At 38.4% G+C, this 275,283-nt stretch overlaps 3 protein-coding genes across 12 annotated transcripts; 1 reads left to right on the top strand and 2 right to left on the bottom strand.

Annotated features, from left to right (window-relative positions):
- Positions 1–43,778: 43,778 nt before the first annotated feature.
- Positions 43,779–125,787, top strand: HMGCLL1 (3-hydroxymethyl-3-methylglutaryl-CoA lyase like 1). Of its 4 annotated transcripts, none has more exons than XM_033055898.1 (9): positions 43,779–43,930; positions 65,732–65,809; positions 66,744–66,851; positions 71,119–71,214; positions 73,753–73,901; positions 89,489–89,552; positions 93,890–94,078; positions 116,536–116,661; positions 120,816–125,787. In XM_033055898.1, the coding sequence occupies exons 1-9, from the start codon at positions 43,826–43,828 to the stop codon at positions 120,927–120,929; spliced, it is 1,029 nt and encodes a 342-aa protein (XP_032911789.1). In that variant the 5' UTR covers positions 43,779–43,825; the 3' UTR covers positions 120,930–125,787. The 4 variants fall into 4 exon arrangements, with proteins under 4 accessions (XP_032911789.1, XP_032911792.1, XP_032911791.1 ...); XM_033055901.1 differs by lacking the exon at positions 120,816–125,787 and adding an exon at positions 118,911–119,692; XM_033055900.2 differs by lacking the exon at positions 120,816–125,787 and adding an exon at positions 118,339–118,903.
- Positions 125,788–127,070: 1,283 nt separating this feature from the next.
- On the bottom strand, positions 127,071–160,617 carry GFRAL (GDNF family receptor alpha like). Of its 5 annotated transcripts, none has more exons than XM_033055895.2 (10): positions 160,533–160,617; positions 153,071–153,205; positions 145,795–145,953; positions 143,894–144,316; positions 143,152–143,208; positions 142,292–142,616; positions 140,127–140,386; positions 137,089–137,187; positions 130,205–130,286; positions 127,071–128,339 (listed from the first exon to the last, which is right to left on the bottom strand). In XM_033055895.2, exons 1-10 carry the CDS (start codon positions 160,588–160,590, stop codon positions 128,282–128,284), a joined length of 1,656 nt encoding a protein of 551 aa, XP_032911786.1. In that variant the 5' UTR covers positions 160,591–160,617; the 3' UTR covers positions 127,071–128,281. The 5 variants fall into 5 exon arrangements, with proteins under 5 accessions (XP_032911786.1, XP_032911784.1, XP_032911783.1 ...); XM_033055893.2 differs by lacking the exon at positions 127,071–128,339 and adding an exon at positions 129,029–129,196 and having other exon boundaries at positions 145,795–145,947; XM_033055892.2 differs by lacking the exon at positions 127,071–128,339 and adding an exon at positions 129,029–129,196.
- A 994-nt stretch (positions 160,618–161,611) lies between these two features.
- Positions 161,612–196,339, bottom strand: HCRTR2 (hypocretin receptor 2). 3 transcript variants are annotated; one of them, XM_033055889.2, is made up of 9 exons: positions 195,443–196,339; positions 195,054–195,303; positions 180,656–180,834; positions 178,959–179,202; positions 171,180–171,295; positions 166,371–166,591; positions 164,289–164,410; positions 162,967–163,188; positions 161,612–161,800 (listed from the first exon to the last, which is right to left on the bottom strand). In XM_033055889.2, exons 1-9 carry the CDS (start codon positions 195,593–195,595, stop codon positions 161,613–161,615), a joined length of 1,695 nt encoding a protein of 564 aa, XP_032911780.1. In that variant the 5' UTR covers positions 195,596–196,339; the 3' UTR covers position 161,612. The 3 variants fall into 3 exon arrangements, with proteins under 3 accessions (XP_032911780.1, XP_032911781.1, XP_032911782.1); XM_033055890.2 differs by having other exon boundaries at positions 162,988–163,188; positions 195,443–196,336; XM_033055891.2 differs by lacking the exon at positions 162,967–163,188.
- Between the last annotated feature and the right edge of the window lie 78,944 nt (positions 196,340–275,283).

Raw genomic sequence — 275,283 nt, forward strand, 5'->3', positions numbered from 1 at the left:
TGAATCAAAAGTGAGTTGGTATTATCACAGAATCGCTCCAGTTGGAAGGGACTTCTAAGGATCATCAAGTCCTGCAAGACTCCTTGCAGGACTACCTAAAACTAAACCATGTGAGTATGAACCTCATCCAGATGTTCCTTCAACTCTGACATGATTGGTGCTGTGACCACTTCCCATCAAGTACCTATGCTACCATTTTTGAGTCCTAACACAAGTTTTACTGCTGTGGTGTTCAGCCAGCAAACCATCTTAGTTTCTAGCTTCTGTGAACAGTCTGTTTTTCTCCCTTTTGTCATAAAAGCTTTGATCCTGATGATAACCTGATTTGCCTGTTCCACATGCCTGAAATAAGATGACCAAATGTTTAAAATTGTGGAAATCATGTGGTGAACTTATATTCTGCTTATATTGCATTAAATAGATGCAGAAAAGTTCAGGGGATAAAAATATCTTAGTTAAAAACGCAATGCAATGACAATTCATACAGAGGTACTGATCTGTGTGAGAGCAGAGTCTGCCAAGAGGAATCCTTATAGTCACACTGTACTATTCATGCTACTTTCTGAAATCTGTTTCTTTTATTGTTACTGCTTTATTGCATCTGATTGCTGTATAAAGTAAATTAAACAAATTTCTACTGCATTTTCCCTGTAAATACTTGATATGTGTTACTGAACTCTTACAATGAAGCAACAGCTAAACCATTTGTAGAAGTGAAATTTGACATCTGAAAAAAGCTTAAGTTTTAGCATCAAAATACCATTCAGTCTTTGTGGCTGTAACTATTCACTACACTCAAATATAGCACTTGGAGTCTTCTCCTGTCCTGGTCTTGTAGTATTGTTGTTGGAAACTATAATGGGAAAAGGCAAAAGAAGCATGCTCTGCTCTGGATCAGGGCACTACTTGCACCCTTAAGCAGAGCATGGATTGTACAGAACCACAGCTAGAGGTCCTATATTGCATTTTTTTAAACTTTTTCCTCCCTATATACAAGGGTCTTTAAATTTCTCATTTTTAAAGGGTTTTGTCTCCAAATGATCAGTATGTGCCATGGAGGTTTAAGATCATTTTCCAAAGACTTAAGAAAACAAGTGTTTTCAACCCTCCTCCAGTGTAGCACCTAAATCTTTGTTACAATACCCAAACACACATAATAGGAGGAAACTTATACACTGTTGAAAACACAGAATTTAGCACTAGAAAGATTTTTAGGCAGCATTATATCAGTAAACCTCTGCACAAGTTTACTGCTATAAATTCAGTCCCATTCCAGGGGGTTGTCCAGTGGTGCAGCATTCCCTGTTACAGGAGCATGGTAGCAATAGGAAATCATAGTTACCCCAACTCATAGCCTCTGACCATAAAACCCTCAGCTGTGTTAATAAATTTCTTTGAGTAGCTCTCAATATTTATTTTAAATTCAATAACTTACTTTTTACACGTCTTTATTTTTGGTCCTTTTTGTTCTTTTTATCTTTTCTTGTACTTGAGAAAAGAGAAAATAGATAACAGTTTTCATGATCTATTTATCACATGTTATCTCAGTGATTGCTTGGTAGATATTTCTTGGCTAGAAGGAGACTAGGAGAATATGTAGAGAGGGTGTACCATAAAATTTTATGGAAAACATGGTGAAATCTATGCATTTGGGTCAATCTTCACTCTGTGCTGTGCAGTGTAGGGGCATTGTCTGGTCCAGCAAGAAACTTGCTTTGGAATAGCACTTCCACTGAGGAGTAGAAATCCTGTATTTCCCACTACAGGGAAATGGACTGCCTTGTCCCAGCCTGAGAGCAGAGCATAACCAACACCACACACTCTGGACTGGGCAGCACAGTTTGGCTAAAACCACAGAACAAGAAAAGAAAGACTGACTGATGTGTTAAATTAGAGAGGGAAATTAGAAATTAAAAAAATTCTTTGGAGATATTCCAATAAATAATGAAGCACTGTAAACTCCCTAACATTTGTCTATATTATATGGTTTGTATTGCATTTTTATAGTGTGACTCTTGTATTGAAAAAAAATGCTTGTACAAAATGTTTGAAAAGTATTCCTGTACTGTTCATGAATATTCTAAAAAAACTATTTGGAGGATGAGTCATATGAGCAAATACAGAGAGCAAATACACATCCACTTTGGTGTAGCAGAAGAAATAAAACTTTTCAAGATTAAAATACAGTTTCTCAAGTTTCAATTTTAGAATGATTTTCCATATATTATATGGATTCAGATTAATCTTAATTTTAAATTGGTTTGAGAACCCTTCAGTATTAATCAACAGATTTTTCCAAATAACATTTTTTTTCTACCTTCCTTTCTTTGAGTCCTTGAATTTAATAATGTTGGGATTTCCTGCTCCAAAGAGGGATCTGCAAAATAAATTTAAATTAAATAAAACACTTAAAAAAAGAATGAAACGTGTGAAAAATACAGTCTGATAAGATCAAGAGTCTGAATCTATAATTCCCAAAACATGACAATTTGAAATTAAATCTGAATTGATGTGTTCTTGAATTGCTATTCTGAAACATTTACTTCTTTCTTTTAAAAAAAAAAAGTTTTCCCAAGTCCATAACCTGAACATGAAGTTCATATAGGAAAATATTCTTGAATAAGGCTATTATTATACAAGCTCCATAACTCCCACGGAATTTCCCTTATGAAAGGGAACTCCAGGCTGGCCAGTTGGCTTTCCAGTCATCGTTGCTGGTAGACACATTCAGTGGGGTTATTATTGTGGGTAATGCCCCATATGCTTCCTGCATTAAGAAGGTGAGGGGAGATGAACACCTGCCATGACATAAGTCATAATGAAATGCACTTCACAAAGTAGAAAAGTTCTAAAAAAATGAGTGGAAAATCTCTATTTCTGAATTTGAAAGTGGAGTTGTAGAGGGGTCTTCCAGCCAAGAACTGATCAGGTTTTGAATGGATGTCAGGGATAGCCTGCATCTTGCATTTGGAAGATTGCAGAAAAGGTTAGAAAAGAAAAAGAGAGAAGTTGCCAGATTTTTAAAACCGAATCATTGAGTTCTGGTTTTTGATGGCAGCACTGACAGTTCTCACCACTTCCTTGGGGTTAAGCACCAGGCAACAGAAATATTCAGCAGTAAAAGTATGTTCCCACAGATGTTTTGTAGACATGGCAGAATGAACTGACAACAGTGTAATTGTCCTTTGAAGCAGGTTTTATGATGATGTTGAGTACAGTGTACATCAGCTAAGATGCAACTGCAAAATAAAAAAAAAAAAAGAGAAATCAGATAACTCATTTTGTGATGAAGCTGTAAGAAATGCTGTGACAGTAGCTGGAGGCACGGCAGGAGGGGCATAGATATCAATTTTCTCTAAGCAGGCAGATGCTGAGCTTGGACACATATCTGGTCTGACCCATCTGTGGCTTTTCATATTTTCAAAAACAAGCAAGCAAAAAGGACATGTGAATTGAATCCTCTGCTGTTTTAATTTTGGTTGGTTCATCCAACATTTCAAACAAAGCATGATGTTTTTTTTGAAAACCAAGCAATACTTTCACCTCTGAATCTTTTTCAGATTTTATTTCACAGGGTGAAAATAAGCCAGTGTGAAAGCCTGAGATGCCTAGAATGGAAATGCTGACAAACTTTCAGCTATAAAAGTGCTAGCAATCCACCTCAGATGTATTGTCATTAATTAAGCAGATGAAACACAAACCAGAGAAAAATTAGCTGAAGTTCAGTGGTTACTTGTTGCAAATTTGTAAATGGGCTCTCTACCATGGAGATATGTAAAATAATGCTCCTGTTAAAAGTTTTGTGGAAAATAAGGGTTCTCAGCAAGCTAATTTTACTCTGTTAACAAAGCATGGTTTCAAGCTATTCTTGTTAACCATCCATCCACTTTCTTTTCCTTCACCACCTCAGATTTGCAGATAGGAGGTACAATTACAGTCCTTTGTTTCATCCTGAGATCTCTTTACAAAATAAAGTCTGCTTTTATCCTGTTGAAACCTATGTGCTTTCCTTTATTGTGTAAAGCTAAAGGAGCTGATGTCTGACTTTAAAGTAATCCTTTGTGTTGCTCTTTTTCCCCCCATCCCTGCCTCTTTGTTGTATATATAGCCTAACTGTGTGCCTTCAATTGAACTTTTCCCCTGCCAAATCACACACTTAAAGCAGGAAAAAAGAGGCTGGGGTGAAATCCTGGCCCCACTATGCTTCATGGGCTTTAAAGGGGTTAGTTTTCCACTCTAGCAGCCACTGTTCTTTGACTTGTTCCTTCCAGTCCTGCCCGAGATGTTTCACTCCTCCTGGAATGGAAATGTTCTGGTGGAGATTTCTGCTGCAAATGGAAAGCCAGGAATTTGGGTGATTTACCTGGCTTTGACACGGGCAGCAGACACTGTAGTGGGATCATGATCCAACTATTTAAGGACCCCACCCCCAAGAAATGTGCAATTTCCAATATGACCCAAAAGAATGATGATAAAGAAACTATCTATTTGGAACTCCATTTGCAACTCTATTTGCATTTTTATTCCTTAACAGCCTGTTTTTCATCTGTCAGGGCACACCAGAAAGATTGACTTTTCCAGAGTACCTAATGGGGTGCTCTGAGCATTTGTAATAGAAGAAGATGATGAAAAAAATAAGAAAGGGGTGTAGAAATAAATACCACCACCACTAAAAGTAATAGTCATCACCATCATCAAGATAAGGCTGACAACAGTGGTAGGAATCTTGTCTAATTACCAGTGCAGGAGAAAGGTGTTTGTCTGCAAGACCAGTGTAGTGGGGCTACTGAGGCACAGAATTTGGAATGCTAATGCTGGGTGGTAGCAAGGGGCAGACTGCCCACAAACACAGCCATAATCTTCCCACCTAATGAGGTAATCTATACTCATCCTCAGCTGAAAAGGAAGAGTAATTCCACTATGTTTATAGTATCTTCTGATACTTTGAATTTTCCTCAATATTATTTTTTCTATCCTGTTCTCCAGACAATCTAGGGAGCAGATTTTTAAGTTTCAACTTCATCCATGAGATGGATACTAAAAAAATATCATAGACATCTCTGGTGTTTGCATTTTGCATAGGATGTTGAGAAACTGGAGAGGCTGCAACATGATTTGAGAGCTGGAGAAAATGTCTAAGCTCCCTCAATCTGCTTAGGTTATCAAAAAGAAGACAAAGTGGTGACTTGCTCACTGTGTGTAAGTACATCTGTTGAAACGTTTTGACCTTGTAAACTCCTTCATGAGGACTGAAAACACGAGCAAATGTCAATGAATTCAGAGCATAGAGACAAAAGTGGAAAATCTTTTTGTTTTGGAACTTTTAAAGTTAAAGCTTATTTCTGCATTTCAAAAGATTTTAATTTAAAGATTTAACTAAGTGAAAAGAGCTAAACAAAAGGGCCTAGCTAATCATTTTATACTGACCCAAAGCTTTTGTTTGTTAAAGCAAACACTGGGCTGACTAATTACGTTGATAATAAGTGCTCTAATGGTACAGCTACCGCTGTGTTAATTATTCTAGTGCTGAAGAGAAATCTCCTGGGGTGGGTTTTGTACTTTGATGCTGATGTAATTTTAAAAATGCAACAAGATTCTGGAACTATCTGAGGATTCTTGAGTATACAAATAGCCACCTTCTTCCACCAATTAGAAAGTTACAGCATGGCCTACTGACATTTTATTCTGATAGCTTTTCTCACACACACTGAAAAGGAGCAGAAAAACATTATTATCAATTCTTATTATTGTTATTATTATTGTTGTTGTTGTTGTTATTATTATTATTACTAATTCTTAGTAATCATTTAAATCTTTTCCATGAGAATGTTCTGATGTTACCAGCAACCTTCAGACGGAGTTTTCTTATACCATCATATTTTTTTGGTTTGAAGATGATCAGCTTTATAAAAAACATTTGCTAAAATAATCATTATGAAGATTCCTTCACATTAACCAAAATATTTTAGATCATTTAAACTGTCACATGCAAGGTTGCAGGGAATTCAAGCAAAACAGGCATCAGGGTAAGACTGCTGAAGTGATTAGGGAAATGGGCCCCTTAGGGGGACAGCCCAAACTTTTTTTCTGAAAGAGCAATCTCAAGCTTGGGGTCTAGATGAGAGAAAGAAAAGATGTGAAGTGAGAGAATACATTTTCAAAATTCTTATGAAGCAATGTCTCTAAGTGTTTATGGCGCCCTGATACCTGCACTCAACATTTTGGAACAAGTGGTAGTATTTTTCTCTCCCTCTACAGAATACCAAGTTTAAAGACAATAAGATTAACAATCTCCAGCTACAGTACTTACATCTGCTCCATAGGCCAGCCAGCAGCTCTGGACTCTTCCAAGCTGTTCTGAAAAAGAAAGAAAGCATTTGGATAATTGGACAAAGGTGCTTGGTGGAGCTCTAAAATAATCACTACCATCCCTCATCTTTCCCAGTCCTAAATATACATTTGAACTCTATCTTTTAATCCTGTTTTTTGGCAGAACATCTTTAATCTCTTGCCCTCCATTCTAAGAAAAATTCATCCGCATGTGAGTTTAAGTAAAAGTTACTATTTATAGCAGTTTAAAGTGGTTTATATTGTCTAAATTTTTATTACACTGTCATGATAAATTTGCAGGCTTTTTTTCCCAGTGTTTTGCTGTGAGTAGAGGCTCAGATGTGTACTCTGCTTACACTGTCTAACTACTGAAGCTGGATGATTTTTTTTATTTCCCATAACAATTACCTTTACCCCTTCATTTCCTTTTCTAAAATACAATTTGAGGTGATTTATAAAAGAGTTTCAAATTTGACTTGCATTTTTTTAATTTTTAATTTTTTCACTTGTTCCTGCCAAGTGAAAAATACAGACAGAATTTGGTAAAGAGAATTTCCAAATGCTTTAAATCCAATGATTTCGTCCACGGCAAGTCTAAGGTGCCATTCATAACTCTCTTGCCACTGCCAGCTCACCCCTAGGTAAGATGCAACGTGGTATCTTGGATACTTGATTAAAAGATGTCCTGCTTAAGCCCTTTATCTTTTCTTTTGAAGTGTTTCAAGCCTCTTCCAGTTGAATGCAGTGTGATGGTTCCCACTGCCACTCTTTGTGAACTCCTGTTTAAACTCATAAAACATCTCAGAAACAATTTGTCTAATTGATGAGAGAGGAAATAAGAATTACATTGTATATTCTGGTTCTGTGGTCATATAGGAAAAACAATTATTTGCACAGCCTGCTACTCACACCCTAAATATTTGGGTGATGATTTCCTGGATACATTATGTTGAGTTAATACAGAAATTTGATGCTGTGTTTTGGGTAGAGGAAAGTCTAAAAACTGGCTGGATTAGTCACTGGTCTAAGAACTGCTTACTTCTTAGTGACCATTACATAGGATAACCCAGGCTCTTAATGACTGATTTATTTTGTTTTAATTGCATGGTTGTTGTGACAGGATGAATTATCAGATGTAGGGAAAAGCCAGCTGGGTTTAATTAATCACTAACCTCCTCAGCATTTCCTGGGAGCTGTGGCAGGAGTGAGGAGAAGGTTCTGAAGCTCCTGTAAGATGGACTCAATTCATGTACACAGCAAGAATTTTTCAGGAGTCTCTTAAGTATAAAGAAAGGTCTTTCTAATGTGAGATTAAGACTGAAGGGCTCATTAAATAATCCTATTTTGATCAAGTCTTCCTGTGTCCAGTTTTGTGCCTCACACTTCATAAAAAGATGTATTTCAAATAAGAAAGGAGAGTCTTGAAGATGTGATTTATCTGGGAAGAACAAATAGTGTTAAACTTCAAGAAGTGTGCCTAGTGGGAGGATCTGAAATAAAGAGAAGAAGAAAAAAATTGATTTCTTGGTCAGTTAAAGACTGGTCAAGAACTATTAGGCAGAAACCACAGTATGGAAGGTAGAGGAGAGCTTTCAGTGATTAGGAAGTGAGGAACATGTTCTCATATTCCTGGGAAAAGCATACCTCCAAGCAAGCTAGGGTTGAGCCTCCAGCACTATCCTATCTTCTACCAGCAGGGAAATGTAAGTTTTGGTCATCCTGCTCCAGATGAATGCTGTAAACCTTAGACCAGTGGTTTCCAAATTGGAAGACAAGGCATGATCACAATGAGCATGAATGAGCAATCAAGTCTAACCTGATGAGCTTTGTTTCTGCAGGACAGTATCAATATTGGTCTTGTGACCAGTCTGCCAGAGGGAGGAGGCTAAGGAGCCCGACCCAGTAATGCATAGGAAAGGGCTGATTTATGTTCCTGACTTAGTGATACAAATTCTGGCTCTAGGTAAGTTACTCACACAACTATTCCTTGCTTGGCTTTCAGTCCCTGATCTAGTGTATAAAACACCAATGCTTCAACAGAAGAAGCTGAGTCTACCCACTTGCTCCCACAAGGTTTTTAATTTTCAAGCCTTCTTTAAAGGTAAGGGTCAAAATCCTTTAACCCAGAAAATTCATTGGCTACTGCCTAGATTAGTGCTTTAACCCCTGAAATACTGGATAAAAAGAACAGAAAAGGTTCTTCACACCAGATATTTTGTGAAAAGATTGACTTGAAGAAAATTTGGCTTGAAGAAATGAAGCTATTGTATATATCCAGCAGGATTTATGTACAGTTTTAGGTGACTGAAACCAAATTTTTCAAGGGAAAAAACCCCTGTGCCTGCTTACCACTGTAAACTACAGCTAAGATGTTCTTATAGCATTTTTAATTATGTTAAAGTGTTAACACATTTAGTCATACAATGTTATACTTCAAGTTTGCACATGATCTCTTTGAATATAATGTCTTCACTCTTTTCTGGAAAGATATGACCTGACAACAGCTGTTACTCTTATGAGAACAATGTCTTGAGTATTGTTTAGATGTTCGCTGCTGTTTTAAATGTCTTCAGGAGACCAGGGAACATTTCTTGTTTATAGTTTATTTTACAAAGGGACAAAAAAGTTAACTGTGTCATGATCCTAGAAGATAAAAAAGAAAAAAAAGACATCCTGTTTTATAATTAGAGTACAATGCATGCAAATACCTCTTTTTTACTCTGACTGCTGACATAAAAATGCAACAGACGTAACTGTTTATAACATGACAATCTTTTTCCTTTTTTTGCCCATTTATCAGAGTAACAGTCTCTCACACTATTTATAAATTATAAGAAAAAGTTTAAAGTTATATCTCATACTTTTTGTTGCTTAGGTATTTGCAGAGCAACTGTGATATAGTAGAAGTTAAGTACAGTAATTTCATTATTATAAGCAGCACCATTTTGACTAAAATTTTGGTCCAAACCCGAAGTGCGGCTTATAATCAGGTGCGGCTTATATATGGACAAAGAATGAAAAGTTGCTGTTTTAGTTTGGAGGACAGGTGTCTGCTGAGAAAGGCAGGAACTTCTCTTTGAAATGGAGAATGTAAACCCCCTCCCTCCAAATTATTATAATTTTGAAATCAAGGGGTTCTCAAGCAAAAAATGGGAATTAGGAATAACAGTTCTTTACTAGGGAAATTAAAATAGAAAAACAGTACTACAAAGAAACAAACTCCAAACCCTGACAAAGTCAGAGTACAACCTGACACCCCGTCAGGCAGGGTGTTGGTAGCAGTCCCATTAAATGGTGGCTGCATCCTCCTGCAGTGACAGATGTGATTCAGTTGGAGCAGTGCTCCTGCAGAAGGTGCAGTTTCCCTCTAAAGGTCCAGTGGTGATGTGGAGAAACCTGGTTTTCCTCTGGAGTCCAGTGGAGAAAGGGGCTCCCTTAGTGTCCCAAAACCTCCTTTTTTATCTTGGTAAGAAATGTTGGGCCCTTCCCCCTGGCTGAAGCAACTTCCAATGGGATGCAGTAATTTTATCAGTCCCACAGTGGGACTCAATGGCCATTAGCAGAAAATGACTCTCTGGAGGAAGGATTGGTTGTGAAAAGATAAAGAACAATGCCCCACCTGGTTTCAATGCATGGCCCATTAGCAGAATATCTGCCGTTGAGATAAGGATCACTGCCCCCACCCTCAACAGATGGTGATAGAATAGATACCTTTGATCACACCCTGTATTGTAATGTGCGGTTTATAGTCAGGTGCAGTTTATATATGGACAAAGAATGAAAATTTGCCGACACCCACAAGTGCAGCTTATAATCATGAAATTACTGTACTAGTAAATGGATTATTGGTTCCAACATATAGAACCTACACATTTCTCAGACAGCCCAAATACTTAATCCCCCCATTACCCAAAGCAGAGAACAATGGTTTTCTGAGCCATGTATCTGACTGCTGTTCAAATTTGATTTTTCTTTTCTCTTTTTCCCCCCCACCCCACAGAAAACCATAATGGAGAGAAAGGTGAGACCACCCCTGCAAAAAGAGAAATAAAATAAGCAATATAAGTGCAAGCCAGGGAAAAGAAGTATGCAAAATAGAAACAGAAGTATATTTTTGGTGTTTTCTCTTCCTATGTTAGTGGTTTTTTACTATTCTCATTTCAATAAAGAAGTCTTCCCATTATAAGCTACTTTTTTTAAATTAAAAGAAAACAAAACTGGCACTAGTAAAGAGCACTATGTGCAGTTTTTAATGGGGGAAAAATGGTAAGAACCTCAAGAGTAGATGAAGGGCTGTCGAATCCTATAGCTGTGACAATGCTTGTGGGAAAGTCTGGAGCAGCAGGGAGGAAAGTGTGAGCCAAGAAACCTGAAAAATAGTCCAAGTGCTTTCATAAAGTCCTTCTTTTAATAATGTGGATTTAATTTTCATAATATAGTACCATTTGGTTTGTTTCTTAGGGACCTGTGTTTATTAGAGAGCATTCCCTGAAGCTGTCAGTCTATGGGAGTTCCCCTAAACTCCCTCAATATGCAGCTTTAGTGGTTTTCCTCTGTTTTGAGAGGGTACATTAATAACCACACACTAGTCTAGGCATTAAATAGGCCACCCACCCTTCAAGAAGTACAGTTCACATTTCTATCCACTCTTAATGGCAGCTAGCCTAATGGGAATGGTGTCAAGGGGTGCAATGAAATACTCTTGTGTGTCTCTTTATCCCTGTCTTTGTGAGGACCTTGTCCTGTTTCACAGCTATTTGTTCAGTCAGGGAATGTTACAGAGGGGTTGATTTAGTGCTCATGAGAAAGGAGTTGTGGCACCCTCATTATGAGCAGAACTGATGTGCAGCTTTGCTGTTGCCCTTTGGTCATGTCTGCACACACATGACCTGGAAGACATTCTGAGTACTCACAGCTCTTCAGTCTGTCACTCACACACACTGCACAACCACGACCTACGAGCAACATCTGCAGAGGTGGGAGCCTCATTTTCTGGCTGACTCCAGATTGTTTATTCTTGCTCTTGGAACTCTCTTCCCGTCTGCCTCTGGCCAGCTCTGCTGAGTCTATCCAGGAGCAGACACATGGGCACAAATGAGGTTTCTGAGGAAGTGCATGTGTGTGCATTTGTGTATGCACATTTTTTTATTACCAGCAGGGTATTTAAAGTTGCCTGGCACTTCCCACTACAAAATCTAATATCCAGTTGCTGAAATTGAACTATTTGGTCTGACATATTTCAAGTCAACAGCCAACCTCTGATGCAGAAGTTTGTGAGGAGCATGTGTGTTATCAGGCAAGACCTTCAGTAGTTTCTGAAAGTTAAAGACACCAATACTTTGCTTTACAAGCAGTATTTTTGCCACATTAAAAAGCACAGTTCTCTGGTGAGAACCAATGCCTTCACAGTAGCAGGAGTGTCTGGGTGAATACTCTTTCATTGACAATGTGTCCAAATCTGGCTGAGATTTAAGTGAACGTATCTGAAATTGCAACCTGCGCTGTAACTGCAGCTTTGTTTGCTGTTGCTACAGTCACCTGAAGGAACATCAGCTGGTTGCAAGCTGAACTCCAGTGTCCCTTGATTCACAGTGCTCCAGATTCTACTGCTGCCAGAACTCAGGTGGCTGACACCCATCCTAAAAGTCCTTAGGACATGCCTTGCAATGCATCATGCATTTGATAGCTCCACATTGTGCTTGTGACCAACATTCAGTGATCTAAAAGGGCCAGGAACCACCCTCTAGCTCTGACACCCGATAACTTGGCTGCATCCATGCTGTATAACACTCAATCTAGTGTCCCCAGACATGTGCAATATATATATGCACTTAAAAATTTTTATTTGTGACATGCTAAAACTACTGCACAGAGCTGTTTCTCTCTGATGTACTGAATTCACTGCTCTTCCAAATCTGCCTGTGCATTGTAGCCATTCCTTTGATGTTTCTCAGCATTCAGTAGCCCAATTAGCTACTTCCCTGACCAGAAAAGCACACCGATGGGGAATGCAAATGCTTCCAGGACAAAGATTTTGTGGAAATAAAAAATAAGAGTATTTATAGCAAAACTCTGATATTCAGTAATCTTATTTTCAGACTGATTGGTGAAGAGGCCAAAATCAAGGCGGCTCAGAGGACCAGAAGGGGCACATCACAGCAGGCAGTCCTTACTCACCAAAGGCAACTCTTCTCCATCCAGAGCCCAACACTTGTCCGCGCTATCATGCCGCTATCAGCAAATGCTAACAACGTGACCTATCCCTTCCAGTGATAATCAACAAAGAAGAAGACCCATCCAAGTGCGATATCAAGTTGCTTTGTTTGTTCAAGTGGAAGAAACTTTGTCTGGTTTAGTGGGAGATCAAAGAGCTGTTATATCAGGTTTCTCTTTTATCTTTTCTATTTATTTATTTATTTATTTATTAAATTTCCTTTAAAATGAAAAACCCAGATCTTCTTCATACACGAAAGAACAGTAATATAATAGTTTATTCAGATACTCACAATTTAGGAATTTCCAGACCAAAAGGAATTTCTGCCCTTTTAGTATATATTTTAAATATTTTAAATATGTGATTTTATTTATGATTTAATAAAACATAAATATAGAAAATACTATAGAGTTTGCATTGGTATAAAACGCAATCAGAGATTTTTACAAGTCTTAATCACAATGTGCATTTTTCTCTGTTTCCTAACATGTAATCTTTTATTACTGTGCCTGCTTTACAAAATTTTCCTGAACAGTTTTTTGGTTGGTTTTTTTTTTTTTTTTTTCAGTTAACTGTCTATTAGCTGTCCTATGTAAATTTCCAATCGACTGCTGAAAAATCCTCAGTTTGATAGCTCCTTCTTACTAGAACTTCCTTCCATGGATAATGAACCTAATCACTTAGAAAAATACCAGATTAAAAAGCCAATCAATCATTTGTAATAATTTTTAGTGTTGTGAAAGGAAGAAAAGAACTCCTAAAACAGCACATGATGTTTTCAAGTAGAGCAGCTTTTAAAAAGCTTTTATCAACAGCAGCTGTCACAGATGGGTTATGTTAGTCAAGAATATTCCAAAACAGGAAAAAAAAGCACCCATGCTTATATAAATGAGAAGAATATCAGCTCGATTATAATATTCTTTCACTAAGAGAATATACAGTGTTGGGCTCCTCTGTGTTTGCTTAAACATGAGTACAGAAGTGTAGACCATAAAAATGCACTTCAGAGCCCCTTTTCCCATCTGAAAAACTCCCATGGGTTCATATGCTTAGTGATTAAACAGAACGCCATATATCATACTGCATATTTTGAGGACTTCGTAGGAGCCTGGATGAGAGAAGCGCTAAGAAGATCTTGAAGCCAAACATTGAATCTTCAAAGCATAAAAATTTATTGCCAGATTTGTTTCTGAACACTATAGATATTTTTATCTTAATGTACTACAAGTTGATGTAGTTACTCATTTTTATTTGAATCTTTACAGAACTTTAATTAAACAAAACTGTTATCCATAAAATTAGCATAGACAACCACAAGCCAAAAGATATTAATAATCTGAAAATTAATAGAACTTTGACACAAGCTCACATTTTCTGATTTTAGTCATCACAATAGAATTAAATAGAGTGTACTCAGTGATTCTCGTAATCTGTTATAACACAGCTCTTCTGAAGTGAAAATGATGATGGTTATATTCATCAAGTTCATTGAAGAAATTAGCATCACAACACTGATTTTAAAAATATCAGCATAATATCTAGCCAAATCTACCAGCATAATCCAATAACAAATTATCTGTCTTAGTCTAGCTATCAAGATTAAGTTCTTTATTCTTTCTATGCATGTAAAGCATATAAATAAAAAATGCAAGCATGGTCTTGTACAATCATAGAATTGTTTGGGTTGGAGAGAACCTTAAAAATAATCTAGTTCTAAACCCCCTGCAGGGACATCTGGGTTGCTCAAATTCTCATCCAATGTGGTCTTGAGCATTTCCAGGGATGGGACATCCACAACTTCTCTAGGCAATTCCAGCGTCTCTCCACCCTTATTTTAAGAAACAATTCCTCTAGGTTCCACAATTTGTGTTCTTGGCAATCCAGTGGTGCACTTTCAGCGAAACAGTCACTAAATGGTTTCATTTTTTGAAGAAGACAAGGATCCAAATCACCTGAAGTTAGGGTGGGACCTTGGCAGCATTCCATATACATCAGAATACCACTGGCTGGTGGTAGTACTACTGTCACCTCTTATCTGAAGAACAGGCCAACCATTTGCATCAAAAACCCACATGTAATGCTTTAGAACAGCAGTTTCAACATCTGAATCCATATTAAAGAGCAGGTGAAGTAGGTGTGAGGCTCAGAAGTCTGAGCACTCTCCTTTGGCTGTGTCCCTCATACTCATGCAGGATAATAACCTTCCCAAGGATGCTGTCTTTCTCAATTTATTCCATAGGGAATGCAGAGTGTCTTGACCCAGTGTTATGAATTCCATTTCCTAAAACTGGCACATGCAAATCAGATGCAGTTAAGCCACATGACCATGCTCTTCTCAGAATGTGCCCAAACAGAGATTATCACTCACACCAAGTGCACATTACAGTGTGCTGCAGTTTGAATTGCACAGGTTGTAGCATGCAGAGGATCAACTGGAGAACAACTCATGTCTGTATTCACTTGTACTTCTTTCCAAACTTCTTTTCTCCCCTTATACCTGATCTTTTGGTGTCCTTACCAGTATATAGAATACAATATATTAGAAGAGGTTTCTTTAACTACCTGCCTGACATAACCATTGACTTGCTTTGAGCAAGGAGATATTGGGGAAACCTTAGGACAGAAGTTGTTCACTGTAATATATAGAATATAATGTTTCACAATCTATTTCAATTACATTTTAATAAATCCCCTAACTCTGAACTACAATCCATCAGAGAACAGGGTTCCCTAATATGTGTCTCTTGGCTCTTTAAGGACCACAAACTTCATAAGTTTTCCTGTTGGTGACATCCTCCTTTATTCAAATAGTCAAAATCAGTCCGCAATTAATTTGAAATTTGCTGCCTGCATTTCAGATGAGCCAGGTTCTGTGTTTCTAAGTGTATCTGTTATTTCTAACATCACTGATCTAGTAAATACCTACTCCCCCTAAAGTCCTTGCCCTGTATTATGGAAAACCACAGACCAAGGATCTGTAGATTTATTCTAAGTTTGTCTGTAAGTTCATTTGTATACCTGATAAATACACAGAGTTTTCTAAACTCTTTTAAAGATAAGACATGGGCAATTCTATGTGGGAACTATCATATAACACATTGTAAAACTTTTAAAAGTTTAAAATGTTTCACTGTATCAAGATGCCAGAAAGATAAGAAAGGAATGTGTTAGTTTGCTTTTAATAAAGACAAAAGGGCGGGTCAAGTAAGTAATGAATAGTAAAGCTGCTAAAGATTAAGAGGTGCAAAATTGTAAGTAAAATGATAATACTATTTAACAGGAATTACCTTCTCTGTCAGATTTTGTACATTTTGTTCTTTATGTGCACAGCAATATATTTAGCATTAACAGTAAGGTTATTTTGATAAAAAACTATTTTGCAAAATTATTACGTAAGAATAAAGATAATAAAAAGAGTAATTAAAATATAACTGTCTTAAATGGCTCATAAATTCAACAGCTAAATAAAACAACAAAAATTACTTCAAACAGATGGTAAAATTGAATTTGTTTGAATATGAAGCCTTCAAGTAGTCAATGAACCAGTAAAATTGAAACACTCTTGAATGTACATCAAGATATCATTAAAAGAACTCACTGCAGCTAAAAGGGGGAGAGACGATCAATGAATTCTGCTTAGGAGTGAATGATATAAATAGAAAGAAATGCAAACAGAAATGTTATTTATTTTTCTTATTCAGTGCTAATCAAACACAGTAAAAATTTAAGATTGCTATGTCTCAAAATATATTCAGAATGAAATACTGATGCAACCCATCCTTCTGTCTAGCAATTTCTTTCTTTTACCTTCTTTCTTCTTTGTACTTCAGGAGGATCTTAGCCTAACTCTTACCAAGTATTAGCCCTGACTGTCATATTCTTTTTCTTATTTTTCTTAAGCTTTGACTTAAAAAGGTCTAACAGCTACATTTCCAAACATACAACTGTAGTGAAAAAGCTTGTACAGAGGTAGTAAAGACACCAACCTTCTTGTTTTCACTACCATCAAGTAAATGCCATTGTTTGGTAAACCAGAGGCAGAAATTCAGGCTGTGCGTAATATTTTCACATAATTTCCTCATTCTGCCAAAACACTGTATATCTTTGGCATTCCCAGACATAGAATATATTCCTGTAGGTATAACTGAATTCTGAAATAAGTACTTACTGCAGCATAGAATACACTTGGGCAGCATTTTCATTACAGCACTTAATCCAGCTGAATGTCTCAGAATTCCTCTGAAGAGTATCATATTTGCAAAATAGATTTGACAGATGTACAATAGCTCACAAAGTATTTAACAGAGATAACACCTCCAAAACCTAATTACTTCCAAAATAAAATGAATAAAAACCAGGCTTCAATATAATGAATCTGAAAGCCTCCATATTTTATGTACCTTTATGTACATGAAGTACCTATGAGAGACCGATCTTTCTAAGAAAAGTTCTGAACCTTCTTAAAAGGGGAGGCAGAATATCTGCACTCTAAAGAGGACTTCCAAAATACCAATTTTTTAAGTGACTTCAGGACTTTTGAGACATAGATTGATGGGAGAAGTACTTTAGTTAGGTTCTAAAATTAACTCATAAGGCTTATGAAAATTATTGTAATGATTTGCTTTCAAAACTACAGTTCATTACAAGACATATCAAACATCATGAATAAGTATAGTTGCCAAACTGGTTTATAAATTAAGGCAAATCTGGAGCCTTTTTTTTCTGCTGTCTTTCTGAGATTTCAAAATTTTGCAAAGCTATATTAACGGCACACTTATTTCCTTTGGATTACTTCAGATGGTTTCTGTCTTTGCTGAAGAGATTAAAAACTATAGAAAGCATATCTGGGTAAAAAAAAAAAAATTGTTAAAAAGACAGACATCTGATAAGATCTTTCATTAAGTATTTACTTGAATTCCCTTATGTCCAAAAATAAATATTTAATAATATATGAAATACGTGTGTTCAGAATGGAAAAATGTAGAAATTTTATGCAATAATCAAAATCAAGTATAGTGTCCTTTTTCTGTTTATACATTAAAATCTGCAATGCTAGTTATCTGAACTGCAAAACCACATATAGCTGTTTTTTGACATGGTCATGTACATAGGAAAAAACCATTATAACAATGAACTGGATGAAATAAACATGTGCCACAACAGTTCCTTAACCATGTAGTTGGTAAATCTGTTGGTTCCTGTTGCCTAATATAAGCTACCAGGTGATCAGGATGGAGTAATTGGCATTATTGCTATATATTTCTTCTTCAAGAGCCATCAGCTGAATAGGGAGATCTCTACTCAGTGTGATGCCTCCTGCCCTGAAGCTTTTCAGAGATGTCAAAGCCTTGGACAGCAGTTTCTCTTTTCCTCCCCTCTCTTCAGTGCAGCAACCACCCCCAACATAACCCAACACAATGCACCCCAACCCCACCCAAACCAACTCCACCCCACAATCCACACAAGAAAATCTCACTCCCCCCACACCTAACTCTGGGGCAAGTGTAGTCAGTGGAAGTTTTGCCAATGACCTCAGTAAGAGCAGCACTTTCTAAACCTCCTTTATTCTAGCAGGTCAATAAGCTTCTTATTTGCACAGTGACAGCGACATATTTGTACCATATATTTTTGTTTACAGTTAGACTAACTTAACATTGGCAAATGTTACAGAGCCATAAATTCTGAAAGCATTTAATGGGGCTTTAATGTACACAATCTTCTGCAAAACAAAGAGATTATGCAGCTGAAACCTGATGCATGCTCTGAAAGTGCTATTGAGGTACCATTTTCTTGTACATGGTATGGTTGTTAGTAGACAGCAGTAGATATGGGCTTTCATATCAGAAGAACGAATGAAAACTAGACATTGTTTATTTGTAATATATGCTATTGAGCATCTGAATTAATGAAATGGAATTCATGGATTGATAGCATGTCCAGGAAGTAGAAAAAAATTACTGCTTATAATACAACCGCTGACATAAAGAGTGGCTGACAGAATTTTGATATGTTGCTGGTTTTGTTGTCTCTTGCTGAGAAACTGTTTCAGTAATAACTTCAGCTTTAGACGAGAGAGAGAAAATATCCATGTTATGAGCATAATCAGAAAGTAGACCAATTTAGGCAAAGCTTCTGTTCAAACATCAGTCTACATCACTGCAGGTGGGAAAGGGCATCATACAAGATTCCAGTTGGATGAGGCCTTTTGTGACTGGAGAAAGAGAAGAAGGTAACTGTGATGAACTTCTGGAGTGACCATATCTGCCCATTAGGGGCTGGACATCCATCTCTCTTTGCAGAGTTACCAGCAGCCATCATTCACATAAAAACTCTCAGTCCATTACCAACAGTTGACCTTACGACCTTACATTAAATGCTTCACATCCCATTACTTTCCTCCCAAGTCATCTATTTTCCTAATTTTTTACAATAGTGCACTTCAGCTTTGTCACACATTTCTGGCTCCAGTTCTGGAAAATGTTTCTGTTCATGAAAACACTCCACTATGTGCTTTATTTTGCTTATCTCCTGAAATCAAAATGAAGCATGCTGTTGCTCTCCATAGAGATACAAATGAAAACACACTTAGAGACTTCTCTATCCTGGGCTCTGAATGATGGTAGTTATTTTTTCCAGTCTATTTCAAACAGAAGAACTAATGTAATCATAAATGCATTGAAATTAAATCCCAATAAAGGGTCTTCAGAAGAATATTCATGTTCCCACTTAAAAAAAGAGGTTTATTATACTTGTAAAAGATATTCGAAGCATTCCAGCTTTCTAAAGCATTGCAGTATACTTCTGCAATAGCTTGTTACCCATTACTGAATAGATTTAATTATACTTTCTCTGTAGTAGAATTACAGTTACAGATGTTTTTTTGCTACTGATTGGAACGTCAGTAATAATTTAATTAGATATTATGACAGTTTCCATGGCTTATATGTTAACACAGTTAAATTCTCTCTGTAAACTAATTTTGAGAACAAATGTTTCTGTTCAAAATCTTTTACAGTGGAAATGTTTCAAAGGTAGAAAAAGTTAATTACAAGGCTTTTTTCCCCCTTCTAAATCCTCTGAAGGAGCAGGAACATTTTCCATGGAAATATGGTCAGTCACTGAAATGTCAAAGAAGCTCTAACTGAGTAGTATATGGAAAGTATATGAAATTTAAACTACCTCACAATCTAAGTTAAATGGTACTATTTATTTATATAACTAGAGTGACCCTCAGTGTGCAGAAGATATGCTTTTTACTGCGTGGTTTTCATGGATGCAAGAACATTGAATGGCTGTATTATATTTAATTAAAAGCAATAGTGGGCCTACCCAGATGTTAAAAGGGCTTGATCTGAACAGTGTGTTGACATCAGATGAATAGGAGAGGCCACCTGCTAGCTCCACTTTTGGCTTTGTGGATGATTTGCATTCCTGTGGCCTGTTGCTCTGCATGATTGCTCTCAGCACTTCTCAGCCCCATGAACTGTTTAATATCATGGATACCTTCCAGCCATGCAGGCTATCTCCTTTTGTAACATCAGTGCAAAAGAAAGAGTGACCACTTGCATGATTCTGATGGGTAGAGCATGATGTTTTCACTTAGCATATACCACATCAAAGAGGAGGAAATGCTTTTCTATAAACCAGATTAAGATAAAAATTAATCCATTCTTGCCCAAGAGTGCTAACAGACCATTTTTTTTCTCTTTCTGAAAGATGTTCATCATTTGAACCTGAGTACAGTACAGTTCAGTACTGTACCCTTGTTTTTTCCCTTGAGCACAGAATGTTTCTTGTTTAAATATGTAAAAGTTAAATAATTCACTAAATATGTATATTGTTTGAATACTGAGAAACCCTTCAGTAGCATAAATGTATTCACACAAGGGCAACAATTATACATCACGTGCTTTATCACTATTAGAATGCCAGTGCTGTCATCTTTCTGAAAAACTACAAATATTCTAAAGGGAGAGGCAAGAAAAATTCAATTAGAAAGAGAAAGAAATCATTGTGCCATTTTCCAGCAGGTAAGACTAAAACACAAAAGGAAAATTTCAGATCCATGTTTCTGTGAACTGTCCTTTCCTACGATTATATGTGTGGCATGGAACTCAGTCCAAGTTCCTTGTAAGTTCCCAACTTGAAGGTTAATGCGTCATCATTCAAGGAGTGGAAGGATGGAGTTATCTAAAAATAGCCATAGTTATTTTCCAGATTCCCTTGTATTTCCAGCATATATTTATTTCTGCAGTGACTAGCTGATTTCATTGAAGGAAGCTCCCAGTGACATTTTCTTACGGTTTTATACTTCAGTACTAAATAATAAAATAATAATATGCTTGCTTCAGTTTTTGTTTTTGATGTTTCTTTTTCCTTAGGCAGTATAATGATTTAAGGTACAAGACATAAAAATCAGATGTTAATCCACAACAGATTTATATACAAAACATGTAATAATTCACTTCTAACTTGAGGTTAAAAGATTTTAAAAATTTTGAACATTTTAAATCAACTTTTTTTCTACAACCAATTACCCTCCTGACAAATTATTCAGTTACTTAAGAAAGTTACTTAAGAACTGGGGTAATGGAAATTAAAGAGGAATTTATATACCCAAATGTCTCTTTATCAGCTCAACTCTAAAGCACAGATGTTCTGACTCCTTACTCAACTAAGTGCAGTGTATAAAATTCCAATGGATTTAAACATATGATTTCAAAGTTGTTCTAGTGTCACAAATTTTATTTCTCAGCATATCCACAGATAACTCAGTCTTAAGGCAAAGAGAGAGCAGAGATTTCATTTTGAATTCCACAGTAGACAATGCACTTATCACTGTTGAGAAATGTGGTTTCAGTTCCATCCTTTGGCTGACAGGGTCTGAATCTGACATTATTTCTAAACTGCCAGGCTTCAGAGGTTTCAGGGAATAGGAGCTGTCATTTTTTCTGCTTAATTAATGTTTTCCACTGCCTGATTAAATATTTCTAGTCAGTGGCTGTGATTAAGTAAGTCAGTAACTCCACAACCTGCTGATTCATATTACCCCTGGAAAAATGATAGTGATGGCTAGGGAACTTCTGCAGTTAAATACAAGTGTTCAGCTCTGCTCAGAGGCAGGATCTGGATCCCTACCACTGGACTATGGACTAAACAGAAGGTATTCTGCTTCTTCTGGCTTCCTTGAAAGAAAAAAACTGCTCTCAGTTTTCAAACTGAGACCTCATGAGAGAGAAGTATCTCTTTAATCTGTAATTAAGCATCCCAAACGTTTAAAGGGATGAAGCTGAAGATAACCTTCTATTTATAGCATTTTAATTTGAGGGGCTCAGGGATATCTAAGACACTTGTGGCATGTTTGACAGATATCACAGGGCCTGCAGGAGACTACTCCTCTAGACAGGCATCAGCGGACTACTGCATCTCAAATTTTGTAAGCAGGCATGTTAAATTTAGGCAACTGAATCCCAATAAGGGTCTTTAAAGTGGTGTGATAGCAGTTATCTAATCAGCACAGTCTAGAGATTGATTTAATTCTTTTTGTGCCTGGAGCTGGGAATGGCTTTTCCATCTCTAAGGACTGCATCTGCTAAGTTTTTCCTGGCTGCCACTAGAGCTCATATGCCTAGCACAAGGAGAGATATTTGCCTGTAGATATCTTTTTTCATATATTATTTCGCATATAAATTTGGGTGTCTTATAATCTTATAAGAATCTCATAATTAGTTGTCATATTTTCCACTACTTTCATGTGATCAGTAAAACTATTAGGATTTATAGAACATATTGCTACAAGAACAAATGCTGAAAATCACCTAACTCTAAGTTGACCATGAAGCCAGGTATTGTATGCATGACTTTCACAAAAACTGCAATTATTTTGCAATGTATTCTCCACAGCATCAGGAAAGTACAAAGAGAAGAGAACATATTGATATTATTCCCCCAGTGAGCTGTCTAGCAGAACTGTGTTTGACCAACAGCTAATGTAGCTCATGTCCACCACACTTCTGTAAGGGTCCTCCAGTCCTAAAAAAGCTGAAGGACTTGAGATTGGCAGCAAATTAAAGTTTAATATGCACTGCAATTTGTATCTTTTAGAATCCTACATCACTTTCCCATCATAACTGTGTGTTAACTGCCATTACATCCAAGTATATGAAGTAATAAATAGGTCCCAACTGCCAAGTAAATGCTAAAAAAAATCTGAGGCATTTCTTCTCCATGTGGGAACCATCTCAAGTGAACTGTACTTCTGTAAAAGGAAAGTTATTACTGCTGTTCTACAAGTGCTTTCCTTCATTAGAAAGCTGCCATGGAAATTGACAAAGAGTTTACTCTTTTGTTGAGTGCTCTGTAAATGCTGTATGCCTTCTCCACATACTGCCTTGCAGATGGAAATATTTGAGGTGAGGATGAATGCCTTACTGAATTGCGACCTGCTATACTATAAGTTTTCTTCTCAGTCTAATTCTTTATGGTTTGCACTACTCAGGTGCTGCAAAACAGCTGCTGGATTAGCTGATCTATGCAGATTTGAATTCTCTTGTGTGCCTAAATCCCCATGTCATGGGGATGGAAAAGGAATGAAAAACTATGTACCAACTGACTTCCAGCCATTTAAAAAAAAGAAAGTGGACTCTCTCTGAAGATGTGATAGTCCAGGGCATTTCTGCACTCCACTGATTCCTGTATCTTTTGGCTCTATTCAGGTTTGTGCAATTTTGAAGCAGAGCTAACTTCTACCACAGTCAAAATAGTTTCTGCTGAACCTCAAGAACAGTGACAGTAAAACAGTGACATAAAACCATCTTTCCCACCCATACATGACAGAGGCTTCTGCTTAATCAGCACTTAGTAAGGAATTTAAGTAGAAAAGAATAAGATTATATAAATTTCACTTTTAAAACAAACTAGGTTATCATCCCTTTGACCATATCACAGAGACAGCTTTATGATAATATCTCCAAATATATCCAAACATGATAAGGAATTGATAGTGGATGTTTTTGTTGTTATAGCAAATGGAGAGGTAAGGCATGATGATAACTGCTTCTATGCATTGCTATTGTATATATAATGATGGGGTTGCTGGGCACCACACTCTTTAGGGCTTATCTTTGTCTATTTTTAAGCAAAGTGTTAATTGAGTGCAAATGTGTCTGATTCTCTGATGTAGAGAACTGTTCTTTGTTGACAGTCCCTAGTCTCTTGATTGTTCTTTTGGTATTGGCCAGCTGTGGTCTTGAGTGATGAAATACCTTAAAATATGAACTGTGCTTTCTTCAAAGTATATATTTTGCTTTCAATATGGTGAAGCAATCAAACTCTTACACACAGCTTACAGGAAGAGAACAACTTTGCTAAAATAAGTACTGGGGGGCCTCAGCTCAAGGAAAGAGAGGATGCTGAGGAATGTTAAAAGCAGACACTGTTATCACTCCTTTGAGTACTGACTTCACCTTCATCTATAGTTACTTCAGCTCTTCCCCCTCTAACCTTGAAGAAAGCCTTTCACAAATATAGTGACATAGTTTATAGATGGTGTAGCACTGGGAAAGGACAGAAAAGAGAATATCTCCATCTTCTCTTCACAGTATTTTTATGGAAAATGTATAGGCAACCCTCTGGATTCCATGTAGGTTTTAAAAGCTCTGCCTTCTGCTAAAAAGAAAAAAAAGATCTTCCTCTGCTAACTTAGTAGGGGATCAAACCCAGTTTCACTAATGTTCTGACATGAGATACATATCATGAATGAGATACATATAATGAATGGATTCTTTTTGACAGACATTCTTAGTATCATTCCACAATTCAAAACCTTAGAATTTCAGGACCTTTCTGATTACAAAATAAAGAACTGTCCCCGACCTTGGCAACATCCCCTTACTCTCTGAATCCACACATAGGTGAAAACTGAAAGCCCACTGAAGTCTATGTCTTCCCTTGACCTGGAATGAGGCCACTGATTTCAACAGAGCTACTCAAAAGGAGTGTGAATTCACAGGACTGAGCACTGTGTATGTGCTTGTCCCATGTAGAAGAAACATCTCTCCCTCTGTCCCAATTACTATTGCTATTTGTATTTTCTCCTTAGTGTTTTCCCTGTACCTCACATTTCTTCTTTGTCCTTCAAAAATAAATGTAATGATCATATTTGTGGCTCATGTCTATTCCAGTGGGATTCTTGCTTCAGCTCTTCTGAAATGCTAATCACTTGTTTCCCACTCTCTGACATTGTCTCTTACCTTCATTTCATGTCAATGGGAGCAAGCGAACCCTTCTGTGACTCTCCTGAGAAGCATTTGGTTCCTCTGCTCTCCGACTTGTATTTCTTACCTGTTGAAGGCAATAAAGTTTTTCTCTTTTGACTTAATCATTTTACCAGCTATCCTTTCTGCTGTCTTCCTTCAGTAGAAACAGTTGAAGGCCTCCTGGTCTCACACCTTGCTTACAAGTGCTTTGCAGAGATGTGGGCAGAGCGCAAATCTCAACAGCTTGAAATCGACAGTTATAGGAAGAATTTGGTGCAGTTCTTAACAATCTGAGCTGTGAGAAACAGTTTTCTAAAAGTAAAAAAAAAAAGTAAATTATACTTTTGAATTAAAAAGCCACCAGATAATTGCCTTTTTATTTGCAGTGATCTCAGGAACTGGTAAACTTTAAGTTATAAAAGTCTTTCACATACACAACACAAGTTTATATGCATCTATGAGAGTCCATCTTGCACCTGGTAAGACCGAAAATAAAGCTAGGAGGGAGTAGTACTTGATACTTTTTTCTGGATTTTCTGTAAATCTTTAGTTATGTCGTAAGTTCAAGACATAACCTAGGTAGTTCCCTTGAGATCATGGTAACAGATTTACTTCTGCTGTTGCTGGTGAAATTCAGTCAGGAATATAACAATTCCACAAGGTATAAGCTTGGGTTGGGAAATTCCACAGAAATTTCTGATGGCTGGAAAAGGGCAAAGAAGGAAGGAAGGAAAAGGAGAAGGGGTTAGAAATGGAACATGCTATTCTTTTTCCTTCCAATATGAGATCTGGAAAAACAAGACTACTTTCAAGATTGTACTTTCAACCTACATAGAAGAACCCAGACAAAAATGAGGACGGTTTTCCATCTTTCAGCCTCCTGTAATATTTCCAACACAGGAGAACATCCACTGAAGAAAAGGAACTAGTATGGACTTTGAAAAAAAAAAAATAAAAATTGAAAATTCTGTTATCAAAGAGAAGTGATATTCCCAAACCTCTTTATTTTGCTTAATTACCCAGTAGAAATCCTTTGAGGATTTGATTATTTTTTTTTTCCTCTCTGGTACTTATATACACATTAGCAGGTATCCTGAATCTGGAATACCTCTTCTTGAAGCATGACTCTAGTTATCTACAGTCCTGAAGCACTGCACTCTTCACAGTTAAGAAGGCAGAGCAAAGGTCAATGGAAGCGCAGCTCATGACTTTTTACAGTCCAGTGTTTCATTCAGCACACAGTCTGAGGAAGCCCAAGCTGTGGTGTTTCAGTCTCAGGAATGTCTTTTGGCTTTCATTTCGGCTTGTCTTTAAGGGTGGATAACTGTTTTAAAGGGCACTTGAATTCAGTCCTTTGTAGAACACTGATCTGCATCTGTTTAGGAGGTGTTCCATGTGCTTTTGACAGATGATATTTCCAGCCATTCTGAAATGTTTAAAGAGGCCAGTTTACTGAACTGCCTGCTGTAATTAAAATTTGGGCTTTTGCAATTATGGATAAATTCAGTGGTTTAGATGTACTTTTTTGTGAAAATTACAATTAAAAATATCCCTTCAAAATATAAATAGAGGAAAATATCAAAATATAGGTTTAATATTTTTATGGTTTACCTTTTTTAGTTTGGAACATTAAGTTTTGGGAATTTTTGATACTGCTGGCATGCAAGAAAAGCAGCTCTGGTTGTGGCAATATGGAATATGTCAGGCTCAAAATATATAATTGAAAAGAACAAATCGTTAATTCTGGCTGAACAAAAACACTGGGGATGATTCTCAGAATGAGAAGAACAAATCTTTATGAGATTATATTACAGATTTTGACACTCCCCATTGCCACTTGGGAGACATGAAATCAAAAGGACTGATTAAACAGAAAAACTGTTTGACCTTGCTTCATTACACAAGATGCACAGCTGAATAAGATGGAGTGATTTATATGGATGCACTTTCTTTCCTTTCTGTTTTGTTCATTAGAAAATAAAAACAGAAGTTTTTGTAACAGAGCATGAGACAGGTTAAAATTCTGAGGACCTGGAGCTGCTTATCTTTTTTGTTAGCCTTAAACCACTTGTTAGACAACTAAGGCTATCAAGGCACAGCCATTCTAGAAAGGCACAGGCCACATCCTGTTTCTCTGCCAACCCCATTCAAAGCATGTACCCTCTCTAATTTTGTCTGTTAGCCTCACACAAATGTCTTGGTAACTACAGTGCTTAAAGATATCAGGTATCCAGGTTTATGAACCTGAGCCACTGCCAAACTAAGTGTGAAGAAGCCATAACGGAAACTGGTCCTTGCAAGTGTTTATAAAGAATGGTTCACTGGTTATGTCTGCTACTGCTTTCATGGGTAAACAAGTACCCTGTGTATAATGTAGATACAGTTAATGCAGATACATCAAATGTGAATATTCGTAGAAACATATGTGAATGATGGGCAAGCTCATGTCTCAATATTAATAACATCTCCCTTGTGTGTGTGTGCGTGTGTGTGTGTGTGTGTGTATGCATGTATTTACATGTGCAAATTTTCTCCCTAGAAAATATATTATTGGAAATCTTAATTTAGTATATTTTCATACATATTGAGAAGGAACTATTCCTTTAAACTTAATGTACATTATTGATATGCATTACGCATCATCATCTAACTCGCATGCATATAAAATCCAATTGGGTTCAATAGGATTCCTTTGTTGCAGGACGACGCGGGAGACGAGTCTCAAGCTATCATGATCAACAAGTCTCCACTTTATTATAATGCTGTAGTCTTTTTATACAGTAGATAATCAAGCTCATGCATATTGCAAAAGCATAGCTCATGATTGGTACAGGTATTTATCAGCTCTTTGACGCATGTAGAAAGCCTTGCAGTTAAGCTGTTTCTCTTCGTGTACTTTTCCCATAACATGCTGTTATACTGCCTTGTTATTGTTCCTCTTCAGTCCCCGCAAAGGCACCCTGCCCTTGCTCCAGCCTGCTCATACTTTAACCAGCCTGATATTATCCCCATGTCCTTTGTCTCTCAACCACTGCTCAGAGAGACTATCCACACTTCCCCCGTTTTCTTTATGTGCAAGCAGAGCAGTACAAGTGCAAAAAAGAACCAATTGTTGCAAAATTCCTTCTTATGTACAAACTGCTACATTTATTTAGATTGCTAAAGTTTACATTAAACACAGTAGCTAATGCTTTTCTAGCATAACAGATTGGTTATATAGAACAAAATAATAATAATGAATCTATTCAGACACTGAAGGTGTTGAGGGACTTACGGACTTGATTCTTTTAAGTTTCAATAGCTTTCATATAAAGTTGGTATACAGTATATATGCACTCAAGCACTGTAATTTTGGTTAATTAGACCTGATGACATATTGAAATGTCTTTCTTTTTGCTTTGCACAGCTCCTCATTATAAATACTATATGTCATAAGTTAAGAGTGCTCAGCACCTCACAAAAGAGACTCCTTGAGCAGCACAGTCATAAAGTTGGGTTTCATTATGTTAACATTAAACATTCACTTTTCAGAATAGGTATCAATTTTATACAGTTCACATGTTTTGGTGGCTTGCTGGTGTCAGTTTGTTGCTTTGGCTTTATAGTAGAAGGCCAGTTTACAACCAGCTGCACCTTGGTAAAAACAAATATATTGCAAAAATGCTAAACAACCATCCCTACTACTGCTTTTCTGTTGCACTTTTCTTCTGATCAGCCACACCAGGACTATCACAGACCCGAGCCTGTCAATTTTGCTGAGCTATCAAATTTGGGCGGCATTCATCTGAAGCATTCATCCAACGTGAGGGAGCCTTCATCCATACAGAGGCTTTCCCCTAAACAAAATGGGTCAAATTGAAAGCTGTAATTTAGAACATAACTCATACATTGCATAACACAACTGCAGTCTGCCTGTCATTTTTCTTTAAAAAATATGCACAACTAGTATTTTGCTGAAAAATACTTAAGTAGACTTAAAATACAAAAGATAATGGCTGCTTTAATAGAAGACTAGTGCTTTATTTGAGAAAATATATTTTATCACCAAGATTAACATAGATATCCAAACCAGCATAGGACTGCAGAATTCCAGAATGAGTTGAAAAAAAATCTAGATGGAGAGCAAGGCCCACCTTAGACTGGTTTCTACACTCTGTGACTTGCAGATCAAGGTCTAAAAAGTTTAAACTTCAGTGGGAAATGTCCTTTAGCTTCTTGCACAGCAAGTGAGTCTGTCGAAGGTGAAGAATGATACCAAGAAGACCTTTTCCAGTCCACTTTATCTTTCAGTCTTGTTTTGCTTTATTAAATTTTTTAAACAGTTCATCAGGTTAGTCACCAAACTTTATTCTCTATTATTACACTAATTTTAAAATGATACTATTTTGACTGCAGGAATAATGAGAAAATGTCACTGGGGATCAGCTGTGGGTATATTGCCACTCCTTTGCTCATGGTCTCATGGGGCAGATTAGTCATGTGTTGGTTTAAAACATCCCTGAAGGCAATGTCTTATTGCTTAAGGTTCCGAAATATGAATAATAATAAAACTTGACCATAAGCTATTTAGCTTGCTAGAAATTAAATTTAACAGCTTCAGCTCATGAATCCAGGTGTAAAAAGTACACACAAAGCATTAAATTAACAGCAACACATGGAAATCTACAGGATCGTATTCCAGAGAAACCAAGTTTTGTGTTTGCTTTGCCAGTTAATCTGGTAAGACCAGACAAAACAGATTTCTTTTTTTAAAATAACATTAAACTTCTTATTCCATTAACAAAATCCTTCTGTGAAGAAACTTGTTGCTGCAAAACAATAATCATTACCATGACTTGTTTGCTCATAAAAACATTGAGTCAACTTCCTTAACTCTGTAGCTAGAAGCTGATGGACTAAGATGGCTTAATGCGCCCAACAGATCATCTGTTTTTCTAAAAATATTGATGAATAAAGCTAAAGATTGCATCTGACCAAAAACTTCTTGTGCATATTCATCACAGTCACACCACTGCTTCTGGAGTTAGTATTTGAGAATATATCCATATAAACAAAAATTAGCAACTTTAATCTTGCCTCTCAAGAACAAACTCTGGTCCAAAGAGAGTTTATTTTTTTTTAAATTGCTGTTACTGATTCTATATGTGAAGAATCAAACACTGCAGGAAGAGGCAGCAGTGTAAAATCCCAAGGACAAAGAGTTTCATGGATATTATCATAAGATGCATTTGAGCCTTGTGTGGTAGAAGTTTAATGTAGGAAATTTCTGTGTTAAATTATATGACTGCTCTTAAGAAGGGATAAGTAAGGAAATAGGGGTGACAGTACAGTGGACTTCATAAAAAGATGAGCTTTGCATCTGTTACAAATACTATTAGCAAATATGCAGATACAGGTGCAAATGCAGACAGCAAGCTGGGGAGAATGTCAAACTGCTGGAGGGCAGGAGGGCTCTGGGAGGGATCTGGGCAGGCTGGATAGATGGGTCAAAGGCAATATGAGGTTTAACAGGACCAGGTGCTGAGTCTTGCACTTTGGCCACAACAACCCCCTGCAGCACTGCGGGCTGGGGACAGAGTGAGGACAACAGGTAAAAAGGAACCTGTGGGTACTGATTGATGGCAAACTGAACATGAGCCAGTGTGTGCCCAGGTGGCCAGAAAGGCCAGTAACGTACTCAGCTGTATCAAGAATAGTATGGCCAGCAAGTCTAGGGAAGGGATTCTTTCACCCTACTTGGCACTGTTAAGGCCACACCTTGAATACTGTGTCCAGTTCTGGGCCCCCTCAGTTTAGGAAGGATGATAAGCTGCTGGAGTATGTCCAGAGAAGTGAACTAGACTAATGAAAGATTTGAAATATAAGTCCTATGAGGAGAACCTGAGGGAACTTGGGTTGTTCAGAAAAGAAGGCTGTGGGGAGAGCTTATCACTCTCTACAACTGCCCAAATGAGGCTGTAGCCAGCTGAGGCTTGGTCTCTTCTCCCAGACAACCAGTGACAGGACAAGAGAACACAGTCTTAAGCAGCACCAGGAGAGTCTTAGTCTGGACATTAGGAAGAAGCTTTTCACAGGAAGGGTGATTGGGCATTGTAATGGGCTGCCCAGGGACGTGCGGTGTCACCATCCCTGGAGGTGCTGAAGGGAACACTGGATGTTGCACTCAGTGTCACAGTCTAGTCAACAAGGTGGCGTTTTGGTCATAGGTTGGATTTGATGTTCTCAAAGGTCTTTTCCAACCTAATTGATTCTGTGATTCTGTGGGGGTAGTGCAAGAGTACATGTTAAGTGAACATGTGGCAACTTGTCTTTCTCCAGATCCTAGATGCAACACCTGTACAAAGGCCAACTACCTTGTCAGTACACAGGATTTCAGGATTTCTTATTTTGCAAGGGGAAAAAAAGTGCTTTTTCTTGTTTTTTCCTCCTTTTTCCCTTTGCCTAGGGGCAAATCCTGCTTCTGAGGCCAAGATAACTCTTGCATTTCACTTGTATTTTGGCAGCACAGGGCAGGACACCAGACCTTGAGGGTATGTCACTGTACAGACCAGTACACCGGTAATGGCTAAGAATGATAACCAGCCCAATGCCCAGCTGCTAGTGAGCTCTCTTCCTTTTGCAGAGTACTGAGTGACACCAATAATAGGATGCTTATTTATCACCCAGCCCCCACCTCCAAAAGATGCATCATGATCAAAGGCTTGATTCGTATATTGTATGAAGTTAGGTGTCCCCTGTTGCCTGGACATCCTTCACTGATAGGCAGCATTTTCAGGAGAAAGTTGATTTTATCACAGCCACAGATCCATCAACTTTATTGACTTCTGACATCCCTCATTGTGTGGTTAGGTGAAGTCACAATTGAGCATGTGTTGTTCATGTTATCATGGTTATTGCCTATTCAGTATTGTAGACAATCTTATGGTTTTTTGTGCTGGAAGGGCTTAAAAAGAGAGCAATCAAATCTTTAAAATTATGACCTGATTAGTATCCATATTAAAAGCATAACATTGCATACTGGTGCACATGATGTGTTCTGTTTACATCAGATGTATGAATTAAGATACCTTTTCTGTCCATATTAACATACAATTAACACCAGCTGTAAGGTCTAGCTAGGAAATAACCTGTCTCAGGATCTGGAAGCCATTGGTTACTATATGAAATCAGACAGTAGTTTAAATATGCTTCTAAGTAGAAGACTCTAATCCCACCTAGTGTCAACTGGGCAAATAATTATTACATTTTTAAGCTTTCTTTTTTAGCTGTCTCTTAACGCATATAGACATTAGTCCTTAGAATTCTGCTGAGCTCTTAGCTCTTCCCTGCAGGTTAAGAATTGCCTAAATATGCACTGTAATGAGAACATTGTAACGAGTTTGAAGTGTTCTGCTTGACATGCGATACATCCTTGTTTTGAAGTTTTAAGGGAAAATGTGACATATTCAATTTTACCTTGGTAAAAACATCATAAATTTCTGATTTGCCATGATGTATTAGGAATCAAAGGAATCACTTGTTTTCTTAATGGTATAGAGATATAATTTGGAGTTTGTTTTTAAAAACTGAATCACTGTTTTCAGCTATTATTCCTAGGAAATATATTTTCAGTTATATCTTCCCTCTTCCTCTCAGACTAGTGAAACCTATTTAAGCAAGGCGTATAATTTTTTTTTTTAGTAAAGATTTCTTTCAAACACCTTTTTTGCCAAGTCTCCATTTTTTGTTGGAATTTGTAGAATAATAGGCCCCTTATTTTATGCCCAGCTAATCCTGAATGTGCATCTCATTGACTGTGGACTTCATTCACTCTCACTTTGATTCATACTTTGGAAAGCCCAAATCACTGGTGCTGCTCATGAAGAACTTTAAGTCCCACTGACAATGAAAACTTTATATTTCTTTAATGAATCATTTTATTACATGTCTTTATAAAGTACCAGCTGCACAATAATTCAAGACTGTACGTTTCAGATAAACCACATTTTGAATATAATGCAACAATTAATGCCCTTAACAGGCCATTTATGTTTTTAAGGAATAATCCCAAATCTGTCTGGACAGACTGGAGGATTAATGAGAATAATGGTGGTGAATTATTCATCAGGCAGTGCTCATTAATTTAGCTGACTACTGTACATTTTCCAGCAAAAAGGACACTTCAACTATTTTTGCTTTTTCCATACAATTGTTTCCTGGGTGAAGCCTTCATGAAATTTACCCCTTGGAGTAGAAATTTATGCCTTGGTTGGAGTTTTGCCTCCAGCTTCAGAGATCCCTACCTACTCCTCTGCTGCTAGAGCTGGCTTTGACCTCTCTTCCCTCTCAAACACCTGAACAAACTCCCTTTGTACCACATCACTATTCAAATGCCATAACAATGATTTGTTCTGATATCTATGAGAAACAAAAATTTGTCTTGGTTTTCTTAAAATGTTTTTTATTAATGCATGCACTTATTCATAATTAACATGTTAACTCCTGAAATCTTGTCACAGATAAACAGAGACCAGCAAGAGAACCTGTACCCTGTCTACCATATTTTCCTAGCTGCTTCTGTCTAAAAGGAACACGTCTGGATATATTTTGTATTCTTTTGTCAATAATAGGCTTTAAAAAGTTGATGTTTTTGGACTATCTTTCTCTAACCATATTTCCATTCTCTTTTGATAAACTGGGATAGGAAACATATTTTATTTTATGTCTGGATACAGTCAATCTCAAGGCAAGCATGCAAGTGTGGTTATATTTTCATATGTTCATCATTAGCATCTTATACACATTACCTGAATGATCTCTTGCTGGAAATCATTGTTTTAGTAGAAATAAAATAGTCTACAGGTACAAACAAATTCCTTTAGAACTTGCATTTTCTGAATTAGCATTCTATGAACTTTCTATCCATACTATAAAAAACATATGCATCAAATGTGTAATCTCTGAAGCACCGCATCCTGTCTGTGATGGTAGCCAGCACCAGATGTTTTACATAAAGGTGCAAAATCCCCCTACAGTAGGCAGATGTTGGATTATTTCTCTATTAAGGAGGTCTCATCCTAAACCCTGATACTTAAGAGGTTGTCTGAAGCCCAAAAGCATGAAGTTTTATTTTCATTCCAGAACTCCTCTTTAGTGTCTCACTAAGTTTTACTCTTTGAGAGCATTTGTTGTGGAGCAGCGGCAGAATTGAGTCATGTGGGCTCCAGTTTTAGGTTCAGTATTGTTTCCCATGCTGGAGTAACATGCAAGAGCAAAATCTGCTCAGAGCAACTGGAATATTAAACTGCTTAGCTGTTAGTCTCAGGCAAACATAAAAGAGTAAAGCATAGTTAGAAAATCACATTTCTCAACATTTTAGAAATTAAAGTGATATTCACTGACACAACAGAAGACTTTCCTGACTCCAGGCTATACTTCTGCTGAACTCCAAATTCTTGCTACAAGACATGGCGATCTTTGTCCTTTTAGAAACAGTTGGACGTAATTTTGTAACACAAAAGTTTTGGCAACTTAAATAGAGTGGTCACTATATCAGGCCCAGATGTAATGTGGGTAAATACCACTGTGTTTACAATGGGAACACAAGGTCATTGTCTCATGAACATATGAGGTGACAACACCATGGGAAAGAGCAGGAAATGGATGCTAATGAGGCTGAAGAGACAAAATCTCTCGGGGACCTAATTGTGAAAGAAAGTTAAAGCTCTCCTAGGAAGGAGCAGTCCTACTGCCTCTGGGGCTGCAATGCTGTCTCTCCTGCCTGTGCTGGGTGTTCTGGCACCCCATGGTGACCTGTTCCCCTTTGCTCATGCTTCTCAAAAGACCCACTAAAAGAGAATTATAAAAACTCACACTAGCACCAGTCTCTGTTGGTGAGCTCAGAATAACAAATCTGATTTATAATAATTCAGGCATTATCTCAAATGATGCTCCTTAACATATTGCAAAACACCTCAAAAAATTGAATTGAAGTTCTGCATGAGCAGAAAAGGAACAAAAAGTTTTACCAAAAAAAACCCCCAAAACCAAACCAAACCATAAACCAAAACCCAAACCAAAAAAAATCCCCAAATACAATAGTTTTAAGTCAAAAAGTCTGTTTACCTGTTGACCTCATGGAAAACTACGTATCTTGAATCTTTCAGCACTAGGACCCACAATACGTAAAGGTCAAAGAAAAGTCAGAACTGTAGCATGAATGTATTATTATAGAACCTAATGAAACATTCTATGCATTGTTTTTGATTTCTTATCACTCAAATTCCTGGCTATACAGGGATGCAGTGTCAACATTAGGTTTGGCATTTAGGATTCTCTCCTAGTAAATGGAAAGTGTAGGTCCAATACTCCGAAGGCTTCTCGAACTTAGCCAGGAACTGTGCAGTTATTCCTCTGTGCTTGATGTTTCCTACTGGCCAAAATTCAAGTGCACATGTTGCCCTGCCTAGAAAACACCAAAGTTTCCTTCATCACACTGGAATAGCAAGTCTGTAGCTAAACTGGAGTAAACGCTTCACTGAGGATGATGTGGACACCTAGATCCCTTCACTTACTCCAGAAAAAATGCAGCTTAGGCAGCTCAAATCTCTCTGAAGGCTTATAAATGCTGCAATGCCTAATTTAAGTGCCTAAAGTAGGAGGCTTGACTAATGCTGTCCATGTCTATTTTTTTCCACTGCAGTCTCATGCAGATTGGATCTGTTTGTTGTGAGTTAACCCCAATATGCAGTTCAGTCCCACACTCACTGACTTCCCCACAGTGGGATGGGAGAGAGAAGCAAAAGCACGAAGCTGAGAAAACTTGTGAGTAGAGATAGACAGTTTAATAGCGAAAGCCAAGCTGTGCATGCAAGCAATGCAAAATAAGAATTGACTCAGCACTTGCCATTGGCAGGCAAGTGTTCTGCCATTTGCAGCAAAGCAAGCCTCCATCACATACAACTGTTACTTGGGAAGACAAATGCCATAACCCTGAATGTCACCCTGTTTCCTCCTTCCTCAGCTTGTATTGGTATGTTGATCATTTTGGGGTTGGCTGTCCCAGCTGTGTCCCAATTTCTTGCCCTCCCTCAGTCTACCACTGGGAAAAACAGAGAAGGCTTTGACAATGATCAGGAATAAAATAATATGGGTGTCTTATCAACACTGTTTACATCACAAATCCAAAACAGCACCATACAAGCTGTGATGAAAACAATTAACTCCATTCCAGCCCAAACTAGCACCCTGTTGTACTAGGACCACACTAACACTTCTAAAAGTCATTATCTGCAATCAGAAAGATGAGAAAATTATGAATTTTCCCAAGAAAATTGAACTGTGTTGTCAAGTAATTGTGATGCTTAGGGACATGTTTTAGTGGAAGACTTGGCAGTGCTGGGTTAATGGTTGAACTCGATTATTCTAAAAGTCTTTCCAAACCAAAGCAATTTTATGATTCTCTGATAATTCTATGAGCTGACACATAGACTTTAAAATTCCCAGATGTAGTATGTGAAACAAATCTCATCCTGGTATACAACATCTGCTTAGGAGGCCAATTGTTTTTAAATTGGGGAAAGAAATAATTAAGGCTAGCATGGAATGGTTGATCCTTGGCATTCTTGTCATGAAAAAGAACACTGCTCTGTTTCACAGAATACTCCTTAAGCAACACTGTGAGTCCTAAACATAACAAAAGTAAGACATATTCTGCTTCACAATATGACATTAGCATTTTAATTTAAAGTATTTTAGTTTTTTTCTGCCCAGACAAATTTAGAGAAAAATTTTTGTTAGAAATGCTGTGGATCCAAGAATGTGCTCTTTGTTGCAAATGCAGCATGAAGTAGTGCATACCAATTTTTATGTACAGTAATTTCATGATTATAAGCTGCACCATTTTGACGAAAATTTTGGTCCGAACCCAAAGTGTGGCTTATAATCAGGTGTGGCTTATATATGGACAAAGAACAAAAAGTTGCTGTTTTAGTTTGGAGGACAGGTGTCTGCTGAGAAAGGCAGGAGCTTCTCTTTGAAATGGAGAATGTAAACCCCCTCACTCCAAATTATTATAATTCTGAAATCAAGGGGCTTTCAGGGAAAGATATGAGAATTAGGAATAACAGTTCTTTTCTAGGGAAATTAAAACAGAAATACAGTACTACAAAGAAACAAACTCCAAACCCTGACAAAGTCAGAGTACAACCTGACACCCCGTCAGGCCGGGTGTTGGCAGCAGTCCCATTAAATGGTGGCTGCATCCTCCTGCAGTGACAGATGTGATTCAGTTGGAGCAGTGCTCCTGCAGAAGGTGCAGTTTCCCTCTAAAGGTCCAGTGGTGATGTGGAGAAATCCGGCCTTCGTCTGGAGTCCAGTGGAGAAAGGGGCTACCTTAGTGTCCCAAAACCTCTGTTTTTATCTTGGTAAGAAATGTTGGGCTCTTCCCCCTGGCTGGAGCAACTTCCAATGGGATGCAGTAATTTTATCAGTCACGCAGTGGGACTCAATGGGCCATTAGCAGAAAATGACTCCCTGGAGGAAGGATGGGGTGTGAAAAGATAAAGAACAATGCCCTGCCTGGTTTCAATGGATGGCCCATTAGCAGAATATCTGCCATCAAGATAAGGATCACTGCCCCACACCCTCACAACAGACAGTGATAGAATAGATACCTTTTATCACACTCTTTATTGTGGGTTATAATCAGATGCAGTTTATAACTGTGAAATTACTGTAACTAAATCTTGTATTAATGATGAAGATAGCAAAACAAGAGTAAAAAATCTGACTTTTTCCAAGGTTTTTTGTTTTTTTTTTACTTTTTACAGTGCTGTTGTCACCATTCTGCTAAAAAGGAAACCTCTGAATGTCAATACCATTCCAGTAATTCCTATGTCAGTCTTTCCTCTAGAGTTACAGTGTTCATTTGCCTGGTTCAGTCTTTACTATTGAAGCCAAAAAACACAATTCTTTGTCCTACTTATGCATAGTACTGAAGAGGATTTTAGATCCTAGGACTTAGCTGAAAACTCTAACCTGACTCTGATGTTAAATACAAACAGAAAGGGAGAAAAAATGATGCACACATCTACTTGATGATCTAAGATTACTTTGCATTATGACACATGTGATATTTATTTTTATCCTACATTACATACTATTCCAATTTATTTTTCATTATTTAGAAGTATTTTGTCCAAAAGTTTTTGTTATGCTTATAATTTAAAAACTACTTTCAGTTACTGTGGATATACATTTTAATTGCACATTGTTTAGGCAAAATGATATGAAGTAAATTGAAAAACATGAAACTGCCATATTAAACATGAACAAACTACCTTGGCAAGCACATCCTTTATGTGCAAACACAAACCTTGCTTTGTCTCTTTAGCAATAACTCTGCCTTTTTTACTGCTTAGTTGCCAAATTAAGCTAGTTTATACTGCACCAGAAAAGTTGTCCATTGTTTGGGTTTTTTTTTGTCCTAAGTTGAGTAATGTTGATGACAGAAGAGATAGAAAAATTCTAGTGTCAGACTGGTCACTATAATAGAACTCAAACTGTTGCTATTGCTCTGGAACAATTAAATGAGAGAGGCATAGCAATTTGGGACATACTTCAAGTAATTTTAAAAGTACAGTTATATGGCAAATGCGTCAAAAAAAAACCTCAAACACTTATTCCTGGTATGCACACAAAATATGTTGTGCACATTAACTTAGTAATTAGAAGAATAAAATTTAAAAAGTACATGTAAATTTAGCTTTTGGGTTCCTAGCATCTACATGTATATGTGCTTTATTGGGTAATGCTTAATTCATTTTCACTTGCTGGACAAGTTTGAAATAGAGAAGTTGCATATGGTTTATAGAAGATAGTTAATTTGATACTAAAACATGTATTTAAAATAAATCAGAAGAATTGCTCCCTAAGAGAACAGAAAAGGTTCAGGTCTTTAACTCTTTTTTCCTGTTTGGAAAGCACTATTCCCAGGACACAGTGCAGGTACAATTTTCAGGTGGTTATTTTGTCCTGTTTTGATTAAACTCTGATAAAAGCTCTCTATTTGAGAAGCAATGGATATAGCATAAATGCTGTCCCAGAGTTTCTTTATTCAAGAAATATTTCCTAAGAGTACTTTATAATTTCTCTTCCTCCTACATGATGTAAAAGGGTCACTTTTTTGCAAAATGAGAAAACTGGCTTCACTGACAATCAGTAGAATTTCATTGTCTCTTAATAACTTAAATAGAGGAAGGAAACCAGAGGTTACTACATATTGCACCTTATAATCCCTATAAGAAATCACATCAGTATTTTTTGGCAGAGAAGACTAGGTGGAGATGGAGATACTAAGTACATTGATGTGAAAAAAGGACATGGAAACAAAGCCTGTATAACAGTAGGCAAAACACTTGCCCTGAAAAGGAAATATTTTCTTAAATATTATAAAAGCACCTTGAAAATCCATTCAGGAATTGGCTCATGGTTCCTCCTGATACTGTCGAGTGGTAGGTCAGGTCACTGAGACAAATAAATTACAGTCTAAATGATGGAGTCAGACAAGGGACACATTTGGTTCAGCAGCATTTCTGTCAATTATGGAAATATCTCAAATGGAAAATGTTATCCATAAATAAGCACTTTCTGCTACAATTCTCTGCAGTCCTTCATATGCCTCATAACAATTTTATGTAGCTATGAAGTGCTGGTACTTTGGAGACCACCCAAAGACCCAAAGAGCTGCTGAGCACCAGCATCCTTTACAAATGTAAAATAACACAGCTTATAACACATCCCCTTTTTAATGACTCTGTGTATGGGTGCACAACTATGAAACCAGGTCTAAACTCACAGAATTTACTTTCTTTCCTATGTGATGCTGTGTGGGTTTTCTCTTTCGGTCCCTGATGTGTTTGCCAGGACCAGAGAGTGCTAACATGTAGCTATCTCTCAGAAAACCAACATTTTTCATCAGCCGAGAAAGACTGGAGGCCTACTTGACGATTTCCACAAGAATCTTTATTTTCATGCGAAAGGGTGGTCAAGCAGGGATTCTCCCCGAACAAAGGGCAGGTAGCTATATTTATAGGTTCAAGGAGGATTCAAACTACAATCAATAGAAGTTTATACAAAGAACAGCATCCAATCTAAGTGAGACGTTCTAAAGGTAAAGTGACCAATTACACAGTCTAATTTCTAACCAATTATCTTCCGAGGTGTTACGAGAGTGACCAAATTCTTAAGGAATTTCGCTAGGAATATCTAGGATACCTTATCTATTATAGCAAGTTCCAAGGGCCAGGGGAAGATGGTTTTGGAGAAATTGTATCATCCACAATGCTGCATAATAGCACGAGAATAAAGTTAAAATGTGTCCCTTTTTGTGTTTGCTTGTTTTACATTGTGATCTAGTTGCCATAAACCCTGCCATCTGACCAAATTAGTGAAAGAATAGACAAGAATAGGCTCCAACATCTGGCAAGACATTAACTTGGACTTTCTTCTTCATTGTGTCTGTTTCAAATGCCAGGTGTCTATCACCTGGGATATAGTTTTACTTTGGCAAAGTAAATCTATTACTAACTCTCTGAAGAATGCTGTCTCTGAATGATGCTGCAGCTAATGGAATACTGATTTACTGCCACAACTGTAAAGGATATTTTTTAACATTGTGTTACACTTCCCATCAATTTAGATCAACCAGACCTACCATATGTGAGAAGTTATCTACATTTTTCTCCAATAAAACTGAAATGATGAAAGCTTTGCTTTCCCTGAGGTATGATCCTGTATTGGTAGCCCCATTGTTTTTTTTTAGCCCTCATCTTTGTCAGGGCTGGAGCATATTATTCCTGCAATGCTTGCCAGAATTCTATGGCTTACTTGTTGTTTGAGACTCACCATATGTGTCTTTGATCCCTGCCTAGTAGGCACTTTGGCTGCTTGCCAGTTTGGCACTTATGATTATCATCAGTATGAATAGCTCCCTTGCTTCTGATTCTGTCCTTCTTGCTGTCATCAAATCACTCTTTAAACAACTTTCTTATTTTCTTTTAGATGCTTATAAACTATCAACCTATTTTTACCATGCCTTTCTTGGCCAAGGTTTTGTGTCACACTGCAGGAAATCCAGCAGCTTTATGTTTCCACCCCTAATGATCTGACTGCCAACTACCTGTGTAACTGCATGGGAACAATAAGGAGCACAGAAACAGATCTTGTGATAGTGTTGGGAGCTACTCTGCATATTACACAATTATGCCTGTTCTCCCCATCTGGTTGACTTGGTGGCATGACTTCTATGAGAGATTATTTATTTTAGTGAAAAGCATTCCTTTTAATAAACGTTTTAAAACCTTTGACCAGAACACAGTGTGAGCCAATGACAATGATAAATTCAGAGGAGTATCAGAATGATAAACAGTTTTAAGAGACAGATGGAAAGCCAAAAGCCAATTGTGAGCAATTTCTACTCACTATCCTGATACAGCACTAAACACATGAGCCCTTCCATGTGTTCTAGTAAACTGAAGTTGTTTCAAAATGCCACTGTTGAACAAAAGATATGTAGAATCAAAATAAAGAACAGCACAGGGTACAGAAAAGTCCAGACCCTGAGAGGCACATGTGCTGTTACAGAAAGATCTGCCAGAAGTGTCCATTATTCTTTACGTGACCCTGCAAACCCTTCAATTAGTAAATATACTGATACTACCACAGGACAAGGGTATCTGCCTTAATGTTAACTCATAAAGTGGGGTGGAGTAAGTTTTGTACCTCTGCAAGCAAATAAGAGCATCAAGATGATTGCATGTGCCTAAAACACAATCCTCTTGGAGCTTCTTTCTATCTGTGCTGTCCAACATGACTCATGTTTAGCAATAACAATCCATTTTAGCTCTAAAGGTTGTAATACATGTGCCCCTTTGCAACAGAATTATCACACCCTTCTCCCAAGAAACATACACGTTTCCGATGAATGTATTTTATTTATACATCTCTTGTTTTTGAAACAACTCATTGCATTTAGAAGGACTAACTGAAAAATTCAGTGCAAAACAGGCAAGGGTTAAAAATTCTGATTGCAAGGAGAATGAGAGGTAAAACAGAAAAGAAACAATGAGAAACTGTTGCATGAGAACTCAATTTGGGATTACTTTAAAATGCACCTGTTATATTTTCATCCTCTGCCCAACAACACCGGGATGTCAGATAAAGATGTTCTTTTTCAGCACATGTGGTGGTACTTTGACTCAGTCAAATCTGAGTCCAGGTTTATGACAGTAAACATATAGTAAACTGGATATAGGCTGGAAGAGCCCACTGAGGCTTTAAGCCCTACAAAAACAAAACAGTAACAGACATAAAAACAGTACAATTTAAAGTGGAGAAAATAGCAGTTTGATGTATAAGCTACCCACAGAGCATTACAATGCAGCTAATTTTCAAGGTATTTGTAATAAAGACGATTAAAGGCCATATGAAATTTGACTTTGGAACTGGAATATCTCAAAAGAGGCTAGCTAGGTAGGAGAGGTACACTTTATTCTCAGACCTACACTTTCTTGCCAATTGCAGGTTTTATCCTTTTTCCAGCTGGCTATGAAATATACAGAAAAGTGAAAATGAAATTACTGATTTTAATAAAGTGCCTTTCCCTTCACATATACCACATAATTGATAAACATTCACTGGGAGGCAAAAAAGAAAGTTGACATTTTTGCCAGTTTCTCTGTATTTTATCCCTAAACTATACAGGTAACAAGACCAAAGCAAGTACCTAGAGCCACCATTTAAGGGAACTTTAGTGGAATTTTGAGCTGTGAAAATAAAAAAAAAATGTTGAATTCACAAATATTTTACCAAAAAAAGGCAGAAAAGATGCTAAGTCCATCAAATAGTAGTTAGTTAAAAAAAAAACTTCCTGGCACTTTTCAGTGGCCAGATTTGAAATTGCAGAGATGACCACCAGTGATATTTTAAAAATTTTATATTTTATTTCAAATATCTTATTTTTGAAAAGCCATGATTATCCTTGAAAACAAAATCTTTCCAGCCAATCAATCAGCATCCAGTTTTCGTTTACAATGGCTACAGAAGTACAGTTTTTAGATGCACAAAGCAATAAGGATGAAACGCAAAACTGCCAAAGAAAGATGGGGCTTAAAGAGCATCATGTCTATCTGTGAACAACTGAAACAAAGATTTGGTAGTAAACCTAATAATCTTTTGCAGAAAACGATCAACGGAGAGGTTAATAAATTTAACAAAATATCCCTGATACCCCAGAAGAGGAATGATCCAGAAGCAAGTTTTACTTGAAAGGAATTTGCAAAGTTGGCTGACACAATAAATGCAAAGGAGCCGACAAAAAGTAACTTGCTGCTGCGGGGAGAGCAAATGCAAATTTGCTATGCTCTAAGCTTTTGCTGCCTAAATGGAAAGCAGAATTGCCAGTGTGCACACGAAGCCTCGTGTCACCTGGGCGCCCGAGCCAGCACGACCTGTTTATCTTGCACCGGGATGCCGAGCAGGACACGTAGCCTTGGACTGGAAGCAGCCCTGTCCTTTCCCTTTGGTCCTCTCTTTCCCCCCTGCTGCCTCAAGCCTTGCCAGGCCAGGCCGGGCCCGGTGTCCCGCGGGCGTGCAGGGCGCCAGGGGGGATGCGGAGCAGGACGGCCGCGGGCCCCCACGCTCGGCCCTCGGGCTCTCCGCAGCGGTTTGTGCCGCAAGCACACACCGCGACTGCAGGCGAGCGCGGGCATCCCCTGCCCCGCTCCTCCACCGGGAAAGAGAGAGAGGCAGGAGGCGAGGGGAGCAGGAGGCGAGGGGGGCAGGAGGCGAGGGGGGCAGGAGGCGAGGGGAGCAGGAGGCGAAGCAGCCGCTCGAGGCGAAGCCCGGGGCCGGGGGCGTGAGGCGGCGGCCGCCGCAGCCGCGCGGGAGGGGACGCGGCGGCGCTCGTGCTCCGCCAATCGCGCGGCTGCTGGCGCGCGGACCGGGAGGCTGCGCCCTCCCTGCGGCGGCGGCTGCCGAGCGAGCCATGGGCACGGTGCCGTCCGCGCTGAAGCACTGCCTCAGCTACCAGCACCTCCTCAAGGAGCAGCTGTGGATCGCGGAGCCGCCCGCGGCCGCGCACCCCGCGCAGGTACCGCCCGGCGCGGGTCGAGGGATGGGACGGGGCCGCCCTACGGGGCGCGGCCGCCACCAGGGGGAGGACGGGACGCCGCCGCCCCCCGCCCCTCAGGCACGTCCCCCGCTCCGCTGCCGGCCCTGCCCGTGCCCCCGCAGTGCCCGCTCTTTCCTCTTTCCTCTCTCCTGTGTCCCGTCCTGCCCGGAGCAGCGGGGTAGGGGGGGCTGCCCTCACCCACCGCCCCGCGGCGCTGGGCTGTGCCTGGTCAGTGTTTGAGCACACGGGCGGTGTTTGACACACCGTGTTCCAGGCACTACGAGCACAGGTGGGTGGCGCTGGGGCAGCGGTGAGCCAGTGGCGTAACCACCCAGTGGTCCTTGCCACGCGTGGTCATTCACTGAGTGAAAACCATAAAATAGCAGGGTGACACGCGTTTGGGCGGGCCCGCGGCGCTGCCCTTGCTCCACCAGCCTGTGTGGTTCCCACGAGTGCGGCGGGCGCGCTTGTGTCGAGGGAAGAGTCGCTGCAGCCGTGGGGGTGCGGACAGAGCCGGGGCTGTCACGGAGGGGTGCGTGACGGTGCTGCTCACCCTCCTGGCTCTGAGCTCTCAGCAGGTGGGGACAGTGACTGCGGTAGTGCAGGTTAGAGAGGTGCCCGGGCGGGCTGGCAAATCCACACCGTAGGCCATGAGTGTCCTAAACGTGGCTTTGTAGGGGAGGAAGTGAAGGAAAGTTGCCAACATAGCCACTCTGAACAGTCATTCAGTCCAACTCCAGCTCCAGTAATCAGTCAGTACTTCAAGCTTTTACAAATATAAGCCAAAGCTAGAACAAAATATTTAAATAGAGCAAAATAAAGCATCTCTTGTTTGTTGCATCTTCTGTTTTCAGATAGGTGCTTGGGATCATCTTCCATTTTTGTCCACTCTTGGGAAGTGACATTTAATTATGAGCAATGTGACTTCAGAGGTGGAGAGATGATAAAATGTTTTGAGTGGTATGAAAACTGGTAGCATTTTAGTTTTGCTTCATATGGTCTGAGCCTCATATCTCGAAAGTTGCTAATATGGAATACCCAAAGCAACATTGCTGTGAGCATAGGGCTTTGTATAGGTAAGCCTCATACAGCTTCTGGCTATCATATTTCCCTGGGAATAGTGTCTATCCAGCATTAAATTTTGGGGAAATAATAAGTTTTTTATTTTTGGATTTTTTTTATGGTAAAGAAATAAAATAGAATTAATGTAATTTTATGCATTAGGCCTGAAGCAAAGCATTATAATTCTGCTCATGTGCCCTCACTACATTTTGCTGCATCATTTTCTTTCAAAAGATCTGAACATATTTTAAAAGTTTCCTTCAGAATACCTTGACATGCCACTTGATTGTATCAGTGTCTCTCCCCCTATCAGATGAAGCATTTGAAAATGCTTTTGCAACAGAGTGGGTTTGCAGTTATGTACAATCATTAACATCTCAGAAAATAGTAGATTTAAAAATAAGGTTTTCCTTATTGTAATGGATCATTTTACTTAATTTTTGCAGTGCTCTTCTTTCATTTTCGTCACCATTTTTCTTCTTTCAAGGATACAGAAAGATGTCATCAGTAAGCAGAAAACATGAGAATCAACAGCAAACATCTTCCCTGTGCACGTTGGTGTGGGTGCGAGCTGCGCAGTGCACTAATTAAATTCAGAGCTGGTCATTGTTCATGTTTTAGCATTTCCCTCTGCATTACCTTGCTGTGATTTTACATGAATCTGTTCAAATTTCCATTTTTCTCACGTGGATTCTTAAACAACCCACAAAGGTTTTCCTTGTGTAGGAGTGCATTCTATACCAATCTTGTTCAAGAAAAAGGTGTTTCTTTTTACATGATCTAGAAACTCTACTTGCTCAAGTAATGGTTGTAAAAAGGTTTATTGGTCTTTTTTTTTTTTTTTTAAATGACCAGTGTATGCAAGATAGTTATGGCAGCACCACTATAATGATATTTATAAGGGTACACTAAGAAATAAAATAGGAAAGGGTGTTTAGGTACAAGAACAGTTTCCCAGAAATAATGCTTTCATGACTGATCAAAATAAAGAGTTATTAACCTGCTGAAATATTTTCAGGAGTTCGTCACGATTTTTCCTTAAGCACCAAAAAATAAAATATAAATGCTGCTACCAGGGCTCTTGCGAAAATAAAATCATTCTATTTTGTCTAAAAACCCCAAATATATAAAAATTTGGTTATATACTGTACTGACTAATTTATAGTCCTTTCCAGGTTTAACCACTTGAAGCTCTACTGAAGGTGAAATAATGGGTTCTAAAGTGAGTAGTGGGATGTCTTAATCTTTGTTTTCCCTTATTTGTTTCATTTAACCAACCATTTTTGTGTTATTTTTAGAACAATATTTGACTTTAAGAGATAGACTTCCTTGACTAATAAAGTTATTAAAAAGGAGATACGAAAAGTAATAGGTAATTTGGCTAGGTGGCCAAATACCCAGTAAATACATTTTTCTACTGCCTGTTTGTAGAAATTACTAATACCTATTTCAGTCTTATTTAGACTAGTCTGTATTGCATCAAAAAATTACTGAACACCTGACTATCAATGAGACACCACATTCCTGTTGCAGTGTGTACGCCTTTCTCCATGTTGTTGATTTCTTAACAGTTTGCTTCAGAACGCTTCTGTAATGCTTCATACAAGGAATACAGTTCAGTTTAATTTTCTTAGCATTACCCAATGTGTATGGGTTATATTAACAGGTCTGATTAACTTAATATTAAAGATCTGATTTATTTTTTACTGAGTAAGAGCTGTAGTCACATGAGAATTTGTTTAAGATGTGGATTTATACCAGAACTGTAAAACATGCTGGTATCTATGGAGAAGAGAGGTAGCTGTAGATATTGCAGTATTGGGGAGATTTCTGCAGTGATCAAGGTTGTTACTGATGGTGAGTCACAGGATTTGACCAGAGTGTGTAATGTACTTTGTGGTCTGTTTTGTGAAATGCTCAGGCTGAGCAGTGAAGGTGTTTATCTGCTGCTGGTGTCCTCCTGTTTAGCAAGAACCTTCTTTCTGAAGAAGAGATGGTCTGAGAGTAACTGACATTGGTCTTATCCTACAGACTTAATGTTATATTTTCATGTACCCTACGATGAAATTTTGTTGCCCTAGGAATATGATAAGGACACAGCAGGGAAGAGCTGGATGGCTAAAGAAGTGTGAAAGACTTAACTTTGTTAAGGTCAGAGTATCAACTTCAGCATGAGTATTTACCTGCTGCTTTAAACTGGGGAATCCTACACTGCAAGAGGATAGTGGTTAAGCATAGCTAAATTATAAGCATCGTTTTCTTAAATGCTTGTGTTTATGTACTACTAGTTAGGTGTACTTAAGGGATATAGTAAAATAAGAATATATAGGAGTCATATGGACTACCTACACTTATAACAAATACAGCAAAAATAAGACAGAAACGAGACTCTAGTCTCTTACTCTGCTGGACATAGGTGTGACTGTAGGAAGTGTAATGTCTAAGTAGTGCTAATGTGTGCTATGTTATGTTGTAGGATTTGTGTCACTGACTTCGGCTGTCATATGGAATGCAATATCCAGAATCATTAAGTTGTTCAGGATATTACCATTGGAAAGTTTTATAACTGGAGAGGAACAGAAATGCTAGGTTCTAAATACATAAAATAATGAGCAAAAACTTGTGTCCTCTAACTTTCGTTTCAGAGCCTTGAGTGCAATGATTTATAATGCTGTGTGCCTAAACACCCAAACTGAAAATGCACAGACTTAGATTCCCTCATCTCCTCACTGCATGAGACTCTTGGATCAAGAGATGCACACAAGTGTCTTATTTTTGCAGTTTTAATTTGCTAGTTTAGGTTTTGTAACAGATTGTCATGTTTTCAACATATGCTAGAAACCTCTCAGGTTTTTTTTTAGTAACTCAAGAATAGCAAAAGAACCCACAGTCCACGTGACAATTATATATGTCTTACTCACTGTTGTTTGATTCTTGATTCAAATTACAGTATAAAAAATGAGGCATGTGGTATTATGCAACCTGGGAGGAGACAGCAGATATCTTTTATTTGAGGCTTTTAGGTACACCTCAGAGCAACTGATGTGAGACATACTCTATTTAATGTTCTTTTTATCTCCATGCAATTATATATTCCAGGAATAAACTAACGTTTTCTGTCTCTCATTAAATAACTATTTAGACTATTTTCATTTTTTAATTCAATTTATCTAGTTAAGAAGTACCATAAAAAATTGCTGACAACAATATTGCAAATTTATTAATTTACTATGACGATTACCATACATCATTGGTTATACCAATTTTTTTTTTTTTAATATAATGAAAATTGCATGTAAGTAGAGAAAAAACACAGTAGTTTTCCTGGACTTTATGTTACAGTTTTTGTTTCTTAACACTCAAAAGATGGCATTATTTAAAGATAATTAATGAAATCTTTATAAAGAAAGTTAATTTCAGTGGGCAAAGATCTTTTTTCCCTCTTTCCTTTGTCCACCATTCTTAAACCTCATTCTGTATTTTCATCCTGACCTTATATTGTCTTTCATATAATCAAAGACCAAATAATTGATAACTAAGAGACTATGAAATTCCTGATTTCCAGTCCTACATTCTTCCAGTCTTTCTGTATTCTTCTACATGCAGAAGCCTTGTCAATACAGAACTCATTAAATGGATTATTTTCTCAATGAATACATTACAATAATGTCCCAAAAATGGGACTTTTTTTTTTTTTTTGCTTTGTTGCAGATTCCAAGGACCATTTTTTTTCTTAGTGTTCATAAGATGTAAAGCATAAAAGTTACTATAAAAATAGAATAAATAAAAGAATAAATCAGGAGAGATTGTAATTTAATTTGAAATTATAGCAATCTCTTCAGTTTGTATCACCATGCTCTTTTTTTCTTATTGAATTTGGAAATGATGAATGGCATATGATACATGCTGACACTGAAGGCAGTAAATAAAACACCCTCCCACTGAATTTAACTGGAGTAGGGAGAGTGCAGTGCTGAGCTCTTTGTAAAATGTTCTTTGAAGTCAAGAGGAGTTTCCCCTTCAGAAGATCTAGTCACTAAACTCACGCCAGCTTTTTCAGTCAGCTATTTTATATGCTGCAGAGTAAGATCTCAAGAGCATTGAAAAGAAAAAGTCTGGAAAGGCTGAGTGGTTGGTTTGTTAGGGGTGCCAAACAGGATGTTAGAAGTTAAGCTGATAAAGTGTAGGTTTTACCTAAGTGGAGTCACAGACTTTCAGTTCTTTTGTACATTGGCCTGTAAATACTGAATGGGTAACAGGAGCTTTTTAGTTCATAGAGATCTATGCCATATTGGGATTATTAAGTGAATTAAAAATTTATAATAAAAGTGGAAATACTGTAAAGGATTTGCTTTGCAAATTTGGGAACTAAAAAATGCACAGGAAGTTTTTACTCAGGCCCATATCTGCTTTTTGGTAAGCATTTTTGATTTTCCCACCTCCCTCTCCTTCAAAGCCTAAATATGGGCACAGTGATGTTCATTTCCTCTCATGCCTGCTCAAGAAGGAGGATTGATTTAAGGCACCCCTCATGTCAGATAATGATCCTAAAATTAATGCATCTTGAGATCATTCTTTTCTGATAGCTTTGGCTGAGAGTGAAGATAAGTGAATTGTTGAAGATCAGTCAGATCCAAATTTAATTCCTATTGAAATAAATGAGAATTTCTTGTAATAAGGATCTTACTTACAATTTGGGATGTGTGAACTTCTTTCAGTTTTGGTAAGGAAATCTCATCTTAGAAGCTTACTGTACCAGCTGGTCAGACAAAGAAGTTTTCATAAAGCAAAATGTTTACTGCTTCTAATTAGTCAGATTTTCTCATTTTTAGTTTTCTGATATGGTGATAAATATTGTTTACTGTTATCTCTATAGGTGATTGGGGTTTTTTTTTCACTTGGAAGGAATTCTGAGTACCTAGAATGCTTAAGGGTAGAATGGTAGATACCTATGATGAAGTTGCAGAAATTTCATGATTTATAAGGCGCACCCCCCGGGAGCTGGCAAATTTCACAACTTTGTAGATCATATAAGGTGCACCAGACTATAAGACACACTTTTTTTTGCAGCGAGGAGCTGCGCCGCACGCAACAAAGTAATGGATTACTGGCAGGTGCTCAATTTGCAAACATTTTTCACAGATCAGTGTAACCTTTAAACGCAGCCCCAGGCGCCCTCCCCGTGCAGCAGGCCCCGGCACTCCCGCCCACCCCCGGCGCCATCTGGCATGGCTCACGGCTCCTGGCTCCCACCGCACGGCCGCACTGCATCCTGGCTTCCCTGCGGCCGGCGGCGGTGGCACTTGTCACCACTTCCCCGTGGCTGGCGGAGGCACCGCTGCTTCTTGCCGCTTTCCTGCAACTGCGCCACTTGTTGCTGCTTTGCCACGACTGCGGGGACTGCGCCGCCGCGGCTTTTCGGCGGCCACAGGGGCTCAGCCGGCACCGCTTTTCAGCAGCCGCAAGGGCTTGGCCAGCACCGCTTTGCCGCTTTTCGGCAGCTGCCCGGGCCGCGCCGCTGCTGCTCCGATGCCGCGGGCGGGCTCTGCTCGGGGCTGTTGCGGGCTTGCACTTCTCGTTCCCTCCGCGCCCGGGCCAGGGCCGCCCGACTTCTCGTTCCCCCCGCCCCCACGCCCAGGGTGGACCCACCCGGCTTCTTGTTCCGCCCGGGTTGGGGCTGGCAGCAGCCTCCTCCCTCCCCGCACAGCTCCTGCCAGCCGTGGCTGCCCGCTCCCACCCCCACCTTGTGACTCGGCGCTCCCGTGGCACCGCCCCCTCATTGTGGCTCGCGCTTCTGGTTTGGCAAATTTCACAACTTTGTCCATCAGATAAGGTGCACCGGACTATAAGACGCACTTCCAGGTTCGAGGGAAAAATTTAGTCAAAAGGGTGCGCCTTATAGTCGTGAAATTACTGTATAAGCCGCACCATTTTGACTAAAATTTTGGTCTGAACCTGGAAGTGTGGCTTGTAATCCGGAGCGGCTTATAGATGAACAATGTTATAAAAGTTGCCAACCCGGAATTGCGAGCCCACAGCAGCCCCAAGCTGAGCTGGAACCTGACCGGCCCTGGCAGAGGCGAGGGGAAGCCCGGCAGAGGCGGGGCCGTCAGAGCCGGGCCACGGCAAGCAAACGCAGCGGTGGCGGTGCAGGCGGGGGCGAGTGAGCCTGGCGGCGGCGGTGGTGGCAGCGCCACCCAGCCAGCCCCGAGCGGCCCCACCGAGCGGCAGTGCCAAGCTGGGCCACCCGGCCCCGTCAGCAGCCTTGAGCGGGCCGAGCCCACCCTGAACCGAGCCAGTAAACCCCATGATCCCGTGATTCTGTTACTAATTGGCAACTTTGTGAAAGTTGCACACGGATACTCGCTGTGAACAAAAGTGTGGCTAATAATCCGGTGCGGCTTATATATGGAGGAAGAATGAAATGTTGCTGGCACCCGGAAATGCGGCTTATAATCAGGTGCGGCTTGTAATCGTCAAATTACTGTACTTGTTTTCTCTACATTTTAATGATAGGACTATTTTTTGGTGTTTATGAGGAAGAAGGTAGCTTCAACTCTTGCAACACCTGGGTTGAAAGATTCACATGTTTATGGAAGTGTGTGCTTGAATTTCAGTTTATACGTGAAGAACTGGTGCAGTGTAGGTATAGCTCATAGATAAAACTGAGTTCTTGTCATCTTTATTTCTTTCACTACATAGATATTTGAGGTGTTTTAACAAGGTGATGATTCTCTGAAATTTTAGGAGCTGAAGGCTATTGAGAATCCTTAACATGTCATGTATGAAAGAAGTAATGCTTAAAGAAACTGTGGAGGGCTATAGAAAAGTAGTTATTTAGTACTTCAGGCTGTGTTGAATTCTCTTCTACTGTTTAGAGCTCTTGTTCATTTAACAAAGGTGTAGTATTTTTTGTAGCATCCTTCTTTTCTCCCAAATGTATATTCAAAAAGATAGATGAAGTATGAATGCGACACTGTTGTGTGGTATTGTGAACTTGCTCAGTAAAATGTGCCACCTGAAAAGTTTGCTGATGCAGATGATAGTGCAGATGTGGACCTTGACATACAGTGCCCTGAAGTACTATGCACTCAGTAAGGATCATCAATTAATTGAACCTTAGAAAATGCTACAGAAAATAGGAAAATAATAATTTTAAGAATGGGAATAAAAATCAGGCAGAAATTTGTGGGAAAAGGTTCTCTCTATCTAATCCATCTTTTGTCACTTAGGAAAACTCATCAGAATATTGAAATTCTGAGAGAAGTTGCTTTGTTGGTTGATCTGAAATTTTTGAGATGAGGGCGTGATTAAAATTAGACTTTCATGCTGTGCTTAATACCCGTAAAACAAATTCAGCATTTTTGCTTTTCAGAAAAAGGGAAATACTACTGCTGTGTTAATAATGTATGCTTATATAGCCCTTTTGGGGTAGAAATGTCAAAATGGTACACATGCTTTAAAATTAAGTAGTGCAGTAGAGATGTAGGATTTATTCTATTTCCTATGTTGATGGGGACTTGACATACAATGAATAATAAAAATTTTATTACCTAAGATATTATTAATCAGACACTTATTTTATTACCTGGTCTTTTATTCAGTCACTTCAGAGGAACCAGAAAACTGCTAAATGCATGATTAACATTTCAAAAAAGTATTTCCAGAGACAGTTTTAACGGTTGGCTTTCAAACTTAAGTTATTACAGTTAGAAATAATAAGCTCGTAGCTTTTTTTCCCTAACTTTTAGAACTTAACCTAGTTGGATTAGGTATCATGTCAATGGTGAAGATTTTGATTAGCATTTGGGACAAAGTTCTAATATTGCAAAAGATGGAGAAGATCCTGCAGGTGATAAGAAGGAAATTATATTTAATGTTGGAATGTTGTTATAGCCAGTATTATTTTTAGATAATTCCCTTGTTAAATGGAGATTTATTTTATAGTTTGGTGTAAATGAATGAAAGTTACTTCAATTGTGGCATTGCATTTGAATTTATTTGGATTAAATACTCTTATGAGAGTCATTCTCAGCAGCTCTTGTGACAAAAACACAGATTTATTACATGCAAAAACTGCTAAAAGGTGCATTGGTGAAAAAACTGTGCTGGGTAGACATTTATTCTTTGTTTGAGTGGGGGTTTTTTGTCCACAGATGTTAGCTGTTTTGTATGAGAATAAAGGTGTTAGTTTATGAGTTTCTTGGAAAAAGAAGTTTAAAGGCTTTGAATGGATGGGATGTGTGGACTGAAGCGCCAGAGGACATTGCCGGAATGTTAGGTGAAACCCATGGGGAAATAATTCAACAGCAGCATCTGGAAAGGAACTGTATGTGGCTTTAGGGCTTACTTTTAATGCAAGTGGTTAAGATGAGATTAAATATAGGTGTTAGTATGTGAGAAAGGGAGGAACAAGGTAAGTGATGAAGGTATGTCATGTGGAACACTGGGATTAGGGAAAAGATTTAACAGATCACAGCTGAATTTTTAAAACCCTGGAAACATAATTTGAATTGAACTATGCACTAGCTTCATAGAAAGTAAAGCAGTGTACATGAATATTTTATTGGGAAAAGAGAAGACAGAGTTCAGTTCATTGGCCTTGGCATGACACTGTTGCCAGAATGGGGTGAATGAAGATGACGGAAAGTTAAGCTACTTAGCCAGTTGCCTGTTGGCTATGCAGAGAGGAATCAACTGGTGATTGAGAATTTTCTCTTGTCTCCCTGCCATTTTATGATATTCATGATTCGATTTGATTTCCTAAGCACTCTTATCTGATGCCATGTGAGATGCCCTAAGGTAGCTGAGATAACTTACAGGGTTGGCAGGTATCGAATAGGATTTACAGGAGACTCGTGGTCTCTGGCACAATGGCTAGAGGTCAAGTCAGATGCATCCCAAATGAATAAGGATACCTGTAATTACCATCTGACTTGTGCCCCTAGTGTTTGTTGCATAGTTGGATATGCTTTTGGCCATTGCTCACAGTGCTGAGAAGTGGCTTCGTTCAGCTGGCCATTCTTTATTGGTGATGCCATTTTAGATGCTCTGTACTACCCTCCTTTATCTCTGGCTTCCAAAAAGCCACAGAACCTGTGTGCTGCATGCTGTGTTTAGGGAACCCTAAGACATTTTATGTGAATATAAATATTGACTGTACAGGGATACCTAGGACACCTGTAGACATAACTGTGTAGATACTTAAGTGCAGGTGTTTTAAAGTCCAGTTTAGTCCTATCATTAGGAACATTTCAGGACATTTTGAGCTTAATGAGTGGTCTGGCTGCATTGCCATTTAGTCCATAACCAGTATCATCAATTGTCAGTAGGTGGAAAAATCCCTCAGTTAGGTTTATGTGTCACAGTAAAATAAAAGTACAGCTAGAAGTAGTACTACTATTAGATATTTTTTCCTTTTCTTTGTCCTTAGTTAACACTGGTCTTATTACTGATTTTACAACTACATAAATTTCTTTCTCATGAGTTGAGCACTTTGTTATCCAGAAGGTGGAGGCTTTAAAAAAAGCAGCTTCCTAAATGTGCAAAGTCTATAAGTGAAAGCAATAAAAATTTGGGAAATAACATGATTCCATTTGCCATGACAACCCTTAATCTTCTCAAACAGTCCAAAGTGATATGTTCCCAGTTTGGTTTTATCTTTGTCATAGTTCCTCCAGTACCAGTATATTTTCTTCTACCTGTTCCACATCAATGTTTTCAGGTTTGCATCATTCGAATGTGCTAAAATTACTGCTACATTTCTATTTACAGTAATAAATTAGAAATTTGACCAGTTCAGAAGATTCTGTGATATATCATATTTTTTAGTGAGCTTATGGAAAGTGATAATTAATTTTAAATGTTTATTTAAAATCTAGTGCCTTATATCTATGTAATTTTAAAATTTCGTATAAGGAAAATTTTTAATGCCTTTTATTATTTTCAGCTTAATAGGAAGAAAATTATATTCTTTAAATATGCTCACATTTGACTAATTTCATTGTGAAAACATCAAGAATGACGTAGTGTTCAAGTTATAATTTCCTTACCATTATTAGGAAATTGTTATGGTAATACTTTACAGATGTTATTTTTCTAAAGATCTTTATAAATTTCAAATTTTCCTGAAGGATGAGTTGCCAACAGTGATGAAATAAGTAGCCATTAAAATACTGTCATTTTAATCAATGTCCTTTGGAAAGAGAGCTATGAAAACATAGTGGTGGGCCACCTGTATTTAAATTAATGATTTACTCAATTATTTAGGACCAGCCTTTGGACACAGAAGATGATTTTGATTGCAATAGTAATGGAGAATAGTTGATTTACTTTCAGCTTTTAATTTTAATTCTTAAAAGATCTATGCATAACTCACTTCTATTGACAATGAGTTATTTAGAGAGACTTACCTGATAGGGTAGATGGGCTGACTTGTCAGTATATTCATCTCCCCCCACCCCCCGATATCCCAAAGTATTTTAAAGAACAAATTGCTTGCACATGTTTGATTTGTAATGATGATCATGCCTCTGCTTTTTCAATGTGTGTGGAAAAACACCACTCTTTCTCCTTTCTAGAATTCTGTCTTTAGTCTTGCCTGTAAAACACTGTACACACCATAATACTATTACCATAAATAATAGTAAAGGAAAGTGTGGGAGGTTTTGGCTCCAGTGTCATCAGTATGCTGTTGATCTCCGTTCTCTGTATCCTTTTCATCCAGCCCAGATGGCAGAGTGTAATTGCTTTTCCAGGCTTTGACCAAGATAGGGATATGGATGAAAGTGAGTTGGCTGTAAATCAGCTTGGTTAATGGAGAAATACTGCTTGTTAGCCAAGGGAAGCATTTAGGGAAATAGAAAAAGGTAATGTATACACCATGTCCTGAAAATACATTTTTAATTTTTGCTGAAGTGACTGGCTATGTTGGCCTCCTGTTAGTAATAGAGGTCTCTGGTACCATTTATGATTGATTTCACTGTAACACAAATCTAACTGTGGTTGCCTATGTCTCTGCTACCACCTGACACTACCGATAGATTCCTTGATCATTATTTTTCAAGTTATCAAAAATTTTCTGTGACTGCAGCACATCTATGTGCGTTTTTAGGTTGCATGAACTGTTGTCTGTAATTTGGGTATTCAGTTCTCTGCTATTCCATGTACTCTGCATTTGTTGAAAACAGCAACAAATGTTTTTTAGAAACTGTCGTCAGTGATAATTCAGAAAGTTCAGTCTCACCCAGGAGACTTATTTGACAAATCTGGCCTATCATTTTTGTTAGGTTATGAATGACAAAAGTATAGACATAAATAAAGTATAGACATAAATATTAAAGAAGTTATTTCTTTGTTTTCAAAGGTAGTGAACAATCTTTGGGCTTAATTTTATCTTTCTGTTTGTCCTGTAATGCTGCTACCTTTTTTTTTTTTTTTTAAGAACTTCCAACATCATGGCAGAGAATTGGACATGGTTTCCAGTTACTCTTAGAAGTAGCTGCTGTTTCTGTTAGACACTCAGTCTCCAGTTCCTGAGATTTCCTTCTTTGAAGACTGGATAGAAAAACAGTTTTGTTAGCCTGCCACATGCCTGTGGAATTTTCTGATCCACTGGAACTTGCATTTGGTAAATTTTAAGCCATGACCACAGAAAAGGTCTGTATGACTCTATAGTGGCATATAGTAAGTTGTCCTTGGCTGCATAGTTACAATGTAGCATGGGCTCTCATGATTTTGATGATCACAATTTAAAATGTGTAATGTATGTAATTCAGTGTATATGATTCATATTTCTTCCCTTTGCTTACTAAAGGGAAAAGCTTCTGGGGTTCTGTAACTATCTTCACATCAAAATTGCTTCATAGATATCTTCCAGTGTACTTTCTCTAACTTTGTTTCTATTGAGGCATGAAAATAACAATAAAATGTCTAAATTAATAATAAGTCTTAAATGTTGATAATTATATGCTTATATTTCCCCAGATTTATTTACATTATTTGAAATACTAATAGTAATTGTATTGTATGTGAAACTTACATATGTTTCTTTGTGAATGTTTATATTGAGATTTTATATTTAGGTATTTAGATTTTGCTCATGACTATTATATAGAGTGGGAAATAACTGCTTTATTGATTTTCTATCCATCATAGCCATTACTGTATCCCTGAGATAACACCACCAGTTAAAAAGTGTGCTATAATTTCACCATATCTATGTTTTGTACAGTTTTGGGGTTTGAAAGTGATATATGTAAAGTTACAAAGCAAGGATTTAGTCAGGACTAAAGCTAAAGAATATGGGCTAACAATTCATGGCTTTATACCGTTACTCAGAAAAACACTTGCCTGGTAAGTGTAGCTCATCAGTTTTGGAATAAACACTGTTACATTTTGTGTTCTCCTGAAATAATGGAGTGATGGAGAAGAAAATCTAGTTTATGAAGAAACTGAGAAGGTCATAGAGAAATACAGAATAATATTGTTGCAAGATCAGTATGGTAACCCATGTAATTTGTTTGACTAAGAGTAGTAGTTTTCAGAATGCATTCCAAACCCACGACATGGTAAATAAAACAGTGAGGAACCTTGTGCTTGTTTACTACTTCTGAACTCTGCACTTCCTCATGGAAGGGGAAAATGAGTAATAACCTAAGAAGGTTGAGTTTAGTCTACAACATGGTATGAAAAGTACAACAACAACAACAAAGAAAACAACTTTGATGCTCCCATGCATTTAAAAATGTAACATTATTACATTTTATTCTTATGCTTTTAAAATAAAAGTGAAAGTAGACACCTCCAAACAGTATTTAAATGTATGACTCCCCTTTCAATTAAACAAAACAGACAGTTCCAGGCTTTCAGTTCATAGTTCAAGCTGAGTTCACTTCAATTGGTTATATGAGGTAAATTGTGTACTGGAGGCAGCTGCAGGTTCTGATTTCCCATCCATTAAGTACATCCATTGTAAGCAAAAAAGTAAACTACAAGTCACACAAAATAATCAGCAGGTGTTTCACCCAAAGTATGTGAGAGTTGATCTCTTCTGATCTAACGTAAGGGAAAATAGTCTGGGAAGTGAGGAATTCCTCCTGTTCCCTCTTTCAGACTCCTGCAGACAGAGTTTATATTGATTTATTAACTCTAGCTCTTTAGAAAATGTGTAATTTTGTGTTTGTCTGAAAGAAATGTTCTTTTTTATAGAAAGGAGTTCCTTGTTTGTTTTGCTACATCTCATTGCATTTTGCTAGGACCAGGGAAGTACTGTGCTGTGAAATTGATTCGCAAACTTAGTACCTCTGTGGCAGTTGTCTGTGTGATAGGTGTTTCAGCACAATTGCATATTATGTTAAATTCTTCTCTTTTGTGAACATGAATCTATTTGTGTATCAGACAGAGATATTTTACTATTAGTTGGATTTGGGGATATTTTTTCATGTCAAACCCTGGTTCGTTGCCTGAATAAAACATTATTCTTTGGGATTACTGTCATAGCATCTGATAGCTGTAGCCTCCAGTGGGTCAGAAGATAAATCAGAGTTAATACACAAAACACTAATGTTCAGATGTATTTTGTGAGCACTGCTACTATAATGTGAAAAGTGTGATATTTCTGACCTTCATCAACAAAGCTTATCCTTAGGGTGCTAGGCATTAATAACTACTGCACTTTTGTTTTAGGTGCAACTGATAGAAAGGGGCAAAGAAAGGGAAAAATAAACTGCATTCTAATCCCAACCTGATTGACTTGGGGTAAAGAAATACTCAAGGAGTATGTATTTGAGTTGGATGTTAAGGAACAAAGTTCAAGTACTACAATGAGCTCTAGAATAAGAAATCTCTCTGTCAGGGAGCAGTGAGGGCCAGCAGCTCCCTAAGGGAGGGAGCTGAGGGTGGTAACAGGCAGGTCACCAGACAGTCCCACAGGAGCCAAGTGGGGTGAGGAGGGTAGACCTGGAGAGGGTTCATGCACGAGTCCAGGTCATTGGGAGAGTTTGTGATGTTAAGGGAGGTCCCAGGTTACAGCTGGGAGTGCAGATCAGTGAGTCATGGTCAGGTTTCGGTCCAGCGGTGGTAAATCGAGTTGGCCGTGCAAACCTGTGCCTCTCAGGCAGGTGATGAAAGTGATCCAGGGTCAAACTGCAGAGTCGGTCCCTGGGTCTAGGTCTGGAACGATGTGAATTCTCTGTTTACAGAGGAGTCATGGGAAAACAAGGGGCAAGAATTAAGTCTGATTTACTGCTAAGGTGTAGTTTGGGCAGAAGACTAGAGATCATGCCAGTTGCTCCAAAGAGATGCTCTGAAATTACTTGGTATCCTCTTCGTGGGACTGGTGCTAGCTGAGGTTTCTTAACCTTGACCTGAATACCTTGTCTGCTGTAGCTTTGGAAGACCTATCATAAAGGATTTTCAAATGGAATAGTGATATATAGATGGTGTTTTGCTTTTCAAAATTTGTAGCTATGTCCGTAAGTAGTGGAGTGTGACTCAAATGTTCTAGTTTCATGTAAGAATAGTATTTTTAACACAGCAACATTTTTTTTCAGTCTTCAGGGCATTTCTTATTAATGTCATTAGAATACTGGACAGAATTCGTTAGAATACTGGACAGAATTCTTTTTTTCCAAATCTTAATTTCTATTTTCTAAATAAAAGTAATAGATTTTTCTTTGTTGGGTAATATTGTTTGTACTTTATCACCTTTGCCTCCACCATTAAAGTCCTCTTTGTAAACAGGATTAGTCAAACAACTAGCCATTCCAGTAGCATAAGCATGATTATCATAGTTCAGTTAAATTCTTTCTTGTTCAAAATCATATTTTTTATGTTTTTTTAATGTTTTTTTGTAAAAAAACCCTGCAACAATAAGAAGTAGTATACTAGCAGATTATATTGGAATTGAATAGTTAATATAAATGACAGTAGAAATATTAGGGCTATTATTTTACCATAAAAATCCCTACAGTGAATTATCTCCCAGTTCAGACAGTCTCCTGATATATGTAAATCATTACTCTTTCATATACTCAAACAGACCATCTGACCTCAACAATTATTTGGTTTATTCCAGAAAGGTTAACTCTGAACTTAACTACAATAATTTCATGACCATAAGGCGCACCGGACTATAAGGCGCACCCCCCGGGAGTCGGCAAAGTTTGCAACTTTGTAGATCATATAAGGTGCACCGGACTATAAGGCGCACTTTTTTTTTGCAGCAAGGCTCCACCCCCAGCTCCCCCTGTGCGGTTGCTGGCCGAGGCCCTGCCTCAATCCGGCAGCCATGGGCCCCTGGGACTGCCTGGACCCGGGAGGGGCGGTGCCGCAAGCCACCGGGCCGCCTTCAACCGGCAGCCATGGGCCCCCGGGACTGCCTGGACCCAGGAGGGGTGGCACCGCGGGCCCCCTGGGCCTGCCTCCACCTGGCTGCCATGGCACTGCTGGCTCCTCCCACGGCTCACAGCTCACACTTCCGGTTTGGCAAATTTCACAACTTTGTACATCAGATAAGGCACACCGGACTATAAGGCGCACTTCCGGATTCGAGGGAAAATTTTAGTCAAAAGGGTGCGCGTTATAGTCGTGAAATTACTGTAATTTTATTTAGTAGTGATTGATTTGGATTTTATCTTTTTCCCTCCCATGGACAATCTCCGGTGGATTGAATTATTTTTTGAAGTGGTAAGTCCCAATATTTGTACTCAATAAGTGCCAGGCTATTGTTTTATCTGTGATGTCCTAGTTTATAGCCTAGGATCAGTTTTGCCATTTCATTTTCTTAGTCAGTCAGCATCAGAAACAATATGGAGAGTCCTAAATAATATTGTATGTATTGCTTTTATTGAAATGCATCTGGTATTTCAGTGGAATTTTGTACTCTGTTGTAACTGCTTTGTTTGTGGTATGTGTTAACATTCAGGTCATGTGTATGGACTAATATAATAAGAAAACTTCATTTGATGAAAGATTCTCAGGGTTTGAGGGTTTTTTCTAGTCATGGTTCATTCATGACTACTCTTCTCCCAGTGGTCATGTCAGCAGCATACAGCAGAGGTTTTTTGAGGGATATTTCTCAAGTGCATCCCACTGTTTTTTGAATCTTTTCCATTTTTTCTCTAGTTATGCTGGGAATTACTATGTTTTGTATCTGCCTTCTAGTAGTGTGAACTATATGAACAAGGATTTTAATTTCTTCCAGTTTATTTCCTCTACGTCTTGGAAAGTTTAGAGACATCTATGTGTTCAGGAGATCTTGGAAAGTTTAGAGACATCTATGTGTTCAGGAGATTGACCACTGTTTCCTTTGTTCTCCTTCCAGCAATCATATTGTTTGTCTTAGAGTCTTCTCCTGTTTTTTTCCATCTCACTGTGGATATACATTATGGAGTTACGATGCCACCTCCCTGCTGTTTCTTGTTGAAAACTGCTTTCCTGAGTAATTCTTCTTTGTACACGATGGACCTACCTTTGTTGAGTTGTCCTCTGTGCCAGAACACCACCTTGTGGAAAAGGAAAGCAGAGCTTAATCTTGCTTGGCTAGAGGGTTTGAAAAGACCTGAACCTCTAGATCCTTCTCTCTTGCTTTTGTGATTTTCAGTTACTTTTGAGATGCTCTGGGTAATATTTGCCATTGCTGTTTCTGCCCTTATGAATGACCTTCATGGAAGAAAAATGAAAAAGCTGAAAGAACCTCAACACCTTTAGTAGAAGTAGTGAAGTAGTGAGGGAGCTTAAAAAGTGCATTTATTTAATTTCTTTACATTTATTGTTGCATTAAGGAGATTATAGTGCTTTAATTAAAAGTTATTAGGATTTTCTATAATGAACCTAAATTTGCAGCTATTTATAGTTGAGAGAAAATGTTTCCATACAGAAATTTGGCAATCAATGTCTCAAGCTAAATGGTTTGGTTTTCCTTTTTCTATTTCTTTTAAAAAATATTCTTTGACTGCATTCTGTTTTGAGGGAGGCAGGTTTTTTTGTGGTTTTATATGCTTTTTGTGCTCCCTTGGCAAGGCTTGATACATGGAAAAACAAATTTTCCAGGCTCCTAGTCTTTTATGTCAGCTATTTCCTTTTTGATATTTAAAACATGATACTTTGGTGGTCATTACTTTTTAACAGAGACTCTGTATTATTCAATAAGCAGTCCCCCCTAAGTATTTGCCATTAATACTTTTCATATATTGTTACATAAAAATAGTTCATACAGTTAAATTTAGTAAATATTTTTTCTGAAACAAAATTGTATACTTGACATGTTTAGTGGTACTAAAATTGGTACTTGTGTATTTCTGCATACTTCACCATTTTTCATCTATTTAAAATATGGAAACTGGTTTTAATTTTTCTATTTGTATTTTCTAATACGAAGTATGTAATGCCATACTTAAAGGTGTTGAAATTCTCTAAGTTGGTCTTGTTGGTTCATAAAATAATTTCTTTTACCCAAGAGTGTAGTGTACATTTGAAATGCTCCACTCAGAGTTTGGGGGAACGAGTCCTTCAATTCATGAAGCCCAAGTCCTGGTTGAAGTCTGATGCCATCCAGGTAGTAAACAGAGAAGTGTTTAAACTCTGCCCTAGGTTCTTAAAGACTTGGTGTGTTCTGTGCATTTGAAGCTTGACTAGTGAGTCAGATGGCATTAAGCCTGGAACAGAATGTCATCCGTGGCTCAGGCAATTTCTTCAGATGCTATATAAGTAATGTCCAGATATTCTGCAGGTGTGACACTGTGATAAGAAAAGTTCCTAGAAAATGTAGTCTCCTTTTTCTTCCCAACAGCTTTGTCAAGTACCTATTTCTTTCTCTCTTGGGAGAATATCCTAACAGCTAGTTACTGAGTATTCATTCACAGGACAGGTGAGATTCCTTTACTCCTTGGATTCAACTTGGGCCACAGCATAGAAAAATGTTAGAGTCACTTCAGCAGAAGATGGTATACATATTCATATAGTCTCCAATTTCTTTCTGAGTTCTATCCAGCAGCAATAGAATGTAAAATGTATAATTAATATACACAGACCTGGACCTCAGTATCCTGCCTGTCTTTGACTTGCTTGTTATCTGAGCTTCAGCAATGCAACACAAGAGAAATTATTAGTTATGCTAGGGAGAAGGATGATCAAAACAGAATTTGTGAGATGAATAAGAAACTGGGTGAGGAGGAAATAGGAGATAATATTGAAAGCAGATTTATTAGACTGGAAAGGCATTGCTTGTGGAGTTCCTCCGTGTTTTTTAAAACGTCTTTCTTCTATGGCACTAATCTAATTTTTTTGAGATAATATATTTTTGCACTAAAATGAGGTAATGATGTTAGTCCAAAAGCTTTCACAGGAAAGTATTAAGGTGCTAATATCTGCTGATAAGGAAGGAGACATTTTCAGTGCGATATTGGAGAGACATTGAAGATAGGAGTGATCAATGTACCATAAATAAAATTAGATGAAGTACAATGCAAAGCAAGACTCTTCTGGACTCCAAGCCAAGAAGTTTACTCTAAGCTGTTAGTTCATCAGCTGGAAGAGTGTACAAATTTGTCTGTAGTACTGCCTTGAGTTTCTAGTATGTGGGAGTCATTCCCTATGTGGTTCTCAGTGTTGTTCTCACTCTGTGAACAGTGAATTCAAGTTGAGACTGACTAGTGAACAGGAAGGCTGTAGACAAAATCAGGAGCTGAGAGGCCTGGACTATGATTCAAAGAGATTGTATATCTGTAATAATGCAGACAGAAAATAAAAACCAATACTTGAATGCCTTTCTGCAATATCCCCTCCAAACTTTTGACCCCTGTGAGCTCCCAAGGGCTGCGGACATCACCTGATATAGCTGTGTGACCTGTTCTGAAAAGACAAGTACAGCTCTTGATTACCACAAAATTTTGCCACAGTAGGCACTAAGTAGGGTTTACAAGACTTGGCCCAGAAAATGAATGCTTTTGCTCTCAAAGTTTTATGGACATTTTTCATGCTCTAAATTATGCTTTAGTTCCCATAATCTATTTTAGCTCTCTTTTTATTTTCCAGTCACAGCTTCACTCATAGTACAGCTGTGGCATTTGTCTTGCAACAAGAAGGATCTGATAATCATGAAATAACCCAGATTTATGCCTGTAGTGCTGAAGCAGTGCCATATTTGTGAAAATAACTTAAGAGGAACAATATGCAGCAGATGTGAAGGTTTTACCTTCACATTTAAGTAGGTTTATACTGTCAGTGAGTGTGGGCTTAGCAGGGCCTGACAGAGTTTCAACTTACCAGATGTTCCATGTGATCAAATAGATGCTATACAGCTGTTTCCCATTCTTTTTACTGGGCTCAGATAAATACACAGTAAATGGTCTGAAATATATTTATTGTATTTTGGCAAATCCTGCAGAGAACTGCCCACAGGCACCAAGAATGTAGGGAGAAACCAAGGGTGCTCATAGGCATGCTCATTTTCCATTACTGAGGAGAAATTAGCAGCCATTTGGTTGAAACAGCCCTGATGATATGAGTCAGAGAGGAATAAAACACAGGGTTTCCCTTTGGTTGTGGATGTTGTGAGATTAGTGACTGTATTTACGGAGCGTCTCCGGTGGCTGTTGCTCCCACGGGCAGGAGTTGTCCGCCTGTGCTGACAGCGTCACCCTTCCAGTGGTGTTAGACTCCTGGGAGAGGTGGTGGGTTCAGTGGAGCAGCTGTCCTGCACGTAGCTCGTGCTAATCCCAGCTCACGCTTTCAACACTGGCATGAACTGGTTTGGCTTCTGTCGACAGTGCAATACAGAAAACAGGGTATTTCCAGAGCTTCTGGCAAGGCTTCCTGTGTCTCTCCTGTCTGTTCCTGAGCATGGACAGCGTGCCCCAAATTAGCCATGAGGTGTTTTTTAACAGCACACAGCTTTTGGGGTTCAATCCAGCCAACTGCTCTGAACTGTTTCAGGACTTATAGCCCTAGTTTACATTAGCTGCCACACCTGTCAACTTGATTCAATCACAGAGCAGCTAAATAATAAAAAAGGAAGTTTCATTTCCCTTCACCTGCTTTCCTGTTCTTATTTCTTCTTTCCCCCCTCCCAGTTCCCCATGCTCTCCTTAGCACTTTGACCTTACTCTGTTGTCTTCCTTCTGTCCTGTCCCCATCAGCCTCCTGCCTTTCCATAGCTTCTTTTACACCTGAACAATTCTTCATATCTATGAGAGGCTTTCCTTGTTCTCCTTTAAATCCTTTTTTAAAACCTTCGTCTTCTGTCAGAGAAATAACTTCATTTTTCATTAATAATCTCTTTAACATTTCTTGGCTGCTATGTTCTTTTCAGATTTGTAACCAAGTCTTGCAAACGTTTACAGAGAAGTACCTGTGAAGTTAAATTGAGACCATTCAGTTACAAGTTTGGAGAACTGGATTGTTGATTGGAAAGATTTCTGAAATGGAAATATTTCTCGCTGTAAAACTCAGTGTTCATTTATGGTTCTATATACATTTTTAATAAACTTTTGTGACCTCAAAGTAGCAGTGGAACATTCATTAACTTCTGTTTTTAACATTTATTCCTTAGGTCAAGGTGCGGAACATGTTCTTACATATTTTTAAATGTGCTGAGCAAACTTAATGTTGACAATATGACTTTGTACCCAGAATCATATGAAAGGACAAGTACAAGCTGTACCTTTTGATCTTGGTGACCTTAATTGTTTTATTTTTTGCTATTGATTTTTATTTCAGGGAATTGAAGCATCTGGACTGCCTGAGTACATAAAAATTGTAGAAGTTGGGCCAAGGGATGGATTACAAAATGAAAAGGTAACTTATCTGTTTTTATTTTTGTGTGTGCTTTGACATGGATATTATTGTTATTTTCGTTGGATAGAACATGTACATCCTGCTAATTATGTTTTTTCCATTTTGTACTATTAAATATTCATATTGATAACTTTCCTTTTTATTAGTATGAAAGTCTATTCCTATTTACCCAGCTTTTAGATCATACAATTTCTTTCTATACTGGCTAACTAGCCTTTCTGTTACTCAGCATTTCGTTTTACTGAAATTTGTCTTGTCAGTCAATAACATTCTGTCGTGATGTTTTTGGTAAACACTACGAAACACTGACTGTCTTTGTAACTTGTGTTTCTGCTTCAAGTGTTAATGTAGAAGGAATAGTAAAATAGATTTTATCATGCTTCCTGCTAAAGAGGCAAGGGAGAAAAATATTACTCTTTTGTTAGCATCATTTACCTGAAGGGTGATGGGGAAGATTGCAAGAGATTATAGGGTACATTTATAGAAACAGTCATCTATTTCCACAAATGGGAGGATAAGCTCACATATATCATTGTTACTGACTCCAGAGATGTTAGTGGTATTAGCAGAATAGAGTTACTCTCCCTCAGCTGTGGAGTTTTTTTCCTCTCATTTTTTCTGGTTGCACTGTTAGTATTTCCTTTGTCAGTTCTTGCTAGTTTGGTATTTGGTTAATAACAAATAACGAGGCCAGATCACAGTTACACAGGAGTGCTTCTTTTTGGGATGGACAGAAAATGGAGTAACATCATGTATACTGCCTGGTACCTTCCTTATACTTCCTACTGTCATGAAACAGTAGAGTTATGGTAAAATATCTAAGTGTAGTTCATTATTTAAAAGAAAAAGTATTGATTATGTACAGGGAACATTTCACTTACAAAAGTTTCTTATACATGAAATACTTTGCTAAAGTATGTCTCCATGTCTATAGGTGATAGTCCCAACTGATACAAAAATTGAGTTAATCAACCAGCTTTCCAAAACAGGCCTGCCTGCAATAGAAGTGACCAGTTTTGTTTCATCTAAATGGGTGCCTCAGGTATGTAAAATCAGCTCCATTCAGAACTATTTCAATTTAAATGCCATTCAATTTATTTTTGTAACATTCAATTGTAACTAAAGATTTGGGATGGTGACACATCATTAATATAATTTATTGTTGTTCCTACTTAATTTCTGCTCTTCTAGTAGTCACTGATGTAAAAAAGTAAAGTAGTATAGGTTGTTTTCTTTTTTGTCTAAATGAAATGTAGTTTTCCACATTTGGAAATGTGTTTGGGAGATCTAAATTTGGAATTTCTGTATATGTAGTAGTAGTTAGGGATTACTTATTTTGGAGTTCTAACACTCTATCAGCAACTACACTTAAATTTTGATTAATCATAATAATTTGCTTATTATTTTTCCAGAATTAATTTTTACATTTAGTAGAATTCAGCAGAAACCTAACTTTTCTGGAACTGGCAACAAATGCATTGGCATTAGAGTGCTGCATTTGCATTTGAGATTTAACAGTGCAAATTCAGGCTTAGTCCTGAAGTTTGCTATTTAGCACCTGTTTGTGCAAATTAATTATTTCCTGCAAATAAGAAAATAAGGCATTACTTGTGTATATATAATTTAAACTATTTTTCAAGAAATTGCACACTTGTTTGCACAGAAGCATTTGAATACTTTATATTTGACAAGGAACATACAAGTTATTTACAAATTAAAACAAGAAGTTAATTAATTTGAGAAAATACTTCAATTTTAACCATGTCTACTTCATGTTGCACATCTGACAAAATGAAGTTTGTCCATTTTAAACTGAGAATGTGTCCTGGGCCTGGACTGTATTTTCAACTTTTCTCTGAGGAAAACATAGTACAGCCATGCTTATTTATGAATTAGCAAAGCAAATTGTTCAACACTCTGAGTAACTCCTTTGCTTTATTTCAGTGTTCTCAGAGTCACCAGGGAAGGGTCTAAAGAAAGATAATAGGAAAGCTGAAGGGAAGAATGACAGTGCAGAATTTCTTTGGCATCAGTGAAGGGGCAGTGATATCTTATCTGCTAAAAGGGAATAAGTGAAGTTTTTCTAGGTGCCATCACACTTTGTCAGTTACTGTAACAGAGACTAATGTAGTTTTTTAAATGTTAAAAGAAAAAGTCTAAAGCGAAGGTGTATTTCTTCCTTGTTTAATTATTTCCTTTTCCTGTGAGCCATTACGAATACCAAATTTATCACGGGTTTGTCATTTTAGAAAAAAATGAGCAATCCCTTCTTATCTCAAATTCATTCACTCAATACTTTGTTTTAATGGCTTAATTAGCATTTAAATTTTTTTTTTAATTTAAAAGATAAGATTGTGTTGGCTTGACAGAGTGCAGTCTTGACTTTGTCTTTTCTTTGCTCTTTCCTTTTTTATAGACCATGGGAATAGAATTTGCAGTTATGTTTAGATCTCATTCACTTATTTCTGTTTTTAGTGTTTTAAATTTTTTATGGTTTCCCATCCGCTGTTGTTTTTGGCAAAGACTTTTTTTTACTGAAAAATCTAAAAGAAAAAGTTCCACAGTAGCAAGGTGCCATATAAAACAGGATCCCACACCTATAACATAAACAGCCAAAAATTATAAATATCTACTATTAGGAAGCTTATTTTTGAAGAAATTGGGAAAAGAAATATTTTATTGCAATTTAAAATCTTATAACATGCAATATATGCAAAGATGGGATTTAACTTACAGGAAAAATAGCAGTAGGACAGATTTAATACATAAAATATTATTTGGATCTGCCAGGTTTCTACTGGTTGAAAAAGTGTCGTTTTGGTTTTCCAGTATATTTTAAGACAGGCTATAATTGTGGAGAGAGAATTTAGTTCCAGCATTTGCCATTTAATTTATCATTTGGTTTCAGACATTCTTTTTTGCTCTGAGAAATGTAACTGCTACTTACAGTAATTTCACAAATACAAGCCGCAGCAATTTGACCAAAATTTTGGTGGAAACCCGGAAGTGCGGCCAATATTTGGGGGCGGCTAATATATGAACAATATTCTAAAAACTGCCAACACGAAGTGAGAGCCCGCGGCAGCCCCAAGCCAAGCTGGAGCCCGGCCAGCCCCAGCAGAGGTGGGAAAGCCTGGCACAGGCGGGGCCAGCGGTGCAGGGGCGGGCGGCAGAGCCCGGGCCAGCAGGGCGGAGGAGCCCAGCAGAAGCAGGGCTAGCAGTGCAGGGGAGCATGGCAGAAGCAGGAGACCCAGCGGGCGGGGCTGCCCGGCGGCGGGGGAAGCCCAGCAGAATCGGGGCCAGCAGCGTGGGGGAGCCCGGCGGCGCAGGGGCCTGAAGTACCGGCCAGGGCGAGCAAACACGGCAGCGGTGCAGACGGGAGGGGGCGACCGGCGAGCCTGGTGGCGGCGGCACCGCCGGCAGGGCGAGCAAATGCGGCAACAGGGTGGCCGGCGAGCCCGGCAGCGGTGGCAGCAGCACCGCCGGCAGGACGAGCAAATGCGGCGCGGGGCGGCCGGCGAGCCCGGCAGTGGCGGCGGCAGCACCGCCGGCAGGGCGAGCAAATGTGGCGCGGGGCGGCTGGCGAGCCCGGCAGCGGTGGCAGCACCACCCAGCCGACCCCGCCGAACCGTAGCGCTGAGCTGGACCGCCTGACCCCGTTGGCAACCGTGAGTGGGCCGAGCCTGCCTGGCCCCGCCCCGAGCCAGTAAACCCCGCTATGCCGCGATCCTGTTACTAACTGGCAAATCTGTGAAAGCTGCGGATGGATTCTCGCTACGAACGAAAGTGTGGCTAATATTTGGGGTGCGGCTTATCTATTGACAAAGACAGCAACATTGTCGAGGCACCGGAAGTGCGGCTTATACTCTGTGCGGCTTGTATTCATGAAACTACTGTACATTAAATTAAGGAATGAAATATTGTTCTTGAAAAACTAGTATGTTAACAGAGGTTTTTTGTGAGGTTATCAGATCAATTTAGTTCATATAGAGACAAATACAAAAGGTTTTGTGCTATCACTTGCTTCCTGATAATAAATTAGTTGTGTCTGGCTATAAAACACCTTTTGTACCATATACACACTTCCTTATAGATACATGTTGGGCTTATATTTGAGGAGAATGGATTTTTCTGATATTTTTAATCCATTCATTTTCATAGAAGGGAGCTGGTGACAGGAAGATTCCAGGTTACAAGGAGTATTCTTAGTTAATAGTGTGGCATAATTTAATTCCATGTATTTAGGATTGTGGTACTGCATAGCTATCAAGATATCTGCTGAAGGTAAGGCGTAATGAAGTTCTGTAGTTCATTTATCTTTTCACATGGAACTTCTCAAAATACTTCTCACCAAGTGTGGAAAGAAACAGAAATCTAACTTAACAGTGTTTTCTTGAGAGATTTGCTTTTATGAGAGCTCATTTAAAGTGCACCATACTTTTTTAAAACTCAGAATCTTTAAGGTATTTAGAGGGATGTGTTTTGTTAACTGTATTTTCAGATGTGCACACCATTGAACGGTATTTATTTTCAAGCCACTTCTTTTAAGAAAATGTTCTTATGTGAAGAATCTGCCTTTTATTAAATGAATAAGTTTGATTCATCTTCTTCATTAGTACAGGGAATCTTGAATGTATGAGAAAAATGCAACACTATCTTAAAAAAGCAGATTTTCTTTTGTGAGAGGAGACTAAGGAAAACAAGTCATCTGATCTTTGCTATAATAAAGCTGTGTTTTCTTCTTTAGAAAGAAACTTCTGAATATATTAAAACATTGCACTATATGGACATCTGGATTTTGCTGTATTTTATAAAATAGATGTGTTTAGTCTTTTCAAGTGGTCTGATTACAGTGTTGAGTAATTAAAATTCAGTTATGCTTAACGTAGTGAAGTTGCATTTGTCAGAGTGCTGAAGTTTTCAAGATTTCTGTTTTTAAAATCTCAGTGATTCTGTTAATTCAGTCCAGTGAAGCAAAGTTAAAGTTGCTATAACACTTGATGAACAACATGATCATGAGTCTGTCAATTTATAATGCAAATTATATCTTTCCAGACACACACAAAGGAACAATGTCGAAGTCTTAGCCCCAGCTGTATATTAACATAGATCTTAAAAGATTACAACAAAAATAGTCATTAGTTAAGAAATTAAAAAAGAATAATTGTACAAAATCAGTTTAACCCCCTAGACTTTTTGTATGAACTGTAAAATTAGTGAAGGCAAAACCACAGTCTAATTCAATTTCTAGTAGCTATATAAAATCAGAAAATAACTGCTGATCAATACAAATTATTTATCTATTTTAGATGGCAGATCACAAAGAAGTAATGAGGGGCATTGAGCGGTATCCTGGAGTCCAGTATCCTGTTCTCACACCTAATCTTCAAGGTTTTCATTCTGCTGTAAGTGCCTTCATAGGTGTTTTCCCCATTTACCTCATTTATGTTTCAGACATTTTAAGTTCAGTACCAGAAACTTGCTATTTAATGTCAGAAAGAAGCTATAGTTTTTTTCACTGAAAGCTTCCAATTTTTCTTTATGAAATGGGGAAATTCACAGAATGATGTTTAGCTCATATTTTACTGCAGACCAGGAGCTTTGTAAGTTCTTTTAAATGATACTTGTATATAAACAGCAAGACAGTTCTTTCTTTTTGACTTGTTGGCCCTAAAAAGTTTCTGAAGAGTGTCTTGGTGGAAAATACTGAAGAAGGATGAGGAAAGACTCATTTAAACGAAAAAGTTTTATAACAATTTTGGATTTTCTTTTGATTGGGTTTGAAACTTTAAATTGCTTCAGTTCTTCCAAAATAGTCAAAATTACAGACTTCAAGTGTGTAAAAGTGTGAAAATGGAGCAGATCAGTCATCTTAAAATATACAAATGGTTTGTCAAATCTTTACACTTTTTTGGTTTTCTGAAAATTCTTAATGCTTCTGCTTTTGTTCTGATATAGGACAAGCTGTATTTGGGAAGCATACTGCTTGGTGGACATTTGTGGTCAAGTCTGTCATTCAGTTCCTATACTGAAATATCTGTTAAAACCAAATCCTGTGCACAGTTAACTTAGTTATCAACAGGCAGATTATAGTGCTACAACTTAGTCTCAATTGTAGTATGAGTTTAATTAATTGTGCTTTATCTCTATACTGCATTTAGTGATATAATGAAGGGAAAACAATGAAAAAATGGTTGTAAATTATTCCTGCATTCTTCCTTGCTGATGTTTGAAAGAATATTTGTCCCTATATGGATTGCTGAGTTTTAGACATTATCCTGCAGAGGCAGAGAGTAAAGACAAAAGCTCCGTACTTTGCCATTGAACAAGAGTTTTATTCTGACTGGAGAGTGAGGTTGTTAACTATTCTCCTAAGCTGAAATGTTTTCTTCTATCAGTTGGCTTTCAACCTTCTAGTTTGCTTCATGTTAGTTGATTTATTGAGGTACTGAGTACAAGCTCAGGCTAATTGCCCCTTCAGTGAAGTCACCACATTAGCACGTTTTCTAGACTAGTGTTTGCTGAGGCATCTCTCATGTACACATTTTCCATGTTATCCTTATGAACTGTGACACCAAGACCAATGGAGCCCTTGATCCTAGAGCTGACTCTAATAAGGAAATCCTTGCTGGTTATTGTTGCTGCTCTAGGCGTATGCACACAGAGAGATTTCCCAATCCTGAGAATGACTTCCTGGTATTCAGGAGAAACAGACAGTGTGTCAGTTATTGTATGATCTTTTCCTTTTCTGAAAAGTTGAATATAAGTATTAATTGTTCTTTGTATAGTTGGTTCATGTGAATTCCTACATCTTATTACCTTTATCATTAATCACTTAAAAAACATGTTTAACTAATATGCCATAGTGAATGATCTCAAAATTTGATTCAATCTGTCAGTATGGTATAGCTTAAAAAAAAGGGGGATTAAAATTAGATTCTAGTCATGGATTATATATATATATATAGTTATATATATTATATATAATCATTATATATATTATAATGATTAATTTCACGATTATAAGCCGCACCATTTTGACTAAAATTTTGGTCCGAACCTGGAAGTGTGGCTTATAATCAGGTGTGGCCAATATATGGACAAAGAATGAAAAGATGAAAAGTTGCTGTTTTAGTTTGGAGAACAGGTGTCTGCTGAGAAAAGCAGGAGCTCCTCTTTGAAATGGAGAATGTAAACCCCCTCCCTCCAAATTATTATAATTTTGAAATCAAGGGGCTTTCAGGCAGATACGGGAATTAGGAATAGCAGTTCTTTACTAGGGAAATTAAAATAGAAATACAGTACTACAAAGAAACAAACTCCAAACCCTGACAAAGTCAGAGTACAACCTGACACCCCGTCAGGCAGAGTGTTGGTAGCAGTCCCATTAAATGGTGGCTGCATCCTCCTGCAGTGACAGATGTGATTCAGTTGGAGCAGTGCTCCTGCAGAAGGTGCAGTTTCCCTCCGGAGGTCCAGCGGTGATGTGGAGAAATCCATTTTTCCTCTGGAGTCCAGTGGAGAAAGGGGCTCCCTTAGTGTCCCAAAACCTCTATTTTTATCTTGGTAAGAAATGTTTGGCTCTTCCCCCTGGCTGGAGCAACTTCCAATGGGATGCAGTAATTTTATCAGTCACACAGTGGGACTCAATGGGCCATTAGCAGAAAATGACTCTCTGGAGGAAGGATGGGGGGTGAAAAGATAAAGAACAATGCCCTGCCTGGTTTCAGTGGATGGCCCGTTAGCAGAATATCTCCCACGGAGATAAGGATCACTGCCCCCAGCCTCAACAGATGGTGATAGAATAGATACCTTTTATCACACTCTGTATTGTAATGTGCGGTTTATAATCAGGTGCAGCTTATAATTGGACTGAATTAAATGCCTAATCTAATGCTTTAATATAGTGTTATGATTCTGTTTTCTTGAAATGTGTTTTTCAGATTGCAGCAGGAGCTACAGAAGTCTCAGTATTTGGTGCAGCATCTGAATCTTTTAGCAAAATGAATATTAATTGTTCAATTGAAGAAAGCATAGAAAGGTTTGAAGAAGTCACTAAATCTGCAAGGAATATGAATATTCCAGTGCGTGGGTAAATATTCAGTTTCTAAAGTAATACATAGTTACTGGAGTCATTGCTGCAGGGATTATTTGCTACCAGTAGAAAAATTTGTTACTAAATTTTTACATTGTAGATAAATTGTAATAATAGTCTTTACTGTGATTTTTAGTTTTAGGATTGAATCTATTTTGTTATTTTTGCATTTTTAACTACTTATGGTGACTCTTTTGCTGTGGAAATTGAAAAAAAACTGCGTTTATGAGGTTTTATTATGTAAATTAGTTTTTACTATCACAGATGACTGAATAAATTTTTTGTTCTGTTGAGAATTCGCAATGCAGGCACCTTAAAAAAATGGCCTACAAATTTTTATTTTACTGTAGAATTCATAATATATTACTACATACATTGCAGCATCAAGGTATAAAAGTGAGAAAACAAATTTACTCCTAAGAAATAAACTAATTCTGTAATTCTGTATGTAAGTTATCTTGAAAACCCAGGCATTAAAATTTTTGAGTCTCCAGTGCATGGAACTCTAGAATTGTCCAGCATTTATTTTTTAGCTTAAAATTATCCTGAATGATACTCACTGTTGAATAAAATAAATTTTTATTTCCATTTTCTTTTGCATCACAGGTAAGAGCTACTTACCTAAGATTGTTTTTGAAGGTCCATGGGAATGCAGAAGGGCTCACATAGATTCAAGGAGAAACTCAGCAGTTAGATTCCTTGAGGATTACTAGTAGTGTAAACTGCATCATGCTCAGAAAATACTTGGACTTGAAAATACGTAGAGGTACATACCTCAGAGAATTAAGTACTCAAAAATCAGTCTGGGAATAAATCCTAGTTTCTCTCTTTGCTCCAGAAATAGTGGTGAGGTAATGCTACTGCAGGCTTTCACAACAGTGTGTGGTTGTTTGGGCATTTTCCTTAAGAAAGGGAAACCTGACTTCTAGTTATACCTCCGGCCCAGAGGATCACAGACCAGCAGTATGGTTTAGGTTGATAGGGAACTCTTGAGATCATCGTGTCCAATCCAAGGATTTATGGCTGATGGTTGGCAAAAAACCTGAACTAGCAGTGTGTGCTCACATCCCTGAAAACCAGTCATGTCCTGGGCTGCATCAAAACCAACATGGCCAGCAGAGTGAGGGAGGGGATTCTACCCCTCTGCTCTGCTCTCATCAGATGCCACCTAGAGTGCTGCATAGAGTTCTGCTTCCCCAGCATAAGAACGACATGGAGCTGTTGAAGCAAGTCCAACAGAGGACTTACATGTGGCATGAAGCATGTCAATGAAGCATGTCACAAGGTCAGGTTGGGAAGATTGACTGTTCAGCCTGGAGAAGAGAAGGTCTTGTGGAGACCTCATAGCAACCTTCCAGTATCTGAAAGGGGCTGCAGGGAAGGAGACAAAGAGGGACTCTTTGTCAGGAACTGTAATGATAGGACAGGAGGAAAAACTTCAAGATGAAAGAGTAGGTTTCAGTTAGATACTGGGAAGACATTCTTGGCTATGGTGAGGCACTGGCACAGATCACCCAGAAAAACTGTGGATGCTCCATTCCTGGAGCTGTTGTTCAAGGCCAGGTTGGATGGAGCTCTGAGCAGCCTGATCTATTGGAAGGAGGTGTTCCTGCCCATTTCAGGGGCTAGAACTAGATACCTTTAAGGTCCCTTTCAACCCAAACCATAATGTGCTTCTATGATTTTGATGTACGTGCAAGAGCCAACCAAGGACAGCTCAGAAATGCTCGGGTTCTTTTTCCTTAGCCTGGGTATATTTCATGAGGAAAATCACCAAATAGAGAAGTAAGGACATTCACTGTGTTAAGAAACAGTACAGTAAATTCACGAATACAAGCCGCACTGAGTATAAGCCGCATCTCTGCGTGTTGGCAAATATTTTGTTCTTTGTCCATAAATAAGCCGCACCTGAATATAAGCCGCTTTGTCATTCGCAGCGAGGACCCATGTGCAACAAAGTTGCCAAATACTAACAGAACCGCCGCATGGCGGGGGGTTTACTGGCTCAACTAAGGCTGTGCAGGCTCGGCCCGCTAGGGGCTGCTGACGGGGCCAGGTGGCCCAGCTTGGTGGTGCCGCTCGGGGCTGGCCGCCGCCTCTGGGTTCGCTCGCCCCGGCCCCGCTCACGCCGCGGCGCCGGCCAGGCACGGAGAACGCACCCCGCTCACGCCGTGGCGCCGGCCGGGCACAGAGCACCCCCTGCTCCCGCCACAGCGGCGGAGGGCAGGGGCAGAGCCCCCCTCCTCCTCCCCGAGCCGCGGCAATGGCAGCGCGGGCTCCCCCCCTCCTCCCTGGGCCGCAGCAATGGCGGCGCAGGGCCCTCGTCGGCTCCCCGAGCCGTGGCAATGGCGGCGCGGGGCCCCCCCCGTCTCTCCCCCAGGCTGCGGCAGAGGAGGGAAGAAGAGAGCTCTCCTGCCTCTCTCCCCGCCCCCCGTGCTGCCTGCAGGGAACCAGGGCAACAGAGTAACACTTTGTAACAATCGTGAAATGCCGGCTTTTACTGGCCTGTGCTCGGCTCAGCGCCTTGGCTGGCACGTCTGGGGTTGTAAACGTCAGGAAATTATTCACATATTAGCCGCCCCCGACTATTAACCGCACTTCCGGGTTTCCACCAAAATTTTTGTCAAATTGCTGCGGCTTGTATTCATGAAATTACTGTAACTTGTACCAGAGTTTAAATACTTTTTCCAGTTGCTTATCTGCCAATAGTGTTGTGATTTGCCTTCCTGAGCAGCTTCTCATATAAGAGGTCTGTTATTTAAAAGCTGTCTGCCACCACTGTTCGTCACATTTTTTTCTAAAATTAAATTCTGAGCTGAGACCATAACTAGCAATTTGAGTTCTCCAGGAGGATTAAGCTCAGGTAGGCCTGAATTTTAGGTCCCAGACATGTGTGCTTAAAGGAACAGGCAGTCAATTCAGACAAAACAGCAAGTATATAGCAACAAACCTTATCCACTTGTGAACATTTTTACACTAAACTTCTGTTTTCTGTTTCTTCAGATGTCTAAGCATGTCAGGTGATATTTTCTGTTTCACATTCCTGCATTAAACTAATAAAATTCAGCTAAATGGTACAATATAGGCAACCAGCCATCCAGGAAATCCTCAAAGCCTATGTATTGTTTTTGGATAATTATGGAGGATGTCAAAAAAGGGACTTTGCAACTTGTCCATAACAAGTAAATTGCAGGTGATGAAGAAGCCCTTCTAGTGTACTGTAGATTGATTTTCTGCTTAAAATATTAACTTGTCTTCTGTGCACTAGTTTTCACATGTTTTAAAAAAGTGGCAGCCTGGTGCTTTTTCCTCCACCAGATTGTGTCTGTTGCATTTGTAACATACCAGAAGCAATTATTCTGGCATTGATACACTGATGTGATGTAAGTAATTGTTCCCATGACAGGATTCTACAACATTCCCAAACATTTATTGTCTACTATCTGACAAACCATGTGGCTTTTATTTTTCTTCACACAGAAAAAGAAAAAAAAGAAAAAAAAAGAAAAAAGAGAGAGAGAAAGAAATAGGCAGAAAATGGTAAAACAGAAGAACAGCACAGCAAAAAAAAAAGTAATAATTTAAAGAACAAAAACAAAACAAAGAGACAAAAAGGATGAATATCAAGAATTAAATGGTAAAGGAAACAGAATAGTACATAGATGAAGAGAAGGGAGATAATTGAAAATAGAGGGAAAATACAATCAGAGAATATTTTGAAAGTGCTTAGTTTTGTATCCAGTATAGATATCTCTAATTTCAGTGTAATATGCAAACATAAGATAAACTTCATGCAGGAAAACTGAGTCTGTGTTATGTTACAGAACACTTCAGCAGAGAACTGCTTAATATCAGATATGCTACAAAGTTATTCAAAGTTGTGAATGAAAATTATGTTAAGTGTACTCCAGCTTTCTTCCTTAGGTCTAGGAAGAGTTAATCATTCAGAATTAAATAGCTATTAACAGAATAATTCAACTTGTGGTGATGCCTTTTCCTGGTCTTAGAAAATTGAGAGCCAGACACAGTTAAGGGATAAAGGGTTTTTAGCTTGGTATTTTAATAAGAATCTTTATGGTGCACCACTTCCCCAGGTGGGATGCACCGCAGTACACACGCACAATAGGTCGTGTATACAATTTTACAGACCTTACAAATTAGCATATCTAACAAGGATGTCCCAAAGGAAGGTCTGGATGAATGGCATGATATTCCCTCATCAATGAAATTCCCCCCTGGATAGGTCAATTCTCTAGTTTGCAGGATATGTTCTAGACACAGGACCTTGGTCTCCCAAGATAGCATAGGGAGCTTTCCAGCCTCCTACTACAAGGCCTTTAGGATGTTTGTTCTCCTGGCCTAACAAAATACTAGGACTATGCTAAGTTATCAGACTTAAGGAACTACAGGTATGCATGCTAAGAATATTGAGGATACATAAAAGTTGTATGAAAGCTATATAGAAGAAAAGGCAAAAAATCATCTTGGTATTGTAACGAAGCTAAGGATCAAAATAGAGAGGATATGTATATTGGAAAGAAGCTACATTTATGAAAATACGACATGTATCTTCATCAGAGTATATTAGTTTGAGAATTAATTTATCCACTAAAAATAGAGGTTGAGGCACAAGAGATAAGAAGATGGATTAAGTTTACACTGATAAATTGAAAAGTTTAGGAGAGAACTGGTATTTCCAGCGTTCATCTAATACAACTCAATAATAAAATAACAAATCTGCTAAAAACCTGCTGAAAATCTAAATTGCAGAATATGGAGCCTTATTTCATAACAAAACATCTTTTCTGAGGCAGTAATTCTCAGTATCCACGGAACATGGATTTCAGTATATGAAAATACTGGAAGGAAGGTTTTGAACACTGTAAATTAGAAGATAAAAGGGAACGGATTAACCCCATACATTTGGATTTTGAATGCACTTCTGAAAAATCCATCCCAGGAAGGTTTTGAGGAGTCAAAATAGTAATTAAGGAGAAATAAAAGAGTGCTATGGATCAGACTCCAGAAAAATATGTTTGAAAGAGAATAGTTGCAAAGTATTGTGATACTTTGACTCATGAACCTTCCTGTTCATACTCATTCAGATGCAATCCTCATGGGTTGTAGAGTTACAAGAGCCTATGGGAAGCATTGAGACAGAACGATTGCTCAGAAATAATAATCAAAAGGGGTTGTTTAGTTTCCATATACTTCATACTTTCTTTAAAGCTCTGGTGTATTTTCTTGAGGAGAATTCTGAAGACCAGAAAAATATAGCAGAAGCCTGAATATGGAAATAGAGGATTCACAAGGACTCCTTTTTTTAATAGTAGATCTCCTGGCAGTTGAAAAAAAGGTCTAGAAGATGGACTTAAAACTTTTAATTAGTTAAAAAATGAAAAAATACTCTTAAAGAAGAGGCATCAGTTTTGAATTCCAAGTCCAGGAAGTAGGTAAATCTATTTACAACATTTCAGATGCTTGTGAGGAGGGAGGTTATGGAAGCAGTCTGACATTTCGGACTTAATTCTAGAAAACGAAGCTATGATTTTCTCTAGAAAAGCCTGAGCTCTATGGAATTCATTAGCACTTAAGAGAAAGTATTTCATTAATTCCCAAATATTGCAGAACATTTGGAAGACTTCTGGAGTTTTTAATTGTATTTAATGAGGTAAAATACTGGGTTTCTCTTCCTCAATGAAAAAAATTAAAATATAATGAGAAAGTGAAATTTAAACTGAGATTTCACAGAAATACTCAGTGCAATCCGGGTACCTTGTTCCTGGAAATAAAAAAAATCAAAGAAGAATTGACTATTAAAGTCTGGGATTTATGATTCCATGTTTAGCTGCTGCTAAAGAGACTGCTTTTAGTGACAGATATAGTAAATGACATTTTGGTATCCTGATTCCATGCACTCTTAAAATGCTGAGACATTCAGGGGTTTGTGGCAAGCTGTTTTAATATTCAGTATTTTTGAATAGGTGCTCGTGTTTTGACTGATTGTTACTCAATTGAAGAAGATTAGTTTCAGGTGTTTTGTTGTGTGACTATTATATTTCTCACTATTGTTGTAACATGAGGCACATCTGAGCATGACCACACAACAAGCCTGAGCTTGTCATCCTGAGTTTTCTAGTAGTTTAATAGAGAGAATTTAGGCAACCTTCTTGCTGTGGTTTACTCTATGTGCTTTTTAAAAGTACCTGCCACAGGATAAGATAAAACACTCTCTGGATGATCCATCCTTTTGACTGTAAAGGAGTTTAGGTCCATCCAGTGTTGGTGGCCTGTCTCAGGGTAGGCTGTGGATCAGGAGTAAGAACAAATAAATCCCATTCTACCTCTGCATAGGCAAAGGATTAGGACCTTGTAATTTGTGTAGATTACAGGAGATAAAAGAAATATATTAATGGGCTTTGAGCTGCAAGGTGTCACAAAATGAAGCTGTTAACTATATGGAGAAAGATTTTTACTCTGTGGGCTCAGTTTTTCATCAGCCTTTTGGACATGGCCTGATTTAAGGAACCATAGCCAAAACTTTCAACCCTTCCTCAAGCAAGCTCCCAGGACTACACATTTTAAATTTTAATGTAAATTTTGTAGGCTAAATATTTTGCTAGAATTACTAAAGTAATAAAAGTAATAATATGTATAAATTCTATTTGTGTTCATTTCAATACAGAGATTGTTTCCTTTCTAAAGTGCTGTTATTGTTTAAAGTGTTATTTATTTGCAGGAAATGGATAATTTAATGCCTTGCCCTAACTCCTTATTTGAGCAGTTGAAAAATTCTTCCAAAAATAATTTTAAGGGGTTCAAATTGTATTTCCTATTTTTACTGGCAATTTACAATTTATGGAGTGAGCATAAATCATTGGCAGTCCTTGAATCTTATGAAAAATGCACTCAAACAGTTGAAACTAAACTTCAAGCTTTTGCATGTCTTACTGTTACTACAGCTGCACTAACACTGACTCCATCATCATCCAGAAAATTTATGTTGTCAGCTGTCACATTTAAAATCTGCAACATAGTCCACAGTTTTCTAAATGTTTACTAAATCAGTTCAAATGTTTATGAACAATTGAAATGCTGCATATGGTCTTAGAAGTTAGGCCATTTACTAGCATCATAAAGGGGTGGAGTTCTGTTAGTTTTTGTTTGGGGTTTTGGGTTAGATTGGGAGGTTTTTTAGTACATGCATAAAAACTTTACAATACCATCTGGGACACACTCTGTGAAGACCTTGAGCCAAATCAGTTATGAACTGTGTGGTCGGCTAATGTGTGACCTGTGTTACTACTATGTGTGTTTTACATGTAAAGTAACACAAAATAGTTCTGGTTTTAAATTTGCACCTTGCAATGCATAATTCAGGTACTATTAAAAATATTGCAACTTACTCAGTGATTAAAAATTAATTTTTAACCGCTAGGATTGATAAAAAAATGGTGAGAAATGGTAATTGGAAGTAGTCACTTGGATTGTTCTTTAACTTGTGTATCATGAATGTACATATGAAGAAAATGTTAAGTAAATTCTGAATAAGCTGTTTTCTTACAAGGTAATGTGCGCCATTAAGCTAGATTCTTCTAAGTTAATTTGTTCCAAAATTTAAAAAGACACAGGAGTGAATTGCAATTAGTACAATAGAATGGTAAAGAAATAAGGCAATCCTTACTGGTATTTTTCTCTCTTTTCCAAAAATGGTGCTTTGGGTCCTCTGACCATGACATAAAATCAGACTATCTCCCTCTGAAAAACACAATACTATATAGTACTGCCTTATTCCTAATAAAAAAATTATCCAGGAATATAAGCCTGAAAGATTGTAATTTTTTTCCTCTACTAAGAAAAAACTTCTCCATGGTCAGCAACTAAAAAATGTATTTATATCCCAGACCTGAAAAATTTTCATGGGAGTAGCCCTTTTAAGGCCATTTGTTCAAATGTGAATGTGTATGTGAATGTTTACAGGTTGTGTTACAAAAACAGATGCAAATGATTGGTGTTGAGATACCTCTAGAAGCATTTCCTTACAAAGCTGCTGCTTCATAAATTAAAGCACATTCAATCATACATTCATTCTGAACTGCTCTATGTAATTCCTTTGTTTATGTCCTATGCCTTTTAAGAATGAGTTGTATGGTGCTGTTCACAGTACCTAAAAGCGTTTTGAAGGGATCACTATTTGACTTTCATCTGAGTTTATATAGAATTCAAATACTTGTTGATATACTTGAAATATAGGAATATTTTTGTCCATGACAAATAGATAACAAAAAAACAATGCTGTGTATTATTATTATTATTATTATTATTATTATTATTATTATTATTATTATTATTATTATTAATTGCCACATTTTGTATTATGCTATAATTAAACTTATGGGTTGCAACGTATGTAATTCCTTGTTGATTATAGGAAATAATTATTGGTTCACTTTGATGCTAGTACGTATCAAACAAAATATAATCAAGACTTAAAGAATTGATTTTAGTAATCTTTGTCTTGTGCTAATGATATCCCAATTTGTTTTGGAAAAAAAAGATGTGGAAGAATATATATTTTTTAATTAGAATGTACTTGTAACAATTGGTTTTAGAAACTCATAGCGAAACCTGTTCTGTTTATAAAGACACATCCTGATTATCCAAAACTCCTTATTATCAAGATAATTGGATCTTCATAATTCAGTTCAACAATGTTCTTTTTTTCTTCTTTTATTACAGTCCATTCTAAGTAAGTTAAGTTGAGATATTAGGATGGCCTTACAGTAGTGAATCTTTTAGACATAATTAGAAATACCTTAAGAAAAACTCAACAATTCAGTTTTGCACAAATACATACAGTTCGAAGCTGTTTGTGTCTTACAAATACAGAAAGAAACTCAACTCATATTTTCTGGTATTCTGTAATACTTAGAGCTCAAATGCACATTTTTTTCACATTGCTTTAGATTGCCCATTTTAAAGACTATACTGTGTAGTTTAGTCACAATTATTTTGAGAATATTGTGATTTATACAATTGTCACTTTTCTAGATAATAAAACCAGTGTAACACCTTCATGTCACTGTAAGTGAGCTTATATTTTGGTTTATGGAAACAACAAAATGTAGGTAAGCATTTAATAGACTTGGAAGAAACACATTTTTGTATGTTGATGGTAAAAACATATCTAAAGGGTTACACAGTATTAAGCCAGCTGGAATCAATGCCCTGGAGAAGTTTAAGAAGCCAGAGATTGCTGGGATGTGAGGACTTTAGTGAATTTCTCTGTACTGGAAATAGGTTAAGAAAAGGATTTTGGAGCGATTGTGCTGACTCTATCATACTGAGTGATTGCACTATGTGAGGGTTTTCCTGAGGAATAAATTTATACCAACTTTTACCCATTGTTTTTGTACTTGCAGAGAAAAAATGTTAGTATGAAATTATAAGGTAACGATGTGATGTGTTTGCTAGCATGTATTTGCTAGTATGCAACTCAAAAGTAACTTGAGAGAATTACTGGAAGGTAAATGGTTACGTGGCTCTTCATTATTGTAGCAGTTTGGTTATATTTTTAGAGAAGTAACTATTTTCTAGAACATAGTTCACAATTCAACAGTGTTTTTTTGGCATTTAAATAGATTAGCAAATATTTTTTGTAGTATTCACTGAGAGAAGGATATGTTACTTGTAACTGGGCACTAAATAAATGGAGAGATTGTATTTGATTTATTGGGGGGCAGGAGGGAGGATGTTTGGGGCTGGGTTTGAGTTGTTTGTAAAATCGAATGTGGAAAAAAGATCCTGGCCTTATTTACACATTTTGGACTTGGCTCGGATAATCTATTTCTGGAAGAATCTCCTTTCCCTCTCTCTCTCTCTCTCCCTTTTCTTTCTGTTTTCTCTCTCCCTCCTGTTTTTTACAAGTGGTTTTCTTTGCAAAGAGACAGAATAGATCAATCTTATTATTAGGAATTCACCAAATGATAAGCATGTACTACAGTGTAGCACAAACATCCAGTAAAAATAAATACATTTGCAGCGAACATGGTAAATTATATGCAAACTTACACTATAATAATAAACAGGAAGCAGCAGCATCTGAGTCTGCAACTGGCTTCTCAGGAGGCTTCATGCTTCCAGCTGTGGTAGCAGCTGTGGATCTGCCTCTGGGACTCCTGCTGAAACAAGTTGACAAAGGGCTGATTACAACATGGAGTTCAGTTTCTGCTTGGATTAATTTTTCTTTTAACGCACTTTGGTTAAGAAATGTTTGCTCATTCACCCTGTTTGTGGTTTTATATCCTTCAATTCAGAGGCACTGGGCTGATGTGATTATCACCATTCTTAGTGACTTTGATCATGGGGACCTTGTACTGTCTATGCCATTTCTGGAACACTGAAATTTGGTTTTGGCATACTGGAAGAAATTGAAAACTCTCTTCCTCTTCCTTCTCCCTCCCCATCCCCAGAGACTGTTCAGCATTTTTTGTGCAAAATATTACAAAGTAAAGTTGTTGTGGATTTTTTTGTTGTTTTTGTTTTATATGCATAGGAAACAATTTAGTAGAAGACTGAATGATACTCATGTGCAGACAGACAAGAGACGGGGTAAACTATGCCAGGTGAAACAAGTAGAAAACTTAGTTTTGTCACTTTTTCCTAAAAGGGAGTATTCTGATTTCTCAAAACCTGAGTGAGTGAAACAGCAACAGTATACCTGTGTGTTGCTAAAGCAGCTGTATAGAAGCCTTCTCTTGCAAGTCTTTCTTTCCATCTCTGGCTTCATGGGCTGTTTTCTTTTTTTGTTTGCTGAAGATACAGTTAAACTATGTGTGCCCTTGATTCAACAAAAATTTAAGTAAATACTTAGAATTAAACACTTCCATTGCAGATTCCGCTTTGTGAATGCCCGGATATTTGCTTCTGCTCTCATACTGTTGAGTGTTTCTGGTGAATATTCTGAGACTGGAACAGTCTTTTTCATTATGGTATATTTTTTTCTTTCAGTCCTGCTATCTTTTTTAGAAAACAGCTGTATTCTCCAACTTAATTGAATTCACAAATTAAATCCCAATTGCCTATGTAGTTTATTGCACAAACTTTTCTCTTTCCTCTGCTGCTTTTTCTCCTAAGAAAAATAGATACGATATCCTCTTCCTTCTGTCCTTTCTCCTCCACCATCAGAGCAGCAGAAGTTTCTTGTCTACTTTTCATCTGTACCCCCTCCACTTGCCCCAGTGACCCCATGTTCTGTTCTTTCTCTTATTTCTTCCCTCCCTTATTCTCTTTCTTAACCTCTCACTGTCCTCTGGCTCTTTTCCACTTGCAATATAAGCAAGCATTTGCCTCTTAAAAATTGCACCTTTGACCCTACTTGGTTCTTCATATCATATCTCATCGCCTATCTCTTCTTCATTCCTAAGCTCATTGAAGGCGCTGTTTATAATTACTGTCTGGAGACCCTCTTCTGTGTTTCCCTCCTATAACTCCTACGCTTTGGCTTCTGTTCCTTGCTTGCAATTGCAGCAACTCTCACCAAATTCCCTGATGACAAGATCTCAGAAACAGTAGTCTATCCTCATTCTTCTTGATTTGTCAGTAGTGTTTGCTGCAGTTGACCAGACTATTCCTCTAACTTGTGTCTTCTGTTGCTCTCTGTGGCTCTGTCTTGGTAATTTTCTTCTTTCCAAGAAGTTCTGATGTTTTTAAAAGTTGTTTCCCATGTTGGAGTCACATGGGGGGAAGTCTTGGGGCTCTGATTTGGTTGTATTCTCTTATGATTTTAGTGCCCTTTCGTACCCAAAAATAAAAGAAAAATGTAACAGCCAAATTTATCTGTAGATAACAGATCTACGTTTGCATTGAAACCTATTTCCTCACACATCCACTTAATGATTTGGAAACACGCAAATGCAGTTACAAAGTATCCCACTCAGCACTGCCTTAATTCTAGATACTGTGGGAAATACTCAGACCAGATACATGATTTTCTTCACTCTTTCACACATGCGTGTTTTCTCCTTTCGCATGCTAGGCTCCCTGTACCCCCAGCTAGCTGTACTCAGTGCTTGCCTGTGTATGTTCCAACTTGCATGTAGTTTTCCGCAACTGACTTAAATTGTGTCTCATTTCCTAGAAGAATGCTGCAAGACCTTTTCAAAAGGAATTCTAGAGGGCTTCGTCTTGGGCTTTGTGTTCTTCAACATCTTCATAAATGACTTGGACCCAGGACTTGAAGGGATACTAACCAAGTTTGCAAGTGATACAAAACTGTGAGGAGCTGTCAACTCCGTTGAAAGCAGGGAGGCTCTGCTGAGAGACATTGACAGATTAGAGGGCAGGGCAATCAACAACCATTTGAAGGGAAGTGCCAGATTCTGCATCTGGGATGGGACAACCCTGGATGTGTGGACAGACTGGGGAATGAGATTCTGGAAAGCAGTGCCATGGAAAGTGACCTGGTGGTCCTGGTAAATGGCAAGTTGAATATGAGTGAGTAAGTGCCCTGGCTGCCAGGAGAGCCAACCCTGTCCTGGAGGCATCAGGCACAGCATGGCCAGCTGGACAAGGGAGGGATTGTCCTGCTCTGCTCTGAGCTTACCTTGAATATTGTGTGCAGTTTTGGGTGCCACAATGTAAGAAAGATATTTGTGAGCATTCAGAGAAGGGAAACAAAGATGGTGAAGGCCTTGAGGGGAAGCTGTGTGAGGAGCAGCTGGAGTCACTTGGTCTGGTCAGCCTGTAGGACACTGATGGGAGATCTCGCTGCAGTTCCAGCTCCTTGTGAGGGGAAGAGGAGGGGCAGACTCTGATCTCTTCTCTGTGGTGACAGTGACAGTACCTGAGGGAATGGCGTGAAGTTGTGCCACAGGAGGTTTAAGTTGGATATTAGAAAAAGTTTTTTGCCCAGAAGGTGGTTGAGCACTGGAACAGGCTCCCCAGGGCAGTGGTCACAGCACCAAGCCTGACAGAGTTTGGAGTGTATGGACAGTGCTCTTGGGCACGTGGTGGGACTCTTGGGGATGGTCCTGTGCAGGGTCCAGGAGTTGGACTCAATGTGAGTCTCTTCCAGCTCAGGTTTTTTTTGTAATTCTGTCCACTATTTTATGTCCTCTATTAAAAATGCTTGTCCTGATATATGTCTGGAGTGTACTTTAGTCTTTATAGCTGCATTTTAAGTATTTCACTTTCAAATTCAGTGTTATCACCACATCTCTACTTTTTATTCCAACTCATTAAGTGAAAATATTAGATTAAATTCTGCCAAGCTCATCCTTGATGAACTCTACTGAAAATTTGTTTTTCCATTCTCCATAGGACTTTGTTGTCTCTCTGGTGGGAAGTTCTTTCCCAGTCAAATTCTTTCAGTAATCCCTATTTTCTTCAGTTTAATATTGAATATCAGATGCCCATATTATATGTACCATATTTTCCTTGTTTAAAATGTCAGTCTAGTTGCAATGGTGTAAGTATGCAGAGAGTTCATAATCTCAAACAGATTTGTGTATTGTAGTAGGCAGATTTCTCAGGTCACCGCATACTTTCATACCCCAGCAGGCCCAGCTGAATTATGTGAGCTCAGGCAAGTTTCTGCTCTCTGGTGTGAACCACAGGGAGTATTCTGTTGTTCTCTAGATACCTTTTGGCCTGCTTTTACTTTTGTTTGCCCTACTCTATTCCAGATGTCATTCATGCCACATTATCACTACCAAATGCATGTCTTCTTGATCTGACATATGTAACCATTAGGAACCTGTAAGGATATGTAAGTAAAGGGACCACATGCACGTACGTGCTGTATGTTTTGCATTTACTTAGTATTTAGTACCGTTCTTAATCACTTTGTAAAAAGTGCTGTGGCTGATAATGAAAATAATTTCAATAGGTGTATTCAGTCACTAGCTCTAGGCACTGTAGTATTATGTAAAAAGCAATCCTTTGTGTCTGAAGTTCTTCATGCTTAGTTTCATTTGCAAAACTGTATGCATAAAAAAAATTAAGGAAATTATCCTGAATTGCTTATGAGTCATGTGTCACTGAAAATCAGGGCTGTGTTTAACTATTAACAGTAGCTACATTATTATCTTTAATGTATATATGAAAATTCAGAATTTTGGAATTTAAGCAGTGACATCTAAATTGGGGCTGATAGTTAATGAATTCTGTGGCCAAGTTTCAAAAACCTGGTTTTCATAATGACATATAGATAATTGAAATCATGCCTAGTAGGCATCTGGATTAAAATTATGAGCAGGATGTAATGGACCCAACCACTTTTGTGGAAACAAAATTCATTTCCATTTCTTTGTCAGAGCTAATCAAGCTCTCTTTAGATTTAAGGCTTGCTTCATTCCTACTGTTACTTCTAGTGAGCCAGCACCATGCCTTCATATAAGGATAGAATATGCTCTATGCATTAAAATATGGACTTTTTCTGCAATTTGTTTTTGCCTGTTACTGATCCTAATTTCACATTCTATCAATCAGTTTCTCCTTCAACTGCAAAGAAACAATGCATCCTTTACCCCACGGACCTTGACTACATACTAACTGGCATCTGTTCAATCCTTTTTGCATTATACAGTGTATAATTTTACATTATATCCTTCAGTGTTGAACGAAACGGAATGATGGGAGATCGATGAAGGCTCTTGTTCTCCTATTAAGCAGTTGAGCAATCTCCCACTGGGACTGGAGCTCTGCAGGCCTTTGAATCTGTTGTAAATCCTTTTGCAGTCACATTTTTGATTTAACTGGATGTTTCTGGTTAGTTTAATCATATTCCTGATCAATTTAAAATAAACAATTAGAAGTTTGATTAGAATTTCATGGTTCTTAATTGTCATATTGTCATTAAAAAGAGGAAATTTAAACTGAATTCTATGCTAATAGAGAATTAGGGCTGAACAAAAGACGTTTTGCTGTGGCTTTCACTTTTTGTTCTTTGTGGGGCCAATAGCTGCTGAGGGACACAGTTTGGCTTCTCAGTTTCTTCTTGTCCCAAGGCATACCTAAAGTACAGCTTGCTATTGAGCTATGACTCTTCTGGGGCACTGGGACAGAAATGCCAGTACATAGAGGAGTGTGAAAGCTTTCTCGTTCACCACAGTTCTGATGACTTATGTCCTCATTACAGTTCTGATGAGATGATGGGCTTGTCAGAAGTAGTCTGTGCCCATGGTTGCTCACTATGATTTGGGGAGGTAGTACAAGAAAGAAAGTGGTATCTTCCTCTGAATACCTTGTGAGGGCAAAGTTTTAGCTGACTCTTGCAACTTCAGAAGGAAATACCCAGAAAAACCAAGTGTCCTACAACATTGTAAACTTGACTGAATTGCCAGTCCTTTACAATTCGTGATATATATTGAGCATAGATAAAACTGTGCATTACTGTTCTGTAGTCTGAAAGGAAAATTGATAAACCTTGTTTTCATCTGATGTAATTTTAGTTTTTCATTCAAATCTTTATTCTACATTTACTGATTTGCATGTTCAAAATTACATTTAGTATATTTTTAAATATAACATGGATGAATACATACATATATAAAACAGAATATTGTGTGTTCTTTTTGTTACAGGTATGTGTCCTGTGCCTTGGGATGCCCATATGAAGGAAATGTTGTACCAGATAAAGTGGCAGAAGTAAGACTGAATTTCTGGCTTGTCTTTTTAATAAATCAAAAATATATTTAAAACTATAAGTAATTTTCTCTACTTAATTATAAAAAGACCTTTAATAGATAAAATTTGAGGAAAACAAGGAAAAAGCCTAGCTAAGCTAAAACTTAGTGCATAACCTCACTTTAACATATATAGTCAAATGTGAAGAAAAAAACCAACATATTTTGATTGTTATCAGTCATGAGAAAAAATATTATGCACTGTTTTTGTCTAGCAAGAAGGTAAGAAATTACTTAAGGAAATAGAATCAAGCACATATGTGGACTGTGTTGTACAAGACGGTTTCCAGCACAGCTTCTTGCTTTTAAATCCATTTTATGCTGGAATAAGCACACTGGGTTGTCATTGTGCTTCTGGTGAGGGTCATGTGATTGACACATGAACCAAAACTCACCCCCAATATGATTTATTAAATTGCTGTAGTGCCATGATTGAATAAGTTGCAGCTTTCCTCTCTGACCCCTTTCCCCATTTAGAATAAAGAATAAAAAAGAAGATATCCCAGTCCAGCCTTTATTCCTGAAGAGAAATTACTAAAACACAAGCATAAAATTTTGCAGGAAGGCAAAGAGGTCATCAAAGCTTAAATGGACAGGAATAAACCAAAGTGGAGTAAAAATTCTAAGAGACTTAAAGCAGAACATACTGGCCTTCCTAGAGACAGACTTGTCTTCTCTGTTTCATTTAATCACCTATTTTTATTGATCTAGCAGAACATCCAAACCATTATGTTTTAATTTGTAGCACTAGGAGCTAGTTAACATTTGTCTTATACATTATGTTCTGTGTGGGTGGTTTTCAGGTCCTGTTCTGCATGTCCTTCTAGTATACACTCCAGATAGTTTTTTTGATAATACTTCCCCCAGAGCATCCACACATACACAGACTCTTTGGCAGAAAAAAAACCCAAAAACCTAATTTGGAAGGTACTCAGTATTTCTAAATATATTTGCATTAATATGAAGTGAAGGTTAGAAATGACACAGCTTTAGTTAGAACAGTGATGACATACTGCTTATCATGTTCCCCAACAGGTTTCTTTCCATGTGTTGCTTGTTTTTTACTGACTCTTTGCACAGAAGAGCTCCATCTCAGTTTGCCAGTGGGATTGCTATTTAATGTTCCAGACCTGCAAACTTATACTCACACAGCTATTTTATTTTCTGTCTTTATCCTAATAAGTGTCTTCTTGCATACCTGTATGCCACTGTGTATGTATTCATGAATAAAAGCTATCGCATTAAATTTATTTATTCCATCCCTAATTCAGCAAGCAGTGCTGTATATATAGAGGCATCTGATGGATTTTATGTAAATACATGCACAGAATCAGCATTATCAAAATTACTGGCTGAGTTGCTAAACTCTTTCAGAAAGCTGCTGCTCTGGTCATCGTCTTTTGGGATGCGAACATTTTGACTGCCTTAACTGTGTATTGCAGTCAGCAGCTATGATTGAAAGGTTTAGGCAGGTTCTCCTGCAGTCAGTAACAGTGACCATTTTTATTTTTGTTTTAAGCAAAAGATTTTTTAACTGAAACAAAAGCAATTAGAAGAGGTGAATTTTTTCAGACTACATGCATTATTACAGTTTGCTGCAGACAACATTAATTTCTGGCATACTACATACATAACTGCTTTACACAGTTACCTAGTGAGTGCAAAATTCAGAAGCCTTCAGACTTCTGGAATCGGTCACATGTATTTGTTTGTTTATTTAAAACAAACAAACCAAGTTTTCATATCCTAAAATAAACTGCTTAGTCTTATTATTCTGCTGATTCTTGAAAGGAAGTCACTGCTTAACCATTTATCATTTTGTGGTTTGAGAATTTCAACTTTGGGCAGATAAAGTTTTGAAGTTGTTGGAAACACTGTATAACGTCTTACATGTACAACATGTAAGTTCATCATATGCTTGGCTGTTTTCTGTCTGCTTATTTCTTTCCTTAGCTTCCTTTCAACCTAAAGCAGTGAATTCATTAAATTAAATATTATTCAGGACACATTCTGATCAACTATAGAAAATGTACCTTCTCTTGCTGTAATATTGTTGGATCATTAAAGTTTCCCTTACAGCACAAGAACTGCAGGTTTTTTAGATTGTTAGTTGCTTAAAATAATCTATAACAGGATTATCAGCTTTTGTATTCTATATAAGAGTATAGTTTCAGATATTATTTCCAGGAGTAGGACTGTTTCACATGCCTAAGAGGTTGCAGTGCTGGTTCACTAGTTCCCATTTTGATCAATGCTTGGTGTCGAGTCAGTATTCCCCAGGGGAGTAGCACAAGATTCATGCACTGAGCAAAACTGCTCAGGGGTGCAGAACACAGCCCTGTTCAATCAATGAAGCTGCAAACTCATAATCACATCCTGATTACAGAGAGAAAATGGTGTCCTCTTCTCCCAGACTCTTGAAAACTTACAAAACTAACAAGCTTCCTTTTACTATGGTAGAATAGAAAATTCAGTACGAAAAACTCCCATTCAACTTGCAGGCATGCTTATTCTTCTTGAAATTAAATATATGTATCTCTTTTTAAGGATCACTTTGAGTTTAGATCATGATGAATCAGTGATGATGCTCAGCTTTTTAATAGTTTCACCCTCTTCTTCGATCTTTCAGAACTCTGCAGGAAGCTAAGGAAAGACCTAAGGACTGAGCATGAAAAAGAAGTGAATGCATGAATATGATTTCTAGCAGTTTATACTAAAATTATAACTAAAATACCCATCTGGAAAAACTTTGAATCATGGATTAAAAAGAACAGGGTGGAAATGCAGTACATTTCTTTGCCCTGATCTTAAAGAAACACTAAGGTTTGGTGTTTAACTGAATGTAATCCACCACTAACTGCAGATGATCCTTTTTTTTTCTTACAACAGTAGTCTAGTTAAAGTCTCTGCCATGTGTTGATGATATAAAAATATGCTGTGAGATGAATCCCTTTTGCATTCTGGTGAATGTCCCTTTCTTAAAACATATGTTGAATTTATGTGTATATGAACTGACTTTAAAGCACAGTTTTACCACATTTGCAATAGCCATAGCACCTCCAAGCCTTAAACAGGATGGTTCAGGCTATTTGAAGTTCTTTTTCAGCTGTTCTTTAAATTAAGTGAACAGCAATATTAATCCAGTACTTCTGAGACTGCTGGTGCAGCACTTCGTCCACTTCCTCAGACATACTCACAGCAATCCCACTGATGAAGTCCTGGAATTGTTTTAACAGAAGACTGCAGTGTGGCTTAAGATGTCTTTTTGGAAGAGGGTTGTGTTTTTTCATTTCTAACCAGTTAGTTTCTAGTTGGGATTCTGTTCCAGTGGAGTGGTCTCTTGGGATCTTTCAAACACAGTGTGGAATCCTAAAGGGGACAAACATATTGAGCAGTTGAAAATAAGGTGGAATCTTTCCAAATGAATCCAGCAAAAATAAGATGGAAAGATCCTACTTCAATTCTTGAAGCAGTATTTTCACTGAAAATATGATTTTGTGCCTCTGAATATGTTTCTCTCCATACAAAAATTATGGAGCCAGACCTCAGTTTTCAATCATGCAAATAACTCCTCAAAGACATAATTCCAGAAATACTTAGGGCTCTGCTTACGTAAGTAAGACCTATTTATATATAGTTTGGTTGATATTAAGAAAATTTTAAAAACTTAAGGACTAGAATGTTAATTAAGTTTCAGTTTTCCTTTGTGAGTATTTTAATGTTTGATTTCATGAAAAGCAAGTAAAATTAATGTTGACTGCAGCATGTTAAAATTTCAGTTTTCATTGATTTTTTAAGTGCCAAGAGAAAGAAAAATGAGACTTTTTGTTAATTATTTATTATCTCTGTTGGCTTCATGTAATACGCAAACAGAAGGAGAGATCTTTACCCTGCTCAACTTGTAAGCTGAAAAGTACATGGAGAAAACCAAACAGCTGGGAAGTCTCCAGAGAGAAGAAAATGTTAGGAAAGGGCTTGACAGAAACTTAATTCATAATGTTACAATTTTGCTCATTTGGTTTCTGTGGGAGAGTCAGAAAGCAAGTTTTTCATGGATTTGACTTGGTTAGCTATTCCACATACAGAATGTAGCAGAACTATAATTTTAAAAAGAGGATCTGTGGGATCTTCTTCAAAGGCAGTTTTCAAGAATGAATATTCGGTGTCTGATAAATAGATCCGCCTCAGTAGGTCAAAACCTAAAACCTGTACAGAAGTATGTCCTTTATAATATATGTTCTTGACCCTATTTTATGCTCTTTCATCTTGACCTCTTGGTGTTTTTCTGTTTTTAATCAGATATCGAAACGGCTGTACAGTATGGGCTGTTATGAAATCTCGCTGGGAGATACAATTGGTGTGGGGACACCTGGAAGTATGAAAAAAATGCTTGAAGCTGTTATGAAAGAAATTCCTTTGAGTGCTCTTGCTGTTCACTGTCATGACACGTATGGCCAGGCGTTAGCCAATATCCTCACAGCCATACAGGTGACTTGGTTTCTCGTTTTATGTATACAATAATAGTGTTTTTATTTTAATTCAATGTGCAATTTTAAAAAATCCTACCATTAGAAAAATCATTAGAATAGCAAAAAGACACTCATTAAACTTTAGGGAAGTATTGCTCATACATCAGATTGTCTACTGGTATTATTGCTGTTGTTTCTACCAGGAAATATCAAACCTTATCTATTAATTACCTTCAATTCCATATAAAGTCACTAAGAAACAGTGATGATTATTACATTTCGTTGACATTAGATGAAGGAGGGACCTTAATTTTTTTTTTTATCTCTCCGATTCCAGTTTTCTTAGGAACAGCTGTATGTTTGTTTTCCACTAAACTAAGATTTCTACTTTATAGATGTGTCTAAAAATAAAATGGAATAATGCATAATTACATCTTGATTTCAGATGGATAAATCTAAAATATTGGTAGTTATATACACAGAATAGATAATTTCATCACTATTCATGTACCTTCATTATTCTTTTTTGTTTATCAGTTATGTCTTCCAAGTAAGATTAGCAGGAACTTTATATCTTATTTAATCAGCTTTCAAATCTGTGCCTAAATAATCAGAGTTAATCCATTATGTTGATACATTTTTCAGAATAGGACACAATGCAGAAAAAAGACTACAAGTTCTAATGTAGTTTTTGTAAAGATGCAATCCTGAGGAGTATCTTAATATGCATATGCCTTCCTAAGGTGACCTACTTTTACTAAGTGTTACAGAATCAAAAGCTATTTGCAAACTGTAGGCCTTTATTGTTGTGTTATACTTAATGGAGTCTTCTCTTTCTTTGCAATTCAGGCAGTCATTTTGAAGGTCAAAGTTTTCTTTGTCTGATTTGCTATTTTGGCAGAGCTCATATGATGTTATTTAGATACACTTAACAGTATTAGTGGTATACACCACAAGAAGGAGCAAGAAAAGTTTCAATATGGGTACCCACAAGTATTCAATTCAATAGGGAATGACAACATCTGTAAGAAAGGTTCTGACTTTTACTCACAGCATTCACTATTCCTCTTTACTCATTTTCAATGTTGCAAATGTGTGTGTATGTGCCATGGGATAAATAAGTTGCTAATTTCACAGTTAGCTTCAGTTGCAATAGCTAAAAGCATGAAAACCCCTGAGCATGGGAGGAGTTGACCATAAAAATACTTGAAGCATTGTTTTTCAAATCCTTCCTTAAAGTAATTGCTGTCATGGTGCCTACTAAACACTGAACAATGGCTATGTTTTGTTAACTCCAACATTTGTTGTGATTCTTGTCTCATGTTTACCTCCCTCTCCTATCTTTTTACTTAGTTCTTAAACAAACTCTGTAAGAGCTAAAGTTAAAAAAACCAACCTCTTAGGTATGTAATGTACAGTTTAGGATAATTAACATACAAATTCAAGAGAGCAAAAGACTTAAAAAGAAGTTCCTATGCAACCTTCTCAGATTTCTGGGAAGGCAGGGGTGCCTGAGACCTACCAAACTTCCCTGTGTTGTCAAGGTCTCCCACAGTACATGTCTAAAGGTGAAGTGGTTTTGGCTGAGCTGAACTTGTCATAGAGTTTGCCAAAAGTCCTTGATGAAGCAGGCATTACACAGTCTCTCTGACTGGCTTTGTGCAAGCAGCTCCTTGGCTCATGTGAAAGAAGGTCCCCAGGCTTTTGGATGCTCAAACAGATCCTGCACTTTATAACATCCTCTCTTGTCTCTGGTCAAAAGCCCAAGGCAGCTATCAGTGAATTATAACTCCTTCTAAACAATACTCCTTCTAAAACAAGGACTCCTTCTAAGTTGCAGGTCGGCTGCGTGCTAAAGTGCTAAAGTCACTGGATCAAGTGCTAAAGTCACTGGATCAGAGTGCCCAGGTCACTTTTAGTCCTTGCTGTCAGGCTTGCCTTTCTTGCTTTCCTTTCTGCCAAAGATACAGGAGTGGCAGAGCACTGGAATAAAACTCCTTGTCTTCAACTCAGCTGCTGTTTCCTAAACCAAACTCTTCTCAGACACAATTCCTTTCCCTTCCCCCTTTATGGGTCTGCATGACCGACACAATATTTCAGCAAGAGTGAAATGTGTTTGGGGGGTCATAGAACTAATAGGCTACAGTTATTGTTTGAAACCAAGTTTAAAGAACATTCAGCAGACAAATTGCACTCTTCCTAAGACATCACTGAACAACCCCAGTCTGAGTACTGTTGTATTGTATATTGTATTTCCTAAGAATTAATGAATGGCAGCTGGAAAGCCACAAATCACTCTGCACTAATTCAGGCATTGCTTCGATGGGAGATCTCCTAGGAGTGGAAAGAGTTGCTGGTGATTCAGTAAGTGATTTTTTATACAGATCACATTGTTTCATGCAGGATTATGCTACCCAGAATATTTTCTTTCGTTTGGGGCTGATCCAAAGTCATCTAGAACTGACAGGCCGTATCTGTATAAGAAATTAGCAGGGCAGTAGTCTTGCAGTTTTAGTATTCAGTTTTATATGTGTTGTTTTAGCAAAAGGATAGGTAGTGAAAGATGGGAGAGAGATTAGCCAACTTTTAAAGCATAAGTAATTTTTTGCATTGCTGAAGCAAATAATACAGATAGAAAGGAAATTCACTTTATTTTATGAAAAGAAAATAGGAAAAGAATGTGTAAAAAGGTGAGGAACATGAAATGATGCTTCAAAACAAACCAGTAAACATTTAAAGTAGAAACATGACTGGCTCTTGGTTACATGGTGTAATATAAAACTACCAGAGTATAGAATTTACTAAAGAGACGATTCAGAAGATGAGAAATGATGTGGAGATCTAGTTAGAGGTTATGGTGTTTTGAGTAAAATTACATGTGTGGGTTAGCTGATGTGACAAACACATAGTGTAGCTAACAGAAATAGTAAAACATTTATAGGAAACTGTTACAGACCTCCAAGGAAGGGTAAAAAGATGGGTCAGGAAACTTCTTTCTGGAGAGGCCCTGGTAAGGTATGCCATTTATCTAAGGAGATTTGACTCCCATTGGGTGTACAGAATGGGAATGGAAGAGAAAGTGTTTGTTGGAAGTGATAAAGAACTGTTTTCCTGTAAAGCTTGCATAGTTGCCAGAAATAGATTTGTCTATCTTTATAACATGTATTCAAACCTGAGAAAGAGTATGCTAAGAGGCAAAGAGGATATTTGTCTGGCTGTGATACCTGAATAAAGGAAACAATCACATGATAGTCCCATAGAATTTTATCAAACTCAAATTGCTATCCTAATTCATTAAAATGAACTCATCCCTACACTGTGAGGATCAAATTCTAACTTAAAGAAAACAAGTGTACAACTCTAATGACTTAGAAAGACCAAGGATTTTTTCCACCTTGTGTAATTATGTTCAACTTATTGGACACAATAAGATGAATTAGATTGATTACATGCCAAATGGAACTTCATTTTATTAGTTCTTTCTTTTTCCAAAAAATAGGAATTTTGAAGTAAAATCCCCACTTTAATGCCAGAAATAGAATTTAGCAAGCATTTAATTAAACTTTCAAGGTTCAGACTGCAGAATCCAGATTTGAGAGTACAGGTTTTTTTTTCAAACCTTATGATATATCCCCTTTTAGAGAGCTTAAAATGTTTATTAATATTTTAGGAATTTTTTTAAGATCCTTTAATTTTAAAGATGAAATAGACTTAAGAGAAAAGTAAATCCAAATAAGAATGGCTGACTGCTGATCTCTTCCCTGCATTACTTAACTAAATTTATTCTAACCTTTTGGTGTATGCTGAAGACCCTAATTAAACTGCATATTTTTGTGCATCCAGTTTGCTTACATAGTAAAATCTAGGTTCACTCAAAGGCACTCAGTATTGGCCTGGTTGTTTTAACTGCCAGAGGCAGGAGAGGAATCTGAACATAGGTGCTAAAGTTCGTGGTTTATTAATTTACAAGGATCATTTTTCAGCAGGAATAGAGTTCAAAACAGCCAGCATGAAATGGTAGAATGGTAGAGCCTAAGTTAAGCAACTGAAAAAACTGTTTAAAATTCTCTCTGTGATTTACATTAACTTCCATGCAAAACATTAGATGAGATGAATTTTCCACCCAAAACATGTAACATGTAGCTGTCCATCTTGTCTTTTTTTTTTTCTTTTTTTTTTCTTTTTTTTTTTTTTTTTCCCCAAATACAGGATTTGTTTTTTGCAGCTGTTGAGCTTGCTTGAAGTCACAAGCTGTCATGGCCTGTTTCAGGTGCAGGTTAGAGGCCAGTTTGCTGGTGAGATCTCTTGTCCAGGAGCGGCTTGCTGCTAAGGATCCTCAGTGCAGACTCCCTCTCCTTCATCTGACAGTGGCTTTAAACCTGAAGCTCTAGTGCTTAGCCCTTGCCTGAGCTACTCTGCTGCAGCATTGCAATTGCTTTTGTGCCATCTTGTACCTCCCTGATTCCCATTGTCATCCTCACCTGCTGGCTTGACTTACTGGCTTATCCTCAGACCTGACTGATCTTGTCTGATCCTGGTTATTGTGTCCAGACCTGATTCCTATCTTGAATCTCTGACTCAACTTCTTTGGCTTTGTTTTTATGGTGATGTTGCCACCACTGCCTACCTGACTGGGACTCTGGGCTCCTCGCTTGCCTTCTAGTATGGTTTAGTCTGCCCTTGCTGCTTTTTAGGACAGTCGAGTCTTTGGAGAAGGGACTGGCAACCAAAGACTTGAGCTTTATGGATGGCTTTTAATGGCAGGCAGTGTAGTGGGTGCTGGGAGTTGGCAGGTCTCATGTGTTTTGATCTTAGAGCTCAGCTGGAGGCTTTGTCTTGCAGAGGAAAGATACTCCTACTCAGTTAAATTCAGAAAGTATTTCCTGGTGTCTGTGGGTACACAAAACCCTAACAGTTCTATGCTTGCAACTCTTTTGGTAAAAACAATACTCAAGAAAGTCTGAGAAATTGGTGTTGGTATCTGACAGCCCTTAAACGTCTCTCTCAGGTGCCAGATTACAGTAATTTCACGACTATAAGGCGCACCCTTTTGACTAAAATTTTGGTGGAAGTGAGCCTTATAGTCCGGTGTGCCTTATATAATGTACAAAGTTGCGAAATTTACCAACCTGGAAGTGCGAGCCAGGAGAGCCGTGGGGGAAGTCGGTAGTGCCACGGCGCCGCCAAGTGGTTCGGGCTCCCAGCATCGCAGTGCGGGCTCCCAACACTGCAGGACGGCGCGGGCGCTCGGCACCACTGAGCGGCAGAGTTGCCCGGCAACGCAGGGCGGAACAGGCTTCCGGCAATGCGGCACAGCTCGGGTGCCTGGCACTGCTATGAGGTTCGGGTGGCCGGCACCAGCGGCAGCCCTGAGTGGCGTTGAGCCCGCCCAACCCCGAACCAAGCCAGTAAACCCCGCGATCGCAGGATTCTGTTACTATTTCATTACTTTGTTGCACGGGGTGTGGATCCTCACTGCAAAAACAAAGTGCACCTTATAGTCCGGTGTGCCTTGTATAATGTACAAAGTTGTGAAATTTGCCGACTCCCAGAGGTGCGCCTTATAATCTAGTGCACCCTATAGTTGTGAAATTACTGTACATTCGCTGATATTTTCCTCTTAGGTTTTCAGATCTGCATTTCTGTGACTGACATAAAAGAATATACCTGTAATGCCAATAGTGATAAATTTCCAAATGAATACATCATATGTAAGAACTTCTGTACTAGAAAATTCACTTAACATTTATATCCTGCAGTCAGTTCGTTCACCTTGGATTTGTCTGGCATATTTTAGTAGAGATCTACTAGGATGAGGACTCATCCCAGCTTATCCCAGTGAATGACTAGATGTTGCAGCTAGAAGCCAAGCAAGTTAGGTAACTGAATAGAATAGAGGAGTGATAAAATAAAATAATGGTAAAATGGCATGAAGATATGGATAGAAGTGGTGGAAGGCTGAATGAGAAAAAATGTATGTGTATAGTAGTTCCAGATAAGTTGTTTCAGGGTTTCTGTTGGTGATTTATTACCTTTTTACTGAATTATACATACAAACGTATACAATTACCAGTTGATCTCTTGATATAAAAAATGACAGGATGATTTTCAAGTCGTTTTATGAAATTGTGTTGTAAAAAATAATAAGCACAATACCTTTAGTTTTCACAAGTTTTAAATACTGATCAAGAAAGGAAAAAAACCCCAAAACAATACTTTATCATTCTTAATTTGTAAGCAACACTGCCTTTTTATTTCCCTGAAAAGCACAGTCACCCAGAGGTATAGTGAGTACAATGAATTGACACTTCTGTTTTAGGCAGAGAAGATAGATAAGTAACTGTGAAGAAGTGTGAAGCCTTGCATGTACTCATTGTGCTAGGAATTTCTTCTATAACAGCAAATATGTACTTTTTAGCTGAGGAAGCCAGTACCCCCAGATTTGTCTGTTGCTACACACATCAAAAAGTACTGATTTTGGGGAGTTCTGTAGTAACTAACAAAATGAACTTGTATTGACCTGCCAAAATTCTTCCTTCAATAATGCATTAAATGATACTGGTATTTTAGGCTTTTTCAGCAGTGTGCTGGGACGCTCAGTAGCTGGCAATTAAATTATTTATATCTGAACTACATTTTAACAGAGCAAAATGTAATCATGACAGTTCAGTTAAAATTTCAACACTGTCTTACAGACTATTTTTCTGAGCTAATAGTGAGGTACTGTATGGAATTAAGGAGGTACAGGAGATAGAAACCATAACATACATCTTGGCTTGTCCTTTCCTAATTTGACATGTCACTGTACTCATGGCTTTTACTTTTTTTCTTTTTTATTATTTTTTTATTTTTTATTTGTGAAAGAGAAATAAGACTTATCTCTTTCACCTTGTGAAGTGCTAGAAAAAAACCAGAGGAAGATCTTCAGACAAGTGCAGATAGTTTTTATCAAGGTTTAAAACTTAAGTTTTGAAATTGAAATTTAAAAACAGAATAGATTTCAAGTTTTGTGTAGAATGTACTTTTTAGATTAAAAAAGCTAAGATAAAATTATCAAAATACATATATGCCTAATCAAATTATCTGAGCCACATAACCTTCCATTTCTTGGATCCTACACACCCTGGCACTCTGAAGATGTTATGAAGCCCAATGTGAGCGTAGGAGAGATTTGCCATATGAAGAATGTATATATTTGGGGATATTGAAAAAAATTTTAATATGTTTTTATTCCTGTTTTGAGGAAAGCATAGAAATGGAAAGACTTAAACAGACCTCACAAGTTTCCTTTCCTCTGCTGTTTACAAATATATGCCAGGAAACTGCAGAAGAATTAACAGAGATCTCCAGAAACTAATTTCAAGGTTCAGATACGGAAAAATTGCAAAAAAATGCAACTTGACTGAGACTAGCTGTACAGAATTCAGGAAGGGCTGGTCATGCTTTGGTATTTTGCTGGAATTCTTTGAGGCAATCACTGCCAAAGAAGACAAAGGATGTACAATGGCCATAGAAAATTTAAAGTGTTCTGCACTGGAAGTTCATATTAAGGTGTGGAGGCTTGTAGTAAGTGGAAAGTTGGCTAAATGGCAGGAAACAAATGGAATTATGAAACGGAAGCTCTTTAAGCTGGAAAACACCCATCAGCAGACTTGTGGATATATTGGCTTGTGGGTTTTTCTGCTTAAATGAATAATTTGCAATACTGTAATGCTCATGGTAAGGGCAATTGTTCTAACTAGTGAAAATTAATTTTTTTCAAATTTTAGATTTCCATTGTGAGAAACAGGATAGCTAGTACAATCTGTAAGTGGAAATCTGTGTAATATTCTAAAACATGCAAAAGAAAATACTTGAGATCAAACATAAGAGAATGGGAATACATAAAATTTTAGGTAAAGCAAGAAACTTTATTAAAGCATGTCTGTTCTTTTAAATAAGGGTATTCCTAAATTTCTTCTTTTGGATTTTTCTGAGAATTAAATGATCCTGGGCACTTAGTAGGTATTTTCTGGGTTTGAATCAGTACTTTTGAATTATTTGTTAGCAAGCTAGGCAAAATGTTGGCAGTAAAATAAAATTATTTAGAAAACATCAATTTGCTGTTTCCTTTTATTCCCTCTTCCATGTGGAAATGACATAGCACTTAGCTAAAGATAACAATTAAAAAGCAGATTTTGGAGACAAGTGTGTCATATTAGGAAAGCACATGAGTAGAATTGTTTGAGATTGAAAGCTAAAGACAGGTGAATAAGACTCAATTTGAAAGCAGATAAGTTAGGGGGGAAATGGCAGATTAATTATTCAAAGGTAGGAGGCTGCAAAGTACTCATTTTCTTCCTCTGAATAAAACTTAAAAAAGAGGGTGTCTACTTTGAGAAAGTATCAAAAATTAAAAACTTGTATTTGATCAAATAATATTACTACTGTGAGCAGTCAGCTAGTTACTATTGTAAGTGAAAAAACATACTGCACAAATGGATAAATCAAACCTATCTATGGGAAGAAAATGAAAAATTAGGCATTCATGCTTAAAATCTGGCAGATTTTTTTTTTTTTTTTGGTACTGGTTTTATGTTTTTGCCTGTAATATCAGCAAAATAAGGACTTAAACAAATGAACAGGCCACATCACTCCTGTTCTTTTCTCAGATCAGTACAAAAGAATTAGCAACTGTATTTTTATTGATTTCTGCTGCTTTTTGCAGAATATGCACAGTACGTAATTTCTGAGGACCTGTAAGTTTTTTACCTCTATCCTTATGCTTCAGAAAAACTTAATGGTCTGAGAGTCCACAAATAAAATACTCATTTCTATTATTACAACTGTTACAGTTTAATTTGGAACAAAAATAAATGGTAGACTTTGTTTCAGAGTTTGAACATTTTAGGATAGGAAGGGGAATGTATTTGTTATTGTGCATTGAAATAGCAGTGAGAATTTCTGAGGCAAAGATTTGTTTACATGCATATACCGATAGGTAGCCTGTATGTGTGGTGTTGGTTTTTATTTGAAATGAAACTTAGCATACTATAAAGGATTAATGAATGATAGAAATATACATTGTTTTAGCTGCCTATAATATATGCTGATTGGATTTCAGAAGCTTTTAGACCTAGTTACTGAACCAACAAACCTCAAGTCTAAGTCTGTTTCAAGGTGCTAAAAAAAGAGAGCCTTCATCAGGTATAGATTATTCTCATTTTCAAATTACTCAGTAATTTGGAACTGACTTGGAATAGTAGACATGACTTTACTTCAGCTTACAGTAAAACCTCAACTATCTTCTAAAAGATTTTTAAACATCTGATTTTCACATGCAAATCTAGGCATCTTTCTTTATATCTCTGCAAATTAATACATACTTATCACTCTATGTCTAAATGGAATATGAATGGAAAACCATTGCAGCAACTATGCAAATAAAATCGGAAGTGGTGCATTCCAATTTAAGTTTCATGATAATTTTCTGATTCATTAAATCGAAAGCCATTAAGGTCATACTGATTTCATTGATCAGTACCTGAAACACATTTCTAGTATTGTTTTCATTGCTGTGAATCTTTGTCCTTTTGTGAATGCACTTCTTCCTATGCAAAAATAAGCAGACTCAGAGAATTTACTTTAAATAGTTCTCTGGTCTTCATCAGATTCTGTTCTTCTGCATCTTTGTAAGAAGCTTGCACATAGTGCTTGCAAACAACGCTCACACAAAATAGCATAGAATTTAGATAAAAAATTAGCAGATTATAGTTGCTTTTTAGGATAATACTCTACACAGCCTGTTAGTGTCGACATCCCCTTCACTTTGCTGTCCTTTGTAATGCCTTTTTGCCATTCTTTGCCTCTGTCAGTGCTTAAGCAAAGTAAATATCCTGCTGGCAGCTCACTGGCAAGAGGAAAGAATGATGTGAACAGATCCTGTGCTTCTGCATTCATCTCACCAGAATGTTTTCCCTGGTACTTATGTTAATTTTTTTTTCTCTTTCGCTATTTTCCTAGTCATTGTTTGATAGTTTTAAGTCCACATAGCCAGAGCAATAGTTTCTTTACAGACCTCCTTTTATCATCCCAACTGTGTCTTGCTTAACTTGACTATTTAAATGGCTAAGAGTCAGCATCATCCAGTTCTGAAGTGGATTGGGCAGCAATCCAGCTCTTTTTGTTATAGACAGACATTCATTTTTTTGGACTAGAAACAAATTACTTCCAAATGCTGGAAATGTAAGAAGGCTTTAAAAAAAGAAAAAAAAGGGTTTCAGGTGTTTATAGAACAAATTAGTATAAAATAGTTTTCGAAATGCTAAGCCACATTTAAAATAAATATTTAGTACTTTTAGAAGCTGTGAAAATACAGTGCTAAAATTTTGAAATCACTGATCTTTAGCATGCATAAAATGTATGGTGAGGGCACACTGGTGTCAAATTCCCCTTGCATATTTCTATTGTGCCTCAGATTGCATGCATAAAAAGTAGTATTTTGGGGTGGGTTTTTGCATGATTCATAGTGACTGGCTGTAGGTTTAATGAGATGACTGCCTGTAGCCATCAGAAATTGAACTGATAACTGTTATTTTACAACAGTGTTTGATTCAATTCCTAAAATTGAAAGTCTTGATTATCTAGATGACTCAAAAATAAAGACTTTTCATTGGTCTGAAGATTGTTTCTTGTCCCTTAATAAGCATTACATTAGCACTCTCTCATCCACAGAAAGACAAGCTAGTTCTTCACAATTGTTATTTGTCCTCTTTAGCTTTATGGTGTTTTGCTTGTCTCTCCCACACCTTCCAACTTCCACAACAAATAAAATGGGATTTTCACAAATGCAATCCTAGAAAACTGGCTCATCTCAGAACCCATCCTTGCAAGCCCATCCCATTCTCCCTTCTCAGCACCCTTGCCACAACATGCATTTCTTCCTCAGTTTCTATCTCTTCAGATATCATGTAGTTTTAGAGATGAGGTTGTATGTCTCATAGGGTTTGCATTCCTATAGTTGCTTTAAAGTCCTTTAAAGGGTTGCTATGCTCAGCATGTCCTAGCTTCTCTGGCACTATGGCCAATTGCTGTTTAAAACTTACATCCTGAAAACCAAAGTCTTACCCTCCAAAAATCCAGACTGACAGCTATGGATGGTCCCTAAAGGATGCTAATTCCCAGGCTGTGCCCAGAAATTGCTTGGTGAAGCTCTGTCTGCCCAGGGCAAAGCTGTGCCAAGGATTGTGCAAGAGTTACACACAGTGGATGATTGAATTCCAGTCCTGATGCCATTTCGGTTTTTGGTCATATATATAGCCACAAAAGAGCACAACTTCCTGTGTTTTAGCCACACAAAAGAGAGATTTTTGCTGTCATTCCTAGTGGCATTTGTGGCATTCCACAAATGGCATTCCATAATGGCATCTAAGGATGTCTCTGGAGATGAGATTTCAGAGGTTCTGGTCAGCTCTGAGTGTGCTGCTGATGTCTTTGGGGATTTGAGTTTATATTCTGGACACTAAAAAGGTATGTGGAACAGTGACAGAAATAAAATACAATATTTCAACATGATTTTAAAAGGAATTGTGAAAGCAAAATTACAAAAGTTTGGTCAAGATACAATTATTTTAAGTACTTTTAAAACCTTTTTTTTTTTTCAGAATTTAATTCCTCATTTACTTTACATTCTTTTTTGGAAGGAAATAATTTCTATAAGTGTTGCCGGGCTTGTTTTTAGAAGTTCTCACTATAGTCATATAGAACTTCAATCTGTATATGTCTGCTAGAAGAAAATAAATGGCTTTTAGACATGTTTATTTTTCTGCTTCACGGGAATAACTCCTCTCACCTTTTACCCTAAAGTAGTTTTTCTTGAAGTTTAATAACAACTGTAAAAAAAGGACAGAATCACTACAATGCTTCCCTCTTGGAAATTAGTTTTCATGACCTTTCATTATTTGTGAATGTGTGTATTCTAATTTTTGCCTGAAAAAGAGGACATTGCATGGAACCTGAATTTCAGACCTAAGTAAGGATCAGAGGAGTTTGCCATGGCTGGAATAGACTTGGGAAATAACAAATCTCAGGGTCTCCTGTAGGGAAGTGTATTTTACAGGATGATGCTTCCTTCCTTTTTGGGCAACTCTACAGACAGCTGTGCTGAGGGGGTGGAACTAAAATACAGGCCATGCTTGCATATTTACAGCTCCTCAGAAGGAATTTTATTATCATCTGGCAAACAATGGAGAGAGACTTACTTCCTATTCGGAGATGTATCTAGTGGCTTTAAACAAGATCTTAGGGTGTTTTCTAAGGTAAATTAAACTGCAGAAAATCTGTAGAGAACTCTGACCAGAAGTCTGGAGTTCTGAACTCACTCCAAATGAGTGTTGGGTGGATCTTTGTAGCTTGGGAGAGCAAGTGAGCATTTGCATAAGTGGAATACGTTGAAGATGACTCTTCAGTTAAGACAGAAACCAAAGCTGATGTAATACTTGAAGCATGAAAATAATTTTTTCTTTCTGTGCTATGCAGAAGCAACACAGAAACAGTCTCCTGAGTCAAATAATTTATAATTTATCTTTTTTTTTTCCTTTTGAAATATTGCTCTATGAGTTGAAACAACCAGGCACCCATAAATAAATTTTTTTATAATGTTTAAACATAAATGAATGGTAATGTTATAATTTTGCCAGCTTGCATGTTTGCCTGTTTACTTTTTTCTTTGTTGCTTAGTGCAAATGATATGTGGTAAGATTGCCAGAGGCAAATGATGTGATTTGCTTATCGGAGTCCATTCAAATGCAAAAAGTAAACACTTACAGAAAGAATTTTTTTTTTCTCTAATCAACGTTCATAGCAGTTAAAGTTTGCTTGCACTAAGAGTTGCAACAATAGGAAATAATTTTTAACTTGATGGAGTATTTTTTCCTCTAAAGAATAAACCAAGTAAACAAAATAAAAGTAGACTTGGCAGAACAATATAACATGCATTTATAGCAAAATATAAGATGCTAAGTTGAATGTCCTTTTAAACAAAAGAAGTATTCTGGCTTTAGTGCTGGCAGATACACTGTATAGACAATTACAAATGTCTTTTTATAAAAGGGAACTTCCATCAGAATAGGAGAAAAATATTTTCAAGACATTTTATATTTCGTGACACCCCACCTCAATGCTACCACTTAATTAGTCCATGTATTTGAAGGGGAGGCAGTGTAACATGCTAAGGTACTGTAATGTGATGAACATTGTAAAGTTGTTCCAATTATAATGGAACAGTAGAAGAAGAGAAACTATCACACTTTTTAAGATAGGTTTATTGTATTATGATGAAAATTGTGATGAAAATTTTATTTGAAATAAAAATTCTCTCTGTCTAGGGTGGCCAAAAATGCCCTATTTCATTGCATCTTCTTTGCCCATGTTACTGTAATTATTATTACTGTATAATCCCATCCTGGAATTCTACTCAAGACACTGTTTTTTGCACAAAATATAAAGTGCTACTTCCTTGAAATTTTACAGATGAATGACTAAAACATATATTCTATAGCTCTTAAAGGGAAATTGTTCCTTGGTTCTGAATCATTGCAGTAGATTTTCCAACAAGACCATAGTGGTCCCATTTGTTAAGTACATTTGTCTGAGTCTTGAATCAAATAAGGATGTGCACAGCCATTTGCAAGTTCACAGGCTATTTAGTTAGAATGAATTTTAAGGAAAAAAAAAAGCCAATAGAAGTATTTTTTTTCCTTGTTAAAAAATATAAAGGGAATAATCAAATTGCAAGCAAACAGAAATATCTGGTACTTTATGATACTGTCTTGTGTACTGTAATATTGCCATGATTTTTGCTTAACTAATTAGGAAATTAGTTACTCTAGAAAATAATGAATACATTTGGTTTTGGTTTTTGTTTTATGGCATCTGATGGAGTTGTTTTTTAACTCTTGCAATGATTTTCAAAACACAAATACTAGTTAAGGAAAGAAAAGGAAAAAAAAAAGAAAGCAGCAGGATAACTGTTGTAAATATTTTGTAAAATGTCCATCTGAAGCCCCTCAACCTCTGGTAATTAGAAGCCATACTGGGGAGATTGACAGGGTAAATTACCAGTTAATGTTTACACAACAAAACATATGCCCAGTACAATATCCTACACTGATGTTACTGAAACCAGAGTCCGGAAATGTACAGTGGAAACAAGACGTGGTACTTTTCTTGTGCCAACATAAACAGCAATTACAGCACAGTGTGAGAGAAGTCATAAGAAATACTACTGCATATCAGTAGTTCAACAAAGTCAGCACTTTTGTGTAATTGCAGGGGAAAAGGGCTGAAAAACATTACAGATCTCAGCAAGAAATGGCCCTTTATACTTTTAAACTGATCCTTGATAAAACAATGCCGGGGTCATGAGAAGGCTACTCTGCCAATTTTGCTTCACTGTGGGATCCATTGACATCTGGCTGAGCTGCGGAAGCTGGAAAACTTCTTTAATATTCTCTTGACAGTAAAGTGGACATGTGGAAAACATTCTAATCTGTTAATCTTTGGTGCTCCTGAAGAAAATGGACATTTGGCTTTATACTTTGTGATGATAAATATTGTCTCCAGTCTAGCTGTAAATAAGTTAAAAGCATTTGAATGGAGGATGCAGTTCCTATTTTCCATATATGGGAGAAGATGGATGTGCACTTGTGCAATCCAGAAGATGTAACAAATGCCAGGAGTTTTTTTTTCTAAGGTTAGTGTGCCATACATCTTGGAAATCCACTTTTCTTTATGCTGAGTGTGGTTTGTCAATGAATATTGGTGAGCAGACTTTCTGAACTTCCATATATCCTACATACTAAAGTAGAATGAAGTATTGTTTCATTCAGGGGGTTCTGAAAATAGTTAAGAGAGATTTGAAATAGTAGTTAAGTCTGAATAAAAAGTACAGGTTTTATTTAACAGCATTAACTGTACAAATTATTTTTGACTGACTCTAAATCTACTATGGAGTGATAATGAAGGATGGAGATACATATCTGTTCAGCTTGAGTAGGATGCACAATTGTTCATTTCTGTTGTGAGATTTATCTTCAGAAATGAGAAGATGAATCTCTCGCATTAGAAAATAACTGCTATAAAAATATATTATGTATTCCAGGTACAAAGGATCTGTTATGTGTATTAATATAAAATGCTAAATATACTATGGATTATGTAAAGACCAAACTAGGATTCAAAATTCTACATATCGTTATAGTACATTCTAAAATAATCTGAAAAAATGTGACAATGAATGGAGGCTCAGGCTGAATTGAAGTCAGATGGCATTTAAAATCTTTAGATGCTCTGATACTGATATACAATAATGTGGAATGAAAATAGTTCTGCTCTACTTTCCCTGTGTTTTCATAAATGCAGTCATTGCTGCAAATTTATTTTAAAACAATAGATGTTTTCTGCCATCCATCTCTTTTGTTTGCTCACATTGATACAAGGTAGTGTCCACTGCCACTTAGTGCATTAGGCTGCAAGTGTTCTGGTTATAAGTGAGAGAAATTACACCTACAGGAACAATTTGGTCACTCAGACTAAGCTGAAAAATGACTCAACACAAATTGGTCTTTCAGTAACTAGAAGGGTTGGGAGTTGGGATAAGCTAGTGAGGACAAAAAAAAAACGATCAAAAGAATTTGTACTTTCTTTCTAAGGTACACATACAGTAAAAGGGGTACATAAGATAGATTAACTTCATTATGTGGTTCCTGAATGTAGGAAAAAAGGGATCTTTTCAAATACTGGCATGCTTGGGTCAGATTTGCCATTTTCATTGATAGATTCAGATGTTCCACATTTGCCATGTCCACTTCAAATTCTAGGCCTTTCAAATCAATGCCTTTCCCTGATTCTTCATAGTAGTCCTCTGCCCTTTAGAGAATTGTGGCTCACAGACAAGTGCATTATCTGCAGCCTGCATCTCAAACATTGATTTTTAGCTGTTCTGTCCTTCATTCAACTCATTCTCAGCTGATGTCCCATATTATGATAATTCAACCATTTTGTTTTAGTGGGTATGTGTCTACTCAGCTTATCCTCTGTGAGCTATCCATGGAAGTAAATGGATTTTTTTTTCTTTCTTCATTAGACGTTAACAGTCAGCAGCTCCAAACATTCTTTGTTCAGTCCCAGCTAAATCTTCCTCTCCCAAAGGTACCATCAGTAAGTTTACCATGGAGTCAAGTAATCATTTCTCTCCCCTGTCCATTCAAAGCCCTCTGTTTATTTTCCAGTTTATTTTTATTCACGTACAGTGGCATGTAGCATATGAGAAAAACCTTGTTACCTGATGATATGTAAGGCACAGCTGTTTGCACCTCTGGACTAGACAGTTCTATCCCAGCCTACCCCAAAGCTCCCCTTTGCCTTTTCTGTCTAGCTCCTCCTTTCCCTCCAGATCCTAAGAATATTATCTTCTCTGCCCTCCCTATTTCATTAGTCATCTGGCTGTGTCCAAGCTTTTGTCTATAGAACATGTACCTCACATTTATAGATCAGGTTATTCCATCATGTAGTAAGCAGATAAATTGTTAAACCATCACAGGTTTGCTTGAGAGCAGAACTGCTGAAGAGCATCCGGGGCAGTAGCTACTTACTGTGAGTCTGAGCAGCATCTGGCAATGCCCTGACTTGCCTGGGGAGGGAAGGAAGGGAGACTGGAAAGTCGCTTACTGTTTTGATGATCATTGCATCTTCATGGGTTCCAACAAGACCTTGGCACGCCTCCTGCTCCCCCTGCAGCTTTGTGGTCCTTAGCAAAGCAGAGCTTGAGTTGAGCACAGCCCCATACCAGCAAACCCTAGTGTTTTTAAATAAAAGAGTGCACATATTCCTAAAAGGAGCACAATAACCCTGCATAGGAAATAAGAATAGTGATTTGTGAACATCTGCTTCATTAATTGTGTTATGGCATAGGATTTTTATTAGCATTCCAAAATCTCAAAATCAGTCTCACGTTGAATGGAATTGATTCCCCCTAAACATCTATGAATGTTTTCTGAAGAACCAGATCTGCAACACAGACCTCACTGCTTAGGCTTTTTGTGCAGGTGATGCATTGACAGTAAGAGACACAGATTTTCCAACTCAGTCTCAGGGAAATTGTTTCACAATTCTTTGTTGAGGTTAAGAAAAAATCATGGTCAGCTGCTGCTTTCTTGACCCTTGGACATTTTAAACTCCCAGGCTGACCGGTTCCTGACAATAATGTGGAAATAAGGTGGAACTTCCCCAAGCTTGTAACTAAGTCCAGACTGGGATCTCTTAAGATCAGTATCCCTACTGTGCCAAACTTGAGAGTACAAGCAAAGGTACAAAAATATCTCCAAGAAACTCATGTAAAACTTATTGAATATTAACATAACAAAGTGTTTTTCTTCCCTAAAACTTGTTCCCGGAAGTGACCAAGCCTATTTTTCACTAAAACTTTCAAAACAATCCAGTCTGAGGTGGAGACAAGGTATGGAAAATATAAGTTCCAGCAGTTAAAGGTTGACAAAGTGATAAACAACTGAAAGTGGGGCCTTATGACGGAAAGTGTTAGGGAACTTTAACTCTAGATGTCATTGCCAGCTTTGCTTATAATAAATGTGTCAGTAGCAATATGAAAAGATGTGTACAATAAGTTAAAGGAATGCAGTATTAACCTATTTTGTGTGGCACGTCTGCCCACAAATTGCTTGCATCTCAATATGTTTTGGAAGAAAAGGATTTTTTTTTCCCTCTGATGAATGTATTAATTTTCAAACGACATGAACTGGGAAATTAGAGATTTTGATGTAACAGTGACACCCTGTGGTCAGTAGGGATGGTTTTAACTTTTGAAAAGCAGTTTTGATAGCTTTTAGCAAAAGCAGAAAAAAAAAGAAGCAGGAAGGAAATGCAGGTAACTTTCAGGGATTTACACAGAGAGATGTTATTCCATTTTATTGTCTTATTTGTATAAAATTATGCTTTTAATTCCTTAAATACCAAAATAATATTTATTTGCATACATGTATTTTGTTGAAATACAGGAGAATAGCAAGCTTTGATTTTAGACAGCTTAGCAATGTAAATTAGGGAAGGGTTTTTGTAGCCACTGAACCTTGCAAAGCATTCCTGGTGTAGGTATTTCTCTTTCTTTGGTTACCTGCCTGTCTCTGCAGGAAAGGGTGTTTCTGCCAGTGGCATACCATGTAGTAGTGGGCAGCAAACTGATGCCAGAGAGACACAGTAATATGGCAGAACCATATTACAATTCCAAGAGGGCCAGCTAGGCACTGACCAGGCTGCAGGATTAAATAGCATTAGTCTTGCACTGCTTTTTGTGTGAGCTGCCTTTGACCTGACATGCCTTGCTTGTTCCTCCCTGCCTTCTCCCTTCATTGGACAAATGCTGAACTAATGCAGCAGCCATTCTTTGCCATATCTACATGCACCTATCTTTAAGATATTGGGCACTGAGTTTCACAGTGCTGTGACTCCTTGACTTTGTGGCACCAATCTTTCCCTGTTTAATGCATAACTTGTATCCTTGATACTATGCTTGCAAAATCTCATAGTTTAGAAGAAACCTAATCTATGATAGACCTGATTTATAGCTTCTGATTTATACCACATACTTTCTGGAGTTACTGATGCTGACCTTGCCATTTTTAAGAGAGAAACAAAGTTAAACTTCTGCCAGACAAACCAGGTTTAAAGATCAGTAAGGAAGGAGACTGACTGTCCCAACAAGAAGTTATGGGGAGCTAGTAAAGCAAACTGAGAAACATGAAGCATTTATTATCCACTGGCAATAATGGTTTCCTGTTAAAATTGGCTGTTTGACAAAGGTGATGAATTTAATTCCTTGCTTTCTCATTGGGGAATTAGGAAGTTAACATGGGACAGGAGCAAAAAGTCCTCTGCCTTCTCTAGAGAGTAAGCTAAAGCTAGCCAAAGCTAAAGTTTGGAAGGTGTTCAGGAACCACTGTCAGGAATTTTGTGATTATCAAAAAATATTGAAGTACTATAGCTGTCCTGGAAACCAAACCATTGTTCACCCCCAAATATGTCCATATGTAAGCAGCTCAGTAAATGCTCATCTAGGACATATCCTATGAAATAGCTGCAGTACAACTTCACATGAATGTCAGCACAATTTGGTGTCTGTCAGGAAATGACAGTGAGACTATGGACTTTTTAAACGTCATATTGACAGTGAATTTTTTGCAAGCTTGAATTGCTAAAAGGATTGAAAGTCATTATCTCCTCTGAAAGTCTGGCAAATATGGAAGATGTGATGAAGGAAAAGACCTTGTTTTACATATTTTGTCAATTTTTGGGTTTTACTTTAGAGCTTCCTGTGCTTTTAATGGCTGCAAAAGCAAAACAGTTTCATAGCTGCTCAAATGTGTAGAAGAGTTATTTATTAGGTGCTATTTCAGACTCTGTGCTTGGACAGGCGGGCTGGAATATCAACCTCCAAATTAGTTAGTAGCACTGCTGAGGGATGTTTTCCAACATCTGTTTTTAGCACTGTTAGATTGGAGCTTAGAGTATGGAATATTTAGGGATTTTTTTTTTAATGGGGCTGCACTGAAGATGATTCTGCACTTGAGTCAGCAAACACATTATAACTGTCTGTACAACATGCAAGAACAGACAGATGCAGCTGACCCTTTTGCTGAAATAGTAGTATACTGCAGTAGATATCCTATGAAAAGCATTGTGAAGAGAACTTTAAAAGGCATTATCTTAAAGGAGAGATGCCTGCTCACTACGTATTATGATCACTGATTTGAAGAACTGTCAGATTTGGAAGTCAGGGTGACTGTATTATATATGCCATGCTTGGACCTTGTCTACCACTGGCTTAATGTTCAAATAGCAAATACATCCTGATAGAGATACAATTTTAGAGACTTCATGTTTATGCATGGTTTCTGGGAAGTAATGGATTAAGTGTCCTGTACTAGGTTAAAGCCATCCCTCCAAGGATGCTACTAATATAAAGGTGCTATTAGACCTTCTCTTGTTTTTTTATTATTTAGCCAAAATAGTCAATAATTTAAAAGACAGAGCAGATCAATTATCACTGTCCATCATGTGGAAATTACTGCTCCCACTTCTTAGCCAGCAGAAGGCATCAGGGTTATATATGCTTTTGCATCTACTCTAAGATGAATTGTCTGAGCTTACTCCAACTTCCAGTGAGGTTACTTCGAATAACTCAGACAAGGCTGCCTGAGAATACCAGGGTATGGTTAGACAAAGATAGGTGTTTAATGTTACCTTCAAGTCGCTGTGATACCCTGTATCCACCCATATAGTCACCAACACTTTCAGCAAACAATTATAAGCAGCCTGTATCCCACTGCTGCGAGATTTGTGCTGCAAATTCAGAATTATGGTGGCATCACTAGTGTTTGTACAAGGATATCAAGAATTAATATGTATGTATATTCAACGCCTTTAGAAAACATGCCGTTTTAATGCTGGAGGAAATTGTTCTTGATTTGCTTACAGTGAGTGCCCTGTGAAGGACTGGAGCAGGCTGCTGATGTTTTGGGCTGGTTTTTACCAAATATTGTTTATTTGATATGTTTTCCCCATTGGTGCAAAAGGACAAGAGTTTATTGAGATAATTTTCTGGGATTAGAAATTGACTGTTTATAGGCTACTAAAACTGTTTCTGAGTCTGCTGATATTAACAGCAGATGTACCTCACTACATTATTTGCCTATAGTTCTATCACCATGTGAAAGTTACTGAAAATGAGTATGTGAAGAAGAAAGCTCTAGCAGTTATGACATAACCTTACAGATTGGGAAAACCTCCATGAAAGACCTCCATTTCATATTTTCCTTTTGTTTCCATGGAAACAATAATTTCTGATGGAAATCCTAAAATCAGACCGAGAGAGCAGGCATAGTAGTGAGATCATGCTTGTATCAACCTGTACATCCACATGTTAGACACCCTTTTCTGCAGATCTTACCATACCCTAAATCCTTCCAATAAGAAGCCTTACGTGTGTCTCTGCATGGGCACTTGCAAGCTGAAAGCTGCTGCTGTGGAGCTTGGAGCAATGACTTCTAGAGTAGATGTATGAATCTTGGCAGGTAGTGCAAAAGGAGACAACATTTCCAGCTGTCATAAATGCATATCATCTGTGTACTGGACACAGATGTATCATATAACACATTTTCTGACTGGTGGCTTACACAAACAAAGAGTGTAACAAGTGGCTGAAATATGAAATGTGCAGTTTGGTGATGCACTCCGTAAGTCACAGATTGCTGTACTGTAAAGTGCAGTATCTCATTTTAGAGACTGTCATTGTGTGAGCAATATTAAATAACACTCTCTTGCCTGTCACAGTTATGCACCTTGACTCCTTTGAAGTCTTTATTACAGGCTTTGAGCAGCTACCTTGATCAAGATAATATTCCCTGTCCAAGAATAGGACCTGGGACAACACTTCCTTCTTTATTACTGCTCTCCAGAGATGTTGGAAGTTCGAAGACCCTGTAAGGCCAATGATAATACTACAGAATGCACTGTTAAAACTAGAAGCAAATACAAAAAAAACCCCTGCATTAGGGTAATTTATTTCAGAACTAAAAAAACCCCCAGCTAATAGGTATATTTGGAAAGGGGACTTAGCCAACTGCAACATGCAGGATGTATCATTTTCCTGCCTTGCCAGCTAGTTGTGTACATGTCTAGTTTCAGTTTCATTTTAATATCAAATCATAGAAGAAGGTGCAAAAACTCACTGAATATATCAGTGGAAGTCACTGGTTCAGTTTTTTTGTCTCCTCCCTTATCAGTCTCTTATGGAAGACTTTATCACATAGGAAATGTAATATTATCTCCTGGGTGGAGTTGATAACTGGTTTATTACCTTTTATCATGAATTTGCTGAGTGGATCAGAAGAGAGAAGACATTTGAATGCAGCAGGAAAAAATAAAAAGCAAACAATTATGAATTTACCACAGCTGAGTGTTTTTTCAAGTCTAGTTTAAATGAGAAAGCTTAACACTGTGCACCAAGTATTCTCTTAAAAATATTCCAACCTCAGAATCTATATATATCTATGAAGAACTTCCATTGATTGTTTTTTTGCATGAAAGCTTTTCATACTGGATGCAGGTTATTTAAAAACACCAGGTTGAAAGATAAAGAGAGAAAAGACTTATACCTCTGTCTACAAAACAGCAATCATCTTATCTGCCAAAATCACATGTAATGGACCATTAGTTTCTTTTTTCCATATCCTGTGTTTGAAAAGTCTTACCTTATAAAGATGTCAGGACTAAAGCCATTATAAGGAATTTCCTCCAAGGAACACATCCATTTGTGGAGATATGTGTATTTTATGCATGGTAACTAATACATATGGCCTGCCATTTATGAAAATTTATAAATAATACTCTGTGCTGGTGCTTCATTTTTGTGTTGTTGTTTTCCAGATGGGAGTTGCTGTTGTGGATTCATCTGTTGCAGGGCTTGGTGGTTGTCCCTATGCAAAAGGTGCTACTGGAAATGTAGCCACAGAGGATGTGATATACATGCTGAATGGTCTGGGGATCAACACAGTAAGATATTCTTACTTTCTACTTAAGACTTTAAGGACAAAAATATATTTTTCAAGGAAACGTACGATACATAGATCACAATAACTCGTGTTGTTCAAAAAAATATTCAGGACCCGTAGTAGTTTTTGCAAACTAAATGCTTTAATGCTTGACATATAACAGAAATGATTCTGTCATCATTAGAAATTTAGACTAGAAATGGTTTGTGTATTTAACATGATTTGAATAATCCCCTTTTTCCTACCTGGAGCTATGAGGAACTTAGTAGTAGCTACTTTGATTCATTGCTCTGTCTCAGTAACTACAAAAAATTCAGTACTGTAGACGTTGCTCCAGAAGGCTGATCATCTCAACAGTGGAAAGACTGAGCAGGCCTCAGCTTCTGTCACAGTTTTGGATTTGGTTCATAGTGCTTATTAATTTATTTTCAATTTTTCTGACTTCAAAGTTGAAAAAAATTGTAGTGTTTGACACCCAAGCACAGGACATTATTATTTCTCAGGTATCCACTTAATATATTTCAGAATTGCACAGAACCTGTTACTGGCTAGGAGGCTTCACAGTCGTTTTTATTACCAGTTCTGTTCTTGAAGCAGAGGGCAGAGCAGCTTATAAGCCCTGAGCTGTGCTTTAATGAACTTAACCAGTGAGCATCCACACCTCAAGAGTACACATTTAGTATCCTGGCTTGGCTGGCATGTTAATTATTCTGTATTCCTAGGACTCAGTTACTGCCTTCTTCAGTAAATGTGCTCCTTGGTCTTCCTGTTGATCCCTGTTTTTCTGGATATGTGGCATAATGAGTTTGTGCTAACTTGGGTATTGCAGTAACTTTATGTTTAATTTACACATAGACTTGGAGAGTCAGGTTCAAAGGAGAACATAAAAAGAACTGCCAAAAATACAAAGTGTTTGGTGTGCATTTTAACTACCACAGAAAGAAATCTAAATGCCTGATATCTGAAATAGGAAGATTTCAATCACTGAGGAGCTCGTTGGAACTTATGACTTGTTTGTAGGCTGCAGTTCCGTGTGTTGTACCTGCCAGTGGAGTTCCTTGAAATGAAAGGATTACAGAACTTGTTTCTAAATTGCACATTCCCTGGGCACTGTTAAAGCATATTCAGTGCCTTACAGAGTTCACTGTAAGCATTTATCCGCTCTCATTTGCTTTTTAGGGAATTCACGGTAGATTCAGATACATGTTTAGAAAACCTTCAATCACAAGTGTCCACTGTACAAGTGGACTCTGGTTTGAACCATTTGTACACACTTTGGGATAGCTTTTCTTCATGAAGAAGATGTTTATTCTTTTGAAACAACAAAATTCTTTGAAATAAGGAGGAGAAATCATGCATTTTGCTTTACATTGCTGTGTACCTTAGGCTTTCAATATGGTCTTTCCTTGGGCAAAATACTCACTGACCTTTCCAAGTGACTCATAGCAAAAGGAAGTAATTAAGTAAAAATAATCTGATTATATGAAATATACCGTGTCCTAGGCTTCTTGATAAGATTAATTAATTTGTTAACAGTCTGGTGGCCAAGCAAGATTCCAGCTTGTCCTAAAGGGTGATACCAAATGCCATGGAGACAATCTCACCATCAAATGTTAGTTCTTCTTTTGTTTGGTTTCGTGGTGGTTTTATTTAAGTTTTGTTTTATTTTATATTTTAGATTATGCAATTGCAAAACACAAGGCTTTGCTTTTGGAATACTTTCTGGCTCATTAAATAAAGAGTATTTTACCGGATGAGATACCTGGACCTCAAAGTTATTACCATAATATAAGAACTTTTCTCTTTATAGTGTTGGTTGGTTTTGGTATCACTGCCAATTCTGTACAATCATGATTGAAGAAAACTATTAATATGTTCCTTTTTGTATAATGTCACAAAATGAAATTGTAATTGCTAATGTTGTCCATTTGCATAGAGCACTTTCTCATGTTCATCTCAACTATACACCAAAGTTTTCAGTTAGTTGACTGAACTCACCTTAAATGTCAGGCAATGTTGGACAGTATTTAACCATATATTATTTTAGCTCAGTTGGTCAGAGCATGGTGCTGATAACTCCAAGGTCACAGGTTTGATCCCCATATGGGCCACTCACTTAAGAATTGGACTTGATGGTCCTTGTGGGTCCCTTCCAACTCGGAGTATTCTGTGATATCTCAGAATTATTGAGTTCAGATTGACTAGATACATCAAAATAGTAATTGATGCTTTTTCTGTACTGTTCTTTAGAGCACATAAACAAGAAGTGACCCGTGAAATTAATCTTTGGCTGACTAAATGTGAAATAATTTTGAAGTCAATGAGACTTAAAGGATTTTGCCTTCTGGCAGAAGCTTTTGTGATTTAAGGCACCTACTCAAGTTTATAGATAATATTAAAGGCACTTTTCTTTGGGTTTTTTTTTGGAGGGGAAATTAATTGCTTGGTGTGAAGGAGTAATTCTGGATATATGGAGTGATTACCCAGTATACTTAGTAAGTACATTCTGGGTGTCTATCTGAAGACACATTATTTTGTTGACAATCTTACAAACACCTATTCCTGTCCCATTCCCGTCTCTGAGTCATGCTAATGAGTGCTGTGTTTTTTGCCCTCATGGTAGTCCCCTTTGGTTCACAGTACTTATAATAAGGAAGACAGTATAAAAAGAAGACATTCATGTATTTCGTTTAATGGATGTAAACTATGAAGGTATGTTACTTAACAACACCTATCACATTATGCAGTGCTACTATGGTGGAAACATGACAACTGTGTAGTTTGGGGAGTTTATTTTGACATCTTCCATAATCTAACTACCAAATATGTCTATGGTGGTATGTTACTCATTTCTTGCTTGTTAAAAAGCACAGATGGATTAAAATTTTTTAGATTATGTTATGTGCAATACCACTTACCAATAAAAACTAAATCTAAGTAATGATCCATAAAGAATAAACAGAATAAGATGAAGTTTACCTTGCTATAACTGTATTAAAATGAGATAATAATAAAAGAATGTCTTTGACCTATGTGGTTTAGATGGTGCTAGTATTTTCTTTCAAATTAAAAATGTTTTTGATTACATTTCTGCTAAGTCATTTAGATTCTCATTAGTATTTTTAGCCAATTCCAAGAATGAAAAAGGCAAAGTTTAATGTGGAGATGTGGAAATAAGCGCAAGATTCAATTAAAGGATTAAGTATTTAAGTCAGGTTTTGGTCTGAATATTAATGCATCAATTTGGAAGTGTGATGAAAGTGTAATTTCTGATGCAATACACCTTGTACTCCTTAATGGAGAGTGACATTCTCCCAGTTTTGAATGACTGCTTGGTGTATTGGTAGTTCAAAGTCTCCTTTTGCATCCTTTCTACAGGAACTTTACTCTGGCTTCAAATTGCAACCTTTGGAGCAAGTACCTCTATCACTTATATGATCTAACTTTAAAATTTTTACTATACATAAGTAATAAAGGAGACTTATAATGAAGTGGTTTTGCCTCTTTAATCAGTGATCTGATTTAATTTTAGCAATCAAGCAGTTACGATATGTACTGCAGTTAAAAAACAGTTGCTCAGAGAACATGTTTTTTAACATGGGCAGATGAAACACTTTTGAGCTTTTACTCAGCTGTGCTATCAAGGTAAATTGTGGATTTGTATTGAAATGGTCTGCTTCAAGAAGAAGATTATAGTTATTCAAGACAATACAGGAACCTGTTTCTTCTGGATTCCATTGCCAATACAAGTGTGTTTTCTCCATCTTCCTGAGCTGCAAGTGGAGCACGTGCAAGCATGAAGTTTTGTAGTGTTGGATGATAAATACGTATAGCACATATTTAGACACGGTATTTTTCTTCTAACTTCTAGTTGTAATTCCAGTTTTTTATTCCAGATTCTTTTGGGGTTGAAAGGTATTACTCCAGTATTTGCCCCACTGCTGATGGGACAAGAAATCACTCTCAAAGTAGCAGAATCTTTTGAAGCTGTAACTATCCATAAATCAATGTAGCTTTACTGATCCCCATTACTGACCTATAAAATGAATCAGACCCTTTGTTTGCAAAAATTAGACCCTGGAGCAAAAATCTTGGAGTCTAAGCATTTTCAACATGTGCATTTATTATTCTTAACATTTTTCACCTCTTTTTTAGGGAGTAAATCTTTGTGCTGTGATGGAAGCTGGAAACTTCATCTGCACAGCTTTGAACAAGAAAACAAACTCGAAGGTTGCACAAGCTTCCTTCAGTACTGGAACTACCAATTAAACAGAGTTTTCTTTTTGCAGCTTGATTACATTTTCCATTTACCTTGACCAAGGACATTTGCATCAGGAAAAGAAACAAGAAAACCATTGCATCAAACAAGCAAGATAGAACCAATATATAATTTTTAATGGGAGGAGTCATTGTAACATACTGTCTTGTCAGGAATTGTCTGATTTGTAGGTAACAAATATATGACTGTAGTACAGAATCCTGTACTTGGTACTTCTACACATAAGAAAAATGTACAAACACTAGGACATTTTACCACGTTTTACATTCAATTTTTAGTTGCTTTCAGGAAAACCGGGTAGAAGCAGTGAGTACATAGTTAAATTTTAATCAAGATATCTTTCAGAACATTACAAATACTTTCAGTAGTTTATGGGATCTCACACCGTGTGTGGCCATTTTATTACGTATTTTGTTTATCTGAATTCTTGCTTTTCATTTGTCAAGTCATTGTGTTATGAACACGGAGCCAAATTTGAATTCACTGTAAGAATTTTTTAGCAGTAGAACTTTTAAATTTTGTTTAACATTCTGTTGAATTATGGATGACTTTATCTCGTTCCAAGACATTGTGGTGAATGGCACTCTGCCAGATCCTTCAAATTCTCCTGCAAATTTCCTTATTTGTTACATATGTTCAGTTTGTTGTAGTTGCCTTTTTTGGTCAAATTATTAAAGCCTAATTATATGAAGCAAATAAATATTGGCAAGATTTTCAACATCATTCATGTTCATAGTGATGTAGAAGAGGCTATATTTCCATCCAAGGTTTCATCAAACAATTAGATTTTTCATTCTGTAGGCTATGAATTGATATTCTCATTCAGTCACAGGTTTTTTGGGATAATAGTATTTTGCTGGACTAGCTTACACAAAGGAGACCACTTACAAATTTTTTTTTGCTCTACTGGTAATGATACTGTTCTTTTAAATGCCTTAGTTCAACAAGATGGCAATGAACTGCACTGTCATTTTTAGATAAATAAAGAACAAATGGACAAATTCAAAGAGAGTTACCCTATTTACAAATGTTCAAGTGTGCCATGAAAACACTGTCATATTTTTCAGCCTGAAACTTCAGTATTCTTACTGGTTGGTTGGGTGGGATCTGTCTGTAATTCTCTGTGTACTTAACCTTGATCTGTATTTTTTCTGAACATGGCCTATTGACATGAAAATCTAAAACCCTGGACTGCGATCTACATCCATATTCTCAATTTTCTTTGAAAATGTGAAATCTTGTCAAAAGGTAAAATGAAAGAAAGTGAAAGATAACACATAAAAAAAGAAAAGGCTGAAATTTTTTTTTGTCTGGAACTCAGGTCTGCCAAGTTACAGCTAAGTTATGGTTTGCCTTTGAAATACCGAAGTGAATTTTTCTGAGATCTTTTAGACAGTTGTGTAGTTTAGAATCGGCGTAGCTTAAGAAAGTCAGTATTTGTATTCCACAACACATAGGTATAAATTTTACATAATACCTCTATCCTGTTTATACTGTAATGATGGTCAAAATTAATATAAGCTACTATGTTTCACTCTTCTCATGGTAAAAGTCAAATGATAAACAAAGAAATGTGTTCAGATGAGGCAAGAAATATCTTGTCTATCATTCCCAAATACTAAATCTTTCCTGCAGAGTCTAGTAAGAAGACTTTCAAGTACTCCTGAAGGTGTGAACACCCTGATTTTCTTGACCTGCCCTGGATGCATGGTTGGATCACCACAGAAAAGTTCTTTCCTCTACTTCCCGTGTTTCAGCTGGGGCTTTGCTGTTTAGCAGCCACTATAACTCATATATCAAAACGTGAACTTAAATAAAGCCAGGTCTTGAACAATTCACAAACTTAAAGATTCTGTAATGGATTAGACCCAATGAAGAGGTGAGGTAACTGCAGCAGTACTTCGACTGCACTCAGTCTAATAATTAGTAGTTAATCCTAAACATGGTGCCAGAATTGACATCTTAAAGACTCCCTGATATATGTGCCATTTACCCCTGAAGGTGACTTACCTTACTGTGATACTTCCCTATTTAAAAATAAATTTTCCTGTTTAGTTTTCTCTGTAGGCACAGAATTGACTCATTTTGAGCTGAAGTATGCAGTTTTCATGTAGGTCCTAATTAATTTTCTTCCACCCAAGACCCCCTGAGCAAGCATGTTTAATTGACATAAACAATATTGAACTTCTCAAAGACTGAAAGTGAAGTCAGCCCTTGGGGGGAAAAAAAAAAAAGCAGTTGTGATGCAAACCTGAATATGAGACTAAACAACTGAACTGAGACTGAGCTTGCTGCTCAGCCTGGGAAGATTAAATGCACATCCATGACAGGACCTGAGGGAATGACTTGAGGTTGTATTGGGGAGGTTTAGGTTGGATATTAGAAAAATGCTTTTCACCCAGAGGGTAATTAGGCACTGGAGCAATGGCAGTGGTTACAGCACCAAGCCTGACAGAGTTCAAGAAGTGTTTGGACAATGCTCTTGGGCACATATGTGACTCTTGGGTCCTGTTCAGGGTCCAGGAGTTGGACTTGATGATCCTTGGGGGTCCCTTTTGGCTTATCCTGTCAATATGAACTGAAAAAGAACACTCTTTCTAGTACATCTGGATGAATTTGTGCCACTGGGTAGAATGGAATTAAAAATTCCTAAGACCAGAAAAATCCCCAGAAAACAATGTCAGTGTCTCTGCACTGCAACAGATGACAGGGTTCTTTTCCTTGAAGATGGTGGGGAGGCCTTCAGTTATCAGCCAAGTAAGGAACTGAACAGTCAGTGTCCATCATTATGCCTTTGTGAACAGTGCGTCCTAGGCTTCTCAGCATCTGGACTGTCTGGTTTGCAATGCTAAAGCTCTTAATTCTACCTATGCAGTGAAACACGGTACTTACTAAATCATGTGGATGAACAACCTAAAATGTCTCAGTTCTTTATTGGGTCTGTTTTAGAAACTACTTGGAAACTTGTGGAGAGCCTTAATTGCAGGTCTGTTATTCTGTAATGATGTGAGCATTAGAAAAGATGAGCAGTCACATCTGGAGCCCGTACTTTACCCACATGTTCAGCTTCAACCACATTGTGAGTTATAGTAATCCAGGGTGGAGGTCACAGACAAATAGATTGTTTGTCAGGATTGTTACAAGAGAGAAAGAAACATAGAGCCAGAATTTTAAAAAAACAAACCCCAACCCACTGTTTATGTGCCAAAATTTCCACCTGCGATGAATTTAGGTCTGTGGATCCAGGTGAGCAGTCCATATAAAATCCTTGTTTACTTGTAGTGTGACTGAGAATCCTGAGACATCTGATGTTCTGCCTACTCACATTTTTTATGTGTGTAAAATGCTGCTGCTCTGCTTTCCTGGACTGGCATAATTTTGACTATGAAGAACATTTTGACACCTAATCTCTGGCTTCACAAAATAAGCATCTATTGCTTTTAATAGCAAAGGCTAATCCAATAGCTATGCCATGAACATGCATCACTCACACAGGCAGCACTAAATTTAGCACATAGTAAAACAGCTGAGACGATACCCCTTCAAAAACATATCAAGACATGGATGAGGCTGTCCAGTGCTTCTGACTTCCTAAACTTTTATGCTTATATTCAGAGTGACCCTTCACTAGTGGTGTCTGCTGTTTTAGTCCCTATCACTATCCCCAACTGAATACTTTGCTGTCACTTCACCCTGAAGTAGCCCCCTGCCTGTGGAGGGCTTGCATCCAGGTGTTTGGCTCCCATGAGCAGATGATCGTATCACTGTGTCATTACAAAAATTATAAGTCAAGATATTACATTGTTAAAGGCATGACTGGTGTGCTTTGTTGGAGGAGAAGTTGATCAGTTCCAGTAGTATGGGCATAATCATTCTTCAGTGCCTTCCAGAACACAGCACTGACAGAGATCCCATACAGTTCTAATGTCTTCCAGCAGCAGCTTGCTTTGTAGTTTAAACTTTTATGTACTAGGGCAACTTGGCTCTGGACCAGCACTTTAATGGTTCATTTTCATGTATAACCAGAGCTTATGAAATAAGAACTAAATATTCTAGTGTTGTGAATAAGTCCAGAGAGGCTTTGGCTAATTTTCCTCTCTTAATAGTGTCATTTGAGTTCATAAAACTTTTATTATTGTATTAAAGAGTCACAAAATGAAGACTACAAGTCTGTGAGGTAAAAATTCTTCTGTTTGGGATCAGTGCTGTTGAAATGAAATAATACTTATCCAAAGAGTTAGAGTGAAAGTATAAGATCTGCCTATTTTTTCAATGAATTTGTTTTAAGGGGTAGAAATATTATTTAGTTACTGTGATATTAGAAAATTGGTACTTTCTGCCACTGAATTATGCTGTGATTTCTGACACTGCCTTAAGTTCTCTTCATTGATTGTGAAGTTTCTAGAAGAGTAGTTAAACGGGTATAGGACCTACATGAAAACAGGTATAACAGTGGAAAGAAGTAAATTAATTCCAGTTCTTGACTTGCAGATCAGTGCTTTTCTTTTGTTATATTGTATTTTTGAAGATTATTTTTCTCTACAGTCCTGCTGTAATACAGTGTTGATCTTCATTGCTGCAATAACACAGCAGGCAGAAGAACTACAGCCAAAGTCAACTTAGTCCTTGGAAACCAATGTTTAAGAGATTATATGTTTGTCAAGGAATTGTCACGGATGCCTGGTTGAATGCATTTGTGATTTTGCAATATGTGGTGTTAAAGCTGAAATAAAATCTGTCTCGCTGTTTATTGAAACTGATATGCTCATGTATTATGCTAGATTCAGCAGCTCTGACTAACAGTTCATGCATACAGCATTGGCAAATATAAGCTGTCACTGACGTGTATGCCTGTGTTGACTTTGTTACCTTGTAATCTATTTTGAGTGTTTTTTCTCAGGATTACCTTTTAATCTGGTGTTCCCGTGTGTTTTTATAGCAGACAAATATCTTTTAAGTTACTGGGGAAACATTTCTTTCTTCCATTAACTAAATATTAAAAACTACAGGCAGGAATGGAGGTGGGAGTTGAAAAAATTCAATGAGGCATTTTCTAACTTCAGATGTTCCAATGCAGGATAGAAATCTGTGCCATCTAAGTGATGTCTAAGATTCCCTATACACTTCATGAGACACGGAATGACTTCAGCATGTGGTCTCAAACATCAAAATGCTGATGAGGGAACTTTCTTGGCAGAGTCAACAGCAAAATTCTCTACCCCATGCTACTCTTGAAGTGCCTCAACATGAGCTGCAGTTAGTTATCTTCACTAGCTTGAACATAAGGGTTAGTACTTTCCTAGGTGGAGAGACAGCCACAACCATTTTTTAAAAGAGCTGAATGGTGTTTTCTGTTTTATGGCACCATCTTCTGGTGTTGGTGCTGCTTCCATTCATCTTCTGTGTTCCTAGCTTGGTCTGATATCTACCTCAGAGGACCAGGATGTGATTCCCACAACAGCCTCAAAAGGCTGAGCCCATGCCTGTCCAAATAGCTCATTCTTTTGACTCACACAAGCAGGTGAGACAACCAGGGAAAAAATGTTCCTCTTGAAGAATTCAAGACTCAGTGTGGCATGACCGAAGTAGAAGCTTGGGCTTTACAGTCTTGTAGCTTCATACTGCATAAGGAAGAGCTTGTCCTGGGTACTTGTCTCAAAAAGTCTTCATATATTTAATTTGGATAAATTAGATAATAATTAGATAAAATGCATAAGCAACCGTCAAAGAAAATACTGGAACCCAGCATTCTCCCTTTCATGTGGGAATGCTGTAAGGCAAAAATTGATGCTTTTCTCCCTCTAGCCCAGTCAGCCTTCATTTCTTCACTTTGGGATGTCCCAGCTGCAGTGGAAAGAGGATGAATTCTACATCCTTACTCAAAATGATGTGTATCCTGGATATCCTGTCATCAGTGAGACTTAATGTTCCTCATCTGGGTATGGATGCAGTAGTCATAATTCAGGGGAAAATATTTTAATAATGAAGCTCTTACAAAACACTGCTTTATCTTCCATCCTGGTCAGACTCAAAGGTCTTAGAGGTCTTTTCCAAACTGATTCTATGATTCTTTGTTCCGAAAACTGTGAAGCAGTTAGAGCATAATCAGGATCACAGAAATATAGATCATCCCAGCAGAAATTCCTTTATTTTATAACTAACACCTAGACACAATTGACAGACTACTTTTTACACATATAGTAGAGGGCATGTACTTTTCCCATGAAGCATTTAAGTCATATCTTAAGAGGAAGCCTGTAAAAATTGCAGAACAACACAATAGCCACCAAATATCTTGCTGTCTCTCAGAGTAACACCCTCAGTTTCAAATACATTTTACATACTTGTTTGTGAGTGTGTGTGTGTCTAAGCACATATATGAGTTAGGTTTCTAAGTATAAGATAATAAGAAAAAGTTTCTAAGACAGAAGGTAATTTTTTTGTTGTTTTTCATTGAGGTTAGTTAAATCTGAATTCAAATTTTGTGACATGGAGGGCTCACTGGTTTTTGAAGTCAGACAGAAAACCAGCACAGGTTTCATGTCAGAAGCACATTTCCTGTATAATTAAATGATTTTATCCAGCTTATTCGCAACAGTATTTTCAGTTTGAAGTCTTCCCACTTCACAACTTTAAAACGAAGAATATGAACATACCAGTTTGATGAGAGTTAAGCCAGATGCTGCAAATGGCTGTTCTGCTAAAGGAGATCTTTTTCATTAACAAACTTCACTTTTCTGTTTCTGTATTTTTGTCCAAATGCTGATTTAGTAATGGCAGAACATTTGATTGCAAAACAAAAAGGACATTCTTTGTTTTATGCAGATAATAGAGAAAATCTATGTTGTAACAATTATTTAAGATTTCTAAGCCTTTCCCCAACAGAACTGCACACTTCAGATTTTGTTCTACAGTAATAATGTTGCAAGCTACCAGAGACAGAAGCAAGTCACATCGAAGAGTAGGGATTCTTGCTTTTCTGACCACATTAATTTCTAGTCCTGCATCTGTCATCCAGCACTAGATGTGGCTCTGGATCAGTTGCCTCATGGTCAAAACTGAAGGTGAGTTACATATAGTGATAATACAAACAAAACTAATCACATTCAAAATAAAGTTAATTAATCAGATGCTATTATAACAAGACAAGACGTGCTATTCATGGTAACAGTTGAATAAGAAATGGCAGTCCATTATGCTGTGCTCACCAGGACCAGATTGTTGCAAACATTTAACAAAGACAACTCGCTGGTATTAAATAGAAGCTTAAATCTAGCAAAACAACTCAGCTATAGAGAGAAATCCAGAGCTCATAGCCACAAAGTGGGATCCAGAATGGTGTTTAGGGACCATGACTCCCAGTAGAGTGCAAGATGACAATTAGGCACTTCGGGTGTTGCCTAGAGACAATGAATAGGAAACACAGATGATGAGTTGGGTCATAGCTTCTCTCTTGAGAAGCAGGCCCTTCAGCCCCAGGCAAGTGACTTTCTCCACTGGGCATTCAGACCAGAAAAAAGCTTTCTGAAGTTATTGTATTCAAAGTGGCAAAGCTCACTCATTTCTTTCAGAAGCATATTGGTGGAGAAATTAAAAACAATTTCAGCAACATTTTGAAGTCAAAGCATTATTCCAGAGAGTCATTTTAGTTCTGAAGGGGGTTGTAATCCTGATCTCCTACTCTGCAAATGCTCCACCATCAGACTACAGTCAGCTTAACTGTGACTGCTGCTTTGGGTACTTGGTACCTGAGAGCCTGGTGTACAAAACTGCCACATATGTGTTCTTTATCGAGTCTCAAAAATGTTTGTGAGTGGATTTTTTTTTTATTTCTTCCAGATGATTTGAGATCAGAAAGGGTGGGCTTCAAAGATTGCCATTGTAGATACAGCAGTGTCATGTGCATCTAAAAATGTAGGACATGTACAGCTCAGGAAAGATCTGTGAATCTACACAGAGAAGAGAGACCACAGTTTTACCATTTTTACCCCTCTTTTTCAGGTTTTGAAAGGCTTAAAATAAGCTAATAAATATAAAAAAATATTTTGTATGCTTAACTACAAAATTCCATAATTTATAGTAGTTTTTGTAATGTATATTTTATTATCACATATGTACAACAGGCTGGCTTTCAGGAATAGCCTTAAAAAGCATAAGCAACAGAGTAGTTCAACTGTGACTTTTATAATGGGCCATAAATGTTTCAGAAGAATGGTCTGGCGAGGGACTTCTTGACTCATACTTTGTTCTGCAGGCTCTGAAAACAAAGAATGTGCATGTATTTAACAATAAACGATACAGCTTTTGGTTTGAACTTTGGCTTAATTGAAATCAGTGGCAAAATTCCTCTCTTTTTATGATGAATACTGTGTTATAAAATAATCCCCTTCATTGTTATTAATGCATTGTTCTTTCTTCCATTTTCTGTATTCCTTAAATCTGAATTTTCTTTATATGCTGATATTCCTGTAAATGTAAACCTAAAGAGAAAGCCTCTGTTCCCATATATCTTTGACTTGCCTTTTGCATTTTTCTACAATTCCTCTTTGATCTGCCTTGGAATTTAATAATGAAATTTGACTCAGTATCCCTCCCACTATATATAGCTCCTGCTACATCATGTTCTGTTACCTATCATCTGACAGTGTAATTCTTGAAATCTGGCCATTTAATTTGGTCCAAGAAAATGTATCATTTAAGAAAAGACCATGTTCATTTAACTAAGTGAATGCACATTTCGGTTTTCTTACCAAGCATTGGTGTATGGGAAGTTTCTCATACAGAGAGAGGGAGGGAGAGAGGGGGGAAAGGGAAAGGATGGCAAGGATGGTGGGTGATGTTTACAGACTCCTATGAACAAAAATGGCATTTGGCAAGAATATTAACTACAATAGCAGCATTCACAATTTGGTTTCTAAATATGTTATAATGCTGAATATTCTCATTTCCTTTTTGCATTACCGCTGCCTGCTATGGGGCTAGGAACATAGTCTCAGAGAATTTTTGAATTCAGATTTCACCTTCCCCTGCCATGGGACAGGAAATGAAACCTCCCAAAGCCTGGGATCTCTGCATGAATGGAGGGCATTGTAGATATGTATCGTATTTCACTCTTCCCTGCTGACACCCACAATGTCAGTTCTTTCCATCACTGGACTGTTTTTACAGACAATCACAATGTCCACCTTTTAACTAAGTCAAAACATTTTATTTTCTGCTTTTTTCAATTTCCTAGAAGCAGTGATTAATATCCCTATCAAATTACCTGATCTTTAGGAGAGTCAACAGGACTATTCCTAGGATGAGAGCTATACAGGAGGAGTAAGCAATAATGTAGATATTTTCACCTAAAAATAAAAACAGAAAACATAAATGAAACATTTGCTTTTTTTAGTACAGTAGTTTCACGAATACAAGCCGCACGGATTATAAGTCGCACTTCCGGTGCCTCGACAATGTTGCTGTCTTTGTCAATAGATAAGCCGCACCCCGAATATTAGCCGCACTTTCGTTCGTCGCGAGAATCCGTGCGCAGCTTTCACAAATTGGCCAATTAGTAACAGGATCGCGGCATAGCGGGCTTTACTGGCTCGGGGCGGGGCCAGGCAGGCTCGGCCCGCTCATGGTTGCCGACGGGGCCGGGTGGCCCAGCTCAGCGCCACGGCTCGGCGGGGCTGGCCGGGTGGTGCTGCCGCCGCCGCCGCCGGGCTCACTGGCCCCCCTCTCCCGTCAGCACCGCCCCGCGCCGCGTTCGCTCGCCTGGCTGGCAGGGCTGCCGCCGCCGCCACCGGGCTCCCCCACGCTGCTGACCCCGATTCTGCTGGGCTTCCCCCGCTGCCAGGCAGCCCCACCCATCGGCCTTCCTGCTTCTGCCATGCTCCCCTGCACTGCTAGTCCCAGTTCTCCCGGGCTCCCCCGCCCTGCTGGTCCGGGCTCTGCCGCCCCCCTGCCCCGCCCTGCTGGCTCAGGCTCTGCCACCCACCCCCCACACTGCTGGCCCCGCCTCTGCCAGGCTTTCCCACCTCTGCCGGGGCCGGCCGGGCTCCAGCTTGGCTTGGGGCTGCCGCGGGCTCTCACTTCCGTGTTGGCAGCTTTTAGAATTTTGTTAATGTATTAGCCGCCCCGGAATATTGGCCGCACTTCCGGGTTTCCACCAAAATTTTGGTCAAATTGGTGCGGCTTGTATTCGTGAAATTACTGTAATAAGAATCCAATTTGAGATCTATATTGGAAATCACATGTATGTGAGTTAATTAGCTATCAATTTTTGTCAAAAGTGATAAAAAGGAGGAAAAAGACCTACATGTATCTCAGTGATAGGAATAACTCTTCCTTTACCATTTGATGCAATGTAATTTTCAGCCTTCTTTTGGTAAATACCAGCTCCAATAGCGCTTCGTAAGTATAGTGGTACCTTTCACTGTGCTGCAGGGGAACAGCTTGTTACTGTGATTTTTGTTTTGGAGCATTCTCCCTATTGATTTTAAAATGTTAATTTTATTCTGTGTATCTAAGCAGACTTGGCTCTTACTTACCACCTAGACTTATTTTTCTTTTTCATATATTACTGTAATCACGGTGTGGAGCAATACTCCACCTAGAAGCAAATTAACATAAAATGGGATCTAACACTGTTTTTCTGGGCCCCATTCCCATGGAGTTTCCTTTTTCTATTAGGCTTCTCACCAAAAAGTCACTTAGGTGGCTTATGTGCTAAAAATTCCAATTGTTGAAAAACTGGGACCTGTTTCAAATTTTATTTTTTAAAGGAGGAGTAACTCTTTTTTCTCCCGAAGTAATGAATCCATCGGTCTTGATCAAATATCTGAAGGAAACATTTCAGTTAAGAGTGTAATATAAGCCCTGCACACAGGATGGAGAGGTGTGGAGGTTAGATGACTTGACAAGTGGCCACAAATGCAGAGCCACAACAAAAAACATGAGACCTTTCTATGACTTTCATGTTACACTGATTCTGTCACCTTTGTACAATCAGGCAAGTTTTGTTTATATAGGAATTCAAATGCAGAGGGCCCTAGCTGCTCCCAAGCTTCTCCATCTTACATAGCCAGTGAAACATTCACTAAGTAAGATGGATTCTTGAACTCACTGAGCCACTTTTCTGGGCTGTGAAAATGCCATATTCTGGTCTCTGAATAAGTTACCAGTTATTATATGTTCCATGTGTTATGTATATGCACACAGAGCCCTAAATGAGACGTTTCTGTGTACACTGAGTACATGCAGCAGGTGTAGTGCATCATATAATACAAGGACAGGTGGTATGGAAGCTGGAGCAGCCCCAGGAAGAGAGAGTGAATATGTATCCCACAGCAAGGAAAACAAGGAGCTGAGCAGGGCATTGGACCTGCCTGGCTTTAATTGTGCTCACTACTTCTCAAAAAACTATCCCAAGTTCAAGTTTTCCAATATAAGAAAATGAAAGCAGTGATCAAGCCACCACAATTAGCACAAATGGAATGAACATTCCATTTAATCCAGTAACCTACTGGAAGATACTTAATATGGTGAATTTTTGAAGGAAGAGGGATGAGATCTGTCTTACAGAACTGCTAATAATGTATATTAAGAACTACATCAGCAGTTGGCCTAGCTCTCAAGTTACAACATTTCTTTAAGATGATGGGGTTTTGCAGAAGAGTAATTTGTCAGCAATTTTTTTTCAGTTTCTGAATCTTAATTGTACATGCATCTATTTTTGAAAACTTTGTACAAATGTAGGAGCAGTTGTAGGGGCAAGAGTTTCTTTTTTGAAGTGGAAAGTGACTTTCACACATATTTTAGGCAAACAGAAACTTTTGAAGTATGTCACCAGAAAAAATTATTGTATCAAACACATTATATATTGTACAGTTAGGGATGGTTAAAAATGGGCTAATAAATTTTCAGCAGAACATCGTGATCTTTTTCATATAAAATTTGTAAAAGGTGTTTCATTTCAATCAAACAAAACACTGAAATGACCAACTGAATTTTTTTCCACATTTTTTTCACAAAATCTGAAAAAATGCTATGTTTGTTATGAATCGCTGGTAAAAGAGGTGTTGATTCAGTTCTATTAGGAACAAAGAAGGATTTTGGTGCATCTTACTCTGTTGAAGATCTACCTGCTGATGTACTGTTAGTGCATATTCATCAAACATATTAATCCCAGCCTCTGCTCAGAGGTTTCTTGGCTACCTGCAGTTTGCACGGGTTTTTTTCTACAGTTATAAAACTGTCAGACTGACAATGTTTGATAACTTAAAAATTAAAGGCACTGGAGCTGAACTAACCTCAGTTCCCACAGCAGCTGGTATACTTAGAGATAAACTCTGCCAATTACTTGTTTATCTAAATACTTAGCACAGCAGAACTCCTCAGTAGGAAATACATGATAAGATTACAATTTAAGACAAAATTTCAACAGTTTTGGATCAAACCAAATTTTATTGTATCTCACAAGAACAGGGTAAGTGTTCTGTATTTCTAGCTCCCTCTTCCATAAAAAAACTCACAGCTTAGCCTCAAAGCTCCATGGTGATGAAAGTAAATCCTTATCTTCCCACATGAATAAGTTTTCAAACTAAAGTGCAGGAAGCAATCTTTTAAATTATTTGGATCTGTAAAGTCATTGATATAATTTGCATAAGATAAAGCCAAAACCAGGCTGAAGATGCCTAATTGGGTAGGCATATTAGAAGTTGGGAGAAATTTGTTTCCAAAATGAGATCAAATTCAAGCTTACAGGAAAAGTCCCATTAACTTTTATATGGTTCTGACTCTGCCTACATCTCATCTTGTTAACGGAGTTGTATCAGCCCAAAGATAACTCTGTTGGCCTACTCCCTCCTGGGAATGTGTTTAAATCCAGTCAAGATTTTTACATAATCCTGGTATCCCATTTTTACACCAAAAGCTGGAATAATAATTTTTCAGCTTCCATGGTTCTATTTCTTGACAAATAGATTAGAATATATGTATATATGTGAAAATCTCCTTCTATTAAAGCAATCTTACCCAATGGTAACGATTGCAAATCATCATTTGCAATGCTGATGAATAAAATAGAGAAATCTAACTGTTTTTTTGAACAGTAAGATTATATTTATATTTTAAAGTATAAAACTAAGAAAAAGCTGAAGACATACTGAGTTTCTTCTGAGCAGGTTCATCTGTAGCTGGCCATTCATTTCATCTGGTGAAAGAATTCCTCGTATCTTTCAATGACAAATTAAGGATTCTTCTGAGATTTTAATGTGGACACATCAGCAGATTTTATCTCATGTTTTTTCAAGCAAATGTCTTCAAAAGTCCACACATGTGAAAGACCATATTTGACAACTGAACTGTTTTGCCTCCGTGCCCTGAATTCTTCTTGGGATTTGATTTCATTAAAGATAAATATTTTGTGAAGATGATAACTCCCTTTGCAGCCTGAGTAATGGACATTTGTTAGCATATGAATCTAGAACACTGAGTTTGATTTTTGGCAGGGGGATTTATGAAACAATTTGCAGTATGGTTTTTACCATCAGGCAGATATCCTGAATCAAATTCTTCTTCTTGAACTGACTTCCTATGAGACTTATATGGCTTAGAGTTCCCATCTCGTGTACAAGACAGCTACAATAGAATGAATATTTTATTGTATGGTTTAGGCTGGTCAGCATTCTTTTTATTTTTCTAAAACCATCCAAAGTTCTCTTAAGACTTCAAGGAAAGGTTTTTGGAGAGTATTCAGACTTCAATGTGAACAGAATTAACTGGGTGCAGGCTGCTTCTTGCAAATATTTATCTGAATCTCTGGGTGAAATGTAAAAGGCATTTTACCCACTGAAAAGGTCTAGTTAGAACTACTCACAGGGGTGTAATATCTCACATTTTGCATTTTCTCACTTAGTGCAGTATTTCTTGTATTATGACTTTCATTATTTAACCACTAGAGTCTCATTCCAGCTAGGGATTCAGGCTCCCTCTCTAATTGGCAAGGATAAGTCAATACTTTCAGCAAATGCAGTCCAAAAATATTGGACTACTCTTCCTTTGAGGATCCCTGACTTTCTTCTCTTGCTACACAGAGCACTTGGATGACATACATGATTCTTAAGTAACTTTAATGCTATCACTACAGCCAAATGCTTAATTAGACACATACAGGTCTCAGGAATCCCATTCTCTTAATCCATTTTATATCCTTTTTATCCCTTATCCAGGTTGCCCACTTCAGCAACAGTTGAAGGATGGAGAGGTTAGAAGTCACTTTATTTTCTACTGCATGCATAGATTGAATTATTTTTTTCTCAGTTACAAGTGTTCTGTATCAACAGTTCTGGGAACTAGTTTGTAGTATTGTGTGGAGAATTGTAATCTGCCCTGCACCAGGTAGAACAGGTCATTCTCATTAGAGATGATATTTGTGCATTAAGCTCTTTAGTGTTCTAACTGTAATTGGGCCCCCTCAAAAGGAAATAGAAAATAATATTATTTTAGCAATGAAAACATTTGTATATTACAGTAATTTCACGAATACAAGCCGCACCAATTTGACCAAAATTTTGGTGGAAACCCGGAAGTGCGGCCAATATTCTGGGGCGGCTAATACATTAACAAAATTCTAAAAGCTGCCAACACGGAAGTGAGAGCCCGCGGCAGCCCCAAGCCAAGCTGGAGCCCAGCCGGCCCCGGCAGAGGTAGGAAAGCCTGGCAGAGGCGGGGCCAGCAGTGCGGGGGGCGGGCGGCAGAGCCTGAGCCAGCAGGGCGGGGCAGGGAGGGCGGCAGAGCCCGGGCCAGCATGGCGGGGGAGTCGGCAGAAGCGGGGCTGGCAGTGCACGGGAGCCCGACTGCATAGGGGAAGATAGCAGAAGCAGGAAGCCCGGCGGCGCGGGGCTGCCTGGCGGCGGAGAAAAGCCCCGTAGAAGCAGGGCTGGCAGTGCACAGGAGCCACACTGCATAGGAGAGGACAGTTGAAGCAGGAAGCCCGGCGGCACGGGGCTGCCCGGCGGCGGGGAAAAGCCCTGTAGAAGCAGGGCTGGCAGTGCACGGGAGCCCAGGGGAACCGGGGCTAGCAGCGTGGGGGAGCCCGGCGGTGCGGCGGCCAGCAGTGCCGGCCAGGGCGAGCCAACATGGCAGCGGCGGTGCAGACGGGAGCAGGGAGACAGGGAGTCTGGCAGTGGCGGCGGCAGCAGCAGCACCGCCCGCAGGGCAAGCAAACGCAGCAGTGGCAGTGCAGACAGGAGCAGGGAGCCTGGCGGCGGCGGCGGCAGCAACACCACCCGGCCGGCCCAGCCAAGCCGTAGCGCCGAGCCGGGCCATCCACCCCTATCGGCAACCATGAGCGGGCCGAGCCTTCCTGGCCCCGCCCCGAGCCAGTAAAGCCCGCTATGCCGCGATCCTGTTACTAATTGGCCAATTTGTGAAAGCTGCGCACGGATTCTCGCTACGAACGAAAGTGCGGCTAATATTCGGGGTGCGGCTTATCTATTGACAAAGACAGCAACATTGTTGAGGCACCGGGGGTGCGGCTTATACTCTGTGCGGCTTGTATTCGTGAAACTACTGTAATTCAATATCCTTTAACTTTATGTTGCTTAATTTCTTACTGTAAATGCATGGAAATAAAAGCAGCTGCAGCTCCTCTGCCCTTGGGATACTGTGTGCCCTTCTACTGTGTATGAAGGTAGAGTCTGATGGGGTGTAACACAAGCCCCTTCTCAAGCCACTTACTGTGGCTTCTAATTTTGTTGTGGTAACTTACTACAGAAAGTCAAGAGAGATAGAAGTAAGTGTGACATCAAAGATAATAATTTGTATTACACATTATGACTGTTACTCTCTAATGACTGTACAGAGTCAGGCTCTGGTAAGCTTAATAGCTTAATTTTCCACAATTATCATACAGTGATTGTGAGACATCTATTTCAAAACCATTTATCAGGGTAATTGGTTCAGTCTGATTAACTTCTTTTTGTGGGTATATAAGCTAAGCCAAACAGGTAGGGAGATTTCCAGACCAAATGAAGGAGCAGCAGGTTGAGCTCACTTGCCTGAACCCACCCAAGGGATCAACCTTTGGTCTTTTCTATCATACATTGGGGATATCTCAAGAGCAGTGCTGTGGAAATCATGGAGTGACTTGCCCAAACTCACCATTAACTGCAGAAGAATGGATCTGTGCTCCGGAAAGCTTTTCCCCTGGCATTTCTGTATTTACCCAGTGAAAATCCTTCTTCTGAATAGAAATTTGACCTGGATATCAGAAAGAAAATATCCATTCAAAATATTACTTTAAAATAATAATATAAGTGAATATTTTTTGATATTTTGCTAATAGCTGCAGTATTTATAAAGAGAGCGATTTAAAAATACTGTTTACTAATACTTGATGAACAAATTGAATGAGTGCATAAGTTTTTCCTGTTACACCTCAGTTTCTCTTATGGATGACAAGCACACTTTGAAAATATTCTCTGCCACAAAAGAGCTTAAATTCGCTTTTCACATAAACTGTTTTAAAAATAGGCCCACCAAAAGAATTGGGTCCACCAAACCAAAATGGAAGTGGTGAGAAAGGGCTAGCAGTCTGAAGTAATTTCCACAAGGGAGAGTTTATTCTCAAGCTATGTTGCTAGACTTCAACAAATTTTTTTTCAGAGAGGCCTGTCCTCTCAGTGGCCATAATTTCAGGAATATATCTGAAAATACGTATCTCCCGTTAAAATTAAAAATAGGAGGTTTAACTAAGTAGTATAATTTACAGAGTAGGAGGCCAAACCATATAAGGATACATGTGGTCACTCATAAACAGCAAGCTGAGAAATTTCTGTAATGTAAGAAAAGCTAACATTTGCAGCCTGGAATATTGTCCAAATAACAATGGACTAAACCTACCTGTAATTGGGTTTTTTCCTGTGAGATTCAAAAGTACAACTCAGAGATAAAATATTTTGGAAACTTAATTTTTTTCTTTCCCTCACTGGCATTTTTGCTTACTCCTGTTGACATCTGATCCTACACTGGCAATGATCCACACTGTGCTTCTGCTTCATACAGCAGCAGTCAGTCACAATTCTTGCCTTCTACTGAGTCTGCAGCAAATGCAATCCCGTGAGCACAGCCTCGAGGGCAAACACTTGTAGCAAAGACAGTGCCATGCAGTAGAAAGATGAGATAGGGTAAACACCACTTGTGGGTCTGTTCATACCAGTTCTAGAAGCAAAGATCCCCTTTCCAAACCCTGGGTATTTGCCTATTCAGAAATGTTTCAGAGTTTAAGATCATTGCCACTGTAAGAGTGAAAGTCAGCCAAAGATCACCACCAGGCCCAAGGAATAAATCAGCAGATAGGGTTGGGTGGGTGCTGCAAGAGTAGTCACCCCACATCTCTACTGCCATGCAGAGAATGGCATTAAAAACATGCTTTGTAATAAAACCCATAACTATCACCATCATCAGTTTAGCTGCATTACAACCAGACATCTAGAAAAAAAAATAAAGCAAGAATAACTATAAGCTGCAAGTATTCTGTAGAGTTGGTATTGATTCACCAAAGGCTCTGGATCCCCAAATTCTTTTTGTTTTAACTGCCAGGAAATTGTTGTACAAGACAAGAAACATAAGCTTCTGTTTTTCAGTCCCAATTAGGTTAGGGAAGTTTTTAACCATAAAAACTCTCAAACCATTTTATCCTGAAACTGCTTCAGGGAATGGCAAAAACTTGTCAGCAATTATCTAATTATTCAGACATGAGGATCCTATTTTTTCTTTGTAGGTTATAAGGTAACTAACACGATGATGTGTTCACTCATTTGGACTATTACATTCAGCCCTAAATCAAGCAAGTAAATAGTATCCATCAGCACTGCTAGAAGTCTCAAGTCTGTGTTACGTTATCAGTTTTTCAAGGGATTAGATTTTTAATATTTTATCAGAGTCTGGATTGGAGTAATGATTAACTGAACTAAGAGCAATGTTTCAGCAACTTGATTTTAATTTTTGGGTAGCCTTTGAGTGACACGAAAAAAATTGCACCCTTATCAGTGGTACTGTTTTGGTTTCTGGAGTTAAAAGAGTAGCTACTTCATTTAATTAAATGCATGCATGCAATCCATATATGTTTTCAAAATACTGTCCAGTAGATAAAACTATGAAAGAACCATTTCTTTTCATTGAAATCTTTAGACGTCATTACTTCTTCCAAGTTAGTTTAAGAATATATATAATTTCAGAGTATACATGAGGAATATAACTGGCATAGGGCATGATGTACTAGCCAGTAAAATATCCTAAGAGGATTTATACTGCAAAATAGCTGGTGTGATAAATCAGAGATTTGAGGAGAAGAGAATACTTCGATCTGGTTGATGGACCAGTGCAGGCAGCTGGAGCCCTGCAGAGGCTGCAGATGAACCTTCAGGTTCAGTTTATGCTGCAGGAGACCAGGAACCCCCCTGTGATAGAGAACCACCCTGTGATGTGACCCACGGCACAGAAAGTGGGGACAAAGAGGAGCTTTGCTTTGAAGGCACTCTGCAGATTCAGACTAAAATATTATTATTTGCTCCTGTATTGCCATTTATTTCATTAACAATTCTCTTAACCAAAGGCTTGGCGAAGACATGTATATTTAACAAAAATAATTAGCTAATTAAGCACATGAAAGCCATTACTGGTTCTGAGAAAGTACCTACATTTCATCTCAATTACACACAGTGTTTTTACTGAAGTCCAAATTCTAAAGCCTACTTTTAACAATTGCAGAATTAAATCTGTAGCTAAATATGTGTAAGGTTTACTAATATTCAGACTCCAATAAGAAAAGAAAGAAAAACCAAATTCTACTTCATATTATTTGTAAAAGCAGTGTACCAAACTACAATGTTAAGCCAAGAACAGGAAGACTTTGGACTTTTCTAATCTGCCTATTAATATGAGTTCTAGAAATTATTTCTTTATTTCAGAAAATTCAAATAATGAGACATGTAGTCAATTTCATTGGTTTACTACTACTATAATTTTCCCCAAAACCAGAGAAAGAAAACTTATGTCCAATTTTTGTTTTGGTATGAATTTTAGAAACCCACAGCTATAGTTCTTGCTGAAATGAGTGGCAGCAAATATTTGACATAAATTAGCATCTTAGTTCTCTTTAAAACTAATTATTCTGTAAATTTGCAAGTGTTACTCACGTAAGTCACTGAAGCAGGATTTGCTGTGCAGCATGTGATGGAAGAGCTCACACAAAGGCTGCTCCACAAGAGGCAAATTTTGGCAGGTGCACTCCATGTGCAGCATCGTGCCCCAGTTGCTGATATAGGCTGCTTTGCAATCAGCATTGGCAGAACAGGGCATGTCATCCTTGATTAAAGTTTCAAGGCAAGCTTCATCACTGTAGCATTTTTTTGTCACATGTCTCCAACACTTTGACCTAAAAGTTGTGTATTTTCTCCTTAGGGGAAAAAAAAAAGGAAAAGCAGAAGAAGTGTACAATGACACTTTAACAACTGTGATTTCATAAAAAGACATCACTAAAAGAAAGGGTATTTCCAAGGTACCTCTTAAGCCTTAAAAATCGCAATATTCAGTGATAGCTGACATAAAAAATGCTGTGATTTTGAGAAAAAGCAACTGCACTTCTAATCAGCACCTGTTTTCCAGAGTCCAGTAAAAAACAGTGTGAATTCCAACAGCCTCAGATACTTGGAGAAGAAATGTGAATACAGGAATTAGACCAGTCATCACAATGAAACCACACCAGGTGCTGTTCTAGTGGATCCGCTTTTGAGCAGTGTGAAGGAAGAATAAACACTCAACTTATTTTGCATTAAATAATATACATCCAATGTCTACATCCCTTGGCCCTCAAATGCTAACAAAATACAAAATGTCCAAGGCTCAGGAAAAAGTACAAGTAATTCAGTGAACTTAAAAATAAATTGATAGCAGAGATAAATTACATGAAGAATTAACTTGCTACCCATATTCTCAAATTATTTCCGTTTGTTTGCTGTTAGGATGGAATAAAATTGGCCTTTAATGCACTGTATATGACAATAGAAAATAGCCATTATAAATTAATTAAAAATATGTAGGTATTAATTAAAAACAAATCTATTACATTAGATTTTAGGGGATAATAAAGGTAAAGTCTAGTATATTGTGCATTAAGTTATTAAAATATTCTTCATTAATCATATAAATATGTTATTAATTGCCTGTTGATATTGTGTAGGAGCCACAAGCATGTCACATGGAAAAGCATGGACTGTTGCAATACCGGCTAGAAAATTTTAGTATATATTTTCATTACACAAGCAAAAGTTTCAAAGCAGATGCCACCTCTGTTCTAATGGAATTATTTTCGTTCACCTCCTGATTTATGGATGTGACTAGCCATATTTCACAGACTAATTGTGCTAATTATATGCATTTATTGTCAGTGCCAGGAAACATTTATGTTCCCAAAATGATGGAGCATTCAGCCATTATGACATTACATGTCTATACATGTACAGATGTACATTTATAGCCCTTTGGCTGTTCTCACTGATATCAATCTGAATAGTCTGCACAAAACCAAAACCATCTCTTGGCCTCCTGGTTTATTGACTAAAGGTTAATTTCAGCACAACTTTGACGTAAAATTAAACTTTAATCCACAAGGTAAGTACACTGAAAAACAAAGCGGGCCAGCTGACCATCCATAAAAGAGGACAATTAAGTTGAACTACAAATTTGGGTAATCCTGTTGCAAGTTTTAAAAATATAAAATGAAACTTTGAAAAGGCATTATCCTTCATGAGTTTTGTGGCCTGTGCATGTTTCAGGCCAGATTTTTGAAAGATTTTTGCAAGTATTCTTGAGATGAAGAAAATAAGACAAAGGCTTTTTGAACAGGCCAAGTTTGTTGCGTGGCTGTTGGGTACAAAGGGTCAGACTGTGCTCTTGAAAGGTAATTGCTTTTACCAAATAAGCTTTGTCTGGTCTGCTGCACAAGTTGGACAAATTGCTGGAGGGCAAAGTGCAGACAGGCAGGTGTTATCTGAAGGAAGTGGTAATGAAAATTGCAATGGCATAGTTTGTCCAGCAGAAATGGTGTTAAGTGTCATGATACTGGCAGAAGAAAAGCCCACATTAGATTCCAAACCCTTCTGAAAATCAATCATTTCGGTTTACTTGTGGGATTACTTCTGGAATTACCACAGGTTATGCAAACATCTGTAAAGATATCAAACACAATTGATACAGTGCAGAAAATAATTTTGCTATAGTTGAGATATATAGAGTATAATAAAAATGGTTTGACCAAATCATTATTCAGAAGCACCTTAGTGGGCAAAATACTTCCACTTACCTGCACAATTCATTCTCTTCGCACGTGTGGATTACATTCAGACACGAGGGGGGTGGAACTACAGGAACTGCACAGGGCTTGCCATGGAGGAGTTCTTTGGCTCTGTGGCAGGATTCATCATGCTGGATACAGTCACAAAATATCATCATTTGGGCAACTTCAAAAGGCATGTTTTGATAGAAGAACCTTATGGCTGCTTGACAGCCTTCCACATTGCATTTATTTACTGAGCAAACTTTAAGGTACAGGGACAACTGCTTGTTACACACTTCATCTTCAACGCACTCCCTGTTCACATCCAGACAGCTTCTGTTTGTTGTGTATGCTAAAAAGAGTAACAGTTTTTAAAATAAAATATCAAGAAAATTTTTCTCAAGTGATGACTGGCAGGCATCTTGTTTACAAAATTCCCAGTAAATCAAGTTTGATTTCCAAAACTCTGATCCAGCTCTTGCAGCATCACCTCTTTTAAGCCTATTGAATAACTTCATACTTTTTTCTCACACTGCCTGGCCCTCACAAACAGCCCTCCTGAAACTGCTGAAATCTCCAGTGTGCAGTCTTACGCTAGGCTATGTAATAAGTAACGAAGAAGAGAATATAAATGGTATTTTTGTACTTGGAGCATCAGTTTAGATATGATTGTTACCTGATTTACATTTACATTACCTGATTGCTACCTGTTACATTTCTGGGTTCTTGTCTATCCAATACGTTAGCTGAAAATATGTTGTATCTATTAACTCTCTGTTCATCCATTTGAATGAAAAGTATTAATTTTAATCTGAAGGTACGTTGCACACTGTCTGAAAACTGAGCTAAATTTATTTATCAGGATTCATAAGTAAATTCAGACTTACCTTGTTTGGAGAGAGCAGATAAACCCCATTGTAATTTTGTTTCCATACTAATATTGTCTAGAAGAAAAAGATACAGGTACAGGCATAAATTGTAAATAATATCTTGGCTTTTTAACTTTAAAGTATTGGTTGTGCCAGGAGTAAAAATAAACAAGAATAAAACAAATTAGTTTGACCAAATAGAACCCACTAACAAATTCTAAACCCAGTATTACATATATTCATAAATTTTGGGGTCAAAGAACAGTTTATCAAAGGCTTCCGCTAACATTTTTTACATAATTATAGATCCTATGAAATCAAAAAGAGTTTTTTAGAGCTTCTCAGTGCATTATAAAGTCAGATTTCTTGTGAATAAATAAAAGTCAGAGGCCTTAATGTGCTTATCAGTGGACCAGTTTTCAAGTTCAACTGACTGCTTGTCATGACCTAAATTCAAGGCTGGCAGACAATTCTTGCTATTAGAAAATTATTTTTATTGATCTTATAATGTTTCTAGTTATAGTGAAAACCTAAAACTGACTGAATTAAATCAGGTTGTATCAAATTAACACATTGAAGGACAACAGTATGTGCACTCAGGCTATCATTTACTATCAGATTGTGAATTTATTTATAAATAAACCTCCTAAAATGATCTTATTTTCAGTGATGAATTGCAAATGGGCAAAAAACCTTTTTCATAGGCTGTGGACATTACTGTTAAGTACAAAAGCATTCTGACTGCTGGAACAGCACTAACCTGTGTCAGTGACCAGATTTTTCTCACCATCAACATCAGCATTATAGTCATCATCACTGCCATCATTTTCCCCAGCTCCCGAGGCTTGGCTCTCCCGAGAGTACCGTAAACAAGGGTTGTTAAATATTCCCTTCCAGATTTTAATGCAGGTGGCCTGAAGGGGCTCGGAGCAGGTGCAGCGTCCCAGGGCTGTTCTGCTCAGCCGTGCCCAGGCTGACGCGCACCGTGCGGGCTCGGGGGTGCTGCAGGTGCGCGCCGCTGCCGGGCACGCCCGCTGGAAGCTCCTGAAGGCGGCCGAGCAGCCCGGCTCCTCTCGGCAGCGCCGCCGCGCCACGCTGCACTGCCGGCCCGGCTCCTCCGAGCGCCTCGGCTCCTGCCCGACACCCGGCTCAGGGGCTGAGCTTGGGACAGACTCCAAATAGTCTGCGGAAATAAGGACAAACAGAGTTTTAAATCAAATGGCACAAAAACTCACAAAAGGGTACTTGTCTTAATGCATCACAATGTGTGAAACAGCCCTAGTTTAATTCTGATTAAACACATAATCATTTCAGAGTCTTACAAACTAATGAATCTTCCTCGTATTTACTGTGTGCTGTCAGCTGTATAGGGAAGTCCACTCTAACAGTTCAGTTGCAGAACATTAGTAAAAAAATCCCCACTAAAATTACTGCATAGAGTTCACTTTCATGTAATTTTAACCACCTGCAGTTTGGACATATCATGGATTATCATCTTAAGCAAACGCATAATTTTTAAAGAGAGAATGACAATTCCAGAAGATGGTTGATTCATTACCTACAATAGAAATTTAAGTTAGAGAGGGACAACTACTCCTGAAAGTGCCTAGCAACACCATATGCTATTCTTTGTAGGTAAACTCAACACTACTGTAAGTCCATCCAAACTTGTTTCTACAGTGGTGAGAAATGTAATCTCAGTTGGCAAAAAATACCCCAAAACATTACATCATTTTGCTAGAAGCATAGGTACCTGCTCCAATGACATCAACATCAGGTTTCAGATATCCATCCTTCTTGTTTGGGGTAAGGAGTTTGGGGCAGATCAGGATGTTATTATTCCCTCTGCAATAAGGCCATATATTCTAGTGCTGTATGATGAATGCTGTGCGATGCCAGCAGGGTGTGATGGACCAGTGCCAGGAATCACTTTGAAACTCACTTTGCAGACTCTCCTTCACTGGATGATTTTACCTCTCTTGTGTCAGCTTTGCTAATCATTATGCTAGGAGACTTTGGACCAGAAACTGCAATTTCTTCATGTACTAAGTAATTCTCAATTGCAGAGATAGGCTTTCTGCAGGGATAAGAGTTTTCAGAAAAATAAAAAATAAATTGAGGAGAGCTGGGCCTGTTGATTACAACAGAATTTTTAAAAGATGCACTCTATATATTACGTGCAGCTTTATGAAGGTGGTGACTATGTTTCACACACCCAGTAGCCTCTCCTAGATGTAGAGAAGGTCCTCCTGCAACACAGTGTGACACAACTGCACCGCTGTGCATCTCCATTCACTCATCCTCCCATTCAGAAGGTACTGGATGTGTCTCTCTATCCACACAACCTAGATCCAGTGGCTCTCAAATTTCCCTGGGCAATGAGTAGCCCTCAACACACATTGTGTATTCACTCTTGCATCCCAGTGGATTCAACATGAGTTTTAGAAGCCATTTGAATTTCTCACATGCATTTTATTGCTTTTGTTTGTGGAATTTCTTTCATATGCCATGCTGGAGTGTGAATAGTAATAGAAAAGACAAAACTAATTTTTGGGGGCATTTATCAGACTTGAAAATATGCAAAGAAAATTGAATCCACTTAAAATGGTGGTTACAAAATTACTGGGTTTGGTCATCATAATTGCATTTATTTTTATTTACCTTTATTAATGCCACACCGTTTCCCAAGCAAAGTTGTGATGCTACAGATATTGTCTGTAGTACAGACACAGTTTCTAAATTCTGGGTATTCATCAGCCAGGAACTGGATTATTCTATTACATCCAACAGTGTCTTCTGCCTTGCATCCATTACCTAGAACTCACCATTAAAATTATAATTTCATTAATGTTTATGAATGCTCAAGGGATACGGTTACATAAAACAATTCAATTGAAGAACAAAAATAATATGCTTTGCCAAGAGAAGATGGTTTGTCATATTTTCCAAATTTTAAATAACATTCAAAGTAATATAATAAAGCTGTGGATACAATATTGACTTCTTTTATTTGATCTGACCCATTGCTCTCATTTGCAAAGTACATAAAACCTTAAACTCGCACCTTTTATTTTAGGCAGGTAAGGCACAGAGACCAAACAAAAAAGGTGCCCAGGAGTAGAAGGGGCAAAACCTGAACTGAGAGGCTTATCTTGGTCCTGTGTACTGGAAATGAGGTGCCTGGTACAGGGACAGGAACAGACAGTGCAGGCTTGAGGCATTGCCATGTGATGGAGTGAGAGACAGGACACAGAGGGCAGCCCCAGCCCCATGGTAATGATAGTGGTGATGAGAACCCCAGGCTGAGGAGATGCCAGCTCTGGGTCAGATTCTCTCTCTCAAAGAAGATGTGCAAGCCTACAAATGCCATTTGGATATTCTCTTGAACTGCTACTCTATAAGTATTTTGAGTGCCTAAGTTTGAGAATAACAACAAATTTAAAGTAGCCCAAGAATAACCTGATTTTTAGGATTTTTATAATAAAAATGAAGGAGAAGTTAACAAAAAAAAAAAAAAAGTGCAGAAACCTTAGTTTGCTGGCCTAGTTTCAAGTCTGTTTGCATATGCACTTGGACTCAATGGTAAAGACACTCACATGGGAGGTAAGGTCATATTTTCCATGTATGCATAGTGAAAATAAAAAGCGTGTACTAGTTTGTGGTACAAAGGTAAATCAATCAAATTAATGAGCTGAAAGCTTTTCTAAAATCCTATTATTATGATGATAGTGGGATTGAGTGCATCCTCAGCAAACCTGCTGCTGACACCAAGCTGTGAGGTGCAGTTGGCATGCTGGAGGGAAGGGATGCCCCTGGAGGGACCCTGGAGGAGTGGGCCAATGCAAACCTTATGATGCTCAGTGAAGCAAAGGGCAAGGTCCTGCACCCAGTCGTGGCAGTCCCAGACACACCTGCAGGTTGGGCAGAGAAGGGATTGAGAGCAGCCCTGCAGAATAAGACTTGGGTGTGAAGGATGACAAAAAAACCCATCATGAGCTGACAGTGAGTGCTCACTCAAAGCCTGGGCTGCATCAAAGCAGTGTGGCCAGCAGGGTGAAGTAGGTGATTCTACACCTCTACTCTGCTCTCATGAGACTCCCCCCCGGAGTGCTGGAACCACCTCTGGTGTCCCCAGCATAAGAAGGGCATGGAACTGTGGAAGCAAGTCCAGACAAGGGCCAGGACGTTTATAACAGGACTGGAGCTCTTCCTCTACAAGGACAGGCTGAGAAAGTTGGGGCTGTTCAGCCTGGAGAAGAGAAAGTTTTGTGGAGACCTCACAACAGCCTTCAGTATCTGAAGGGGCCTAAGGGAAGCTGGAGACAAACTCTGTCAGGAACTGTAGTGACAGAACAAGGAGTAATGGGTACAGACTGAAAGAAGAGAAATTTTGGTTAGATTTCAGGAAGGAATTTTTTACTGGGAGGATGATGAAACACTGGAAGAGGTTGCCCAGGGAGGCTGTAAATGCCCCATCCCTGGCAATGGTCAAAGCCAGGTTGAAAAAGCCTCGAGCAGCCTGGTCTGGTGGGAGGTGTAGGAACACCATGGCAGGGGGATGTTGTAACCCAATACCCTACTGTTTTAAGAATGGTACATCCCTTTAACCCTGTAACCCCTGCAAGACCAATGGACTGACCCCTGCGATGGGATTGGCCTGACGCCAAGGCTGACCCCTCCCCTTTCCTGACCCATAGAAAAACCCTGAGCCCACGTGTGGGCTCTCTCTTTATCCCCATCTCTCGCTCTGCCCACATGGAAGCCTAAGAATAAAACAGAATATCAACCCTGGGATAAGAGCCTCTAATATCTCGTCTGTTCTACATGAAACAGCATCCCAGGCCAGCTCTGCAGGATATTTGAGGTACAGGGCCAGGCCCCCAGAGTGCTGTTTCAGGGGGATTGGAACTACATGATCTCTAAGGTCCCTTCCGACCCTTAACATTCTATGGTTCTGTAATTTATTATTGCTTAAGAAAGTTACACATTACTTAAGAATGTTATATGTGAAGCAGTGTAATTTAATTTAGATAAGTTTTATTTTGTGAAAGTCATGATCTACCTTGTCAAAACAGGTATGTGCTGGTCCAGCATATTTCCTCTCTTTGCCTCATAGCTATTAAATGTCTCACAATGTCTAAGAGAAGCAGTACATGGCCCACAAGATCTAGCCAGGTCACAGGGCAGAATGAGGATTGGTTGTAGTCTCCTGAGCACGCAGGCTGATGTCTCTGCCCTGTGAAAGGTGCTGTCTGGCTTCTGCCTTGCCATTTCCCCACAGATGTGGGGAGCAGCAAAGACTCTGCACTCAGAAAAACTACAAAGTGACAAGAAGTCCTGTGTCACCAGGGCATGGGCAAGCTTTGATGGGACCAGAGTTTTAAAATCACTTATATGTTGTTGACACAAATAGAGTGGAAGGTAATGGAGGCAAAGCTCTGCAAGAGGAAACAGTGCATTTTGTCTGTGCCTGAAATAATGAAAATCAGCTATTCCAGACTTCACATCCCTGTCCTGATCCCCTTTTTTCAAACAGTTTCTGCATTGCCCTTTCTCTAGTTGCTGACTAAGGAGGGTTTGGGGGGTATATCAAATACTACACTCCTAGAGGGGAATGTCACAGGCCAGCAAGAGCTGCAGGTCCCAGCCTCAGCTCCACTCCATCCCTTGCATCAGCAAAGGAGGTGATGGTGGCTGTATCTCTCCAACCTCATCTTCAACTTTACTTCTACTTTTTCAGAAGTAGATCATGACCTGTGACCCTTAGCTCTCACAGTTCCAGAAGTCAAGGAACTCAGGAGATTTACCAAAGGTCACAGACATAGGATACTCCCTGGCCATAAAAATAGGATGGAAAGGATGTGGTGACATGACCCATGAAGACGAGTATGGGAATGTTCTACTCGATATTTATCAAGTGAGTAAGGGATAATAAAATAATTTCAGGAAAACATATTCCAGTAGAAAAAGAGCAATGAAGATGAGGAGGGGCTTGTGTAAAAATTAGCTTATTTACAAAATTTATGACTGTCTTTTTCATGGTCCAGAGTACACTTCAAGGGTGAAGGTGAGTAGAAGAATAAACCCCATACCCCAGTATATTTTGTGCAGCACCCCAGCCTCACTTAGCTCACCTGTCTTCATGACACTGACAAGTGGTGGCCAGGAGCCAAGGGCTGTGTTCAGTGGCCCCCTGTGCTATGAGCTCACTGTGCTGAGCCAGCACCTGATGGCCAGGGCTGGGGGAGAGGTTGTGGGGCTACAAACATGCAAAGGGCATAGACAGAATCAGGAAGCACATCAGATTTATGGGGCTCCCTTGCATGACTTCTTGAAAACTGTGTAGAAATAACCTATTATCAGTATTGCTCTGTTTGTACATGGTATTGATTCAGCTGTGACGAACAGCAGAAAATATTTTATTACTGGTTTTCAATTATTGTTGCTTTGCCAGCTATTAATTCTAGGTAATATATTTTATCTTATACATATGCTTCTAAGGCATTTACAAAAAAATTTAACAACCTAATGCTTGGCAGCCATTATTCATAATTTGATTTATTTATAGGTACATAATTCATGTACACAGGACCACAGATAGAAGCATGACAGAGTAGAAGCTGACACTCCCAGAGTAATAATCTCTGCTTTTGCTTAATCACCTCTTCAGTCATCTCAGTGGGAATTGAATTTGAAAACTACAGGGGAAAGTCTGAGGTTTTCCTCTCTGCACCAGTGAGACCACATTTGGATAGAACTCCAGAGATCCTTCCAACCTCAATGAGTCTGTTATTCTAAGAAAAGTAAACTCATCAAAATCTAATTCAAAATGTGATTCCTTAAAATTTAAATGATGTTGAAAACTTTTGAAAACTTTTACTGTCTCCCATTCAGAAAAATTAAGAAAATGTGTACTTATGGTTAAATAAGAGTTCAGAAATGTCTTTTCTTTCTTTTTTTCTTTTAACAGTGAAATTATAGAAGGAAAAGAAACAAATAACCAATCCCACGAGCAAATCTTAAAGACTTCATTCTGCATTGCTGAAACTCTTTTGATTTTTTCAGAATGAAAAATATTATTTCATCAAAATTTAATATTTCTATCTTTTCTATCCTGACCTGGAAGCTGATTCATAGATGTTTTCACACTGTGTTTTTTCTTTCCACCATATTTTGGCCACAGAGGTGAAAGAAGGATTGGACTCTGAAGATCATAAACTGATACTATGGAAAAGCTGCTGGACTAGTGGAGAGTGGAAGCAGTGATGGAAAATTTGACAGGAAAAGGAGTGACTTAGGCAGTATTTTGGAGAGTCTTTCCAATCCTGCACTGAAGAGCAAAAGATGGAAATCTTGATAATGTGCACATTTACTTTGAGGTTACAGTCTGATGGACTGAGTTGTTGAACTTGTACCCCAAAGGAGTTTAATTATAATTTCTAGTTAGGTTTTGCATAAAGAAGCTAACAAACAAATATTTACCCCATTGTCTATTGCCGCCAAGTAACACATTTGTGCTCAAAGGACATTTTCCATTCCTGCAGCTCATCCATGAAGTTTCTAGACTTGCACATGACAGACAATATAATGTTATTCTTACTGATGATGCTGCTGGTAGGTTTTCTATCACTGTTTCTGTGGGCTGTCTGAGAGGTACCATCAGCTGTCTGACTGGATTTACATGCTCTGGGATCATGGTACCTAACAAGCACATTTAGTATAATTTGTCCTAGACTCGACACAGTATTTGAGTGCTCTGCAATGCTGGAGAGTCCTTGCCAAAAGCTATTATCCTAAGGAAACACACAGATGCAAATCCAAACAAGCAATCACAAGAATAACTATTTCTGGAAGGTTTCTCTGGCCCAGTTACAAATGTCATTAATATCAGTGCATATGTACATAGGACAGCAAGAGGGAGAAATGTCGTATTATGGGACAATGTTGTACATCCAAAGGGCAGCACAGAAGTAATCATGCCGGCCCACTTCATCTGGTTGTAGGGAATCAAGATTACCAGGCTACAGCACAAATATATATCTTTGTGGCAAGTAGTCCTGGTGTTAATGGGTTCATGAATGATGTGAGAGAAGCAAATTCAGCTCGTTCTGTTTTGGTTCTAGAGAGCTCATCTTTAGGTCACTTGAGCCAGAAAGTACTGCATATTCCAATATTTTTTTTCTTTTCCTAAACAGCAGCCATATCTTTTGAAACTGTTTCACTTCACATAAAATATTTAACAGATCAATAGAACATGGGCTGAAGCCCAGCTGCTTTGGGACTGTTGTAAATGTTATATTATCATGTATTTTTCATTTACTTCATCTATTCTTAAAAGTATTCAGCCATTCTATTCAAATTAGATAAGTATCTGGGAAAGGACACACTAAGACCCGTCAGAGAATTTTACACTCTAATTATTTTAAATATTGTCTTGTGACTTGGGACATTTGGGACATCAAATACATGCAACAGATCAGACAGACAGAGGCATTCGTTCAGGTAGCTCACACCCCAGGTGAATGCTTTAGCAATGGCTTATTGACCACGAAGCCAAGCAACTCCTGCTGCCTGGCTTGCCCCACAGGTCACACTGAGTCCTGACATTAAGACAGAGGAACATTAACATTGTCAACTCTGCTGCAGCTGAGGCTCTTAACAGATTACAGCATCATGATGTGGCTTGCTCTGTTCAAATAATGTCATTACAAGAAGGGAGATTTCCACTGAGATATTTCTGATTCACCACTACTCAATGCCCCATGAAAGGTGAACTCAATCAGAAAACAATCCCTAGCCCTTAGCATTTGCTAGTGATGATGTAGTGACAGATCACCTGACCCTTATCAATCAACACAGGTGTCATTATTAGCTTGGTCTAATGATACTACCAGATTCTAGTGACACTCTTCTCCCTTCCATATTCACAGCACCTGGAAAGTGGATTCTCAGCATTTAAAAGCAAGGTCTTGGAAGGATTTAAAAAAAGAGCTGGCTGGCGAAAGACACCCAAGATTTGTTCAAGAAGACAATAAGCCTCCAGAGACAGGAACATTTTCATTTGAACAACCACAGAGAGTAGGATGAGTTTCGGATCAAACTTACAATACCTGGTCTTTCCCTACTTAAAACATAGATTATTTGAAAGTGAAGCACCCACTATTGGAAATGCAATAAACATAGAAAGAGACTAAATATCTGCCTTCATTTACATGAGAACCTGTTTAACAATTCCAGGAGGCCGAGTCATGTCATAATTTGCACTTTATCATCCCACCACCCCCTGCAAGTGAATCACAGTGATGTGTTGGTACTTTTCACTGAATAAATACAGTGTGCCTCCCTACAATACAATTTTCTTTGAGGCATTGCTTATTTTATTTATTTCTTATTCTATTACAATAGTTAAAATTACTCTAAGTAAATACTACATTGTTTTGGGTATTGTGTGAGATTATAGAACCATAGAATGGTTTAGATTGGAAGGGACCCTCTACCCCTCTGCTTTTGGCAAGGACATCTTCCGCTAGACCCATCCAACCCTGCCTTGAGCACTGCCAGGGAGGGGGCAGATCAACTCCCCCAAATTGTCTCAAAGCTGGAACTTGTTTTCCAGTTGCATGCAGGCTTTATTTAACAGGATCCCACAAAGAGCCTAATTTCTGCTGAATTCAGACTTCTTGGGTTGGTTCAGTCTCTGACTTTGTTCACAGTGCAGAAATTTCATTTATCACTTTCTTAAAGAGACAGTGTGGCAGTTACTAAAAGTAGCATTGGCCATTGCAAAGGATTTCAGAAGCTGACTGTCTTTCGCCATAATTTTTCTCTTTGAAATCTCACTGACTTCATTTAGTAACCAGAGCAATACTGTAACAAACTATGGCTATGCAGCCACACAGCAATTCAAAATTGAGCAGTTTACACCATACAGAATTACCTGAAATATTGCAGGCATCTTCAACCACATTCCAGACACTCTCACATCCGTTTCCAGCATTAATACATTGCTCCCTCAAGTGCAGACAGTCAGTAGTCTGGACAGTGGATATACATGTGAAGTAAATGAACAACACTGTAAAAACAGAATATAATGACTATTTAATGCAGTAGATACTGTACTGACCCTTTTCCTTTATACATAAATTTAAAAAATATAATTTACTATGGGTTTTTATAGGTTCAAATTTGCTATCAAATTTATTTTAGCAGAAAAAAAGCTTTTCCTCAGTTTTGCAACTGGAAAATTAAATGTTCAAAGTTTCAGGGTGCATATTTTGCATTGGTTTTACCCCAGTATTATAACAGCAACTGTAGCTATATATGACATCAGTGCACAGATATATAGAAATTGCTGCAGTTCTGAGATCCATAATAAATTACAGAAAGGAAGGCAGTATAAAATTCAGAGGAAACTGCATTTTATTCACATGAAATCTCATCAAGCTGGGCTTTTTAGGAATTCTTATGAATAGAGTGTGTGAAAGAGATTTGACAACAACACCACTGTTAGATAGTAAATATGATTTTATTTTATAAATACAGTACTCTTCACTCTCTTTATTTTTACTTCATGCATCATTTCTTGAAAGAAACCCTCACATCTATGTCTTTACCTGTTTTCTCGAGGGCATTAAGCCTGTTAACTACATTATAAAGTTCAAGCTAAAGAATTTTAAAGCAGCACTGCCTGCGACTTATCAGTAGAAAATTAAATTGCCTTGTTAAGAAAGGATAAATCAGCTGGAGTTTTGCTCTTTCATTAACATTCCCATGGTAAAACAACCTCTAATTTGCAATCATGTATCTTTATTTTCTATAAAATTAAGTTTCAGTCACTGATTTCAGGCCTTACCAAACTACCTACTGAAAACCTGATGTTCTTTAGTTGCTGAAGGACACAGCATCTCTCTGACAAAATACTGTTTCCCCCCTCATGTTCAGGTAAGTTCATTTGAGTGGTTTCCAGCATTGTTTAATCCCTTAAACGTCGTGTGCAAAAGGCATGAAATATTGCCTCAGGATTTGTCCAGACCCCATTCAAAGAAATTAAATTTTTCCAATGATACATTTTAGAATAAGAAATTTTATATCAAATATCCCTCTTGACAACCTTAAAGAGCCACTACTGTTTGGAAGTGATGCCATCCCTCCTGGAAATTATTTACCAGTGATACAATAATGCTGCTGTAGGGAACACTTTTTTGGATGCATGTCGATAAATATGAAGTAACACTTAATACTTTATAATTGACAGGTGCAGCAGCAACTAGTGTGCCTATGAGACAAAGAAGAGGCCACATGTGCTTATTATAGCTGGTGCTAATCCTTCCTCAGTTGTGCATATTCCTGGCAGTTCTCAGATCTCTGCAGGACTGGTGGTGATTTCAGTGAGTTCCAGCCTGAAACACTCCAAGGCTGTCTGTTCATCAGCCTTGGAGACACACTGATAAAAACAGCTCCGACCTCTTGACATTGAGGAATGTGCACCTGGCCCTGTCCACAGGGACAATTTTGGAATTACTCACTACTTATCCAGATGACAGAGAAAAAAAGTTGCCAAATACCTTACAGGTGAAAATAACTGCATATATAAAACAATACAAAATTACAAACCCACAAATTTATTAATAAAAGGTATTTTGCTGGATGACCATTTATCTATTTTTTAGGTTCTAGCACAACAGAAGATTTACTCATCTGACTAGGATTCATAGCACAAAGTTTCTGTGCTCTATTCCACATGTTGAGACAGTTTTCAAGGACCAGTGGCTGAAACAGTCAAAAACAGGACTGATTGCACAGCCTTACTGCTACTTTTTAGGGAGTATTTCACAGTGCTGCTCATTTTGAACCTACCTGGAAACTGGTCATGAAATAGGAGGTGATGCTTATGCAAAATAAAAGAGGTGAGTAGCCTAATCTATGATTGAAGGCACTTCAGCTTCCCTAGGTCTAATGACACATTATGGATGGGTCTTTGCTTCCTTAGCAGTACAGAGGGGTTACACTGCCAGAAGCCTACATGAAACAAACTGTCTTATATGATTTTAGAATTGAGGGCACTGCAGCTTATGCAATTCCTTAAACTGACAGTTATTACTTTAATTTCTCACTTTACTTATTTATTCTATTGATTGGAATACTAAGTGACTTCAACATAAATGAGTCCAGGGCATCAAGAGTTAGTTTGTAGCTAAAACTTTTAGAGGGATCCATATTGACAAGAAGACACATTTAAATTTCTACAGATGTCTGTATTTTTATGCAAGAGCCTATTGATTCACTGAGTAGTTGTAAAATTCTCTGTTCTCTGTAGAATTTGGTATCTAAAGTCAAAAGGAGGGGAGGAAAGGAACATTTTAGCACCTTCATTTTGCAGATTGGGAACTGAGGAATGGAGGAATTACATTCCCCAATTCTGCAATCCTAAAAAAATGTAAATAAGTAATAATGAATATTGGGAAACCAAGCTGTGGTTTCTATCCAATAACAAGCTCTGAAGGCAAAATAACAAACTACAGCTGAATATACTTTAAACATAGTTGAAAAGTGATAAATAACAACTTTATTCTAACAAAATCTGAGGCAGAACTACCTGCGGAATACTTTTAACACAGAAATACAAGTTTAGAGTAGTGGGGTGCTAAAGAGACAAGCAGCATGTATAGAGTATGTAGTGAGTAGAGAAGGAGAATAACAAAAACTAAAACATACTTGTCTCATCATATTCTACCTGTACCAAATCTTTCCGTGCCAGCTTTGTCGATTTTCCCTTTTTCTCCACTCAAACCCGGAGGAGATGTCAGCAGCCCTGTGCGTAGCGCTGGCAGCACCCAGCGCTCCCCAGACAGCGAACGAGTGGCTGCTCATTCGGACAGGGCGTCCCAGCCGGGGAGTCCCCGCCGCTTCCATCCTTCCCTCCGCTTCCATCCTTCCCCTGCCCTGCCCTGCCCAGCCCTGCCCAGCCCTCCCCGAGCCGCTGCCAACAACCCCCGGTGCCCCGCGCCCCGCCGGGAGACCCGCGGGAGAAAGAGCCCTGGGGAGGAAAGGAGAGGGGCGAGGGGCGAGGGGCGAGGCGAAGGTCCGGATCTGCCGGAGCTGCCGGAGGCGCAGGCACTCACCGGGGCCGAGGAGCGCGGCCATGGCGGCCGCAGGTGCCGGAGCGGCGCCGCCCCTTCAGCACCGGCCCGGGGACAGCGCCCGCCGGCCCCGCCCCGCTCCGGCGGTTCTGCCCTGCCCGCGCCCCTGCCTGTGCCCCTGCTCTGCCTCTGCCTCTACCTGTGCCCCTGCCCACGTCCCTGCCTGTGCCACTGCCACTGCCTCTGCCATTGCCACTGCCCGTGCCCCTGCCTGTGCCACTGCCTCTGCCCTGCCCGCGCCCCTGCCTGTGCCACTGCCTCTGCCCTGCCCGCGCCCCTGCCTGTGCCACTGCCTCAGCCACTGCCACTGCGTGTCCCTGCCTGTGCCCCTGCCTGTGCCACTGCCTGTGCCACTGCTCGTGCCCCTGCCTGTGCCCCTGCCTGTGCCCCTGCCTCTGCCACTGCTCGTGCCCCTGCCCGCGTCCCTGCCTGTGCCTCTGCCACTGCCTCTGCCACTGCCTATGTCCCTGTCTCTGCCTGTGCCTCTGCCCGTGTCCCTGCCCGTGTCCCTGCCTGTGTCCCTGCCCGTGTCCCTGCCCCTGCCTGTGCTTCTGCCTCTGCCCCTGCCTCTGTCTCTGCCCCTGCCCCTGCTCGTGTCCCTACTCGTGTCCCTGCCCGTGTTCCTGCAACTGCCCAGGACAGGGGCAGCGAGTGAAGCCTCCCAGTGCCGGGAGAGGCCTTTGCTGCTGCTGTCACACCCTCTGCTCACATTCCTTCTCTCGCCACAGTCGCTGAGCCGGACTGAGTCCAGATGAGTTCTTGAGCATCTTCCACGGGATCTGGCGCTCCCTCTGCACTCAGTTCTCATTTGATGTCCAGAGAAACTAACAGAGCAGGTCTTTGGTGGCTGCCTGTAAGCTCTTTGGAAAATGCCTGTTGCTATGTCCTGTCACCTTTTGTAAGCACTTTTCAACACATTTTAGAAGCAAATTTGTTTTCATCTCAGATTTGAAATACAGACTTGACCAGTAAGACCCATGGAATACATTGTATGGGAGATGAGGGGAACAAATAATTAATCTATAACCTAGACCCAGGCTGGATTATGAATGTAACCTCAGGCGTTTCACTAAAATACCTCAAAAAACAGTTTGCCACACCAAAGTCAGCAGCTGACTTGGTACTTAACAATGAAGCAGTCAACCATAAAGGATGCAATCATACACCTGCTGACTTCAGTGTGTGCTCTTTGCTTTTGCACTGGAAGGAGGAGGAAGCAACAGATCCCTACTGATTTCTCCATGCTACTCGTAAATCACAAGTGGCCTATCCCATGCAGAACATTTTAAACTGTATTTGGTCCTTAAATGCCTGAACAAAAAGATGTCTTAAAATTTCCAGCTTAGCTATCAGAGAGACAGATATAGTGGTTGAAATCCTGTCCCTACTGACAAAGCAAAACTTGACCCAAAGTCCAGATTTCAGTTATTTTTCTTAGCTCAGAAAAGATCAATGTTGCATGTAATTTCTTATATATTTTTTTAATACAGATCTTTTAGCTTAGTTTTTTTAACTGCATTATTTATGTAAACTCTTAATGAAAAAATTACTAAATATTTGGTTTTGGGCTTTTTAAATTGCTGAATAATTAATACATTACTTCACCTAATATATCCAACAGCCACCAATAAACACTAATTATCAAGTAGAAGGAACAGCCTGAAAGATCAAAATAATTTTAGCTGTGACACAAATTCTAGGTCAGAAAGCTAAATTTGCCTTTACCTTAAACCACTGTAAAATGCAGCAGTAAGTTATGATATTTCATAGAGTAAGGACTGAGTTAAACTAATGTTTGGTGTATTCTCCATCCAGGCATCCATATAAAGCACTCCCCAGGTTAATAATACATATCAATTTTGGTAATATCAGAGAATGAGATGGTTGTCTCTGTGTAGTCCAGAAGAAAAATAAAAACGTGTTTTTGGAGGTGGAGACAGGGAGATATTATCTTGCATTCATTGTGACTGCAAGGCACAAGCTTATCACTACAGTGAAAACAGTAAAGGAGAAACAGGTCAGGATAGCAAACCTACAAAACTATGAAATATGTTGGGAGACAAAGCACCTGAATGATGGTGGCACAACAACTTATATTTGCAGGAACAAATATGCTGTGATTTAAACCCTGCATTTAATGCTGCTGTGGACAAACAGAAACAATGCCATGAGAACTCCATTTCTCCATTTCTCTCCATTTCAATAGTGGAAATATTAGAATAGCAAAGCAGATATAGGTTACAAAACCCAATTAAGGCTCAGCTTTCAGATAACTTTCAGTATTTATATGCTGGATAAGAAATGTTCCTTCATTAAACCCTCTCTTCTCACAGCTATTTCTATCTCCATTGCTGGCTATTGTTCACTATTGGGTTTATTTCTCCCAGTGATTATTTTAATTTAAAAAGTTATTTCTTGAATTTTGTGAAACTAATTAAATAAAACAATAAGAATATTTTAATAAAAATATTTTTAATTAAAATTATTTTCATAAAGATAACCAAATATTAATCTTGATAAACATATTTCACCAATATTTAGCTTCATAAACATAGTCTCTAACAAAAATTAGTCAGCTCTCTCTAGCTATCCTTAGAATTTCAAATCTGATATAACATCTGATTGTATAATTTGTGTCTGAAAGATATGCTGTTTACTCAATATAAATTGTCCAGAGAAAACCCAGAATCATTTGCTAATGAATGTCTCATATTTTATTTATCTTCTGCACATAAAAAGTATTGCTAAGTTAAAGTTGTGGTTAAAAGAAATTCCTAGAAATGTTGAAACATTTTAATTCTGGAGATCTAAGTGAAAATAAGAAAAGATAAAAAAGAGAGCAATTTCTCTTAAAAAGACAAAATTAAGGTCAGAACCTCCCTTTCTAACATGGGACAGAGCACCTCCAGGCTCCAAAAACTGCCACTGACTTTTAGTGATGTTCTTAACTCAGAACTAACTTAGCTAACACCATTTATCCCCCTGGAATTAAGGTAGCATCAAAAATAAATACAAATTGTGCCACCAGGTGGTATTCACCCCCTCTTTAGAAAGATGTTAATTAGGATTTTTCCATGAGCATCACTAACACCAATGTTTTAGTTCCTTGTTTGCTGGCTCAGGTTAGGAGCACTGCACCCTTTTTCCTCTCTGTTTTTCTCACAGGGATCTGGGCAACACATCTGACAAAGCATAATAATTTTGGTGCCTTCACCAGTGACCTTCTATGTTTGAAAAGCATACATATTTCCCTCTTACACTGTCCAGGTTTTCTTAAATAACCATTGCTTTCTATATTCTTTCTCTTTCTTCAAGGAAAAGCCAAAAATACTTTTTCTGAAATAAAAGTATAGCTTTACCAAATTTGGGCATAGTGGACATTTTTCAACCGTGGGCTGAGGTATTTTAAGTCTCAAATTACTGATAATTATTTTGCAGCTGGATTGCTATACTAGTTTTTAACTTTTTGACTATTTATTTGCTTACAGCTAAACAAAAGAAAAACTTAGAGAACTTTTTAAAATTCCATTTCCCCAATGTTTTAATTCAGCAGCTGTTTGTTCAATCATTTCAAATTACACAGGAAAAAAATGTATCTTGTTCAACAGCTTTTAACAATTCTGCATTTTCCATGGTTGAAGAGTAAAAAATAGCCTTCTCAAGATATAAGAATTGCAATAGTTATGAAATCAAATCCTGCTGTGCTTTCCGCAGTTATTTGGGTTTTATTTTCTTAGAAGAGACAAAGCAAATAATTTCTTGAAATAACATCGACATAATAGCTATACTTAAAAATTAAGCCTACACATAGGAATATTGAAATACCTATTATTTTATTTGATATTTAAACATTCTGTCCATTTAGATATTTTTCTTTATTCTTTTTTAATAAAAAAAGAGAATTCTCCTTTTTCTATTTAAATAGAAAACTTTAATATACAAATGAATGCAAATCCCTTTCTTTCACTTAACATCAATATAAACTAGGAGAAATTGCAACAATGTTAAGTCGAGCAGCTCCTGGGGAAGGCTAAAGCATAAAGTGATTAAGCACTTCATAAAACTATAGTTGCCATGACAGATAGTACATTGCATGACATTAGGTCCAAGGAAAATATAGAAAAAATATTTACAAAATGTAATCAAATAACACCTGGTCAATTAATAGTTGGCTTTATAGCAACATTTGAATGCATGAGACTGTCTTCTTTCTATACCAAACCCTTTTTAATGAAAAAAAAGTCCTCTCTCCCATCTTACCCTTTCTTTTGAAAAATCTGGATTGAAACACAAGTATAGTGCCACAGGGAAATTGCATCTCAGCTTCTGATAATTAACCTTTTTCTAACCAACAGACCGCATTCTTCTAGAAGACTAAGTCTCCAGTGGTGCACCATCTTCATCCTTTAAGGAGAAAAATACAATACATAGTAGGAAGCTCCAGGCCAGAGAGATTATCCCATAAATGGATATATAGATTTGTAAATTGACTGTATCTTTAGTATTAAATGGCAGTTGAGAGAGAAGTCATGAAAAAGAAATACAACTAATGTTTCCTATGTTAAAGGTTTTCAGAGATCTTCTGGAGCAACACTTACATGTTATGTACCAAAACAAGCTACCAAAGTTAAAATGTCCTGTCCTTCAGTGGTGCTGACACTTGTTGTTCCTATTGGCCTGAGTAGGAAATTTAAGCCTATAGCACCTTTGAGCATCACATAAGTTTTATTTAAATAGTTACTTTTTAGGCACTCAAATCTGAAATAAAATTTTAAAAAAAGACTGTTTAAGTGTAATCTTATGAGCCTGTGTGACTTTCAGCGCTTTAGATTCACACCTTAGAAGCATGTCTGTACTTAGAAAAGTACGTAATATGGGCTCTCCCCAAATCAATCTGAAAGTTCCGTAATAAACATAGAATTTACTACAAGCGGGTTTGCAGAAAAAGAAGTGCAAAGTAATGCCATAATATCACTAGTGCATTAAGTAAGCATTCCTTATACATGAGTCAATCATTCATAGAAAGTGGATATAAATAAATGTTTGAGCCTTCTTTCAAATACTTAGATTTCTTTATGTGATACCTTTTAGAATATTTCACAGCATCTAAAATATATAAAAATAAATATCTACAATATTTACAAAGTATGATACAATCCAATCTTTAAAAAGAATTGTAAAGACGTTCTTTAGCTCATACTGAGGTAAGTAGGTTTCTGTAAGACTGAGAAAATAGAGGATAGGCAGTTAATTTGGAGGAATCCCTTTGTCCAGTTGTAGTCTGCACCACAGCTAAAAGCATGTGACAATCTCTGGCAGTTGTAGTGTGTTGAGCCAAAGTCATCCTTGCTGTAACTCCATTGAAGTAAGTTTAGTTATGCTAGGGACAAATTTATCCCACTCTGCATTCTCTGTTTTTTCTTCTGCAGAAACCCTCATGGCCTCATCTATATTTGAAGTCATGTTCATCCCAGGGATGTGGAGATGCAGTTCTGCTGACTTCAATGGGCTGAGCATAGCTGGGATATCTGTAGGTAAAATAAAGATTTTAACATCATTTGTATCAGGTGGCTGGCTAACTCACTCTCTGATTCTCTCTCTCTGAAGACTATGCAGGTGATAATCTATTAATAAAATGGTCTTCCAAAAAATGTTTCAAATTACATTTGAAAATTTTAAGTGAAAGATTCTTGGCTGAAGACTAAGGCCATTTCTGACACATAAATCTTGATTTTTAAACTTTTCAACATTTTCATGTGTTCTACTATTTATTAATATGCACTATTTAGTAAATTGCCCTCTGGTTCCTTATCCAGATGCCACTCTGACCAACAGAGCACCACAGCTTCCTGTTTACAAGTCAGTCATGGAATCATTGACAGTTTGGGTTTGAAGAGACATTTAGAGACCATCTAATCTAACTCCCCTGCCATGAGCAGAGGATAGAGAGAACGGTAATAAATGAGAAACAAAGGGTAAAACATAATTTGCAGCCACGCTCTCAGGTTTCATATTTGTAACTCTGCTTGTGCCATACATAAAGGAATGGCAGTACTACTGAATTCAGAAGAAAACCCCATTCCTTCTACATTAAGTGAAAAGTGGCTTCCCAGCTGTTCCTGCCTACCTAACATGCAAAGGAACAGAAAACTTTGTAAAATAAATTAATATGGATTTCTTATTTGATCAGCCTAACTAACTTCAGAACGCTAAGCAGATAATTTGAAATAGTAAAGGGCATAATGGTAGTTCAATCCCTACACTCAATTTGGTTTAAAGTATTTGTTATAAAATATACCACAACTTCAGATAATTAGATCAGAGTAGAATACAGCTATTCATAAACACTATCCAATGACAGGGAAAATAATTTTCATACTTTCAGGTACTTGCTCTTTATTTACTTCAGAGTCTAAAAGAAGTAGGTATTCAAAGAAAATATTTGTAGAGAATATGACTGCTTTACTCCCTCCCTATTTGCAACATGACTTTTGAAATAAATGTGATGAAGTTTTCTTTCCTCATTATATAATCAAAGTTATGGCATATTCTATAAAATATTTATTTTAATTTTCTTTTCTTACAGTTACTCTTAAACACGCTTCTCTCTTTGTGCTCAGATCCCAATATTGACGGAGACACAATTGGAATTTACTTCTATGGGATCAAAAGGCATAGGGACCAGTATACTAACAGTGGGTAATAGATGCAGTACCATTTGATGGAATTGTGTTTATGTTGGTCAATACAACGTGCTCTGAAAGTTTTGAAACGTTATCAAAATTGCTGATCTGGGTGGTCAAGGATTTCCGACTCTCTGTACTGGCACGACCTCTGGTGAACCGTTCGTCATGGTGGCTGCCAATGCCAAAGATGCAACAGGAAAATGCTGCTTTAAATTCTTCTCTAAATTTCCCTGTCAACCACAAAAATGACTCATGAAAATAATTGTACTATAAACCGCATTTCATCAAACTTTATAGATTCGGATATAAAGGAGTTATCTAAAGCAAAATTAACGTGAACCACCCAGATTCTCTTCCAATGCAGAAGCAGAAAATCACAGTTTAATCATCTTGGAGAAAGACAGAAAAAAGACAACCTCTCTAAGAAGACATGTGAGGTGTGATGTGAAGACTGAATTATTCTTGGCTAGACAGAATGGACAAACTAGAATGATTAATGAAACCACCTCACAGATAGTCTGCTGATTAAGTACATATGTAACAAAAAAAAAATTAATCAAATACAGCCTTGAATGATTGAATCCTTACTTGATATGTGAAATGAGAGAGCATGGCTAATTTGTGTTTTATCATTAGTAGATTTTAAAAGAAGAAACACTATTGACAGTCCCATGCTTTTGGGGCTCAGAAGAAACTGTTCAGATCATTCTCATACTACACGCCACAAAATAACTAAAGTGGGCCAATAAGTAGTGAGGATCAATAGAGTTTTGCCTCCCTGCATTTAGCTGCAATACCACCTGTTCATGTCCTGATTCTGCTCTCCAAGCCAAATGACACATATACAAACTAATGCAAATCTATACTAGTAAGTAAACAACACCCTGGCTGGTTCTTTGAAGCTGGCCCTACTTGGCATGGTCTGGTCATGCAAGTACTGTTGAAGACTCACAGCCTCCAAATCCCAATAGTTGAATATAACATGCCAGCTGGGGACAGCCCCTGGACTGTGCTACCTGCCAGAGAGCACCCAGGGAGTGTTTAGAGGAATGGTAATCACTTCATATCAAAGTCATTCCAGGAACTTCTCTACCACATTAGTGTCATGACAGTCACACTCTAGTACTTGAACTCAGGCCCTGGAACACTCTAGGTAACTTATTGGTAGACAGCCTGAAGGTAATGGGATACTTCAGGCAACTTCTTCTGGGAAGAGGATCTAGCTCCCACTGGAGGAGCTGAGCTGAAGTTACACAGTCGTTAATTTTTGCTATGGCTCATTACATTCAAATTATACATTCAACTTGAATTCTAGGTAACTGTAACTTACCACTGAGGAAGTTATAAATAATAGGATTGGCTGCACTGTTTGCATATACAAGCCAGTGTGAGAATGTGAACCAGGCGTATACAGTTTCTCTGTCATCTGCATGATTAAACATTCCCAAAACCCTACAGAAAGAGAAGAGCAAACCTGAAAGATGGCAAAATTAGAATTCATTTAAAAAGATTTCACAATTTCTAGCCTAATTTTATCTCTGATAACTTATTTGCAGTACCACAGAAAGGTTGATTCAGCAATGCTCTCTTACTTGAGAGAATGAAATCCTCTCCGCAACCCTCAGCCTCCTGTCTTGGTGGCTTAGCACAACTGAGGCTTTACCATGGTGAAGATGCTCAACTTTTCTGCCAAGTAAGTTAAGTCATCTAGTGTCACATAAGCCAAGAAAAGACAGGAAAAGTTGCTTTTGATATACTCATGTCACTGAGCTTCCTGGCTCTCCAATACACTCTCTAGGCCACTCTCCAAATATGTCTGGAATTGAAAAGGCATTGAACTGGCCCCAAACCTGAAGCTACTGTAGCAGCTTCTGTCCTGCAGGGAAAACTGCATTTCCCAGACTCTTTACACATCACCTCTGCCATTGAAGTGAAAATCTAACTCTGGGCCTACTCTGCCATTGTTGTTGAGGTAGCCTGGCATTTCCTCTGTTCCAGGTTGTAGGTGTTCTGAACCATCTTCTGGAAATATAGTAATTTCACGACCATAAAGCGCACCGGACTATAAGGCGCACCCCCCGGGAGTCGGTAAAATTCGCAACTTTGTAGATCAGATAAGGCGCACCGGACTATAAGGCGCACGTTTTTTTTGCAGTGAGGCTCCGCCCCCAGCTCCCCCTGCACGGTTGCTGGCCGAGGCCCCGCCTCAACCTGGGAGCCATTGGCCCCTGGGCCCGCCTGTATCCAGTGGGGCCGGGGCATGCCCGCCGCTACTCCATGCTGCCTTACCGGGGCCAGGCTGTGGCTGCTGTCCCTCCGTGCCGTCTCCACGGGGCCGGGGCGTGGCTCTGGAGGGGCGGCTCTGCCTCCACAGGGCTGGGGCATGCCCGCCGCCACTCGGCCCCGCCTCCACCTCGCAGCCATGGCCCTGCCAGTTCCCCCCGTGGCTCGCAGCTCTCACTTCCGGGTAGGCAAATTTTTTTAACTTTGTCCATCAGATAAGGTGCACCGGACTATAAGGCGCACCTCCGGGTTCCGGGGAAAATTTTAGTCAAAAGGGTGCGCCTTATAGTAGTGAAATTACTGTAGTTTTCTCTCTGTGTTTTCTACGAAGGACTTCAGAATGAAAAGTATTTAAATTAGGCCTCAAGGAAAGGCCAGAATGGAGTGGGATGTATTTAAACTTTGAAACAATCTCTTAAAAACTAAAATGTTCTGATAACACTCCAATTAAAAAAGCACCAATAACACGCGCATTATTTTTTACGATATTCAGATCTTCCACTACATGCCATTATTTATTGGTATTCCAGGGGGCCCATGAGGTCTAACTTCACCAAAGCCTCAGTCTGTCAGACACTATACAAAAACTGAAAGTGTACACAATTACATACACATTAAATGCACAGAGAGAAAAAGACAAAAAATTAAAATACAGCTTCATAGGACCAAGTGAAGGGTTAACCTAAGGTCTCAAACTGTGCATGAGTAGCTTAGGTTTGAACTCAGTATTTCACAGCCTCAGAGCCAAGACACAACACTGCACTCTGCTGCTAACCTTCAGCTGCTGCTTTAGGTGACTGTGCTTCCATGGCAGCATTTACAGCAAACAAGCTGTAATCCCATGTAAATGATAATGTTTAATGAGGATGAGTTAGATCATTTTCATGAGGAAGATCTTGTTAATAAGAGTTCCACAATCTGGTCTCTAGTGTAAGTACTATGGATAGGTTGAATATATATAATATATAATAATTTCTTGCAGTTGTATGCTTCTTTTCCACTTCTTTACCATGCAATAAGTAAACTTATCCTTCAAAAATATCTGCCAGAATAAAAGGAATCTTGTAACAGAGGACTGTTTTTAGACAGAAAGCTTTACCAAGTGTTTATATTTTGGGATGAACTTTACCTTTTCAAGACATTGAGGATGCTAATTGGTAGATAGCAAAGTGCAAAAACCAGAAGGACAACCATTAGCATACGTGCTGTTTTCCTTCTTGCACGAATCTGTTTTATCTCAGCTGCCACAGCACTAATCTTTGACTTTGTTGATTGTCCCAGCCCTCGAGGCTGTGCTGAGGGCTGCTGAGGCTTCCATTTCTTCTGAACAACAGAAGAAGTTCCTGGGATCTAAGGCAGACAAGACAAGGGGCATTTTTAAAACCTGATTTTTTCTGCAGGAAAATAGACACCTTCACATACACAATGTAAGCACACAGCGATAAAAAGGACTTTTAAATTAAATTTATATAGCTGCAGGAAACAAACTGTATTTCAGACACACTAGAGGGATTGCATAAAAAATTGTGCTTTATACACAGATATCAACTGATGTCCTCAAATTTTCTTTACTTCCCACATGTCTTGTTTGTGTGTTCAGACTATCAAAATTACCAACTCTGTTGCTGCAATTACATTGTTATAAAGTTCTACATTAATTGTTTTGTTGTATAGCAGAGTAGTTTTTCCCATTAATGTGCTACTAATATAAGATACCAAACAATTTTTCAGTACTGGAAAACAAGGATTTAAAATCTGCATAGCTTTAAGTGCCATAAAACTTCCATACATGCAACCTAAATGACTGTGAAATAGATAAAGAAATAATCACAGCAGAAGTGTGGAACTCTCTGCAAAGTCCTTCAAAATTGGGAGAAATCATGGAAAAGTGCCAAGAAACAGGAAGAATCAGATTAGTTAAAGACATGTTCCAATGAGTATATGTAGGACTATGCTATTAAAAAAAATTGGTTTTTGTCTTCTGTGCCCTCACATAAGCCAAGTAAAACAACTTTGCTTCAGTTCTTCTAAATTACTTCCTGCCTGCAGCAAAATGTGAAAGACTGCAGATGTCAGGGACTTTCTTAGAGTACTCTATTACAATTACATTTATAATATTTTCAATGTTATACAGTGTGAAAAACTTCTTGGCTAGAAATACAGTTTTATTTATGTGTAGTACAATTGTGTGTAGGGTGACTAATCTCATGTGAAATATTTCAAGTTCAAAAATATCTGGAAAATTCACAATACCTATTGTAACTTTTTTTTTTTTTTAATGGGGCTTATCTAGACAGTCTGACCAGAAAATGATGAATTTTTAAAATATTTATTTAAGAAATGTAAAAGTCAGCTAAAAAGCACGCACATTCAGAATTTTTCTAGAAAGCCTACTATGTTGGGGTTTTAGTGGGGTTTTGTGGGTTTTTTTGGTTGGTTTTTGGTTTTGGTGTATTTATTTATTTGTTGGTGGGGGTGGGAGAGGCCACATGTGTGAATATTTTCCTTGCACAGACAAGCCCTTAGTTCAGCATTTATGTGCACCACAAAACATCATTTACACCTATTGGAACATTTTGGCAAAACTACCTTGTAATGGACAGAAAATCTATGAAGCAAAATTGGGGATAAGTTATAACACATAATTTTTACTAATGCATCCATGGATTTAAAACAACTCAGGCCCTTGCACTTAATCTTTGGGTTCCCCCTCACATGTCTGAAATCAACACTTACAAGCCTCACAATTGCAGGTCTGCCCTATTACAAGGGATTTGCCCTACTTGCAGAGAAGTGATAAAATGAGGGGAAATGGTCTCAAGTTAAGCCAGGGGAGGTTTAGGTTGGATATAAGCAAAAATTTCTTCACAGAAAGGGTTGCCAAGCCTTGGAACAGGCTGCCCAGGCAAGTGGTTGAGTCACCACTCCTGGAGACATTTAAAAGATCATGGTTTAGTGGTGGACTTGGCAGTGTTAGGTCTATGGTTGGATTCAATGACCTTGAGGGCCTTTTTCAAGATGAATGTTTCTATGATTCTATGATTATGTACATACAAGTATACACAAGTGTACACATGGAAGCATAATGCATGTATTTGCTTGTCAGTAATGCGTCAGAGAGATAATTTTGAAGCATTTGTGTAATTTCAATGTTTTACAAAAAGCCTATTAGCTGTGAATCAACAAATACTAAAATTTGGAGTTATTTTCTTATGCACCTTTTCTCTATCCCTTCAGATAGTTATCAAGGGGTTTATAACCAAAGAAAATCTCTCCAACTTGCAAAGATTAGAAAAAAAGGGATAGAGTTCCTTATTTTTGATACAGATAGGCTGTAGTGTCAATGCCTTTGGACATCAGAAAATGGAAGCATATTTCGAATTTGATATTACAAATTGTGTATCTTTCATCATAAGTCCACTCAGTTCTATTTGTTCAGAAGCTGTTTTTAATCTACTTAAAATCCACACAAGAACCTAGACTTCTACATCACTACTTCTTTGTTAATTATTTTAAAAATTACTCACATTTTCTAGTATTTTTTGCATGATTGCTCTTGTCTTTTTAAAGGTGATTCATTAATTCAAAGATCTGCTTGATTTATACAACTAGAAATTTTAAGAGCTGTTACACAAAGTATGGTAACAATAACTTGTAAATCAGTCTTCTCTTTTTCCTCTGAAAATTTGTATGCACAACACATTACATTTTAAAAAAAGAACATTTAGAAAAAATGTAGGGCATAGAAAACATCTGCTGTTTGCTGTGGTTTTTTTATCATGTACATCTGAAAAGCTCATTGTACCTTGCAATAAGATCACCACATTTAACTGAATTTCTGGTAAAGAGCGTGATTTTTTTAATTGAAACTGTTACCAGAGAATACATTTAGAGCACTGCATTCATTTGTCCTACATGACTGATTACAGCACACCTGCTGCACTTAGAAGAGTGCCTGATGCCTGCAGCCAAGTCACAGTTGATAATAGATGTGCCGTGGTTTTAATTTCACTTAGTGCAGCCTCTTATACACAGTGCTATCATCCATGCCAGGCAGAGAGGCAGCTGCAATTTGGCACCACTGATAGCACTAAGCCTGTGCAGAATCTCTCTTTTTGCTACTGAAAAATAAAGGATCATCCTAACCTGGTCAGCATGCAAGATGAATAGGGAGAAGAAACATCCTGAAGAAAAAATAGATCAGCTAAAACAGCTGGGGAGTGGAGGCAGGGGGGAACCCCCCCAAAAAAAAACGGGTTGGTTTTCAGGCATTCAACTTCTGCTCTACATCTGAGCCAGTAGTTTCAACTAGGTGTATGTTAAGAACTACTACTTTGCACTAATTTAGCTAATTAAGAGCTTGTGAGGGCAGGCAGATTGCAAAGGAGGTACAGAAGAGCAGGTTGAGGATTATGGGTCATTGGGTGATACAGGACAGATTCAGCAAGAAAGAGAGTATTAGAACTATGTTTAGACTGAGCGTAATAACAAAACTAAGCAAGACATCCTTTGTTCTGGAGAAGAGTTCCCTCAAACTGTAAAGGTTAAATTTAATCTCCAAGCTATCTTGTTATTTAATCTTACCACCCCAAGAAATCAAAAGCAAAAATAATAATTCAAAGATGATGAGCATGATAAACAGCAATTCTGGTTTAAGATAATCTGATTAGAAATTACAATAATTGCTGTTATTATTTATGGATGATAACAAAAACCTTAAAGTGGATTTGTTATTTCCTGCATATGAGTTACTTGTGAGAGATATATTCTGTCAATATAAGATTTGTTTTTTAAATTTTATCATATATATATTTAGAAATATAAAGTCAATTTGTGATTTCTCTAATGAATCAAATTACACTCATAGATTGGACTCGATGATCTTGGAGTCTCTTCCAACCCAGTCATTCTGTGTGTATAAAACCGTATGAAAAATGTTCCTGGTGGGGCAGGTATTATCCCCTGCCCAGGACAGCCTCAAAATCAGATGGTATCAAACAAGCTGGTGAGAGAGAAGTGGTTCATGCCCACATGTTGATGGAAATGAGAGGGAATATCTTGCGTTATTTCTTCAACAGGATGAGTTTATTATCCTTTACAGAATGACAGGGCAGCTGCAGGTGGACTACAGCTATAGATAAACCCTGGACGAAGCAGAAGACATCAGAGAGTACTATAGATTCGCGCATGATAAATTAGAGTTCACACAGAGAAACAAATTTTTAAAGACTTAAAGACTTCTGGAAAAAACTATATCTTTTTTGCCACTTAAATTCAAATGTTCTTTGTCTATTTGTCTGCTTGGTGGGGTTTTTTTTTGTTTGATTTGTTTAGTATTCTTGTTTTCTTTCCTGTATTTTTAAATTGAAACTTGAAAAAAACTGATGTTCACATTAGTAATTGTGTCAATTATTGGTTATCAATTCACATCAAATGTTATTGATAACAGCTTCACAGCAGGCAATCCCAGTCTCCCAGTACTGATAGTGGGACCTTCCAGTTTACATTTCATCCCGAGTGGATCTACCATCAACCTGAATAGGAAAAATAAAAATAAAACTAACAAAACAAGAAGGTCAATCTTAAATTTTGACTACTACAAGAGATTTTGGAAGTATAAATAAGGTCGCCTAAGATGTTTTGGTAAGCATTTCAGATACAGTGAGGGACATCTTTCTTCTACCTAAAATCAATTTTTCTGTTGCCTTTTGCTTTCTTTCTCTCTAAGAGAAAGCCCTTCACAGACACGAGAAAGCGGTTTGCTTTCTGACTTCACTTTTCAATGCCTACATTTCAATGCCTATCCAAGGTGGCTGCATACCTGCATGGCTGTAAAAATCAAAGTCCTAAGTGAAAACATGGAGTGTACAAAGAAAGAGGTTGTACATGGGAATCTGCACAAAGTTGCAAGAGCACGTAAACAGAGCCAATGACTTACCTGGCGACACCACAGCTTTCGGAATATTTGCAAATAGGCCAACACCATGAGACACAGTGGTGCCATGTATGTCACCAGAAAAAAGCACATGTGATACATTTTGGGGTAAACCTCAGCTGGAAAGAGAAATCAAATAGGAAAGGTGCATTTGAATATACATACATTTCAAAATCACCTTCATAAAAATTATTCATATAGATATGCATGTATTTTTCAACATAAGAGGAAGATGTACCAAATAATATTATGGTCAAGATTGCTTTTTCAGTAACTTCTAGATACATTCTGTTAGAAACATGTTTTTTATCTCCTATACCACAGTACTGATTTCTTATATTATTGCTTTATGTATAGAGCCTTAAGAAGTTTTACTTTTTGTTAAAACAGTGACGGATTAATTTTGTTATTTAAAAATGAAATATTATCTAAAAGTGAAAAATGTTCTTATCTAAAAATAGGTAAGTAATAATCTTCATCCTTCGCATATTGAAAAGTTGTGTAATTGTCTTTAGTTTTAATTCTGCAAACGCTACTACATGTCCCTGAGTAAACAGCACAATCCCTCACCTATAAAGACTGCAAACCACAGCACACGGGACACTGATGGGAAGAGAGACACATTTCATAAATCACTCTTTGGTGGCAGAATATATGTGATTAAGACTCAGTAATTAATTACTATGATTAAATTTTAAAAATAGAATCAATACATTCAAGTGCTTTAAACCTAGAAAATCTCCAAGATGGTTTTTGACTCAGCTTTAACAATAATGCGTTTGGTACTGTTGTGTTCTAATTTCCATGTATCTCTTTTCAAAAGACAACTTGTGAATGCTATTTGCTTAGAGAAAACATCTTAAAAGTGCTGTGAGTGTATGGAGTTTTAAGAATGTTGCATCTTAAGCTCCATCAGTAGTTTATACCAGAATATGCAGTGCCTGAAAACTTGTTTTCTCTTTTGTAACATTAAATGTAGTTTAATTGCTATATATTGTAGTTTTAATTGTTATTACCAATTTTGGTATTAATTACAACTTAATATCTATGGATGGCCCCAGAAAAGGAATGAACATTTTGAAGAGTAACAACACATAGCAGAAGAGAAACTGCACCCCATGAACGTTAAATTGGAAGGTAATCCTAAACTTTGCATCTTGGATTTAAAAAAAAAAAAGGAAAGTTTATGTTAATTTCCAGAATGTTTCGGAATGATAAAATCTGCAAGCGAAATTCTTTATTGACTGGTGTTTAAATTTGAAAAAAATAAAAAAAAAAAGAAAAGAAAAAAAAACTGCATGACAGCAAAACTTTGGTGCAAAATTATTTTCTGCCTGTTAAAATTACTGATACTGTGGACCCTATCAAAGAGAAGCATGCCAGGAGAATCTCAGAAAAAGATATACAAAGACTTGAAAGATTTGCCCTATAACTCTCCTAGCAGGGAGGAGAACACTGTAATTTAAATTTCAGGTTCACTCTCAAATGCAGACTCCAGTAACTCACACTTGCCATTGGACCTGAAAGTGCCAGCTGGTTCACCAGACAGAAAACCTTCAGTATCAAGGAGATGGAAACCTGCTACAGCAAAATGCAGCCAAAGTTCATTCCCAGGTAATAGAGATGCTACCACTGACATTTGATAGCTTTGATGGATCAGGGTTTGAAAAATTCAGATGAGTAGTGTTTGACTTCTTATTCTAAGATCCTGTGGCAAAAAAGCTTGCCAACCCCTAACTAGCAGCTGCAGCTACTAACTCTTATCAATGTCCCTGAGGGAGCCAGATCATTTGAGGCAGGTTTTCCATAATTGGCATTAACCTGAGATTGCATGTTGATTGATGATCTCAAACTTGCTTTTACATTCCAGAAAATGTAGCCTCACAGCAGTCCTGGTAGCCAGGGAAGTACTGACATGCATGCTTCTCAGGTGGAGAGATGAAGGAGAAACTGGGGTAACGTGACTTACTGGGATCACAGGAGGTCAGAATTGAAAGTACATTCTTTCTGCTCAGGAGGAGGTGCCACCTGCCTCATCAGTGCTCTGCTGGCAGCCGGGCCCCTTTCAGGTAGAAGGACGGTACATATTTAAAAGGCCATCTGGAGTTTATGACTTCCAATTTAGCATTCCAAGCAAAGTAAAACATTAAATGAGCCTAGCTATCTACAAAGAACTGAGGACCAGGTTGGAGGAAGATCCTAACACTTGCCTTTGAAGTTTAGCCACCTGGAAAGTGCCAGCTGCTAAACATCAAAGGAAACCTGTCCCTCCTCCACCCAGGGCAAAGCCCTTTGCAGAACTTTTCCCTAAGCAGCATGACTCTGTTTAGCTTCTCAAGCCAAAGAAAAGCTTTAAAGCTGTTTGACAATCACAGCAGCAAGAAGGAGGAGAGCTGGATAAGGATACTATTCATTTATCAAGTAAGTGAGTTCCAGGCTCCTTGAATGCAAACATCAATCAGTCTGTGGTCCTGCCTGACTGGGATGGCTGAAACTCTTACTGCCAAGCAGAAAAGGGGAAAAGTCCTTGCCTTCTATGATCATGTAATGGACTTCAGGACAGGGGGGGATTGTTCTTAGCTGGAGTAACCACCTCTTTAAGAATAAAACAATGACTCTCATGCTTCTGGCTACTATTCTGTTGAAAAGAGAGAATAAAACATAAAGCAAACAGGTGGTCAAGGGGTTGCACAGGACTCAGACCAGCATTCCTACTCAGCTTCCTTCATACACTGTAATTACCCCACCTGATAAAGGATCAGACTGTTAAAACAAGCTTTCATCTGTCTACTGCGGGGGTTATTAAACACATTTTAAAATTTTCTAAAGCTTCCCTCTCCACATGGTCTTCCAGTCCCAGCCCAAAATTGGTAGATTGAAACAACAGCTTCTGGATTTTTGCCAAAATTTTACTATATTTGTGTAAATACATATATACATACGTGTATACAAATACATATGTAATCAGACTGAAATAAACAGACTCAAAATGTTTTGATATGTCTAGCAAATTAAATAGTCCCTTTAGCCATAGTGCTTAACAAAATTGGTACTCCTGACAGCTTCCTTAAGAATAGAGAAAAACAGGACTATCAAGTTTTTTGAGCATCAGTAGAGTTCCCAGGTTCCCTACTCTCAGGAAAACACCTATGAGGTTTTGAACCACCACTATGGAGAAGCAATGCAACTAAAAGCATATACTTTTAAAATAAAACTTGGTAATTACCGATGTTAGGAAGTGGATGCCCATAGCACAAAAAAAATCAACCACATAATGCAGTGCTTCCAAAATTAAGTTCCTATGTCAGGGTACTTACAGTTAGCTAATACTAAATTACATCTTGAAAGCTAATATATTGTGTTTGAATTATCAATTTACAATAACACCCAGCTTATTTTTAGTATTTGGAATATTCTGACTTCCTTCTGCATTAAAATATTCCATGAGTTTTTCATTAAATTCTGAACACTGATAAACAGGATGCATAAAGCTTCTTGGAGTACTGCAATTTCCAGCTATTTGTTTTCCAGAATTAAGACAATGTGGTTTTGTAATATTGTATGAATAGTCTAAGAGGAAATGGAACACAAAGTCTTCCCTTTGTTTCCATTCAACCACACAGTTTTGAGAAAGGATTATCTCCATATTCTATTTATCATTTGCAAAGGGCTTGGCTAATGCACTTTGGCCAACACTCTCTTCTTGAACAGCTCTAAGACAATGTACTTAGCTGACTAGGACACATGGTGAACTCATTTTAATATCCTTTTTTTTTATTTTGGCACTTTATCATCAAATTCAGCACAGCAATTACAGACTATTATAGAACTGTAGCCAATTCTGGCTCCTTAAGTGAGCCTGCATAGGTCACATGTTGGATCCTTCTGCATTCCCAAATAAAATATTGTTATTAGACAGTACTCAAGATGAAAAACCCTCAACCTAGAATTGGCAATGAATTTTACATTCAGGAATGCCAGAAGCAATTATAAAGAAATTGAGCCCTGTTTTAGGCTGAACTATGGCTCCATTTGCAGCCACTGGCAGCTTTCCAACAGCATGCTCAAATCTTATTAGTCACGGTGGCGACTATTTGTTCACCATTAAGGACCCAAGAGTCACAGTGCTGCTCAGACCTTCCCTCCAGACACTCATCAGACTTTATGGTCTCCAGCAGCTGGTCCTGAGTCTGTGTAGGGTACAGTCTCCTGCTTTGGCATCTCTGACATCTTCCTGGACATGGCTTCCAGTTACTCCTCCATAGCACCTCATGTTCCAATGCCCTAGAGTCCCAGAATTACAATAGACTTCCAAAACACTTTGGGAAGTGTTATTAAGCATCTTCTTTTTGCAGTCCCGATCTTTAATATTCGCAATTTTACATCCTTGCAATATATGGTGTACAGAATACTCAGCAAAGATTTAATCAGATGTACTGTAATTTTATACAACATTAATTGTATGCAGTTCTAAACAAAGCAATAAACACCCAAATACAACCCCTTTCTCGAAACTGAATCTCCTATAGGACTTTCTTAGGGTCTCTTGAATGTGTGCAACATCTACATCTCCACTTTCTCTTTGCAAATATAGGTTATTTATAGCAGCATGAATTTCTTTCTCCTTCAACATCTTCCTAGTCAGCTCTTTCTTTGACCCTCTACATTTGCATAGTCAAAAAAGGCAAAACAAAATCCAACAAAAATGTAACTATTTTCTTTAAAAATATTAGCTTTTTATTTCTTCTTCCAACTTTAAGGCTCACCGCTCTTTTCAAACCATTGCCTTTTTACTCTATTCTTTTGTTGTTCTTTTTGGGGCCCTTTGTGATTTCAAACCCTGTTTTTCAGTAGAAAAGCTGCATATTCTACGCTTTGACCTAACTCAGAGTCCTTAGACATTTTCCACAGAATGGATTATTTTTAAATTTTTTTAAAATTTAATTATTATTTTTAATTTAAAAAATATTTTTAATGACACTCTATTCTCTCTAGTCTGAAAGGGATGCATATATATATACATAATTCTCATTGATAAATTATGCTTAACTCTACTTTGACTAAGCAATTGCATGATTTTGAGAAATCTGCCTCTTGTAATTTAATGCATATGAAGATTCTTCTTTCAAGTTACTATGATGAGCTACAATTAGAAAATGGAGATTTTTTTTTAAGGGTATCTGAAATGCACCATCAGAATAACTAGTGATGATGGTGCATTGCCATTAGAAGAATTACTCATTAAAAAGGCAGCAAGATAAAAACAGGATTGTTATCTTTCAGTGGAATGAAAAGCTTCCCATTTCAGAAAACTTTTTAGTACAAAATTATTATTTTCATGCTCAATGTAAATAATAATTTAAAAATGTTGAACTGTTTGCCCTCCCTTTCTGCAGCTAGACACAAAAAAAATCGATTCTATAACTGATCCTATACACGAGTCCCTGTCTTTATTATAATCCCCTCTATCTCTCCAAGCATCCAAGTGAAGGCTCACATCATAACCTGAGGACCACTAGATTTAAATTTGTACAAATGCACTCCATAGGAGTAGAGACTTGCAAGCATGTGGGAGTTTGGGTTGGTTGCTTCTTGTTAGGTTTTTTTTTTGTATAGTAGGTACTTCACCTCAGGCTGCAAATACTTCAGCACAGTTGAACAAGAGGCACTCTTTAAAATAGTTCTAAGCCTACTACAGACTTTGTAGTTCAAAAGCAACACTTTCCCATGGGGAATAAAAAAGTGGCCAATAAGGACCTGGAAATTCTGAAATTATATTCCCTGCTTAAATGCTCTCTTGACTTCCTAATTAATTAACCGCATCATTTTCTAGGATGAGATTAAAAGAATCTGTGCTGCAGAGTTAACCCTGAAGTGATGAGGGCATGAATAATTGGTTCTGCGCCAAAATGAGTGGATAAAAATTGTACCTGGAATAAATGCTGTGAAAGAAAATAGTCACATGACTACTCCAGTACCCTGCAGCAGAAGGGATACAAAATTTTTCACAGATGAAGAAAGAACACTGGAAGTAAAGAGCAGATTTGTCCTCTGCAATGAAACACCAAGTACAATACTCACAACTTTTAAGAGGCTTCCTCTCAGCTACAAACTTAGAGCACACCTTTGTCAGCAATGAGTACCAGTGAGCTAGTGGCCACCTCTGCCCCCTTGCCTTGTCCCAGAGCACTGACTGGGATGAAGGAGACAAAAAACAGGGAATGCAATACCCAGTGTCCTCTCATTAATCCTCTAGTGGCTCTGTGAAAGCCATTGGCAGGGAAGGAACATCCAGACCAGCACATGAAAGAGCTCTCAGCAGTTCAGGCTGTTTAAGCTAATTTATCATGATAATTAAGTACAGGTGATCCAGTTGTATGTTATCATAATTGTTCACAGGACTAAAATGTTCTTCTACAGATAGCTCTGGGAGAATATCTGCTTGTGTTTTAGCCGGACTCAAGGCTGTTAAACAGGAACCTTTTAGTTATACGTTTTGGCAAACTTTGCTTTTTCTCTTGTGTATGAATAATGGTATTACTGATGGTCATTACATCCAGTGTCAGAGTCACAGCATGTAACTCATGCACTCTGTTAGCACTGGAGGTCTGCCAAGGCCCACCACAGTTGAGCCCTCACCATTCGGGTGGGCGGCTCGCACCCCTTGCTGTGAACGAAGACAAAATAGAAGCAGTAACTCCCTGGCAATCCTTAGTGCTTCTTACAGCTTCATTCCAATAAAGAGCATGTTAGATTCAAAGCTAATCTGGAAGGACAGGGTTACTTCTTGTACAGACTAATTCACAACTGATTAAGGTAATTTCACCATTATAAGCCGCACCATTTTGACTAAACTTTTGGTCCGAACCCGGAGGTGCGGCTTATAATCAGGTGCGGCCAATATATTGATGAGGTTCAGAAATTTGCCAACCTGGAAGTTTGAGCCCACACGGCCCTGAGCCGAGCCAGAGCCCGCCCAGCCCTGATGGGGAAAAAGCAGGGCTGATCCAAGCCTGCACGGCCCTGGCAGGGGAAAAGCAGGGCCGATCTGAGCCCGCACGGCCCAACCCGAGCCAGTAAACTCCGCGATCCCACGATTCTGTTACTAATTAGCAACTTAGTGAAAGTTGTGCAAGCATCCTTGCTGCAAATGAAAGTGCGGCTTATAATCAGGTGTGGCTTGTAATTGTGAAATTACAGTACTTTCACGAAGTTATTTCAATTATTTTGTTCATGAAAAATTTCAAATTTTAGATTAACTCACTACCCTATACTGAGGACATCTCTGTAAATTCTGCAATGACATGTAATTTGCATAGAACTCCCAGGAGATACCTTGTCAAATACCAGCAATTAGCAAAGTGTCAGGTAAACAGAAAATCTGTTCTTGCATAGTTACTTCTTAAGGCTAAATACTGAAGTCTTTGTAAACCTGCAATGCCCATCAGTCATGCAATTATACAAGCATAAGCATTGAAGGATGGGAACATTTCTACCCTCTGGGAAGCATTAACATGGTCAAGACACTAGTCAGCCTCATTCATTTAAACTTCATTTAAAATGTACTTAAAGCCTCAACAAAACAAAAGAAATACACAGAAATTTCACAGAATTTGAAAAATGGCAGTTCCAGGAAAGCTTGTATAATCAAGGACATTTTGTGTTATGTTTATACAACTTGACTTCATATTAACATTTTGATTACTTTATTTAACATCTCCTGATATTTTGATTACTTTATAGAGGTACGAACTCAGCATGTATGGTCAATGACAGACTCACCTCCCCAGTGCTCATCACACACTGTGAACAAGGTGGTTTTATTGGCTAATCCTGGGAACACACTGCTGCACTCCATAACAATAGCCTGAGGAATCATTATGATGCAGGACACAATCCAGATAATTATAATGCTGTTCCTGGCTCGCTTGGCTGTGCTTTTAAACATCAAAGGGTGACAAATTGCATACCATCGATCCAAAGCAATACAGCTGAGTGTTAGGACAGACACAGAGACTGAAACTGTCTAAAGAAAAGGGAATTTTATGTAAATGTAAATGTAAGGCTTTTTCCCAGAGTTTCCCAAAAATTATTTATCATACCTTCCCCCCAGAGTTTTAAAAATTATTTATATTCTCAAAATAGTTAGTTCTTTATTTTCAATTGTTAAATAGAAACAAAAAAACCACCAGACTCCTTTTAAAATCACTTTTTACCAAATTACAACAGATATCCTCATCTGCTGTATTCCTACTAGAATCCACAAGACAATTCCCACATTAGGATGCCAACTAAACTGAATAAGCATTGCAAAATCAAATTTTGAAATAGAAATTAACTGAGAATTTATAAAACTTAATCTGAAAAAAGCTTTTAAAACATTGGGTGGTGAATTTTATCTTTTTTTCTTTGTAGAAAAATTTATTTGTTGGTCTATGTTATATTAGCATACCAGAGTCATCATTTTGCTTTTTATTTCTACAAGAACAATGAAACTCAGGATGTCATTAAAAAGTCCTTGACAACAATCAGCTTAAGGCTAAGACATTTTACCTTTTTTTTTTTTTTTTTAAGTAAAGGAAATAACCTATCACTTCAGTTTTATTCTTTCAATTTATATGCTAGGTGATCACTCACTCTTCCAGATTTTCTTTCACTAGAATGGAGGTTTTGAAAAACAAAGTTGTGATTTTGATTGTATCAAGTAGAGCTCACAGCTGCTGGAGAATTTTGCCTTTGACAATGTGGCTCTTTGGCCATAGAGGTATCTTCTGCAAATGTAAATTGTGCTGGAGGCACAGAGCTGATGGTCTGCATATAATATGAGTACTGTTTAATTCTTGTGAATTTTAATGACTACAAAGCCAAGCACTTGTCATTCCAGTTTGCCCAGTCAGTTCATCCATACACCTATTCTTAGAAAGGGTATTTGTCAATGATTATGATGCAAATTATTTCAAAACTAGTTAAGTCCACAGGTAAGTGAGTAGAAGCAATTATTGCTTAAGGCAAACAATGTGATCAAATCCCAGTGAACCTGGATACCTTGACAGAAAATCAGTAAACAAAAAAAAAAAAAAAAGCCCATACTGTCTTCAGAAGTCAGATTCTCTGTTCTGGACACTTGTGCAGCTGTTCAGATCCACACAGAGAGAATATTAATGATTTTATTTCTATTTACAGATATTTTTATTGCTTTACATCCTTCTGAATCATTAATAAACATCACAAAAAGTAAAGAGCATCAGAAAAATGTCCCAAAAATGTATTGCCAAAGTCCAACAATCAGATGGATGAAAACCAGTCTTTATTATGCACAATCACATTCAAGTGGAACAGTCTCTTAGACCTCAGCATATACTCTGAGATACCTAGTCAGTGCCAGGTATAGACTTTCATTGGATTAGAAGTATTAGGAAATATTGTTATATCTGGTTTTCATAACAGTGGTTACATGTACACAAACAGAAAAATAATACCTGTAAGTAGGGAATCACTTTACAGAGGGTCTGCCCAAAGAACCATGTTTCTGTGATGTCCACAACTAAAGTTGCTGGAAGACAAGTAATTGTGACCAGAATGTCAGCCAGAGAAAGATTCACTATGAAATAGTTGGTAACGGTCCGCATGTGATGATTCTTCCACACTGCAAGGCAAACTGAATTTAGAAAGACAAGTTAGTGAGATGGAAATTACTCAGGAAATGCTTTTAAGAAGAAAACATTTGATTTTGTGGAATTGAGGAAATATTTATGTCCTTTGTTTAATACAGAAAATATGAATATGCAGTTCAGTGCAAGAACTGTGTTTTCTTTTAGAGTGGAAAAAAGAGAGTACATGTAGAGACGTTCTTGATGTGCAAAGAATAGCTTTCCACAGACTGCAATGTGGGAAATAATCCAATATATAAAGCATCTTACTTCTCTGCTAGTTAATCTTCACCAACTACTCATACAACTTCCTTCATTTCTCTTTCAAGTCATTGGCTCTAGTCTACAGCAATACACATTTACACCTCTAAAAGTGTATCTGTTTTCTAGTGATAGCATGATGCTTAAATCAAATTGCTGGAACACAGAATCTTGCAAACTGTATAAATAAAATGTTTTAAAATATTTTGCTGGATTTAATATATCTATTGTATCTGCAGAGAATCTGTAACAATTTTCTGGGTAACTGTCATACTAATTAAATTAATGAAAGTAATTTTTGCTGTATTAAATGTCACATTTTTGATGATTATCAAAAGCAGCATATAGAAGGCACTTTATAAATGTGTCTTTAAAGCTTGTTTTGTGTATTTTGTCTGTCTTTTTCAAACCAAAAGGCTTCTAGAAACAAGGCAAATCAGTCTGTAAAATCATTGCAGTAAATTCATAAACTGTTAAATTAAAAATGCCATAATTAAGTCTGAGAAAGTAGCAGAAAAGTAGTTTTAAAAATAATTTTTGAAGTCAAACCCTGAGTGACTGGAGCAATCAAAAGCTTTTGAATTATTTAGATTTTTAAATTCATTCACCCAAAGATCTTTAAGAATTGATGCACAAAATTTTCCAGAAACACCACAATACTTCTTGCAAGACAAGAATACAACTCATTGTACATCAAAGGATCTTCCCTGCAAACAATTATTCATTCATCATGCACATCTAGATGAAGATTCAAAGTCTCCTGATCTGTCAGGATATAACACAATGCTTAATTTAGATCAGAGAATGTTAAAAAATTGAGCTAAAAAGGTCCTCAAGAAGTTGCCCAAACCTAAAATGGAATCTGCCAGAGTTAAGCCACTCTCTTATAGTCATTAAACTAGCTAAAACAGCTGGGAAAAAATGCATAGACTTTAAGGCATATAAGCTCTTGAGATCAGATGCTTCTTTAGATCCTAAGAAGGATGATGTGCCTGAAAGCTTCTGTCTATCTGCCAGCTGTATCAGTTGATCTAATAAAATATATTACTTCATTCCACAAATCTTGTCTTATGCCTTTAGACCAACAGAACTACAGCAAGACTACGACTAAACAACAATTGGCAAGTTTACATTTGAAAATGGGTTATATTTGAAGATACATCTCTTAAATTGTTGCACTGTTTAATTATCTTCTCTACAAAAAAAAAAAAAAATTATTCTCATATCTAATCTACTCTTATTTTGCTGCTACTTATATAACTTTTTTTCCTGCATAGGCAGGAATGAGGAAGAGTTTTTTTCCTGCAGCAATGCTTCACATATGTAAGGACTTTTGTTACATATTTCCTCTGAACTTCAGAGCTCTTTTTTACTCTCAGTCATTTCTAGAACTTCTACAACCATCCTTGTTGCTGCTCTCTGGACATTTTCAGACTGAATTGAACATTTCTGGTAAGAGTGCAGTGACCAAAACTGGTAGAATACTCTTTCAAGATCCTACCAGTGCAGTGGCAGGAGCAGAGATTGCAATACTTCTTCTTAAGGGTTGTGTTTAGACAAAGGGAGAGGCTAGGTGGCCTTCAGCTTCTCTAAGACCAGGTGATTTTATTAACGGTCTTCTTAAGATATAGGCTTCCAAGGTTCATCTGAAACTTCTGTTGTCATGCAACATGTGTTCTTCATATATTTTAATGTGTTGCAGAGATAGCTCTGGATTCTCTAGCTTACATAAATTGAATTTTTTCTATACATGTGTCATGCTTTCATAAGTGCAAATGAAAACCTCTCTACAAAGATCTTCACTGTTCTTGCACTGGTTTTGAAGAGGATACAGTATGCATTTCTTCTACTGTTTTCTTCCTGAATACAGAATTTCAGGTTTTTTTAGTGTTGGCCTCAGATATCTAAAAGGCAAGGCTTATAAATTAAAGGCTTAAAGGAAACAACATATTGATTGTATCTTCTTCCCATTTAGAAGATTAAAAGTATCTAGCAAAGTAATTGTTTCTACAGCACTGTATGATAATTACAACGTAACTCATCAGAGTTTTATCACTCTCAATGGGGTTACCACAGTCACAGTCTGATAGTGCAGAGGCAGCACCTAACAGGGAAGTAATACATTGCTGCCCCTCTGGAATATTGTTTGCAGTCAGAAATGCAGTGCTGTGGAAAAAAAATTGCAAAACCCATTTCCCTTCTGATAATTTTAATACTTAGCTCTAAAAATTTGAAGATCTGGAAATTTACTTATGGCTGGTTCTTTATCTTGGGTGCAATTCATACTGAAAGTATGGTCCTGTCTTTCACCTGGGCAAAACTTGATATTAAGTGGCAATGTTTTAGTGCACTTCTTATTCCTTTTATCAACAGGCAAAAATTGAATAAATAAAAAGTTGTTTAAAAGTTCAGAGTTTGGCTACTTGTTTTTTTTTGTTGTTCTTGTTTTTGGTTTGGTTTTTTTTTTCCATATTATGGTTTCAACAATCCCATGTTCTACCCAATTCAGACAAGTATATAATTTACAGCCATGGATGTCAGTGCCTAAACCTGCGAGGTCTGCGGGGTTTTAAGGAGATATGTTTGGTCTTTGACCAGGCCTATTCCCATTCCTGTGCTGGTCCATGTGAAAAAGACCTGAACATAAACATTATTTCTGGTAAAACAAATCCATTAAATTGACAAATATGAGGTCAATCTCACTGGCAGCCAGCTGTATCAGAAATCAATTCAAAGCATTCTGCAAATTGAGTACAAAGCTGTCTATCAGTACGAGTAAATGAAACCTTGTGATACCCTAGAGATCCAAGAATTACTACCAGTTCCATCTCTGACACAAAGAAAGTGAAGTGCAGAACCGAAGTTGTGAAAGGCCGTACAATAAATCAGACACAGAATGAGAAACTTGGACTCCTAATTCCCTGCCGTGTACTAAACCTTCCAGATCACACTGGCTCCACACAGATGGAATGTAGATGAACCTCAGCATTTGCTGTTCCTCAGAGTAACATAAAAGACTACGCCTCTTGCTACTCGTGGTGTAGCAGTGTTTAGGAGGGCCAGGGTACAGAAATTACCCCTGAATTCCATTGAATTCTAATCCATGGGGGGAGGCACCTGGAAGGTGAAAAAACACAATATATTGCAAGTATAGAAATGCAAGATAATTTGTTACTTTATATTATTATATTTCTCTGCTTATTCTTGTGTATTTCCCCCTTTGACCTCTTCTCCTCAGCATAAAACATTTCCCACCCTTTTAATGGCATATAGTACAAGAGCACCCTAATCAGCTTTAAGTTTACATAAATATTTAAATGCTATCATAATAATTAAATATCCCAGAAACTCGTTCCGTGAATGTACTAAGAAAAAAAAAAAAAAATTGTGAAGAAAAGTTTCTGAAGTATTTTAAAATCAAGTCAGCTTTCTCTGTCCTCGTTGCCCTCTGCTGTTTGCAGTACTATTTTCAACCTGCCACAAGCATTGGTAATGTTTCCTTTCAGTGCAAGGCTAAAAAGCTGTGAGGATCTGCTAAGAGTTGTTTGAATAGGATAGAATAGTAAAAAGTAATAAATAAGTCCTGAATTACATAGTTAGTTCAATACATTCCTTCCAGGCTGGCTCTTTCTGAGTTTGCTACAGTTCAAGGCTACTCAGTAGACTTGGACAATAGCGCCATTGATAGTGTTCTAGCAGTTCATCAAGAAAGATTCTCTAGCCTGTGCTCAAAATCTGCTGTTTTATAGGAGTGAAAAATAGTTTGACTATGCCAGTGAATATTGTGCAGCTAGTTGAGTGTAAGAACAAAAGAATTTCATCTACTCTCCACTTTCACTCCTTTAATTACGCATTTTCATCTCAGGCAGTTTTACAGAGAGGCACTCAGCTGACAGAAACACTCAAGTAACATGCTAGGCAAAGAAAGTTCCATGGAGTGGAAATGCCATCTGCCTACCCAAACAGAAATAGCAGAGAGTTGTGAATTTTCACTTATCTTGAGGAAGAGAGAAAGGATAAGAAAGGTAGTAAAGATTCTCAATTGGGAGTAATTTACTGAAAAGTACAGTAATTTAACAATTACAAGCCGCAACATTTTGACTAAAATTTTGCTCCCACACCGGAAATGCAGCTTACACTCAGGGGCGACTTAAATGTGAATAATTTTCTGACATTTCCAACCCCAGAAGTGCAAACCGAGGTGCTGAGCGGAGCACCGGCCAGTAAAACCCGGGTTTTCGTGATTGTTACAAATTGGTCTTACAATTGTTACAAGTCTGTTGCGCAGCGGGTGGAACCGGGATCCCTGCTGGCAGCGCAGGAGGGGGAGGGAGGCAGGGGAGCTCCCTCCTTCCCTCCTCTCCCTCAGCTTGGGGGAGGCAGGGGCTCCGTGCTGCCATCCCCATAGCTCAGGCGGGAGGCAGGCGGCTCCCTCCTGCCACCGCAGGAGCGGGGGGTGCTCCTTCTCCTCCTGTCGCCACCGCCATGGGTGCCAGCGGGCTCTGTGCACCCCCTGCCACCGCGGGGCAGCACCAGGCCAGGGTGAGTGAGCCCAGAGGCGGCGGCCAGCCCCGAGCGGCAGCGCCAAGCTGGGCCACCCCAAGGGGGCTGAGCCTGCACAGCCTGAGCCGAGCCAGTAAACACCGCGATCCTGTGATTCTGTTACTATTTGGCAACTTTGTTGCGTGCAGGTCCTCGCTGCCAACGACAGAGCCGCTTATAATTGGGTGTGGGTAATTTATGGACAAAGAACAAAATGTTTGCCAACACCCGGCGATGCGGCTTATAGTCAGTGCGGCTTGTATTCGTGAAATTACTGTACTTCAAAATCATAAAATAAGAGATGAGGCCAGCAGCAGCCTTCCTAAAAACTTGTGAGATACCACAATGTTTACAGGATGTCAGTTTAGTTGGAGCACAGAAGAGTGGCCCAAGCTAAGTTCTTTACACCTCCATGAAAAAATCTGTGAAATAGTAAAAATAATTTAATAAAACCTCAATTTAATATTATATGCAAAGTTTTAATGCAGACTTTGATGTTCCTAGCTATAAATGGGATTGAGAAAGAAAGTGGGGGAAATGGTGTCAACACAGACACTGGAGAAAAGAGGATTAGAATAATGAAAAAAAAAAAAGGAGAGAAATTTTAAAAAGCAGTTCTGAAATGTGCTTCTGCTGTGCATGATTTTCCCTACTGCTAGTGCTCTAATGGAACCTAATTACCTGTCCAATGTATTGTATTATTTTCCATATTTTTTCCTTTATTTTACAAAAACAGTTAGAACTATTCCTGCAAGTGCAAACAGGCAGGTCAAGGAGCAGCTGTTTTCCAATGGCTGTTAGGCTGTCCCAGCTCCTTCATCTCACTGGGGGCACTTCCCTTTTCCTTTTCCAGACTGCAGCAGAGCTTTAAGCGAAGCACTTGCTGTTCCCACCTCTTCCACACAGTGTCACTGAAGGCTCGGAAACCAGCTGGAGTCGCCAGGCTGAAAGCGTTTGGAAAAATTTGTGGAGGCTCTCCATTAGTCAGGACAGCTCTGTGATAAAAAAGCTGGTTTCTGGACCCATCCTCCAAGCACTGACTATCTCCCGTTCCCCAAAAACGCCTCACACAAAAGCTCCAAAAACAACAACAAAAAAAAAAATTAAAATCAAAATTTGAGACAGATTGCTGTTAGAAATCCATCAAGAAAGTTTCATCTCATATTCCTGAAGAAAAAAAACCCTTCTCTAATATGACAATATAGTAAGATTGGTATTTCTCACGTTCATATTTAGACCCCGTGGTTTAGTGTCCTGGGGCATTTTAATTAGAGGCTGTAATGGTGTTTAATCAATTAGTACAGCTCATTGTATCTCAAGCTGAATATGAAAACAACACAAAAGCTCCATCTGGTATAAAGTGCAGCTGCCTGCCTCCCGGAACATTTATGCTGTCTTGAGCATATTAAACACTGTGCTGCAGTCCTTTCACTGGTGGACTCCTGGGTCAGCTGTCAATTTATTTTCTACATGTCAACCCTAAATAATTTCCTTTACACTCCAGAAGTCTTGTCAACCTCTTGTTCAATGGGTCATCTTTCAGTGATGAATAGAAATGTAATTTCCATAACCAGCAATACCTGCCATTTTCATATATAAAGGAATGACTTTGTCACTTATCTAATTTTTGATGAATAATAAATCCCAGATGGAAGTAAACAAAGAATTATCATTTTTCATACTAAACGACAATGATTTTATTTTGCTTTGGTAATTCAGTCTCACTGTTTGACTGAAATAACATAATATAGTCATCCAGAAATTATTTGGAACAGATGCTGTGATTACAGGACCTGGTAATCAGCATCTCCTAATGCATTAGGCAGAAAGCTTCTAAAAAACTTACTCTTTCACACTATTTTACAACCAGTGACAAATAGTTTTGAATTATACATTATTTATTCACTATCTCCTAACCCACCCACCCCTCACAATGATTTGGTTCTCCATATGGAATTATTCCTCTTGTTCTCTTTTGGTGGTAATACCTGCTGCAAATCAAGGTCTGAGTGGTGAGGTGTCAAGGAACACAGTCATGGAAGGTTGAAAGGATAATATCTAAGCAGATGTGCTACCAAGGGGAATTCTGGAGAGCTAAAGCCCCTGTGAAAACACTGAATGTATTCTGCTGGATGGAAAAATGCTGTCATTAAAACTATCTTGAATGAATCCTGATTAAGGACTCTTCTACTTTGACTTAAAAGTCTAAAAATTAGGTGCCTAAGACTAAGCTTATTTTATTTAAGGAAGGCTTCTCATGAGTCTTTCAATAATTTCATTGATGATCTTGATTAAGGGGAAAGAAGCACTTTAAATTGCAGAGGATATTTAATTAGGGGGTTTTGAAACCAGCAATGAGAACAAAAGATCCAAAACAAAGCGATATGTTCTGTGAATAGGGAGATATCTAATCCTTAAGCTCTCCATCTTTTACGCACCATTAAGTTCTAAACTCACACATTACTTCATTTTTACATAACTAATCTTATCTGAAAGAAAGGAGACCAACATGAGACCAGAATACATTGAAAAGTAATATAAAGAATGACACAAATAAAATACACTGTCTTATACAATCTTTATTATAAAGGAAATACTGAAAAAAAAACCCAACCCAAAAAAACAAACCTGCATCTGGTAACAATGCCTGGCAGATAAGAATTGTTCTTGAATTTGTGATGTAATAACTGAAAAGATGGCAAATGCTCTGAGCAAAGGAATTACATGGCTATCAGTGAGGAGACAGCTCCTCATCAACAGGGAACACCAAATGTGTTCAAACATGTGTGAAGGGACTCTTAGAAACACGACAAAAGGAGCAGGTGGCTGGGTCAGGCTCCCTTGTATAAACAAGTGTGTATGTGTAGATTCCATCACATAGGAAAAATAAAACTGTAAAAAATGTAGAACACATGAAATCCCAACGTATTTTGCTGATTATCAGCTTCAGTGGAATGTACTAATAGGGAACTGTCACCCACAAAAGACAGTGAGGATCTACATAAACAAAACAGATGATTGCAACTAGTTTGCTTGCAGCAATATGTTTTCTGAGATTTTCTACCTATCACATGTTCTGTTGTACCAAAGGTTTTAAACAGACTTAAGAGCTGTGGGCTGTGTGTTACTCATGTGCCTCAGCACACTTCCACATCTTAAGTACTGGCTTATCAAGGAATTAGAGAAGAAAACAAGAACTGAATTCTGTGTACTGGAAGCTTATGTCCATGGATCATAACTGGGAGTAATAGCACAACCATCTAATTGGAACTGGATTCATTTCCTAAATTGGTCACATTACATAATCTTAGGCAATTAACAGCCTGATGGAAATGGGAGTTATTAGCAGAAGACCAGCTATGCTATAAAAACAGACTGCCCAAAATGCCTGGTTTGGTCAGCTCTGGAGGAAGTGAAAGGTTCCATCACAGAGTTTTCCTAATCTAACTGTACTGATTAAGACAGACAGATTGGTTTAAAATATCCACTCCCACCTCCCAAATCATTACCAGTATTGGCAAATCCAGTCATCACTGCAGAGCTGGCTATACTGATTTATTAGATGCTTAATAATAATAATTGATTTTATTACAAATAAAGCCGACAAAATCTTTATCCATGCTTCCTATTACAGGCAGGAAAGTCAGAAAATTAGATGTCATACTGTATATGACACTATGATAAAAAGATTTCACACTTTGCTGATTCAATTTAAAGCTGCATGACATTAAAATGATGTGTTTCACAGCTGAAATGCTGTGTAACTTTGGAAAAATATGCTTCAAAAAGCATCTATCAGTCACTGCAACATGAGTTGTACTAGTAAAGACCTTTCCATGTCCACATCTCCTTCTAATAGAGATGTAAGACTCAGCGCCTTTTCTGCAGGATATACAAAGAAAACACAATTCACTATGCTAATGGCATGTTCTAGCAAACACCTTGCATATTATACAACTTCTGAATCCGTATAATGTATTCTCATTGTCAATATAATATTCCACAAACTGGCTAAAATCCTTGTAGTCCTACTGTGCTAAGAACCCGGAGACAGAGCACAGTTCCGTCAGAGCTGAGTGCATCTCCTGGCTCTGCAACTTCTGCCCCCTGTCCAGGAGCTAGCTGTCCATGCTGGGGGCCAGCTCTGGTAGGGAGCAGCATGTAAGCTGGTAAGACTTCTGGGAACACAGCTTTTGGAGTTTTGGAGTATTCTTTGGAGAGTCAGCCTTTTGCCCCAGAGCTGCATTTAAGCTCAGGCTCTCACACTAAGCTCAGGCAAAGACCAGGTTGCAAGTATGCTTTTGCCTTGCTGAATTTGATTGTTCATTCTCTGACTTGATTTTCTGGCTTAACCTCAGACCTGCTTCATCACTATGGATTTGTCTGGTGATTGCTGGGAGGTGACTGAAACCTGGTAAACATCTTCAGACCTACCAAGCTCTCAGGCACTGTGGGACTGTGATGCTGAGCACACCGCCCTGTCAGTCTTGCTGCTGCCCTCAGCTCCTGGTTCCCCTGGGGAACAGTCCATCATAGTTCTTCTCTGACACATTCCACTTGTGAGACAGGCAGTAACTCAGCTGCTTATGTCCAAGAAAACAAAGAAGGTTTCACTTGACATGCAACATTAAAAAAACCCTGTGCTTTATAAATGAAAAAAACCCATCCCAAACCCTTCCATATCTTTTTTTGTTTTGAAAGACAGTGGGTAATCCCTATATTATGCAAACAGCAATGTACTTCAGTTGATTCTTGAACTCTTACACAAATTGAGCTCATACTTTCTCTATCTTAGGTAGAAAAAATACATACATATTGTCTCATTTCCTATGTGCTGCCTTCATAACAATGATAATGCCATTCTAGATATTATTTATCCAACAGATAAAGGTGACTCTCATGCTGATATTACAAGCAAAGTCCTTTCAATGCCAGATTCCCCAAGTAATCTGAAAAAAAAAAAAAAAGAAATGTAATAATTTATTTATTAAATGTAATTAAATGAAATATGCCTGACCTACAGCAATGAAATAGGATTCATGAAGATAATTTAAGAGAATACATGACTCATCCTATTCTATCAACATAGGCATGTATGCCTAGACCTCAGTATTCACTGGATATCTTTAAAATTATAATAGAGCAACATTTGAGAGAGTTGCTTATTCATAGGCATTGAGCAGGACTCTGGTATTAGAGCCATACACAGTTTTTTTTTCTGCTCCAGCCCTAGAAAAATCAAATGGAGACTGTTGAACTCTATGAGTCAGACTATGAACTCTTTGAAGGAAGGAGCATAGTTGGGTTCTTACAGATCTCAGCAAAACTAGCAGTTACTGTAAACCAGATAATAAATAATACATCTATCCAGAGAAGGGTAAGTCTTTCACAATCTTGTTCTGAGTTGGAATGAAAAGCAAGTATCATGAAACTATGTGAGGAAAGAAAGTTTCTGAGAGCTCTCACTGATGGTTTCTTACCCTTGGAAGCCAGCAGTGTTGACTTTCAAACTGGGCAGTGGCAGCCTGTATGTGCTAAAGATTTCAGCTCCTGCCAGCTCTGGGCAGACCTGCCAAGAGGCTCAGCAGCCCAGCTGGTGGGATGCCAGGAGGTTGCTAGTTTTGCCTTCAGTCTTTGATCAAACCAAGTCATCTCTGCTGTACACTTTCATTTTGATGTATGCATGTTCCCTGAGACAAACCATTTCATTAGAAAAATCCTGACCCACGTGAATAAATAACTTCAACAAGGGTCATTTGCATTCTTCATATGGATACACAGTTAAATATATGTAGTTGTACAGTACCTTCCAATCCCTTGTAGTCTTACTGTAGTTATTAATTACTGCAACTGATCGGCATGGAATGGCATCAGTAACCTCCAGACTTCATAAAAACACCTTTTGTTCTTTAATTATCTAGTTTCCTATTTTTAAGTAGTGTTTTTGATGACATGTTTCCAAATAAAGAAGAAAAAGTTCTTTATAGCTAATATACATTCTACATTAAGAAGTGCTATATTTTGCACTAGATATGCAAAGAAATTGCAAGAGTTTAATTGTTCTGCAGTAGTAAAGAAAACTTTGGGTCTTATTTGCAAATAAAGTCCTTACCCTCCACACTTGTTCTGTCTCTAGTGATAAATAGAGACCAAGTGAAGAAGAAAATTGGATAAATCATCATACTGATATTGCCATATAGATTTCAGATTCCATGAGTGTTCATGTAAATATGTTACAAAATCATCTGTCATTAAAATCTGTGTCTTTACCTTGACTTATACTGAAGTACCTGGTGAGCAGCCAACCCAGGCATACAAGAGAATTATTGACATGAAGCACTTTGTGTGCAATACTGAAACCTGCATTCAAATACAGAGACTTGCTAATGTTTTTCACTTTAGCTGGTCTGTGCAGCAGCTTGGACAGTCTGTGTCAACTCTCCTAATTAAATTGAAAGCTAAACAGCAATGCTATTATTAGTGGAATTCCTGCTGTGCATCTCACTCAGGAACCCAATAGATGTCAATCAAAGTTTGAGCTTCTGATTCTATCCTTGGCTGTTAATTAACTGTCAGAATGGTTCAATCCAGATTATTACTAATATCTAAGGGATGTGCTGTGCCTTCCACTTGCACAGATACAATTTCTGGGACACTCCTTATCCCATGTGAGTATACAAACCAAAATAAAAAGCAGAAATTTAATTTTCAGCAGCACATATGGAAAGGGAGGACTTTTCTCAGTTGCTTAAGTGTTATTTGAATAGGACATATTAAAAATAGAATCAAAGCATTGACTCCACATGCCATGAGTTCTGCAACATGGGGCAAACATAAGCAAAGGAAGGCAATGCATCATTAAGGATGATACTATAAAGCATTAAAGATGATATTATAAAGCACTAGTAGCCACTAAAACTCTTTTTAGAAGCACTCCTGCTCTTCTTTGAGAAGGTCCATGACTAAATCCCAGATTAACCTTGAACATGGATTTTTCAAGCAGCAGAAATCAGCTTCTCAGAGACATCCACACATGCCGTTATAGAACATCAGCTGTTCTACATCAGATTTCACGGGTCATAAAAGAGGTCCTCAAAAATGTCTTTGTAAAGAGCACTAGATCACATCCATTTCTCTCCTCAGAATAACATGAGCCTGCAATCAGTGCAGTGTGAGCTTTCTTGAATAAAGATGAGACAGTATTCAGCTACCAAGCACCTGCAGACACCACAAACAATTCACCCATAAACAAAACCAGCAATATAGAGCAAACAGCTTGAGGAGGATCACAGAATCATTTAGGTTGGAAAAGACCTTTAGGATCATTGACTCCAGCTGTAAAGCTGAATTATCTATCGTAGGATTTACTGTGATTTAGAGGATAGAAAGGTGTTCAGGTACTTCTCTGTTCATTTTGAGACAGAGATTTGCTACCATGTACTACAACTTGGAGAGAAAGTTTTCAGAGGACAAAAAATGGACATTCCATCCAGTAAAAGAAATGGTGGGTGGTCAGCCAGATGCCAGTTTCCATCCCAAGCAAAGAGTTAATATACACAAATGTGAGGAAAGAACAGCTGCATATCTGCACTGGTATCATCTCTATTTGTGAGTGCACAGAGAGGAAAGCTTTTCTCCTCGTGGCTTTGGAGGGGGAAAGTGCAAAGAGGGCGAAAGCTCCTATAGCTGATGATTTGACCTTGAATCTGAATCTCTGCTGGTGAGAGGACAGCTTGTCTACAGTATGGGTGGAGGATAATAGGTAAGCACAGGTGGTTCTCCTAAAATAGTCTTTGCTCAAAATCAGACAGAAGGACAGCTTTTATCCTAGTTTAAAAATAAAGCCTATTTGCAGGGCTGTTATCTTTACACTGTCGATCAAGCTGGCTGCAGAGCAATGGACTGAGCCGACGTGCACACAGGCACTTAGCACAACGCTACAGAATTACTAGGAAAAACAAAAAAAAAGCGCATCCGTGCCTTGAAATTAAAAAAAAAAAAAAAAAAAAAAAAAAAAGCCTTTTAAAATATTTCCTTTGGCTGCAGTCTCATTCGCATCTCACTTCGGGAAGCTTGTAGAGTTTGCAGTGACAGCCCTGACACGCACAATTCCTCTTGAAAAACATGAATGAAAGACCCGTATGGCGGGGCGGGGCCCAGCGCGCTCCGTTCAGAGCGGTATCACAGGGATGGACGCCGGGAATGCCAATGGCAGTGACCACAGCCCAGGGGGTCCTCCCGGCGGAGCCGGCTCCCGGCCGACACACCGAGTCCATTCATAAGCGCGGAACTGCTGGGGAGCAGTGTCTGCTCCGCTTCCCCGGACACCGCAGCCCGGGACGGGAGCACGGCCGCCTTGGGGTGGGGGCACGGCCACGGGGAGGGAGCACGGCCGCCCTTGGGATGGGGGCACGGCCGCCCTTGGGATGGGGGCACGGCCGCCCTTGGGATGGGGGCACGGCAGCGCTCCCCTGCAGCAGCACAGGCGCCTGTTCCGACAGCCCGGCGAGATCCCCGCCGTGGGCGGCAGCGGGCTCGGGGGAGCGAAGAGGAGCGATGGGGAGCGAAGAGGAGCGATGGGGAGCGAAGAGGAGCGATGGGGAGCAGCGGGCGGGCTGCTGACGGCCAGACCCCTCTGCCGCTCCCACACACGGTTCCCGCCCGTGTCCCCCCTCCCTTCACCAGCGTCAGCTTTCCGCCACACTCCAGAGCCCCTACCGCTCCCTTGGAGGCGCCCACCGAGCAGCCCCGCTGCCCCCGCCGCCTCCTTCAAGGATGAATGGAAGCGGGAGGAGGCGGGCTGCAGCGGAGGCCCCGCCTCGCCTCGCTCCCTCAATGAGCGCCCGGAGCAGCCGCCTCGCCCCCGCCCCACGGCCCCGCTCCGCGCCCAGCGCGGGGAGAGCGCGGCCGCGCCGGGAGGAGCCGCGCGTTGTGCACAGCGCTGGCTCCCGCCTCGGGCCGGGCGCCGTCCCGCTCCCCGCGCCCCTGTCCCTGTCCCTGTCCTCCAGAATCACCCTGCGCTCGATATCACCAGCCCGGGCTGGGCTGCAGGAGGGAGCGGCACCCTTCCGAGCAGGCTGAGAGGCGGAGCCGCCGCCGTGCCGGGAGGGTTCAGCACCTCGGCCCGGGGGACAGGGGCGGGAGCCGGCGGGCAGCCGCGGCTTTCTGCCGCCGGGCCGCCCCGGTGCGCTCCGCACGCCTCTCCCCGTGCGCGGCCCGGGAACGAGCGGCCCCGCCGCAGCCCCCCGCCCGCGTAGAGGAGCGGATTTTACGGCCCCTTCCGAGCAGCCTGAACTTTCCCCCTCGGCTGGGGACTGCCGCCTTTCCAGAGGGGTGTGCCAAACCCACCCCGGTTTCCAGCCACCCTCCGTGCTAAACCTATCTCGGGAAGGGAGAACGGGAAGTTTTGGGGAGCTCGACTCACCCAAGACGTTCCCGACGAGAGCCACAATGAAGACGACGATGTAGCCGGCGATCAGCGCCCATTCATATTCCTTGGGATGCAAATACTCCTTCCAGAGATATCGCAGGAACTCCTCATCATCGTAGTCGGAGGAAGGGGTTAAAACAGCCTCCCGCGTTTCGTTTAGTTCCGACCCACTCGTCCAATTCCTGTACGGAGGGGAACCATCCTCTGGTTGAATCCCGGACATCACTCGTGGTTGTTCAGGAGGCTGGGAAAAAAGCAACAACCAACAAACCCAAACCCAGACCCTCTCAGAGCATCCGAGCTTTCTCCCGCCGGTCCATCGAGGCTTGTGGTTGCCAGTGCGAAAAGCGGGGTGTGGGGAGAAAAATGACGCGGGAACTTACGGGAACCAATGCGGGAACAGGCTGGGGATACGCGTCGGTCCCCAACCCGCCCTGGCCAGCCTTTTCCCCGGCCGGGCAAGGGTTGAAGCCTCCCCTGCGGAGGCTGCACCCCCCCGCACCGTCGTGGAAAAAGCTGGTCGGGGTAGGTTGCATGCCTCAGGTAGGAGAGTGCGCCCGCCCCCGCTGGAAAAGTCACGTCCGTTTCAGACGATGTTGATTTTTGTTCCCCAAATCACGCACACGCACCCTCACACACCCCCGCATCTCTGTATGCCTCCTCTCCCTCTTCCTCCCCCCGCTTCAGCTCATCTCCAGCTCCTCATCTCTCCCCTCAACCCTACTTCTAGTTTGCCCATCCCTCTTCTGACTCTGCTTCACCTCGGCTTCTCACCCTCTCTTGCACAAACATTTCCCTTTAGACCTTTCTGCATTAGATTCCAGATATATTCAAGATATTTGTGAATTAAAGGCTGTGGAAGGCTGCGGTGGGAGGAAGTGCAGGGTTAAAGGAGCCATTAGAAAACAGTGGCTAACGACGCTGTCTCATTTCTGTGCTGCTTTCAAAGTTAGGCTAAAACGGGAACCCTGTGGATTTCCCAGCACTGGTGAAAAAATCCCGAAGTGAGCTGAGCAGATAAGTGTGAGATTTCACTGGATTTCAAGACTGTGCGACCTCCCTGTAACTGGAGTTTAGCGTGCATTCACTGCTCTGAGGGTGTTTCAAACATCCAGCTTGGGATCTTGATACAGCAACTACCCCTCAGCTATTCTGAAATGGGCTCAGCTGGCAGAAAGTGGTTCAAGAGAACCCAGAAGTGCTAGCTAAGCAGCATGATAGGTTTCCCGGCTGCTGGTCATTACTTCTTGAAATATTTTCATACTTTGCCAAGTGTACCATCTCTGAAAGAGAAGGGATAAGTCTGGACTTGTCCCTCTGTGACTGATAAAATCCCCTCTTTTTCAGACAATCTGTTCATTTCATATCTGAATAATTTAATGAGTCTGATAAAAGTACCATTTCCATTGTGACATGGCACAACTAGCTCAGTTAAGCATTTCAGTGCAGGATCTGCACCTCCATAGAAATGGGGGGAGTATTATGATGCAACTCTACTTCCAACAAAAGCGAGAGGCAGATATTAATTCATTAACACCGTGCATAGAGTGCTTAGCTCTAGACAGTACTTTAAACTACCCAATAGATTTTTAGTGATGTGCAACCTTCTCTACTGCCTTCAAACTTCAATGCAGCATACCTACACCTGGAGTACCTCCTCCTATTTCTATAGACCTACTCACTTTACTTTATTTCCTTGTAAAACAAATTAAAAATTTCCTATTCCACAGGGAACTTGAATGAACCTTTGAGTCTAAATATGTTACAGAGCGAAATATACTCAGATATACAGTAGGATCAGCATCTGTCCTACATAAATTAGACCAGTAGAGTTTGAAAACACCATACACAAGGATTAAATACTCTGCAGTTAACAAAAACACCTAAGGTTATATTAGTTGAGGTATGAATATTGAGAAGTAATTTAAACTCTCCTGACAATGTAGGAATGCAGGATTACTTGGCACACAAAATGGCACCTATTGCAGGAGCTTGTCATGGTCTTTGCTAGTGGTGAAGAGATTTAGAGAATTGACCATTTGGTAATACATAACTGACAATCACACTCATGTTCCATCTCGTTTCCTCTGCTAAAATGTTTGTAAGCCCATTCTATTTGCTTCCAGATTGCCAAAAAAAAATCAAGTAATGTCTTTTTTGACGTAGAATTTCTTCCTCTGTCACCACTAGTGACCCCACCTGCAGTGCTGCATGCAGCTCTGAGGTCCCCAGCAGGGGAAGGACATCAACCTTTTGGAGCCAGTCTAGAGGAGGGCCATCAAGGTGATCTGAGAGATGAAGCACCTCTCCTATCAGGAAAGGTTAAAAGAATTGAGATTGTTCAGGCTGGAAAGAGATGGCTTAACGGTGACTTAATTGTAGCTTCCCAGTACCTGAAGAGACCCCACCAGAAAGATGGAGAGGGACTTTTTACAAAAGTGTGCAGTGATAAGACAAGGTGGGGGTTGGATTTAACCTGAAAGAGAGTAGGTTTATACTTGACATTAGGAAGAAGTTGTTTACTGTGAATCTGGTGAGGAACTGAAACAGGCTGCCCAGAGAAGTTGTGGATATCCCATCCCTGGACATTTTCAAGGCCAGGTCAGATGGAGCTTTGAGGAACCTTGTCTGCTTGAAGGTTCCTTGCCTATAGTAGAGGAGTTGGGATTAGATGATCTTTAAGATCCCTTCCATTCCAACCCATGCCATTCTATGATTCCTATGAATAGTGAGGAATGGAATTAAAAAGGCGTAAATATTTGGAAACAACATGAATTTGTGAAAAACTTGTCATAAGACTCATTCTTTTTTTTTTTCAACAAGATCACAAATTTGGCTGATAAATATCTAAATAATAAATTATGCCTAAATTTGGTATTCCTAGAGAATAGGAAGACATTTGCTTTGATTCATACCTCATACCACACATTCTGATTAGAGAACTGGCTAGTAAAAAAATCAATGTAGCACACATTATAAAGATTAAAAATGGATTATCCAGAATGAAAAGGTAGCAAAGAATCATTGCTAAGCCTATGCATTCCTACTGCCAGTTCTTGGTTCTGTTTTTTTCTCCAATGACCTTGAAGAAGCTGGCAGGTGACCCAAAGATCAGGTGTAATCAGCTAAACATACATTCTCATCACGAATCCGTAGGCAGAAAGCTTCATTTGATCCTTGGTGGTATAAATGAGCATACCTGTTTTAAAGTATGAGTGAAACTTAACTTAGTGAAAATATTTACCATGCTCTGCTACCGAGGAAATGGTTTTCAAATGGAGCCATTTTTGCTATGCATTTTAAAATCAAGATCAAATGTCTTTCTAAAAGATAAGTGCTAGATGAGATGAGAATTAATTCTGAAAAATCACATGACGTGTAGTGCAAGAGGTCAGACTAGATGATTATGGTCCCCTTCTGGCTTTCTAATTTGTGAAAGTGTGTTAGCTAAATCGATTCCCCTGATGAATTTTGGTACTGATTTATCTTTTCTTTTAATTATACTATCTGCATCTATCTTGGTGCAACAGTTTAAATCTGTTCCTTTCATATGGAAGTGTATAGCAAATATTCAAAATTATGTCATTCTTCTTCTTTTTTTTTTTTTCTTCCAGTTCAAAGCCTGCTTAACATGTGGTTATACAAACTTTGATAACCAAAGAATATACTTAAAAGATGCTAAAATTCAAGGGTATATCTATTAACCTTCTTATCTCAGGAGAGTACTGTCTGGTACTAAATAAAGTTCACATATATTGATATCTCTTCTAATCCATAACTTTCCATCACCAATCCAAAAATACTGAAATTAGATTACCAGCCCTAGAAGATATATCTTGTGGCTTTCAGTATCACTTATTATATGATATTAGACCATGTGAATATAAATCAAACAGAATTTTATGCATTATTGCATCTGATAGCTCACAGGAACTGACATTCATAGAGAATAAACAAACCTTACTTCAGCATCCAAGTTTATTGCTTTATAAAACACATTTCCCCATCCATAAAAATAATTTTATTGCAGATCTTCATTTTTATTAATCACACAAATAGGCAGCATTTTTTTCTTCTGTCAGAGACTAGCCCTTTCATTTAAAAATCTATTTGATTCAGAGTATTAGCTCCATAGTAGTCAAATACCATATTAAATTAGAACCCCTTTTCTCAGATCAGAATTAATTTTGAATTTTTTGCAACTTGATTTAAGAGGTAGTTCAGCTGGGTAGTTGCTGTTCTGCCTTTGTTGAATATTTTACCTGGTGATTTTGTTGTAAGCAAACCACATGAATACAAACACTTAAGAGAAACAGACTACTGTACTGGCAGTAGAGATACTTGTGTGAATGCCTTCCTTCCTTCCTTCCTTCCTTCCTTCCTTCCTTCCTTCCTTCCTTCCTTCCTTCCTTCCTTCCTTCCTTCCTTCCTTCCTTCCTTCCTTCCTTCCTTCCTTCCTTCCTTCCTTCCTTCCTTCCTTCCTTCCTTCCTTCCTTCCTTCCTTCCTTCCTTCCTTCCTTCCTTCCTTCCTTCCTTCCTTCCTTCCTTCCTTCCTTCCTTCCTTCCTTCCCGTGTAACAGCTTTCTTCTGTTCCTTTGCCTCTCTCATGAGATATGCTCCTGAGAGCAGAAAACCACCAGCCTTGATGTTTATTTACCTGAGTCATCCTGGCCAGTCAAATTCCACATTTTGCCCATGAAGATCCTCTGGTGTCTTTCCTCCTAAAATGGTATTTCAAGGTGGAAGTGCTGCTCTCTGGCAGCAGTACTAAGTAGTTTCTGCGAAGCAGATGGACTATTATCAACTAAATAGTGAAACTGATGAATGAACAGGTAGAAACAAGCTAAGAGCAAGAAAGGAAGACTGAAGGAAAAAGCCAGATTAGAAACCTATATAGCCATTAATTTCATTGGAGTGATAAGGATAGTAGCCATCAGGCAGTGAGGTGAAAAGGACCACAAAAGAAAAATAGATACTTTAATGTATTTTTTTTGTGAACATAATGAATTAATCAGTTACCCTTACAAGTAAAGTTAATGATGTTCCATCACACGATACATTTGTAGCACTATGTTTCCTTTAGGTTTGCTCTCGTCTTAGCATCAACTCATTGATGAATTGTAGGTTAAAGATTCAAAACCAATTTTAGCCATAAGAGCAGCTCAAACCACCTGCTAAATTTTTTTGAACTGGGGATATGAGAAGCATCCAGCAATTACCTTTGTTTAGGCAACCTCAGGCATTTTTCTCTTTGAATGTAGAAAGCAGGATCCTGTTAAGCAGGATCTTGTTTTAAACATTGCAAAAACTTGCAAAGGTATTATTACCCCAATATGAGCAACACACTATTGATTTATTAGCTGACTAGCACCATTAAAATAAGTCAAAGCTAAGATAATTTGCTCTGTTTCTGGTAGTGATCAGATAAGAAAAATTAGCTGTTGGTTAGCTCATGCCATCCTCATTTTTAATATCCACCAATGCAGAACATATTTGATGTGAAAATTTTCTGATTCTAGTCTCATTCACTCTACTGTAAATTAAAATTATCTTCGTTCATGTCAGTAGAGTTGTGCTGCTGTAATACAAATTAGAATAATAGAATGCATAGTTGTTCAAACTCAAACAAGCTGAAAGCAATATGAGAATCTGATTCTCGATGAAAACTCTGTTGTCCAGCTGGAACAGAATTGCCTAACAACATTGCTATATGTTAAAGAGATAATTTCCAAGAGTGTGCAATGCATATATATAGATATAAAAGTGCTCTTCTGCACCATGCTTTTCTTGCTCCATGTGCTTGTTAAAAGCCAAGTGCTAAAAGGGATTTTAAAATTCCTTTTAGAAAAAAAAATTGTTTTGATATATGAAAATGAATGAGTACCATCTGCAGTATTTTCTCCTTCACCAAGTCTACAAATGTTTAAAAGCAAACACATTTAATGATCAGGGCACAAATCCAAACATAGATAGAAGAAATTACAGGACACCTTTCCTGAAAATGTCTCTCAACTGTATAAGGAAGCTGAAAAACAGATGTCTGTTTACTCTCTTTCTTTTTCTTTTTTGAAATTTTTTTTTAATTAAGTCAAGGCATGCCTGATAATATATGTGAGCACTGAAAGTCATTTCTATGGAAGCTAAGACAAATTTATTACAAGTCCATCAAAACTGTTAAATTGAGTGCCACATTGCAGTCAAGAGCTCTGATGCCAGAGAAAATATAACTTGAAATAGAACCTTTTTCTTAAAATTATTTTACCTGGACTCTTCTTCTGATTCGCTTGAAAATATCAGAGGATTTGTGGTGTGACCTGAGGCAAGTTAGATGTTTTCATAGTAAGTATTTTGAAGAACAAGAAAGAAGAGGAACATAGCTTTTTAAAAATAAATATTTTGGTTTTGTTAAAGGAAATAAAGGCCCTTCATTCAGCACAAAGAAAAAAGTATGAGTTATTGCAAATTTTTCGTGGTGATTAGAACATTGGATCTACCCTTAGCAAAATGGGGCAAGGAACAGTCTCTATTCTGCAGAATGTTTTAAGCAGATGAGATGGATTAGGAATGGGAAGTGAACAGTGAAAAAGATGGCTTTAAGGGATTTATCACTTTCAGTATTATCAAAGTTAAGTGACACCAAGATATATTACAGGCCTGTGACCTATATTTTTTCTATTTGGGTTCACTGGCCTCCTGACAGAAGACCAGAATATAAGAACTATGTCGTGCTATTGCTTTCATCAAACTGGTTCTTACTTTGTTCTCTAAGCCCTCCTGTTGGATAAGGACAATGAACCCTCCAGTCATGATTACATCTCTGGCAGTGGCCAGGTATAGATGAGTAGAGGAGAACATAAGGGTAAGGCAAGTTTGCAGTGATACATCCCAACTTCCTTTGAGCAAGCTGCAAGTTAGCAGCTTCCTGAGGCAAATCATTATGTCTGGCTAACAGATAGGTCTTAATATGTTATCCCCAATAATTTTGCTTAATTGTTTCCTGAGGCCATCTGAACCTCTGGCTTCCACTGAAACCAGAAGCAATGATTTCCATGATTTGTTAAAGTGCTCCTCCTTTGCTACCTTTAGAAGTGTTCCTAAACAATTTAATTTGGTTTGTTGCTCATATAGTGTAAAAATGGAGTATTTCCTTTTCCAGTTTTTCCATGACATTTGTGACACACTTTTCTTCAATCAAGTCCTCCTTGCTTGAAACTATCTCCATTTCAGCAATCATTTTATTATTGCTAATAAATTTACCATAACAGAAAACTTTGTTCCTTTTTAAATTTATGCCCTGCATCATCTCTTATCTGTTTAAATAAGGTCCAGTTAATTCAATGGGGTTGTTTTTCTGTCACTTGTTTGAATTTTGTTTGGTTTGTCATACACTGTGCTTTGTTTGAGTACAGCATTCTGTAACTTCATTACCAGATAAATCATCTCAAATGGAACACTTTTGGCATGTTGGCTTTTAGATGGTAAGCTTAAAAACTTGCCTATTTTTATTTGAAGTTTCATCCACAGATTTCTTTCTCCTTGGCTGTGTCCCTAATGTCTGTTAGATCTTCTGTTAAAGTTTCCCCTGTTCTTAACAAACTGACTCTGCTCTTCATGCTGTTTCTCAGACATACTGACACTGCACTCTGTCTAGCCCAGTTCATAGTACTGACAACATTTCTCAGGTCCTCTTTACTCAAAGACTTTCTTATAATCTGTTGCTGCTATATGACCTCTTGAGATTTCCATTTTTAAGTTAAGTTTTCAGAGAACAAAAATGAAGCATTTTGTCATGAGGAAAGTTCACAAAGAATCAAAAGCATTTGTTTCTATTTCATGGTTCACCCCTTGATATTTTGTTTCCTAAGGTGCTATTTCATATTCTCTTTAGGTACGAATACTTACACATGGCATTTAAAGACTTTAATGCTCCCTTGATAGTTTATTCCATGCCTGCTTTCTTTTTCTTTTTCCTAGCTTAATAAAATATTTCAGTCAGGTAACAGGGAAGAGCTTATTTTCCTCCATTAATTTTCAATGAACTGTTGCAGGAATATTTTTCTCATTCATTCAATGAGTTTGTAGGTGGCTATACATTACTTTGGACTGCAACATGCAGAACTTTGCAATAATTTCCCTTATTGTTACAGGGTTTCTTGTGATAGAAAACCATCAGAAATTGAATGTGCATCAAAAATTAAAGTCATAATGACATTCAACTTCAAAAGAAAAGCATAGAATTTCTTGTACATTTTGTCATAGAATCATAAAATTGTTAAGGTTTGAAGAGACCTCCAAGAAAATCAAACCCAACAATTAACCCAGCACTACCAAATCCACCACTACACCATGTCCCAAGTACCACATCCACATGTTTCTCGAACACTTCCAGGGATGGTGGTTCTGCCACTTTCCTGGGCAGCTGTTCCAGTGCTTCTCACACTTTTAATGAAGAAATTTTTCTTGTCCCTGGCACAACTTGAGGCCATTTCCTCTTGTCCTATCACTTGTTACCCGGGAGAAGAAACCAATCCCCATCAGTCTGCAATGTCCTTTCAGTTAGCTGTAAAGAGCAGTAACATCCCTCATGAACCTCCTTTTGTCTGGACTAAATAACCCCAGTTCCCTCAGCATCTCCTCATTGGTCTTGTTCCCCAAGATCTTTCAGGGCCAAAGTTCACTGTTCTACCAGCATGCACTGCACTGATTTTTTTTTCTCTTCTGCACTTTGCTACAATTAAATACAATTAAGTGTATATTTACTAGGGAAGTGTATATATACTAGGGTTATTGTTAGAGAGAAGTCTCAAACTCAACATCAAATCAGTGTGAAGAACTTGATTGTTCAGGCTGTAAGATATGCTGGGTCAAAAAAAAAAAAAAAAAGAATCAAAAAAGTTGCCTGTGCTACAGAATGACTAAAACTAGAACCTTTAGTGGTCTTCCTCAGCTCCCACAATATTGGTCATTGCTTTCTCTTTTCGTCTCTTACTGTCAGTTGCATGTTTCAGTAAGTCTTACCTTGACTGACTGTATTAAAGAATATTATTACCCAGTGTCCTATTAGACAGTGGCGGCTCAGTTTTTCACTCTGCTAAACACTGCAAGCTGACAATTCAGCTGGAAAAAATAAAATAAAATAAAATGCCCCAAAATATCAAAAGAGAAAAGGAAATGTTAACCTTTCTAGATACAGATCAACATTATACTGCAGATATTAGCCAAGTCTGAACATCAGATGAGCCCTTTAGTGAATTAAACCTGTATTTTTTCGTCTCAGTCAAGTCACCTTGCATTATAGAAATCAAATCTAGCTTCAGTTCTCATGCCTGAGAATACCAGTACTTACTATTATGGGCAGATTTTTCTCTTCCCTTTGACACTTGACAGTAATTGAGCCTCAGATAATTATAGTTCTGCCTTTCCTATTGTAAAGACGCATGTATGCTTTGCAGGCAGAGACTGTAATACATGGAGGAGTGAAGGAAGAAGTCACTTAGGGACCATCTTTGCTACTGATAAAGGCAATTGTGGAGGAATCAGACCTGTGACTAAGACCATGCAGACTTCTCCACTTATTATGCAGCACAACTTTGGGGCTGGCAGGGGCCTGAATGGCTCAGATGTGTGACAGTACACACATCACTGTTGATTTGGGCCATCAGATAGAAACCCATCAGCACAGGAACTTCCCTTGCTTTTCCTTGTATTTATAAGCAATCTGCCAGCTCAGTCATATTGTTAAAAAAACTATTGTAATCTCTCACAATGCTGTTACACATTGAGGCACCAACACTGAGACTTATTTTCCTGTGAAGTTGAAAATGTGAGGCAGTGCTTAATAAGCTTTGAGTGATGATTATGAACCAGGAGATTGTAGCAGGACCTGCACCTTCAAGTTTCTTTCAGGAAGGCTTTAGGGGTGAAGATGTCTCAGTCTCTGCAATTCTTCCAGTGATTGTGAAGATAAATAATCCACTTCTGTGAGATTCAAGACTGTAAATAAGACTGACTATGTGATACTTTTCATTTTTTCCTCTTCTAAAATGTAATTATATTGGCTGCACATTTTTCATTTACTGCTATACAACAACTTGTAAACAAAGCATCCTTGTCTCAGTTTAATTTCAGCTGGACCATATTAACCAAGATATTCAACTAAAGATCTAAATATCTCATGGCAAAGCATGAGCAGAGTATCATTTGAAAAAAGCACTATTTGCTTTTTTCCTTCCAAGTTCGCTGCCTGTTTAAATGCTTAGACATTGTCAGATGTTTTTCGTTGTTTCTTTAGTGACTTTTTCTTCTGACTACTTCAGAATTTTAGGTGTGAAGACCATTTCTTGAGAAGGACAGCTGAACTTTTAGCATTTTCAACTTTATGAGGATTCTGTATACACATCGTCTCATTGTCTGTTGCTTGCTACCACCTAGAGAAAACCCTGTCATTTAACCTCATCTTCTACTTACTCATCTACAAACTGAGTTAATAGAATTTCCTTAGCATGAATATCTGTAAAAACATACATTTTAGGTGCTATAAGTGAAGGGGGTGAAGGATGGCAAGTTCAACACCTAAATTTATACAAGTTACATAAATCCTGATACTGGTGCAGTGAAAATATCCAGATGGAGTCCACTAAGTCCAAACTAAATATCAGAACATGAGAAATATGTTCCTTCCTTTAGCTGTTTTGTTTCCATTCTGTAAATTTGCTTAGTCATTCAGTTTGTGTAAAAAACCCCAAAAATTATTTGGCTTCAGTATATCTACTCAGTCCTACAATCACCTAAACAGAGTTGATTTATAACCTATGTAAATACCTATGTATTTTTTACAGCACTTATAAACTGCTCCTTCGTTTTTCTTCCCAGAGAAAGAGAATGAGCAGGATCATGACATGGAGAGTCTGCACTGAAAAATGAACTGTTGTAAATGCACCCCAAATTATTAGTTACTTTGTTGTTAAAGTTTACTGAAGGTCTCTAATTAATATGTATATACAGCAACAAAGGACATTTAGGGGAAAAACACAAGAATATGGTATAATTACACAACATAATTACTGTTGTCCCATCAGTAATACTGCTGGAAGTGCTAGTGAATCCATCATTCAAAGAGCACACTACAGGTTTTGAAGATCTTTGTAAAAAAGTGGTGAGAATGATAAACACAATGAGAATTTCTTTAGAAAATTAGAATGTTTTTCCATAGGAAACAAATCAGAAAGAATATCAGTACAGTTGTCAAAAATGAACAGGAGGACAAAAGGAAACTTCTGCTCAAACTCATGGCACAAGAAGGAATCACTGAATAAAAATAGTAGTGGGAAATAAAGGATAGATCCAACAGCTTTTCTTCCAACAAGGTAAAAATAGACTATAAAATTAATTAAAGTAAAAAATTTACAGTAATTTGACGATTATAAGCCACACCTGAATATAAGCTGCACGTCCCGGTGTCGGCAACTGTCACGGGTTACAATACAGAGTGTAATAAAAGGTATCTATTCTATCACCATCTGTTGAGGGTGAGGGCAGCGATCCTTATCTCCACGGCAGATATTCTGCTAAAGGACCATCCATTGAAACCAGGCGGGGCATTGTTCTTTATCTTTTCACAACCCATCCTTCCTCCAGCCAGTCATTGTCTGCTAATGGCCCATTGAGTCCCACTGTGGGACTGATAAAATTACTGCATCCCACTGGAAGTTGCTCCAGCCAGGGGAAAGAGCCCAACATTTCTTACTAAGATAAAAACAGAGGTTTTGGGACACTAAGGGAGCCCCTTTCTCCACTGGACTCCAGAGGAAAACCGGATTTCTCCACATCACCACTGGACCTTTAGAGGGAAACTGCACCTTGTACAGGAGCACTGCTCCAACTGAATCACATCTGTCACTGCAGGAGGATGCAGTCACCATTTAATGGGACTGCTACCAACACCCTGCCTGACAGGGTGTCAGGTTGTACTCTGTCTTTGTCAGGGTTTGGAGTTTGTTTCATTGTAGTACTGCATTTATATTTTAATTTCCCTAGTAAAGAACTGTTATTCCTAATTCCTATATCTTTCCCTGAAAGCCCCTTGATTTCAAAATAATAATAATTTGGAGGGAGGGGGTTTACATTCTCCACTTCAAAAGAAGCTCCTGCCTTTCTCAGCAGACACCTGTCCTCCAAACTAAAACAGCAACCTTTCGTTCTTTGTCCGTATATAAGCCGCACCTGATTATAAGCCGCACTTCCGAGTTCGGACCAAACTTTTAGTCAAAATGGTGCGGCTTATAATTGTGAAATTACTGTAACTACCTTTTAGAAGGTCTCATAATCAATACATACAACAAGAATGTCCAGGCTTGTCATTGCTAATTATAACTAAAGGTTTGCCTTAGCTTTACTGCGTTAGAAATTAGGTGAGATTTCTGAAGTTTCCTGTGGAAATCCCATTGCCCATAAATTAACACACTATGGAATCCACTAATAATGTAATAATATGCACCTTAAAATGAGCTAAATTTCTTTTCTCCACAAATCCAACTAACTGTAAGTAAGCCAATTATACCCAGATAAAGTATGTATCTCCTGTTGTCACAAAATCACAGTAAGCATAGATGATTACATTTGAACTGAGTATTTTTCAAGATACATTATTATCTTAAAAACAACTTAAGAAAACTATATTCCATCTTGAATATAAGACAGCAACATCTGTGAATAACTAAGAAAACAGAATTCATTTTTGGTCAAAGATGAAAATATGTACACATTAGAATAATGCCAAAGGATTATAATATATTTTTTAATATAATTGTAGCTCTGCAGACTATTATTGTATAATGATATAGTTTCTTAGCTAACTCCAGTACTTTTCCTACCTGTTAGACAAATACATTCCTGGAATCCTATTCTAATCTTGCTTCTTGAGTCAACCAAGTCTGTTTCACTTTCCCATTTATTTATATATAAACAATGTGGAGCTAGAAGCAAGGGGGAGGCTTCAATAGGAGGTTGAACCAAGAGGGGAATTACTTCATTAAGTGTACTTATAACTGGGGAGTCTTGTCAATTATGCTAATTTGTTAAACTTATAAAAGTGTTGAAACCCTGTATCGTGTGTGTTTTATAATTTTAATCTTGTTTTTCTCTTGATTTTAGACTCTATCAGGCAACAAGAATATAAAAATTTCGACTCAGATATGTAGATAACTCCTCCAAATTTGTACCTGTGTGGTAGGTAAGATAACCTCACATAATTGTAGTAATAATATATTCTTAAAGCCTGTACTTGGGTCTTACTCAGCTCTCCTATAGACAATATGAGAGGTTAGCCTAAGTTACCTAGAAACTGTCCTAAATTGCCCTTCAGTAATTCAAGATATTTGCACAGAAAAAAGTGTTGTCCTCCTAGACCCATTGACAGAGCTTGTAGGCTGAGAGCACACTGGATAGAAAGAAAAAGGGCTCACACTGCCTCCTGTACATCAATCCATCTCCTAGGAAACTAGTATTTAATTCATTACCCAGAAACTGTTCCCTCACTCTGCTAGAGACAGCGTAGTCAGACAGTATTTCTTCACTTTTTTGAAAGGAATACAGTTGAGAGGGAATATACTTTACCTAGAAGCCAAATGCTTCCTTTTGCCATCAATGCCATTGCAAGCAGCATTACAATGTTGGGTTGCACTTTATTGCTGTCGTACTGAACTGTACTACCTTGTGACTTCCAATACTTTTTCTTTCAGTCTTTAGTTGAAGATGTGTGTTTCCTACATATTGATTATTTCTTTGCTTTAAATATTGTCATTCTCCATGCCCTAAGAAAAACAGCTTCTTTGCTGGTCTACAAGATGCAATATTTTCTGTTGTTATGTACTAAATTACTATTCTAAAACTCTCCTAGTGACCAGTTTTTGAACCTAAATTTTAGATTTACTTTGTGAATGATGTTTTGTTGGAAATTCATTCATACCCTGTTAAAATTTAAAAAAAAAATTATTTTCATTTCAGCAAATATACCAAACTTGAATGTTGAGTAAGTGTCACTTTTTATCAGAATTTATATAATTTTTGAAAAACTTACAGTTATCTCTGCTGACTTCTGTTTGTATTTTTATTTTATTGGAAACATTTTTAAAGCAGTAATAAACACATCAAATGCAAGTTATTAAAGATTAACAAAGTACTCAAAACTGCATTTCAAAGTACTCAAATAATTGCATTTTCATTTTAGAAATAATGGTTTGAACAGACTTCTGGAAAACATATCACACATACAGGGATGTAGCACAGATCAAAGGTAGCACCTTTCAGTTGTTCACCTCTGCTCCACATGTTCTGCTAAATAGTTGTTAACCAGTTTGAGTTCTACTTAGAGTAGAAGTTGACTTCAGGTGAGCAAAGCATTTACAGCCTGCCTGTCTATGTGCTTGCCCTCGTAGTTCCTATGCATATGTTTAACTAACAAATGCGGCAATGAATGCATCTAGAATTCATTTAAATGGGTCCAGGGGCTGTTCTCTGGTCCTGAGTGAGTGGGTCACAATCCAGATATGTCAGCACTACTTTGCTCTCATCTTTGTGTCTTTTGATGGCCTCTCTACTGATACTGGGTATGTTTATACAGAAAACTAAGCAAAACCTTTGCTTTTTGAGTATGGTTTGGAGGTTAAACTAGGGCAGGAGCCATTTCCAACATACAGTTTTCAGGACACCACACATTTTCCAAGAGAAGAGTTTATCTCTGCTGACATGAGCCACGCCAGGTTCCTGGCTTGTGTATTTGTCCCTGGATCTTCTTTGTTGCACTTCTTGAAGATGAGTGTACCATTTTTTACTTTTACAGTCAGCAGAAATCCTCCTTGATTGTCATGACATTTTAAGGATCATAGAGAAATGAAAATTTTCCAGTCAATGTCAATGAAATTAGCTGGTTCCTTTAGCATCACTGGATTCATCCCATCCCAAATAATTTAATTTGTTTGAGACTTCCTTAGCTGTATCTTCGTCTGGTGTAAATAGCGTCATTTTCACATCCTCTCCAACTAGACGCAAAAGACCTGAGAGCAGACCTTGCCAGAAAAGACTATGGGAAAAATGTCATTGAATACTTTTGCCTTTTTTCTGTCTTTTGTGATTAGATGAGCCCACTGAGCAGCACACTCACATTTTTCTTGGTTTTTCTTTTGGTGTACATTAAGAAACTCTTATTTTCATTAATGGACTCTGCCATGAGTTTCAACTCCAACTAATATCTGACTTTGCTAACTCCAGCCCTAGATGTTTAGGCAATGGCTCTATAGTTCCCCATGTAGTCCATCCCAGTTTTCACCTTCTTTGTATTTCCTTTGTTTGGCTCAACACAGTGGTAAATCTGCTTTCAGAACTGGACATGATAAAAATAAATGTTCACAGTCACCTGATGTGAAAAGCTCAACCTGACAAACACTTCGACTTCAAAAGTGTTTGTAATTTCTTGAGGAGTTTGAAGTTAGGTCAGGAATCATCCATTTTTCAGAGCTAGCATAAAACATTAATAAATAACTCACTACACAGAAACACAGAATCATCAGAACTGCATTCATGTCCTTATTTTTCATCTGTGTACAACTAGTACTGCCAGGTGACCCAGCAGCACTCAGATCTTGCATGGATAATGGTTCAGCCATGGCCTACAAGGACCTGAGAAGCAAGCAGGGAGCTGCTGTTTGCCTCTCCTGTCGACTCCAGCAGCAGGTCCTGTCACCCATATGACCAGTTGCTATGTCAATATTTATTTCCTGCTGGAACACACACTGTTTACTTACTTAGGATGGATTTTACTTGGAAGAGAAGTACCTTTGATGTTTTCTGTGACAAGTACTATATGCATTGTGTTTGGACTGAGTTTTCACTAAAAAAAATTAGGCAGTGCAGGTAGTAAATCATAGCCCTTGAAAATTAGAACAAATTGCCTTGCTCTTATTCCAAAATGCACCACTTAAAAGAAAACCATAGTAGCCTAGAAAACATAAAGAAGCAGAATTAAAAGAAAACTAGTCATCTTTGAGGAAATTATTATGGGAACAGACACAAAAGAAAGATGTGGGAGAGCAAACAGGAAAATAGAGATGTCCAGACCTATCTAATGACCCAGAGTCACTCACACTGTTGGAAATCAAAGCCGTGTCTCCCATGTATTTTATACACCAGACCTTTGCATCTCAAAACTAGAGGACTGTGACTGGTGTGGCAATGTGGCCCATTAAAAAAAAACAAGAGGCATCCAGAAGCCTGAGCATTTAAATATATTCTTTACTTCCAAAAGTATATTCTTTCCTTGAAGTAGTGGATCTCAGCAGAGCTATGGCTGTGTGTGTCGTGTTATTTCAGCTGCTAATCAAAACCTCCATTCCCTGTACTGGATACCTGTTGAGGGTTACACATGGGAGGCTGCTGAAAAGGCTTGAACAGACGCTGCTCTTAATCAGCACCTATTAAGTTTTCTCCTGAGCTCAGTTTGGCTCCTTGGAACATGGTCACTTAGCTGTGTCTAGGTCAGGTGCTTGCAGGGGTGATGTTTAAATGTAAGACATCATAAGTGCTGGCACAGAAAACCACTGTGCTTCAGGGCAGGCAGCCAAGTACCATCGCCAACAGCTCTCAGCCCTTTGTGGGAGCTTCCATCTGAGTAAACAAGTGGTATTTATCATGAAAGTGAGGCTATGCCTATACTAATAAATTAGTATTCCAGGCACAATTCTCCAGAAATTGCATCGATACTACTTAACTATTTTACTCTTCAAATCAGGACACTATGTCCAAACTGTGTTTCAACTCACTAATAGAAGTTCAGGTATAGTCTGAATGTGTAAGCTCCTGTCAGCCAGAGGTCCCTGGAAGTTTGATGTAATTCTGAATGAAACACAAAGAATCATTTGTGTTTGAAGAAAGGTGTGTGGTGTAGCATCACATGAATATTTCCATCAATTCATGAGCATGACTACACAGATCAACTATTATAACGCAAAGATTTCTGTTACTGAGTGGTTCAGCAAGATTCTTAGAGCAAGACATAGCTTAGGGCCATTTTAAATTCTTCCACTTGCTCAGAGCCTAAAGGCTTGTTCGATACCGGAAACTAGAATTGCAGGAATGTATCACTGAGTCCAGTAAAGCATAAGGAATTGCCATTTATAAATATGTTTTATTTAAAAAATCAGGAAACATTCTCAATGTTTTGACTTAAAGCCTATTGGTTTTGGTTCCTATCCAAGCATTCCAGAAATTTTTCTTCAGTGACAAAAGAGATTACACGAAGTTCCTAGGGAGCAACTTGAAAAAAATTATTTAGTCAGTAGCCTCAACTATAAGGAAAGAATTCTATAATCTGTGCTATAATCCACATATTTCTCACATTTATATTGCTCCCAAGAAACAAAGGACTGTTGTCAAATTCTTTGAAGGAGTATCACTTCTTACAAAGATGTGAGCTAAGTAAACCAGCCATGGGAGATCTCACCTTATCAAGTACTGGCAAAGATAGGGATGATGCTGTTTCCAATAATGTATTTCCTTCTGGGATAAAAAACTTCTGGTGATAAAATTGATAGGGAATGCCTTATGAGGGGAAAAAGCCCTCAGCAAAATCCCCAATAATTTTTCACTTCTAGAAAGGCATCAGAGTTGAGAGTCACATATTCAACATAAAACAGATAGCTCTAGGCATAGAAGGGTGTACATACTACATTCAGCACACTAAGATTTACTTCCCTTCCCCTCACCCTCCCTTAAGGATTAGCCCTTAGAATCTTGAAAAATGAGCATACTTGCATGGCTGCAAGTGAAAAACTCATACTGTCTGAAGACAATAAGAAAATAAACCCCCTGATTTTCTTTTTATTTTATGTGTGATTGTGTATAAAAGAGGCAACAGAGGTCTAAACACAAAAAGGGCAAGGAATCCAAAGTGCTTATGTATTGGGCTGACAGCAAAAAATTGTAGCCCACAGAGTTTCTTTGACAGGCAGTAACACAGGAGGCAATAATATCTCCTGGGTTATAGATGCTTGGGTAGAGTACAGATGAAGATTGAAGGAAGTACCTTCAACTCATGGGAAGCTTACAATATGTTTCTATTTGAGGAGAAGTCGAAAGGTTTCCAGCATGCTGATGGCAGACATATTTCAGACCCAATATGACTCCATTTCTTTTGAAAATAAAAGCTTTTCTATACATTAGGATACAGGCTTAGAAGAGCAAATTGCTGGTTAAAACATTAAAGAAAGGTCTCTCCTAAGCTCTCCATGACATAAACTATTCAGACAGTTATCTATGCCAATGTCTGAGTCCAGGCACTGGAACTTCAATGTCACAATTCAAAATAGTTAAAATTGTTCTGGAACTGGTTTTTACTAAACAATTCCACTTCTAAAAACTTCTGGGGAATTGTTCACAGGTAGCACAGTCAAATAAATATTCCCAGTAGAATCTATGAATAAAGAATCCTCCTGTCCTGCAGTCAGCTTAACTATATTAAGGCAGCCTAATCCTGTCAGTTCTCTTTGGGACTGGAAAATGAACCTGGACACTGTTACTTTGCTGACACAGATGCAATCTGACAAAAATTTGAACATATCACCAATGTAGATTTATTTTAAATCTTTCCATCTGGGAGCAGGCCCTATCTTCCATTTGTACTGATACACAGAAAAAATACTTTTCAGATCCTCTGTGAATATGCAAGCAACATGTGAAAATAATAAAGTTGCTGATAGTTAAGATGCTTCTGTCAGAGGAAAAAAGATCTCCTGATCTCAAGGAATCTAACTTTATCATTAGGATAATGTCATTTAAGTATGATTAAAAACAACCCTTGTAATTCTCCCATCTTCAACAGAATTGTATTTCAAAAGTAAGGTTCAAATTGTAGCACGTTTGATATTATGTGCTAAATAATTTGCTTTTTCCACTGACTGACAATCACATACTTTCACTGAATTATTTCCTAGACAACCTAGTGAGAGTTCTGTGATTTCCATTATTCATTACTTTTTTGAGCTGATAGTAGACAGGAACTCCCATGGCTGTCTTCATTTTGAGAATAAATGAAAGATAAAAACAGGATTTTTCTTTGTCCTACATACAAAGCCTGTTTTCCCTCAGTACAAGAGGGAAAGGACCTTTATTTTAGTTTCTCTAATCATCTTCTCAGTCAGTTTTGCACCCACAGAGCACCCTTCTTTGAAGCAGGTGCATGACTGCTTTTCACCCTTTTTCCTCGTGGGTGTACATTCTTCCAAGAGTCTTCAGGCCTCTTCAGATGCAACCAATCAGAGGGAAACCTCTCACAAAGTGTAGCTCATCTTTGTCCTGGCTCTGATATTTGGCTAAGCTTTTTAGGAGCTGTCTTGTTAATTTTTATAGCTGTCAATCTGTAAAGAAGGTTGAACTAGACATGCTTTGTTTAAAGTGAGTTTGTTGTTGTCTGTTGACCCATTCACAGAAATCATAACACCTTTCTGTCAGTACAAGAAATATCTATACTGATGTCATTATTTCCTATGATTATTCATGGTGCAAGAAAACCATTGCAAGTTTGATGATAGTTAAATAGTTAAATTCAATCATGCTGGAATTCAACATGGTAATTCTGCTTACATCCCTGCTACTTGACCCAAACTTGAAAAACTCTACCATTTTGTGGTTCCTATGCCCACAAATTACTCGTTATGAACCACCTTCACAAACTGTCAGCAGAAAAACCCTGAGAAACCTGTGTGACCCTGAAGGCTGTGTCGGTGCCTGTCATTGGGGAAGTAAGAATAAGAACCTGGAGCATGCATGGGGAGTGGAAGAGTTCATTTCCATGAAAATCTCCTGATTTCTGTTTGCCTGAAAAGTTAATAATACTAGCATTCTCTGTAACCAGAAATTGAATGGCTCATTGCTTACACAGTCACAACTTTGGAAGGATTAACAGGAGCTCCTCTGGGCAAATAGGTCAGCAAGTCATTTGGCTCCACACTGAATGCAGGACACCTGCAGGAAGAGTTCAAATTGTGGCAGAATTAGTTAAGCTGTATGCCTCTAAACATAGAACTCAGATACCAGATTCTGTTTAACAGAGGGTGTCCTCTTGGCATATGCTTTATCAATGGCATGACAAAATAATTTAGATGCTGAACTGGAACATCCAAGTCAGGATTGTCATTTTCCTAGGGTCAGAGTGAAAAGAGAAAGCAAGGTCTAGAGAACTGAAATCTTACAGACTTGTCTGGAGGCCTTCTCTGACCACAGAAGGGACTTGAAGAGCATATCTTTTGAACTTTAGTGTCTTTGTCAACTGCTTAAAGCTAGGCAGAAAGGTTTTATCTTAGCATAAGGGTTGGATAGGTGCCGAGTAAGAATGAAGGCTCATTGTGTCCTCTCTATCTGGAACTTCATGAACTGTAATCATTAGACCCCAACCTGAATTTGACACATATACAGTAATTTCATGATTATAAACTGTACCATTTTGACTAAAATTTTGGTCCGAACCCAAAGTGCGGCTTATAATCAGGTGTGGCTTATATATGGACAAAGAACAAAAAGTTGCTGTTTTAGTTTGGAGGACAGGTGTCTGCTGAGAAAGGCAGGAGCTTCTCTTTGAAATGGAGAATGTAAACCCCCTCCCTCCAAATTATTATTATTTTGAAATCAAGGGGCTTTCAGGCAAAGATATGGGAATTAGGAATAACAGCTCTTTTCTAGGAAAATTAAAATATAAATGCAGTACTACAAAGGAACAAACTCCAAACCCTGACAAAGTCAGAGTACAACCTGACACCCCGTCAGGCAGGGTGTTGGTAGCAGTCCCATTAAATGGTGGTTGCATCCTCCTGCAGTGACAGATGTGATTCAGTTGGAGCAGTGCTCCTGTACAAGGTGCAGTTTCCCTCCAGAGGTCCAGTGGTGATTTGGAGAAATCCGGTTTTCCTCTGGAGTCCAGTGGAGAAAGGGGCTCCCTTAGTGTCCCAAAACCTCTGTTTTTATCTTGGTAAGAAATGTTGGGCTCTTTCCCCTGGCTGGAGCAACTTCCAATGGGATGAAGTAATTTTATCAGTCCCACAGTGGGACTCAATGGGCCATTAGCAGACAATGACTGGCTGGAGGAAGGATGGGTTGTGAAAAGATAAAGAACAATGCCCTGCCTGGTTTCAATGGATGGCCCATTAGCAGAATATCTCCCACAGAGATAAGGATCACTGCCCCCACCCTCAACAGATGGTGATAGAATAGATACCTTTTATCACACCCTGTATTGTAATGGGCAGCTTATAATCAGGTGCGGCTTATGTATGGACAAAGAACGAAAAATTGCTGGCACCCGGAAGTGCGGCTTATACTCAGTGCGGCTTATAATCGTGAAATTACTGTAACTCAGATAATTCTCAAAAATAAAGGTGGAACTTTTTAATGTTACCCAGCCAATTCCTACTAACATATTAAAGTATGGAAGAGGATGTATCTTTAAGTCCACTTTAGAAATATCTTGTTTTCCTATCCTGTGAAGAAAGCTGTATTCCCTTCAGTTTAATCCAGAGACACCAATGTCATATTTCCCTTTTTCTTCGGTTACTACCTTTTAAAAATTTCTATATTTTTTTAGTCTGTTTGTGAGATTTGGATATTTGAATTAAAAAACTACTGAGTTAAAGAACCACAAACTGAAAATTAAATATAATTGAACACACATTTAATCTTTGAAATCAGGTTTGATTTTACTTTTGTATTTTTATACTAAGATTCTAAACTACTTACAGCAAATATCTTTTTCTCCTAACTTTTTCATTCTACTACGACTTACATTTTTAATTTGTCGATTTATAGCTGATGAAATAGCATTAGACATTCTTTTTTAGTGCAAGACTATTCTGTTTTTTAGATGTGGTGAAGTCTGCTATTTCAGACAACTTTAATTAGCATTCAAGGCAAAATATTGTACAAGATAAGTGGATGTCTCATCATTAATAAACCAACTTAATAGACTGTGATGATTTTACAACAATTCTTTAAAATGAAAAATAATGTGCACAGCATACTCCTGTCAGGTACCTCATTCCTTGAATTTCCATTGCTAATAAATGAAGGCTGAAAATTATTTTGATAGGTTACAAGGTATTTTGTGGTCTTACTTCCTGATTAGTTTACTGCTATTTTTAATATCTGTATAAGAATTTACAGTCTGGTCCTCTCAGTGTTTTGTCTAGGTTTTATTTTATCAAACAGTTTCCCAAAAAATTAATTGATAGACAAGAAATGGCAGCTGAGCAAACCTAAGTGCAGAACTACTCAGAAAAAATACAAAGTATCAACACCTGAGACATTTGCTTCATTCTTTTTGTTGCCTGTAGTTAACTTGTACTAATCCTCAATCATGAGATCACTTTCACCATAAGCAGGTGAGGAAAATGGTCAATAATATGAATGTGTTGTACAAATTTAAACATATCTATAACTGATAATGCATTTGACAGGTTCTGGGATCTGCCAGTTCCCTGACAGTAAGGCATTGTTTATATTGAAAAATTCTCCCTCAAAAAAAATAAAAAATTAAATGCATGCAAAAGAAAATGAAATAGGTGCAAAATTAATAGTTTGGTAAATATTAGGAAAACTGCAAACCTTTAATTATTTCTATTTTTTGGAATCTGCTTGGCTTATCAATAGACACGATGATTTAGCCATGTAGATTTTCTTCTCAAGAAACAGATGCTGTTCAAACTGGAGTTAAAAATAACTGGTTCTGTGCTGTTTGTTTTAGGGTGTACTTCCTGAAAATGAGTCATTAGCACAGTGACTTAAAGGTTACCCTGAGAAGTATGTGACAGGGAATTTCATATAATGTGAAAATAAAACATAAAAACTCCACAATAGAAACAAAAATACCCCATTATCCCCCCCACCCCCCAAAAAATCAATACCATCAATATATATGCATTTGCCACCTTTGATGTTTTTAGAAGCAGAGTATATAATACAAACTTAGTAAATATCTGACATTTTCTGAGAACTAACCAACGTTCTCCAACACTTACTATGTCATTTGAAACTATTTAATTGGCAAAGTGGCTAAGTGCATATTTAATGACATCAAAAGAGAAAGATTATCACTGTCTCTCTTTCACTTTTAATTTTCCTGGAGTTTTTTTAATATTTAAAAGGTATTTTAAGGCAAGTACCTCCTTTTTATTCATCTGTAGCCTGGCATGTCTTATCTATGTTCATAATACATCATCCCTCCTTGGGTAAAATCTATTTTTGTGATTGTAATAATTCTCTGGTGTGTAGAACTTGGACTTTGTGCTTGTCTTTTATGGTGTAATATCTCAAAGAGTACAGATGTGGAACCCAACTCACAACATGCAAGCGAGAATAAATTCTGTTTTCTTTTACATCCAGACACCCCAGGACATTCAACAGGATGAATTATATGAGTGAAATTTTATCAGTAGCAAATTGCTTTAGGATGGCATTCTGACCTCCCTGGATTACAGCTCATCCCTCCTTGGATACAGCCAACACTGATGGATCATCTAACTGTCAACAGAGCTCATGGATTTTGTGAAGTTCCAGAACTGATCCCTGCAGGTAGCAGCAGGGTTGTCTGTCATAAAGTGACCTGACATTACCTCCACACTGCATCATGTGGGTGTGCCTGAGTGCCACACCCGGGGTCTGCACAGCGCAGGGGGAGCAAAACAGCAGCGCTGAAGCAAGGTCCCTCAGGTGTGGTGCTCTTCCTCAGCTGCTCTCAGCCCAGGAAGAGTGTTAAAATACAACAAGCATATAATGATACTTCTCACACATAATCTCCCTGCTTCTAGTGATTCTTGAGCTATGTTATTTGTATTCAATAGCACACTGGGTTTTGTTCCACAATATTGTCATTTGATCCCACTGTATTTTCAATATGCACTGTCTGCTTTGAGAAGGATTTTCTTTCTTTACAGCTATACTATAAAATTGTTGAAGCTGTTCTGTGAAAGATTGTGTGTAAATGCTCCATTTATACCCTGATTAGGTCTATTAGATGTTCTCATGTGTGCAGAGAGATGCAAGTGTGGACAGAGGAGCTGTGTCTATGAATGTTACTGTCCTATTTCCGTACAGGAATGCTGCCAGTGCTGCCTTGTAAAAGAAATAGTGTGACTGCCAACAATGTTAGAGTCTGTCAGTAATAGCTATTCCTAAAGGATCACACTGGATAAAATTTGAGAATATGTAGAAAAGTATGATAGGTATTTTCAACTAATTTCTTTAATGTCTGTCTCACCTATCCTAAATTAACTTATTAACTGCAGTTGATATCATAAAAACAGGAATGAGAAACAGCAAAGAAATAGCCCATACATTAAAAACAGTGATCAGTATATACAAAAAGACAATGTTTGTAAATAATGTGTTTTTTTCTGAAGAAATGGAAGAGCTGCCATTTCTAGCATTCGGTATACTAACCTTCAGTTTTAAAAAAACTTTTATTTTAGAAAATAAAGGAACGGATGATCAGCATATCTGGCATATGCATGATGTAAAAATAGAAATTTGACTAACAGATTATTTCATAGAAAACTGTTAACTTTGACCAACTAGACTACCTTGTAGCAGACTTTTTCCATACATGAAAAAGAAAGTGTGGTTTAGGAGGAAGAGTAGTTAGAGATCTATTGAACCTTCACTATTCAGTGCTGGCACAATATCAAACACACATCAGTACAGTTTAGCACATGCTTTATCTATCATTATTGCTAGTGAACTGCTTTGAATTATCCTGTGAAGCACATTATATGGTCAGCTATCATTAGATAAAAAGAATTTGTTATAGTAACTGCTTCAAAGTCCTTGTTAGACATCTAAAGTTTGCCAAACTTGGCTGAAATGAATGATCTGAGAGATTATAGGAGTTCCCAGGGAATTTAGACATTAAACAATGAGACAGAAATATATTCCACATCTGAAAATATTGACATTACTCAGTGTTTTCTTACCTCAGTATATTACCTAGCTCTGATGGTTTTTTCTTAGATATCCCTGAGCTGCTCACAGTGAGCATTTGATGCTTGCTATTTTAAAACCAAACTCTGTGTTTAACACTGCAAATTACATTTTATATCCTTGCTGTATAACTTTAATGTAGGCTGTAGAAGTCCATATCCAAAAAGCCAGCCTAGAAATCTTGCAGTTCAGAGCTCCCCAGCTTCACTTGGCACATCCATAGTCAGTCAGTTTTCTTAAAGGATCAAAATTAGGTCTAAAATACTGAAAAACAAATCAACAGGCACAAACAAAAACTCACAGTATTTAGAAAGTGTTTTTTAATTTCAAATGAATGCAGGATAATGATCTCTAAACCATTGTTCCAGAGGACAGTAATCATAGCCAACATGTTTTAAAGCTTTGAAATACTGTTTAGCCTATCCCTTTTAAGAGATTAATTTTTACTTCTCTATTCTGAAGATTCCTTTCTCCTTTTTCTACTAAGCAGTTTTTTGGTTTATGAGCATTTTATGCTATTGATTTATTTCTTCATATGCCTTAATTAGCCACATTGGCCTTCCATGCCCTTACCTCCTTAAACCCTTGTTGAGATCAATTTCAATTAAGGATGGGTTCATGACATAGAATTCTGCTCAGGAACTCCAGTAGGCAAATTTTAGTTTATGTTCAGTTTTGTGGCTCAGGGTCTTGTTTAACTATATCTGCTGAAGTTTGCCTCTCCTTCAAACCTTGATTGAAAAGCTTGACAATGGATGAATGTGCCTTATAATTAGTTTATGCATCATAAATTCCAAAATGAGTGATTTATTGAATCATAACTAGGAGAGTGTTAGTTATTTTTTTCAAGGTTGAGAGATTACATAGTGCAGTACTCTTGTGTTTTCTTCTCAAATTCAGTATTTCTATTTCTGTAGCCTTATTCCTAGTAACAGAGCAATACTTTAAAAAGACAAGCATTGCTGAAAATAAATAAAATATTCCTTTGCTAGAGCATCACACTGGATTATCTTCCTCATTCTTGGTGTAGGACCAATTCTACTCCTTCTTTTGATTTGTTTTTTTATGGGTTTTGAACGAACATTTTGTGGTTCACTGCAGTTTGCCAGATGTTACTCAGCTGTCTTCACATTCTATTCTCTCCTTAGTTCTTTTAGGTTGTTATTTATTCCCAATATTCTGTATAAAATGGCTTTTCTTTTGTGGAGACATGGAGCCTCAATGTGCTTTCCTCTTGACATGAGCTGCAAGCATCACAAAGTTTTATATTCAGCTTAAAAGAAATTCCCTATGCTATTTTACAGCTAAGCCTCTAATCAATGACCCCAGCTGACTTCAGTGAGTCTCCTAACAACAAGAATTTTTTTTTTAGTAGTGTCATTTTACAGATCCAGTTTGAAGCAAAATAAATTACCAGCTTAGAGGCACAAGACATGATATCTCCAATTTCTATGAAGAGGTGAAGGCGTAAGGGACAGAAGCCTATAGCTGAAGGTAGGAAAAGGAATGATGGAGCTTAAAGCACTTTATAACAAAGACTCAAACTACAGGTTCCTTTTAAAAAAAAAAAAAAAACCAAACTTTAACTTTCTGGTTTTTTGTTTTCCATTGAATTTAATCAGCTTTTGAGACTCAGTTTAGGTTTGGTGTCTATAATCAAATCATCACTGAAGTTTTGATCACTTTCTAAGAACAAAGTCGGAGGGAGGGTTCCACTCCCTCCCAAATTACTTCCTCAGCCTCCTTACTGCTGGGTGGTGTGAGAGGCAGAGAAGGCCTTGGCATTGTGTGAGGGCTGCTCAGCAGTAACAAAATCATCCCTGCGTTATCAGCACTGTTTTCAGCACACATCCAAGACATGGATAGATATGAAGAAAACTAACTCTATGCCAGCCAAACCCAGCATGTATGTGCCTCTGAAATTTGTCTCTCCTTGGGTCAATTACCTCCCTGGAACTCTGAGGTTAATTTTTAAATGAAACAGAAACAAACATAGCAAGTCTTCTCCTGATGGAAGGGAAAAGAAGGAAAGGAAAGGAAAGGAAAGGAAAGGAAAGGAAAGGAAAGGAAAGGAAAGGAAAGGAAAGGAAAGGAAAGGAAAGGAAAGGAAAGGAAAGGAAAGGAAAGGAAAGGAAAGGAAAGGAAAGGAAAGGAAAGGAAAGGAAAGGAAAGGAAAGGAAAGGAAAGGAAAGGAAAGGAAAGGAAAGGAAAGGAAAGGAAAGGAAAGGAAAGGAAAGGAAAGGAAAGGAAAGGAAAGGAAAGGAAAGGAAAGGAAAGGAAAGGAAAGGAAAGGAAAGGAAAGGAAAGGAAAGGAAAGGAAAGGAAAGGAAAGGAAAGGAAAGGAAAGGAAAGGAAAGGAAAGGAAAGGAAAGGAAAGGAAAGGAAAGGAAAGGAAAGGAAAGGAAAGGAAAGGAAAGGAAAGGAAAGGAAAGGAAAGGAAAGGAAAGGAAAGGAAAGGAAAGGAAAGGAAAGGAAAGGAAAGGAAAGGAAAGGAAAGGAAAGGAAAGGAAAGGAAAGGAAAGGAAAGGAAAGGAAAGGAAAGGAAAGGAAAGGAAAGGAAAGGAAAGGAAAGGAAAGGAAAGGAAAATCATTGTTTGAAAAGGAGGCAAGAGTAGACCCAGCCTTATTAAATCTTGATCATTATTAAATGGTAAACTTGAACTGTAGGCCTCCCTCTGTTTAAAGAGGTTTCCACCATTGTTTAACTCGTAGGATACAGACATGATCAGTGGGCTAAAATCTTGACAGACTAGGAGACCAGCCCTGTTGAACTGAGAAAGCAAGACTCTTCAGATTGTGGAAGCAAAGGAGAAACCTCTCATTCTGTTTTTTGCTGCTAGGATAATTTATATATTTTATATTGAAGACTCTCTAGAAAAATTACAGTGATGGGACTTGATCTCAGGCTCCTACATACCCTTAGTTAACTGGTGGGTTACCAAGTCAGCTTCATTCTTTCTGTGCCTATTCTAGTACCAATGCTCTTGGCTGCTTTTTATTTCTGTAGGCTATGGAAGCAGATTATTTAGGAACTCCCTGTCAATGGATTTGTGTTCAGATATGTAGACTTGGACTTCCTTGGAACCTACAGAAACTGGAAGCAAGTTTCTCACTTTACCAACCTACCATCTTGCCCTCCACCCCCACTTACATATTCCAGCAGCACCAGAAACTACCTGTCCTAAAATCTGTTTTACAACTAGTTGAACCCCCATTGCCACTAATGTCAGCAGTCAACAGAGCTGAATAAATATTTCAAATATATATCTGCTAATAGCTTCAACCATTTTTCAACATAAATAGCCCTAATATATCTGACAAATACAACGAGATATTTTGCACATGATTTTTAAAATTACAAACATTTATTATGCTCTTTGAAATTTGGCATATATAGATACAGATTGCCTTTAGAAAACAAATTTTGTGATCTCTAGCTGGGTCACATGTAGAGCAAAGTTCATGGTCACATAGGCAAATTGCAAAGTCTTCCATTTAAACACAGCTGAAAAACCCCACAAATACATATACATACATCTTTTTGATATTTAGTCTTAACATTGCAGTCATTCTTTAGGATGACCAGTACTACCAGTTTTGGAGCCTATGAAGTTTATAGATTTACCATCAGTTCTTGGAACAGAAATGCTTTCTGAGTTAGGCTACTACATTAGGCTGATTCATGTGGTGCATCTATAAGCTATGTTTATTCTAACAGTTTTCAGTCGGCTGGTGAATTTCCAAAACATTTCCAGAGAGATAGCAATTTTTCAGCATCAGCGATTTTAGACTGTAATTGTTGGTCATACAATTTGGGAACAAACTGTGCATCTCTACAAACCTGTGAAAATCAGTGTTGTAGGTCATGTCAAGTTGGAATAGATTCGGATGTTTTGGCAATGAGGATCACAATTTAAAATAACTTCAACAAAAGAAAGAAATTACATAAAATAAATAGGATACAATTCAGTGAAGTTAAATGACAGAAAAGAAATCATAAAAAGCACACTGGCTAGGCCTCAGATCTTGAAAACAAGGCCTGGAATTCATGAAGAAAAGGTAATTAAATGCACTAACCCTACAGTGAGAAAAGAAAAGAATTTAGCCTAGTATTACAAACACAAGCAATATGAAAAATAATTGACCTGTTCCATTAGTTTTTGGCAAGATGTCAGCTGGAGAGGTTTAAGAAACAGTGGATCAGCTTGGGAAGAGCCAAAGAACTACAAACAATTAAAAGGGCTAAAATATGTGCCCTCTGAAGGGAGATTGAGTAAGTTATTTTTGCTGAAGAAAAGTAGAATAGAGAAAACTTTTAAATTTAATTCGAGTACACAAAAATCTACAGCAAGTAAAAGAAAAATGTATTTTTTTCTACTTTTTCTTACTCAGGATAGAACAAGGAAAAATGACTTTGAACTGTAGCCGGGAATATTCAGATACAGGGAGATGTTCTTACAGTAAGGCTAGACAAGCACTGGAATAGATATTTAAATGGGGTATGAAATCTCCGTCTCAGAATGTTTGTTAAAAAAGATTAACAACATTATCTGAGCAGGATGAGTGGGTAATAGATCATGGATAGTATTGGACCAGGAAATATCTGAAGATCCCTTACAGTCCTATCTTATATTCTTCTCTGTATACAAAATTTTATCAATTAGATGTGACTAAAACCGGAAAAATAAAGCATCTCATCTGATAACAAAACTTATTTAATGGAGGGACACACATGTACTGTTTGTTCACAATGCCACTTACGAACTGCTTTGTAAATCCACATCACACTTGGGATCACAGAATCACAGAATGAACTAGGTTGGAAAAGACCTTTGAGATCATCAAGTCCAACCTGTGACATAGCACCTCCTCATCAACTAAACCACAGCACTGAGTGCCACATCCAGTCTTTTTTTAAGCACTTCTAGGGATGGTGACTCCATCACCTCCCTGGGCAGATGATTCCAGTGCTCAATCATTCTTTCAGTGAATTTTTTTCTGTAAAAACTTCGCCTGGTGCAGCTGAAGACTGTGTCCTGTCATTCTGTCAGTGGTTGCCCAGGAGAAGAGACTGACTCCCACTTGGCTACACCCCCTTTCAGGTATTTGTAGAAAGGGATAAGATCACTGTAAACACCATTCTGGGAGACTTAGTTTAATTTGACTGAATAAAAATCAATTCCCTCTCATACAGTGATATATTCAAAAATATGAGGAAAAGAGAATTACTGCAATGTGGTATTTTCACTAATTTTTGGCTGTGATTCATAGGATGTGCATTTCTTTTGCACAAAGTTAAAAAGCCCATAGTAACATAACTGACAAAACTGCAGAGAAAGGACATGACTTTCTTCTGTCTACCTTTCTCTTTCCCTTCATCTTGTGACAAGATTATTTTACTTTTAAGACCAGCTTTTGATCTAATATTTCAACAAAGAAGTATTTATATTTTCAAGGTAATGTACTGTTTTGAGACTTGCCTAGAATAATGAAGACCCACATTACTCCTTGACATGCCAGCCATATTGTCTCTTTGGTAGATAAGCACACAGTTTGACAGACTAATGTGAAAATACACCATAGAAAATGTATCTCTGCAGGAGCAAACATGCATTCTTGTGAAGAGTGGAAGACTGAATGATAGATATTATTTATCTATCATAAGGACATGAGACTCTGAACACTGGCAACATTGCTTACAATACAGACAGGATGTTTGTGGATGCTGTATTTAGGAAAGCTTTTGGTTTCTTTATAGTTTTCAGAATTTCTTAAAATCTCCCACTCCCTACTCCTCAAGTGCATCATTGGCATGGGAAGTTTTAAAATGCTCATGACAGCTGTTCTATTGTTCAAAACACCAATCCCACAATATTGATCAATTAGTACATTGAGTATTCTTGCATTGTTGTGGAACAATTGTCTTTCAGAGACAGGACTGGGCAAATGCTTTCTGTCAAAATTTTTTTCTCCAAATTAACTGAGAATTAGAAGTGTATTTCCAAATCTTATGAGAATTCTACATCCAGAAGAAATATAAAGTGTCTCTGTTCTGTTGCAGTCATCAGCATTTAAACCACTTTGTCTGTATGAGCCTGGGGAATTTTAATGGGGCTGCCTACATTCCCATTAAAAATATCCTGGAAGGAATGTTCTTGCTCCACAGAGAAGACTGCAACCTTTTAAAAATTACCAACAAAACAGTGAGGTGCCCTTACATTGGTTGTTTCACTCGGACTATAAATGTCGTAACAGGGAAATGGGAAGGCAATGGGATTTAGGACACCATAGGAACTATTTCTGACCTTGTAGCCCTCAGGGCATGTACTTTGTGAACTTCAGTATCTCTTAGACTGCAATTCAGTAATGGTATATCCTCTATTCTCACTTCTGCACTGGCAGTAGGCAAAGTTGATTGGGGAAAAGGACCTCAAGGGTAAGATAGGGGTAAACCAAATTTGAGAAAGACAAAACATGATACATCAAAGTCAAGGGTACAGCAGTGGACAAAAAGGTATGAGCTGTGTCAAACTACCTCCCCTACACAGGCTTCAGAATTAATTCCATACTGAAGCAACTGCAAATTTTACTTGATTTAAGACATTAAATTTATCATATTTCTGCATTGCATATGCATTTAGCATGTTTAATCTTCATGGGCTTTTCCCCCTGATGCTAGAAGAAGGAAGGCTCTACCTTTTCCCAGATAAGGGCGGGCAAGAAACACCTACTCTGAAGGAAGTATCAAGAGAAGGAAGAAAATTTCATCCTAAATTGTCTGCCAAGAGTAGGAACAGAGTTTGGAAAAGCCTCAGATCACTTATTCAGGCTTGGATCAGCAGGCAGAACACACAAAGCTTAAGCCAGAAACTGAGTAAAGTGTTCAGTGGCACGTGCTTTATTGTCATCACACTACTACAGGAAATGGAGGGAGGACCATGATAGAGGGGGTTGTATGTGGAAAAAGATGTCCAAAAGGGAAGGAATAGCTCCATGAAACTCCCTTGTGGAGCAAGCCAGTGGCATCCTAACTACTTTAGGAAGACTGCTTCCATTAGTTCTAGGGAGACAATTCTACCCCTCTGCTCAGATCTGGTGAGACCCATCTGGAGTGCTATTTCCAGTCCAGTACAGGAGAGACATGGGCAGGCTGCTGTGGGTTCAGTGAATGACCCAGATATGATTGAGGGATTGGAGCATCTGTTATACAAGAAAAGGCAGAGAGAGATGGGATTGTTAAAGACTGGAGAAGATTTATCAGTGTATCAATGTGTAGGTCAGGGTAATAAAAAAAATTGGAGCCACACCCTTCTCAGTGGTACGAAGGGAAAGAACAGGAGGCAAGGGTCATAACTTCAAATATAAATATAGGGAGTTCCCCTGAAACATAAAAGGAACTTTTTTTGTTGGTTTTTTTTTTGACTGAGAATCATGAAACACTGGAACAGGTATCCCAAAGATGTTTTTAAGTCTCCATTCTTGGAGACGTTGAAATTCTGAATGGATATTGTTCCAGGTAACCTGTTCTACCTGACCCTGCTTTGGGCAGAGGGTGGGACTAGACGAACTCCAGAGGTCTCTTCCAGCCTCAGCAATTTTCGTGCCTTCTTGCCCCCAGGGCAATGGAGATGTCTTATGCCTTCATTGTTGCAGAGCTGTCCTTGCAGTTTTGCCAACAGGGTAGGTTGCCAGTATGAATTTAATCAGATTTTAATGCTGAACAATCAAAAAACACATTTGTGATTTTAAATATTGGATTATTCAGATTGTTCAAATTACAAGGAGGATTTATGAATTCAAAGGCTGAAACTCAGACCTCAGTTTAATACACGTGAATATGCATGACAGCATGATTTTGCATTTTAGGAAACAACTAACACATCCTTACACATTAACAAACTTCACAACTGTAAAACTCTAAACACAACTCTGATCTAATATAAAAATCAATGAAAAAATATATAGTGGTCTTCAAATATATTGTACTGGAAATATTGCTGTGCTGTATTTATACTGAAAATGGAAAAAACAGTATTAAAATTACAACTCTGAAGAAAACAAAAAAGGATTTGTATTTTTCAATGATTAAATGATCTATAAATCAGAAATGTTGAAATATTACTATTTGCAGGTAGAGTTTACAACATCAGTTAAAATGATCTGATAGTTATTACTGGTTTGAAGAAGGCTGCAAAACTCAGAAATATCCACTTATACTCTGCAAATCTTCTTCCAGCCCAAATCAACCTCCTGTTTGAGAAGGGAAAGCGCATTTCACTACAGGTACCGAACCTTGGAAACTTGGTTAAAACTGACATTTTAGATATTCATTTTACAAAATTCTGCATCCAGCACAATTCCAAAGATTTGTATGTGTTAAGAACATTACAACCTACCTGAGATGGGACTTTGTGCCTTTAGTGGTAAAGTGGAATTAAATTTTAGATTATTGGTGATCAAATAAATGATTGTGCAGTATGTGTAGGTGACACACCATAAAATCAATTATTTTATATATATTTATACACATGCCTACAGATAGATGGAGATAGATATAGACAGAGATATAGAGAGGTGCACATAAATACAGCTGGGGGGACATTTCCTCTTCTTTGAAAGAGAATTCTTTAGGGGAAAATTCTTATTTAATGAGTTTGTTGTTTCTTCTATGATAAAATCATTTAAGTTGGATGAGATTTTGAGTACTACCATTAACCTAGCACTGCCAAGTGCAGCACTAAACCATGTCCCTGAGTGACACATCAACACATCTTTTGAACACTTCCAGGAATGGTAAATCAACCACCACCCTGGGCAGCCTCTTCCAGTACATTTTCTTGAAGATGTTTCCCCTAATATCCAATCTAAACCTGCTTGTTATTTGTAAGATGAGGCTGACTTGTACCTCTCCACAACCTCCTCTCAGGTAGTTAGCAATAAGGTCTCCCTGCAGCTTTGTTTTCTCCAGGTTAACCCCAGCTCCCTCAGACACTCCACCTAAGACTTGCGCTCCAGACCCTCCACCAGCTCTGTTGCTCTTCTCTGCACACTCTCCAGCACCTCAGTGCCTGTCCTGTAGTGAGGAGTCTGGAAGTGGACACCTCATCAGTGCCAAGCACAATCACTGCACTGGTCCTGCTGGCCTCACTATTGCTGATCCAGCCTGCCCAGACCCCTCTGCAGAGCCTTCTTAGCCCCCAGCAGATCAGCACTCACAGCTGACTTGCTGTCATCTGCAAACTGACTGAGGGTGCACTTGATCACCCCCTCCCGATCACGGATAAAGATGTTAAACCAGATTGGACCCAACAGTGAGCCCTGGGGAGCACCACTTAGGATTGGCCACACCATTTATCACCACTCCCAGTTTTTACCATGTCCCAGTCCAAGCCATGACCAGACTGTTTCTCCAGGAGAATGCTCTGGGAAGTGGTGCCCAAAGATTATGAAGGTATAGAAATCCGATGTACCAGTAGATAGGAGAGGAAATCAGTCATTTAATTTGTGAGTTTTACAGATCCAATTTATGCAATAAAACGAGAATATAATCTAATTGCTTCACAGGTAACTTCTCAAATTGACTTCTTAAATTACTAGTGAATGAAAATTGACACAGAAAATTTTGTGGGTTTGCTTTGTATATTTAATCAGTGTATATAGATGTCCATGCTAAGTTATGAATATTTAGGAATTAGACCTTTTGAAGTCATCCTTCATTAACAGAACATGATTGGGAAAATCAAAGAAATGGGCTGGTTTTTCCTTTTGGTTTAATATCAAAATAAATACAGAGGAGAAGCCTCTGAACATGAAAGCAATGAGACAACAGATGGATGAATCATTGCAGAGGCTCTGATAAAAATACACTGACCTCACTCAGAGATTCAATCAAAACTCCATCTTTCATTGTTTGAATGAAGCTTTTTTCAAAATGTGGCAATTAAAAATAAAACAACAGATTGAATATTATGTGGGGTTCTTAATATCTCAGTTCAACTGATTTGTTGTCTAACCTATTATCATATTAACTTAGAGAAAACAATTTACGGATTTTTTTTTTTTGAGTGTATGGAACATATTTAAAAGTTATTTTCAACAGCATTTAAGAGTCCTTCTGTGCTACTGAGATGAACTAGAAAATGTATTTATCTATCAGTTCTAGAAGTCTATATCTATTTTTAAAATGGATAAATACATTTTAAGGAGTCATGATTTGAATTCTAAGCCCATCACAATAAACCTAAAGTTCAAAGTCCCATCTCTGTGCCTCTGGATAGCTGATAAAAAAAAACTAACCTCAAATTGAGGAGGTGCTTAAAGCTAGAAAAGAAGAAACTCACTGAAATGAAAGGGTTTTAAAACCCACCCCTCAGAATTTCAACAACTGAGCTAGAAATTATTTTCGATGTTTTTACATTGCAACTAGTGAATTCCATAAGACCCAAATTCAACAAGGAATCTGACATTCACACTATAAATGTTTCAGAGGACTTTTCCTAGGAATAGGACAGCTTAGTCCCTTCACCTACTAAGGAACCACAGTCTAGATTCTTTGAAGAGTTGTTGAAGAGCTGTGTGGATGGTGGTGGTGATAAAGGGCTTGGTTTCCATATCTTAGATGACAGGAAGCAGTAGGCTACATCATCATGCTCCTCTGATAAGCTCATCTGCTCTTTTGCTCTCTGATACAAAAGATATGAGTTATTTTGCGGCAGTGTCCCTGCTTTACTGTGGGTGAAAAAAAATCCTTCTCTAAGAAAATATCCTGGCAAAAAAGAAGCTCAGGATTATAAACTTTCATTCTAAAGAGGGAAAAAGCTCCCAATTCCTTGGTGACTAAAAGCAGTTCCTCAGTCCCAACTGAACAGGTCTGGAAATTTATTATTGGAGAAGCTGGACCCTGTGAGCAAGTATTAAGGAATATTCATTGCATGCCATATGAATTCTCTCTCAGATACAAACTTTCATTCATGTTTTTTTCAGTTGGGTCCTCGCGGAAAGGTGGCACTGAGTGTCTAAGATTGAAAAAACTAACATCATGGCCCGACTTGAACAAACCAGACATTTACATAGCCAAGTGGCAGAGGCTCCTGGTAAGTTCAGGTACTGTCAAGTTTGGGTACTCCAAGCAACAGTTTGGACATCAATTTTGATTATAGACAAAGGAATTTAAAGGCTGATCCTGAAAAGAGTTTGTAATTGAAATATATAACAATTATCCTGTGTGAGAAAAAACTGAGACATTAATTTACAACAAGAAAAATTATTTCCTTGATATTAGAACTTGTATTGACAAGTATAGCAGGAAGGTACAATTGGTTTTTTCATTAATATTTTTACCAGCACCATATTCACTCAAGTATAACTTCTGTAGCTCAGCCATCAATTTGCCTTAAACCTGTGATTTAATCCCTGAAATATCATCAGAAGTGTGAATTATTTCAAGACTCCAGGACTGAGAGCAAATACTGCAGAATCAACAGTATGTTGCATATGAACTCATAACCACACCAAAACTCTTCTTTTAAAAAAGGGAAACAAAACATATATTTTTATTTAGGTTTTGTAGGGCAACTTTCATGCTGCCAGAGGGTATTTTAAGAAACTTCTTTAGGAGATAAGTCACATTGATTTTCCCACACAGTGAAGAGGGAAATTCCTACTGAGACTGAGTAAAGATATGGGTAAATGGGAAGACTGAGATTACCCCCATGTTGTGTCTCTGCTGATTAGAGTGAAGTATGCACAAGTATGCTTCAGTTTCCTAATCCTGCTTCCTCAGGAAAGAAACCAGGCCATGGAGATTGACACATATGGAAATATCTGCTGATGAAGGCTCTAGCTAGGGTTATGTGAGGATGCATGCTTTACAATCAGTCTAAACAGACCTTTCCTGAACCCAGATTGGGTCCCTGGTACTCATTGCATTTTTTGATACCTCAAACAATGGGCACAGTCTCTATTACTTCGATTTAACTTATCTTCCCACAATTTTACTCTTTCTCACCTTCTTTGTGGTGCATTGTTTGACCCTTCATATCCAGCTATTTTTTTTCCATAGGAGACTGACACTGGTCTGGTAGTTTTGACAGCATCTTTTGGGAGGTTAATATTACAAGGCTCCTTCTCCAGAAAGAGAAAGGATTTCCCACAGGGCAATTAAGAGTAAGTGTGAATAGCTTTCTGAAGGTACTTCATTCACTGAATGCTTCTAGAAACATTAACTCCACTTCAGTGAAGTGAGCCTTTCTTCTAATTACCTTCTGCCTAAATACTGTAAACTCTCCAAGTCAGGGGCTTCCTTTCACGTCTATAAATGACAAAACCACTTGGCAGTAGTAGATTAAATACTTATTTAGATATTAAAATTGATATGATACCTTGTGGCAGAATTAAACTCTCACTCAATACTCTGAACTCTTCCCTGTTGAAGCCTGTAAGGAAGAGACATGTGATCCAGCCAATCCATGGAATGAACTTCAAGTGTATATGGGAGGAGAGAGCATCTTCTCCTTTAAGGATGTATGAAGGACCTTTTCAATGCAAAAAAGGGATAATAAGAATAGATGGAAGATACAAACAAGAAGATGCAGAAGTTCTTCGTACAGACAAGTATAATGGAGACAAAGATAAGAAATAAACCTACCCAGTTACAGTAGCCAGTGGGCTATCAAGGAGCTGCTAGCAAGCTAGGACTTTGCAAATCCAAGGGTGAATAAAGATGGAAGGGGGGTGCCAATGGAGCTATGCATGCTGTTGAGGGAATATGCAGGCAAAGGGGGAGCACAGAGGAATGAAGGGGGAAGCCAATAGAAAGGGGTATAAAAGAGGCTGGTTGCATGTAAAATGAAGCCATGAGCACACTTATGGATGGAGTCTGTAGCTGATCATCACAATTCATCCTATCTCTTTATTACATACTGTAGTAACTAGCTTTGCATGATCTCACCCTCTGTTCCACATGGGTGAGGGCAAGGTCTGAGTGCTACCTACTGGGATTCTGGTGTGGGTGAGACACTGTGGTCCAGCAGTGGCAGCTGAAGCAGGACTATGGCTCACAGCTCACACGCCTGGTGCCAGTTTGGGGGCTGGGGGCAAGCGTCTGTGTCACTCCCAAGATGGGTGTGCATGGAGTGTGCATCTGTCATTCAACAGCAAACTCCAAGCTGGACTCAGCAGCAGTCAGATGCTCCACGCTGGTGCAAGAACATCAGGTAGGTAGAGTCCATGGGGACAGGGGGCTATGGGGTGCCTGTGCAATGAGGATATGGGTCTGTATGTCATTTTGCAGCAGCCCCTGAGCTAGACCAGCTGGCAAATCAGGACCTGGCAGGGCATCAAATGAACAGAAGGGTGATGCTGTACTCGGTAATCCGTGACTCTGTGTGTGCTTGTGAGCCTGGACTGATGTGTGTGTGACCACATGGTGCTCCCTGTGCTTCTCTGATGCGATGTGAGTCCTATGTAGGCACAGCATCCTTGTGCAGCCAGCCATGCCCATGTCCTGTGGGTGTCCTGTGTGTCTGGGACAAGTGTTCAGCCTCCCTTGGGGCAGCCACATCTCACAGGCTGGGCAGAAGCCCCAGGTCTCTGGGGCACCAGGCTGGGCTCCAGAGGTCAGACAGGAAAGTCTTGGGACAGACCTGCTGGAGGTGGGGGCTGCCACTAACAATTCTTAGCACTAACCACACTCAATTTTATAATACAAATTTTTGATCTTTAAATCTTCTGTTAGTCTATGAGAAACAATTACCCTCTTTATGGAAGTTATTTGAGAAAAAAATCAATATTATGATACTCTCTAACTTAAATGTATTCAAAATTACTTTTGGAAAAGGTCTTCAACATTTCCAAGAAATATTAGTTCACATAATTTTTATATTTAGGAATAATTATACATACATATAATTACACATTACATATTACATTTCACATACGTAAGAAAAAGGAAAAGTAATTATTTCTACAATAGATCTAATTACAGAAAGGTTTCATGGAAAATGGAAATGTCAACCTTTAATTAAGTTCATGTTATCAAAAATAAATATTCCCTCAATATAGTGTAAACTGAAGAGTTATAGTAAGAAATTATCACCAAAATAGAATAGGAAAAGGTGAGTTCCTACATTTTATGAGATTCATTCACTGTTCCATTGTTTCTGGTTTCATTAATATATTCCTGCAAGGAATCGTTACATAGATTAAATGATCACATAGAAACATAATTTTTACTCTTTCTCATTCACTTCTACTTTAATATCAGAGAAATATTTTCCAGTTGTCCAGATGCAATACACCAGAAAAAAACAAAACCCTAATAGGTGTCATGATAGCTCCCTTCTTAGTGTCCTCAGCCACCTTATGCTACAGTTTTTAAAGAATAGAAGAGAAAGTCCTATGTTCATTCTACTAAATCTTGAGCCTCCCATTTAGGAACACTAGACTTTCTGTACAATCATATAACCCTCAATTAAAATCCAGGTGAGAGAAGAAGTACAGAATACAGTAATCACCTCCAACTTGCATTCTTTTCAGAGTGCAGTCCACTGATGTGGGATGAACTGTGGGACCAAGCCTTCAACTGTTGATCTTGAAATAAATATATTAATCTTGTCTTTTTTCTGTTACTTCTTTCTTCATTAAATTCTCCAGGAAATTCTTAATTTATTAGTAATTACAAATGCAGAGTATGTTTTTGGTATGCAAAAGTGGTCATATGAAAAGTAAATCAGGGGTGTGTGATTGATGGTTGGGTTCTTCAGCACAGCACTTTAACACTTTGGGATGAGGTGCAAAGCACCATGGTGCTGGAGGCACATGAGACATTCATTGTTCAACTGAGAACAGCAGGCAGGAATATTAACACTTTTGGCAATGATTACTGAATTTTAGATGCCTGTCTGCAGAGTGAAAAAATGAATAGACAGCAAAACTTCAGTTTAGAATTTCTGGAACTGCCATTTTTTAGTACTATAGAATACCAGACTGTAGGTATGTGAAACCAGGGAGCTGAATCTCAGAAGGACTACTGAGTATCAGTCTCTGCTGGTAAGACTAGCCAATTCTCTCAGGTCCTTAAAATCAGTGGGAAAATCTGGAGTGAGGAGGACTTTTCCTTGGAGGAGGAGGACCAGGTTAGGAGATGTTTAAACAAAACTGGATATCCATGAGTCTAAGGGGTCTCATGTGATACAACAATGATTACTTGGAATTTGGCCAGTATTATTGTAAGGACCACTCTCAACTGCCTTTGAAAGGTCAATCAAGAGAAACTGAGAGCTAGAAGGGACCAAATACAGTTCCTATCTTAAAAAAGGACAAAGAGAAAGATCTGGAGAACTACAGACCAGGTAGTTTCACCTCAATGCTTGGCAATATGACAGATAAGACGTTTTCAAACATATGTATTACAAGAAGTTGGTTAAATCTAGTCAGCATGGATTTACAGAAGAGAAATCCCTCCTGACATTCCTGATAGCTTCTGCAATGAAATATCCAGCTTAGTAGCTGGGGAAAGACCAGTGGTTGTTGTTTATCTTGTTTTTAAGATATCCCACATTTCCATAATATCCTTCTCAACAAAGTGGTGAAGTTTGGACTACGTAACCAAAATGAACTGTTTGGCTCAAAGTGGTTTGATCAGCAGCAGGATGTCCAGCTCAAGGTCATCACCTGTGGTGTACGGGAGGGGTCAGCCTGAGAACCACTATTGGCCAACACTGTCATTAATTACCTGGATGATAGGACACCGTGGTACCTCATCAAGCTAGCTCTGCTCAGGTCAAGTGTAAAGTATTATGTCCAGTCCTGGGCTCTCCAGTACAAGAACGACATGGTCATACTGGAACAGGTCCAGTTCAGGACCATGAATATGGTTAAGAGACAGGAACATCTAATAGAGAAAGAGAAGCTCGAAGAGGTGGGATTGTTTAGAGAAGAAAAGGCTGAAGAAGAGGAATCTCACCAACACGATGGGATATATAAAACTTATGGGAGGACATAAAGAAGAGGGAGTCAGATTTTTTCCAGTGGTATTTGGTAAAAGGAGAACAAAAAATGAGCACAATGGAAATACAGGAAATTCCACTTAAACATGGAGAAAAAGTTTATTATTGTAAGGATGGTGCTCTGGAGCAAGTTACCTAGAGACATAACTCAAAACCTCCAACATTCTTTTTGAAAAATGGTTGCAGAAGACTGGCCACTAAAAGCAGGTCAGGTTCCTGACCACTTTTAATGTCCTTGGCAAGTAGGGAGGTATTGTTTCAGCAAGGAAGGATGAAAACAAGATTGTTGCTTTATTTTCAACTCATTTTATGTACTTGAATGCTGAATCAAAGACTCAGCTGTGAAGGTAAATATAACCTGAGGCTCTTACTCTACAAATAAGGTTGAGTTAACAGAGAATGGCAAAATAAAAATGAATCAAAACCTAAACAACAATGCCAAAAGTTTCTCTGAAGGTTTGTTGAGTTCTCTGGTCACCTGAAATGCCGTTTTTCTTTTATGAATAACATTAAAGCATATGACTGTCATAGCACTTAAAATTATGTTGGCCTTGTGTGGAAGCACTGATGGCAATTCCATTTCTGTTGACTAGAAATTAATCTGTGCAGAAATAGTTGTTCTTTCTTCACCAAGCTAATTTAGAGAGATTTAACAACAGAACATTATGTACTTTTTGCCATGCCTGTTCTCTTCCCATCTGATGGCATTTGCTCACACAGAGAAACTGATTTTCTGTTACCTCCTGATGAACACATCAGCTATCAAATATAATTAGATAGCCATGAAAATCTGAAAGTAAATACGAAGACAATATATAACAACAGAATATTTGTTAAATTGTGTATTGGCCTTCATTCATAAAGAAAAGAAACATCACTGCTGGAGTTGCTAATACTTGGCCAGTAGATCAGAGATCACACAGATGAAATGATAAAAGCACTAGTTATAACCATAGACAAAATTAGAGTACTTGGTTAAGGTAATTATATTTGATATTACAAACATTCTGCTGCATTCAGAAGGAAATCTAATTTTTTTTCTATTACTTTTATCTCATCAAAATGTATCAGGAATCAATTCCTCGGATAACTGAACCTCACCCTGGATGCCTCTTGATAACTTTCTTTGGAGAAGGGGCAGGTTACCTGCACTGATTGGTTTCTTTTGGATCTGCACCAACTCAATCTTGATGGTAAAAAGCACTTCTATTGTCATCTACAGTCATTCAAGGCACAAAAAAAAAAAAAAAAAAAAAAAAGGCATCATTTGGAGGTTCTTTCAGATATTGGCATCTAGTTCTGTCATATGGGGGTCAAAATCCTTCACTGAGATGACCAAACATATACTCATCTTTCCCTCTGAATTACTCAGAGTAGACTAGACATAGCCCCAGAGGAACAGAAGTTGAGAAAAAAAGGAGAGTGATAAAAGCATGGGGGCAAAACCAAGAAGATATAGTTTGCTAAAGGACAAGAAGAAAAGAATACACCAGTGTGCTAGTAATAAGATGACATTCTGGTGAAATGTAATACTTTTTTTGGAGGTAGTACCATACTCAATACATTTTTAGGCCTCAATCTTCAGAGTAAAAATTGGCTTTCTGTCCTTCTCACGTACAGTCTGAGAACACAGAATCTTAGAAAAATAGAAAAGTTTGGGTTGGAAGGGACATTTTAAAGTTCTTAATCCAGGCTCTCTGCAATGACCAGGGACATCTGCAACTAGACCAAGTTACTCAGAGCCCCATACAACCTGTTTGGAATCTTTCCAGAGGGATGAGATCTACCACACTTCTGGGAAATCTGTTCCAGTGTTTCACCATCCTCACTGTAAAAAAAAAAATCTTCCTTATATCTAGTCCAAATCTATCCTTTTTTTAGTATAAAACCACTTCCCCTTGTCCTGTTGCAACAGACCCTCCTAAAATGTCTGTCCTCATCTTTCTTTTGAGTACCCTTCCATTAAGGGAGGCCACAATAAGGTCTTCCAAGAAATCTCCTTCTTAGGCTGAACATTCCCAAGTCTCTCAACCTGTCTTCGTACAAGAGGTACTCCAGCCCTATTGATCATTCTTCTGGACTCTTCTGGAACTGCTTCAATAAGTACATGTCTTTCCTGTGCTGGGGACTCCAGATCTGGATGCAACACTGCAGGTGGGGCCTTGCCAGAGCAGGGTAGATTGAGTAGAACAGAGGAGCAGGCTCCCTGTCCTTGCCCTTCTGGCCACACTTCATTCGATGCAGTCTGGGATGACAGATGGAGAAGTTCTTTGCCAGGTGGGAAAAGTTTAAACTTATGCTTATCTTCATGAAAAGCAAGAACCACCTTGTGAACAATAGGCTGATCAGCCTCACCTCAGGCCCTGGAAAAGTTTTAGAGCACATTTCCTTGCAATCCACTTCCAGTTTATTGAGCAACAAGAAGATAACGAACAAGCAGCCTCCAAACTCTGCTCAATCAACATGCTTAATCAACCAGGTTATGATAAATAAGGGGTGAAGGGCTGAACTAGAGGGCTTTAATCCAGAGGAGATTTGAGAAGCTTGAGGATTGGCTGAGAGAAGCCTCATGAAGTTCAACCAAAAGAAGTGCAAAATTCTGCTCCTGGAGAAAAATAATCCCTTAATAAAACAGGTGGGGAAATAGCTGAATGTATAGCAGCCTGCTGTAAAAGACCTACAGTGTATGTGATTTTGTAAGTCATTCTATATGCATGTTCCAGTCAAACAGCAGACATCCTAAGATTAAAGTGAGTCTTTCATCTCTCTTCATAAAGTATAGAAGATAACTGATCATGGCTTTGGTAATCTCAATGTGAAAGACACTTATCTCGTATCTTGGATTTTTTTACTTGCTGTGGAAACTTTTCATGTAATTGGACTGATCAATAATATTTGAATTACCTTCAAAAAGTTAAGTTCTTACCAAATTAGTCATCAATTCTAACACTGCATATAATATTTCCATTAAAAATGGAGAAATACTTTAATTTACATATTGAAACATGCATCTAAACACTCAAACTAAAAGTTTTGATATTCCAAGGCTAGAATAGGCATACTATTTAATAAAAGTCCCCATCTTCTGAAAAGGAGTTTTGGGCTGGAGTAAATCTCTAACTTCTAGAAGTGGTTGGGGGAGCATTATTGGTTGAGGCTGTCAGGTACACTTATAACAACTAAATAGTATAGGCAGTTGAGTTGCCATCCTGTTCCTCTTACCATGCTTCTTAATTTACTAATATGGAGGTAGCAAAAGGGCTTGAAGTAAATCCCAGCAGGTAAAATGGCAAAAGAAAGTGTTTAAAATTTTTTTAAAAAGGAAAATCTGTAGCCCAGTGCAACATCTGATGTGTAATATACTTTACATCTATATGTAGAAAATAAATTTTTATTTATTTGTGTTCTACGAACAATAAAAGTGTTCTGGCACAATGTAGTAGTTTCAGGTCATGGGATCACATGGCCCACACAAATTACACTTATGGGCCTTAAAGAGAGGAGGCAGAAAGCTCTGTGAGCATCATATGGTTTAGTGAATTATATATTAGGAATTAATCTTGGAATACGGAAAAAACCCTCTGGAAGACATCTGGTCATGTATTTCCAGTATTTGGATATGAGAAAAAGGGTGAAATTAAACATCACTTCTAAACAATGTAGTAGCTAATTCAGGGTCAGGTGCAGTGACTTTACATGTAACTGACCAAGAGGGCAGATTTAGGAAAAAAAAAAAAAAAAAAAAGGAGCCTTGTGAAGCAAACCTTGAAAAACACACTCTAAAAAACACACTCTATCCAGTTAATCAGAGAGAAGCAATGGAGGTTACTTGTCCACAACAATTAATGCGTGCTTGTAATTTCCATTGTAGTATATAGAGAAATATTTCAGAGCTACAGAAAAGAGCATGAGAAGTTGCTAGAAGTTGAAGTCAGGCCACTTCCCTGAGGATGAAAATTAAATGTTGGAGCAGTTCATAAGAAGAGATGGGGGCATGTTAAGCTCTTGCAGAGATATTGAATTTCATTTTAAAAGCCAGGCATTGATTCCTCTCCTGGGAGCAATCCTGTAGTCAGTGTTCAGAGCAAGCCTGAGGAGATCACCATGTGGTCCCATGGCACCACCTGAGTTTCTCTGTGCTGAGCTGCCCTGGTGTAATGCCATGGCACATCAGACTGGGTTAGAAGCCTCAGTGCATGTCCTGTCATGCCCTATGCCCAGATCTTGGCTGTGGGCTCCAGTGTCTGGAGCTACCAGTGCAAGCTGATTCCTACACTGAGGCTCTATGCACTGCTAGTGTTAGCCCTGCAGGGAGGAGGATAATTCCAGCCTGTTTCAAACCCTTTATTTGGAACCACTGTAGGCTTCTTTTGAATTCTGTCCTATCACGGTCATTCACATTAGCCTTTGGACAAAAGGACCTCTCAGACTGAGAACTCAGCCGTATCTCCCACTGCATACATGGTCAAAAGATAGCTGCTCAAGTTGTATTTTAAAAGCAAGTGACCCCTTCTAGCCCATACTGACAGAATGCTTTTGCAGAATCTTCATAACTGACTGTTGGAAAGAAGCTGAAAATACTCCTCCTATGACTGTAAAAGGAGAATTAAACCCAACACTTTAATGATTATTAAGAAGATTAGACAACAACAGAAAGGAATAATTAGCAATAATTTAAAGAGCTTGTTGTTGTGAAACGTAATTCCCAAATCCTGTTCTCTTGCCTCTCTTCTGAAGTAATAAATATTTTCTGGCTGCCCATGCCTAAGCTCTCAGCACATTGTGGCTGTGCTGGGACATTATTGACACCATTAACAATCTGTTAGTCAAGGCTCCTGGCAAACGGTTTTGGCAAACCTAGGGACTGATGACATGGATTGACCGATATTGCATGCACTGAAGGCCAGCCAACACACATAGTTCAATCCTTATCTCCACAAACCCAGGACCTGGACACATTTAAACTACACTGGATGGATCTGCAGCATGCGTTGATTCCTGAGCTGGGGCTGGGTTGTTGCTGTTATGCCCAGCCATGCCAATACTGAGAAATGAATGGTGAGGAAAAAACTGCTTGGCTCTGTCCTCTAGCCTGTTTAAAGAAATTAATGCATGTACAGGTGTAGGTGAGTATCTCAGCAGCACTGTGGTAAGAGCATCAACACAGCTCTACTGAATTACAGTGCTATGAAAATACCCAGTGTGACTTTGGACTTGAATTCTCTGACTTCAAGAGAGGACCAAAACTTAAAATGTTATTTTGGATATCAGCCTTATTATGAGGGAAATATGTGGTATGAACATAATGTTAGTGCTACTCAGCTGTTCCTTTTGCCTCTGCCTTCCATTCTGTAAGTGCTAATATAGAAATATAATACCATAAAATTCATGAGCAATAGCTTAAGAACCTGACTGGTAAAACAATGTGCCAATACACCAATTTTCTATAGTAGATTAAGCTCAGAAAAAAAGAAAAAGAAACAGAAGGCTAAGTGGAGATTTCATGAGAATAAAGGCCATGCTGCCTTATCAAAACCAAGAAGTGAAATATTATTTTGTTTTAGGTGCCTTATAAAGAAAATAATTTCTGGGATACTGAAAATCTGGGATGGCCAAACAATTGCATGCCTAAACAAGTAGAAAAAGGGTAGAAGATTCAGCCATAACAATGTGTAAGCAAACTCTGAGCAAAGAAATGTGAGCAGATTTCCTATGGCTTGGAAATACAAAATAAAAGCAGAACATATTAACATGTCTCCGCAGCTATTTCTGTCTAGCATCCCCAAAGACTAATCAGCCTATGAATACTTCACATGCTCATCCCAGACGACTTCATCAACTATGATAAATATGAAAATCAACTTGAGATGGTGTGGTGGTCTAACACCAGTTGGAAATTAGATTCCAAATAAGCCACTGCACTTCCCTCTGCCCCTTCTGATAAGAGATGGACAAAGACAGAGACTCTGGGTCGAGGTAACAATTTACTGAAATCAAACAGCCTTGGAATAAGGAACACACAGTAACAGCAGCAATATAAATAATAAAAGTACACAAAAAGAGAAGATGCTTTACACACAAAAGCTGCTCACCACCTTGACTTAGTTCTGTGTGGCTGCCAGAACAAGGTAGGATGCTGGACGCTGCCTGTAGATTAAGTCTGCATGGCCCCCAGGACAAAGACAAGATGGTAGCCGTTCTTCCCACACAGCACCACACGGTTTCCCAGACAAAGACAAGATGACGGGTGCACCCCACCATCAGTTTTCCAATCCCTGAGCCCAAGGAAATGGAAAACAATGATTGACAAACCCCCAAAATCTGGACCCTCTGTGCTGTGTCACCTGTTGTTTTTGGAACCACTCTGCTCCCCTGGCTCAATCCCACATGGCGCCATTGCTCTGCCCCACTCCACCTGGATCTGTGTGCCTCCTTTCAGCTGGGCTGGGATCAGGCTCACCTCTGCTGCTCTGTCACCCATGGATACTTCCCACACCCGAACCACTTTTCAACACCACTCCTTGGAGCTGTATCTTGGAGGAATGGGAAGGGTACAGGCAGTGACAGTGGATGATATCTGCAGGGCTGATCCCAACAACCTCCCTGATGGAAAGAGGGAAGCAAAACCTCACACTTCCAGTGGTACATTCATCATTTCTTCCCCCTAAAGCCATGTCCCCAGTGATGATGTGGGTAGCATAGAATAGCACCCTGGCCATGCCACATGGTGCTGAGCCAATCTAAGATGAAGATACAGTAATTTCACGAATACAAGCCGCACCAATTTGACTAAGATTTTACTCCTAAACCGGAAATGCAGCTAATAATCAGGAGCGGCTAATATGTGAATAATTTTCTGACATTTACAACCTCAGAAGTGCCAGCCAGAGTGCCGAACCGAGCTGCTGCAAAGTCTGCATTTTGCGATTGTTACAAATTGCTACTCTGTTGCACCGCGGGTGGAGCCTGGCTGCCTGCAGGCAGCACGGGGGGCGGGGAGAGAGGTGGGAGAGCTCCCTCCTTCCCTCCTCTACCACAGCCCGGGGGAGAGACGGGGGGGCCCCGCGCTGCCACTGCCATGGCTCTGGGAGGCGGCGGGGGACCCGGGCCGCCACTGCCACTGCTCGGGGAGGCGGCGGGGGGCTCCGTCCCTGCCTGCCACCACAGGGCAGCGGCGGGCCATGGTGACCGAGCCCAGCGGCAGCGGCGGCTGGCCCCCAGTGGCCCTGCTGAGCGGCAGCGCCGGGCTGGGCCACCTGGCTCCGTCAGCAGCCCCTAGTGGGCCGAGCCTGCACAGACTTAGCTGAGCCAGTAAACCTCGCCCTGCCGCGGTTCTGTTAGTATTTGGCAACTTTGTTGCATGCGGGTCCTCGCTGCGAACGACAGAGCGGCTTATATTCAGGTGCGGCTTATTTATGGCCAAAAACCTAAATATTTGCCAACACCCAGAGATGGGGCTTATACTCAGTGCAGCTTGTATTCGTGAATTTACTGTATTTAAATTAATAGGTGTCTGTAGGCACATCAAGTGTCTCATTCTTTGCTAGGGTCCATGGAGGTGGAGTTGTAGAGAAAGCAGCTCATCCTTCAGCAGTAATCTACGGTGTCATTCAGCTGCCTAGATATTGATGTCAAGTATTTTCTCACTTGGTGTATGGTAGAATACCTGGCTTCCAGTTTTCAGAGGGATGCAACTCTCATGTAATCTGTGCCTTAGTAGGTATAATGCACTTCCAAGTGTGTCTGAACTGGCACTAGGGGACTACATAGAGGTAGCTGAATCCTGTGATTCAGCTAACTCACTACAACACATGCAGCATACCCAAATAGCTAAATGAGAGTCTTGAACAGAATTCTGCCTCCAAAATCTGTTACAGAAACATTGTATGTGATAAGAAGCATGTGCAGTAAGACTCTGCTATTAGCTGACATGGGTAGATGAATTATAAAATTACATTACTTCAGCTGAAAGATTAAGGCTAATGAAATGCAATTGCATAAATAGTCTTACTTGGGATATATCTCATGTTTTAGATGTTAGAGGCTTCAGAAGCTTTTAGATCAAATAGAGTTGATATAGTAGTACAAAGTGGGGTAACTCACATTTGAGAGATCTCAAGAGTCGATAGTCTTATCTCCTGCAGGTCGACTGAGGTCTCACCAGGTTGCTCATTCCCTTATTTCATCCAGATCTTGAATACCTCCAGGGACAGAGCCCTCTCAATCTTTTTGGACAATCTGTTCCAAATGAAATAGAACTCCAAGCAGAGCTTGTGTACTTTGTGTGCACCTTTGCAAACGTTATTTAGAGTTTAATTTTCAGAAACACATAGGCATTGCATGCAGTCCTGAAGAGGCTGATAATGAGGAAGAAAAGGATTTAATTAGACATCCACAGAAACTGTCAAAATATGAGCAGTTTTGCAATAAGTATCATTAATAAGATCACTCTGGATACTACGTTCCTGTTTCAGGACAAGAAATGAGAACAACCTCAGAAGAGATCATAATATGTACAGTGATCAGTACACCAGATTCCACCTTTGCTCCATAGTTAGGACTTCATGGTGTCCATGCAGCTGCTGTCAAGAAATTAGGCTGCAGACACAGAAAAGTACAGATGAGTGAACCTAAACTGAGAAAGAGGAAACTAATTCCAAAAGATCTTACCAGCAATATTTCAACCAGACTGAATCTTGCACCCTCCAGAACTGACAAACATGATCCATTTAGCCAAGAAGGCACTATACCACAACTGGGGAACATATGGGTTTACTGTGATGTTCTCTTTAATCATCTACAGGTAAATTAGATCTTTTCTATTCACAGTAGATTTCATTAGAGATGTTTGAAATGTGTTTTCAGCAAGGCCAGTGGACACTTAACCACTACCAAAAGGCTTTCTGTGAGACAAGCAGGTAGTCCTTATCTCACCATATACTTACCATGTTTAAATTTACTCAATTGTAAGGTCAGAGAAGTATATGCAAAAAAGCCCCCAGTACCAAGAAATTATACTCACAAGCATCAAAATAGTTTAGCCAGGTAATGAATTGTGGAGATGTATTCACAACCAAATAACCAGGAACTTTAGAAGTAATTTAGTCAATTTGAGAAACAAATTGGGTTTGGCACTTGACGCAATTGTGAATGCAATGTTTAATTAAAAATTGAGCAGCTTGTCCAACCTTTGCATTTCCTGGCTCTGATTTAGCTAGGTTTGTTACATAACCTTTTCTTTATGGGAGCAAATTATATTCTGTCTGTGAACTATGGAAACTTTTCCCACATCAGCTGTGAAGACAGAAGCAAGGTCACCATCCCTTATCCTTTTCCAATGGCCGAATGTCAAAGGAGAATGGAAAACATAAAAACCTCCAGGTGACAATCCTTTCTCCTCTGCTACAACTCTTTAAAAAATAAAGGAATTTTTTTGTTAGAAAAATTGGGGAAACTTCTGTTCGGAGCATGAAAATTGTCAGCATTCAGAAGAAATACATTTCTTAGTCCCTTAAAATCACACTCAAGACTCTCAGTTCATTAAATCTGATCTTATGACTTAAAAAGGAAGCTACAAATATTCAGATCAATGTGGAATCAGCAGCTATTAGTTCTTAGAATAGCAATTAGTGTTTGCACTAGAATTTCCAAAAGGAAGAATATTGTTGCTATTTACCGTTTGGGACCAGTGGATTTTAAGTTAATTTTCATAGGAAGTGATGCAGTACTTTGCTTCAGGCAATACTTATTCAGTACACTAGAGTTTCTTTAAAGCTGTCAATCTTCAGAGAACAGAAAACACACCTCTAATTGAGACACAAGCAAGCACTGATTTTGGACATTAATTCTTGATTTCATAGCTTGTTAGCTGAAGTAAATGATGAAGAGCAAAGAGAGAAAACGGGGATAAGAGCTAGGGATAATAATAATATGATAAATAGCATCTTTTAAAATTAAGTTTACTATTATTATATGAAAACAGCAGATGGGAAATATGATCAGCCCAAAGAAAAAATGAATATAGAATGGGAAACTCATCATCCATTCTCAACTACCATCTGGAGCAGAGAGGTGTTGCAGCTTGCTTCCTGTCACTGTAAGTCTTCTGGCACTATAAAGGTTTGTGTACCCCTACAACCCCAGCAGTGAGTGCCTCCATATAGATGTAGTACCTACTTTTGTTGCTTTCAGGCTGCATTTTAGTGCACTCAGACCAGGTCTTAGGACCCAAAAGAGGTGACTGGGAAGAAGGGGGATGAGGTGACACAACCTGACTCATATGAGATTAAAATACAAACAAATAAATTGCGCACCATGTCTTCCAACAAATGAATAAGGAGAATTAAATAAACCCAGAGGGTGGCTGGTCACTCCTAAAAAGAAGGTAATTCTTCTCAATGCAGGTGTAAGCTGTGTTCATTAACTATATATCCACCTCTTCATCAAGAGATTTTTGACCTGTAGGGTGGTGAGCATTCCAAGAGTATCCTGATGTTCTGGTAATCTGGGCATCTCCCAATGGCCATTGATGATGACATGATGCAGAATCAGACGGACTGGTGTAGTAGACGTCCTTTCTAGTCTCCCTGTCTGTATTTCCCTCGTTAAAAATTACCAACAGCCTTCAGATTCCCCCTTTAATGCTCAGACAGGTGATCCCTAATAAGATGCAGAAGCAGAAGAGCAAACACACCTCCTGATTCTAATTTTCCACTGTAGCTGCTAATAGGAGACATAATATGGCCCAGTATTTTTCCCTTAATAATAAGCTAAAGAAAATGAATACCCTGACCAAATACATTCTCCCAAAAGCAGAGAGCTTCAATGAATACTGATGAACACTGAAATGTTCACTGAATTCAGCTGATTTTTCCTGTGGAAAGTATCCTGGGATCTTGTATGCGAATGAAAACAAAGAGATCATGGAAACCATGACTGCATGCAACTAAGTGAAAAATATTGAATTTCAAGAAAGTTTAGCTATTTAAACATCTGCATAGCACTCTCAAATAACTTTGAATGAAATATTCAAACATTTTGCTGTATATTTTCAATAAAGACTTCATGTCATATCATGGAGAAGCTAAACCTTAGCTGACACTATCGAACAACAATTGAAATGTATCTTGTAAACTCAATCAAATCTAACAAATGCAGAAAATCCCAAGTGGAAAAATATACATTTATGTAAATGTTCCAAAATAAGATGATTTTGCAATAAATGTAAAGATATGATTATGGTTTTAAAAGTACAGTACCCCACAGAAGAAGTCTTTATACTTGGTGATTATGTTCCAGTAAATTGGATCATTTTCAGCATATGGATAGTATGGATGTGAGATCCTACTGCATTAATTTAAAGGTCGTGGCTTCACCGGAGAAGTGATTTCTCAGCATGTGTCCTCTGCCCTTGACTTTATTATGGTTTGCTCATTCCTAATATCTCTGTTTATCAGTTTGGTATCCTTGCTGGCTACATCATGCATTTTTATAGCAAGCATCACAAGTGAAAGAATAATTCTTCAGAAATAAAAGCCAGAAAGTTTGAAAGATTTACTGATTAAGGAAAAAAATAAAGGGTATCTGGATCTTGCTATTTAAATGTGTCTGCATGTATTTAGCGGTAGGTTGAATCTGGCTAGAATATTTCATTTAGCCTTGACTAATTTTTCATAACTCTCTCCTTCATAGAAACACATGAGGGCTGTATTTATCTCAATAGATCTAATCTTCTGAGCCAACAAGTAAAATGGCAATTTTGAGAAAGAAAAAAATTGCTATTTACTCAAAATATAAGAGCGTCCTAATCTGTTGTGTACCTGCATGTATAAGGATATTGATATTAAAAGTGCATAATGTAACTTGTAAAAATGTCAAACTCTGTAGCATGTAAGTCAAAAACCAACAAAAAACTTGTGATATTTGCACCAGTCTTGGAGGAAAAAAGCAAAGGAGAGAAGACAACAAAGCTATATAGTCACATTTTTAATAACAAGCCCTTTTTCTCTCTAGATAGTAGTGGGCTGAAAACTTTAAGGCAAGGCCTCTACTTGTTATTTTTTTGTGAATAAAACAATACAGCTAGTTAAATCTCTGCTACTCCTTTAGTAGTAAATTTTGGAATAAAATGTGTACCAGAGTAGTAGTTACCACCTCTGTTATAAATTCCTGTGAAGAGGTCTTATTTTTATAAAGTGATAAAAATTGTAATGGTTACAGGGAGAAGAAATATATGTGGCTGTATGGTGTTTCGGGTAGTTTTGTGACAAATACTTAAACATTGTGACAAAACAATGTATTTCATCTGGGTACTTTAGCTCTGCAAATGGTTCAGGGCAACAGAAAGGAAAAACAAGTGGATGGAAACAGTTCTTCAATTAGACACCTCCTTAAATGTCTATTTAATTTGGGAATTACATACATTTTGAGTCTAAGTGTATATACAGAATGCATGATATGAAGAACAATAATAAATTAGGTAGTCTAGACTGAACTGTTATACAAAATGCATTAGGCAGAAGGTGGTAACCTTCCTACTTCTGCCCCTTGTCTGGGTTTAGCGTTAGAAGTCATGCATTATATTTTATTAAGACATCAGAAAACTCCAGACATGCTCCTAGGCTTGCCAAAAACCTGTGCAATTTGGATTAGATCACCAGAGAGTTTAAGTGAAAAGAACTCAAGATGCTCTGTGATGTTTGTTAAAGCTCAGAAAAAGCTGCAAAATGACAGCTTTGTTAAGGAGGAAAAAATAATGAATGATGGACAATCAGTTATTTGTATAAGGAACAGACAGTATTTGTAGGTAGAAAGTGTGTATGGAAAAGGGAGCAGGAAGACTACCATAAAAGTGGGACATTCAGTTGATGATCTACTGACTAGATTGATAAATTTTTATATAAAGAATGAAGAAAGGTTTTTGAAGGTCAGAAGACATTCATATAACTACTACATCAGGCAGGTAAAAAATTCTCCATTCCTATATACTGACACTACAGTGCAAAAATAAATAAACTTAATAAAAATGAAAAGTATAATCTCTTTGTAGGAGTGAATTTGCTTAGTTTGAAATAATGATCTCTAAGATCCCTTCTAACCCAAACCAGCCTATGATTCTTTGAGACTCCTATTAACTGGGAAGAAGTGGATTACCTGCCGAGTAAAGTTTGAGAAGGTTTTTTGGGGCCTGATGTTTTGGGGACTGACTCTATCCCTGTACTTGATTTTCTGTGTGACCTTGAATGAGTATGCAGGGTCAAATGTACTCCTTATGCTTTATTCACTGTTTTCATCAAAATGGGTCTTTCCCTTCAGTTAAGTAATGAGAATTGTTTTCCCTCTTTTTAGGCCTGAATTCCTTTGGTAGAAATAACTTTTATTTTGTATTAGTTCCATCATCTTAACTGAGTTATATAAAATGTAAACTTAGATGCTGCTAGACTGGGCAAAATTTACCTTTCCGCATTGCAGAATTTCATGCACAAAAATGATGGCAGAAATGGTAGTCTGGCTCAGGGAGATACAGCAAGACTAATTCATTGGAGCCTTTAAAATGCAGTTTAGAAATGAGAAAAACCTGTGGGATGCGGTTTCAGGCAGATACAGTAATAGTCTTTCTGCCTCCTAGATGGAGCTAAAGCACTTGTCTCTTGTATCTTGGCTTGTGGGATGGAGGGAAGCAAGTAGCATGACAAACAATTGTCTTCTCTTGCATTTCTTCATTAGTATTACCTGCAATTTTTTACATTCCTAAAGAATATATTTTACAAAATAACATTTGAAAAGCATGGTCTCCATTTTGCGAGAACAATCTTTTCTGAGTGTGAATTAGGATAAAGTTCAGGATAAAGCCATTTTCTGCTTCTCTGCAGGCAGAGACAGTGCTGCTCACTATATATATGCTTCAGCAAGCACTGCCAGGTACCCAGTTCAGCTTCCTGGAAGATTGATGTTTTGTTTTCTTCCCCCCAGTGCTCATGAAGGATAGGTAGAGGACTTCTGCCCCCAGGACAGAGACCAAACATACAGCCTAGATGAGACCTCTTCAGTGTTTATAAAGGAAGAGATGCCACAGTGTTGAAAGGGAAGAATTTGAAAACAGAACCCACAAAACAAGGTAACATCAGGAACTGAGTATAGGCACAAAAGCAAAGCAAACCTTGCAGCATTTTTACGTGTGAACAAACACAATTCTGATAAAACCTCACAAAAACTCCACACAAGGGGACACAACTGTGCCCTTCAAATCCATGTGTTCTGTTTCTGGGAAGGTCATACAATGTCAGGAAAAGAATGTTCCTCTTTCAGAGTTCTAGTGAAACTTAAGTCATAAACACATGCATAGGTTTCTGTGTCTGTCTATGCAATTCAGTACCTGTCAGTATACTGAGACATTTAATTTTCACACTCTCATTTGTAGTGAGTGTCAGAAATTCAAACTACTCTACCTACTCATATTTTGGGGTGATGAGACCAACAGAAACGGAGGAGGTATATCAAAACAATCACAGGGTGAGAGTGGAAAGGGAAGAGATAAAAACTCTTCACACTGTACAGAGATATGGAAGACTCACAACAGATAAAACCAAAGTCTAAGAACATTAAAAAAATAAAACAACCATACCTAAAGAAGTATTTTTATGTTTAAAAAGGGCAAGAGAATGAAGAGGTAGCTGGTATCCAGTGCACCAGCTGCAGCTCAGTGTCAACAAGCATCTAGGAAAAAGATCCTGGATATCTGGAAGACAAGGTAGTTAGTGAAATTATTATAGCAAGTTGGCAGAGCAGCAGAAGAGAAGGTCAGACGCTTTCCTCTGGGTTACTGAGCTTCTGTCTATACTTTTGGATTCATGAAATAAATAGATCTGAAGTTCAGCCAAAGAGGCGCTCCTGAATCTTTATGCCTGGCATCTGGCTTGTCTCCATTGCTTACGATTTTAATGGCATAAATTTATTGCAATATCTTATAATGGCTGTAAATTATTTAATTTGATGCTTGAGGTAATTTTTAATTATTTAATTTGTATTTGTTCCCTTATGTTGCTGTCTATAATAATCTATGACACTGATCCTACAATAACTTCCTTGTTGGTGTACTGGTTTTCAACTGTGGACTTGCATATGGTAAGGAATTTTCTCACTTCTTTTAATTGAACAATAATGATCTATTAAAAATTTTCTTTTATTCTCTATCTTATTCTCAATCTATCAAGAAACCATAAAAAAATTCATTATTTTAATAATATTTAAGCCCTAATTATCACTAGAATCTGGTCTTTTCAGAGAGATGTACTCTACACAATACATTTATTAAGTTAATACACCTGCTTTAAAACCAGAGCAGGTTCATATTGGGATAGTGAGGCCACAAGCCATAGGATTTTCCTGTAAGAGTCATACCTCAATTCCAGAGCTCCTAGTTGAATGTTATTATGCCATAAAACAACATCATGTGAAATTCAGACTCCCCTTCAATATTTCAATGTTTTTACTTCTCCAAGATGCCTAAGTATTGCAAATGCACAACATTGATTAACAGCCACATTCCAAAACAACTCCCTAGTTTTTATACTGTGGAATCCTCTGAAAAGCTATTTGTCAAAAAGGAAAATATCCCATACCCTACAAAATATGTTGATACTCTGTAGTTGTGTATTCTATATTTTGGCATGGAACCGAGTATAAAGCAGATTGAAATTAGGAGCATTATATAAGTCTTTAAAGAATATCTACATAGGTCATATTTTGTCATACTCCTCTGGTAAAATCACTACTGACATCTTGGTTCTCAAACATGGCAAACGCAACTCATTTCATCTCATAGGCCTGGTAACACAGCTAGGAAAACTCTTTCAAGTTGTACCCTCATGCTTACATCTCCTAAGATCTATGCTTATGTATGCCCAGATGTGCCTGAAGGATTGAAATTGCATTAGTGCATTGTCTTCACTGGCATTCAAACAACTTACATGAGGAGATATTTTGTCCATGTGCGTTGACAGAGCTGCCATGGAACCAGTTTGCACTCAGGAGTGTCACAGCAGGTTGAAGGCTTAGCTAAGGAACCAAGCCCATAGTCTAATCTGTTGCTGAGCGCAGCTGAAAACAGATGTTAATTAAACTGCAATTACTTCATAGCAAGACTTGCATTTTAAATGGAGATAGAGGGGAGCAACATAAAACTGATGTCTGGGATCATTGATCTATACAGCCATAATATTCCAAGGACACAGAGGCAACTGGCTTTGGGATTGCTGCAGCCTCTGCGAACTGGACCATCACAATCCTAATGGAATCCAAAATAAGAAAGTATTCAGAGGCTTTTCTTCATGACTGTTACTTGAACTTAAGCTGTAGCAAGTTGATATTTAAATAAAACACCTGTTCTCATGGTGAAAGGAATTCCTCCTGTGCTATTAGCTAGCTGTTTGGCATCACACATTTTAGTTAGAGCTGCAAAAAAGGAAGTGTGATCCATGAGGAAGCCAGACAGGTATGAGAAGCAGAGAAAATAGATTGCAGGGAATGAGACCAGTGGGAATACCGATCTTGCAGATTAAAATGCTGCATGATTTTATGAGCTACAAAGCCCTCTGGAACACAGATACGCTCATGGAAGATAGAGATCAGAAAATTAAGTTTCAAAAAGTAAGTAACACTTTACAATCTCTTTACACCTTACAGAAGTAAGCAACAATTTACAATCTCACTTTTACAATCAAAGACTCATGAAACAAACAGATCTGAAGTGCAGCCAAAGAAAAGATGCTCGGAACACTGTAACAGTGCTAAAAGGGTTTGATGTGAGAGATTGCAGAGACATAATTGAGTGATTGTTTGCCTTGTCTTTTAAAACTAAAACCAAGAATCAGCAGAGACAGTAGATATGCTGCAGAGTTGGGCAATCTGGTATTCACACTGAAAATCAAGGAGAAGATCTTAATAACAGGCTTATTCTGTGAGGTACAGTAGTCTAGTTTCTAGGACAGTCTGTTGAGAGAAAATGAGCTTTGCCTCCAAATGTTAAAGAGAATTGGCAGGAAAAGATCTAAAACATGGTCAAAATTATGATGTTGATAAAACACAGCAGAAATTTATAAGGTCAGATCTGAAAAAATACCGTACTAAAAGACAACAAAATTATATTGTATTCAGTGGCAAAAGTAATAAATATTTTAGGTCAATGTGAAAATATTTGGAGATTTTTTTGCCTTTTTAAAAATTGTTTTTCATTAAAAGAGTCGTTTTCTCACTGTGACAGTCACAGAGTGGAGTTATGCTCTGACAAAAGAAATTTTAGAAGAGGACAGTTCCACCAGTTCACAGCAAAGACAGACAACTTAGTCACAAACTGCCAAAGGAGAAAAGAAGACATCTTAGAAAATTTTTGCTGAATACAAGGACATGAATATGAGGCCTAGTCCTATACATCATAACACACTGTGGAAGGCATTAATTAATACACTGCATTATATTTGCACCCTTGATGAGCATTCCATGCAGCACTAAGATGTGGTACTGCACACAGTAAAACAGTTCCCAAGACTTAGATTTGGCCATAACCTAAGATATAATAATCACATAAAGTTGCTTTCTTCTGTCAGCAAAGTGCTGCACTGTGGGTGGAACAGTGTATCTCTAAGAGGATCCAGACAGCAATAATATCAGAGTTAACAGGTGATTTAATTGACAGCATTAAATTGATGCATATTTCATGCCTAGGGATAAAATAATGACTAAAAGGAAAGAGACCTTGTATTTTGTCATTAACAACCATACAAGGAAAAATACAAGGTGTGTAAAGAATACTTTGGTCACTCATAGAAGGAAACTTTTCAGGCTTCAGAAATCACAGCTTTTTTTTAGAAAAAGTTGTGATAGACCTCTACAGTTTTAAAGCCACAAACTACACGGTCAAAACTATCAGCCTCTGAGTGCTAAATCATGCCAGAGTTATGATAAGTGTTGGCAGCAGATTCTGCAAGTTGTAACATGCATGTTAGCATGTTGTGTATGTTGTGAATGTTGCTTAGCATATGAATGTACATGCCAGCATATTCAAATGTATGTGGTATATGACTGGAATTGAAAAACAGCTCGTGACCCTTCTGGGTTCCCTATCACTATCAGTGGTCCAAGCTACAGACTAGTGTTCTGAAATGTTTAGGAAGCTTACTGCTTCTTTCAAGTTCCCATGGTGCAACAAGTCCTAGTTAGGCTTGACCCCAGAAATTACTATGTAGACTGCAATCAAATAAAGAATGGGAAAGGTGTAGAAAAACTGGATCCTGGAGGGAGGATCTCAAACTGCAGAAAGGAAGAGGCTGGAAGTGTCACTATGACATCAGTATGAGTACAACAGGGCTAATGGGAACCTACCTGCATCCACACCTTAATTTGATTTTACAAGCACTGACTCCTCTGATGTTATTATTCCCTGTGCAGCACACAAAACAGGAACACTCTGCCCACATACAGACAGACAAGGAAGACCAAATAGGACACAAAGATCTGGGATCTGGCCCTGATAGGGAAAAAGAACTGGATGTGGACAAAAGCTCATCTTGATCATTGAGATGGAAGGCAATGCTTTCTGAGGTACAGACATGAGATAAATCAATGGCTTCACAATAAATACAGTGGTGATCCAGGTCAAATGATAACATTTTAGTAAGTGCCTTAGTGAATACACTGCGTAAAAAGTCCCAGATTAACCCTGTTTGCTATACAAATACGTCATATATCAGGGAGCAGGGATGCACAATTACATGCCAAAAATTTTTACAGCTGCATTTGCTCCACACTGCATCCTAGTAAGTAAATTCATTGAATAAGACTGGTGCATGCTGCTTTCATTCATTCTTCCAGTCCTGGAGCTGGCTCAACCATTTCTAGCTTGAATTCTCCAATGTGCTTCACAAGTGGTCACTTAATTCACCATCAGGATGAACTCTGCACTTTTAAAATCCTTGTATTCTTCTTTTAATAATTATTGGGTTGGATTTTCTCATACCTATGTCATGCAGGAAGAATTACAAATTGTGTCTGAATGAAGTAGAAAATATGCCTACTTTTTATATGAAAAATTATATTCTGTTTTCATGAAAGATGATGTATCATTTTCCTCTGTCAATTCATTATTGAGAAAGACTCTTATTCTTATTTATTGTCCAATGTAGACATTAGATTTTGGAACACATTTAATGGGAAATACAAGACTCCAGTGATTACAATGATTAGAATCCTAGAAAAGTGTTAGATATCTCCAGGCCCTAGGCCACAAAACACATCTAACATGAGACTATATCAGCAAAACCTGTAGGAATCAACAGCAACATTAAGAGCCCTTCTTTTCTAGAAGGAGAGGGCAGTGCTACACCACACAACAGAATAGTATATGCACATTCCAACAGCAGATCCAAATGGCATGTGTTGTAAACAAATTCTGAATGTCAGGTAAGATACCATAACACAGATGACAAGAAGCACTCACATATTAGATGTGAACACCTTATAAAGAGAGATTATTTTACATTCTGACCTACCATCTTCTCCTGGTATCACAGCAGAATTAAAATAATTTTGGACAAATTTCACTGATGTGTTTTGGCTTAAAGGGCTTTCCTCCTTACTGTGTTGGTGATGAGAGAAAATAGGTAAGTAATTTAAGTGACTCACACACCACACTGGGACATGTGCCTTTTCTGCATCAGTGAGCATCTGACTTTGAAAAATAAAGATCTTAGACTCTTCAGTCTTTGTGAAAACTGCTGCATGAATCCAAATTAGTTTGAAGAGAACTCTTTTATTTCATGGCAGTTAAGTTGGTGTAAGGTAAGCATGAAATGTCTTTCAAACATAACAGGTGACCATTAGATACTTCTGCATTGTTTTCATGTTGAAAACTGTTCTCCAAATTGCAGTAAGAGAGCACTTGTTATTTCAGTGCATCTTCTACTTTTCTGTTATGAATCAGTGTGTTCTTCCTTTCTACCCACTCTACACATGCTAGCATATATAAACATATTTATCTAGAGAATTCTAAACACTCTAACATAGACAACTATTAAAAGGTTCCCTTGATTTTGCCTAGAATTTTCCTGAAGATGATGGCATGCTATTTGAATGCCTCTTAAAATATTGCTATAGAAAGGACCTGGTTTAAAGTGATGATTAAATCAAACTCCAGCTATTTCTATTGAAGGGAAATTTTGATTAATCTTTGTATCTTTCTGGAAGAAAGGAAATATTCAAGAATGGGCAAAGAAGGAGCTTGTCTGAGACAAGCACGATATAAGAGTACAAGTAAAAGGGCTTAGGACTTCAGTCTGCTGTAACAGTTTCAGTTATCCCTTTTGACTGTGGTATCTGGAGAGTCAGAGATGGATCATAAACAAAAAGAGACACACAGAGATAAAGGCTATGTCCAAATCCATATAAGCCAGATATGTTACAACTATGTTACATTTAACATTTCCTGGCCACAAACGGGTTTTTTCCAGAGAAATTCCTAGTATGTAGAGAGATTGCCTCGACTCCAGAGGTCTCTGAAAAGTGAAAAATTGAGGACAGTTGACACCCCATCACATATCCAGTATTTCTCTTTATAAATAGATGGATCAAGCACAGGCAAAGTCATCAGCTTTTCTGCCAGCATCTACCCCAAATCAGCTCTTCACAGGCTGATTGTCCACATAATCATGGTTGTCTGACTGGCATAAGAGCTAGTCAGGAAGAAGATATATGAAGCTGAAAACATGCTCACACATGAGTAATAGGAATATTGTTACATGATAGACATCTCTTTCCACCCCTCCTTCCTTAACCCCCACAACTTCTGCATCTGTACAAGATGAATTTTTTTAAAAGAAAAAAAAAAAAGATTTTTAAAAATTCATGTTAGTTTGCTCATTTTTAAAATTATCTGACAAATGGCTTAACAAGCAAGTTATATATCATTTCAATGGCATGAACACTCAAGGGAATGGCCTGAATTTATGTCGGGGGGGTGTAGGTTGGATATTCCAAAAATCTTCTTCACCCAGAGAGTGGTTGGGCACTGGAACAAACCTCCCAGGAAAGTGGTCATGGCACTAAGCCTGACAGAGTTCAAGAATTGTTTAGACAGTGCTCTCAGACACAGGGTCTCCTGTGCAGGGCCAGGAGTTGGACTTTAATGATCCTAGTGTGTCCTTTCCAGCTCAGAATATTCTGTGCTTCTGTATGATGGTAAGCAGTCTTCATTATTCTAGAGTATTCATCATTTCAGAGATTCCACTTTAAAAGTCACCTTGATTCTGCTATCAGTAAGATAAGAAATGACATGGCTTATCTCTGTGTTATTCTCATGCCACACCTTGAATTTTATGGGCTGATGGGTTAATAAATAAAATTAAGAACTGTTCAGCGTCTGTGTTCTTTTAGAAGTTTTGCTGTTGTATTGCGCTCTATCCTTCCTTTTTATTGGCAGAGCTGGGCTGAATATCGTACCAGACAGGCCAACCTTGTCTTCAATTTGGTTGCTGCTTAGAGTACAGCTTTCTCTAAGTTGGGAATGTTTACAGTTTGGGAGCAATTTAATTATAATTAAGGATGATATTTACACATTCCTTCCTGAGGTAGAACTGAAGATTAACATAGCCGAGAAAATAGCATGTGCTAAGTTCAAGTAGACCAGTAGTAAGGACTAAAACTTTTAATATTCATGGAGGACTATGTATTTTCCCATGACATCAGAAAACAAACTCCCTTCCTGAGCCGAGCAGCCTTGCGGGTAGGGAGAGATACACATATGCCAATGAATTACACTTCTTCTGTCTTCAGTAATAAACATGCCTGAGAAGTACTGCAAAGAGCTAACTTAGGTCAGATTTCATACCTCATGACTTAATTGAAGGCCTGTTCTTCATTCTGCACTAATCTTACATCTATTTCCATGGAGATGAAGGTTTTGAATGCATTCATCCCTGAATGACTTCCACTTCTTTGTTATTAGGCAGGTGTGCAGCGTGCAAGACAATCATCCCAGAGAAATTCTGTCTGTTCACTTTGCTCCAATGAATATGAGCCTTTCAGGACATTTTGTAAGCTGCACTTTCAGGTGAGTCAACAGGGAGTATGCTTAAGTGGATAGCCATGCCCATAATCAAGAGGCTTTACTTAGAGACTTCAGAGTCCTCATTGGGTGTGAATCTTTAAGGAGAGCCTAAGAAAGTTCAGAGCAGATGAATAAAAAGTCATTCTAGTGAAAACCCTTTAATTTTATTTTTTTAATTTTATTTTCTGCAGCCAAACCTTTTCTGCAACTGTGTTGGTGTCACTACTATGGGCATGTTTTTGATTCTTCCTCTCCTTAGAGCAAAACATTTTGCACTGAGGAGATGTTCAGGTCTCGCTCTCTGTTGTGAATATAGACATCTATTAGGTCATTTCAGGGTAGATTCAGAGAAGAAATTTTAGAAAATAATTGAGCAATATCCACTTAGCCATAGTTTGCATTCCCTTCAGAGCTTATCTTGCATTCTAGTTATTTATTAGACTTCAGATCTGAACCAGGTGTTTTTAAGAGAAATACTATGATTCAAATAAATCAGTTCAGAACTTTGTAAAAAAGATCAAAGCATGTACTGAATGTCTGTTCATAAATATGAAGATATTATTAGAGTACACAAAATTTCCCAGACAGATGTGATAAAAGAAAGACTTCCAGCACACGAGTCATATTTTCTCTAGGGTTGAGATATTCACAACTGAGAGAACAGTAAGAGGGTATCTAGGTTAGCTGTATTTCAGAGAGAAACATATGAACTAAAACATAGATCAGGGGTGCTCTGGTCTCTGCTCCCTCCCCAGGCTCCCATACTTGAACGTGACCAAGTTGAAACAGAAGCAGCTACTGCTGACAGTAGAAGGAACACCAAGGAAATCCTCAGTTTCCCATTGCTAGTACATTACCTAGGACAAAACAGATGTCTGAGGCCTAAAGTTGTTCTATTTGCCCTACTGAGTCCTTTGAAGTATTGGTGAGACTCACCAGTTGATAGCTCTAAGGCATCTCAGCTTTAGTCCTATAAAACCACCTCACTACTACACATTTGACAGCTGCACATTGAGAATACTGAGTAGGATTTTAATTGTGAATATTAAATAATTACAACTTCACACAAAATAACAACATTAATAGCAGTAAAGGAATATTTATGGATTATGACTGTGAATAATGACTTCAATGTCAGGGTGATCCTGGCTTACACAATGGTACAGTAGATCTTTGTTAAGAGACAAGCACACATGAAACTTCTGTCCAATCTCACATAATTGTAAGAAAAATGTAAGAAAATCACTGTGAAGGCCAGTGGATTTGTTCAGATGCAAAAAACTAGTGGGAAAGCAGTTTTCTCCAGATCCTGTGATAATCATTAATACACAATATTCACAAACAATACCCAGCAAACTTTGCACAATTGTTTCACATTTAAATGTAATAAATCACTTTGTCTTCACTATTTGTCTTCATTCCTACATGCTGTTTGTAAGAGGTTCTGAAGGGTTAAGCACATAGTTAGGAGGCAAGGAGATGCAGGGAAATGCAGCCAGCTGTTGAATGAAGCATCAAGACATGAGCAGGACAATTACTTGAGGCAGTTTTCCTGCCTAAAACAACAGGAAGCTTCATCTACTGGATATGAATTTTTAACAGGAGACCTTTGAAGTGACTTCAAAGACATCAGGTGATTAAAACAGATAAAAGGAACAAAGGGAGAGGCCGACCCTGCACCATAGGAGTGGCTGGGATGCAGAGAGGAGTGAACTGAGGTTTGCAGACAAGAGCCTGGCCAGCTGGCATGCTCTCCAGCTAACATCATGGACTAACACAGCAGTTCCCTTAGGGACTGCACTGTCCACAGCTTTCAGGTATTTAGTACACACTGCTTTGTTCCCTAGAGAAATATGTTCTTGATGACTGATGGTCTCCATCTCATGAGATTGAACACCCTGACTTGCCCTGCTCTGAGCCCACGGGTGAAGGAAGGGTCCAAAGACTCTACTAAAACCTGGTTTAGCAGAGGTTACCCATCCACAGGAACTACATCTGGGGCTAACTGCAACTTTTCTTCAAGGATGTATTGATAAGATATAGCTGAGAGCAAAAGTATCATTTGGAATAAGTGCACAACACCTATCCTCCACATCCCCTAAATGTTATTCTAAGACATCTTTTCACAGGATGTTCTTAACATGGACCTGAAAAGAAGAAATATTTTCATTCTATTTCAGAAAGCAAAGTCTAATGCAGCAGCTGTATCATAGCTGGCAATTACAGAAACACTAGCAATAAAATTATAGGAATTTTCTGAAGGTTTTATCCATTATCCCACAAACTTGTGAAAAACCTCATTAGCATATTTGGTATAAGCAAGCTACGCTTCTGAAAAAAATACTGCTAAGAAATTTTAAGTGCCCAACTTGGAACTATATTGTGGCTGGAATAGTAAAGAGCAAAAAGCTTTTCAAAGTGTCTAAAACACAAATTAATTTGCATTTTCAAATTAAATATGTTTCACTGGCATTTCAGCTAAGTTATTTAATTAAAAGACTGTCTACTACTTGCAGAGAAAAAGCAAGAACTAATTCATAAAGTCCCAAAACAAAGTTATTCTTTTCAACACAGAAGTCTAAATTTTAAGTCCTCATTTATTATTTGATTTCACTCATGTTGCTTCATTTTGTACCTGACTACACAGGAGGGTTGTTTGTGATATCTTTTTTGGGGTGGGAAAGAGGGAGAATCTGAAATAATTTTGTGGAATACCTGCGATGTTCTGTGGAGCAACAGCAATTCAGAGGTCACAAGCTGAATAATGATAAACTAAATCAGGAAACACTGAATCTGTTAAAAAAAAAGATGCCAGAGCAAACTTGTACCCACAGAGATGGCTTACATAGACATAGTCTGCAGATGATCAGAGTCATAAAATGCATAGTGCAGCTTGCACATTAAACCCAAAGGTTACAATGAGTAAATGCTGCGTATCCCTTGAGAATACTCTCTCAGGGAAGAGATCCCCACGTGAGAAGAATAGCAACAGCTCCATGTGCAGCAGCAGTTTCAGGCTTCGTGCAGGAAGGGGGAAACAGAGGTTTCCCTCTACCCACCCTGCATAACACCTTTGTGACTCCTGTGTGTCCCAGGGACATACCCAGAGCTGGGTTGCAGGCAGGAGGAGAATGGGACTGTAGTGCTGCACAGAAGTGCAACTTCCAAAGTTTCAGCAGAGCCACAATGGTGCTGGGCAGCCACACAAAAGGCAGCTGTTACAAAATATTCCAAATCACAGAACAACAGAAGAGAGATAGGACCATTTCAAGATGATATTTAAAAGTCATTCCAGTCAATCTCTTTTGACTGTTGTGTTTCTCCTTTTGCACATGCTGTCTCCTTTGAAAATAAGTGCCTCTTTTTGAACTGGTTGGTCTGGAATTTCCACTTCAGAATGACTCAACGCAGTGGACAAGCTGCTTTGGAAAAGTTTTTCTAAATATTTTTAAGTCTAAAAATTCACAGAAATAGCTCATCTGCAGGGGCAAAATGAAATCAAGGAGGAAAAATGGGGAACAAAATCCTCTTTAAGACATTGTGAGGTAGTGACAGAGACTTAGGGGTTAATTTTACATCTCCCCTCCTTTCTGAGTGGTTGGTCAAGTAGCCCCCATCATCCTGCTTAGTTCCATGGGAATCACCAACATTCTTCTTTCTCCCTATAGCACACTGGCTTTGCTCTCAGTGCCATGAGGAGAAGCAGACAAATAGATGCTCAGCATTTGTCAGCTCACCTTTCCATCTCAGCAGAAAACTGTAAGAAAAAAAATAAACAGAGTGGAATGAATTTTGCAATTGTTAAGTAATGTTACCTTAAAAAGCAATAAACTTAGAATTATTGTTTTGTTGCCACGGTAGATTTCTTAAACCAAAATCAAATATTTTAGTTTAAGAGCACCATGGAAACAAATACAATTATTGCAGAACAAGTCATGGACAAGCCTTCTTAGTAAAAATTCCAGAAATCCAGATATTTATTCAGAGTAATGCACTGCAAGCGCTGCAGGTTGAAATGACCAATGTTAAAGATATTTACACAGCACAGTTTTTCCATCTTTTTCACAAACCTGTAAAATTACACTCAACACATTCAAATAAACCTAGTTGTAAGTTAGAGAAGTAGTTTCATCTAGTGAAGAAGCAGCAGAAACTTTTTCATCACTTTGTCCTGGAGATTATAATGAATATAACTCAGAAAATTTTAAAAAGGGTTACATTAAGAGGCAATTTAGGATTTCTTACTGTCTAGACAGAAAAGATATAAGACTACAGCAGCCAACTGTACCATGGACACAGGAGATGTATTTTGTCCCTTGTACGATGCAGACAGGTAAATGGAAGAGATTTTTGGTTTTTTGGTTTTTTGTGGGTTTTTTGCGGGTTTTTTGCGACTTCTCGTTTGGGTGGGTTTTTTGTCTGTTTTGTTTTGCTTTTGTTTATTTTCTTTTTGCATTGTGGTTACTATGTACAAAGAAGAGCAAAAATGGACCAGAAACGACCCCAGCTAAAGTACCTCCAACATAACACCCAATTTACTCACATTGATCCAAATTATTAAGCCTCAAAAACTAGTTTCTTTCCAGTGGCTAGAAAGTCACTGCAGACATGTAAGCTGTCAGTATTACAATTTCTGAACATTTAATTTCTGCTTTGTTCACCCCTAACAGGCCCAGATCTTGCTGGCAAAGAGACAGCCATCTCACCTTTCCCATATCTCTGCCTTTAAAGTTTCTCAGTTAAGCTTTCCTCCATTTTTTGCATTTAAGGTACCTGGTTGCTCCATCTATCCCTGGTCTTTTTGTGTCCCTGTTTAAAACAGAAAGCCTGCAGAGAGCTGAGGTGGAACTAGTAGCTCCCCTGGACTACCTCTGTAGGGCCATTGACGAAGATGAACAATCAGGTAGGAAAACAGGCAAGGAGAAGAAAAGAGGTGTCTGTTGATTGAGAAATAAGGTCAATGACAGAAGAAATCCTTCCTTTTGGTCTTTGCTTCTGTCTCCGCTTCTTTATTCTAGCTTAGAGGGTAAACAAAGGTAGAAAAATGGGGTTGCATGATGTGTTTAGAAATCAAATCCTAGTTGGCTACATAAGACACCTGTGTAAGAGCTGCTGAATTTTAATCTCACACACACAAGTCCAGTACTTAATTTAAAATATTGCCCATCCTGAAAATCAGGACTTGGGACTGCCCTCTCTCAGGTGTAAATCAGCTTGGAAATTGCCTCAGCACCTGTGGGCTCTAGTATTACCTTGAAGTATTGAATGCATTGCTGTTTTACAGCAAGCAGAATGCATTCATTCACACTACTTTTACCTTATGATTGGTTTGCAGTTTTTCGTCTGTACAGGGAATTTGCATTATGTACATAAAAAAAACATCCAAACTAAAAACAAAACCAAAAAGATGTTTGAAAAACTCTGTCATCAGGTTGCTGTTTTCTGTACCCACTTTTCTGGTGGTGATCTTTTTACGCCTGCATCATCACCATACTGAAAACAAATTAATTGCATGTTTCCTAAGCATCGTTTCCTGTAATTGGTTACTAGCTAAAGTAAAATTCAGAGAACACTCTACTCTTACTTGAAGGTCAATAAGGAGCCATCTGCAAAAACAGGGATGTTTACTCTGGGGAATTTTTAATACCTTGTGAGATCAACCAAATCAGTATTAAGTATTGACTATTGATTATTTATTTAATACTATAAATATTATATGTACAAAAATATCACAGGATATAATCATTCTTCATCCAAAGACTACTATCACACTGGTACATTGACACTGAACCTCAGAAACTGGGGGTGGTTTAAATGCCAGTTTTGTCATCTCTTCAGTAGTCCTGTCTATACTTTATTAAAAGCTAAAGAACAGCAGGCTGTTAACTGTTACACTTCAGATATTTTAGCAGTCTCATTATACCTGCAAAATTGACTGTAACTTGCATATTTCTCTAGAGTCTCATTATGCATCAATGCTAATGCTGTGCTGGGCCCATGAATGCATGAGCAGCAGCGTGAGGAGAGAAAAATTCTTTCAGGAAATGAGAGAAAACTGGAGTTTTCCTGTCCTTTATGATGATTGTGTGGTTTTGATCTGTGAAATTTTCATCAGACAATGAACACCACAGCCAGACCTGCTTGAGACTACTCAGAAGTGCTGATAGGAACAGCTATTAACTCAGTGCACTGACAAGGTCAGATTCCTGCTTCTTACAGTTTCGTGTCACTTCGTGTGCTTTCCAATGGAGAAGTGACAAATCACACCACTGGTTCCCGCTCTGGCCTTCTGAGCACTTCTCCCTGCCACAACAGTCTGCTTTCACACCAAAAGGAACATAAAAAATATTGATGGGAGAGATTTTTTTGCTTTCTTCGTTTTTGTGATATTCAGGAAGATTGTTTCAGTTTCTCAAATAGCCTCTCTTCCAGTAACAGGAACCTTGCTGAAGCCTGGTGTGGTCCCTCATCAGCATCAAGAGAAAAAAGGTTTTGGGACTGGATTTTCTGTTTAACCTGACAGTGCATGAGTCAGAACAAGATACAGATCTTCTGCTTCTAGGTTTGAGCTTCACACTCAAAGTAAACAAATAAAAATGATTGTAGGGAGGCCAGGGGATCCCTACAGAGCATTTGGACAGGAGTCCATGCAGTTGTTGGGAAACACCAGGAATGCCAGGTGAGGTATCCCCCACATTGTGTGCTGAGCACCCTGTGGGATGGGCTCTGCCCCACCTCTGCTGCTCAGTGTGGGTAAACTCTGCTCTCTGCTCATGGAAATAACAGAGGCATCTAGCTTTTGTAATTATCTGAGACTTGTGCTCAAAGACTAAAGGCACAGGTGAGCGTAGTGCTCCGTGTGAAATGCTAGCTTGGGCATTATGAGATTTTTACTTGCCACTTCATTTTGTTTGTCACCTTGAAGCGCTGCTAATTTGGCTTGCTGCAATTAAAGTATGCCAATATACATTTTGGTTGCCTCAAGCAAGTGGAGGGATTAATATATCTTTCTGCCCTGTGATTCCTTTTTGCATTTAATTAAGAGATTTACAGATGTGCACACAAGTGTTATGATATAAATGCATTGACCCACATTTCCTCTCACATTAAAAGTATTTCTAAATAGTTCAAGAGCATAATGGGTCTTGTTCCTCAGTAAGAGGAGAAAGCATTCCATTATTTGTGAAGGAACATGCTAAAATAGGCTTAATGGTATACTTCTTGAAACTTAAGGTACACAAAATTTGCAAAGTCATGTCTCTTGTGTTTCTATAATTTTGGAACACAAGGCAGTTATGATAATGGAGTGAACTTAAAATTCAAAGAGATAAGATCTATTAATTAATAAAATACTTTTGATCTTGGGAAATGCAAAAGTCAAAGGATTTTTTTTACAAAAAAAAAACCATACAATACTTCTTGCTCAAGGAAATGCAGGTGAAGTAAGTGTTGTTTAAAGTGTCAACTGTTGTTAAACTGCCAACTATCAGTTATTACTAATCTCTCAAGGTCATGAGATTAACATTTTTATAAATAATTGATCTGAAAAATAATCCAAACAAATTACTGGCTTGTTGACTGAATAAAATATTCCCTGTTAATCTTAAGATTACAGGCTGTAAATTTTTATCTACTGAGAAAGTAATCTCTTTTGAATTATAGACCATTGTTGAATATACTTGTCTTTAGAGCTGATCAAGGTAGAAAATAAGCTCATGGGAGAATGCATGTATGGATATATAGATAACCCTTAAAATATTAGCTCTGTAACAAGTAATGCTCCTCAGGAAAAATATATTTATAGATAATTTCACCTCAGAGAGGTGAAAGAAGTAATATGATAAGATAAAAGCAGAGCTAAACACAAGTGTGTAAAATGTGGGTTTGAGGAGCAGTGTAAGCAGAGAAACTTGACCCCACAGGTTTGCAGCACAGACATAAAACCAATAGCTAGCACAGAAGTCCTGTTAGGAAAAAAGTACAAGCAAATATGAGATACAAAGGTGCTTCTGGTTTACTCTTACTTTCATGGCTTTTTTGTCTCTGTGGTGGGGGTGGGGGAAAAAAAAGAACAAAAATGCTTCAGGAAAAACCTTCATTCTGCTTATAATTTCCTACAGTTCAACACTTGATTGTTTGAGAAGTTTTATTGCTTGAAGTCTGCACATTGTGCATGAAAAAAAAGGAAATTCAGTTTAAAAAAAAAGCTAATTTGTGGAACATCTGTTCTTGAAATCTGCAGAGCAAAACAAGCTTCCCTTTCACAGCTGATGCCTTCCCAGCAAGTGAGAAGGATATTATTCTGATCCATGATGTGTGATCCTATCTCTGCCCAATCATTTGAAGCATCAAAGGACAATGACACGATCTCTTGGACAATGGTGCAATCCCTTGAACAGCGACAGAGACACCACTGTGAGTCACCTGGCTCAGAAGAGGCTGTATACCAGGACATTGCTCCAGAATATTCCTCCCATCAAGAATTTGCAGTGCAGAGACTGTGTGAGCCTGAGATGAGTGTCAATGAGGTAACTAAAACCCAGCAGGTTACTTATTTTTCAAGTAACTGGTGACAGTTGCTGTCCTCCTAAAGGCTTTTTATGTAGCATAATAAAAAAATCTGCTGTCAGACAAGCTTCTGTTTGTTTTTGGTTTTTCCCCAAACCCTTGTTCTGATCAGAGAAGGAGAAGGAGCAGAGGATATGAATTTTGAGGTGTGTGTATGACATCTTTACAGAACTCCACCTAACTGTGAGAATGAGTATCTGGTAACAACCTGCTTCCCTGTGGCCTGCACTGATTGCTGGAATGTTTTTGGTTAGGAAAACAATCATGAGGAGTTTTGGAGAATATCCTGACTCCAAGGCCTGCCTGCCCCATTGATTTATCTACTTACAGGCCAGTCCTCTGCATCACGCTGTTGGCATAAATGGACTTGAACAGACTTAAGAGCCAACTGACTGTCCCACCTTACAAAGCGCTAAGATATTTTTGTTTTGATGAGCAAGGTGAATAGAACTGTTGTGAAGACCATGGCTAACTGATTTGAAACTGGCCACTGCACAGAGTAATGATTAATTTTTTTTTTTTTTAAAGGGTGGTCTACTTACTGACCTTTATCACAACATAGTGTCCCAAGTCTACCAGACACTACTTCAAGATAAAAATAGATGGGTAGCAGTGTAAAAGTTTGTAGTTTTTGAGATGCATATGGAAAGGCCATTTAGCATATACAAAGATCTGCAATTTTATAGACAGAATAGAAACACAGAATCAGTTAGGTTGGAAAAGAACTCTGAGATCAAGTCCAACCTATGGATACAGACTTCAGCAACATTTTCTTTTGGTATGTGCTTGTGCTAAACAAGACCAAGTTTGCACACATTTGGGAACAGACTCTCCAAGTCACCATATTATTGGTAAATTCAAGGCAGTGCAACCAAATGGAAGTAAAACAAGGACACATCCATGTCTGCAGCCACAGCTACTCTGGCATGCAGGAACAGGGAAGCCTTGGGCTGCCCATATGCCAAAAGGGGGTGACAGCTCTTACTCAGCTCCAAGGATTTCTTGGATAATAAAGTAATTCTGCAAATATTCTTCTTTTCAAAAAAGTTTTGACAATAAAAGTTTTGTCACATTTTAACTTTCAGTAATGACTGGCATGCAAGTACTTTCCTGCCAGAAATCCCCTACTCATACATTCATCAAACTTGTCCTCATTAGGATATAGGCATACCTTTCTTTTCAATCCAATTGATATGTCTCAAAAATGAAAGGGGTTTTGTTTTTTATATATTAACTTAGTGAGGCTGAAATGCTGCATACAAGAATTGCTGGCAGGGTAAGTTTATGTTTGTCCTAAGTGAGGAAAATGAAGCAAAGGAGATGAGGTAGCAATTATTAAAATGACTTTTGTGTGTGGGCACTGAGAAAAGACTTGAACTCAATGAACCACGATGAGTTTTACTTAAATTACAATGTAAGTAGGAGTTCCTGTAAGCAGGAGTTCCTGTAAGCAGGAGGTTCAGTATTATGCACACAGGTATGTGCATGGGTGCCTGCAGAAACCACGCCACAACCCCAACCATCAAAGTCTTCGTATGAGGTAAATCACCTCAAGGTTCTACAACCTTTTGTAACTGAAAAAGTGCAAACTTCCTCTCTTTCTCTTCATTACCTTCCTCCATTAAGTCTAAATATAGACCATAAGCTGTTTGGAAAGGCTACTATTTTTTTCTACTGTTTTTTCACAGGCACTGAGCAAATATTCAGGATTAAAATCAATTTCTTATGAGCTGTCCCATGGTACAACTCATGCATGGAATTGTCAGAAGCTAATTCTCACAAGGCAGGTGCTGGAAATTTTTTCAGTAGCAAGTACAATGGAAGAGATAGGCAAACAGATTTTCTGAAGGATGTTTAATTTAAATAGGGAAGAGGAAATTAAGGCAGAGATAGGAGGAAAAAACACTATTGAACCTGACATTACTAGCAAGGTAGAATTAACAGGAAGGCAAACAAACCCAAAATATCACAGCAAGTAGTGAGAGAAGGCTCTGAAAGCAAACCTGGGATACTAACACTGTGGACCTTATCCCCCTGCATTTTTGATCCCACTTACTTTCATTATATTATACCAATATTTTATTCCAGATATTTTATTTTAGTGATGTTGGATTTGGTCCTTTCACTGTGGTTTGTGTGTGGTCTTGGTCCCATAGAATGTGCAGCAGTTCTGCAAACAGTGATGCTACTACAAAGCAGTTTTGAGATTTGTAACATTTCACTCAACATTTCTGATGTTGGCATTTTTAAAAATATGTTTAAAATTTCGAAATGAGAACTGTTAGTAACAGTATGAGCCAGCGAAAAAATGAAAATAGAAATGAGCTGAGCTTTAAAAGAAACATTTTATTTGGTAAAAAATAAATGTAATAAATTATTTCAAGGCAAATTTTGGTTTGTATTTGTACATACACAGTATAGTCATAACATAGCTGCTATGTAATCCAGGAATTCCATCTTAGGAAAAAAGGTTTTACATATCAAGTAGTTTTAAATGGAACCAGCACAGTCCTTTACATCTGCCAGTATTGAAACCAACTTGATAGAATTCCTTTCCCATGCTCTCCACACCCCAAAATTACCCAGGAAAATCCATTCTGGATCTTTTGTATTTGTAGCATCCCTCATGCTTCTTTTGCATCATCTAGATTAGTGTCTTTCAGATTTTTTTTAATCAAAGAGCAACCAATTATTATGCTTCCTGCCATGCTGGTGCACTAGCTTTCCTTTTCAACCGGTAAAATTTCAACTGGTGAAACATCGTAAATATTCACTCACAATTTCATCTTCTGATTTTGTTTCCTTTGCTGTGTGTGAAGATACATGCAAATGCTTTTTAGTTCTGTCTCTTTTTGCTTTTTTAGAAATTCAATGTAATAATTTTGAAATCTTATTGATCATCACAGATCCACACACTGCCTTAAAGAAGATTGATCTAAACGCTGAAATCAGAATAATATTTTCACACCAGCATGTGTGACATTTAAAAGAAATATATCAGACATGATGTCTAAATGTGGTGTTGCCATGTGTCAAAATTAGACATAACTCAAACAAAACAACAGAAGTACATAGTCAACAATTACCCACAGTACATCAGCTAGGATTGCACTGAGAGTTTTAATACCAAAATCTAACAAAACACATATGCCTGGTATGCTTTATTCTGGGATGGCCTAGTTTAAAAATGTAAGAATGTTTTTAATGCCTCATTGGAATAGTTCTGCAGAGTAATATTCAAGAGCTTGGGAAGCTGTAGATGATCAGTCTGAATTTTGAGTTGATTGCTAAATGAGGCAAGAACCAATGTACAATAGACATGTAGGAGTCCAGTGTTTGAATGCTAATTAATTAGTTGCATTCACTTCTCAAACACAATAAAATTTTGTCACTGGTGCTCTTTCCAATATTTCCACTTCAACTGGCATAAATTCTGTGTCTTCTGGAGAGAAAAGAAGCGATTTTTCTCCCAGCTGTATTTACATATGGAAACAACACTATCAAAACAAGCACATATCACAGCCCACGCATCAGAAATTAGTTTTCCCTCCAACTATCTTTTGCACTTAACCATTGAATTTTTAGATATTTTAACACATATGGTGAAAGAAAGATGTGCAGCCTCCACAGAAGCTTCTTCTGAAGGGATGCCAATTAATTTTTAGCAAACCAGATTGTCCTCCAGAAATAGAAAGGTATTTTGAAAAAATCCACAAATATATATATATATAAAATAAAATTATTTATGTCTTTTGGAAGAAGGGACAAGCAACTCAGGATATTGTGAGGCTCTGCAGGGAGAAAATTAGAAGGGCCAAAGCTCATCTGGAACTTAACGTGGCCACTGCCAGAGAAGACAATAAAAAAGCCTTCCATCATCACATCAGCAACAGGACGGTTGAGGAGAACCTCCATCCTTTCTTGGATATGGCGGGGGAAACACAGTCACAAAGGATGAAGGGAATGCTGAGGTACTTAATGCCTTCTTTGCTTCAGTCTTTACTAGTAAGACCTGCTGTTCTCTGGGTACCAGCCCCAAGTTGGAAGGCAGGGACAAGGAGCAGAATGAAACAATATCCATAATCCAAGGGGAAATGGTGAAATACCTGATACTGTACTTAAACACACACATCTGTGGGGCTGGATTGCATCTACCCAAGGGTACTGAGGGAGTTGGCAGAAGTGCTCACCGAGCCCCTTCCATTTACCAGCAGTCCTGCTCAACTGGGAGAATCCCAGGTGACTGGAAGTTGACAAATGTGATGTCAATCTACAAGGAGCAGAGGAGGCCTGTTCCCTCTGATCTGGTGCCAGGGACACCATTTCCCACAGCATTCTCCTGGAGAAACTGGATCATGGCTCATGGCTTGGATGGGTGCACTGTTCACTGAGTAAAAAACTGGCTGTATGGTCTGTTGGTGAATGGAATTGATTCCCATTGGCAGTCAGCACAATGGTGTTCCCAAGGGCTCAGTGTGAGGCCTGCTTAGCATCTTTATTGATGATGTGCATGAGGAAACAATGTGGACCCTCAGTCAGTTTGCAGATGACACCAAGGGCAGTGTTGATCTGCTGGAGGGTAGGAAGGTTCTGCAGAGGGATCTGCATCAGCAAGTGTGGTAGGGCAGGGATTGTCCCCATGTGCTTGGCACTGGTGAGGTCACTCTTTAAACACTGTGTTCAGTTCTGGGCCCCTCACTACAGGGACACTGAGGTGCTGGAGAGTGTCCAGAGAAGGGCAAGAGAGCTGGTGAAGGGTCTGCAGCACAAGTTTTAATTAGTCAGCATCACAAAAGCAAAACTCTACCAGCTTTGCTTAACAGAAAAGGAGTCCTGTTCTGAGCTCTCCAAGAACAAATGTTTTCTTCCATGCTGTCTGAGTACAGAAAAGCATTCTCAGAACATTCAACATGTTTGGCATCATGCGAAATTTGAAAATTGCAGACCTAACTGTAACTCTTAGAGCTGAAAATTAGGAAAGACTTCAGACCCTATATAAAGGTACCCAGACATCTACCTGTAAGCACCTCCGAAATAAAGAATGAAATGGCAAGACAGCCTTTAGAGCATTGCAGCCTCCTCTATTGTCACTGGGGTGCTAATGGAATAGGTACTTATGCAAGCAAAGACAAAATTGGAGGAACATGCTTCAATTACCCATGAACTATTTCAGCTTTATGTTGCTCTAACTCTCCTCACTTAAACGAAAACAAACTAAAAAACCCCTGAGTACTGTACTGTGCAATACAACATTGATATGGGGAATAAATTGCACTAACTACCATGGTAACCTTACCGATTTCTCTGCATTACACAGCTGCAAAACTACTTGTTGATTGTACAGCTTACCCCACATAATGCTACAAATGAAAAAACATATGTGTTTATCATACAGCTTAGTAGAGTCAATTCAGATTTTATTTTTACACTGTCCTGCAACACATTTTGGTATTTTTTATGATGTCTTATACACCATAACATTTTTTAATACATTTCACAAAGCTGAAAAATGATCAAACAGTTGTTGTCTTTGAATAGTAATTTTTCACCTATACACAAACATCTAGTGCCTAATAAGCTTTTTGTTTTTCTCAAGGTTTGTAACAAATACTGCTATCCTCACTTATTAGACAGCTGAAAACTCACTTTTTCTTGATTTATAATCTTTCTTCATATCTAGTTTGTGTTAGCATGAATAAGGAGGGCAGTGCAAGGTCATTAATAAGAGAACAACCAACAATTCTGCAATCTGAGAGGCTGAAGAAATGAAGCCATTTATTCGCTGTATATTATGACTGTATGTAAGGGTAGTTTTCATTTATGACACAAATTGAATGAGCACTGTATGAGGAGCCTGTATTTCCCAGCTGCACTGCCCTTTGCTCCCAACAGTGCTCCTGAGGGCCACGCTCAGCACCGCCTAACTCTGACCAGCTTTCACAGAACTGCCCTCAGAGATGCGTGAGAGTGCTAATGGAGTTCTATTTAATGCGGATGACATTTCTTATGGATTTCACAACTCCCAAGCCATGTGGCCAAAAGACAATCATGCATGGCAACATCTATTAATCCACAGCCTTACAAAACTGGGAGTGCATTGGGTGTGTGTGGGTTGTAAAACTTGCAACGTGCAATGCAGATTTAGCACACACTGAGTAAAGTGCATCTCTTTGGAAAGGCAGAAACACCAAGAAAAGTTTTGAGAAAAAGAAGTTTAAAAATACAAACTCCAATTTTTCCCTCTATAAACCTGCACATTCTTTTTCACTACTGATATAAGGATTTTTTTGCCCCTGTATTTTTTTTTATTTTATGGACAATCGGGTTCCCATGGAGATGTGAGGCGAATCAGACAGCACTGGGTGAGCATTTTCCCACTAACACAGGGTCTGGAGGGAACAAATCAACACTTGGTCCTTGCAGCATCTGTGGACTTCTCCAGTGTGCTTTCCAACCTTCAAAGCTGTAGCTGCAGGCAGGGCATTAAGCTGGTCTTCCCATGGCATCAAGCAGAGTCTTATGCTCCCCACGCAGCACTGGGTCTTGTAACATTCCTAAAATAGTGATGTCAGTACATTAAGTGTCTGATCCTACTTCCCCTGAAGTCTGTGGAATTCATTTCAATTAACCTCGAATCAAGCCACAGTGCAAACCATTCCTATGTGGGAACTCTGAGAAGGTATCAGAAAATGAAAAAAAAAGCTAGTTCTACAGAGATTTTTTTTTGCACTATCAAATCTGTGGGCAGGCTCTTCAGTGAAGGTTCTTAATCTTCCATGCAGGTAAAAAACAGCAGTATGTATCTGCAAACACAGATGACTTGGCAAATTAAGTATCTCTCTTATCGGGACTCTTTAATTAGCAATCTACTTTGAAAAACACAGTAAAATATTTCGAAATTGCATGAGTACAGATTTTCCAAAGCTTATCACAATATGGAAAACACTGTCACTTCTAAAGTTTCCCCAAGACCTTGTTCTCTCTCTCTCTCTCTCTCTCTCTCTCATTTCCTTCCCAAATATAAGCTTACAAGCCTAAGTCAGAGATCATTAGAGTATGAAGGAAAACTAAAGATCCTTCTAAAACTAATCCCCTCATTTTTAGCACCAACTGGACTTCAATTCAGGTGCTACCCTGGACAAATGTTCAACTGGCTAAAAATTATTAAGTATTTTAAAAAGCACAGTATGGCATTGCTGTTGTCTGCTGTGGAAGTACATTGTGCCTATGCTGAAAACATGCCTTGTAAACTAAGACACTCCTTATCTTGGGTCTGAACATGTTGCCTCTGTTGGGATAGAATATAAATGTTTGTTTGGGAAAAATACTATGGCATTTCATCAAGGAATGAACAAAGTGCTCATCATTAAATTTAAACAATCTTTTGTGATCACAGGTAAAGAAGAGCCCTAAACTTTCAGCAGAGGATTGGGTTGCAAGTCTTTGTCAGTCATATTAATAATTAGCATCTCTACAATGAAACAGTTACTGCTGATGCATGAGCCCTAATAAAGTTGCCTCAGAAAGAGCTTGCATAAAAAGCTGACACTGCTTCGCTGAAATCACTGACAGTAACTACAGTGACTTCACAGGAACCAGAGCAGGTTCTCAGTGAGAAGTAGATTTACATTTAAAATCTATTCCCAGGGCCACGGGCAGATAGGACAAATGAACTTAATTTTTGCCTTTTGTATTTTTGCATTTTTGGTATTTCTTTTTAAAGAATGATGCTAAGACCTTCATGGTGAATTCCTCCACAGAATACTGTGGGATCTTTCAGATCAAAGACTAAAGTTTTCTCCTAAAACTCTGTCCTGAAACACAAAGATCTGTGTAAAAATTCTAAGCTTTTAGCAGTGAAATTCCAAAAAAAATCTGAATTTGGAACAAAACTGTCACAGAGTACCTTACAGCTAAACAGTTATGGAGTCCTTCTAGGACACAAACTTCAGACCCAGCACAGGGTAAGCCAGTTGAATGTTCTGGTTGTGCACTGCAGATGAGAAGTGGATGCCATGCTGCTGCCCAAACATATCACCACACCTGTGTTTTTTTAAGCACTAACCTGTTATTATTGAGATTTTTTGTATGATGCAGAGGTTCAGATAAACCAAATGTGTCCCTTTGACTGCAGTTAGGTGCCTCAAGCCCTACAATGAAGTTTAACACTTTCTACTATCACCCTTCACTGATACTTTTTTGTCTTAGGAAAGGTGGCTTATTCTTTGATGTGGTGATTTTTACAAATCTCATTTTTAGCTGCCTAATTCCTCATGGGCTTGTAATAGCCATCCTGACATAAGGTCATTAAAGCCATAGTTGCAAAAATATCTGGCAACATTTAAAACAGACTGTTGGATGTGAAACTCAAAAACTTACCTGAGAAATGGAAGTCCACAGAATTTTTTTTAACACACCAAATAGAAAAATGTAATAAAAAAGCTTTTTTAACAAAGACATTACAGAATACTGGCATGCTGTACAAATGTAATTAACCCATTTAAATTTAAACTAGCTGTAGGTTATGTTCAAGGCACCTTTT

The sequence above is a fragment of the Catharus ustulatus genome, chromosome 3 (genome assembly GCF_009819885.2).
Source record: "Catharus ustulatus isolate bCatUst1 chromosome 3, bCatUst1.pri.v2, whole genome shotgun sequence".
NCBI classification, from domain to species: domain Eukaryota; kingdom Metazoa; phylum Chordata; class Aves; order Passeriformes; family Turdidae; genus Catharus; species Catharus ustulatus.

Excerpts from the sequence above, each read along its gene's own strand:
- HMGCLL1 (XM_033055898.1), top strand. The coding sequence starts at position 43,826 with ATGGGCACGGTGCCGTCCGCGCTGAAGCACTGCCTCAGCTACCAGCAC. Across the intron at positions 66,852-71,118 it reads CATCTAAATGGGTGCCTCAG|ATGGCAGATCACAAAGAAGT; the intron begins GTATGTAAAATC and ends TATCTATTTTAG. Across the intron at positions 71,215-73,752 it reads TTCAAGGTTTTCATTCTGCT|ATTGCAGCAGGAGCTACAGA; the intron begins GTAAGTGCCTTC and ends TGTGTTTTTCAG.
- GFRAL (XM_033055892.2), bottom strand. The coding sequence starts at position 160,590 with ATGCAATTTCCCTGTGGCACTATACTTGTGTTTCAATCCAGATTTTTC. Across the intron at positions 142,617-143,151 it reads ATCTGCTCTCTCCAAACAAG|CATACACAACAAACAGAAGC; the intron begins GTAAGTCTGAAT and ends TACTCTTTTTAG. Across the intron at positions 137,188-140,126 it reads ATCCTGCTTCAGTGACTTAC|GTCAAATTTCTATTCAGAAG; the intron begins GTGAGTAACACT and ends TCTGATATCCAG.
- HCRTR2 (XM_033055889.2), bottom strand. The coding sequence starts at position 195,595 with ATGCAACCTACCCCGACCAGCTTTTTCCACGACGGTGCGGGGGGGTGC. Across the intron at positions 195,304-195,442 it reads CTGTTCCCGCATTGGTTCCC|CCTCCTGAACAACCACGAGT; the intron begins GTAAGTTCCCGC and ends CTTTTTTCCCAG. Across the intron at positions 164,411-166,370 it reads ATCCTCAATGTCTTGAAAAG|GGTTTTGGGAATGTTTAATC; the intron begins GTAAAGTTCATC and ends CTCTTTCTGTAG.